This window comes from Desmodus rotundus, chromosome 3 (genome assembly GCF_022682495.2).
Source record: "Desmodus rotundus isolate HL8 chromosome 3, HLdesRot8A.1, whole genome shotgun sequence".
In the NCBI taxonomy this organism is placed as follows: Eukaryota; Metazoa; Chordata; class Mammalia; order Chiroptera; family Phyllostomidae; genus Desmodus; species Desmodus rotundus.
This window is the reverse complement of record NC_071389.1, coordinates 16287674-16570037: the sequence shown is the minus strand read 5'-3', so window position 1 is coordinate 16570037 and position 282364 is coordinate 16287674. Positions and strand designations below refer to the sequence as shown.

General features: G+C 48.0%; 11 protein-coding genes, 2 long non-coding RNA genes and 2 pseudogenes across 26 annotated transcripts; 6 read left to right on the top strand and 9 right to left on the bottom strand.

Annotated features, from left to right (window-relative positions):
* Positions 1 to 49294: 49294 nt before the first annotated feature.
* On the top strand, positions 49295 to 56161 carry TENT5B (terminal nucleotidyltransferase 5B). Its single transcript, XM_024554920.4, has 2 exons — positions 49295 to 49727; positions 54328 to 56161. The coding sequence occupies exons 1-2, from the start codon at positions 49464 to 49466 to the stop codon at positions 55348 to 55350; spliced, it is 1287 nt and encodes a 428-aa protein (XP_024410688.2). The 5' UTR covers positions 49295 to 49463; the 3' UTR covers positions 55351 to 56161.
* Positions 56162 to 59711: 3550 nt separating this feature from the next.
* Positions 59712 to 65858, bottom strand: TRNP1 (TMF1 regulated nuclear protein 1). Of its 2 annotated transcripts, XM_053920995.2 has the most exons (3): positions 64878 to 65858; positions 62413 to 62509; positions 59712 to 60439 (listed from the first exon to the last, which is right to left on the bottom strand). In XM_053920995.2, the coding sequence occupies exon 1, from the start codon at positions 65735 to 65737 to the stop codon at positions 65042 to 65044; it is 696 nt and encodes a 231-aa protein (XP_053776970.1). In that variant the 5' UTR covers positions 65738 to 65858; the 3' UTR covers positions 59712 to 60439; positions 62413 to 62509; positions 64878 to 65041. The 2 variants fall into 2 exon arrangements, with proteins under 2 accessions (XP_053776970.1, XP_053776969.1); XM_053920994.2 differs by lacking the exon at positions 62413 to 62509.
* A 20614-nt stretch (positions 65859 to 86472) lies between these two features.
* On the top strand, positions 86473 to 95258 carry KDF1 (keratinocyte differentiation factor 1). 2 transcript variants are annotated; one of them, XM_024554749.3, is made up of 4 exons: positions 86473 to 86575; positions 92479 to 93549; positions 94008 to 94082; positions 94654 to 95258. In XM_024554749.3, the coding sequence occupies exons 2-4, from the start codon at positions 92511 to 92513 to the stop codon at positions 94734 to 94736; spliced, it is 1197 nt and encodes a 398-aa protein (XP_024410517.2). In that variant the 5' UTR covers positions 86473 to 86575; positions 92479 to 92510; the 3' UTR covers positions 94737 to 95258. The 2 variants fall into 2 exon arrangements, with proteins under 2 accessions (XP_024410517.2, XP_045046959.2); XM_045191024.3 differs by lacking the exon at positions 86473 to 86575 and adding an exon at positions 86935 to 87170.
* Positions 95259 to 97005: 1747 nt separating this feature from the next.
* NUDC (nuclear distribution C, dynein complex regulator) lies at positions 97006 to 109477 on the bottom strand. Its single transcript, XM_024554428.4, has 9 exons — positions 109267 to 109477; positions 106359 to 106436; positions 100271 to 100474; positions 100118 to 100183; positions 99187 to 99303; positions 98914 to 99108; positions 97956 to 98039; positions 97739 to 97857; positions 97006 to 97290 (listed from the first exon to the last, which is right to left on the bottom strand). Exons 1-9 carry the CDS (start codon positions 109345 to 109347, stop codon positions 97239 to 97241), a joined length of 996 nt encoding a protein of 331 aa, XP_024410196.1. The 5' UTR covers positions 109348 to 109477; the 3' UTR covers positions 97006 to 97238.
* An 8783-nt stretch (positions 109478 to 118260) lies between these two features.
* NR0B2 (nuclear receptor subfamily 0 group B member 2) lies at positions 118261 to 120622 on the top strand. Its single transcript, XM_024554108.3, has 2 exons — positions 118261 to 118836; positions 120001 to 120622. The coding sequence occupies exons 1-2, from the start codon at positions 118296 to 118298 to the stop codon at positions 120297 to 120299; spliced, it is 840 nt and encodes a 279-aa protein (XP_024409876.2). The 5' UTR covers positions 118261 to 118295; the 3' UTR covers positions 120300 to 120622.
* A 4696-nt stretch (positions 120623 to 125318) lies between these two features.
* LOC139440781 (uncharacterized) lies at positions 125319 to 134823 on the bottom strand. Its single transcript, XR_011650951.1, has 2 exons — positions 134686 to 134823; positions 125319 to 128940 (listed from the first exon to the last, which is right to left on the bottom strand). It is a non-coding gene; the product is annotated as an uncharacterized lncRNA (long non-coding RNA).
* On the top strand, positions 128520 to 134686 carry GPATCH3 (G-patch domain containing 3). The gene is made up of 7 exons (XM_024554427.4): positions 128520 to 128955; positions 130173 to 130597; positions 132439 to 132613; positions 132926 to 132985; positions 133587 to 133708; positions 133832 to 133959; positions 134402 to 134686. Exons 1-7 carry the CDS (start codon positions 128520 to 128522, stop codon positions 134613 to 134615), a joined length of 1560 nt encoding a protein of 519 aa, XP_024410195.2. The 3' UTR covers positions 134616 to 134686.
* A 388-nt stretch (positions 134824 to 135211) lies between the features above and the next one.
* Positions 135212 to 143540, top strand: GPN2 (GPN-loop GTPase 2). Its single transcript, XM_024554106.3, has 5 exons — positions 135212 to 135991; positions 136564 to 136720; positions 139279 to 139439; positions 140660 to 140790; positions 142820 to 143540. Exons 1-5 carry the CDS (start codon positions 135212 to 135214, stop codon positions 142890 to 142892), a joined length of 1302 nt encoding a protein of 433 aa, XP_024409874.3. The 3' UTR covers positions 142893 to 143540.
* Positions 143541 to 143843: 303 nt separating this feature from the next.
* Positions 143844 to 150708, bottom strand: LOC112299491 (uncharacterized). Its single transcript, XR_011650950.1, has 4 exons — positions 150553 to 150708; positions 145820 to 145943; positions 145123 to 145549; positions 143844 to 144081 (listed from the first exon to the last, which is right to left on the bottom strand). It is a non-coding gene; the product is annotated as an uncharacterized lncRNA (long non-coding RNA).
* Positions 150709 to 151467: 759 nt separating this feature from the next.
* On the bottom strand, positions 151468 to 152805 carry SFN (stratifin). The gene has a single exon (XM_024554747.3). It carries the CDS (start codon positions 152705 to 152707, stop codon positions 151961 to 151963), a length of 747 nt encoding a protein of 248 aa, XP_024410515.1. The 5' UTR covers positions 152708 to 152805; the 3' UTR covers positions 151468 to 151960.
* A 4402-nt stretch (positions 152806 to 157207) lies between these two features.
* Positions 157208 to 185250, bottom strand: ZDHHC18 (zinc finger DHHC-type palmitoyltransferase 18). Of its 5 annotated transcripts, none has more exons than XM_045190715.3 (10): positions 184860 to 185250; positions 180453 to 180613; positions 166261 to 166410; positions 164599 to 164736; positions 164432 to 164480; positions 163833 to 163935; positions 162150 to 162262; positions 160977 to 161076; positions 158517 to 158594; positions 157208 to 157965 (listed from the first exon to the last, which is right to left on the bottom strand). In XM_045190715.3, exons 1-9 carry the CDS (start codon positions 185168 to 185170, stop codon positions 158553 to 158555), a joined length of 1167 nt encoding a protein of 388 aa, XP_045046650.2. In that variant the 5' UTR covers positions 185171 to 185250; the 3' UTR covers positions 157208 to 157965; positions 158517 to 158552. The 5 variants fall into 5 exon arrangements, with proteins under 5 accessions (XP_045046650.2, XP_024410193.3, XP_045046649.2 ...); XM_053920218.2 differs by lacking the exons at positions 157208 to 157965; positions 158517 to 158594 and adding exons at positions 158657 to 159254; positions 183034 to 183203 and having other exon boundaries at positions 184860 to 184993; XM_024554425.4 differs by lacking the exon at positions 158517 to 158594 and having other exon boundaries at positions 157209 to 157965.
* Positions 166405 to 168392, top strand: LOC128780444 (cytochrome c oxidase subunit 6B1 pseudogene; annotated as a pseudogene).
* On the bottom strand, positions 175945 to 176657 carry LOC112299252 (large ribosomal subunit protein eL33 pseudogene; annotated as a pseudogene).
* Positions 185251 to 194526: 9276 nt separating the features above from the next.
* Positions 194527 to 205080, bottom strand: PIGV (phosphatidylinositol glycan anchor biosynthesis class V). Of its 7 annotated transcripts, XM_053920216.1 has the most exons (6): positions 204520 to 204649; positions 204173 to 204385; positions 203485 to 203564; positions 201374 to 201501; positions 197222 to 198343; positions 194527 to 195455 (listed from the first exon to the last, which is right to left on the bottom strand). In XM_053920216.1, the coding sequence occupies exons 4-6, from the start codon at positions 201449 to 201451 to the stop codon at positions 195174 to 195176; spliced, it is 1482 nt and encodes a 493-aa protein (XP_053776191.1). In that variant the 5' UTR covers positions 201452 to 201501; positions 203485 to 203564; positions 204173 to 204385; positions 204520 to 204649; the 3' UTR covers positions 194527 to 195173. The 7 variants fall into 7 exon arrangements, with proteins under 7 accessions (XP_053776191.1, XP_045046648.2, XP_053776190.1 ...); XM_045190713.3 differs by lacking the exons at positions 204173 to 204385; positions 204520 to 204649 and adding an exon at positions 204679 to 205080; XM_053920215.1 differs by lacking the exon at positions 204173 to 204385 and having other exon boundaries at positions 204520 to 204651.
* Positions 205081 to 211466: 6386 nt separating this feature from the next.
* Positions 211467 to 281786, bottom strand: ARID1A (AT-rich interaction domain 1A). Of its 2 annotated transcripts, none has more exons than XM_053919970.2 (20): positions 281702 to 281786; positions 255777 to 255989; positions 253212 to 253664; positions 252018 to 252134; positions 228784 to 229024; positions 228407 to 228496; positions 227694 to 227861; positions 226692 to 227004; positions 225144 to 225289; positions 224936 to 225045; positions 223535 to 223744; positions 220901 to 221108; positions 219640 to 219772; positions 219290 to 219462; positions 218772 to 218922; positions 218558 to 218692; positions 218381 to 218474; positions 217017 to 217908; positions 216527 to 216657; positions 211467 to 214538 (listed from the first exon to the last, which is right to left on the bottom strand). In XM_053919970.2, the coding sequence occupies exons 2-20, from the start codon at positions 255975 to 255977 to the stop codon at positions 212811 to 212813; spliced, it is 5694 nt and encodes a 1897-aa protein (XP_053775945.1). In that variant the 5' UTR covers positions 255978 to 255989; positions 281702 to 281786; the 3' UTR covers positions 211467 to 212810. The 2 variants fall into 2 exon arrangements, with proteins under 2 accessions (XP_053775945.1, XP_024410189.3); XM_024554421.3 differs by lacking the exon at positions 281702 to 281786 and adding an exon at positions 280257 to 281465.
* Between the last annotated feature and the right edge of the window lie 578 nt (positions 281787 to 282364).

The following is a 282364-nucleotide window of genomic DNA, read 5'->3' as shown; positions in this document are numbered from 1 at the left end:
TGAAAGCCAGACAGAAAGGCATCTGAGTGACTCCACTGAGTTCAGTCCACACGGGTCAGCCTTCCAGTAGATGAGCGAGGGGAGACAGGATATCCAAGCAGAACAATTTCTTTTGTCCCCCACCATCCATTCATGTCCATTAATTTTTTAAAAAGATTTTTAGAGAGAGGGGAAGGCCAGGAGAAGAAGGAGAAAAACATTGATTGATATGCAATTGATACATTGATAGGTTGCCTCTCACACCACCCCCACTGGGGACCTGAACCTGGCCCACAACCCAGGCCTGTGCCCTGACTGGGAATTGAACCAGCGACCTGTCGGTTCGCAGGCCGGCACTCAATCCACTGAGCCACACCAGCCAGGGCCATTCTTGCCCTTTAGATGAAAACCCCATGTCCCTACTGGCTGATGGTTACAGAATTTCAGTGCGGGGAGATGAAAAGCATTTGGAAATAGGTTGTGGTGACGGTTGTGCAGTTCCGCGAAGGCACTAAATGCCACTGACTGTTCACTGTAAATGTTTCATTTTATGTTACGTGAGTTTCACCTCCATTTTTTTAATGGAAGGGGGGAAAAAACATTCTTCCCAACAGAGGAAACAGTCACCACCTATTTGTCATAGCACCAAATCCTTGCCTTCAGTCATCCTCACCTTGAGCCCAACTTAAAACATTAGTTAGTCGCTAGGGCTCTTTCAGCAAGACAGCGGGGGGGGGGGGGGGGGATAACAAAAACCCACTGCAGAACGCCCCACCTCTGCCTCTGGACCCAGGGGCTAAATCAGCAATCATGAGTCCTCCTTCCACTCCCATGTTCCTCTTACCAGCTGCCAGCACTTCAGCAGATTGGGCTCTGTACTTGGTGGGGTGCCCTAAACCTTCATCCCTAGGCAGTTCAGGTTCTTATGGGTTTTAGGTTTGTCAGGTGGCCAAGGTTCCCACTGACAGTTATATTACTGGACCCGGGCTATCTGAGAGGTGCCCAGCAAATCCTGGACGCCAGACACAGCTTTCCTGCCCACCCTCCATTTTCCTTCTGCTCACCAAGATTAGTCACCCTATCTGGTACAGTTGACTCCCTCTCTGCCTTTTGGTTCAGCACCATACAAAGCTCCACATCACCAGCGGGAAGATCTTCCAATTTAAGGAAACCACATCTGTGTTCCCTGGGGGAAGTATTCCTCCTCTGGGCACCAAGGACTCCAGACTCACTGAACACAAAGTTGAGGGGATGGAGAGCAAAAATTGCTCCATTAGGCTGGTTGGAATAATAATGAGAGGAGCCACTCCCATCTCCACACTGCGGCCCCTGGGCTTCTGTGTTCCGGCTGTGAGAGACGTGGAGCCACATATTGGCCACCGATTGGAAGCATGTACTGCACCCTGCCCATCAACAACTAACCCTGCAGGTGTTGTCTCCCAGCCGGCCCTGTAATGCTGTTCTCTCCAGTCAGCTGCACCGAGTGACAGGCCGCATCGTAGGTCCAGGGCCTTCCATGGGTGAAACCATTGCTGTGTGCCCTTCACCCTGAAGTGAGAAGATAGGCAATGTGCAGGTGGCATAGTGATGGACTCGGCATTCTGGGAAAGCCCGGAAACGATGGTGCTGGCAGAAGTACTGCAGGCCGGGGAGTGCATATCTGGAATACATATGTACTACCATGAAGTAGTAAGTATTCCTTTCATGAAATAAGGGGCCAGTGCAGTCAACCTGCCAATAGGTGGCTTGCAGGTTGTCGCAGAGCAGCGGCTTTCAAATTTTGGGCCTCAGGAGTCCTTTATACTCTTAAAAATTATTGAAGAATTATACTCAGAAATTACAAAGGGTTTCTGTTTATGGGGGTTATAGTTATTTTAGTGGATCAGACATTTAAGTTTTAATTTGACTTGGAGTGGTGAACACACAATACAATGTACAGATGTATTAGACAACTGTACACCTGAAACCTATATAATTTTATTAACCAATACACTCAATTAAAAGTTAAAAGCTTTAACATACTAATTTACTTAAAACTAATAAACCCAATTCAGGTTAATATAAACATAATATTTTAAATGAAAATTAACTTTTTCAGATCAAAAATGGTGAGAGGAGTAGCATTATTTGACATTTTTGCAAATCTCTCTAGAATCCCACTGCAGAGAAACAGCTAGACTCTCAAATCTGCTTCAGCGTTCGGTCTGTTCTACACATCTCGTGTAGCCTCTGGGAATTCCTCTATATGCTCCTGAAAGAATGACAGTGAAAAGGGCAAAGAATGTCCTGGTATTAGTATGGAAGAAGAGCTGGCCTCACAGAACCTGTGAGAGAATCTTGGGGAACCCCAGGGGCTCGCGGTCCCCACTTTGAGAACCATTGCCCCGAGGAACGTGACCGTACAGAAAACTCGGCTTGGTCTTTGCCGCCAGCAGCCTGGGCACTCGGCACTTCCAGCTGCCAGATCAGAGTTGGTAGGAAAATGTGTTGAGCCAGGTGTGTTAGTTTTCTGTGGCTACTGTAATAAATTAGTACAAACTTAGTGGCTTAAAACAACACAGATTTATCTTGCAGTTCTGGCAGTCAGAAGCCTGAAATGAGTCTCGCGGAGCTAAAATTAAGGCATTGACTAGGCTGTTCCTTTCTGGAGGAGAATCTGTTTTTCTTGCCTTTCCAGCTTTGAGAGGCTGCCTGTATTCCTTGACGTTCACCCTCCTACCGTCTTCAAAACCAGTCACGGCCAGTCAAGTCTCTCTCACATCACACACATCTGACTTCACATTTAAAGACCCTTGTGATTACATTGGGCCCACCCAGACAATTTAGGATAATCTCCATGTTTTTAAGGTCAGCTGATTAGCGACCTTAATTCTGTCTGCTACCTTAGTTCACCCTTTGCCATATAAAACACAGCATATTCACAGATCCCAAGGACATCTTCAGTCATTATTCTGCCTTCCACACTGCAAATAGCCCCTGCCCCTGCCACCATGGTTGCTTTGTACGGGGGCACACTGAGCAAGAACCAGGGTGCTGGGGAAAGAAGCTGACCTCTGGAGAACAGGCCACCTTGTCCACCTGATTACTGAGAGCCTCTTTCAGAATGGATGCCCTCTCAGGGAGTTTGTGTGGGTTAAAAATTGTTTCGCTACCTGTGCCCCGTTCCAGCAGTCCATCCATGTATCCCACCCTCAGACCTCCTCGCCACCAGCCTTTCAGTCCCTGGTATTTTCAGTCCCTGACCAGCCAGCCAACTTGTCAGCCACTGCCCATGAACCAGAATCGGTCTGTGCCTTATTTATCTTTTCTCCCATGCAAAATGGACAAGCAATATAACCAGAAGTTCTGCCCATTAAGATGCTATCTCTTCATCACTGTCTCTTAGAGACACCCTGAGTGTGGCTTTAATGCAGTAGTTGTCCATTTGTGCCTGCTGCTAACACACCATGCAGACTCACTTAGAAATCGTGTCTGTGCTTTGCCCTCTGTGTTAACTGGTCACAGCAACTTCCCCAACTGTGGGTTAAGGGAGAAGCAGTGAAGCCGTAAGAGCAGCTACTGTAAGAAGTTGATCCATGTGCCCATGCAGTTTCCTTGTGCCTTCTGGATTTGCTCAGACCTGATCTCATATGTACTCTTTAATAACAGAATGCTACCGTGCCTGTCCAAGTTTATGATTAGATGGATCAGGTAAATATCCACTTCTGGCTGCATGGGTCACTTGGGGTCCCATAATCAGGCATTCGTTCAGTCTCTACCACACCCAGTAGTGAGCCAGGAGCTATTTTTAAGTGGAGACTGGTTATTGGCAGAGAGGACATGAATTAATCCAAAACCCTAAGGGTCTGTAACTCTACTTCGACTTTCCTATCGGAACTTGTCCATACTGGCATGTTTTGCTGCCATAGTCACCTCCAAATAATAAAGCTCATTTGACAGGGAAGCTTGCTCTGCAGCCTGGACCTACTGCAGAGTCTTATGTTGCTGCAGGCCTCACATAAAATTTGCAGGCTTGCCGTGGCTGGTGTGTCTCAGTGGATTGGGTGCTGGCCTGTGAACTAAAAGGTTGCAGGTTCAATTCCCAGTCAGGTCACTAGCCTGGGTTGCGGGCTAGGTGTCCAGGGGGGCGCATGTGAGAAGCAACTGATCGATGTATTTCTCACACACATCACATCGATGTTTCTCTCCTTCTCTAAAAGTAAATAAATAAAATCTTTTAAAAACCCCACAACTTGCAGTCTTACGAGTTTTCCAGCGAATGGGTAGAACAGCACTGACAAATGTGGTATATGTTGCCTCAAAACTCCAGAGTCCCATCAAATACTCTGCTTCTTTCTTTGTAGCGGGCAACAAAGTTTCGAGAGGAGACATCCTGACATGCCCCAGATCACTGGACACTCCAAAAAGTCTACTGACATAACATGCCTCTCAATATTCGTGAAATTTATCACTCTTCCTTTGGCATAAATATGTCCTACTAAGAATCTAAAGTGTTCGCAATTTCCTGCTCACTGGGCCCAATCACTGTAATGCCATAGACATGATGGACCAGCATAATGTTTTGAACTACAGTGCGATGATCAGCGTCCCTTTGGACTGGAATGTGACAGAAATCAGGACACGAGACACAGCCATGAGATCACAGGGCGAAGATGCACTGCTGTCCCCGATACACAAAGGCAAAATATTTCTGATTACAGTGTGTTGCTGGGTATAAGGCACGCCCACATTTTTGGCCCAAACTTTCAGGAAAAACAATCTTTCGTTGTAATTTTTAAATTCAATTATTTATTTATTTACTTATATTTACAAACAAAACCGATTACTGTATTCCAGGGTATTATTTTGCATACGGATGTTGTTATTGCTTTCTAGAGTTACACTTTTAATGCATAAGCATAAATAAAAGAATTAAGAACATTTATATAGATATGGAATTAGTACTACCCATGTAAAATGTGCATCCTTATTTTCCTCTCAAAAATTTTGGTGGAAAAGTGTTGCGTTATACACGGCAAAATACGGATCTTTACTTAGTGGAATGGGGGGGAAAGCATTCGGGGTCAACGATGTATACCAGGCCAAAAGTTGTGTTGATTTGTTCCAGTAAAAATGTCACATCTAGAACCACAGCTGCAATTGACATCACAACAACTCCACAGTAATCTACGGTCATTCCCCAAGGTCCACCTGGTTTTTGCACCAGCCAAACAGGTGCGTTAAACTGCCTTGATAGGAATGAATGACCACCTGTACGTATTTTAGATCTTTGATGGTGGCACTAATTTCTGAAATTTCTTCAGGGCTGTGGCATTGCTCTTTTGGTTGGCTATTTTGATGGTGGTGAAGTTGTAGTTCAGGGGCTTCCATTCAGCCTTTTGACCCTTAACAGCTCTCACTCCATGAGTCAGGAAATCAGCAGGAGGATTCTGCCAGTTAATTTACAGACACAGGATGGGTCTGTGGTCCCGCTGGACCCACACGCACTTAGAACAGATTGAAAGCCTTGAACTTGTGACTCAGAGCAAGGGCAGAAATTCAGAACGCCTCTAGGGTGGCTCTGAAGGGATCTTTGCTCTCTGGGAGCCACAGGGCACCCATGGCAGAGGACCAAGCCTGGGTTCTGACTGTCAGGGCCCCAGGGTTGCAGAGCCAGTGAAAGGAGCTACCTCACCATTTGGAAGGGCACTGGTTAAGAGGAATGGGGCCCCAGGAAATAGATTGGGATATTTGGGTAAAACTTTGAAACCCCAACACACCCTGAATCTTTTTTGGAGAAGGCAGCACCCCCTGCCCTTAGTCTGAGGAAACTAGCCTTTCCTAGAATAAAAACCTCTCAGGGATTTCACCTGGAGCAGCTGCCTCACAGAGCTGCTAATTTTCCTCAGGACGCACCCCATCACCTCTCATTGCTTCCAGGGCTGCAATGAGAATTATATCCCAGTATAGCTCAATTAAAGGCTTTCTATCTGTTTCGTGCGGGTGTGTGTTTCCCAGGGCAATCGGATGTAGCCTCAGAAGGCCACTCCAGTCTCTGTAATCACTACTGTCACCATAGTGACTAAGTGCCATAGGCACTTGTTCTCCCAGTATGTTACCAGCCTGTCTCTTGCCACCATCACCATAAAGTCAGCGACTGTGGTGCCACTGCACGCCACAGGTTACCTCTGTCCATTGCCCCCATCAAAGAGGCTATTCATGTACTAATCAGGACGCATGAGCAACCCAATCCCTGGTTCCAAGATCCCATCTGAGCATCTGTTTCCCAGGGCCATCCTGGTACCCATTACTGAAGCAGTCAGGGCCCTGGATGGAATCAAATAGCACACTTAATGGGGTGTTCGAAAGGTTTAATAAAGGGACTATTGCAAAGCAGTGGGCAGAGTTAAATGAACCAAAAAGGCTGGTGAAGCACTCGGGGCTAGCAGCAGCAGGAAGCTTTTACCACCAGAGAGCAGGGAAGGTTCCAGAACCCGGTGAGAGCTGCAGCTCTGGGGAAAGTCAGCCTCCGCCGACCAGTGCAGAGTGGAGAAGGGTGAAGAGTGGGCCTGTACTGGCAAGTGGGGAACATCTGACATGAAGCCCCATTTTACAGGCAAGGAAACTAAGGCTTACCTGCCCCTGTGCCAGTGTGCGAATAGGCCCAGAGAGCGAGAGTGCGCGCGTCCACGTTGATGTGGAAAGAGGGACGCCCAGAGCCCTGTGCTTCCTGTCCTGTCAGAACTGGCAGACAGGCGGGCCAGAGACACCTGGACTCATCTCCTTGTCCCTAACAGGATTCCTAATTTCTGCCCACAGCACAAGCTCAGTAAAAGGATCATGTGAAGGAAGGAAAGCAATTTTCCATCATGGAGTATTTTTGAGGGCCCACTGTGTGCTGTGCTCTGTGCTCAGGGAAGGGATAGGGGTGTGAGGGGACACTTGGGGAGAGTTGAAACCTACCTCCTTAGCCCCCAGGGTGTCCTGGAGAGGGACTTCAAGACGGAGGACCATAGGAATTGAACCAAGCAGCCAAAGTCCCTGAGTCCAGGGTAGCATGCCTGAGGGCTGCAGGGAGAGAGAAAGGGGCCACACATCTTTGGGGCTGTTTCTCCTTCTGGTACCAAAGGAGCCCCCGATACCACCCTAATGTGGTCTGCTGTCTGGGCGTGCACCCTGGAGGACACCAGCCAGACTCACTGTTTCAGAAGACCACCAGCCCGGGCTTTGCAGACCCACCAGCCAGCCCCCTAAGGCCCCTTTGCCGAGCCTGCTGCACTGGTTCTGCGTTGCTGTAGTGTCTGAGTGCTAGTGTAAACAGTGTGATGTTAGACGTGCGTCAGTTGAAGCTCTGCTCCAGGGGCAGACAGTTGCTCTGATGGTGAATTCACACTGAGAGGAGAAAGAAGGGTGGAGGTATTGACCCTTGTTTAGCCAGCAGAGCTGTTCCCCAGTCCTGGCCACTGGCCGCTACCAGAGCTTCAGTTTTCTTTTGTTTTGTTTTTTTTAATTTATGTTTTAGGGAGAGGGGAAGGGAAGGAGAAAGAGGGACAGAAACATAATTGTGTGGTTGCCTCTCACGTACCCCCTTACTGGAGGCCCGACCTGGCCCGCAACCCAAGCATGTGCCCTGACTGGGAATCCAACCCGTGACCCTTGGGTTCGCAGGCCGGTGCTCAATCCACTGAGCCACACCAGCCAGGGCACCAGAGCTTCAGTTCATTTCATTTCCCATCCATCCCAAAGGCTGTGCCACGTAGCATACTGAATATTAGAAATGGGTCTTGTTGGTAGAAGTGGTGTTAAGGTGTGAGAATTGGCTGGAGTACTATAGAAACACGCCCCTGCCCTTGCCCCAACAGGGTATAAAAGTCCAGCCACCAACAGTGCATGCCTGTGGGGGTTGAGATTCACTGGAAGGGGCATGGGGGAGTTTCTGGGATGTAGCAGTGTTCTTTGTATATCTCGATGAGGGTGTTGTCACACTCATTGAAGAGTACAGATAGGATCTGCGCATACTCTGTGTATACATTTTATCTGTGGTAAGGAGGCTGCAGAATCCCAGATAAAGATGACGGAGGCCGAGACCAGGGTGCAAACAGTGCTGAGGTAGACATGTGTAATTTAGAGGTATAATGACAGAGCCTGATGGGCTGCATACGGGAAGTGAGGGGAAGGCAGGAATCAAGGAAAACTCCAGGTTCCAGGCTCTAATGGTGGGGTAGGAATGGGGGGTCAGGAGGGTGCCATTCACTCAGAGAGAGAACAGGTCTGGGGAGCAGGAAATCCGAAGTTCCCTTTAGCACAGGTTTAGTTTGAGATACCAGTGAGAGGGCCAAGTGGACCCCTCAAGTAAGTCTCTACATAAAGGATCTGGAGCTTGGGGGAGTGAGCTAGAGATAAAACTGTATGATTCCTATAGTATCTAAATGGAGAGAGTGTGGACAGAGGAGGGATGAAGGTGCCTGAGGACCCACCAGCGTTTCAAGGTTGGTTGGAAGAGGAGCAAACGGTGGAAGAAATCGAAGCGGACTGGCCAGAGAAGCAGAAGAAAAGCCAGGAGAGGGGAGCATCTTGAGGAGAAAATGGGCAGCAGTGTTAAATGCTGCTGGAACCCTGAGCCTGAGGACAACAGAAAAGGGTCTGTTGGATGGAGGCAGGAACACGTGAGACCCCGCCACAGGGATTCAAGCAGCCAAGTCTGGAATGTGGGCAATTCTGGGACAGTGACTGCATTTCTTCAAAAATAAGTGCCAAGACAGAAAAAGGGAGGGGGTGTGAGAAAGGAGGATAACTGTAAGAGAAAAGAAATTTAAGGACTCTACCAACCAAATACAGTGAGTGGCTCTTGTTTGCATGGTTTGTTTTTTAAAGATTTTTTAATTATTATTTTTAGAGAGAGGGGAAGGGAGGGAGAGAGAGAGACATCGATTGACTGCCTCTTGCATGCCCCTGACTAGGGACCTAGCCCACAACCCAGGCATATGCCCTGACCAGGAATCGAATTGGTGACCCTTTGGCTTATGGGACAACACCCAATCCACTGGGCAATACCAGTCAGGGCTCTTGTTTGAATCTTGAGCCAAACTAACCCACTATAAGACGTTTATGGAGCAATCAGGGAAATGTGAAGACTGATACTAGGTAATATTAAGGAATTACTATTAATTTTCTTATTGACAATGCTACTGCGGTCATATTTTTAAAAGTCATTACCTTATAGAAATCCACCCTGAAGTACTGATTTAGTTACTGATGATATAAATAACCGGGACTTGCATTCATATAACCCAGAGAGTAGAGGGGAGAGAAATCATCGGGTTTGAGTTGAAACATTAGCCACATGTTGATATTTATTGAAGCTGGGTGTTCAAGTTCACGGACAATCATTCTCTTGTTCTCTTTATTATACTTATGTTCGAAAGTTTCTGTAATTAAAAAAAAAATTAAGAAAGAAAAATTCAAAAGAAAAGTGCCTGTTGGATTTGGCAAGATGGGGACCAGTAACTTACCAAAAGCAGCCCCAGTGGATGGAAGGCAGGTTGGACTGGGGTGGGGAGTGGGTGAGAATGGAAACAAGGCCAGACTACTCTTCCGAGCTTGCTGTGTCAGGGAGGAGGGACCTGAGGCAGTAATGGGACGATGTAAGGGTCAAGGGAAGCTGTGATAGGCAGGAGTCTAAGATGGCCCCCAAGATTCCTGCCTCGTGGTGTATGTGCGTGCTTGAGTGCGGGCTAATCAAATTCAATGAGGAGGAGGTCATGGGAACCTCTGATTGGTAGCCAAATCGGACAGATGTTGTAGGTAACCTGGGGACCTACTACGTGTGGCTGGCTTCTGAAGTGAGGGGGTTCGGGGGCAGTCTCCTGGGACTGAGCCCTGGGATCTGACACTATCTCCAGATACTATGTCAGAACGGAGTTAAATTGCAGGCTGCCCAGCTGGTGTCGTGGAGAATTGCTTGGTGTGGGGAAAAACTGCCACATATTTGGTGACCAGAAGTGTCAGTGTGAAGTGTGAAATGTGGGTAGTAAAGGAGACACAGGAAAGAAAAACACAGAAGACAGACACATAGAAGAGCTGGGGGCTTTTTGCACGGAAGAAAAAAGAACTGTGTAGGATTTTCCAAAACACAAGCTGTCACCCAATGCCTGACTGAGCCTCAGAGACACAGTTTTGGCTACTCTGAGGTGATGGTAGCCACGCTGGCTTAGGTGGGGCATATTCATGCTGGCGAGGCCAGCCAGGCCCCCATCCTGCTTCTGTGGCCACTATGTTCATGCGCCCACTGATGAGATTCCTGACCAGCTGTGGCTTATGGGAGACTCCCAGAACCCAGGACATCAGCATGCAATAATTTGTCCTCTGCTTGGGAAGCAGATGGAATTAACAAACTGTGACTATTAAGGAAGTTATACCAGAAGATAAATTATACATATTGCAACAAGGGGAAAGAGAACATGTGATATTTGCAAAATTCTTACAGGGATTTGTCCTTGTCCTGGGGGGAAAAAAAAATGCTGGCTTGCTGTTTAACACTTCTATCAGAAAGGTGAGTCTCTTCCTATTTCAAATAAGACAAAAAAGACATCCCATCACGCTCGGAGGTCACCTCTGTAGCTGCCTCAAACGAGTAAGAGTCACAACCAAAGTTATCGCCAATTCTATCCCCAGGGAATAATAGCCAAATATTGCTTAGTATTATCTTAGATCGTAATCACGGGGTAAGGAGAAGCCTGTGACTGGCCTGGGTCTCTTGCCCGCAAATTTAAGACTCATTGCAATTAGAAGTATCAAAGGTGAGGCCCAGCTGAGGCTGAGATATATTCTTGAATTTTGTCCAGGTGCTAAAAACAGAGAGGGGAAGATGGTAGTGACACCCACAGGTGTCCCCTGATTGTTAAGCGTTGCCTTTCAAGGGGGCTCCTTGATGGGCGGTCACTTGGCACAAGCGTGTCTCACAATCGGGGCCCATTCTAAGAGTCTAACCATGTAGCGACTCCTCATCACTAACCCTCTAATCTCCCTCCTTCCATGGCCCTGCCCACGTGGCCAGGCCACCAGCCACTGCCCAGAGCTGACACACAGCCTGACCTCAGGCAACTTCTCCTTTGTGCAAAACAGACAACACACTGTAGCGCTGGAAGCCCTGGGATGGTTTCTCATCTCTGTCACTGCCGGAAACAGGCAGCAGCGTCACAGCAATCGATGCCTGGCTGGCGCTGGCTGCTTGCAGGACCATCTGTTAACAGGCCTGTTCAGGGAGCTCAGAATTGTCTGAGAAATGACCTTGAAGGCTCATCCTGGGTTACCTGGCAACTAGCAAGCCAACCAACGGCTCTCTGTCCCTAAGGAAGAGCTGTGCCTGAACTCAATTTCTCATGGGATGAGGGTGAGGTGGGGTGCAGGGGCCAAGGCTTTAGGCCAGCACTTTCCCAAACAGCTGACACTTCAGTTCAGACTGCTTCGCTTTCATTCCTCACACTCCATCAGCACCAAGGTTGTTCCCATACTTGCCAAAGAAAAGGGAAAACATAACAAAAGACCAGGGTCCCTCTGTTCCATGCTGCCTCCAGCCTCAGAGAGAGACCTGGTGCTACTGGTGTTCTGCCTGTGAGTTCCAGTCTTTACTGAGAGCCGCTTAGAGCCCCTGGAGGTCTTTGCATGGCACAGGCTGGAGTTCTCAATCCTTGGGCAACTGGTCCTAGGGACCTGCCCCTGAGGTGTGGGTGGAGGGAGGGGCAGCTGGAAGCCTGAGAGGGACTCCGGGGGAACAAACTGCATGCTCAGCAGCTCGCCTCAGCTTGAGGACATGCCTGGACCCAGTCCCTCTCCCACATGTGCCTTCTCCCCTTGACGACAGATGCTGCTGGGCAGACCTGACTTTGTGGCAAGGTCAGACAGCACTCAGCTCTCATCACATGGTCCCCAGGTGTCTCATGTCAGGCTTTCAGTCTCCCCCGGGGCCCAGCAGCTCATGAAAGCAATGAGCTGTTTTGCAAAAGGAGAACAGTGGCTTGCAGAAGGAGGCACAGCTTTGCTCTAAAATCCTAGCTCCTGGGCTGAGCTTTGCCTCCTGGGGCCTGTCCCAGGCTCCATAAGGGCATCTCAATACGCCACAGATGCTCAGGACCTCATACGATTCCGGCTTTGCAGCAACCGTCATGTGTGAGGGCAGGGGTGAGGAGGCAGCTGGTCCTCCACACTACCCAGGAACCCTGGGGACAGATCTGCCCCCTGGGAGAGCACTGCACAACACCTGCCTCGGGAGATACATACAGATTAGCTGAGGCCTTGGGACCCTGCACCTCTGCCCACAAGCCCTCCCCCTACCCAGAGCCCCTGTGTTGGGACCCTGAGCTCTACCTGCCTTTATTCCTCCCCAAGGGATCAGAATGGACCCCTGATTTTTAAAAAAGACTTGTGAGTACTAGAGGAAACAGAGTAACACACCGTGTTCTCACTTGAGTGCACATCAGAAATCTCTGGGTAGGCAGCTTGCTTAAAATAGAACTGCCCAGGCCCCAGCGCTGGAGAGTCTAAGTCAGCAGAGCTAAGGTGGGGGACTCAAATATACACTTTAGCCAAGCTCCCCACCCTGTGATTCTCATTCAGGTCGTCTGCTATCTACACTGGTGGAATGCCTCAGGGTCAGGCAAGCCTGGGTCCATATCCAAGTTCTGTTCCTGTATTAGTTTGGAATCATTTCAGCTACAAGTGATGGATATCCGAAGTAACAGGGGTGTAAACAAGATAGTTTACTTGTCTCACGTCAATGTCCAGGGATGCAGCCCAGGATGGTACGGGGGTACCACAAACCATTAAGGACACAGGCTTTTTCTCTCTTGTTAACAGTTCCAAAATCCTCTCCATTCAGCTTTTGACACATGGTCCAACATAGCTGCTCCAGCTCCAGCTATCATGCTTATGTTTCATCTAGCAGGGAAGAGGAATGGGGAGGAGCACAATTCCTTCGTTTAAGGGCGATTCCTAGAAATTGCACTTATCACTTCTACTTACATTCCATTGGCCAGAAAACGGTCATATGGCTAGATACGCTGCAAGGGAGGAGGGAAAATGTAGATATTTATTTGTTCACACATGATGATTTAGGCACAGAAAGAGAGTCAGAAGGAGTTGAAACAGAGGGAGAGGGCGCTGGAAGTGAAAGATGCAAGTAAAGTCAGCTAACATCTTGTATATCTACCGCATGCCAGTCACGGTTCTAAGCACTTCATACATGACCATAACCCTACCATTCCTTATTTGCCATAACGGGGCCACACCCCTACCCCGAAACACAAAGACTGAAAGATTAGCCTTGCCTGCTTACTCCCTAAGTGACTTTCAGCAAGTTCTTTGCTGGTAAAAGAGAGTGGGAAAACCATACTTAGTTCAGACCAGACACAATTTACACTCCCCCCAAGACCTGCGTACGATGCCTCCCAGAACCTTGACAAAGATAGGCCCGTGCCAGCCTGGAAGAAAGGTATGTGCTGCCCTGATGTCTGTAAACCAGGTGCCAGCAGGTCAGCAGGGGTGTCCCATGAGACTGCAGTAAGTTTTGCTCAAACTCCGTCATGTGCCCTGTGGACATGCTGGGGCTTTCTAGCCTGGGCCTCTTGCTTCTGCTGAATTCCTATGTCTGTGGGTGTTTGGAGCCTGGAGATGTGATTGCTGGACTCTGGCATCTCAGGGGGTAGGGATGGTTGGTGCCGGCACGGTGCTGGGCAGAAACTGGATGCTCTATAAATGCTCATTGAATAATGATGGCAATAACCGTTATTTCGTAAGCGCTCAGCATGTGCCAGGTGCTGTGCTCAGAGCCGTTTAACACTGACGACTGCCAGGGTTTTCACTGACCAGTGGAGAAAGCGAGACGCACAAAAGTAAGGTACTTCCAAGGTCTCACACCTGGTAAGTGGCAGAGCTGGGATTTGAAGCCACAGATTTTTAACTGCAGAGCTCAGCTATCTACAGCCCTCGGTTCTCTGTCCGTCTCCGCCCACGTGCACAGGAAAGTCCTAGCCGCCTGGAGTCTGGGCTGACGGTCCTGCAGACTGACGCTGCAGGGAGGACGAGTTTTGTCTCGGCTTCCAAGGATGCAAATGACTGCTGGATACTCCTGTTCCATCTCCTCTATTTCCTCCCCCAGCCGCCTACACCCCATCTGAGTGAGCCTGAACAGCACTGAATGGAGGCCATTCTCACTGTGGAGGAAGGGAGGGAAGGACGGGCCTCTCGTCCACAGGGGACTTGGAATTTCCCGAAAAGCAGAATAGCATACAGTTGAGAGCCTGGACTCTAGCCTGCCACGCCTCAGCTTCGTGACCTTGACCAAGCCAGTGAGGATTAAATAAGTTCATACACCTCACGTAAAGCGTGGAAAAGGGCTGGCATGCTGTCAGTCATGAAGCATCAGCCATCATTAGGGCTATTTCAACCCAAGCTGGTGGCAGCAGAGGCCAACCACCCCAGAGAGGGCTGAGAACTGGTCCCTCTTCTTTCTTTTGATACATAATGAAATTAGTTTTTAATTAACAACTGGTAGAAAATGTAAAAATTCAGGTTAAAAAAATCACCAACAATCCCACTCTTCAAAGATCATCTTCCTGTTCTTCTATTTAACCAATATCATAGTGCTTTGGTGCCTTCCCCCCCACCCCCTCAGAGAGTGACTGGGATTTCTGGTTCCCCTGCCCATCAACACCTGGATTACCCTGGTTCCAAACAGTCACCCAAGCTTCTGGGTTTGCTCATGAGGATGATGTCCCAGAGACCAGTGAAAGAGCTGAAGAACAGGCCATACAAGTGTGTCTGGCTTGTCCCCAAACACCCAGAGAATTTTATAAGCAAAGCATTTTAGTGACTCTTAAAAGGTGAATCAGAGCTGCCACCTCCTGCTTTACATCCTTTCCACAGCTTCCTGTCGCACTTAGGAAAAGGCCAAGACCCCACCGTGGCCTGACGCTCTGCGCTAGGGCAACCAACCTGCTGGCATCTCTGGGCCACACATTAAACACACAGACATGAAAACTGATGAGCAAAAAAAAGGTCCATGCATAATTTTCGTGATACCCGCCACCACAGATAAGCAAAATTCCTCATGTAATAACCCTAATTATGCAGTGGCCCTTTTGATAATCTTTTAAAATTTTGAGCAAGTCCCAAGTTTGTGATCACTGATGTAGAAAATGTACATATCTAAGTAATAAGACATCATTGATTTTTGAAATATTTGTTATTATAAAAGAAAAGAGGGCAACATAAAACTAGTGGGATGTTTGACATTGCATTTGAGAAACTAGTGCACCAGTAGCTGGTTTGATAGAAGGAGGGGCAGTTCGCAGTGAGTTCTCAAGGGGCTCATCAGATATTTTGGTTCTAATTTTATTCTTACTGTGTCTCATTCTCGAAAATAGTTGCTCACATATGTAGGTGCTGCCAAATAGCGATGACATGAATAAGCCGTGACTGTGAAGCAAGGGATGTGTGGCTCTGGGAAGACAGGACCTATAAAAGTCCAATCAAGAGACACGATGAAATTTTTCTTTAAGTTGAATGTCAGATCGCAGCTCTATGCATTCCATTTGAAAATTGGCAGGTAACATATTTATGTCGACTGAAAATGGAGTCGCAAATGTAGCAAAATATTGATTATTTTCCCGGAAATCTTGAAATCTGTTTTTAAATTCTTGTATCAAATCGAAAAGCGAGGCTGCATATTTTTCACTGTTCACAGGACTGTGTTTAGCCAATGTGTCGAAATGCATAAAATTGTTTGCCTTAATTGGAGCTTGCCATGATTTCAGTTACATTTGGAACGCTGATATGGTTTGAAACATGGTATTGATAAGTTGGTTTTCACCTTGAAGATGCATGTGTAACTCATTTAAATGAGTGGTTAAATCCACTAAAAATACTAAAGCTGTAAGCCAGTTTTCATCACCAAGTTCCGGCAGAAATTTGTTTTCTGATACCATAAATGACTTGATAACATGTTGCAAATCATAAAAATGTTTTCAACATTTGGCCTCAACTTAGCCATCTTCCGAAAAGTAAATGGTGTCGCCACAGTCAGCATCAATACTCTTAAGGAACTGGCAATGACTCAATCCCTTGGCTCTCATGCAGTTCAGTCTTGATGATTTGCATGATGTTATCCATTTTTAAAGCTTTTGTGCATAAATTTTATTGATGGACTATGAAATGACACTTCATCAAACATGAGTTTGGGGCGGCAATTGCATCGCCTTCTGTTAATTTTACAAGCCCTTCTCTTTTCCCTAACATCGCCGGGGCACCATCAGTAACTATACCAGATATGTTGACAATGGACAAAGAAAATCACTTTAACATATTTTTTACTGCTCTGTATAAATCTCTTGATTTAGTTGTGTCTTTTAATGGCACTAGAGAAGCCATTTCTTCAGTGACATTATATTTGTCATCAATATCTCTAATAAAAATGGCAAGTTGAGCCATATCTCTAGCACCAGTGCTATCATCCATCGCCAAAGCATAAAATTTAAAATTAGCAGCTGCCCTGGCTGGTGTGGCTCAATGGATTGAGTGCCAACCTGCAAACTAAAGGGACTCTGGTTCGATTCCCGGTCAGGGCACATGCCTGGGTTGTGGGCCAAGTCCCCAGCGGGGGGCGTGAGAGGCAACCACACACTGATGTTTCTTTCCCTCTCTTTCTTCTTCCCTTCCCCTCTCTCTAAAAAAAGTAAATAAATAAAATCTTTTTTAAATGTATCTTTAAAAAAATAAATAACATTAGCAGCTTTACTCTCCAAACTTTTTTTTGATAGATTTTCTAATTTCTTTAATTTGCCTGGCTATAGTCTGGTGAGAAAAACTTAATTTAGAAATATCTCCCTTTTTTCAGGGCAAATTATATTTGCCATGCTTTCTATACATTTCTTTAAAAACTCACCATCAGTAAATGGTTTTGATTTTTTTGCTATTAAATATGCTACCACATAACTAACTTTTACAATGGAATCCGCCCGAGTTGTAACTTTTTGAAAAAATTTTTGTTGAGAAGACAGACTTTTCTCCAGTTCCGCTATTTTGTCCTTACAACGCAATCCTTCACACGCACTGAACTTGGCAGCATGTTTTTGCATACAATGCCTTTTCAAATTACAGTCTCCGGAAACTTGCACAAATTCCCTACAAAGTAAGCAGAGTGCCTTACTATTTGCCTCAACGAAAAAGTGTCACCTGTCTACTTTTCATTGGACAGTCTTCCTTCATCTGTAATTTTTCTGTTTTGGAGCTCTTTTTTCTTTTGAGACGTTGTAGAAGCCAAGTCGAGATTTTAAAAATAATAATAGATAAGGGACTTTATTTACTTTGATTATAAAAACTAACTGACAGGAAAACAGAAAGCAAGGTTTGGGCCCCTCCACAGCCCTCTTGGCTGCCGACGCAGGGTGAGGCAGAAGGTCGATTGTAAAATGCAGCGGGCGGTGTGTGTGAGGCACCACCAAGGTGTGGGAGTACCTTTAATAATCAAATAAGAATGCTTACCTGACTTCTAAATAACATTAAACACCTAATGTTGCAATGGAAGTTGAGATATTATTGATAATCACTGCCTCGCTAAGCCACCACGAGCACATGTAATGTCTGATGGTGTCAATTCCACTGTCTGCTCTTGGAAGATAACACACTAGAAGCTGCACAACGCCGTAACGGGAGCCAGGCATGTGTACAAAGAGCAAGAGCGTATGTACGTTTATTTTACGTGATATGCCACGCGTAATCACGAAATAACTCATAGTGTTTTAAAAAAAATTACGATTTTGTGTTGGGCCGCATCCCTAGCCACCCTGGGCTGCCTGGGGCCACGGGTTGGACACCCCTGCTCTACACGGCGGCCTGCGCCTGAACCCTGGCCTCCACACCTCAGTGTGTGACTTTGGACAATTTATTTAAAACTCTGCACCTCACTTTTCTTGTATAAAATGGAAACAACAGAACCTACATCATAGAACTGTTATGAGGGTGAAGCAGGATAGTACGCAGCTGGGAAAATTCCTTGGCGAGTGAAATGGGGAAACTGAGCCAGATAGCTGAATGAATCGTCAGAGCAATTTATAGCCAGATACAGAAAGTCACCTCCTTAGAGATAAAGCAGCAAAACCAGGTGGGCAGCACCAGGATCACCTGCAATGACTAACGACCCCCTGCCCTGGTGCTGGCCAATCAGTAGAGACCTAAAAGAGCACACCTGCAAAACTGATGAATAGTCTGCGGAAACCCTCCCCTGAGGCCTCCCCTAAGATTCCCGCCTGTAAGAGAGAGATACAACCCCTCCAGACAAAGAACCCAGCACCTGTGCCTTTCCCTCCCCTCTCTTCCCCCACAGGTGTGCATCCCCTGAACTCTAAGGGACCCCGCGAGACTGGCAACCAGAGAAGCAATGGGCAGTGGCAGCCCATCCCAAATTAACCCCCTGAACCTGTCTGCAAGGCCCCCATTTTTCTGACTTCCCAGTGAGCTAGACTCGCCACAGCTCCTTTTTTTCCTACAACATTCCTAGAGAACCAAAGTAGCACCGCCGAGGTCTCTCCTGTTGCTTCTTCTATTCTAAGCCCTTCCTTGTTTCACTGTCCCCAGCTTTAATAAACGTGCCCTCAAAGCCACCTGGATCCATATTACAAAATCTTTCCTGCACTAAATCAAGAATCCACGCAGTACCGGCTGGCCCTAGGCAGACCCGCTCAGGGCCAGGTGCCCTGTCTAACAAGGGCAAACATGCTAAGTGCAGTGCTGAGAACAGCACCTGGTGTGTGGAAAGCCCTTGAGGCATGTTAGTAGCTCTTAGTATCATTATTTCGACCCATTATTCCCTTTGCCCTCTCTCCTAAGACACACGCCCCAGCAGCCTAACTGTGAGCCCCCACTTGCAACCCCTCTGCTTCATGATGTCTGACAGTGTCCAAAGGCAAAACGACAGGGCAAGGCTTCTCCTCAGATGTCTTCCTTGTTTTATGAGGGGGTGGGGACAGCAGGTCTTTCCAGAAACCCCTGGCTCGTTGACCAGAACAGAATTCCACCCCTGCTCCTAAACAAATAACAAGCAGAGGGGCATTAAATGGAACGCCCTAGTTACATACACAACGCCTGAACAAATCCATCTCTGTCAGCTTTGACCACTGCTCCTCAAAGTCCAGGTGCATCAGAGTCACCTGGAGAGTTTGCTGAAACACAGATATGTGGGCCCCACCCCTGCAGGCTTGATTAGGTAGGTCTGTGGCGGGGTCAAGAATTCGCATTCTCACAAATTTCCAGATGTTGCTGATGAAGATGGCTAGGAACCACACTTAGAGAATCTTGGCAGGGAAGAGGGATAAATATCTGCACCAAAGATGTAAGCCAGTATTCGACTGCCTCTGGAGATTGAGATGGGGTGCGTGCAAACCCCAGCATGACCGCGACCATGTGAAGACCTCCTAGAGATTTCTGCCAGTTCTCGGGCTATGTTCTCATGGCCACTGTCCTGCTTCTGCTGATTTCTTGCAGCTGTTGCCTTTGTTTCTGGCTTGGAATTGAACCAAACGAGGGACAAGGGAGGGAGAATATTTCTCCCTGCTCCCAGAGCAACCGTGTGAGCGGGACTTTTACTAAAGACACATCACACAATGAAAAGCAGCACAAGAGACATTCTTGCTCTCAAAAGCCCTGAGGCCGCCCGGACACGGAGAGGGTTCTCACATTCTCACAGCCCTTCACTCCACACGAGGCCCAGCCACTGCCCTTCCCTTGCCCTCCCTTGCCCTCCCTTCCTCCTCCTACACATCCCTCCTTCCCAGGCTCCTTAAAGGAATCACTGAGGGTTTTGAACCTCAGAGGCAGAGAACCTGCTGGCCAGGCGAGGTAACCCCTAAAGACATCCAGAGGCACCAGTATGGGGGACAGGGGTTTAGAAAACTCCAGGAAGACAGTATCTTTTAATGGAGTTTAATTTCATCTCCTCAGATTCTGGGAAAGTGACCATGTCCTTCACTGAGGGTGCTTAGGGAGGCCCAACTACAGTGGGGGTGGGAGGGAGGACTCTCTTACATGTCTACTTATTCTGAAATCTCAATTTCCAATGCACCTGGAGGAGTCCAGAGGGAGGCGTTGGTATTCATAACACTTCCTTCTCAGGAGAGTAGACCCTGCATTGCTAAATAAAAGGTCCTTTGTTCCGAGGCCCCCTAGTTGGGTTTGGCCCAGCAAAGGCAGCCTGGTAGGGAGTTTCAGAGGAGGGGCTGGGAAGGGCCAAAATGCTCTCACTGTTGTTGGGAGTCAAGAGTGAGCACAGGAAGCCCCTGGGGGCGATGAGGCGCAGGGAAGCTGTGAAGGAAGGAGGGAAGGTGGAAACTGAGCCAGCGGATGGGAGCAGGTAGCAGAGCCAGGGCAGCAGGGAGGGGGTGGGGAGTGGGGTGAAGGATGAATGGGGACCTGGTGGCCACAGCACAGGGATGTCCCAGTGCCACTTGTAGTTGTGTGCTGAGCAGCACCATCACTTCCAGAGACCCACACGTCTTCAGTGAAGTTCTGCTCACAGAGCAGCCTGCTGTTCACGGTTTCTTGGGAGAAGAAATGGGCTGCATCCTACATCTGAGTCAATTCCAGGTCGGAAATAGAGGGAACAGCTGCTAGAATTCAGCAGAAGCAGGAAACCAGAGCCATAGCATTGTAAACCTGAGAAATTGCAGAGGTCTGGTGAAGGGTGAGGGATGGGGTCTAAGCTAACCTTATTTCAATCCCCGTGAGCTGGAAACCCGCAGCTAAGCCTGGGTTCCACCATCGCCATCAGGCTAGAGGCCCCTGCTTTCTTGCTAAAGAAGTCTGTTTTGTTCAGGTGAGAGAGTGGAGGTAGAGGAGCATTATGATTGGTCAAAGATAATTATATGTGTTTCTACTCCCCTCTGCTGTGATTGATTGGGTTGGGGTAGGCATGTGACTCTGTTCTGGCCAATGAGATAGAAGGAGAAGTCCCCCTTGGGGCTTTTGGGAAGGACTTCCCTCTCTAATAAAAGGAGAGAGGGATTTAAGGCAAGCCTTTTCCCAACTTTCTTTCATGAGATACTGTCTGTGGTAGAGCAGCTGAGCCGTTAAAAGTGGAGGTTCCAGAATCAGGGTTAAAAGCATGAACCTGCCTCTGATTATCTGTGCAATCTTGAACAAGTTTCTTGAACTTTCTGCCTCATGTTCCTCATCTGCAAAATGACAATAATAACGATACTTTCCTCATAGGGTTGTTGGGAAGATCAAATGAGTGAATACACCTAAAATGTTTAGACGGTTCTGGCACACGGTGAGCACCCGATACATGGTAGCGGGTATTATTTTTGTTCTCTATGGATATGCTGCTGTATCCTTGGGGACCCTTGACACGGAAGGTGGAAAGACAGAAAGAAGAAAGGAGTATTGGTTGAAAAACATTCTACCTCAAGATCTCTTAAGATAATAATAATCACTTCTCAGCCTTTTGACTAAGATCAAGTGTGAATACAATAAAACCCCCAACTCTTTAGGCAACTTTTAGTTGAGTATTGTTACTTGCAACTTAAAGCATCCTAACCAACTGGTACATTTGCTTGATGACCAGTATTGATTTACAAGGAGAAAGAAAACCATCTAATTCATGGGAATACTCATACACATTGATGAGAATACTCACCAAGGAGACAAACTGTGGCATTGATTGCTGGTTAATTTCAAATTATTTAGTTTCTCCTTCTTTCTTTAATAAAAAGAACTGCCATAGTTTAGCTGGGCACATGCTGCCTAGCTAGAAACTCTATGTCCTTTGCAAGTAGGTGAAGCCATATGCCCAAGTTTGAGCCAAAGGAATGTGAATGGAAGTGATGTGTGCTAGGTTTGGCCCTTAAAAGGATTGGGCATGCCCTCCCCTCACTCTTCTCTCTTTTTGCTCATGGGGAGATAGCAAGAGCTGGAGCAGTCACCTTGGATTCAGAGATGGGAGAGCCATTTTGTGGGTGGGCAGAGCAGGCCCACCAGCCCTGAGCCACCTACTTCTCACCTCTTAATACAAAAAAAGGAAACGATCTTGTTAAAATCACTGTATTTTTGGATTGCTCCCCTACTGCAGATCTCTACGAGGTTACAGAGCATCAGGTGAAAATAGTGGCACCGAAATACTGTTCTGTGGTTAGTACTGTGACCCTATGTATCAGTTAGCTATTGCTGCATAACAAAACACCCAAAATTTAGGACTGAAAACAATGACTTGTTATTTCTTATGACTTGGTGGGTTGGTTGCCTTCTTATGCTGGCTTTTCCAGGGCTTGTTTGTGCAGCTGTATTCACTTGGAGGAATGAACCCAGCTGAGGGCCAGATTCATCTGGGACAGTGGGGATGGCTAGGCCTCCCTCTCCATGTGGTCTTACAACCACAAGGAAGATAGTCTGAGCTAGGTCTCCTCACATGGTGGTTCCATTAGAGTTTCAAGAGAAAGTCCCAAAGGACAGCGCTCATTCAGTCTTTGTTTATGTCATGATTGCTGATACTCTGTGGGCCAAAGTAAGTCACATGGCCAAGCCAAGAATCAACATGGAAGGATGTAGATACCAGGAGGCTTGATTCACTGAGTCATCTGAGTAACAATCAGCCTCACCCTCTCATGCCCCATGCATTTTGGAAGCTCGTTAAGGATAATTAGAAATCCTAGTGCAATGCCCATTAGGTCCATCTGCACAGGGACTAATTACCCCCTAGGAACAGGAAAAATTAAAATTCATTCCCTTATTTGGCTGTCACCTAGCTTCAAAGAATTGTTTCAGGTTGTTTATGTAAATCCAAAAGGATTTTAAATGATAAAATTTAAAAGGAGAATTGGAGAGAATCAGAACAGAAGGAACATGAAGGCAGAAACAAAAGAAAAAGACGGACCAGGAGGAGGGTGAGAACCAATGTGCATGGCTGGGGGGGGGGGGCGCGCTCCTGCCAGGAGAGGGCATGAGGGTCTCCGGAGAGTGCGGGACAAGATCAGGGAATGGGCAGGGCTCACAGTGCCCTCAGCGGTCCTGGGATCTGTCTCCTGCTCCAACAGGGTTTGGACGGAACAGACCTAGGGACACCGCTTCTTTCCAACGACCCTCCAGCCTCTTTCCTAGTCACCACCTTTGGAGCCACCTCAGCCATCCGCAGCCTCCGAGACCAGCCAACACTGTTTCTGACCTTAATTCTTCATTGCCAGCAACCATGAGCTCCCAAATTCATCAGAACTATTCCACTGAGGTGGAGGCTGCCGTCAACCGCTTGGCCAGCCTGCACCTGCAGGCTGCTTACACCTACCTCTCTCTAGGCTCCTATTTTGACTGTGACGATGTGGCTCTGCAGGGTGTGGGCCACTTCTTCTGAGAGGTGGCTGAGGAGAAGCATGAGGGCGCCATGGAAGCCGCCTTGGCCTTGGAGGAGAACCTGACCCAGGTCCTTTCGGATCTGCATGCCCTGGGTTCTGTCTGCACAGACCCCCATCTCCGTGACTTCCTGGAGAACCATTTCCTGGATGAGGAGGTGAAATTCATTAAGAAGAAGGGTGACCACCTGACTCTAACACCCGCAGGCTGGTGGCCCCTGGGCTGGGATGGGTGAGTATCTCTTCAAAAGGCTCACCCTCAAGCATGACTAGGAAGCTTTTAGAGCCCAGAGGCCTTTGAAGGGCCCCTCTGCATTTCCCTGGTATCTGGCTTTTGTCTGAGCTTCTCCCTGAAACCACTAGATACCATTTTAACCACCCTGGAACCCTCTCCCATACATTGGGCCAAATGGAAACAATTAAGTTTTTGCAGCAAAAAGGAAGGAAGGAAGGAAGGAAGGAAGGAAGGAAGGAAGGAAGGAAGGAAGGAAGGAAGGAAGGAAGGAAGGAAGGAAGGAAGGAAGGGAGGAAGGGAGGAAGGAAGGAAGAAAGAAAATGGTCAGGGCAACCGTCCCCTATATTCTACTTTTGGCTGAGTCAGCTTTACTCTCTGGCTTCCAAAAGTACCTTAACTGCTCCAGGCTGGCAGAAAGAGATGGGGTCAGAGTTAGTGGGTCTGAGGGTTTCCCAATGGTCCCAGAATGGGCTTCCCAATGGTCCCTAAGCCATGGGCGCATCTAGCCAAAGGCTGAAGGTGCTATTGGAAGAGCTGTGGCAGGCTGGGACATATTTCATGCTGACTCTGGTACTTGCTGCCAAGATGCAGAAAGCAGGAGAACAGTGAGGAGCAAAGGGGGAGGAGAGCTGTTGAGGGGAAGTTAGCAGGGCCTGCACGGGCACTATCTCCATGTGTCTTCAGACAGAGCCCACCATGGGATGGAAGAGATGCTTCAGCTGACTTAAATAGTTCGGGGAGGCAGGGAAATCTCAGTGGTTGAGGTTCATGTTTCTGAAGATTTACCTGAGGGCTGATGTGATAGCCAACCTCCACTGTCCCCAGCGACCCCCACCTCCTGTGGATCAGGTCCCTGCATAGGCCCCTCCCACATTAAATAGGGCTGACCTGGGCGACCAATAGGATATGGCAGGAGAGATGGCAGGCGATTTTCAAGGCTATGTCACTAAGCACGTGGCTTCAGCCTCACTCCCCTGGGTGGGGAAGCCAGCGCCGTGCTGTGAGCCCACAGAAGCAGCCCCACGAGGAGGCCTGTGAGCTGAGGACTAAGGCTGCCTGCCAGCCATCAGCACCAACTTGCCCTCCACGTGAGCAAGCCACCGTGGGAGCAGGGACTGCAGTCCTGACTGACATTGTGACCACAGTTTCATGGGGAAGCCTGAGTCAGAGCCACTAGCTAACCTGCTCTGGGACTCTGATCCGCAGAAGCTGCGTGAGAGAATAAAGGTTTATTGAGGCTGAGTTGGGGGCGGTCAGTGGCCTAGAGATAGATAAGCAGCAGCACTGAGGATGAGGATGTGCTGGCCTTGGAATGTCTCTGCAGAAAGAAGTCACAAAGGGGATGTCAGGGTAAGACTGGCTGAGACTCGCCCCCAGGGGACCGAGGGCACCAACAGTAGCCATGCAGACTCCCCCAGCTCCTCCTATCCAGGCGATCAGAGGAAGGAGGCTCCTCTGCCAGTTGAGGGAAGAATCCCAAACCCTTGGAAACAGCTGCCAACTTCCATGACCTCTTAGGGTATGTCCTGCTTCATCATCCCACGGGCCAAAATAAATTCACAACCCCTCTGATATTCAAAATACCAGGATTTCTGAGCGCGCGTCCTAGGGGCCTTTTCTTCTCCTGAGGTAAGTCCAAGGAGCCCAGAGTGTCTACCAACCCGAAGGAAGCCATCTTGATTAGATTCTCCTAGTAAAGGAATAAAATCAAACCAGAAAATCTGGTCTAGACCTCGAAGGAGACCCAGTTCCCAGCTGCACAGCCTTCCCCAAACCAGAAGTTTCAGCGGTTTCTCAGAGCACACCTGAGGAAGCGAAGTATCGCCTTCACAAAACACCCAGGGACCCGTCCTAGGAATGACTCAGGGATGTCCCAATTTGTTAGAGTGACGAAACCCAGGCCATTGGCACAAGCTGTCCCGGACTGCTGAGTCAGGCCGCATGCTTCTCGGGAAGGAAAGGGAGACTCCAGGTTGTGCTAATAGCGTGCGGACTTCTCCTGTCTGGACTTGCCATTTCCCTCAGGGAAAGGTAGGCTTCTGAGCGTTTATGATTCTCCTTCTCTCTTCTGCCTTCTAATTTTCCATGTGCTTTTCACCCCACCACGTCACTTCACTCCCAGGACCTCCCACTGCCTGCAGACCCAAGGTGCTCAGGGACCTTCCCCTCCAGGATCCACTTCCCAAGTAGTCCCACTCTTTTCTCTCAAGGGTTCCTCTCCCGGGGAAGTGCTGATGGGCTCGGCAACAGCACTGTCCTCTGGTGACCTCCGCCCTCCTGCTGTCACAGTCATGGTGTAGGGACAGGGACTCTCACCCCACCTCCCTCCCCACCTCCCAGGGTGGGAGGAAGGTTCTCTTCCACAGTCCTGGATCCAGCATACAGGGAAGGGCACAGTGCCGGGGTAGGACCCTCCGGGGAACCTCTGTCAGTCCCCCATGGGACAAATGCACCCTTGGGTGGCCCCACACCACAGCCCCCACTACCACTCTTGTGTCGCAGCCCAAACCTTACTACCACAATAGCTTTCAGGACCTGCCTGCCCATCTCCATCCCTGGGCCGGCTGTCCCTGTCCCGGAGCAGGGGTCTCAGCCGAAAAGGAAAGTGAGGTCACTCTAGAGAACTTTGTCTGCTGAGCTGGGGTGGGACTGAGTTTGTAGTTATTCCCAGTACATTCTGGAGAACTTTCTGGGAAGAGCTGGGGAGGTGCTCTATGCTCCAGGCCTCTGTGAGTGTGAGCTTATCAGAAGGCCAGAGAAATGGTGAGGTGTGGGGGGCGCACCTCAGCCATCCTCGGCCTGGGCATTGTCAGGGTGCAGCCCAGAGGGGCGGAGGCATGGCCTTCCCACCTACACACCGCCACCGCAGAAGAGGAGGAGTCTGTGTTCCCACCTGGGACATGGGAATAATATGGAGATTATAGAAGTAATGCCTTTATTCAGCCTCTGATGAGGTGAATTTTCCAAAGGGACACACTGGTAGGCAGGACAGGCCTGGGGTGAAGTGAGACCCTGAGATTTCAGAATTCAGCCCCAGAGAGCTGGCTCTGAGGCCTGGCAGCAAAGCCAGTCAAGCACAGTCAAGGACTGATTTTTTTGACGCTCATAAATCTGTCCAGATACCCTCAGGAACGTGATTTGTGTGCCTGGCCACGTTTGTCGAATGAAACAGTGACTGAATCGGTGAATGACTGAATTCACGGTTCTAGGTGAAATCACTAGGGGAAATGGCACTGTGAAATTCTGCAATCATAAAATCTGACTCCTAGAGGTCAGCAATGGTAGAAAACCGGAGCTGCCCCTCGGCTCTCAGCCAGGCAATTCCTTGTGGTGCTGCAGAGATTTGCCTCAGCGCCACCTGCTGGCGGGCACTGACTCTGGCCAGCTCCTACTAGAGTTGGAAGTCTGTCGCCTGGATGGCAGAGGAGAGGACAGAATGGGGACCAGTCTCTCTCCAGGTACAGCTTTTAACTGACTTATTCTGAGGGCCAGTCAAGAAAACATAACAAAGCCTTGGAAAAGGCAAAAGAGATCTGTGCGTTTCCTTTCAGAGGAGGGCTGGATGTCAACGAGGTGTCCTCTGATGATAATTTGATTCTTTAAGGATTACCTTTGACTGACTTATAGCTCCACAGGAACAGAGGTAACTTGTTCAAAACAGAAAACAATGCAAGTGATTCCTGTTCCTAACAGCGCCAAGGGGTTCTGTCCAGTAGAGAATGTAAACAGCTGAAGCCAAAGTCTCGTTCGAACCATTTTCAACAACTTGCTGATGCCTTGTCAATAAATGAGCTGAAGAAAATCTTTGACATGTGTTCACTTTTTTTATTTGTATGAGGGTCAAAATGTTACCGTTTTTTAAAAAATTGACTTGAGAGAGAGCGTGAGAGAGAGAGACAGACATCAATCTGTTGTTCCACTTATCTGTGCATTCATTGGGCAGTCCTTCTGTACGCTCTGACTGGGGACCTGCCAAGCAATGTTGGACAACGCTCTAACCAACTGAGCTACCCGGCCAGGGCCAAGATTTTACCTTTTTAAAAGTTATACTTGAGTCGATTCTTGGTCCCCAAGGACTCTACATTCTCTCACACCTTCCTTCCCTTCCTGCCCCTCACCTGTTCAGGTAGCACCAGCAGCAGCATCCTCTGGGTCGCCACTGTGCCCAGCAGAGACTTCAAGGACACGCTGCCCTGCAGCCTATTCCTACAGACCTCCAGCTCCCGAAGGCAGGGTCAGGTCTGACTCTCACTGGACCTGCAGAGCTCGGTGGATGCTGTTGAATGAACTGATGAATACAGTTAGTTTGAACCACACTTCACTGCTGCCGAGGAAAGAGCCTGGTAAACAGGAAGCCAGCTATACATGGGATATAACACTTCTTTTTTATTACTTTATTTTTATTTTACTGAATCTATTGGGGTGACATTGGTTAATAAAACCATACAGGTTTCCAGTGTACAACTCAATAAAACATCATCTGCCTACTGTGTCGTGCGCTCACCAGCCACAGTCAAGTCTCTCTCTGTGCCCTTTTGCCCACTTCCGCCTCTTCCCACCCCCAGGAGAGAACACTTCTGAGTCTCAGCTTCAACACTTGTGGAAAAGGATAATATTTCCTATGTGTTGAGCATACATCTGAGAAGGAAGTCTTAAGTAACTGCTGCATGTCTTTGATTTCCCCTCTTTAAATACTTTCTAGTCCTGCCTCTCGGCACGCCCCCAACCCAGGATACTACAGACCGGAACACAGTCATTTCCTCTGGCTCCCCACCCTGCCAGGGCCACAGAAAGTATTCGGTTAATTCTCCCTGCCTTGTTAATAAAGGAGAAGGGAAGGGGGGTGGCTTCTTCAAGGGGCCGAGCTACACCTCATAGGGTGGACAAGAAGCAGGACTTACTTAGCAGGAGCCTTGGGTGCAAATGCTGGGAGAGCTGAAGGGAAAGGCAGGGGTACCTGAAAACGAATGGAGAAATGCCAAGAGAAAGACCAAAGGGAGAAGGAAGCTGGAAAAGACTGGATTTCAAGTAGCTGCAAGTCCCCACGCCAGCCCCAACCCATCCCAAGTCACAGGACTCCAACTGCTTCTCTGGCCACTAAAGTTTCAACAGCTAAAAAAAAAAAAAAAAAAAAAAAAAAAAAAAAAAAAATTTGCTGATTCCTTAATAACTGGGATTGGGGCGCCACCTCGTGGCCATTTCCAAAACTGCCCACCCGGGCTGAGCAGTGCCCAGATGCCCAAGGGCAGAGGGAGCCAAGGCAACTCTTCCAACGTTCCTGGCCTCCCCATCCTCTTCATCCTTAACTTCTCCCTTGCATTTATTGAACATGAACTATATTTGAGGCTCTATGCTCAGCCCTTTTTAGGACTTTAGCATATCTAACTCTTGGTAATACTTAATTCAGGTAATAATACCGTTTTACAGATGAGGGGGCTGAAGCAGAGAGGTGAAGGAGTCCTCCTAAGACTGAGAGGCTGGGAAGGTGACCAGAAGAGCTTATCTCTGTACAGGAGAGGGACTGTGAGGGAGTCAGTCCTGCCTCTTAACAGCAGTTAGCCTTGGGCCTTTCAGCTCTATTCCAATGTGGTTTTGGTGCCAACTCTTTGCCAGACCCTATACTGGCACTGGGAGCTCCTGTAACCCTCTGCCTGGGTCCCTATTAGTCCCTCCCACCGTGCTGATCACTGTCCGTATAGCCTAATTTACTCAAGCGTCAATTTCCCACCGCAACGGTGGGCTTCATGAGTGGGGACCTAGTCTGTTTTTTTTTTTTTTAAGAATATATTAGTTATTTATTTTTAGAGAGAGGGGAAGGGAAGGAGAGAGAAAGAGAGAAAAGCATCACTGTGAGAGAGACACGTTGATCAGTTGCCACTCTTATGCGCCCCAACCAGGGACCAAACCTCTAACCAGGCACCTGCCCTCACTGGGAATCGAACCAGCTACCTTTCACTTTGCAGGACGACACCCAACCATCTGAGCCACACCAGTCAGGGCCCTAGTCAGTTCTCTTCACTGCTGTGTCTCCACAGCTCAAAATTGATCCAAGAACACATAATAGGTGCTCAATAAACATTTGTGAATGAACTAATAAATCAATGATACGAGATTTAAAAAGCAAACTTGTCCCTGCCCTCGAGGTGCTGACAGCCTGGTGAGGTGGGCAGATTGCGGTTCTTGCCCACCCAACCTGCCACCCCCACCTTCCCTCTGTGCTTTGCCAGAGGGAACTGAAGGAGCTTCAGGAGCCGAAAGGAGGCATGAGACCTGGCCCAGGGCCTCAGGACAGGCTTCCTGGGCAGGGCAAGACAACAGAGCTAAGACCTATAAAGGAAGGAAGGGGAAAGACACTCCAGGTAGAGGCCACAGCATGAGTAAGTGCCGGGTGCGGAGAACCTGTGTGGCGTGCACGTGAATTCTAAGCCTTGAGGACAAATGTAAGGGGAGAAAGAGAGGTCTGCAGGGAATTCATCAAGTGAGCCATTAGAAAACATCCTTCCCTTAACTCTGCCTCCAATCCCTCACCGATGGAAGGGGAGTAGGAATGGAATGAGACTCGGGCCCTGGCACACAGTAACTGTGAGGTCTCCCCACTACTCGATGATTCTGAGGAGTATGAGCCCCTCAGGGCCCCACCAGTATGAGGGCCCCAGAATCCAAAGGGAAAATAGCCTGAGACCCAGTGCTGGGGGGTGGCGAGGAACGACAGCATCCAACTGGTTTCAATCAGCACCTCTGAGAACGGCAGAACCCCCTGGGGTCCAAACACCCAACCCCCCTGAGATGGCAGAGCTTCATCCTACAATGCACGGAAGCCAGGTCAAAGAGCCAGGGTGGGTGTCTCATAGAAGGCATAGGATAGGGACTTGGACACAACCAGTGATTCATCCTTTCCTCCAGCAGCTACTTAATAAAATGTTTATTAAGCAGCTACTGTGTTCCAGCTGTTAGAAGTCCTGGGGATGCATCAAATAAACCAATATAGTGTGTGATTGTGTGTGTGTGTGTGGTGTATGAGATGTTGAAAATTTCTTCTAGGAAGAAGAAAAATAAAGATAAGGAAAATAGGGAATGTGGGGATGGTTTGCAATTTTAAACAGAAAGGTACAGAAAGATGTCCAGAGAGGGGACCTATGAACAAAGACCAGAAGGTGTGGGGGGAGTAAGCCAGGAGGCTAGCTGAGGGAGGGGTGTCCCAGCCGAGGGAAGGCACTCGCAAATGCCCTGGAGTGGGGCTGTGCCTGCTGTGGTTCGAGGAGCAATGAAGAAGTCAGAGCGGGGCTGGGAGGAGGGAGCCAGATGACGCAGGGCCTTGTGAGCCACCGGGATGCCCCGATGAGGATACAACTGTGGGTGAGGAAGGTGCACGGCAGGAGAGAAGCACAGAGCCTCTCATTAGGCAACTCTGAACTTGTGTCTCATTACCCGACCACACCTCCCACAGTGCACCGTGGATTAATATTTTCTATAAATCCTGTAATTATCTTGTGAATAGCACAATTATATTGCATTGTGTTTGCGTGTGTTAAAAGCACTCATTTGTTAAATGTAAACATTTAAAATATAATATGTATTATGCAGCTCTTTTTACTTTTTCATTTAATAAACTGGAAGCGTTAAAACTGGAAGCAGAGGGGGCTTGTCTTGACCTCCAAGAGCTTCCTGGAGGCGGGTCTACACTCACACTCACTCGCCCACAGGGCCCAGCCCGGACTCAGGGCTGGAAGGCAGAGACCTGTTCAGCTGCCACCTCGGTGTGGCGTGGGGCAGATCCCTGCAGTGTCTTCCACTACCTCTGTCTCACCTGACCTCGCCCTGCGCAGCTTACAGAAAGCATCCTCATGGACCTTTGATACAACATAGGCAGGAAGTAGTGTGTCTATTTTACAGATGGCTACACCGAGGCTCTGAGAGGACCTGCTCAAAGCGGCCGAGGAGGGAGCAGGGAGTCTGGAGAAGGCGAGGTGGCTATGGGGGAGATTTGAAAGTTTAAAGGTGAGGAGAAGAGCAGGAGAGCGTGTCCTTGCTAACTCCCTGGTGGATCGTGACCTCGGACAGACCTGGGTTTGAATCCCAGCCCCACCACTTATTTACTGTGGGTAAATTCCTTGAACTCCCTGCACCTCGGTTTCCAAATCTCTACAAGGGGAATAATGATAGTGCCGTGTGGTTTTGTTCTGCAGAGTAAGTAAAGTCGTATGGGTGAAACAGCTGTTGTTTTCATTATTTCAGTCTTGCCAAGTCCTGCGGGTAGAGGTGGGGTGGGAGGAGGTGGGGAGGAGGCAGTTCAGATTACACCCCACCCAGCCAGTCACACACCGGCTAGACGCGTGCTGTGCTGCTTCCTCTGCTGTGTAGACAGCAGTTATTGTAAATTATCACAGTCCAACGTTCCCGTCACCCCCTGCTTTATGGTTTACAAAGTGCCGTCACTCATTCATTCAACATTTACCGAGTGCCTCCTGGATAAACCAACACAGCGCTGGGTCCTGGTCACTCCTGGCATTGCCCCTGCACCCAGAGAACTGACAGTAAGTAGCTGGTCATACAAATAAACACATAGTTGGGTTAAGGGCTAGGAGAGAAAAATACAGGGAGTCCGGGAGAGAACATCACAAGGGCCCATCACCAGTGCAACCCCACCAAAACCGTACAGCAGCAGCCAAGGGCAACTCTCGTCCCCACGGTCTGGGATGGAGACCTGGGTCTCAGGGCAGGGCAGTCACTGGCCCAAGGGCACCGATGAGGTGGCGTGAAGGACGCAGGAGGCCAGCACATCCAGCTGACTCCTTCTCCCGCCCACGCTGGCCCAGGGGAAGGAGAGCTCTGCCAAAGCACCCCCTGGAGTGAGGCCTTTGGGAGCTGCCAGGAAAGAGAAAGAGTCCTTCGTGGAGTCCTCGTCACTTCACGTCTGCTTTGTGTCTCCTGAGGGGAGGGGGGCTGGCTCAGGGCCCTGGGGTCTGAAGCTTGGACACGTGGGCCTACCCTTCAGGCATAGCTGTTCCAAGCTTGGGCTATAGGGGGCCAGGCTATGAGTTGGTGGGGAGAGAGGGCTGTTCCCCAAGGGAGGCTGTGCCAGGCTGGCGTGGCAACATGTACACCTTGCAGGTAGGGCAGGCTGGGGGCTACACTGACTGAGTTGGGTTTGTTGAGCTACTGTTTGGTAACAACCCTGGAGTCTGTGGGCTCTGCTTTGTTACTTGCAAAAAGCCCTTACACAGCCCCTATGTCTTTTGATCCTCACCAAAACCCTGGCAGGAGAGAAAAGGCACTGGGCATGGAGCCGGGAGACCACGGGTCAGGTCCTACTTAGTACCACATCTCTTTCATTCAGTCATTCAACAAACATTCACAAAGCAGCTACAGTGTGTCAAGCACTCAGCTGAGCGCAGTGAGCAAAAACGGAGCGACCAAGGGCTCTTCTGAACAGAAAGTAATCATGTAATCACATAAATGCCAGGGCTTCAATTTACAGGTGTTACCTTTGTGGCATCTCTCCGTGTCTCAGACAACCCATACATATGTCCTGTCAGCTTACCCTGTCCATCCCGAGTCCAACCACTTCTTACCCCCCACGCTGCCCCTTCCCCAGGCCATCACCACCTCTGGTCTGTATTGTCGTGTTATCCTGTGAATGGGGCCTCCAGCTGCCCCTCTGCCAGAATGAGCTTCCTAACCACCGTCCCTCCGAACCCCTCATCAGCTTCCAGTCAGAATAAAACCCAACTCTTTCCAGGGATCTACCAGGTCCTGCGTGACCTTGGTCCTGTCAGCCCTCTGGCCTCATCTCCTGTCACTCTACCCCCATTTTTTCCATTCTGAACTCACTTGCCTCCTTATATGTTAAGTTCGAGGGCCTCGGGGCCCTTTGTACTTGCTGTTCTCTCTGCCTGGAATGTTCCACACCCAGATGTTTCTCTGTGGCTTCCCCTCACTTCACACAGGCGGCTGTTCAAACGTTGCCGTCGCACAATTCTGTCCCCCTTCCTTCTATCCTTTGCCCTGCTCCGCTGTCTTCCAGAACGTGGATCAGTACCCCACATTTTAAGTCTGCGTGTTTGTTATCGTCTGTTCCCCGCCCCCTCCCCAGGGCAGGCTTCTGTGTTGACCACTGCGGTGTTGGTGCCCGGTCTGCTGGGGGTTAGGAGGTGCCGAACAAACAAATGAAGTCGATTATGAAGTGAGACAGGGGCTAAGAATGAAAACTACAGGAAACCTACAGATGAGGGAACAGGAGGCCTCACCTAATTGGTGGCAGAGTCAGAAGTGGTTCCTGGAAGGGCTGGAATGCCCTTCAGAGTTAATCCAAACTCAGGCCTTTGCACCTCCCCATTGATCCATGACCTTGTCCCTGATCTGAGGGATGTGAAGGAGCTGACTGGCATGTGGGCCAGAGCACTCAGTGTGGAAGCTGGGAGGCGGAGAAGACTTCCTGCCATTGGACGAGCTCAGAGCAGGTGAGGGGGGCTGGTGGGTGATGAGTTGGGTCACAGGGCTCAGGAGTTCAGTTTATCCTAAAAACAATGGGAAGCCTGGAAGAGCTTTAAGCTGGGGAGCGGCTGGATCAGCTTTGAGTTTCCAGAAGATCCTTCAGGCTGCCCTACAGAGAATGCGCTGCAAGAGGCACGAGAGGACTGAGGGAACCACCTGGGAAGCTTTGGTGATTCATGAGCAAGTTGATGCTTGGCCTTGGCCTATCCTGCAGGGCACTGGACACTGGGCGCTGGGCACCGGGAGCTGGGATAGCCCTTCATGTTGGCCCAAACAGACAAGGAGGCCAGACCTTTGAGACCCCCAGTGACCTGTCACTGAATACAGGCTGCCCCCAGTGAAGGGACATAATCTTGTACTAGGTAGCTTCTGGGGAAATGAGTGCCTCAGTTCTGCAGGGGGCTCTGGGTGATGTATCCTCACAACCATGAGCAGCCGCTTCACAGGACCCCCCAGAGGGGCCCTCTTCACCCCAGCTTAACTGTGGAAAATCTAGATTTATTACAAAGCTCTTCCCCACCCCGGAATTTGTGGGAGCTTCAGCGGTGTTTATACATGTACAGGAACCCTCTTGGTCAGTCCCATCTCTGGGTCTACTCAGCCTGCTATGCAGTAAGCGCTTGCTAACTGTGAGATGGCTGGAATAGTGTGGAGGGAAGAGAAAGAAGGAAATCTAGGAACATTTCCAGCTTTCCTTGTGGTTTGGGACCCTGGCTAAAGTGGAGGCCAAATTGGAGAGAAGAGATATAGTGGGTTTGGGACACATCAAGACCATGGTGAAACTAAGATGTCTAGACCCTGGGGTCTGGTGCCAGCTCCTCAAGGACACCTGCCATGAGGATTGCGGAGGGGGAGGGGAGCCTGCGCAGAGCGGAGTCTCAGAATCCAGGGAGCAGTGATGATGTCAGACACCAGGAGGATGAAGGGGATGGGGACTGAGAAGAGAGGGCCCAGAAAATGTACCAGGGCCTGGGTGACAGTGCAGAAACTTGAGAGGGGGCCTGGAGCTCAGTGAGGGTATGAGAGGCCCCCCGGTACAGTCATGGGGGTGGGGGAGAAACAAGGCCCTCTTGTTAGAGGTATTTATGTTACCTCTAATCCCCACATCCCTCTATAAGACAGTTCTCACAGTTCCCATTTTACAGATGAAGAAACGGACCCACAAAGGTGAAGCCACTTGTCTAGTTGACCTAGGCCAACTCTACCAGCCCTCTTTACCGCACTAGGTTGCTTTTGTCCACCACAAAGGCAGGGGGCTGGACGAAATGGCTTCCCAGAGGCCTGTCTTGGTTCTTCCCGCCCATTCTCACAGCTGAAGACCCCTCCAGGGTACAAACCCTCCTGGGTTGGCCAGAGCCTGGGCAGATTTCTGAGTCGTACAATGTAACTAACAGCTCAGAACTGCAACCATCTCATTAAACAATTAGTTCTGGGAGCTGCAAACCACGGAAGTGACCTCACTGGTCACTTGCCACCGCCCTGCCACTGGGGCTGGAGGTAATGGGGGTAATCATGGCAGTGGTGGTAATGACATTGACCGTGACGTTGTCAAGTGACAGAAAAGATGACGGCTCTGTCAGATCTTGATGTTGGGGGAGGAGGTGATGGGGCTGGTAATTGACCAGGTGGTAGTTAAGGTGATGACTAATGGTGGTGGCAGATCCTAGCGTTGATGGAGAGGTGACAGTGGTGGTGATGACCTTGGGGCTGGGCCCTCAGCCTCCATTCCACCCTCCTAGAGGGGGAGGCTAGAAAGGCAGCAAATACATTCCCCTCCCTCGCAGCGTTCGCATGCGGAACATGCAAACGACATGCACTCAAGCAAGATCTGAGCTAAAGTGAGACTCTTGTTTCCACGCTTCAGTTTTCTCATTTATAAAACAGCCATACACAGGACAGCGCCTGCCACGTAATAAGCACGTTGTAAATGGTCGTTGTTGCTGCTGTTTTTTTAAATTTCCTTAATTGTTTCTCGCCCCCTTTTGGCTGTTTCTGCCCGTTAGCAAGGCTGCAGTAATGGGCGTTTGTCTGCCGCAGCTTTCTGGTGTCAGGCTCCAAACACCAGAGGCCCAAAGGCCCACAGGCAGTGGCAGTGGGGAAAGTGGTGGGAGCAGCTTCTTAAATGCAGTCTCCTGATCCCCGGATTGAAGCTTCTTGAATTCCCAGCTCCTCCAGAGGTGGTGGTTCTCTTGGTGGGTCAGTCTAGGAGTCATTCTTGGAGGCTCGGCTCGCTGAGCCTCTCCAACGATCTATGGAATGCCTTTCTGCTAAAAATACCAAGGGAGGGTTTGTTTCCTGCTCTGAACCCTGACAAATACAGATTGAGAGCCTGGTGGTTAAGGCTGTTGATACTTGAGGTGACACATATGGTGAGTGGTGAGGCTTATGGGGCTTGTTTGGTGGGCATTGGATCTCGGGATGGATGGCAACGGTGATAACGACAATGTCTGGTGGTGGAGGCAGGGGGTCACAAGAGGTCTCAGGTGCACGCAGTAGAATCTGACTCTGGCTGGTTTATGAAGAAAAGGACGATGTTGGGGAGCTGATGATGGACGCAAAGCCCAGAGATCCTGGCTCAGATAAAGAGCAGGAACAAAGGAAGTGACGGCATTGGACAGACCAAACCCCCCTTCAAGACACCCAGACACAACCGTCACCCACCAGGCACCACACTATTGCTGCTTAAAGACCACCTTTCTGAGCAAATGCCAAGCCCTCCTGTCTTTGCATCACTCACTCAAGATTCAAAGTCCTGGGCTGAAGCATCCACTCAGCCCAGCCCAGGTTATGTGACCCTGTCCTATCTGCCAGAGGTGGGCGGGGGGGATTTCTGCGGTCCCTTCCAGCTTCAGTGGTAAGCAGTGGGGCCTTGATGTCCATCAAGACTCACACAGTGGGGGGTTTCCCCTAAAAAGAAGTGGGGTTTGGATGCAGGGCAGTGCAAAATCAACTAAAGCCCACTTAGTGAGGAAGCCCGGTGGTGATGATGGAATAAAGAAGCTGAAGGAGAGCTGCTTTCTTCAACAAAACTAAGTTTGGGGGCAGCAGGACCTTAAAACCCTGGCAAGACCCAAAGCCCCTTGTGATCCCCCAGGGACTTCTGCTGTCACCACCACAGGTACCCCTGTGGCCCATCTTTCATACTCTGGCCAAGAGCAGATGGGACCCTGACCCTTTCCTGTATAGCCCAGTGCAGAGTGGGGACCCGGACATTCAGATAAGACGCTATCAACGGTCTATGGAGAACAAAGAGGAAAGAAGCACAGACATCTTTTCATTTATTCCCCACCCATTTATTTGGCACCAACCAGGTACCCATTAGAGCAGAGAATGAGGGCCCTCCCCCATGGAGCTTACAATCTAGTGGGGAAGACAGACTGGTAACACACGTGTAGACTGGGTAAGTACAGGGCGAGAAACACAAGGAGAATGCGAAGGAGAGGGACGAGAGTGTTCAGGGAAGTGCTCTTTGAGCTAAAGCTGGAAGGGTGAGCAGCAGATGTGCACTCGGGGTTCTGGGGCAGGAGGTGTGGGCTCCCAGTCGCTGAGGCAAGGACAAGCTTGTTGTGCTCGTGGAGCAGAGGAGCGGACGGTGTAGCTGTGGCCAAGGCAGCCAGGTGAAGAAGTGGCATTTTCCTCATCAATAAGGACCATCCTTTGATAAGAGGAACTTGTCCTCAGGCATGAATCAGGAAGGAGAAGACGGGCACAGTGCAGGCACATGTACAGATTCAGTGGCAGTAAGGTGAGGGCTTCCCCCACGCTGGGCTCCTGTGTCCTCAGCTAGGTCATTGCTGCATCGGGGGAGAGGGAGAGGCAGGACATGTGTCCATTAGGCCACGGGTCCCAAGACCAGTACTGGTCCAGGCCTGTTAGGAAGCAGGCTGCACAGCAGAAGGTGAGCTTGAACGTAATGCCCTTGAATCATCCCGAAACCATCCCCACCCCCTCCAGGTCTGCGGAAAAATTGTCTTCCACGAAACCGGTCCCTGGTGCCAAAAAAGTTGAGGACTGCTGCATTAGGCCATGGCAGCTTCCTGGTGTCCCGAATAGTCATGACACAGCCCTGAGGAAGCCGGGCCCTGCATGGCCCCCATGCTCCTGGGTACCTCCTGGCGGTTTCCCTAGGGGGATGGCAGCACCTCCTGGACTGACACCTCCCTGGCTGCTGAGAAGAGACCAGTGGTAGCAGCTGAAGCCTCAATCATCACAAGCACAAGGTCAAGTACAGCCACACAATCATAGTCCCTATCACCTTCATACCAACAGGCACAAGGACAGGATAGGGAGTCCTCGAGGGCACCCTGACCTTGAGAGTTGGCAGGTCCCCAGTCCCCTCCTGGGCCTGTGGAAAGCAATGGGACTGTCTTGGGTGGGGTTAGATTAGGTGGCCCTTCTTACCAGCTTACAAGAGTGAATTCTGTGAATCTCTTCTCAACTCAGAATGCGGTGACATCACATAGGTAACGAAACCAGCCACCATGGAGGGCTTTTGGTTATTTTTCCCAGTTCATCAGCATATCTCTGGACAGAGCCCTGAGGACTGTGAGAGACCCTGATCCCTACCACTTGCCACTGTAACCTCCAGAGCCTGGAACAGGACCAGCGGAAGGAGCCAGCCAACCATGTGCCTAGAATTCCAGCAGGCAGGTGATCCGGTGGGGGGATGTAGTGGAGATAGGAGGTCACCTTCCCAAAAGACACACCTGATGGCAGACCAGAGACCCTGGGCATTAGCTCAGGTGCATCACCTTCACCAGAGCCTCTGCTGCAGCCCAGGAGCCCAAGGCCTGTGGCTCTTAGCCTGGCTGCCTGACTCAGCCTCTTGACGTTGGAATACAGAGCTGGGTCTGTCCTGGGAGGGACCGAGGGCTGCTTCTCCCTGTTCCCTGATCCCAGGATGAGCCCTGACTTTGGTCATAAACTGGGCCTAAGCCTGGTGACAAAGATCTCCACCCAGGCCCAGAGACAGCCCCACCCTGGCTCTGGGTTGGGCACTGATCAGGCCACAGAAAACACACTCTCACCTCCATCTGCGTCTGACACAGGCCCTGGCTCATCCCTAGAATCATGACAAGCCTGGCCCTTGAGCACAAAGTGGAGCAGGCCAGCAGCGAGCTTGGCTCCGCACCGTTGTTCACCTCTGCAGTTGGGACTAGAGCTCTTGCCTGAGGAGCAAACTGAAAAACCAAACCAAATGAAAGGCCACCACCACATCCTCCTCGCTTTAGTGACACCATCTCTGTTCTAAGGCCCTAACCCCTCCCCACCTCTGCGGGGTTCCCTTTTTGATTTGGAGGATTCTTGCCTTAAACCCTCACTCCCTGCTATCTCCGAGTAGCCTCCAGGTCCCTAGGAGGAGAGCGAGCTGTGAAAGCCCATAGGGGGTGGAGGCCAGGACCTTATCTGGCTTATGGGCTGGGGCAAGACCCTTCCCCTCCCTGAGCCTCAGTTTCCCCATTTATACAGCCATGTGCCCCCTCATGACGAACAAATTCCGAGAAATGCGTTGTCAGGCAATTGTGTTGTGCAAACATCATAAAGTGTACTTACACAAACCTAGATGGCAGCCTATTGCTCTACAGGGAAGGGTAATTAATTTTCTCTCTGTGTGCCAGGTTCTTGGCTGAGACATCCCAATAATAAAAGATAGGGTGGCAGGAGAGAAACAAACAGATGTTTAATAACATATATACCTCCTGTACACATACATGGAGGGATCCAGGAAAACTGAGCAACTTGCCCAAGTGGCTGAAGCCACCACCTTAAATACTATCTTCAGACGAAGACCAAAGGCCAGGTTGGGGATGGAGAGAGTTATGGGAGGTTACCAGGCAGGAAGAGCACAGTAAGGTCATTATGCAGATTTCAGTCTTGGTCTTCTGCATGGATGAGAGGTCCTAGAGATGATGTCGCCCCCGCCCCACCGCCACCTCCAGGTACATACACCTTTTTTTTTTTTTTTTTTTTTACATACACCCTTACAAGGAGATATTTTCCTTACAAATTTAAGTATCTTACACAGGGTGTAACCTCTTCTTGGTTTTCAGAGGTTCTCCCTGTCATTCCTTAAAATTCAGCAGCCTAAAGTAATCCTACGCGAAAGAGACATATTTGGGGATGACAAATTCTGTTTTCCTACAGCTCCTAGGTTACAAACATGTACAGCATGTTACTGTACCGAATACTGTAGGCAATTATAACACAATGGAAAGTATTTGTGTAATGTGTTGCATTACCAAGTCAGCTTGCTACAGGGCTAAGACATCATTAGGCGTGAATTTTTCAGCTCCATTATAATCTTATGAGACCACCATTGAATCTGCGGTCCGTAGCTGACCCGACCGTCATCACGTGGGGTGCGTGACTATACAGTGCAGCTCTAATATCCAAAGTTAAGGACTCTGGTGGAAATTTAGGGCCCCATGTTCAAGGGTTAGGAGGGTTGTACTTCCTAGATAATTCAGACCCAGGTACGGTGTTCAAGTCCTAGGGTGTCCTCTTAGCTCTGGCACCTTGTGCTGGTGACTTGGCCTCTCTGGGCCTCAGTTTTCTCATCTGACAAATGGCACTAACACCAAGTTTATGAGGATCAAGTGAGATGGTGGCAAGCAAAGCGTTTTATAAATTGTAGTATTCAGTCCTCATGGGAGGGAGGGGCAGTTGTGATGGCTGTTGTCATGGGTTAGTAATGTTTCGCCTTCCAGCAGAGCCCACAGAGCGCATCAGCCTGTCTTGGTTGGTGGGAGACCTCCTCAGAGCCTCCCTAGGACCCACGATCCCCGCCCTGCCCAGAACCAGCTCTGGCCGACATTAAGTCTTCTCCCTGGCCTATCCGCCTCCAGGTTGGACAAACCCTCGCTGGCCACGAAGGGATCGGGACTTTAGAGCTGGACCAGCCTTGGAGATCCTCAGCTCTCATCCCTTTAGGCTGTCCCAAGCAAGGGAAGGGCTTGCTCCAGGAGGCTGGAATGAGCTTTCTCCTACCCACCCCTTTCAACAGAAAACCTGCTTAAAGATGAAATTGTCTGTTTGCCTATCCGCTGGCCCCTAGACTGAGTGTCTTCAGGGCAGGGAACTGCTGGCTTCATCTGGGTTCCCCACTGTAGGGGCTCAGCCCAGACAGAGGGCAAAGGGAAGGAGGGAGCATGGGAGAAAAGGGGATGGGAGGGTGGGTGGAGTAAGTGATCAGGGCAGTGGGATTTACTGACCCAAGCTGTAGTAGGGAGGAGGGTGGTGCTAGCGTGAGGGGGAGGGAGACACAGAGGCCCCACCCACCAGGACGTCAATTCTCCGGCCTCCCTCCCTCCCCAGAGGCTCATTCCCCAGGGCGGGGCTCCTCCCGTGGGAACTGCTGTTTAGGCACCGGGCGCCCAGCCACGTGTGTGTGCCAGGAATGAGGCTGGGCTGCAGGGCGGGCACTTTCCTGGGCAGCCGTCTGGGAGGCACCAGACAGGGCTGCCCCTTGCTCGGGCCTGGGGAAGGGGATGGCTGTGGGCGGAGGCTCCCCAGTGGGCCCAGGGAACCAGACACCTCCTGCAGCCTGCGGAGCAAAAGTTGGGCAACACCTGGGAGCTGGTTAGAGATGCAGACTCTCAGGTCTTTCCCCAGACCTGCAGATTCATAATCTGTATTTTAACCAGATACCCAGGTGACTCCTATGCACATTTCAGTGTGAGAAGCCCTGTTCAACAAGAGTCGGCCCGCACTCCCTTACAGGTTGAAAAAGAAAAAGACATCTACAAACTTCCAGTTACAAATAAGTCCTGGGGATGTAATATGCAGCATGGGGACTATAGTTAACAAAAATGTATTGCATATTGGCAAGTTGCTAAGAAAGCAGAGCTTGAAAGTTCTCTGTCACAAGAAAACCATTGCAGCTGTGTCGTGCTAGATGGTAACTAGACTTCCTGTGGTGGCCCCTGCACAGCATGCACAGACATGGAATCGCACCGCACGCCTGAAACATGGCGGATGTCAATTATATCTCAATGAGAAATTAAACCATGAGAAAGATTACTTTTCTTTTTCTTCTTTACATTTCAGTTAGAGCATCATCTTCATGTTTTTTCAAAATTAGGAGTGTATCAATAGTATATACTATCTATGAATTGCATTTCATTACAGGGAAGAAGGTGTGCAAGATTTTTGTTATAAAAGGGAGGTGGGGTCTTCTGGGGCTGGCAACCCACTGATAGGAACCCACTGGTGAGCACCCCCCCTATTTTTAGTTGCCAACATCAGCCCTGACAGGACAGAAATGGAAGCGAGCAGCCCATGAACCTGAGAAGCTTCCACTCTAGCAGGGGAGATGGGACAAAGATGCATGTTGCTATCTTCCTGAGCCTCAGATTCCTCACCCATGAAATGGGCTTAATCATCAGTCATCCCCACAGGGCTGGACAGGCTCAAATGAGCCGGGGGATGGGGGAGAGAGGGCGGGGCTGTGAACTGCCTCACGCCTGAGGGAAGTGAGCCCCAGGTGTGCCCTGCTGACAGCTCTTCCCTCTGCTGACCCTCTCTGTCCTTCAGAGTCCAGCCCTGGCCCTCCTGATTCTCTCTCAGAGCTTTAGCCTCCTCTGTGAGCTCACTCCCTCTATGTCCTTCCTGGGCTGCAAAAAAAAAACCCCAACAAAACACCTGCCTGAAACTTGCTCCAAATTAGCACTGTTTCTGGGGAGAGCAAGCATACATTGAGTGCTGACTACACACCGGGCACCGGGCACTGCTCACACACTGGGTCTTTTATGCCGCCCTGGGAGTAGGTGACAATGACCCAATGAACAGATGAGAAACGGAGGCTCAGAGAGGGAGAGTGATTTGCTCCCAGGTTGCACAGACAATAAGAGGCCAAGATGAAATAGGAGCTCAAGCTCTTGGCTCCCACTACACCAGGCTTCCTTGGCTGGCAAACAGGAACCAACTTTCAGAAACCTTGGGAGGAATCCCCAAGTCCCAAGTTGAAAGTCCCCACGTCAGAGATCTGACTGTGGCCACACTGCCCCACTCACTGCAAGGTCTGGCTCTACAAGGGTGCTCAGCATGATGTGTAGATGGCGTCGGTGCTGTGGAAACAACAGAGCAGAGCAGGACCTTCAGCCAGTTTTCAAGTGTGCGTCCCCGACGCACTTAGTCGGGGGCACCAGCCTCTTTCCCCTTAGACTGTCCAGTAAGAACAAGACAACAGCCAACACAACAATAGCCGTCCGGTGTGAAGGAATCAAAGTTATACCTACTTTTTTTGTCAGATCGGCAAAAAATATATTTCTTGGTGTGCCACAGAATTTTAGTAATTAGTTTGTGCCGTGAGATGAAAACGGTGGACCAAATGAAAATAAATGCAAATTTCTGAAAAAAAAAAAAGAAAGAAAACGGTGGACAATCGCTGGAGTAGAGGGCAGCCGGGCTGGGGAGGGAGGCTGCCATTCTCTCTGTGTTGCCTGGAAGGCCTCACAGAGAAAGGGCGCACGGAGGAAAGACCAGGAAGAACTGGGGGAGAAGCCACCTGGCCATCAAGGGGAAGAGGTGTAGGGACAGATGCAAGAGCCATTGCAAAGGCCCTGAGGTGGGAGACGAATATCAAGGAAGCCCAAGGGCCTCCTTGATGAGTGAGGGGAGGGGAAGGAGATGGGTGGGGTCTTCAGTAGAGCCTTGTGGTGATTGGAAGGACTGGTTTTTACTCCAAGTGTGATGGAGGCATTAAAACAACATGGTCTGAGGTGGTGTTTTATTACAAAGATTTATTTATTTTTAGAGAGAAGAGAAGTGAGGGAAAGAGAGAGGGAAAGAAACATCAATGTGAGAGAGAAACATCTATTAGTTGTCTCTCGCACACACGTCAAACCTGGGACCAAACCAGCAACCCAGGAATGTGCCCTGAGCAGGAATCGAACCAGCAACCTTTTGCTTTACACGACACCCAACCAACTGAGCCACACCGTCAGGGCCTGACTTGGGTTTTAAGAAGATCACTCTGGCCCTGGCCAGTGTGGCTCAGCGGACTGAGCCTGTGAGCGGAAAGGTCACCTGTTCCATTCTAGTCAGGGCACATGCTTGGGTTGTGGGCCAGGTTCCCAGCTGGGGGCGTGGGAGAGGTAACCAACTGATGTCTCTCTCACATCAATGTTTCTCTCCCTTTCTTTCTTTCTCCCTCCCTTCCCCTCTCTAAAAATAAATTTTAAAAAAAAATTTTAAAAGGGATCACTCCGGTTGCTGGGTTGAAGAGACTGTAGAAGGCAAGTGCAATAGCAGGGGCCCGTGAGAGAGAGGGTAATGGTGGGATGTGACAGAAAAAGGAATAAAAATGGCCTTGGATTTTCAGTCCAAGAACTGGAAGTTGCCATTTGCTGTGGGAGGAGCAATTCACTTCCAGAATTCAGCTTTGACCCCGGCCAGGAAGCTTGGTTGGAGCAATGGGCTGACGGGTTGGGGCACAAATGGGAATCAACCAATGAGTACATACGTGGGTAGAGTGAAAAATCAATGTTTCCCTCTCTCTTTCTCTCTCTCTCTCTCTTAAACCAGTGAGAAGAAAGGGAAAGGGGGGGCACTATTATAATGGGAGAAAATTTTGCAAATCACGTATATGATAAAGGACATGTATCTAGAATACATAAAGACCTCTCAGAACTCAACGATAATTTTTTTCAAATAATACAGTTAAAAATGGGCAGAGGATTGATTTGAATGAACCTTTCCCCAAAGATACAGATGAGTCAAAAGACACATGAAAAGATAGTCAACATCATTAGCCCCCCGAGAAATCAAAATCACAAGGAGATACAACTTCATACCCTCTAAAATGGCTATAATCAAGATGACAGATAATTACTTGGGTTGGTGAGGATGTACAGAAATCATAACTCATCCACTGCTGGGGAGAATGTAAAATGGTGCAGCTGCTTTGGAAAAATGTCTCCAATGGTTAAACATAAGGTTACCTTATGACCAGCAATTCTACTCCTAGGTATAAATCCAAGAGAAAGGAAAACATGTACCCACACAAAAACTTAGACATGGATAACACCAAGAAAGAGCCCTAATGTAAGCTATGGGCTCTGGGTGATTACGAGGTGTCAATGAAAGTTCATCAATTGTAACAAGTGGACCACTCTGGTAGGGTTTTGTTGATAATGGGGGAGACTATGCAATATGCGGGAGCAGAAGCTATAAGGGAAATCTCTGTACCTTTCTCTCAATTTTGCTGTAAAATCTAAAGCTGCTCTAAAAAGAGTATAAAGAAAGTTGTTCATGAATATTCATAATAGCATTCACAATAGTTGAAGAGTGGAAACATCCCATATGTCCATTAACTGATGAGTAGATAAATAAAATGTGGTATATCCATGTATCCAGGGAATATTGTTTGGCAATAAAGAAAAAATAGCCCTGGCTGGTGTGACTCAGTGGCTGCCCTGCAAACCAAAGGGTCACCAGTTCGATTCCCAGTCAGGGCACATGCCTGGATTGTGGGCCAGGTCCCCAGTAGGGGGCGTGGGAGAGGCAACCACACAGTGATGTTTCTCTCCCTCTCTTTCTCCCTCCCTACCCCTCTCTAAAAATAAATAAATAAAATCTTTAAAAGAAAAAAAGAAAACAATAATACATGCTACAACACAGATGAACCTTGAAAATATTATGCTGAGTAAAAAGAAAAGCCAAATCACAAAGACCATATAGTATGTGATTCCATTGACATGAAATGTCCAGAATGGGCCAATCTATATAGAAACAGCAAATAGTTTAGTGGTTGCCTAGGACTGTGAGCTGCAGGGATTGGGGAAAAATAGGGAGTGACTTTGCTAAAAGGTACAGGGTTTCCTTAGGGGCTAATGGAAATGTTCTGAAATTCATTATGGTACTGGTTGAATAACTCTGTGAGTATACAAATCAGTACTGAGCTGTACACTTATATCGGTGAAGTGAGAGATTGCTCCCGTGTCAAAAAATGAGTGCCTAGTGGGATCCCAGGCTCTCGTTTGGCGTCCCAAAGCTGAGGAGGGGCCCCTGTAGGCACCAAGACTCTCCCCAGAACTCTTTCTCCCTTCCCACTTCCTCAAATCATAGAAGGTGTGAGTGGAAGAGCCTGACTCCTGTTTCACTCCTATTTCGCAGAAGAGAAAACTGAGGTCCAGATAGGGAAAGTGACTTACCTCTATGTCACTAAGACTCAGCTATCACAGAGACAAAGTTCCCTTTTAAAATCAAAGTCAGAATGAATATGGGAAATTCGTGCAGAGTGAGACTCATATGTAACATTTGAAAGCCAGTCAGACACTGCAAGGTGTACCCCAGCCACCATCGTTTCCCTCCATTCACTAGGACAATTAAAGTTTGGTTTTGGTGAAAATGAAAAACTCTACTGAGCATACCTCTTCTCTCTCAGTATACTCCATCTCCCCCTCTCTTTCCCTCTACTTTTCCCTCTATCCTCTTCCTACATCTCCAAGTCACCTGTGACCGGGCAAACATTGGACCAATTAGCTTTGGAAATAGAAGTGCCTACAGAAAAGGGTGATTCGCAGTACATGAATTTGCTAATTGATCTTCTTAGCACAGACAGAAGGAAGGAGAGAGGAAAAGCAATCTAAGTTTCCTTCCTTAGAGAACTTGATCCAAACGTGTGGACTAGGCACAGCACCAGGCCACCCTCACAAGGCCCTGCCCCTGAGTACTTCCAGCCCCAGCTAGTCTCCCCTGGGAAAATCCCTTCTGCTTTCTGGACCCCAGGTTTCCCATCTATAACATGCAAAGAGAGTGAACAAAATGATGGTCAAAAGACCTCCCAGCTTGAGCCTTCAGGGTTCCAGGAATGTGTGGCTTAGCACCTTCTCTGCTGCCCTGTCTAGAAACAAGCATGAGGAGATAGGGCAGAAGTGGGTCCAGCAGACTCAATGGAAACATCACCTCATTAGGGAGGCCTTCCATGATTACATCATCTAATGATGTAATTAATGTCTCCAACTCTCTTTCTCACTCAGCATCTCTCTCTCTTTTTCATACTCACATACGCACAGCATTGCTCCCTCTCCCATTATCCTGTTTTATTTTCTTCTTAGCACTATCTGAAATGTCTTATATACTTGTTTACTTGACTATTGTCTTTCTACACTACGTTAGTTCTAAAGGTCAGGAATCTTGCCTCTCGTAGCTCTGGGCCTAGTCCAGCACCTGGTATACAGTAAGTGCTTAGTATATATGTGTTGTCTGATGTTTGAATAAATAAATGAATGAATGGATGGATCTGTGGGTGGTACCAGAGCTGCGTCAAGCATGGCTGTGATCTGTACCAACTCTTCCATGAGGAGCAGCTGAGAAATAGGGCTCTGGAGTCAGGAGACCTGGATTTGAGTCCCACACTGCCCATTAGTGGTTGTATCACCTTAGGCATTTCACTTGACCTCTCTAAGCCTTGATTTCTTCATCTGTAAATTGAGGATAATGACCCCACATTGCAAGATGTATTTTTAGGAATTAGAGGTGATATATCTAAAGTGATCTGGTGCATAGCAGGTATCCAGTAAATGTTAGTTTCCTTTCTCGTCCTTCCTCTGCTGAGGCGTAGAGGTGGTAGGTCAAGGGTTTGGAGATTCTGGACTCAGCCAAAAGAGGTTACTTATCTATTTCTTATCTTTCAAGAGAAGGCAAAACAAAACTGCAAGCAACTTAGCTGAGGACAGAGCAAGGGACTTGGCCGAAGTCACACAACCAAGCAGTGAAGTAAGCAGCAGGTCCCCTCCCTGGGGGACAGAGGAAGCCCCCAATCCCAAACAAGATGGAGGAAGGGGACAGGGCAGGATCTTGCTTGTGCTGGGCCTCCAGAAAAAGGAAGAGTCTGCTCTAGCCTGAGAGGCAGCCTCCAGAGTTCTAGTCCGAGGTTTGTCAGAGGCAAGCTGCTGACTTTGGAATATAGCATACTATTTCCAGGTCTTGATTTCTCTCTCTGAACATTGGGCATATTACTCCTTGCCCAGCCTGCCTTACAGAATGGGAGTGTTAGGAGAATGATATTTAATTTGATATATTCTTAGGAGAATGACATTTCACTTGAGAGACAATATTGTAGTGATGAATCAGACAGCCTCAATTTCTAAAATTTTGCCACAAGAACATATATTAAAATTCAGGGGGGAAAAGATTAAAAGCAATAATAGACTGCATCTCTCTGGGTTCTGTAAAGTGGGAAACAAAAACTTGTAAAGATATTATTTCAATAGAACATATGAAAATCTTTGGCCATCTATAAATAAATCGAATTAAAAAAATATTTACTTAGCACATTCTTTGGAATGGATGAGGAAACTCACTCAGAGAGGTGTAGTGACTTGCCTAAGGGCGCACAGGACCTGAGAAGGCTGAGAAAAGGCTGGCAGGAAAGATTTCCGCCAGCCACCCAGGAAGCCCCTGACAGACAGGGCTGCAGAAGGGCCTGAGACGCTGGATCAGGAAGACCAAGCCCCCAGCTCCAGTTCCCCTCTATCCTCCAGTCCAATAAAAGCCCTGGGTCTGTGCAAGTTTAGTGGAATGAACATGCGCCCACAGATTCGATGGTCCAGGGTCAGCACCGGGGCCGACCTTGAGGGAGTCACGCATGTCCCCTCTCTGAGCAGGTTTCCCCTCCTCTGAACAGGAACGTTAAGGCTGGCCAGGCTGTGGTTGTCAAGGGCCAATCAAGAGAGTGCGTTAAAAAGTCTAACTCAGTATACTCTGAGTTTGTTACCTTTCTTCACCTCTGGAAGACTGCGGGAAAGCAGGAGGAGCGCTGTGTGGAGTTGAACAAGTGGTACAATCTCTCTGGGCTTCTGAAAACAGTGGATGACTAGTACCAGGCCAGGTGTTTCTCAATTCCTTCCAGCGCCAAAAACAAACAAACAAAATAAACTCTGAAATTTCTTAGTGGTTCGACTCCACTGAAAACTCCTCTGGTCACCTCCCTCGCGTCTGCCCCTAGAGAGCGCAATCCCTTTAAATCCAGGCCCTGCTCGCCGGGCCAATCACGGAGAACAAAAGCTCTTTAAGCACCAAAGGAGGGAATTTAGTCGAGTAGGGGGGTGGGCGGGGCAGGGGCGTGCCTCTCAGCCAATCAGAATTTCTCTGGCTCTGCTGGCCAATGGCAGGGTTGCCGAGAGGCGGGGCAGCTCCAGCTGTCTGACAGCTACCGGTACCAATGGGCATGCCGCCCGCGGCCTATAAAAGTCCGCTGGGCCTGAAGTGACAGCTTTAGGGTCGGTAGGTCGCCGTCGAAGGTGTGCCCTTGGATTGCCTCGCCGTTGCTGTCGTCCAGTCCCTGCAGCCGCGCCTCCCGCCTTGGCTCCGGCCCAGCTGCTCTCCCTGCCCTCCTCCCCTTAACCACCCCGGGTTTCTGTTGTCGGGGCCCCGGGACAGGGTTAATGATGCCGTCGGAGAGCGGAGCTGAGAGCCGGGACCCGGCGGCTGCTCAGGTTGGGACGGCTGCAGCCTCGGCGGTGGCCATGGCCTCCCAGACAGGCGGCGGCCCCGACCCGGAAGCCTCTTCGGCTTCCCACGGACGGCACCTGAGTGGGCTGGGCTGGCCACAGGTGAAGCGGCTGGACGCGCTCCTGAGCGAGCCGATTCCCATTCACGGGCGCGGCAACTTCCCTACGCTGAGCGTGCAGCCGGGGCAGATCGTGCAGGTGAGAGGGCGCTGGGTGCGGGGTCTGGGGTCTCTATCCTGAGGCTCTCGTGGCTGGAAGGACCCTGGAGTCTGTTCGATTTGCTGGGCAGCTATAGAAAATCAGGGTCAGAGAGCGACAGAGGCTGTAACAAAATGGCACAGCACTGATGGTAGACTATATCCCTTCCCCCTGCACCTCATAATACCTCCCCTCTTGACTTTTCCTTCCCCCGCCCCCGGGGAGCCCAGATTCCCCTCGAAATTCACCCAGGCTCTGGCTTGGAGGGGAGCAGAATGAGGAGAGACTTAGCAGCTGCGAAAGAACAGTCCTGCCTGCAGGGAGAAAAGATGCCAGACAGTTCTGGGTGGGTAGGGTGTGCCTTCTTGGGTCCAAAATAGTTCTTTTCATTTCCAAATGGCCGCACCTGGACCTCACTCCCACACTTTCCCTCGCCCAAAGTTCTGGGGGCAGACTCTGTCCTGTGCTCCCACAGCCCTTGAATCAAGAGCCCCCTAGCTACGTGGAAGAGCCAAGAAATCCTGACAAAGACTCCCTCTTAGCTGGGGTTGTGCCCAGAGGAGATTAAGCACCAGGCCAGACCTGATGCCCGCATGCTGGAAGGCAACCTCAGGTGTCCAGTTTAGGTGTTTCTTCTCCTCCCCAAATTGGAAATGAAGGTCAGACCAGGTCCCAAACCCCATTTGTGTCCTGAGGAGCAGGAGAAGAGAATCCTGGTAACCCCCCTCCCCTTCCCCAGACTCCCTCTTCCCTTCACCTGACCTTCAGCAACCCTGAAACTGCTCTTTCATCTGTATAGCCCACGCACTGTCATGCTCTGAAGTACTAGACTATGGTAATTGTTGTTCCCATTTTATAGCTGGGGAAGCTAAGGCCCCCAAAGGGGAAGTGAGCTGCCTAAGACTACCTACAGAAGTGAAAATCAAATACAGGGAATCTCGGGTCTTCCCAGAAGCTGCTTCCACCACTTTCCCAGCTCCCAATACTCAACCTCTAAGTCTTATGAGATGTCTTCTGAAAGGAAGAAACCAGACATCAGCCACAATTCCTGCACATTCCTACCAGAGATGGACTTTCTTTCTCGGGCAGTAGCTGACAAGTTAGGTGAAGCCTTAGCTTCCACAGAGAGGGAGGGGTGCTCACTGGGGGATTTACCTTGCCCTCCCTCCCAAGGAATGGGAGGGGGTGGGGGCAGATTCTCCAGGGCTGACTCACCTGCAGCCCAGTGGCACTTCACAGAGGCATTCCTCTGCTGCCCGCTGTCATGGAGTAATTAGGAAACCATTTGAGGCTCCCCCCACACACACCCCACAGTCAGGTCAACCTTGGGCCCCCAACTGCTGTACCTCCAAGACTGTTGTCCCAGGCATGGGGGAGGGAGTGGAGGAGCCCAGTGTGGCAGCTCCCCTCTGCAAGGACAAGGGGTCCCCTGGAGGAGAAGTACCTGCTCTTGTCAATATGGTCCAACCTGCCTTTACTAGTGCTGCTCTGTGCCAAACCCTCTTCATTGATGTGACTGGTACTCAGCCTGTCTGCTTTCCAGGTCCTCCCAGCAAGGTGGGGGAAACTGCAGGTCAACAGGAGCTGCCTTTACAATGTGATGATAGTGCAATGTCCTCCTAGACAAGGACCAGAAACATCATAGAACAGGGAGCTGCCTGCTGTGGTGGGGAGGGGCAGCAGAGACTTCTGAGCTGGACTGGGAGGTTTAGGACCCTGTACTGTTGTCTGTTCCCTCGGCTGGGCCCAGTGTCCCATCTGTTCAATGGGGATGGGTGGGACTACTCTCCAACACCCTTTCTAGTTCTAGAATCCAAAGGGAGCAGGTGCCTTCACCTGGCCTGTGCACTTGCATCCACAAGGGAGAAAGTCCATCTCCCGGCAGGAGTCTGCAGCTGGCAGCACTCTGCTGCTGGCAGCTTCACAAGCTGGTGGGAAATTTGTGGTGGGGGTGCTGGGGGTATGTGTTGTAGGCACTGGTTGTTAACTTTGGGCTTCTCACCAGTGCTGAGCTGCCCCACAGTTCAAGAATTGGAATCTTTCTCCCTCTTTTCCCCACAAGGGTTTCACCTACAGCAGAAATTTAACCACTTAGAGATGCTCTTCTTGTTTGTACCTGGGCTAGGGGTCCCACTCTTTTGTAGGAAGCCCCCTGCGGTCTGGGAGGCCTGGTCATAATTAAGCTCAGCCATATATTGGCTGTGTGACCTTGGATAAGTCCTTTGCCCAAGATCATAATCTTATCTCTCCAGCTGCAGCCAGAGGGCTTGCATTAGGTGGGTTTGAAGTTTTATTAGCCTGCTGTCTGGCAGCACCTACAGTCTCCCTGCAGGTCTCATCAGTGGCCTGGAAACAGAGTGGTTCTAGGCAAGGCCCTTGCACAGGAGAAAGGAGGGTGCAGCCACTGCCCCCTCCATGGCTGGCAAGTCTGATTCAGGAGGCTCCAAGCTGCCCTGCAGTCTTTGGGTGTGGCAGTATCTGGGGACTGTCTGCCAAGCTGGCTGTAGTCACACCTGGGAAAGAGACAACAGCCTCTGTCTGGCTGACATAGCTGGCCCCATGGTCTGACGCAGGCGATTTAACAAGGGTACTGCTACCTACTCACCAGGCCAGATGCCATGCCCTGGGGTGGGCGTCAGCCTGGGAGCAGGAGCTGGCACTGAGTAAGGCTTAGCTCTAATGATACTTGGGGAGGGGGCTGGTCTGCTCTGCGGGGCTGACCAGGTCTTTGAAACAAGGTCTTTGGCCCATCTCTCTCCTTGGCCTACATGGACATACCTGCCAGGGTATGTGTTAGAAGTCCCACGGGCTGGACTGCATCAACTGGCCCCTTACCTCCAGCCTCCCCGTCTGTCTAGCCAAGTCATTCTCCCAACCCTCACCTTCCTGCTCCCCAACTATTCTGGGTCTGGGCTTCAGTGACTGGAAGCTTTGGCCTCACTTTGAAACTTTGAGAGGGAAGGAGGATGAACCCTAGGTTTTGGTTTCTGCTCCCTCTCAACCCTGGAAGGGCAATGTGGTAGAAAGGGGATGGACTTTGAAGTCAACCAGACCTGAATTTGGAGGCACCTCTGTATGATCTTGGGCATGTGACTTCTTCGCTCCTGGGAGCCTCAGGGTCCCCCTCTATAACTTGGAGATCATAAAGGCCTGTCCCCTATAGATTCCCTGGTGCCTGGCACCCAGTAGGTACCTAACCAATACTCTTCTTCCCCTCCCCCAGCCACCCCCTTGCCCTTGTAAGATTCTGATAGCCAGTCACTCACCCCCCAAAGCCATGACAATACCTTCCCGAAAGTCAAGGTCCTCCTCCCGGAAGCCTTTCTGGAGGGAGACGCCCGCCTCAGATTGCCCCACCGCGGCTTGCCTTCTCAGCACTTAGGTGCATTCTTTGCAGTCATTCCCTGGGAGGCGAGGAGGGCATCCCCTCCACAGGCGCGCTGACTTGGCAGCAAGGGTTGCAGAATCACTCAGGGAAGGAATGCTGCCTGGTCACTTTCAGGACAGTGTGTGAAGTACTCTGAGTTGCTGAGAAAACTGTTCAGCCCAGCTCTCCTCTTCTCCCCACCTGGTCCTAGGCCTGGGAAGACGTCCCTAGCTAGAGCAGCAGGTTCAAGAAGACTTGTAGGTTTACCGGTCATATGCTCCTGTGGCAGCGGGTGGGATCTGCTACATCTCTTCCCACTTGGTGTAGGAAGCTTCCTGAGAGCTTGACCCATCCCCTCTCCCAAGAATGGAAATGGTCTGGGTTTTAACTCTAGCCCTACAGTTTCTGAATAGCTTCTCCTTGGAGCCTTAGATATTTCACCACTGTAAGCCTCAGTTTCTTCATCTGTAAAAGGAGTATAATATTTGCCCATTGTGTCCTTGTAAAGATGAATTAAGATGAGTATCTCAGAGACAAAAGAACGTGCCTGCACTGGAGAACCCAACTGAGCTGAGTTCTACTCTCAGGTGGTCACTGTCTCAGCATGGATGTGTGTAACCTCTCTGTGCCTCAGATACCCCAGATATAAATTGGGATTACAGTACTCAAACGTGGGGTTGTTGTGAGGAATAATGCAGGAATGCAAGTGGACTACAATTATGTTCCCAACACATGTGAGCAGTCAGCATCACGCCTGACACAAAACTAAGTATTTTACTTGCAGTTTAGAGAGGTAGAGTAGCACAGTGGTTAAGACATGCACTCTGTCTGAGTTTAAGTCCCAGCTCTGCATTCACCAGTTGGGTGACCTTGGGCAAGTTACTTGGCCTCTCTGTGCTTCTATTTCCCCATCTGTAAAGTAGGGATAATTTTACCTGCCTTACAGGGTTATTGTGAGAATTAGGTGAATTTATATCCTAACGTATAAAGTGCTTAGAACAGTATCTGGCTTTTAGTAAATTCTATGCTTGTGTGTGTTACCATTACTACTGTCCTTTCTGAGGCTTTCCTCCAATAGGCCACTCTCTAGCTTAGGAAATCGATGCTTAGAGAGTTAAAAGTCTTTCCAAAAGCACGACAGCTGGTAAGTGGTCACTATTAGATTTGAAGTCCATAGTGGGCCTCGGGGACCCAGGCTCCTGACACCTCTCCTTCCCACTGTCCCCTCCACAGGTTGTCCGCAGCAGCCTGGAGGCACAGGGGCTGCGCGTGCATAGTGTACGGCTGCACGGCTCAGCTGCCAGCCACGTGCTGCACCCCGAGAACGGCCTGGGCTATAAGGATCTGGACCTAGTATTCCGTGTGGACCTGCGCAGCGAGGCCTCCTTCCAGCTAACCAAGGAGGTGGTGCTGGCCTGCCTGCTGGACTTCCTGCCCGCTGGTGTGAGCCGGGCCAAGATCACGCCACTGACACTCAAGGAGGCATACGTGCAGAAGCTGGTGAAGGTGTGCACAGACACAGACCGCTGGAGCCTCATCTCTCTGTCCAACAAGAGTGGCAAGAACGTGGAGCTCAAATTTGTGGACTCAGTCAGGCGCCAGTTCGAGTTCAGTGTAGACTCCTTCCAGATCATCCTGGACTCTCTGCTGCTCTTCGGCCAGTGTTCATCCACACCCATGTCTGAGGCCTTCCATCCGTCTGTGACAGGTGAGAGCCTGTACGGGGACTTCAACGAAGCCCTGGAGCACCTGCGGCACAGAGTCATCGCCACACGCAACCCCGAAGAGATCCGAGGTGGTGGCCTCCTCAAGTACTGCCACCTCCTGGTGCGTGGCTTCCGGCCACAGCCCAGCACCGATGTGCAGGCCCTGCAACGCTACATGTGCTCCCGCTTCTTCATCGACTTCCCGGACCTGGTGGAGCAGCAGCGCACGCTGGAGCGCTACCTGGAGGCCCACTTCAGCGGGGCCGACTCAGCCCGCCGCTATGCCTGCCTGGTGACGCTGCACCAGGTGGTCAACGCGAGCACCGTGTGCCTCATGAACCACGAGCGCCGCCAGACGCTGGACCTCATCGCCACCATGGCACTCCAGGCGCTGGCTGAGCAGGGCCCGGCCGCTGCTGCTGCTCTGGCCTGGCGCCCTCCAGGCCCCGACGGAGTTGTGCGTCCCACTGTCAACTACTATGTGGCCCCTGTGCAGCCTCTGCTGGCCCGGGCCCACTCCTGCTATCCCACCTGGCTGCCTTGTAACTGACTCAGACCCTGGCCTGGAGTGACGGGGCCTCCCCCGGTGGAGTGGGGCCTCCAGGAGTGTGTGGAAGGCCTGACCAGAGACAGGCAGCCTATGCCAGGTGGCCCAGCACTGCTACAGGGTTGGGCCTTCAACTGAACAGACCAGGCTCCCTGAGCGAGGCCCCTGGGGGCGTGAGGCCAGGCAGGGGTTGTTGGCAGACGGACCCTTGCCTATTGCAGCACATTTTTAGACCAGCATGACTGTGGGGTGCGGGAGCTCTTGGGGGTTAATTGCCCTTAGGAGACAAAGCATGTGTGGGGTGGTAGCCTCAGTGTTCATCATCTTGAGTTGATTTCTGTGGCCTAGAAAGGGTCTTTTTGGCTAGGGCCAGCCTGCAGTGAGCCAGCAGCTTCCGATGGCCTGCAGCCCACACAATGACTAAAATATGGTACATTATAGAAACGAGTCACGTTGGGTCAGGCTGGGCCTGGTGGTCCAACCTGGCTAATCACTGGGGGGAGGGAAAGTGAGGCATGAGGCGGATACCTGGAGAGGGCTATGTCTGGCCCAGTACCCTGACACCCCTAACCTCAGCAGTCCAGGAGTGCGGTGAGCAGGCCCCGAGTGGCCTGGGCTCCTTCCCCCATGTCATGAAGAACTCTCCTGTCTGGGAGCTTGTTCTTGAGGGGTGTGGCCCAAAGTGGCCCCAGTCAAGTGTTCCCACCCCACTGGCCTGGTTTCAGGGTCCTCACTTGGGGGAGAAGAGCCACACCCCGCCTCCTGTTACTATTTTGCACTCTTAACACCTGCCAATAAAAATTGTCTACACTGAGCTGAGCGCCATGTTTTCTCCTGGGAGAAGGATCTTTCACGACGTGGGGGCTGTGGCTGCCTCGCCCAGCCTGAGTCTGGTTTATGTTGTGGGAGGGGACAATGGGGGGTTGGGGTCTGAGTCCTGGGCTGTGGCTGGGGAAATGCCCCTTCCCCCCAGCACCAGCCCCAGCTTGACAACTCTGCTGGAGCTCATGTCTACATACATGACTTGCACCTGCACATTGCCTCAGCAGTTCTCATGTTCAAGAGTAAATATTTCAGCCCAGTGTGGCTCCTTTGGTTGGGCATTGTCCTGCAAAGTGAGAGGTTATCTGATTCCGGGTCAGGGCACAGGCCTGAGTTGTAGGTTCGGTTCCCAGTTGGGGCACATGTGAGAGGCAAGCTATCAATGGTTCTCTCTTTCTCCCTTCCTTCCCCGCTCTCTGAAAGTAAATATTTCAGTGTTTCCAACCTAGAATCCTAGTGACCCTGGACCTGGCCTTACACTAGCTGCTCAACTCCATCCCTGCCCATCCTACCCGTCCCTTTCCAGGAAGCAGGTGGAGAACAAGTGGGGTGAATCCAGACTGGAGACTCCCCCAGTAGTGGCAGCTAAGACAGAGATTTCTAGGGGCTCCTAGGGCCAGAGCTCAAGCCCGGGTTTGGCCTCCCTATCTGGGAGAGGTTCCCTCAATCCTCTGACTCTCTTTGTCACCCCCAAGTGCCAATGGGCACATTCCAACGTGTTCTAAGCAGGTTCCCTAGAAGGGCAGGTCTCTCCTTTCCAGCCCCACATGGGGCCATCAGGCTGTGGGGAACTGAATTCAAGCCCACAGGGAGCTGTTGCCTCAGGGCATCATCCGGTCATGGTCCCAGGTGCTTGGGTGCTTCCTGCTGTTTACCGGGTTGCTTTGATCCAGGGATTGCAAAGCTCTTAACATATTCAGCCTCATTAGTGTCTTCTGAAGTGGTGGCTTTGATGGTTTCAGCCAGGGTGAGAAAAACAAGGCCACAAAGGAGGCCCCAGATCACCCGGGTGAGCCCAGCCACCCCACCTGCTCAGTGGGTCCCTGCTGGGTTCAAAATGGCTAGACGGGTGAGTAGAAAGGCTTTCTTTGCTTAGTGACTGAAAATAGTCCCACCTGCACTCTGATTATGCCCACTCAACTGGGGTCCTGGGAGGGACTGAGTTTGTCCCAGCTCCTGGTTTGGGCGCACAGGGGATGCTCACGGTGCAAGCATACAGGTTTAGCTTGTTAGGGCAGGCAGAGGGCTTCCCCTGGACATGCTTGTTTCAGAGGGTGAGAAAGCCAGGAACCCATAGTACATACGTGGTACCTACATTCAGCCCATGGTGAGTCGGCTACCCCTCTAGGGGTTGGGAATATATCAGCAAGACCAAGACCCCTACCCTCTTAAAGATGGTATTCTAATGGGGTAGACAGAAACCAAATTATATAGTCTTAGGTCAGCGATGCTCAAAAATATACTGATACATAGCAAATTAAGGGATTGGAATAGCTGGAGTTTATGATTTTTAACAAGTTTTTATTTTTAGACAGAGGGGAAGGGAAGGAGAGAGGGAGAGAAACATCAGTGTGTGGTTGCCTCTAGCGCTCCCCGTACTAGGGACCCGACCCACAACCCAGGCATGTGCCATGACTGGAAATCAAACTGGCGACCCTTTTGTTCGCAGGCCGGCTCTCAATACACTGAGCCACACAAGCCAGGACTGGAGTTTACAATTTTTAAAAGAAGTCAGGGTTGACCTCATTGAAAGTGTGACATTTGATTGCAAAGATTAAAGGTGGCGGGAAGCAAGCCATGCAGGTGTGTGGGGAAACAGCGTTCGGGCAGAGGGAACTTGTCTGATAACATACGCATGCTCCCAGCAGGCCTGTCTGGGGAGGGCGTGTGCACCTGCGCGTGTCTAGCTGGCCTTGTGCAAGGTGCGTGTGCTCCCTGCTGTCCCCATGCAACCTGCACGGGTGTGAGAAGCAGGAGAGAGCGAGACAGGAGTTACCAGTAACACCGCCATTTCTAAAGTGTTTTACTCCAGGCCAAAACTATACTAAGGTCTTCCCCATCATTGCCTCTCCTTTCATCTTCACGACTCCACAAGAGAAGAGCAAGGGTCACCTCCATGTTACAGACCAAGAAACTGATGCCAGAGGGGTCAGAAAAGTTTGTCTGACTCCAAAGCCATTGCTGTTGAACCCCGCACCTTCCCGCCCCTACACTGACTTCCCACGGATAAGCACTTCATCGTGTCTGCTACACATGTACATGACAGAGATAAGTTTGTATTTCTGTGACATTTGCCATTTTATGTATGACTATGGCAGAGTGTAGCAGTGTGACAAGATGTACATTTTCTTGATGCACATGTGACAACAGCCATGACTTGTGAGTACATCAGAGGCCTGTGGTGACAACAGGCGTGCCTGTGGGTATGTTTGGGGGTGGTGCAGTGGGTGTGATAAAAACACTGATTCAGTGACTGTCACTGTTCTCTCGTGGACAATTCCCGCAACCATCTAAGATGCCAGGACAGGCAGGAGTCAAGAACTGTATATGAGCAAGCCAGAGAGGGGAAGGGTGAGGAAGGAAAGGCGCCGGCCCCCACCTTCCACCACCAGCCCCACAGTGCTTGCGGAGCAGCAGTCCACCCACCCCTACGACCACCGCAAGTGGGGGAGCTCCAGAGGGGAGAGGAGCATTGCTGTGAACATTAGGGAACAGGAGAAACAATCCCGCTACCCCGTCCCAAGCGTGTTGGTCCTCTAGTCCCACTACCCACCCTACTCCCTGACCTGTGACCTGAGCAGGGTGACTTCTAGGGACTACACATCAATGACTCCCTCGTTTAGTGCCTTCCTGTTGGGTTTAGCCAATGAGAGGCCCCAGCAGGAAATGGGAGGAAAGTGGGGTGTTTGTTCCCTTGCTCCATCCCTACCAGGTTGTCATGGCTGGCTATATCTCTCAATCAAAGGCTGCCATTCTTGTCAGGGTCCCTCTCCACACAGCTGCACGCTCATCCCTTTGCCCTTCCCTCCCCTCCCCTGTCCCGCTTTAGACCCAGGAGTTGTAAAGGCTTCCCACTCTTGCTGTCCCCTGAGAGCTGCACCATACCGTGGTAGTTTCTTAAGCCCACATCTTTGGAAACAGTCCCTTTTAAATGTCCCCCCAAGCATGAGGGAGCCCTGTCTCCTGCTGGGACCCTGGCTGACAAACAGGCCCCTGCGGTCACCAGCACAGTCCTGCTGCTGTGTCACCCCAAACGTGCAGGACCTCCCTCCAGGTCACATGGTCTCACAGGTGCATCCCCACCCCCTAACTTCCTCATCACAGCCTCAATCAGGGAAGACTTCCTGGAGAGGGTCAGCTTTGAACCAAGTCAAGGGAGAAATCAGTCTGCACATCAGCCAACGGTCCCAAGGTTGCCAAGTGAAACTAAACAGAATACGCTCGAGGAACTGCCGACTTAAAGAGCGGTGACAGACACACAAAAGAAAGGGGGCAAGGACACTGGCAAAGTAACCCTCAAAGCCACATGTGTTTGTGTCACATTATTGAGATTTATTCTTCCTGCCTGTATGAATCAGGGGCTGACTCAGTACACACTCATTCTGCAGAGTTCTACACGTTCTGGGTTGTATGTGAGTAAATATGGCCCCGTTCCCTCTATTAGCAGGATATTTGAATAAGCATGGTTCCTTTTCTCATTTTAAACTTTGCTTAGAATTCTTATGTGGCCACTACCTCTTTCTGAGAAAGAGGTGTCCCCCCAGGAGCCAGAGCTGATCACCTGAGGGCCACAGGCCCGCTCCCACATGGACAGGGCAAGGGCAGTGAATGAGGAAGGCAGGGATTTCTCAAACCGGTTTCCCTCAAACGGGTCTCTGAGCTGTTAGACTGAGAAGCAATGGCAGCTACAAAGCCGCGTTGTGACTTAAGAATGATGACTATATTTTTAAAAGAAATCCTTTCCACTTTCATATTGGAAATGTTCACTGCACTCTTAAATAACCTGACTGCGTCTCGTGCACCTGCAGGAACACTTCCAATGACACAGCGTAAGCCCAAGTCAAATGTGGCACACATAAATTCATGGTACAGGCAACTCCCCCCCGATCCCAGCCCCTTGCCTCTGTAAAACAACGGGCTCGTGCGACGTGAGGAGGGCTCAGCTGTGTAGGGTCGACTGCAGAAGTCTTCCTGGAGGAGGTGCTCAGGGAAGGAACAGAATCCAGGAGTTCAGATCCATAGAGTGAAGGCTCTGAGTTACTGGGAGGAGCTGGAGAGAACAATTTCAAGAGCTTCAATAACCTCTTTCCCACAGCCGCCCAGCCCCACCCAAACACTCAGCATCTACCTCCTTAAGAGGGGCGATTATGGAGGGAAGGTGCTGGGGCTGTGTTAGGGAAGTGGGCCCCGCTGACCCGCACCCTGGAAGAGGTGGGGGCTCCTGGGATAAGCAGAGGTTCTCTTGGGCCTTTGTCCTTGGCCGGGATCCCCACTGGTCTGAGCAGCTGGAATGGAATGTTCCTGGGATGAAAAGTCTGCTCCTTCCTCCACCTCTCCCCTTATGGAATTCCCCAGGCCCATGGTGGGGGGAGAGGGGGTACTGTTCCTGGGATTCCTGATATGGCGATGCTCTGCTGCCTGGGGGCTATGTCCTGGCAGCCTCTCCTAGGCTGGGCAGATCCACTCCATTACACATTTGCAGACCTCCACTTCGTGCTAGTCACCGAGCGCAACCTCTCATTCGATACTCGGAAGCTATTTCCTCCCTAGCTGCCCTAAACACACATGCACACACACAGAAAAGAAATTGGTTTAAGGGAGAAAGTTATTTGCCCAAGGTCTCCCAGCTGAGAAGTTCCAGGCCGGGACAGAACCCCAGGTCTGTCTTGTTGCCTGCCTGGGGTACTTTATGCCCCACCATGGAGCCCAGCACCCTCCTTCTCTGCCACCCCAGGCTCTTGGCTCTCTTTGACACCAAGCATCCCAGCCCAGGTGTGCAGGGAGGAGGCAGCCCTCCAAGGCAGCTGCAGGCCCTCAACATCGTTGGCCTGCCCTTGCCTGAAACCAGGTGTGCTGACTCAGCCTGACTCAACCCCCTTCCCCCAGACAACCAGGCTGGCGCGCCAGCCTCTGGGAGTGTGCCCAGGCCTCGGGGAGTAGCACCTTCTGCTACCCCTCCAACATCTTATCACATCATCCCCAGAACCAAGGACCGGGGATCACTGGACCCAGATATCAAAGTGAGAGCCCAGAAATCCCCCACATTCACCTTATAAATGAAAAGCCACATAGCCAAATGTTTAAGGGATCTCTCACAGGTTCCATGTCCTTGGACAAGTCACCTGTTCTTCCTGACCCTCAGTTTCCTCATCTGTGGAAATGAGAATAACCCCTACGAATAGCTGGGAGGATTGAAAGATAATTGGTATAAAGTGCTTAGCACAGTGCCTGGCATGGAGGAGGTGGTTAGTATATTATTCCAGAGCCAAGGATTCCCTTCCCCCATGACTCCCGGCCAGGGTGCGGCTGGTCAGGACTAATAGGGGAAGAAATAGGCTGGGGATCTCCCAGCTTTCCCAAATACCTGCTTCTCTGCTGGCTGTAAAGGACCTAACCTTCAGCTCTGAAAAGCCTGGGCCCCTGGGTTTCTCTCCAGTGCTGGCTGTCAGTGAAGAGAAGCCTCCTGGAGACTTGGAACACCTGAGCCAAGACCTGTTGCTTCAGCCTGATCTCTAGGAAGCCACCTTAGTGCCCAAGGGGCAGTGGGAGGGGTTGTTCTGTTCATTTATCAGTGTAACAAATCTGTGAGAAGCTAAATAACTCTGAGCTTTTACTTTTACTCAAATAGTGATCACCAACAGGGGTAGCCTCTTTCCAGGAAAGCATCCTGATGGACCTTCTCGCCAGACCTAGGGACCAGCCCAACCAGAGTGCTTCCTTTGAGCCCTCTAAGTGACCCACCCAAACCAATCTCCTGCCAAACATTTAAAGTTCAAGGCCTGGGATGCCCTACCACTGCCAAGAAGAGGCTGGTTGGGGGCAGAGATACTGGGAGCCCAGCTACTCCAGGCAACGCCCAGTGCCCCAGTAAGTAGCCCCACACTGCCCTCTGGTGGTGCCACCCAGAGACTCAACAGATACCTTCTCTTGGCTGGCCAGCCAGGAGAGGGAAGGGGCTTATTAAAGAATGGGACAGGCCCCAGACTAGAACCCTGAACTGGTTCCCCAGCCCCAGGCACTAACCTGAAGAAAGGCTCCTGTTTGCTCATTTCCCTTTGCTGGGATCCTGGATTCTCTGGTGGCCATCAATGGCCTCCGTGCACAGGCCCAGTCCCCAGGGCTAGGGGCCATCGAGAAAGTGTTCAGGAAATCATGGGTGGGGACGGGGGTCAGTTTCCTGCCTGGGGACTCTAGTTATTTGTGAAGGCCTAAAAACAGCCCTCCCACAACACGAACTGCCCAGCCCCGGACCCCTGGGATGGTGACTGTCCAGAAAGGCAGCCTTGAGGAGGGCCAGGGGACACAAACCCTTAAAAGCAGAGACCCTCTGAGTCAGTGCTGCTTCTTGAGCCCCTGGACTAGGTACATATCAACGTTTTGTTGGTCGAGGAGAAAATGGAGCCTCCCAGAGGGGGCCCTGGGCTGAGGGGTAGTGGGCAGAGCACTGAACCCAGAGCTGGGGTGCAAGCCTCTGAGTGCTGTGTGCCCTGGCCAAGGCCCTTGCTGAGAAGTAGTGGGACATCTGGAAGTGAAGGGAGGGCACACAGCTAGCTGCCTGTGAGGGACCAATTTCCACTTCCTACACACACCCCCCCCACTTTCTCCACCAAAAGTCATCTCTAATTCCCCACCCCCACCTCCAAATCAGGACAAAGCTGATTACCAATAAATCCCAGAGAAGGCGAAATTGTGCTGGCACAGAGCACTTTACACCATTAGCTAAAAGCTTCTCTGGACCAAGTGGCCCTCTTCTGTGCAACCCAGGAAACAGTTCTGGCTGCCGCCCAGCGCTGCACCAAAGCGTCTCACTGTGCCCTCCTCCAAGAAGTCCTTGTCCTATCTGGGCCTCTAGGACCCAAATGACCCTAGCAGCTTCAGAAGATTCTCCTCTCCGGGGAGGCCAGAGGACACCAGGGCTAACCACTGCTTTCCTGGTCCCCAAGCTCTCCTCAGTCTCTGAGACCTCCTCCTGGACTTCCGTTCCCAGATAAGAAAGGGTTCAGGAAGGTCCAGCTGTTCGCTGAGAAACCAGCAGAAAAGCCTAGTACCTGGGGAAAGGAAGAGCTGAAGGGGGAGGGTCAGGGGAGGGCACCTGGGCTCTGCCTGTCAGCGCAGTGCAGCGGACCCTCAGGACCCTAGGATTACACCAGATTCCCTTGACTCTGCCATTCTCATCCTACCCCCTCCTCCCCGATTCCAAGCCCTGACATGAGGAGGAACAGTTATGTCCAGAGAGTGACTGAGGAAACCAGACCAAAGAGGGGGAGGAGTTGTTCTAGGTCACACAGCAGACAAATTGGACATCAGTTCTCTCTAATCCCTGCCCCTGGGCAGGGAAGAGACACTAAGAGAAGACCTGGGGTCTAGTTCTGTCCCTTTGCTGGTACGTGACCTTGCCACTCTGCAAAATGAGGACTTTAAATAGGCTCCTGGCTCCACCGGCAAAAACACCGCCTCTTTCTAAGTGTGATTTAATAGAGTAAAACATTCTTCCACAACTTATGGGGGAAGAAGACAGACCTCTGCCCTGTGTCAACCTCACTACAGCCCTTCCAGGAGGTGAAGATACCCACTTCACAGACGGAAAAGTAAGGCTGCAGTCAACTCAGCCGGTGAGCAGCAAAGCAGCAGAGAGGCCTTTGCAGCTGGGTGGGGGTGGGGGAGGGGAGCCTAAAGGGCATGTGGACAGGAAAAGAAGCAGGTCTCATTTCAGGTCTGGCCCTTTAAGGCCCCCCTTTCTAGAAGCCAATGACATACCTGCCCCCTTGGAGCCTATTAAAAGATGTCACCTGGCTCCATCCCTGGCAAAGCCATTTTAGAGACAGGTTGGGAGGGGGTCCCCTAGGAGAGCAGGTGAGGCTTTAGGCAGTTGCCAAATACTGGTTATCTGAGTCAGGCTGTACTCTGAGCAAAGCTGCACGAGAAAAAAAATCTCTCCTACATGTGGAAGGCCTTAAGTATAAGTATTATGTTGCGGCGGCGGGGGGGGGGGGGGCGCGGAATCCTCAATCTCTCCAGGATACTATCTCCTCTAATGGGAAACAGGGTCTTAGAAGAGAACTCAGCGGTACATTGGCTGTACCAGCCCCCACCCCATCTTGGGACCTCATTATTCTGTCAGCCCAAAGGTATGGAGGTAGGAGGTGCCAGAAAACCACAGCCTCAAGGGCAAGACACTTCTTACAGCCCCAAGGGACTCAGGAAAGTCAGCGCAGGTACGCGGAGGGAGGAGGGGCGCTGCGTCAGTGCAGCAGGCTCCAGCAGGTAAAAGTTTGCTGGTAACCCTCCTGAGGTCTGAGCACCCTCAATTTGTCCAACTCTATATTGGGGACTTGGTGCTACCGCCTCACTTCCCAGGAGGTCTGGGAAAGGCAGCAACAGAAAGTAGACAGCTTTATTAGGGACTCCAGAAGCCCCAAGGAAGGGAGATCCTGGTCCTTGCACCACCCCTCTCCGCCCCCTGGATGCACCAGCCACTAAGACCGCACCTCAGCCTACTTTACTGGTCCCCCGGCCCCCAGACTCTCTTCTTGTGGTCGGTCAGTCCATCCATCCGCGTCGGTGACGCCGTTCATGCAGCTGAAGTCCGCAATCCTTCGTCGGCACCTCGGCGACAGCCTGTAGGGGGTAGCCAGGGGTCGCGGCGCAAAGGTCAGCGCTGGGGGGAGGCGGGGCCGCGGGGCGGGCTTCGGCGGAAGGGCGAGTCCGGCTCCGGACCGTGGCCCCGCCGCAGGCGTCCGGTGCCCCAGGGTACGCAGCTACCCAGACTCAACGCCGAGGCGAGCAGCGCGGGCGGGCGGCCGCGGCGGCCGCGACGCGAGCCCTTCTTGAGACGCGACCCGTGCGCCGCCAGGTAGAGCTCGGCCTGTGCCACGCCACCGCCCAGGCGGCCCAGGCTCTCGGCGCGGTGCGCCAGGCGCAGCTCGGCCGCCAAGAAGACGCGGTGCAGCTGCAGCACGCGGCTCTCCAGCTCCGATACCAGGCGCCGGCGGCCCTCCACCTCCAGCAGTCGCCGCCGCGCTTCGGCCAGCTCCAGTGCGCGGCTCCCTGCGCCCGCCGCGCCCGGGCCACCGCCCGCGCCCCCTGCCGGTCCGGTGCCCCCTGCACCCCTGTCAGCGCTCTGGCGCCAGCGCTGCAGCTCCGGCCCCTCCACCGAGCCCACCGACGCGGGGGCCGCCTGTGGCAGAGGCGAGGCCTGAGTTGGGGTAGGGGTCGGGGTCAAGGTCGGGGTTGGGGGCGGAGGCTGAGGGGAGGGCAGGGGCTCCCGGGGCGGCACCGGCGAAGACCCGGGTTCCGCCGCCCCTTCCTGGGTCCCCGGGCCGCAGGCGCTGATGCGGCAGCCCGGCATCCCCCGCCCCCCGGCGGTCAGCAGCGCGCAGTCTGCAGGTTTGTCCCGCGCACCCGCGCGGAGGAGGATGGACGCTAACGACGCAAGAAATGTGGCCGCAGCCCCCGCATCAGTGCCTAGCCAGCGGCCACTGCCTCTTATGGGAGACGGGGCGGAGCCATAGACAGCACAGCCAATCAAAGGCTGACATGCCCTGACACCGCCTCTTCTGCCCCGCCTGTTCAGGATGTTGCCCACACTCTTCAGGTCCTTCGTCCAGCTCTTCTAGGACAATCGGTCTCCATCCACCTCCTCCCAAATTTGGGGCGGAAAGAGGACCGCATCTTCACTGCTTTGGCCCCTGATCATAAGCTCAGGTAGCTGGTGCTTAGAAATCATGGACTCCAGTCTCCACCTGAGGAGGGTTTTGCCTGAGCCCACACGGTGTGACAGTGAAAGCCTGGACCAGAGCTCAGGAGGCTTAACTGCTTGCACAATGCCCCTTCCCCACCGCACCCCTTGGTCCAGTCGGTTCTGCCCGGTCTCCTGGGCCACAATGCTCACCAGACACCCCTTCTGCAACCTCCCTGGATGTGGAGTAATTCAGGACATGGCCCCTCCACGACCTCAGAGAACAGATGGCTGCCTGGCCAGCAGCCGTAAGGAACGAGGAAAACAGTCTGTATCTGGATGTCCCAGCCCTCTCAAGGCCCCTGGGTCTCAAGGCTCCTGTGTTTATCACGAAAGTGTAGAATTTTCACACGCTACTCCCTCCCTAACCCTGTAAGTAGCACCAAGGCTGGGTGTGGGGTACAGCCCTTCTCACGCCGATCCACTGCCATTGGTGCACTCCCCTATAACGTGAGTAATAAATGGCATGTTCACAGCATGTCCATATCTGTTGGTCCTCTGGGTGGGTTTTCCAGAATATCATGAACACAAGTGCAGCTCCCCAGTTTGGAGCTCTGGTGTAACACTGGGGCAGTGTAGAGGTTGACGCACAGGGGCGCCTGGCGTCCTGCTGGGGATCTGATCCGGTTGGTGCCCCACCAGGCAGGCCCTTTGCATGCAGAACAAAGTATAGCGCTGCCACTGAGTCTGGCCCAGCTTTTGCAAACCTCGATGGACCCCCAGAGGAGCCCCAGACCTCATGGCGTGCAAATTTTTTTCCATGCCCTTGCTCATGTTTGCTCCTCCCAGTGGATGCCCCATCCCTTACACAGAGGGGAAACACCCGGAAGGTAGCAGTGGTGCCTTCCCCAGGGTCACATTGCAGGTCTGTTGCCGAATTGGACCACTGAATGGGACCAGCTCAGCCATTCATGCCATCTTGAGGCTCAGATACTTGGGTCTGTTCACTGTCATTGGGGAGGACCTTCATTGGGACCTTGTCAACCTGGCAAAATGACAGAATGTAGCCCTGCGCATTTTCCCCACAACAGAAATGACCCTGCCATACTGTCTCCAAACACTGGCCCAAACAACAGGGCCCTGCCTCAGCTTCCATCCCTTTGGGGTGGCCGTCAGAGATGGAAGAGGTCTCTGTGACCGGTGGGGCAGAGGCTTGAGGGCCAGAAACTAGTTCATACCAGCTGGGAACTGCAGCCAACCCTGGGCTCAGGGGGACTGCCAAAAGTGCAACCAGTACGATTACTGCTCAGCCTGAAGAGGAAGCAGATGGGGAGCTGCACTGGCTTGATGTGAACGAGGAGGACGAGGATGAAGCCTCCCCCTCCAAGTGCTCTAAGTGCTTTCAGGTGCCTTTGATTGAGTGATTGGCACTCGTGGGCGAGCCAGCAGAGCTCCTGGGAGGCAGCTCAGAAGAGGAGGGAGAGGTTCAAGAAGGGTCAGGCTCAGTGAAGAAGGGAGGAAGACTTGGAAGGAGGGTGTGAGGGGGAGAGTGTTCAGTGACCACAAGTGGTGGAGGCTCAGCGGAGGGGAAAGGGAGGGGCTCAGTGAGGGCAAGGCTAGGGGTTCGCTGCCTATGAAGGGGTAAGGGAGCGGGGAGGAGATTAGTGGGTGCATTGGTAATAGAAGAGGCTCACAGAGTGAGGAGAAGGGAAATTTAGTGACAAAGACAGGGCCTTTGTCACTAAATTTCAGAGGGGCTCAATGGGGATGATGGAGGCTCAGGAATGACCAGGTTGCCCCCAGCAAGGAGGAATGCCCTGCTTAATGGTGTCAGCCCTTTGAATGGTCTCCTTTGTGTCATCAAACCCTGTGTCTGTGCAGATGACTCCCCCCCACATCCATCATCATCATCAGTGTGGGGAGATTGACAGAGGTTTTGCCTGCAGTAGGCAGATCCCTGCCGCCAACTTCTGGGGATAAGTAAGGGGAACAAGACTGGGACTTACTCCCACCATCAGCCAGAACCAGAGAACCAGCCAGATCTGAGTTCACATCCCACACAGGGCCCACCTGAGTGACCTTGGGACAGTCATTTCTCTAAGTAGGAGGAGATACTCAACCTATTTTTATTGAACGAATAGATGTTCTCTCTCTCCTCCCAGCATACAGAAGAAAGGAAAGGAGCATCAGCAGTCTTTCCTTCCGATGAGAAACCAAAGCCCAGAGAGGTCACACAGCGGATAAGTGGCCAAGCAAGAATTCAAACACAGATCTGACCCAACCCAAGCCGCAGTTCACCTCCCTATTATTCTCTGATGTGTCCCCTCTTCCTAGCCTCTATGGTATTTTCCACAAGATATATATATATATTTGCTTATTGTTTAGTTAGTTAATAGTCTCTCACCCTAAACTGGTTGTGCTTATCATTAAACTCCCCTGAAGTTAAGTAGAAAGTCTCCATAAAGCACCCAATAAACTTCTGAATTAAAAAATAATGCAAGGGTAGATAGAGCTTGTTGAGAACAGAGAAGTCCCCTTCTTTATTCATCCATTTATTCATTCATTTCTTAGTTCACTGATTTGACAAATTTGATCATTACCCTTACTTTTGGGCTGGCTGCTGAAAGTCCAGCAACGGTCAGATGGGGCCCTGCCCTCAGGGAGCACACAGTCTAGGGGGGACACACACACGCAATGGCACTTCAGTGAGGTATCTATCTCCTGGGATAGGGAAAAACAGGCTCTGGGAACACAACGCAGAGTGGGCCCAGTCGGGCAGGGAGGGGATCAGGGAGAGCGCCCTGCAGATGCTATTTAAACTGAGACCTGAAGGATGAATCAAAGTAGGTGACGCAGATGTGATGGGGGGAGGAAGAGGAGGAGGACTCCAGATGGGAACACTGTGCACAGGACCAGGGTAAGAGCTTGGGCACCTGCCAGCTTCCTCCCTGGCTCCCTTAATGGCCCTGGGCTCTGCACTCCCAGAAGTGGACAGGGGACTACAGCCAACCATCTCTTAGTGCACAGCCAGCCTGGCAAACACAATATTTGGAATTAGGAAGTACATATTTAGACAGTAATTATCATTGTTTTTTCTGATTGGTAAAAGTTATACATTGCTCCCACTGTAGCAAAGATGAAAAATAGAGGAAATATTAAAATTTTAAAAACAGGGCCCTGGCTGGTGTGGCTCAGTGGATTGAGTGCTGGCCTGTGAACCAAAAGGTCGCTGGTTGGATTCCCAGTCAGGATACATGCCTTGGTTGTGGGCTTATGAGAGGCAACTGATTGATGTATCTCTTGCACATCGATGTTTCTCTCCCTCTCTCACTCCCTTCCCCTATCTCTAAAAAATAAAAAAATAGAGAAGGAAGGCATCTGAAATTAGAGAGACTTGAGTTTGAGTTGAAGCTCAGCCCTTTCCTAGCTGTGCAGCCCTAGGAAGGGCATGTTTTCTCTCTGATCTTCAGGGTCTAAGGAATGGAACTGTTAATACCTACGGCATAGACAAGGGCATGGATGGACGGAAGGATTTGTCCAAGGTTTCAGAAACTGATAATATCTGTCCTCCACCTGAGCCAGAGACACTGAAAGAGAAGAGGAGGCAGACAGAGACCTGTGCATTATCTACACACCCTTCCCAGGACAGCAGCCAGCAGAGGCAGAGCCTATGGAGGGAGTGTGGCTGTGGCCCAAATCAGCATCTCCTCCATCAGCTGAAAGTGGGATGGGGCAGGAGGTCAAGGCCTGAAAAGTCTACTTCCATCCCAGCCTAGAAGATTCAAGGCCTCTGCTAAGAGATCCAACCCCTCCCTTTCAGTATCTTCCCTGCAACCTGATCTGGCACCCTCTAGGATGTGATATCAGTTTAATAATTTAGCAGATGCAGACAAAGATAGCAGCTCTGAAAATAACCCAGCTAGGCCCAGCCTCCATCTCCTCTTTCCCCAGCAGACTCCCTGCTTTCCCCCCAAGGCTTCTGGTTGCCCCTACACCTGTCACTGCCCCTGCCCACCAGTGGGCACCTCACTTGACACCTCCTCCTTTTTGTTCTTCTAGTCCTTCTCCTTCTCCGCCCTCCTCCTCACCTCTCCTTTCTCTCAATTCTCATATTAAGAGCTTCTACATTAATTAGAGCTTAAAAGAACCTTGTGCTGGAAGTCAGAAGCTTGGGTTTAATTCATTATGTGCACTAAGAAGTGCCTTCTAAGTGTCTTTCCACTTTTGTAAAAGGAGGCCTCTGGATTCCTAAGTGTGGCAGGAACAAAATGTTTGGGTGGTGGCAATTGCTTGGACAGGGAACTGGATGTCGTTCCCAGGAGGACACCGCGGCCTCTGCCGGCAGCACTGCGATCCGCCCTGCTGCTCCATCCCGAGCGCTCACAGGTTCCCTTTGTTTTTGCCTTCTCTTGTGATAAAAATTTTGCCCTGGTTAGTATTCTTAGACTAAAAAGCTGTGCGTGACTTGCGTTCACAATGCATGTAGCAGGTTTCATGTGCGTTTGGTGCTTCATCACGTTTCTGACAAGGAGAAATTTTACTTCCTCTGGGAAGTTGGGATGAGCAATACCCCTCCCCCTTGATGGGTCTTTGCTCAAATCACCCCACCTTTCTGGGTCTCGGTTTTCACATCTCTAGAGGCCAGGTGTTGAAGGGTAAGCAAAATGAGGTAAGTAAGACTGTATGGCCTCTAGATTGTGAGCTCCAAAAGGGTGAGATCGCTTCCGTTTTCATGCATTTATTCAACAACAGAATTAAGCACTTACTATGAACCAGACACTATGCAAGGTGCTAGAGGCAGAGCAAAAAATAATAGCACAGTCTCTGTTCCCTCAAAGCTTATATTTCAGAAATCAAAATAATTAAACTGCCCTGAATGGTGTGGCTCAGTTGGTTGGGTGCCATCCTGTAAAGCAAAAGGTCGCTGGTTCAATTCCTAGTCAGGGCACATGCCTGGGTTGCAGCCCCGGTCCCCAGTTGGGGCACGTGAGTGAGGCAACCGATCCATGTTTCTCTCCCTCTCCTCTCTCCTTCTCCCTCCCTTTCCCTCTCTCTCAAAATAAATAAAATCTTTAAAAACAGTAAAATAATAATAATAATAATAATTAAATCCCAAGGCATGTGCCATAAAGGAAAAATAAAATGACGCTAATATTTACTTAGTGCTTACTGTATGCCAGGTACTGATCCTATGAGGTGCTATTATTAACATACCCCATTTTCTAGATGAGGAAACTAAAGGACAGAGTGGTTAAGTAAATGTAGCCAAGGTCACATGGTCAAGGAACGGCTGAGCTAGGATTCACCATGCAGGCAGTCTGCCTCCTGAGCCTGTTTCAACCATGAAGCCATAGGGCTTCCTTCAAAATAGTGAACAAAGAATAAACTGGTGACACCATGAAAAGGGGAGGCAGGGGGGCTTCTCCTTAGGAGGTGATATTTAAACTGAAACCTAAAATACTAGAAGGATTCAGTCATGTGGAATTGGGGAGAGAGACTTCCCAGCAGAAAAAAAATAGTATGTGCAAAGGTCCTGAGACGGAAAGATCGGTCTGTTCAGTGCCTGGTAAGCCAGCAGGAAAATGGGGAGAGCTGAGGTCAGAGGGGCAGGCTGGGCCTGGAGGCCAGGGAGAGGGTTTTGGATTCCCCTGTAAGTGCAGGGGAAGCCTTTGAAAGGTTTAAGTGGGGATCCACATGATCTAATTTGTTTTTAAAAGATCCTGCTGTTTGCTGTGTTGAGAATGAACTCAAAGGGAGTAAGAGGGGAATGAAGGAGACCAGCTAGGAGATTACTACAATAATCCAGCAGAGAGAGGAAAGTGCCACTCCACGAGTAATGATGAGGGGGGGGGGATGAATTTGGGTTCTGGTTGGAGGTGAACTGAGAGGATTTGTGGATGGATTAGCGTGAGCGTGAGGGTGAGGGAATGCCTTCTGGGTTTGTGGATGGAGCAGCAGAATGGATTGTCATGCCCTTGACTGAGCTGGGAAAGACCAAAGACCGAGGGAGGAACGGGGTTAGTGGAAAAGTCAAGGTCAAGAGTTTTGTTTTTTTAAAAAACTTAAACGATAATTGCTTCATTATGAAAATAAGAACAAAAGGGGTCTATAGTAATAGCCCATTATATCTTCCCATTTTTTGAGTCTAAGACACACTATACTTTGCAGAGGTGCACCTTCAGTTTCAAAAGTAGAACGACTGTCGGCGTTAGCAATAACGGGCAGTGACGCTAAACTCAGATCACTTGACTCGAAGAGATACCTAGGGCAAGATGCCCTGAGCATAGAGCTTTTTTCTCCATGGAATTGGCCTGTGCCGCGCCCCCAGCAAGAGGATGTGTTCACCAGAAGCTCTCTGAATCTCGTACTTCTGGGATCTCTATGAAGGCTTCATTCATCACACAGGCATGAGTGATCACTAACTCCGTCTCCAGCCCCTCTCCCCTTCCCAGAGGATGAAGGGGACAGCGGCTGGGGCTGCAAGTTCCAAGCTTCTAATCACAGCTTGGTCTTTCTGGTGACCAGCCACCATCCCGCAGCTATCCAGGTGCCCACCAAGAGTCACTTCATTAAAACAAAAGGCGCTCCTATGACCCAGGAAATTCTAAGGATTTAGGAGCTCCGCGTCAGGAACTGGGGGCAGACAGCAACATAGGCATGCCTCACTTTATTGCGCCTCACGTAGTGCTCTTCACAGATGTTGCATGGCTTGGGGGTTTTTTGTTTTTGTTTTTAACAAATTGAAGGCACGGCCCTCCACCAGCAAAGATTATGATTCACTTTATTCCAATCCTCACTTTATTGCAGTGGTCTGGAATTGAATCTGCCATATCTCTGAAGTATGCCTGAATATACATTTTCTACTATTTCACCCAACACCCAAGTTGGAAAGAGACCTTCTGTCTCTTTCTGACTCTCTAGGTCTGTCTCCATCTCCCTCTCCAGGTTTGCCTTTCCCTCACCCCAGCCTCCTTCCCCACGTTACTTCCCTTCCTCTTCCAGTATCTGAGGCTTGGACTCAGCAGCCACACACACACACCCCCACCACCTCCAGAAAAGCTGGGAGGAAGGAACCGCAGAGCTCTGGCTAGGGTCAGATGTAGGGCTGCTATTCCCTTCAGAAGGGAGGCCAGGGCTCAGCTGGCTCACACGTGACTGAGCTCCTGCGCTGGTGGCTCCACAGAACACTGGAGACTCTGAGTGCCAGCCTAGAGTGAAACAACCTCAAAGTCATTTAGGCTGAGGCTGAGCTGAGCCAGGCTCTAAGCTCCCAGTCTCTCCCTGCTATCCCCCCACCTGATCCCCTAGGGCCAAACCTGGCAACCCCTCACCCTTTCCTACTTGCTCTGGCCCAGACCTAGCCAGAGGTACCCCATGCTCTCTCTTGGCCCTGATCTTTGACCTCCACCTAATTCGCCTCCATCCTTCATTCCTTAGATCTATGTTCCCCCACCCCTGATGGAGGTCCTAGAGGGTTGCACTCCACAGGTGGACCTAAGGGCAAGAATGGGGAGCTCCACGTCTGGGTCTACCCATCCCCAGTCCATGTTACCACCTCCCTTTGTCCCTCACAGGGTTGTGCCTTCCTTAGGGAGGTGACCCAAATCCAGGACACAAGACAGGACACCACCCAGCAGCTCCTCCCATTTCCACAGTAGCGTCTAGACACATCCCTGCAAGCTCAGGAGAGAGCTTGCTATGCTCCACCCTGCTGTGCTCCACCTTCCCTATGATTTTGGCAAGAACTGAACAGGGTGAAAGGAAGCTCGGGATGGGAGGAGACGGATCTGGGTCAAGTGACTTCCCCACTCCGAGCCTCAGTTTGTGCATCTAGGGAAGACCCGCTCTGGCGGTCTTCCCAGAGCCCACCGTGGATCTGCTTTTGCCCCCAGGCTGGCCTCTACCTGCTCCAGCTCCACCACTTTGTCTGATCAACTGTTTATCCTTCTAGCGTTCCTGCCTTGGGAAGCACTCCTGAAATCCCTTCCCTGGGGCCCCAAAGGGCCCTGGAAAACCTTCCGCTGCAGTACTAAGCTGTCAGCTCACACTGTTGGCGGCTCTGGGTATGGCGTATTTCCCCACACACTGTGACCTCCTCAAGGTCACATGCTGAGTCCTATTCCACTTGGTGTCTGCAGCACTCAGCCCAGAGCAAGGCACAGAGTAGAGGCTCAGTGATACCTGCTGCGTGAGAGACCGGACCAGGGCTTTTCAGGTTCTCCACCATGATTACTACCCCCTCCAGTCCCTATTCTTACCTTACCCTACCCCAGCCTCACCTCGACGGTGTGCCTCCAGTGCTGCTGGCTTTCCCAAGCCCACTGTCCTCCTCCGGGTCTCCCTTGGGAGGTCCAGGGACAAGGCACTGTACCACCACCCTGAGACTTCTGGTAAACTCACCCTTTTCCCTCTACACTTGAACTCACCCATTTCCTCAATCTGCAAACAGGGAAGGGTGTGCCTCATTGTTACATTGGTGGCCTCCAATGAAGCAGCCCTCCAGCTATCCGTGCCATGGGTGTCACCTCCCGTGTTGACTCTGGGCTTGGCTAATATGACTTGATTTGGTTAATGGGATGTCAAGAAGCATGAAGGAAGTAGAGACTTAATAGATACTCGCCTATTGGAGCTTGACCTCTTGGAAGCCAGCTGCCAGCTGTAAAGAAGGTTGGCTAGACTTCTAAGTGATGAGAGGCCAGACGAAGAGAGGTCCTGGGGGCAGAGAAGCCATCTGGTAATCCAGCCCCAGGTGCCCCCCGTTACATGTAGCCCCATACTCAACCCTCAGGGTGACCAGCAGAAACTGACCAGCAGACCCCAGCTGAACCACAGAAGTTTTAGAAATAATATGTCATTGCTGCTTTAAGGCACTAACTTTGAGAGTAGTTTATTTCTCAGCAATAGATAACTTAACCCATACATGCATTTCCCTTATCCTCCACATGCAGGCCTGAGGGATCCACGTCCAGGGTAGATCGTGTGTCTAACCGCTTCTCACCATGTCCCCAGGCACCACCCTTGCCCTGGCCACCATCACCGCTCAGCTGGATTACTGCTGCAGACTCCTCACTGGACTCCCTGCCTCTGGTCTTACTCTCCTGCATTTGCCATACGGTGACCAGAGTGAAGCTTTTGGGGGCTTGATCCTGTCAAGCCATTCCTCCAGCTCAAGGCCCTCCAGTAAATTCCAGTATCGCTTGGATTAAAGGACAGACCCCTTAGCGGCCTTTGAAGCCTGTGTGGGCCAGTGCCTGCCCTGTCTCCTCCCCCTTCTCCAGTCACTCTCCCCCAGCTCAACAGCAACACTGGCTTCCTTTCAGTTTCCGGAACTGCCAAACAGATCCCCACGTTGGGGCTCAGAAGACTTTTCCTCTAGGTCTTTTAGTACTCGGCTCTAATGTATCCTCTTCGGGAAGGCTACTTATGAAAGAGAAAACTGAGGCTTGAAGAAGTGAGGTCACTTCCCAAGTTCACACAGTTAGAAAGAGGCTGGGCTAGGATTCCATCCTAGGTCTGTGTGACCCTCCCCGCTGCCCCCAACTCCAGGGCTCTTTCTACCACATCAGTGGTTTGGGAGGGTGCGGGCATGGGCTCCTGAGAAAGGGGAGGTCTTGGAGGGGCTTCTTTCCACAAACACTACCCGCTGTAGCCTTCAGACCCTGCCTTCAGCTGGGGGATCAGAGACGAATTGGACCAGAGTTTGCTCTCTGAGAGCTTCTGTCTGGGGACATGGAAAGCAGCAGAGGAGGTCAAGGCCATCAGAGGAGCTCAGATGGCCTCTGAGTTAGCTCAGGTAGAATGATTTCCAGGGAGCTGGGGGCTCTGGAAAGGCTTAACAGGGTTGTGAGATTCTCTGCGGGGGTGGGGGTGGGGGGTGGAGAAGGGAGGGGCCCAGAAATGGGGATGGTGTTCAGTGACCAGAGGTGCCTATTGTTCCCTGTGAGTGACAGGAAGACTCAGCATTGGCCACGTGTATCCACACCAGTGTGTGTGTGTAAGAAAATGAGAAAACAGTACTGGGGGTGAGGTGGGGGATAGTCGAGAAGGGCTGATTGAATAAATGGATTTTACTGATATGGAAATTAAAGCCCAGAGAGGCTGAGTCACTTGCTCCAATTCACAAAGCCACTAGGTGGTTAAGGTAGAATTTGAACCCAGACCTATCTTGAGACACATAGAGCAAGGTGAAAAAGTAGAGGTTTACCTCCTCCAGTGCCCACGGCTTATTCACTCTGTGACCTCAGCTAAGGCCATTCCCCTCGTGGGCCTCATTTCCTTATCAATACATTGAGGGAGTTTGATGAAGTTTCTTTAAGCACAAAGACTGCAGAACATACTTCTACTAGAGCTTGGAACCAAAGCGAGGACCAAAGCAGGAGCCTCTGCCTCAACCTGGTACAGGATGGTGCCTCACCCTGAAGCTCCCTCCAGGCTCAGCAACTGGGTGCCACACAGTAGCTAAACCGAGGGAGCCCCCACCATGCAGCCCAGTCCAGAGTTCCAGAAGCCCCTACAGCCCAGCTCCTTAGAATTCTGGGGCTCCAGCTGCACCTTAGCCACGTCATTGCCCTGGCCCAGATCCCAGTTCACCTGCCCCTCATTCCCCCCGGGGTAACTCCTGGCTTTCCCTGGTTCTCTCCAGCTTCCAGAACACACCATCCTTTCACCAATGAAGGAAAGGGGAAAGGCAACTCTGAATGGCCATTGGCCCATTGTCTGATCTTACAGACAGACTTGACCAATCAGAGGAGATGAGACAGCCTCAATTTTCACATTCCAATTCTGCCCACCCTCCACCATTCTGTTCCCTTCCACCTCAGTGGGTTTCCTTTCAGTTGGTTCCATTCCATTTACTCCATTCAGAATTCCAGGGTATTCCACCTGGGAAAATGGGGTATGGTAGGCAGAATTTGAGCTGATTACAGAAGGGTCTTCTTGAGGGGAGAACCCCCATTCAGCTGGGGCCTGGGGCAATCTCCAGGGTCCAGGTTCTGCACCCAAAGGATCCACTGCAAGGAGCTCAGGCCCTGAACAGAAGGGACTTGGGCTGATCTTGGGCAAGTGGCTTAAATCTCTGAGCCTTTGTTTTCTCAGCTGTACAATGGGGATTTGGGATCCATTCACTGAGTTATCGTAATGATTAAATGGAATTAAGCACATTTACCCACCACACAATAGGTGGCCATGGACAGTAGCAGTAATTTGTTTTCCTGCTGATTCTCAAAGTCAGTGGTCTTTTTAAAATTATTTGTTAGCCCTAGCTAGTGTGGCTCAGTGGATTGAGTGCCGACCTGCGAACCAAAGAGTCGCCAGTTCGATTCCCAGTGAGGGCACATGCCTGGGTTGTGGCCAAGGTCCCCAGTGGGGGGGGGGTATGAGAGGCAACCATGCATTGGTGTTTGTCTCCTTCTCTTTCTCCCTCCTTTCCCCTCTCTCTAAAAATAAATAAATAAAATCTTTAAAATATATATTAATAAAATATTTATATGTTAATATATATTTTAAAGATTTTATTTATTTATTTTTAGAGAGAGGGGAAGGGAAGGAGAAATAGAGGGAGAGAAGCACTGATGTGAGAGAAAAACATCGTTCACTTGCAGGACAACATCCAGCCAACTGAGCCACACTATGCCAGGGGCATCAGAGTCTGTGGTCTTGCCTCAGAGAGTCCTGGCCCGGAATGGCTGGGGAGGCAGAGATGGGGCAGGAAGAAGGGATTAAAATAAAACAGCTGTCATCTATGTAGCAGTTACCATGAGCTGGCCTCTACTGTAATCACCATATGAAACTACTATTATATTCACTTTATAGAGAAGGTATCTGAGGCACTGAGAAGTTCAGTAACTTGGCCAAGTCACCCAGCTAGTACGTGGCATAGTTGGGACACATATTCAGGCCCTCTGACTCCAGAGTTCACAGTCTGAAGCACATCCCACCTCACATTAAATCCATTTTTGGATGAGAGATGCTGAGGTTCAAAGAGCTGAAGTTCACACTGAGATGAACAGGGGTGCAGCTACGACTCCAACTCAGACCTTGTGACCCTGAAGTTCTGGCATTTATGCTGTTGCATGCTGCCCCCTAGTGCCCCCTATGGGAGATGCACAAGAGAAGCAAGTAGAAGATAGATAACCCATGGATCCACACACTTCCCTGACCCACACTGCTCCTCCTGGTGCCCAAACTTGCAGGTCTCATAGATACTAAACATCATTCTAAAAGTCATCTGTATACACAAACATGGCATTTCTTGGCTCTCTTACAAATCCTCCAGTTCAACAGGTCTAACACCAAGTTTGTACTTTTACACCTCAAATTTGCCCTCCGCAGTCATATCCATTTATCCAGCAGCACAAGCCAGACCCTAGCTACCCTTGACACTTCCATCTCCTCACCACCATCTGTCACCAGCCCAGGAGTCTGCGTGGTAGCTGAGGAAGAAGACCAGAAAAGTAAACACTGAGTACAGTAGAGCAACGGTGGTGGAAGCAGAGGATCAGGACAATGGCCCCAGTCATGGCCGAGAAACAAAACTGAGCTTGGGCGGCTCTGGTTACAGAGGCAGGCCTTTCCGCTTAGAAAGAAGTCCAAGTGCGTGGCTGGGAGGAGGGCACTGTACTGAGAGCCAGTAGGGCTGGGACCCCACCTTGGGATCCCACCCAGCGCCACTACTCAGTCCAGTAGGGTCTTGGGATCCTGGGGGCCTCAGTTTCCTCATCAGTAAAATGAATATGATGATGCCTACCTAAGGCTTTTGTAAGGGTCAAATTAAAGGGTGTTTTCTTTGTAAACTGTAAAGGGAGGGGCATAGAAGACATGGGTTGTTATCTGGAAAATTTACTCCAGTAGATCTCTCTTTTCTTTGTTACACATTTTTTAAATTGTGGATGGATATACATATATATATATATACCAGAATTTATTAATTTTAAAAATTGTGTATTTATATCCTGGCTGGTGTGAGTGCTAGCCTGAGAATCAAGAGATTACCAGTTCGGTGCCCAGTCAGGGTGCATGCCTGGATTGCAGGTTGGGTCCTCAGTTGGGGACAGAGGAAACTGACTGATGTTTTTCTCTCTCTTTTTCTCCCTCCCTTCCCCTATCTCTAAAAGTAAACAAATAAAATATTTTTTATAAGTATCAAAAGTTTGTGTATTCTTACATGTTTAAAATTCAGTCACCTTCAAAGTACTCTCCATTTGATGCAATACACACACCTATTGAGACATTTTTTCCACTGCTCAAAACAGTTTTTTTAGAAGATTTTATTTTTATTTTTTAATATATGTTATTGATTATGCTATTATAGTTGTCCCATTCCCCCCCCCTTTATTCCCCTCCACCCTGCACACCCCCTCCCATCCACATCTTCCCCCACTTATTTCATGTCCATGGTCATACATACAAGTTCTTTGGCTTCTACATTTCCTGTATTATTCTTAACCAACCCCCTGTCTATTTTGTACCTACCATTTATGCTACTTATTCCCTGTACCTTTTCCCCCATTCCCCCCCTACCCTTCCCCACTGATAACCCTCCATGTGATCTCCATTTCTGTGATTCTGTTCCTGTTCTAGTTGTTTGCTTAGTTTGCTTTTGTTTTTGTTTTTAGGTTCGGTTGTTGACAGTTGTGAGTTTGTTGTCATTTTACTGTTTTTATTTTTGACCTTCTTTTTCTTAGACAAGTCCCTTTAACATTTCATATAATAAGGGCTTGGTGATGATGAACTCTTTTAACTTGACCTTGTCTGGGAAGCACTTTATCTCCCCTTCCATTCTAAGTGATAGCTTTGCTGGAGAGAATAATCTTGGATGTAGGTCCTTGCCTTTCATGACTTCAAATACTTCTTTCCAGCCCCTTCTTGCCTGCAAGGTTTCTTTTGAGAAATCAGCTGATAGTCTTATGGGATCTCCTTTGTAGGTAACTGTCTCCTTTTCTCTTGCTGCTTTTAAGATTCTCTCCTTATCTTTAATCTTAGGTAATATAATTATGATGTGCCTTGGTGTGTGCTTCCTTGGATCCAACTTCTTTGGGACTCTCTGAGCTTTCTGGACTTCCTGGAAGTCTATTTCCTTTGTCAGATTGAGAAAGTTCTCCTTCATTACTTTTTCAAATAAATTTTCAATTTCTTGCTCTCCCTCTTCTCCTTCTGGCACCCCTATGATTCAGATGTTGGAATACTTAAAGTTGTCCTGGAGGTTCCTAAGCCTCTCCTCATTTTTCTGAATTCTTGTTTCTTCATTCTTTTCTGGTTGAATGTTTATTTCTTCCTTCTGGTCCAAACCATTGATTTGAGTACTGATTTCCTGCCCATCATTGTTGATTCCCTGTACATTTTCCTTTATTTCACTTTCCATAGCCTTCACTTTTTCCTCTAGTTTGTAATCATACTCAACCAATTCTGTGAGCATCCTGATTACCAGTGTTTTGAACTGTGCATCTGATAGGTTGGCTATCTATTCATCGCTTAGTTGTATTTTTTCTGGAGTTTTGATCTGTTCTTTCATTTGGGCCTTTTTTTTTTTTTTAAATCTTGGCGCACCTGTTACAGATAAGCGACAGAGCCTTAGATATTCACCAGGGCAGGGCAACCCACATCGCTGTGTTGTGGCTCTGTATTCAGGGGAGAGAACAATGCTGCTTGCTCAGCTCTCTGCCGGCTTTCAGTCACTTCTTCCGCTACCCACAAGCAAATTGGGCCCTTCCGGTGCTGACTCCTGGGTAGATGAGTTTGTATACATTCCAGGACCCCTTGAGTCTCTCCAACAGACTCTCCTGTGAGGCGGGGAGTTTCTCCCACTGCCTCAACACCCACAGGTTTTTTCAGTCAGAGGTTTTGAGGCTTTATTTCCCTGCACTGGGACCTTGGGTTGCACTGTCTGTCTCACTCCCTAGTTGTTCCTCCCAGTTTATCCACACGCAAATGTAAGACCACCAACTCTGCCAGCAGCCACCATGCCCAGTCCGCCTGCCCCAGTCCTCCAGTTAACGCCTTGCCGTGAGTCCTCTCTGTCCGGCTGCCTTTCTCTGCTCCTCCTATCGGTCTGGATGAATGTTTGTTCTTTCATTCCTTGGTTGTCAGACTTCCTTACAGTTCGATTCTCTGTCAGTTATGGCTGTTTTTTGTTTTTAACTTTTTTGTTGTCCTTCTTTTGGTTGTTTGAGGAGGTACAGTGTATCTACCTATGCCTCCGTCTTGGCCGAAAGTCTAAGATATTTATTTATTTTTAGAGACAGGGCAAGGGAGGGAGAAAGAGAGGGAGAGAAACATCGATGTGTGAGAGACACATGAATACATCAATTGGTTGCCCCTCACACACCCCCTACTGGGTACCTGACCCACAACCCAGGCACGTGCCCTGACTGGGAATTGAACTGGCGACACTTTGCTTCTGAGGCCAGCACTCAAACCACTGAGCCACACCAGCCAGGTCTCAGACAGTTTCTGAACTCATCAATTTTGATGACTTTTAGTGCTTCTGCCATTTTTGGTTTCACCTCTTGCGCATCAGCAAAACGTTTCCCTTTGAGGACTTTTTCATCCAGGGAAATTTTTTTTTAAAAAGCTGCTCAGGGCGAGATCAGATGAATAGGGAGGGTGGGGCATGAGTCAAATATTCAGCAAGGTGTGGGCAGTGTGCTCATAAATCACCCGTCACGAAATGGGCAAACAAACTGAAAGAGTCTTCAAACAAAATTCACTGAAGCTGAGCACAGCCTCTCACAACAACGCCAGCTGGTGCACTGATACAGATAGGTCCTAGAACACTCACCAAGTAGGGGAAGCCTGTACTACAAGGGGCCTACCCTCTAGAAGATAATTCTGTTTTTTGGGGGTGCCCCCCTTGTATGAGCATAATATTTGCAATTTTAACCATTTTAAAATATATAATTCAGTGGCATTAATTACATTCACACTGTTGTGCAACCATTGCCCCTATCTATATCCAAAACTTTTCATCATCCATGAGCCGTGAGTCCAAATAAAAACTCTGTACCCATTAAGCAATAATTCACCATCCCCTTCCCTCCAGCCCCTGGTAACTGCTAATTTCTGCCTCTATATAAAGTTGTCTGTTCTAAATATTTAATATAAGTGGAATCACAATATTTGTCCTTTTGTGTCTGGTTTATTTTACTTTGCATAATATTTTCAAGGTTCATTTCTATTTCAGCATGTATCAGAACTTCATTTTTTGTTGCTGAGTAATATTCCATTTTGAGTATATAAAACATTTTGTTTATCCATTTTCTATTGGTGGACACCTGACTTGTTTCTGCCTTTTGGCTATTATGAATTAATGTGGACTCCGACCAGCAGGGGTCTGTGTGTTGTGGCTACAATGAACAAATGCACAAGGACTGCAGAAGTCCTGTGGAGAAAAAGGGAGGGCATGGTCACTCTCTGAGTGAGAGAGCATCCCGACCCCTGCCTGGACAGGCTTTTATTACTTTTCTGGGCACATTACATCGAGAATGGTCCTCATTTACTATGCACAGGTTCGCTTTAGGTGATTACCTTTTATAGATAACAAAGGAAAGGATGTTGCTAATTACTTCAAAGAAAAGAATGTTGCAAATGTAAGGAGAAAAGTCGTTGAACTGGTTACACTCCATCCTTGGAAGGTTTAGCACAGACTTTAGGAAGTTACTTTAAAGATATGCAGTAAACATTTGCTGCCTTAACTCAGGGTGAGGGAGTTTCAGCAAAAGCAAGCCTCAAAGCAGCCTAGGCCCAATGCAGGCCTGATTCCCCACGGGAAAGCCGATCTGTGGGTTTGGAACCTGTGTGCTGCCTCCCGCCTGCCGGTTTTCCAAATCAGGGCTGAGCTACATTCGCCACTGCCGCATGGATCGGTTCCCTATGGTGAATAATGCTGCAATGAACATTGGTATATACTATCTATCTGAGTTCCTGTTTTAAATTATTTCGGGTATACACACAGAATGACATCCGTTTTTGATGAAGTTGTTCAGTATGCACTGTGGCAGGGGAATACAGAGGGCCCAATGTGTTCAAGTGTAGGAGGGGGAGGGGCAGAGAAGGAGAGCAGTTTCGGTGTGGCTGTGGTTGGAATGACAGCTAACTTGTGACTTTTGAAAAACACTACACAAAACACTCTGAGGGGGGATTATTATCCCCCCTTCTCATTTAACCAATGAGAAGCGGCTTCTCCAAGGTCACTCAGCTGGTGAGAGGCAACACTGGGCCTCCAGAGAAAGACTCCCTCAGCCATCAGCAAGTGCAGCCAGAGGGTCAGAGGTATTCTTTCCTTCCTTCCTTTATTCTCTTCTTTCTAGATAAAGAAAGTACTTCTGGGCTGCTTCAGTCACCATGTTCCTATTCATCTACAGCATTAGGTAGCACAGAATCACAATTTTGTAGTGCAGTTCTGAACTTTTACAATTAAACATGTTCTGGAAAAACAGAGCTATGGAGACAGAAAAGAGATTAGTGGTTGCCAAGGGGTGGGGTCGAGGGAAGGAGCTGACTACAGAGGGGTTTAGGGGAATTTGGGGAGATTATGGAATTGCTCCATAATTGATTGTGGTGGTAGTTATGCATTTGTATGCATTTTTCAAAACTCACAGAACTGTACACTAAAAATATGGATTTTACTATGTTATAGCTTCATCTTGAAAAAAAATGAATGAATAAGTGGGGAAAAAACTAAATAGACTCTAGACTCACATTTTTGCTACCTTGACAAACTTTGCAAGTGACAGTACCTTTAGTTATTTACAGCAAAAAATTATATATTTTATTGATTTGTCCATTTATACATTCATTTATTCAAAAATGAAAGCCCTTGAATCTAACATCCGACCCATGAACCAGAACATTACTAAAAATTAAATCTATTAATGGGCTCCCTGCCGCCTCTGACCCCTTTTCCACCCGACCCTAGCTAATCCCTACTCTGAATTTTGTGTTTCTCATTCTTCTGCTTTTTTAAAAATAGTTTTTACACACGAATTATGCTAAACATTATAAATTTACAATTTTTATAGGTCAGAACAGGTCAAAACCAATAATTTCATATGATTCAACCCAATATTATTCCTACACATAGTAGCTCTGGTTGCACCTGAACTTTATAAAAAGGGCAGCGTTTTGTACGCCCTCTTCTGGGACTTGCATGTTCTCATTCAATATTCTGTCACCATGACCCAGCCGTATCGCTGTTTTTCATTCTCTATCTCTTGTCAGTGGCATTTAGGTGTTTTTGTTTGGGGTTACCACGAACAATGTTTTCCTACCATTCTTGTACACATCTCCTGGTGCATTCGTGCAAGTCTTGCACCTAGGAATGGACTCGCTGGGTCTTAGGGTACACAGATGTTCTACTGTACACAGTGTGGCACTGCTTTCTGAGCTCCAAATGAGGACACAATGTGCCACTTGCTCCAGCTGAGAAGGTGGACAAGATATGGTGGGAGGGGTTACCATGGAGGGTCTCTGGTGGAACATGAACACCTACTGTGGAATGAGATGATGGTGTCTTGAGAGGTAAGATAGGGAAGAAAACACCCCAGTTACAGTAAGATTCATCTTCCAAGAAAATGGGCAATGGCTCCCTGGCTGGATAGCTCAGTTGGTTAGAGTGTTTTCCTGATACACAATACACCAAGGTTACAGGTTTGATCCCCAGTGAAGGCACACACAAAAATCAACCAATGAATGCATCAATAAGTGGAACAAATCAATTTCTCCCCCTCTCTTCCCCTCTCTAAAATCAACAAATTTAAAATTTTTTTAAAAAATGGGCAAGGGGTGGGCTTGCGAACCCAAACAAGGCAGATAAAGGGGTCTGCCCTAACTGGCAGCATCTCCATCTGGGGGAAGGGAGGTGAAAGGGAGCTTGGGGTTTGAAGGTCCTGTATTTGTGGTACACCTGGAGGGGAAGAGGGCCAGGCAGTACTGAATTTCTCCCACTTGTCAATCCTTATCCCCAGTCTTCTTTTCCCATACTCTTTATTTCACTTTGCATCCATTCTTTTTTAATTCGCCCAGTGGGAGAGAGGCACTAGTATCTCCACAGATGAGGCTTAGAAAAGCAAAGTGCTTTCCCCTAGTCAAACAGTTTGTGCCACCTGCCCGAGCAAACAAGCCTTCCCATTCCAAAACCTCAGTTTCCTTATCAGTAAACTGGGAATGATAACTCCTGCCCCACCTCGAAGATTAGCAGAAAGGTTAAATAATACTATGCAAGTAAGAGGTTTGGCATGAATCCTGGAGATGCTCCCTAAAAGTCATTTGTTTATTGGTGCTATCAAGTTATTAAGTTGTGGGGGGTGGGTGGAGGTAGAAGAGGTATGGGGGGGGATAAATAGTAATGAAAAAATACAATAAAATGTTTTTAAAAGTTATTAAGTTGTTATTAAAGGGAGCAGGAACCAAAGATAGTCTGAGCCCTGACTTCTTGCCACCCAGTGATGTTGCCTCTTTTTTTTTTTTTAATAAAGATTTTACTCATTTATTTTTAGAGAGAGGTAAAGGGAGAGAAAAACGGAAGGAAACATCAATGTCTGGTTGCCTCCTGTGCGCCCCCTGCTGGGGACCTGGCCCACAACCCAGGCTTGTGTACTGACTGGGAATTGAACCAGCGATCCTTTGGTTTGCAGGCCGGCACTCAAACCACTGAGCCACACCAGCCAGGACTGATGTTGCCTCTTGTAGAGACTCCATGGGATAGGGATATCATGGCCCATTTTGGCCACTTTTGCTGATGTTGAATGCATTTTCCAGAACTTCACAGCCCAGCCTCCTCCTCCCAGAGCAGAGGTACTTGTCTTCTGCAGATTTCCTGGAACAGAGGTGAACTGACCAGGGAGTAGAAGACCCAGGCCCCCAATTCTGCCTCAGGGCAAAAAAAGAAATCTGAGCCCAATGGTTCATGCAGTTGAGAATATTTGCTGAACACCTAGTATGCGCCAGGTCCCACACTGCAGGAACATTGGGAACAAGACCAGATCCTGTCCTCAAAGTCAGAGTCTAAAGGAGGAGACAGAAGACAAGAACACAACGGTGTGCTGAGTATTATGATAAAGAAGTACAGAAAATTGTTCTACATAACAAAATCAGACAGGCCTGGGGTCAGAGAAGGTGTCTCAGGAGACATGCCCTTTGAGCTGAGCTTTTTAAGGCCTGGCAAGTGCTCCTGGGGCTTGGAGACGCTAGGACCACCTGCCTACGGAAGAGGAGACTGGGCCCCAGCGTCTGAACACTCTGCCCGCCAGGCCTTACTTACCCGACTAGGCGGATCACAGCTCTCAGAGTCTACCTGCGGAGCGCCCAAGCCTGGCCTAGGTGCCAGCCCAGCGCCCGGGGCGGGGCCTTGGCCCAGGTGCGCGGAGGCGCTTTGCGGAGGCAGGAAGTGTGTCCCCAGCGGCGGCCCGTGGGGCGCTCCCGCGAGACGCTCACCTGCACCCTAGGTGAGCGGCTGGGCGGGAGGAAGGGGGCAGGAGGAGGGGCCGAGCCGGAGGCTCTCACCTGGCGGGACAGGTAAGCCCCGCGCGGGCCCAAGGGGGCGCGAACCAGGGAGGCACCAGTGTACAGAGACCCCCGAGGCTGTGCAGCGGCGAGGGAGGGTCCAGGGCCAGTTCCTCGGGGACCACCCTCCCACTTCCGGGGTGCGCGGACCCAGCCAAGGAAAGGCCTGAGCGGACGCCTGGGCCGGGCCGGCAGAATGAGGCAAAGGGGGCTCTGTACGCCCTTAGAGCTGCGCTGGCTTGGGGTGGGGACCGTGAGCACCCTGAGAACCAGTCAGGGCTGGAGGGAGGCTGGGTCTGTTGGAGGGCGGAGGGCCCCCGCAGTTGGAGAGGGTGGTGCTCGCCCCCAGGGTATTGCTGGTATAGGGGCTGTGCTAGTCCGCCAGGCAGTGTTGGGGTCTAGCCTCCCGTGCCCCCAACCAGGTGCCTGTGGATGCAGGAGTTGCGGGCTGAGCTTTTGGAGCAAGAGACCGAAGGTGCACGGATGCCAGGCGCGAGAACCGATGGCTGTTTCTTGAGCAGGATTGGGGTGCCCCTCCCGGCCCGGTGTGCGAGACTTGACTGAGCACGGGTGTCGGGCAGAGGCCGGTGCAGGAAGGAGGGAGTCGGTAGGGAGATGGACCCCTGAGTGTGTGTTCTCAAGGACTGAGGGGTGGGGAAGAGCTTCCGTAAGTGTGGAGAAGGCGGCCCGGGACCCTCTGAGCCTGAGGAGGATCCCTGTGGTGCCTTGGGGCTCCCAGTGACCCAGATCCTTCCAGGTGCTAAAGCCCCTCCATGCGATATCTCATTTAAACCTCACCTGGTACATGAAGACACTCATCTCCCCTTGCTAAAGTTGAGCAAACGGGCCGGATAGCTCAGTTGGTTAGAACATTGTCCTGATAGGCCAAGCTTGTGGTTGGATCCTCAGTCAGGGCACATACAAGAATCAACCAATGAGCACATGAATAAGTGGGACAACAAATGATGTTTCTCTCTTTCTCTACCTCTCCCCACCTCCCCAGCCACACACCCCCCGCCCTTCTCTTCCCCCTTCCTGTCTCTCTAAAATCAACAAAAAATTTTTAAAGACGAGAAACTGAAGCCTAGAGTCTTGCCCCAGACCACAATAGCAGCAGGGACCCACCCCTCACAAAACCAAATGAGCACTGTTCCTAGGATTTTGGAGGTGGGGGCAGCAGCATGGAGGGGAAGACACAGCCTAGATGAAATGGGTGGAGTTTGACTTCGGGAGCATGCAGGGCCTAGAGGGGAAGGTAGAACTGAGGCCAGGCACTGTCCTGACCTCAGGTTTTGCTCCGCTTCCCTCCCTCCCACTCCTATTCGAACTGTGTGTCACAGAGCAAAGTTACCTGGGCTCTGGAGTTGGCAGACCACGGTACAAATCTGGTTCTGTCCCTTTCCAGCCTGGTGTCAAGTCACTTCAGCTCTCTGGGCTTCAGACTCCTCATCTGTAAAGCGGAGGTATAATACTTACAGGGCAACTGTGAATGTTAAATAAAGCAAAAGTCCTCTTGGGCTGGAGCCTGTTTCTGGCCCATTCACTGCTGCCTCCCAACATTTAGCGCAGTGCTGGGCACATGGTCTAAGTGCTCAGTAGATACTTGTTGGATGAATTACATGAATAGTGGCAAATCCTAAAGCCTTGGAGGTGGAGGAGGAGATAGTAACCAGACCATCATCAGTAACCCCTTGATGTTCTTACAAACCCCAGGTACCTCAGAGCTCAGTGTGGATGAAACAGTGTAGATACCCTCATCCTTCTCATCCACGGCTGGAGACTGAGAATCAGGGCTCCCTCTTTGGGCTTGTGTGTGGAGTTGGCCACTGGCCACTTTGCCCCCTGCCTCCCAAGTAACAGATGGGATGGGGTAGTGGATAAGCGCTGAGCTAGGCTGGTTGGGTACAAATAAATTTGTGGCTTTGGACAACTTATTTAGTCTCTCTGTATAGTAATAATAATAATAACTACAAATAGGGCCGTGAGAATTAATTGGTTTAATACATTCAAAGTACTTAGAACAGTGTAAGCCATCAATAATGAACTCTTTCACTAGAATGCAAAAACCTGAGATTCAGGAATTTTGTCTGTTTTGCCACTATGTCCACAGAATTGATAACAGTACCTGACACACAGTAGGCCCTCAGACAGTATTTGTTAATTGAGTGAATGAATGAACCCATTCCCACCCCCACATTGCTCAAACTAAGGCACAGGTTTTCAACTGCTTGCCTTGCCTCCCTGGGCTGTGAAGGACTTACAATTTCAGTTTGTACCCTTTTGGAGAGAGGATCTCTCTCTCTCTCTCTCTCTCTCTCTCTCTCTCTCTCTCTCTCTCACACACACACACACACACACACACAGACACTGCCGTTTCCACTCTGATCAGCCTAGAGCCTAAGTCCTTTTTATTTCCACCCAATGGTCCTTACTCACCCTGAGGTCACACAGACTGTGTCAGTTCCCTGAAGCACTTACAGTACCCAAACCTCAGACATTGAGGCAGAAAGGAATCAGACATGGGCCCTGTCCCTCCGGGTCACAATGGCTTGTCTTCAAGGCCAAGCAGACAGCCCAGCAGAATGCTGTGGGGAGCAATGTGGGCTCTGGAGGGGGCTTGGGGAAGCAGTGCTGAGTGGGGACAGCACAGCGGGTTGAAGAGTTGTAGGAACGAAGCGCTCCCGGGTCCTCATCCACATTCACCATGGCTAACAGTCCCTCCCTCCCTCTCTCTCTCTCTCTGCAGCATACACCTTCTGCTTTTCGGGGGAACCCTTTTTAGATTTTGCAGACATCATGCTTTCACCCCTACATTCTTCAGTGTGTATTTCCTAGAATAAGAACATTATCTTATGTACCCATAGTAATCAAATTCAGGAAATTTAACATTGACACAGTATTATTAAATAATACACAGTCTATTTTTAAATTTCACCAATTATCCACATTATTCCAATTTTTCCTCTTGATCCAGGATGCAATCCAGGGTCACACATTGCACTTAGTTGTCACGTCCCTCAGCTTGGGCTTGTCTGATGTTTCTTCGTGACTACCTCCAGGTTATGCGTTTGGGGCAGGAATACTTCCTAAACAATATTGTATCCTTCTTACTGCATAGTCTCAAGAGGCGCGTGACGTCAGTACATCCCGTTATTGGTGATGTTAATGTTGATCATTTGATTGAAGTGGTGTTTGCCAAGATTTTCCAGATTTTGGGGTTTTGGTTTGTTTTTAAGTTCTCACTGGTTGAGCAAATAGAAAGGAATGGAGGTGGCCAGAATGGGGGTCTTGACAGTATCTGGGTGAGAGATGATGGTGATTTTGTCAGAGAGGTGACACTGATTTGCCCAAAGCACAGTACCTATTAGAGCCAGAACGGGGACTAAAGCGCAGGTAACCTGACACTTAGTTCTCACACACCACCAGTTCTAGGACCAGTGCCATTAGATCAATATTTTAGAAAATCCAGGCTAAGAAGAGTTACTGTGACCAAATACCTTCCCAAAGATATCAGTACAAAATGTTTCCCGACTCCCTCTGGCAGAGTTATTTACTCTGGTGATGCCTCATCTCAACTACATGTCCCATGTTAAGAGCCTGTAGGCATCTGTTTTCCCTACAAAACCGTGTGTAAATCACAAGAACAGGGTCCATAGTTCATTCATCTCGGGTTCTACAGTGCCAGACACAGAACCAGGCTCATTACTACAAAATGAGCGAAGTCTTAGCTCTGAGCTTGCTGGCAACCAAGTCAAAAGGGGAAAGAAGATGTATTTTGTGGCTTGGCTTTCTTGTCTAATCAAAAGAAGCAAAACTGCTTGGTGGTAAATATTGCTAGAAGAGCAAATCCGAGGCAGACTGAAATATTGACAGGGTACCTATTACATTCCCATCTCTGATTTGAAGGAGGAGGGGAAGAGAGAGGAAGTGGTAACAATCAGGTTCTGTAGCAAGTCACATGGAAAGGTGTTTAGTGAGCAGCCTCAGAGGCTCCGTGCTGGGTGGGCTTATCAACAGTGGGAAGAAACTGCGGGAGAGTATTCCCCAGACAGCAAGATCCCAGGAGATTTTTTTTTTTTCATTTTTGATTTTAGTAAGAGGGGAAGGGAGGGAAAATGAGAGGGCGAGAACCACCGATGTGAGAAACATCAATTGGTTGCCTTCTGTACCCCGGGGAACTGAACCTGCAACCCAGGCTTTGCCCTGACCAAGAATCAAACCAGCGGCCTTTCAGTTCTCAGGAGGATGCCCAACCAACTGAGCCACATCAGCCAGGGCTTTTTTGCTTTTTATGTGGTAAACTATCAATAACCACTGATAAAAACTTACCATTTTTAACTTTTTTATTTCTTGATTTGAGAGAGAGGAAGGGAGGGAGGGGGGGAGAGAAAGGAAGGGAGAGAAACATCTATTTGTTGTTCCACTTATTTATGCATTCATTAGTTGATTTTTTAAAAACATCCTCACCCCAGGACATGCTTATTGATTTTAGAGAGGGAAAGGGAGGGAGATACAGGGAGAAACGTGGATGAGAGAGAAACATCGACAGGTGGCCACTCATGTACACGCCCTGACCAGGGACCAAACCCACGACCTAGGTACGTACCGGGACCAGAAATTGAACCCGCGACCTTTTGGTTTGCAGGTCAACTGAGCCACAATGGCCCGGGCTCATTAGTTGATTTTTTTGTATGTGCTCTGATCAGGGATCAAGCCCACAACCTTGGTATATCAGGATGATGCTCTAACCAGCTGAGCTACATAGCCAGGGCACCATTTTAACACTTTATAAAAGATCATCTTAACCATCTGTTCCTGTGGTGCTGAACACAGTCACAGTCTTGTGTAATCATCACCGCCACCCATCTCCAGAACCTTTTCATCTTCCCAAACTGGAACTCCACGCAAGGAAACTCTACTACGCATTAAATGCTAACTCCTCGTTCCCTTTACCAGTCCCTGGCCACCACCATTCTCCTTTCTGTCTCCATGAATTTGACTATTCTAGATATTTCATATAAGTAGGACCATGCAATACTTGTCCTTTTATGTCACGCTTATTTCACTTAGCGTAATGTGTCAAGGTTCATCTGTATTGTAGCATATATCAAAACTTCATTCCTTTTTAGGGCTGAACAATATTTCATTGTATGTGTACATCACATTTTATTTTATTCATCCATCCGTCAGGAACCTGTGGTTGTTTGCATCTTTTGCTTATTGTGAACGATGCTGCTGTGAATATTTTTGTACAAATATACATTTAAGTTCCTGTTTTCAGTTCTTTTTTGTATATCCCCAGAAGTGGCATTGCTGGATCACATTGTAATTCTGTGTTTAATTTTTCGATGACCCACCAGACTGTTTTCCACGGCAGCTGCGCCATTCTGCATTCTCACCAGCAATGCACAAGGGTTCCAACTTCTCTACATTCTCTGCAATTCTTGTCACTTTCTGTGTTCTTTAAAGATTTTATTTATTTGTTTATTTTTAGAGAGAGGGGAAGAGAGGGAGAGATACATCCATGTGTGGTTGCCTGTCACACATTCGCTACTCAGGACCTGGCCCGCAACCCAGGCCCGTGCCCTGACTGGGAATCAAACCAGTGACTCTTTGATTCGCAGGCTGGCATTCAGTGCACTGAGCCACATTAACCAGGGCTGTTTTTCTTTTCAATAGTAGTCATTCTAATGAGTGTGAAGTCCCAGGAGATTGACATGTAGGTTAGACCACAGAAAGAACTTCCTCCTTCTGGAAGGGGGAAGGAAGGGAACACTAGATGAGGGTCTGTGGGCATACCTGGGCTTGCCCACATCACAGGCCTCTCAGAAATCAGAAGTCTAAAGCTCCTCGGATCAGCGCAGGAACTTGCCCCTAATCTCCGATCTTGACTCCTTCCTGACCTCTGCCCGCAGGTGCCTGGCTGCAGCAAACCATGTAATGAGCCATGCCCCGCCCTGGACACCCACGCCCATCATCTGGGCCCCCACGCTTGGGACCCTGGGAGCGGCCATCGGAGCTATGCCTGGAGACCTATGATGAACCATCTCAGCCCCCACCAAGCCGCCGCACCCGTAAGCCAGACCCCAAGGATCCTGGCCACCATGGGCCCGAGAGCCTTACCTTCATCTCCAGCTCTGCTGAGCCTGCTGCAGAGCCCCCAGCCTGCTGCCTGCTCTGGCGACCGTGGGTGTGGGACTGGTGCCTGGCTGCCTTCTGCTTCCGCCGCTGCCGGGATTGCCTCCAGCGCTGTGGAGCCTGTGTGCGGGGCTGCAGCCCCTGCTTGTCCACCGGGGACTCCCCTGAGGGGGCTGCTGAAGTCAACTGGGCCAAGGAGCACAATGGAGTGCCCCCCAGTCCTGACCGTCCACCCTCCGGCCGGCGGGATGGCCAGCGGCTCAAATCACCCATGGGGAGCAGCTTCAGCTACCCTGACGTCAAGCTCAAAGGCATCCCTGTATATCCCTACCGCAGTACCACCGCTCCAGCCCCCGATGTGGACTCCTGCTGCAAGGAGCCACTGGCTGAGCCCCCACTCATGCGGCACAGCCTGCCGAGCACCTTTGCCAGCAGCCCCCGTGGCTCTGAGGAGTACTACTCCTTCCACGAGTCGGACCTGGACCTGCCTGAGATGGGCAGTGGCTCCATGTCAAGCCGAGAGATCGATGTGCTTATCTTCAAGAAGCTGACAGAGTTGTTCAGCGTACACCAGATCGACGAGCTGGCCAAGTGCACGTCAGACACTGTGTTCCTGGAGAAGACCAGTAAGATCTCGGACCTCATCAGCAGCATCACGCAGGACTACCACCTGGATGAGCAGGATGCTGAGGGCCGCCTGGTACGCGGCATCATTCGCATCAGTACCCGAAAGAGCCGAACCCGACCACAGACCACAGAGGGGCGCTCAAGCCGGGCCGCTGCCCCTGCCACCACTGCCCCTGACAGTGGCCATGAGACCATGGTGGGCTCTGGGCTCAGCCAGGATGGTAAGTGGGGCCCCACAGGGCTGAGGAGCAGAATGGAGGCGGCTCTGGCAAAGGGAGGGCAATGCTGGGGTCTTTGGCCACCGTGGGACCACCCCTCAGCCAATCCCTGCTCTTCCTCTTCCTCCTTTTCCTCAATGGCTCTCTATCTCCTAACAGTCTCCTTCTGTCCCCTGCTAGCACCTTCCTGGAGTAGCTGCCAGGCCCAGCATGGTTAACGGACCTCAGGAGCTTATATGTATTTGGACCTCTAACCTGTCCTGGCCAAATTAAAACACCCACCATTGTGCATACCCAGAAGCGCACGTGCGTGCACACACACACACACACACTTGTTACATCTTTGTTTTAAACATTGTTTCTCCAGCCCGGCTGTGAGTGGTCCCTCCCTCATCGGGCTGGGGGCAGAAGTGTTGAAAAGATGCAATAATGACCACTGCCCCCTCATGTTCCCTTTCTAGAGCTCACAGTGCAGATCTCCCAGGAGACGACTGCAGATGCCATCGCCAGGAAGCTGAGGCCTTTTGGACCCGCAGGTTTGGTCCTGACCTGATGAGGAGTGTGGAAAGGCGAGGGGACTGCCCTAGGGGCCCCCACATGCCCCTCTCCCAACTCCCTCCTGGGGTGGGTGAGGATGGGATCAGAAAGGGACACAAGACCTGAGGAGCCACAGATGCCATCCCAATCCTGCAAGCTAGCTTCAAGGGTTCGGTGGGGAGAGGTTCAGGGGGCCGCCCCTGAATCCGCAGGAAGGTGGTACCCAAAACAGGCAAGGCGGAAGTGATGGTACTCCAGCCTCTAAGCCCAGGTCACTGGAGAGGCAAGTGGGAGGATGGAAGGCTATCCAGTCTGGTGCTGAGGGCACTGTGTGATTTCTACTGCTGTCTTCTTGGTCTTCACAAGCCCCTGGGCATGGGGTTGTTACCCTTTCACAGAGAGGACGGCTGGGGCTCAGAGATCAATAAACTGAGTGGGTCACCCAGCCAGGATCAGACAGACCTAGGCTCAAGTTTCTCTCTGCTCCTGATTAGCAGGCTTCTCCCTGCCCATGGGGCCTGGATGAGCGCCTTCCCCTCTCAGCCTGTTTCCTCCTCTCTTCCCCATCAGGGTACCCGGCCAGCCACGACTCGTCCTTCCAGGGCACCGACACGGACTCGTCAGGGGCACCTCTGCTCCAGGTGTACTGCTAACCCCAGCTGGGCCCAGTGGCCACAACCAACCTCTTCTGAGAGCAGCACAGCCTGCGGAACGGAAAGGGGGACCAGGACCCGCTTTGGGGGAGGCAGTGCCCACTCTGGCTCCTCCACCCTTGGCTGACTGGTTCCTGGAACACATGCACTTCACTGGGCCACAGTGCCCGCATTCTCCTGGATCCCTAGCTGCCCTAACCTGTCCCTTTCTGCCTCTGGCCTTCAGGCAGTCTGGGCCATGGAAAGCAAAAACTCACTACTTTCTGGGATTGAATCCCAGCCCTATGTCTATAACCTGCCCCCCCAATCATGCACACCTCTCTTTTCCTACAGCAGGTGGGAGAGGATAACGGCTAAAAGCAGTTTATCTTAAATGGATTGGGTTGTGGGGCAGGAAAGTCTCCCGTCGATTTCTGTGGGCAGTGCCTACTCCGTGTTATATTCTGTTGAACAGTTGTTTTCACTACATATATTGTGACCACAGTTAAAGGTACAGAGGAAATAAAGATGTCTGCCTTGTTAGCTTGGCTGTGGCACTGTCCTTTCTGTCCATTTGCCTGACTACTGCCCAGAACAATCCCACCTGGCTTAGCGTCGTAGGGCCAAGGTCAGAAGGCTACAATGGGAGCGGTCACCACCAACCTCTCAGGTCCACTGTGTTAGAGGAGCGCGCGCCCAGGCGGTGTCTGTACCGAGGTCTCACGTGTGGTTTGTCACTGTGAGGCTCTACGCTGGCCTGTCTGGCCTACCTACCACTGCTGCCCAGGTTCCCTGCCTGCAGGCTGGCTGCAGTTTGACCCAGCTCTGGACCTGCTACTCCCTCCACCTCCCCCTGGTGCCACAGAGCACTGTGGTTCCCGGTTACCTTCTTAACCTTCCCAACGACATTGGAGTGGGGTCATTTTCACAGAAGGGTCAAAGAATTTAGAGGGCCATGCGGCTAAGTAACTGGCTCTGGACCTAGAAGCTGGTCTCGAGACATTCTGCCCCCAAACTGGCAAGCTGACCTGCTTGGGGCAGAAGCAGGGTCCCGGAGACCAGCTGGGTTCAGGATTCTACTTACTCACATAGGAGGGCCTCTCCCCGGTGAGGCCAGAACAGGCCCACCAGCCCAGCTGACTGGTGAACAAGCTGGAAGGATCCAGGACCACCTCACCGATAGCCCCCACAGCCCGTATCGTCGTCTTCATGGGCATCCTCTGGAAAGTGACAAGTAAACAAACCGTACTTGTCTATCCAATTTCCTATTGGACACGCAGGATGGCCCCTTGGGGTTATGACCACAGGGCCCAGTACCAGTGATAAAACGGGCCCTTTTCCTTAAGGTATCTCATCCAGGTTAAGGCCTCTCCAAGGTTGAAAATGACAACAGGGCACTGGAGACCAGGGATACCACAGAACATAGGAGTGATGAAACAGTCCTTCAGACTCAGCCTTGGCCCTAGAGCACAATTTTCCAAACCCAGCCTTGGGAACCAGTACTGGAATTCCCAGAAAAAAGGGTTTAAGCATGGGAAACAAACAAAGGTAGGTGCTACACAGCCTCAAAGTCTTTTAACAAGCTATTCTGGAATGCTGCAAGAATATGCTGTGTTCCAGAAATTCAGGGGTCACCCTAATCCACAGAGCAAAGCATCCTGGGCAAGTAAGTCTAGACATTCCCACTACAACCATGACCTCAGCGGCCCCCGCAGTCAGTGACCTCCACTCGGGCCAAAGTGAGGTGGGGGCTGGATTTGGGCAGAGGCAAGCACCTCTCTAGCCCTGAAATCTGCAGAGGTCCAGGTCAGAGACACGAACAGTAGGGCCCCACTGGACTCTACCCAGAGCAGACCTGAGCCCGGGGATGTCGCCCCTGCCTTTGCTGCCCTCGGCCCCTGTGAAACAACAGTGTGTAGTTTCAGCAACGCCTGACCCCAGGCTGGAGGACAGACCCCCTGCAGTGGGAGGATGTCTTACCCGAGATGAAAATGAAATGAAGTATAGCTGGTCCTAAACTCTGCTGAGGCATGGGCCCCTCTGAAAACCAGACATATGTTCTGGTCCCGGTAGCCAGAAAAGCTCACCTTTGCTCAGAATCACACACCAACTGTGTCTTGATTTAATCCTCCCTCTAAGTAATGAGAAACCGAACCTGACAGGGCCAAGAACTTGCCCTAGGTCACATGGCAGAATCAGCTAGACGCCAAGTCCCCAGCTCCTTGCAGCAGGCACAAGAGGCTTGTCCTCCCAGGTAAGGGCCAGAGAGAAGAGAGGAAAGAAGCTGAATTGGGTAAATAGTTTTAATGTGTAACAGCACAGTAGGCCAATTGGGGAGGACAAACCCCCCCCTCCAGGGCCTCAGCCCTTCTTCCATGATGCCCTGGGACCTGTGTGCCTAGGCCAGTCCCATACCTGCCTCAGCTCTGAGGCTGTCAAGTCCCAGAGAAGGGTGGGAAAGAAAGGTGGATGGCTGTAGGCTCAGCCCCAAGAGTTCAGGGAGGCAAACGGGCTAGTTCAGGACTAGTTGAATTTGGCCTTAGAAAAATCCATCTCTGGATGCTGATCCATGAACCTGGGAAGGGAAAATAGGAAGTGAAACAGGTTGTTGTTCTCCCCCAAAGTTAGTCCCCCTCTCCCAACCTCCCGTGTGAGGTCTAATCTCTTTAGAACCCTGAGCAACCTGGAGCCAGGCAGGCATGGGGTGGACCCCAGGGTCTTGAGGCCCATCAGCGCCCATCAGGTTGGAAGGTGAGGTGCCAACATCGGCACTGTTCTGTAGATTGCAGTGACCACCTGTTACCTTCCTTCCTTCCCATCCTCAGGTCGCCTTGCACTCAAGATTACCTCCGCAAGTGGTTAGGGTAGGCAAGCTGAGGCTATAGGGCCACGAACTCGGCTGGCTCATTCTGGAAGGGGCAGGGCAGCTCCTGTGTCTTGGTCAAGGACCCACTTGCTGCTGTCACCAAAATCCAAGTCCTCTAACATTCACCACCCCAAACTCCAATCTCTGGATTGCTCACTTTTTCAGAATTTCCTGTTTCTTCTGTTCGTCCGAGGTAGGCAGCCCCATAGACTTCTGTCTCTGGTCATACATCATCTTTTCCACCATGCTGCGTGTCTCACTGTCCAGGTCTGACAGCTGGGGGCAGGCAGCAACAGGAATAGGTGAAGCTCTGGGGCCTCCTAGGGCCTCATCTCCCAGCTAAAGCTCCCCCAACCAGCCAGGAGGCCACTCACCTTGGAGTTCTCGGGGTTGATCTTCTTGGTATTAATCTCAGGGTCACTGGACACCAAGCGGCTCCACCACTCCATCTTGTTGATCTGTGAGGAAGGGGAGGAGGACCACCGGGGGTAGGAGATAGCTGACTCTGGGCCCTAGGAACCAACCACCAACCCTCCCAGAAACCAAACTCCCACCCACGTCCTTCACCTGATACCTAAGCAGGCCTATGCTGGGACCTTAAGTATAGAGGAGCAAGACCTCTGTCCTCCACCGCGGCTGGGGAGACTGACCCCAATCCATTTACAAATCAGCATAAGGGAAAGAATCAAGTATAGAGGGGGATGCCATCCAGGGTGAAGGGAAAGTAGTCAGAGTGAGACCGAGCTAGGACAAGCACTATACCAGATTTAAAAAGCAGGGGAGGACATCCCAGTTGAGGAAAGCAGCAAACGCCACGAGCACGGAGGGCTGCAAGAGGCAGCCATGGCCAGTCAGGCAGGCTGGGACGGGCCTTGGGCGCCATCCAGCTCTCCTTAGGCCTGCGGCACTTTACAGAGACCACCTCCATCTCCCAGTGTCTGTGTCCCACCTCTCTTCTTGAGGGACAGTGAGAATGTACGCTTCCTGAGGGCAGTTTTCTACGTTTGGTTCATTGTTCTCTCCAGCATACAGAATGGTCCCTGGCACACAGTATGTGTTTAAGTACTTGTGAAACTGAATGCGTATGAGGAGTTGGTAACAAAGAGCGTTTTGATCCCGACTCTACCCTTTCCTAGATGTTAAGAGCTTGGGATAATCTATGAGCTACCCTTTTCCTGACTCTAAAATGGGAGAGACCTACTTGAAGTCTTGTGTGATTAATAAGATAGGTCCACCAGGTCCCCAGCATGGTCCTTGAGTGAATGAGCAGAAACCCTTTCCCTTCCTTCATCAGGAATAAAGATGCAGACCAGGAGGCTGGGCCTCTCGCACCTTCTCCAGATGCACAGTCACCACCTTGCCGTCCTCAATGAGCCAGGAGCTCTCCTCCACCTTCACCTCGTTGTACAGCTCTCCATCAATGATTGCAGGCTGCCCCTTGAGCCCCACCCGGAGGTGCTTCCGCTGGATGTCCACCACCACGTCCTTCCCCTTCAGCCGGAAGTTCACACGGAAGGGCACCACAAGCTGCATGCCACAGAGGTGGTCAGGAGCAGCCCCAGGCTGGCTCCCTCCCTCCCGCCCGCCCCCGGCCCTGCTACTCACATCCAGCTCCGACAGGGTCTGTGTCCAGCGGTAATTGGACAGGTCTGCCCCATTGCCAAGGTTGGGCTTAAGTTTTCCTTTGTCCTTCTCATCCTCCTCCTCCTCGTCCTCAGCCTCCTGCTCACAGTCAGAGTGCTCAGCCACTTACTTGACAGACAGACTGAAACCCTCTGGGCCAGGCCCAGGCCAGTGCCAGCACTGGGGTAGAGCCACAAAATGAGACAGACCTGGCCCCTGCCTACTCCATGGCCCACTGGGAGCCAGAGGTAAAACCTGGTTCCAGTCTCCGAGAAGAGCTCAGACTGTTCTAATCATGGGATAAAGGACACAGGTGAGGGGCAGTGACAACCAGAGATGGACCCATAGGATCCAACTGGGGGTGTCAAGCCAAGGGATTTGGGAAGAAAGCCCAGCACAGAAAAATAGGTCACAAAATGGCCATGGGCAGGGCTATTCTAAAATAAAACCAGGCTGCTGCCAAATGGTCAACATCCTTTTTCTGTGTCTGTACGGCTAAGACCCCTAATCTCAGATCAGAGCCTCCAGAAAGCCAAGTTAATGCCCAAGCAATTGTTTGGGAACCTGGACTTGGTCAGTGGGAGGAGGCTCAGGTGGGGCCGGGGAGGGGTCCTCATTCCCCAGAGTGACTCACCAGAGGGCCAGGCTGGGCCCAGGGACCCCAGCCCACCCGAATGGTACCTGCATAGGCACTGCCCTCTCTGGCTTTTGGGCTTTCTTGCCAAGGCTTAAGGATTGCCAAGGATTTTGGGTGTTTTTAACACAGATCCTTTGGTCCAATGTCTCTGAGTGAGCAAGATCTTCAAGTATGGGGAGGATCCCAAAGCTGAGGGAAAGGAAGGACGGGTATTCTGGAGATAAGGCAAGGTGGTAGAGTCCCCAGAAGTTCCTAAGCATCCCCAGTCCATCTCACCTGCTTCCCTGGTGAGTCAAGGCTGCCATTCTTGAGCTGGGCCTCATGATTCTCTGCATCCTTTTTCTGTGGCAGAGGGCAAAGAAGTTGGCAGGGGGTTCTCTGTTCCAGTGCCAAGAAGTTGGGGGACACATGAGGGAAGCCCATTCTTACCTGGTCAATCTCCAGCTGCAGCCTCTCTGCCTCCTCATCTGTCAGCTCCTTGATCTGGGGCCCAGAGCTCTCTGACTTGGCCTCCCTAGCAAGCCTAGCTGCCCGCTCCGCCTTCTCCCGCCGCTCAGTCTCCTGCCGAGCTCTCTTCTCCTGCCGGGCCTTCTGGGCCAGCTGGTTGTGGTGGTTAAAGGTCTGTGTGATGAGCTGGGGAACAAAGTTTAGGCAATGAGCTAAGTCCCTATCTGCTGGATGCCTGGGCAAGGCATTGCACTCAGAACCTCGGTTTCCTCATCTACAAAATGGGAACAAACGTATCTGATAGTTATAATGAGAAAACCTGCAAATACCTGGCTCAATACACAGTGGCTACAATGAAAGGAAAACATGGTCCAGTGACTATGAGCAGGGACACTGAAGGTGGACAACCTGGGTTCTAATCCAGGTTTTGCCACACACTAGCTATTGTATTTTTTTTGCAAATTACCTAACTATGAGAGCTTCAAAATCCTCACTGGTGAGGATGAATCCCCACCTCATAGGTTGGTGTGCAAACCAAATGGTAAGTGCTCTGATGGTCTCAAAGTCCTTCATTAGGGAGAAGCTATTAGAACCCAGACTTAGCCCCTCTAAGAAGCGTTTCCTGAGCTCAGGCCTACACTCGTCTACTCTGTACTGTGGCCTTGGACAAGTGAACAGTGTTTCCTAAGCCTGCTTCTGCACCTGTCATGAGGATCACACATGACACACACTCATCTAGAGTCTGCCACAGTCCTTGCCACATCACAGCTCACCCGGCTGAGGCTAAGCTGAAGTCAGCTTTGGGGGCTGGGGAGAAGTATCTTCTCTGCAACAAAAATACAACGGCAAAAATGGCTCCACCTCACTAGTAAGTAGCTCTCAAAGTACATTTCCAACCTGCAGCATTAGCATCCCCCAGAAATGTTAGAAATGCTACATCTCAGGCCCCACCCCAGAACTACTGAATCAGAATTTCTGGGGGTATGTCCCAGCAATCTGTATTTTTAATAAGTACTCCTGGCTAATTCTCATACGCACTGGGAATCACATCTAGATTCAAGTTCCTGGCCTACTCCTTCTAGCTGCGTGACCTCAAGGGTCACCTCTCTGTGCTTCTATTTTATTCTCAAAGTAGCCTTGCAAAAGCTGTTCTTTGCCTAGAACATCCTTGTTCCTACTCTCAGGCCACCCGGCAAACTCCTACTCAACCTCTAGGACCAGCTCAAGTATTTCTTGAGTTTCACCTCTTCATCTTCAGAAGGCCTACAAACATACCCAACTTAGGAAACCCAACCTATATTGACTCAGCCATCTGCAGGCCTCACAGGGTACCCACCATGTAATCAGTGACTAATAAAGCATCTTTCGAGAATCTCTGAGCCCAAAATGGAGGGAAGAAGGGGTCTGCCAAAGTTGAGAGGCCCACGCCAAGGTGCTCAGGGTCACCCAAGTTACTCATGGGCTCCCAAATGAAGGTTGGACCAAATGTCCTGTGACTTCTCATTCGTTTATGCCAATTCCTCCTGGCACCCCCATATCCTCAACCCCATGCCATACTGCAGAAGTTCTGTACTCTACAAAGTTGAAAGGGCACCAAAACTCTTCCCAAAACCACTGGGTTAACAAAATGGGGTGGGGGGTGGAGGAGGAAGGAGGAGAGGGAAAGAGGGAAGGAGGGAGGGAGGGAGGGAAACCAGCCACCTGAAGGCCATTCTGCTGTTAATAGAAACAGTCATGAGACAATTACACCAGCGGAGACTGTTCTACCACAGGGCTTTGGTTCCAAGTCCCTAATCGGGGAGACCTTGAACTCAAGCCATTTGCTAACCAGTAGCCAAGGGTAGGCAGGAGCAGAGTCCTCCCCTCTCCCAGCTCCAGTGAATCATGTTACATCTGTCCTGTTGCTTCCTAGCTCCTGGAGGTTAGGTGAGGGCAGAGCTGAACCACAGAGCAGAGTCAAGGCCAATCACAGCTGCCTCTGACCCCACCTTCCCATCTCCTCTGACCAGCTTTACTCAGGCCCAGCCCCAGTCCCACGCAGAGACCCCTGGGGTGTGTAGCCTACTCATAGTGCCAACCAGCAGGCTGTCAGTCGAGCTTCTGCCGCAGGCCAACAAAGTAGGGAAGGGGTGAGGAAGGCTGAGCTAGATCTAGAAGACAGGCCCCAGACTACTCAGTGGACATACCCGAACACAGGCTTTTCCTGACCTGGGCTGGGTGACAGGGATGTAAAGAGTGGTGCCCACCAGTCTAGCCAGGGAAGACAAGAGGTATTTAAACCTAATCCAAAGGCATTATGGGGGGTGGGAGGGGAGGTGGTGGCCAGAAAGGAGGGGGAATCCCCAAAACATCTGAGGAAGATGACATACTTTTTTTTTTTAAAGATTTATTTATTTTTAGAGAGAGGGGAAGGGAAAGAGAAAGAAACATCAATGTGTGGTTATCTCTCGCACGCCCCCTTCTGGGGACGTGGCCCACAACTCAGGCACATGCCCTGACTGGGAATCAAACCAGCGACTCTTTGGTTTGCAGACCCATGCTCAATGCACTAGGCTACACCAGCAAGAGCTATTTTCAAAATTCATATAAATGTAATCTTGTATGTGTACATTTGTCTGTCTTCCTCTAAAAGGCTGAATATATTCCATTATATGTACGTACAACGTTTTGTTTATCCATGTGCCATCAATGGGCTGCTTCTACCTGGTGGCTCCTGTAAGTAGTTCTATGAATATGGGTGTACAAAACTCTCTTCAACTTTCAGTTCTTTGGGGTATATACTTAGAAGTAAGATTGCTGGGTCATACAGTAGTTCTACTTCAATTTTCTGAGGAACCACACAGTGTTTTCCATAAAGGCTGCATTGCTTTATAGTCCCACCCACAGTACACAGGGTTCCATTTCTCCACATCCTCACCAACACCTTGTACTTTCTGGTTTTCCCGACAGAGGCCATCCCAATGGGTGAGAGGTGGTATCTTGTGGTTTTGATTTTCATTTCTCTAATAATTAGAGATGCTGACCATGTTTTATTTTTTTTCCAGATTTATTTATTTATTTTTAGACAGGGGGAAGGGAGAAAGAGAGGGAGAGAAACATCGATTGGTTGCCTCTTGCACGCCCCAAACTGGGGACCTGGCCTGCAACCCAGGCATGTGCCCAGCAAACTTTCGGTTCACAGGTCAGCACTCAATCCACTGAGCCACAGCAGCCAGGGCAGGGATGCTGAGCAACTTTTGTAATAGTTCTTAAAGAGTTACAACAATTCATTTTTACCAGCAATGTCCCAAAAGTAGTAGCCTTTTCCCACATTCTTGTAAGCAATTAAAAAAAAATTTTGTTGAAAAGAAGGGCATCTCACTGTTTCTTTAACTTACATTTCCTTGACTACTTATGAATTTGAGCATGTGTTTATATTCTCTTTAGATTTGCTCTTCTTGTTAACTGCCCATGTTTATCCTTTTCTTGTCAATTTACAAGAGTTTCTGCATATTAAATCAGCTATTAGATTTTATCTGCCCTCTACATTGCATTTTACCAAATCTACTGTTTTTCAGTTGACTTTCTATGTCAGTATCTCTTCTGCTGTACCAAAGTTTTCAATGTTTGAAGAGGCAAACAGCTACCTTTCCTTTCACAGCTTCCAGGTTTCTACTTGCAAGGCCTCCCCACACAAGATTACACAGTTTCCTAGCTTTCCTTACAAGACGCCGCTTGATCTGCAATTTATTATTACATATGAGTTAAACAGATGGTATAGTTTTGGTTTTTTACAAATAGCCACTCGCAGCAGCATGACTTATTAAATCATGCTCTGCCTACTGAACTGAATTACCATACCAGACAAATATTAAATCCTTATACATGCTAGACTTTTTCTAGGTTCTCTTTTCTGCTTCACTGGTCCACTTCCTTTCCTATGTCCACACCATACTGATTTGATCATTATGGCTTTACTCAAATCCACAATCTCTTATCCATAATTCCTGGTCCCCAAAGCTATAAAAACTAAGTTTTTGTACTTTTTGTAAGTTTGTGGCATGAAGGTATTTACCGTCTTCGTATCTCCCACTTGGTATGAATACTGATACGCATTTGTCTGCAGAAACTTTAATGTGCTTGATGAAAAGACCTGCTCCTGACCCCTGGACTGGGGTATTGTATGAGAAGTACAGTATATGCGCTGTATTGCCTCCTGAAATCCAAAGAGTTCTAAATCCCAAAACGCATATGGCCCCAAGAGGTTTAAAATAAAGGGACTGTGAACTTGTATTCTCATATGCCAGCCACTTTATTACCTTTTTATCCTCAGAGCAGCCTTGTGAAGATTATCCCTGCTTAAAGGTAAGAAAAATGAGGCTCAGCAAGACAGTGATTCAGCAAATGCCACACAGTTGTTAGGCGGGGAGTGGAGGGACCAGGATTCAAACTCATGTCTGCTTGACTCCAGAACCTTTGCTCTTTAACCGCTGCGACTGGAAATGATGTACCTTGCGGACCTGCACATGGTAGGTACTCAACACAAAGGAGTTACTGTGTTGCAACTGGAGACCAGGCAGGAAGCCCGGACAGGTTCCTCCTTGCCTAAGCGTCTGACCAACCTCTGGGGAAGAAGCTGACCCTATGGAAACAAAGAGCCAAGGAGCATAACCAGGTCTAAGAGGGGACATGCAGACAGCCAATACATGGCAGCTATCATTACCCCTGATACTTCTGAGGCTTGTTAATATTATTCATCCTTCATGCCTCCTGTATCACTTCCTCATGAAGTCTTCCTAAGCACCCGGCCTAGGTTAATACCCATTTTAAGCTCCCGGGGCTTCTGCCCCAACAGGCACTTCTTCATTTTCCTTTCTTTTCTTTTTTGGGGGGTAGGGTGGAGGGTACTATACTGTGAGATCAATGAAAACAAAGACTATGTCTGTATTCACTTCTGTAATCCTAAAGGGAATGGCATAATACCTAACACAGGCAAAAATGTTCATTGTTCAAAAGATATTCACTTTCAGCTGGGGTGGGGTGGAGGGATGGGGAGAAAAGGCACACAACTGTAATTGAATAACAATAAAAATTAAAATTAAAAAAATATTCATTGAAAATTTTTAATAAGTATTCATTGAACAAACGAATGCTGATATTATAAGGTAGCCCTACCCACAGAAAAAATGGGAGGTGCTAGTGCTAATAAAAAACAATATTTGAGCCAGAAGAGGTCCTATATATCAGAGCCCACCCTTTTCCATTTTACAGATGTAAAGGTTAAAAAGACCAGAGAGCAAGCCCTGGCTGGTGTGGGTCAGTGGATTGAGCACCAGTCTGAGAACCAAAGGATCGCCAGTTCGATTCCCAGTCAGGGCACATGCCTGGGTTGCAGGCTAGGTCCCCACCTCGAGGTGTGAAAGAGGTAACCAATTGATGTATCTCTGGCACACTGATGTTGCCCTCCCTCTCTTTCCCCTTCCCTTCCCCTCTCTCTAAAAGTAAATAAAATCTAATTTTAGAGAGAGCAAAGGGAGAGAGAAAAACATTGATCTGCTATTCCACTTATTTTGTGCATTCACTGGTTGATTCTTGTATTTGCTCTCACTGGGTATCGAACCTACAACCTTGGCATGTCAGGACGATGCTCTTATCAATTCAGCTACCCAGCCAGGGCTAAGCTCAGCCTCTAACATTTGCCTGCTCTCACTTCCCAGCTAGGTAATTATATAAAACTTCCATAGCGGAAAAGGAACCAGAAAGCATGGTACCAGGGGCAAAAGGCAGTTTTTCAACAGACTCTGGTTCCAACCCTGGCTATCCCACAACTCGGCTCAAGATTTTGGATGACGGGCCAAACACCTCAGAGCCAATTTCCTCATTTATGAAGTAGAGACAGTAACACCTACCCCATTTGGAACTGCTGAAGTTTCATCAGAATTAGGGGAAACTAAGCACCTGGCAGGGAGAGGGGCTTCCACGCCCCTTGGCATTTACTTCTGCTGAAAGTTACTATTACGCTGAAGAAAGGCTGAGTGAGCTTTTCTAAAGAAACAGAGCTATCAAAGGGAGAGCAGCCCCCAATACTTACCTTCTCTGCCATCCCCTCTTCTCCTCCAACGAAAAAGTCTGTTTTGCGTCGAAGGAAGCTGAAAAAAGTGTTCACAAGCTGAAAGACAAAAGAAGTTTGAAGCTTTAGAGACGCCCTTTGGGTAGCTCCTCAGCTGCACAGAAGTCACCTTCCTTTGTCTGCAAGGGAACTTGGGGCTTCACTGTTTTATCCATGAGCCTCTCAACTGAGAAGACATCCTCCAAACAGGGGCCCCACTTCAGTCACTTACCTGTATCACCTGAAAGGCAGATTCTCGTTTCTTGTGTGTAAGTGTAAGGGTGTTTCACATTCCTCGCGGCCCTAGAAACAACCTAACGATATGAAGGACTCCTCTTACACCCAGGACTTTTTAGCACGGGCCCTCGCCCTGGCTGGTATGGCTCGGTTGGTTGGGATGCTGACCCATAACCGAAGGCTGCGGGTTCCACTGCCAGTCAGAGCACATACCTATGTTGCGGGTTTGGTCCCCAGTTTGGTGTGTACAGTCCCCAGTCTGAGCGCATATGAGAGGCAACTGATCAATGCTTTTCCCTCACATCGATGTTTCTTTCTCTCCCTTCCCCTCTCTCTAAAAGCAATGAGAAAGTGTCCTCAGGTGAGAATAATGAGAAAGAAAAAAAACCTGGGCCCTGGGAGGAGACTTGACTTTGGGTGGTAAACACACAAAACAATATCCAGATGATATTATTATAGCACTGTAAGCTTGAAACCAATATAATTTTATAAACCAATGTCACCCCAATAATTTCCATAAAAATTTAAAAGCAAACAAAAAAAAAAAAGGAAAAAAACACTAAAACTAAGAACAACAGACAATCAACAGGAATCAGACAAGTAAGCAAGATAATTTCAGATGAGTCTAAGTTTTAAGCAAGAAATAAACAGATCTTGCCATTACAGCAACAGTTCTCAAGATGTGGTCTGGACATGTGAGAACCCAGAGACATTAATTTCTTTTTCGTCTCACTCCCTCACAGGTGTACACACAGCGGAGTTTTCCAGAGGCCACATGACATGTGATATTACAACGGATTGGATGCAGAAGCAGGTATCAGAATCCAGCAGAATCTGTCTTGGATTAAGTCAAATATTAAAGAGATTTACCTCAAAAAGAGTAAAATAATGCTTTTCACTAAACTGATTTTGCTTTGGAAATAATTATTTTTCATAAAGAATGTTTACATTAGCATGTAATGAGTATATTGTGGTTGTTGTTGTTTTTCAATGAATTAATAAACAAGTCTTTTTTAAAAAAAGGTCTTGCCCTGGCTGGTGTAGCTCAGTGGATTGAGTGCCCGCCTGCGAAGGGTCCCCAGTTCAGTTCCCAGTCAGGGCAGAGGCCTGGATTGGGGGTCAGGTCCCCAGCTGGGGGCGTGAGAGAGACAACAGATGGGTGTTTCTCTTGAACATCATGCTCCTCTCCCTCACTTTCTCCCTCCTTCTCTAAAAATAAATAAAATCTTTAATAAAAGAATCAACCAATGAACACACAAATGAGTGGAACAACAAATCAGTATTTCTTTCTAAAAATCAAGAAATTTTTAAAAATTAAAAAATAAAAATAAAAACCTTGCCCCAGGGAGACCAAGAATCAGCAGTGAACTGTGGAAGAAAACACACAGGCCTGCCCGACTGCTGTGGCTCAGTGGATTGAGCATGGGCCTGCAAACCAAAGGGTCGCTGGTTCAATTCCCAATTGGGGCACATGCCTGGGTTTCGGGCCATGTCCCCAGTAGGGTGTGTGCAGGAGGCAACTGCACATTGAGTTTCTCTCCCTCTCTTTCTCCTTCCCTTCCCCTCTCTCTAAAAATAAATAAATAAAACCTTAAAAAAAACAAAAAAACAAAAAACACAGGCCTAAGGAGGCTGGTCCCGTCTAGGTCAGGAACCTGCTGGATGGTCCTGAGCAAGTTCCTTTGGTCTCTTTACAGAATGAGCATTCTGGGCTGATGTTAATAGGCTTTTCTACCTCTAACTTCCTGTGTTTCTGGCCCCAACAAACCAACGCCAGAATCAATACTAGTTGGTCTATGTTGTTCACACACTATGTATTATTGTGTGTGGTCACTATGCATGAATTATACTTTTGAAAAACTCTTTGTAAGCTCTATCAAGCCAAGGACAGGTTTATGCTCACGTCTGAATGCCCAGGACCCAGCCCAGTGAGTGTCTGACACACATCACTCACTCAACAAATTCTTGTTGAATGAACAAACCTGATTTCTGGTTAGTCCTCACTGTCCTTCACTTCAAGACACTACTCTCCTACAAAGATTCAGAAAATAGGGATTCACAAGTCTGTTTCAAAGGCAAAGAGACTGAGGCTTGAAGACATGGAAAGGCCCCAAGTGTGGGCTGCTAGAAATAAACTGTGAACCCAGACCTCCAATTCCCTACTCAAGGCCTTAAAAAACCACGTGCTAACATCACCCCGCCCCTCAATTCCCACCCCTCACACATCATTGGGCTCGCTCCAAATAGGTAGCTGCCAATCCCAATGTCTGGGATGGTTCGCTCTAGGGGATGCTCTTCGCAGGCGGCCATCAGAGAGGAAATGGGGCCGGAAGAATGTGTGAGACTAAGTGGGGAGGGGTGATCCCACCGGTCTTGGGGTTTTCCAGGGGCAAGTTCAGGGACGCCGGAGTCGCAAAGATAGAAAGTACTGAGCAGCGCCCAGGCCTGAGACTGATGCGAAGGGGGGGTAGGTCGTGAGGCGGGGAGACCAGACCTTCCGGGGTGAGAACGTGGGGGTATCCCTGAAGCCTGGAAGGCCCAAGGGTGGACCTCGGCCTTTAAAAGCAGAGAAGAAGAGAGAAGCCTGTCTAGGGCCTACCGGGTGGGCGGGCGCCGCTAAACCAGGCCTATCTGAAGCCGCGCGGGCCGTTACCTCCTGCACGCCGCCCTCGTGCTGCTGCGCCATAGCGAGCAACATGCCGTCGAACCGCTCCTCCTCCTGCTCTCCGCCCATCGCGTCTACCGCTAGCCACGCTCCGAGATCCGCACTCTGCACTCGCACCCCCCGTTCTCCCCGCTCCTCCGGGTCGCGTCCGGCCGCAAGACTCCAGTCCTCCGCCTTCCGCAGCGGAGCCGGAAACACGCACAGTTTCGCCGCGCCGGCCCGCCTTCTCGCCCTCTCTTCCCGTCTCTTTCTCAACTGGAGACCATTGAGCACGCAGCAAACAGCCCGCTTCGTCGACCACTGGCTAACTTGCTGAGCCAATCAACGAGCGCGCCCAGTAAGCTGTGGGCGGAACCGAGGGCTCCCAAGTTTGGAATGCGTTGCTATGGTCACCAGACGCTTTGGAGCCTTCCAGAAATCCCCGGGTTAATATGCGGGGACGGAGAGCGTGGAGGCGGGAGTTGGAAGTTGAAAAGGAACAAACTTGACTCAACCGCCGTGAGAGTGGTTTCCCAGGTTGTAGAACGGCGCATCTAAAAGTGTCCACAGTCGTCTCTTCCAGTCCTTCCCTGAGGCAATAAAGACCCAGAAAGGAGAAGGGACCTCCCCAAAGGTCTGCTTACCCCCCTCTTCATTACCAACTCCACCAGGCTTAGTCAGCGTACGCAATATTCGGTCGCCCTGGTCCTCGGCGTGGAGGAGCTCTGTGCTTGGTTTAATGCTCTTCTGATGCAGTACTAAAATTAATGATTTTTGAGCAAGGAACCTCACATTTTCATTTTGCGCTAGGGCCTGCAAATTATGTGATAGTGCTGGATTCGTCCTTAAGTCCTGTGAATGTGGGGGACAGGTCCCAGGCATCTAAGCACAAACTCTCCAATTTGCAGTGAGTTTCATCATCTTAGTCTTTCAGGGGCTCTACCCTTGTTGTTACCCCTTTTGTTAAATTTCCTGTTTCACAAATTTCTTCCAGATCATTCCCTTCAACTTACAAACATGCTTTAATGACATTTACCTTTTTACTATTATGGGACCCACTTTTCTTCTACCACAACCCAATTTTTAGGGGTTTTTTAAATTAAGATTTTATTTATTTATTTTCAGAGAGAGGAAAAGGGAGGAAGAAAGGAAGAGAAACGTCGATGTCAGAGAAACATCAATTGGTTGCCTCTAGTTCTCCCGCAACCCAGGCATGTGCCTTGACAGGGAATTTAACCTGTGACCTTTTGGTTAGCAGGCTTGCGCTCAATCCACTGAGCCACACCAGCCAGGGCCCAATTTTCAGTGCCAATTCACAACAAAATTTGAAAAGATTGTTGTATTTGTTTCTCCACTTTCTTGCCTTCCATCTCTCCTCAGTTTAATTAGTCTTTTCTTAAAAGCCTCTGACCATGGACCACTGTTACCTTTCTCAGTTTCTCGGCTGCAGCTTACCCCTTCTTCCTTATGGAAACACTTTCGTCCTTAGGCTTCTGTTATGGACAGAATTGTGTTCCCCATATTCATATATTGAAGCCTCAATGTGACTGTTTTTGGAGATAGGGCCCTATAAAAAGGCAATGAAGGTTAAAAGAGTTAAGAATGGGGCCCTCCTCCAGCAGGACTAGTGTCCTTTCAAGAGGAGAAAGAGGCCAACCACAGAGGAAAGGCCACATGAGGCAGCTGTCTGCAAGCAGAAGAGAGTCCTAATGAGTCAAACACTTTGACCTTGGACTTCTATCCTTTGGAACTGAGAAAATAAATTTCTGTTGTTCAAGTCACTCAGTCAGTGTTTTTTGTCACGGCAGCCCTAGCAAACTAATAGAGCTCTGTGTCGCCGCACTCATCTGGTTTCCTTCTCACTCACTCACTAACACACTTTCTCAGTGCCCCGCCCTGCCCAGACTTGGAAAAATGTTGGCGGCCCTGTCATTTGCTCTCTCCTCTTTTCGTCTCTACACTTTCTCCATAGATGATCTCACGATATTTCAGGCCTAGACCTCTCCTGAAGATCCAGATTCATCTAATTAACTACCTCCTGGACAACTCCACTTGGATAATTAACAGAGATCTCAAAAGTCACATGACTTTGAGAAGATGGAAAAGTTCTGGTGATGGCTGCGCAACAATGTAAATGTACTTAATACTACTGAACTATCCACTTAAAATGGTAAATTTAATGGTATGTGTATTTTGCTGCAATAAAAATATTTAACTTTATGAGACAATTTGAAATTTGAACTCTGACTAGATGTTTGTTTTTACTCAAGAATTAGTATTTTTTTAAAAACTAACATGGCCAACATCTTTACACCCACACACAGAAATTAATTCCTCCCAAGGTCTTTCCCATTAAGTAAATGGCCCCTTTTAGCATGCACTCGCCAAAGCCCAAGCCTCCACTTGCCCACCCATTTGCACAGCCAAAAATCTAGTCTCATGGAATCCATTAAGTCCTATCAGCTCTCCCTCTAAAATATATTCTGATTTTGTCCCCTCTCACCTTGCTGTCTAAATCAGGTCATCTCTTGCTTGGATAACTATTTCTACAGCTTCCCAACTGGTCTTACCTCTGTCCTTATCCCTTTAGAGTCCATCTTCCCCCCAGCAGCCAGAGCAATCTTTTGGCTGAAGGATAAGCCCTATCTTGTTACTCCCTTACTTAAAAAGTAGCCATTCATGGATTGCCATTGCATTCAAGATAAATTCCAAACTACTAACCATGGCTTCCAAGGAGTAACACTATGAGTTCCCTGCCCACCTGCCTCGCCAGCCTCATCTTGTCCTGCGCTCCCCTTCACTCACCAGGCTCCTTCCTCACTGACTGCTTTCAGCTCCTCCAGTGGGCTATCCTAGTTTCTAGACCTTTGCCAGTCAACTTGTTTCTGTCCATCAGGTCTCAACCAAAATGACACTTCTTCTTTGAAGCCTTTACTGACCCTGCTGTCCAGATTATGTCTCCATCTCCATGGTTTTTGTTTTCAAAGTGCCTTGTGCTCTTCCGGTTACTTACTGCAATGAATGTATACAATTAAGAAATTTTGGTTCCACATCAGTCTACTCGCACTGAAATACAAACTTCATGACAGATAGCACCTTCCTGATTCATCTCGAGCATTCAGCTCCTAGCCTCAAGGGTTGCAGAACCTCAATAAATATTTGGGGATTGAATAAATGGTCTTTGCCTGATACCACTTATTAATAAGTATTGCTAAAATGTACTGCCTTCTTATTAAGGCCTAGTACTGTACCAAACACCTTATAAACACTCTTTGACTTAACCTTTGCAGTGCTTGTGTAACAGAAATGCTATTATTATCCCCATTTGGAGGATGAGAACACAGGCACAGAGACGTGAAGTCATGTGCCCAAGGTCACACAGCTGAAAGGGATTGCTTTTTTTTTTTTGCACTGTGGCTGTGTTTCCTGAGCCCTGTGTGTGACCCAGGGGACCCTGGGACCCAGCCTCCAGACCAGCTTTATTATGACCCCTGCAGAGGGGTCTCTCTCTCCTTTCTTTGGGTCTCCTCCTCTAGAAAGTGAGCGTGAATGCAGCAACAACAATAATGACAATTGTCCTCCTTTATGGAACACTTGCTGGGTGCCAGACACCCTGTGTCCTCACAAACACCTCCTGTGAGCCTTACAAACACCTAGGAAAGGCAGGCACTATTAGAGGCAGATTTTCTGTACAGCCAGTGAAGCTCGAACTTCAGGGCCTTGCACTTGCATGGGCCCATTCAAGGCACTGGGAGAGGCCCCAGCAATGTCTTAGGGTCATTTATATTTTTTATTTTTAAAAATAAAATTGTAAGGCTACAATTGATTTAAGACCACTGTTTCTTCCCACTCTAATCCTACTTCCCAATATGAATGATTCCCAAGACACCTGGCAGTACATGGGTGGTGGAGGAGAAACAAGGATATGTGGAGAACAAGAAGCAAAGCTGTGCAAAATCCTATCAATTATCCCTGAGTTGTCATTTCAAACTGAGATCAACTCAAAAAAGAAGATATTTCCTAATACTCAGCACATGCAATTATAAATGCCCTGCTATCTTTCTTTGTGATAGGAATTCCACAATGTAGAGTTTATCAAAATTCCTGCTACAAACCTATAAGCAGTACTACAAGTGGCTCATACATCTGCCACTTGTAGCAGGTTTATGTATCCTGTCAAGAAGGAAATTGTTTTTTACCAACCATGCAAGAGGAAAAACAGAATCATCTTTCTAGTCACACTGTAGAAATTTATTTTTTAAAGTCATTGACAGCTTTACCTCCTCTTCTTCCTTTCTCTTCCTGAAAAATTTTAGTCCTAAAACAATTAGGTTGGGCACAACAAGGTAAAGGTATGTGCCAGAGGTGGGGGGAGCCACAGTGGCCCCGAGCAGAAGTCAGAGCCGCAGCAAGGTGAGGAGAGCGGCCACGAGTGGTGATGACCTGGCATGGGGTGACAGAGGCTCAGCATGGTGAAGAAGAGGACCCTGAGTGGGAGGGAACAGCCTGGCAAAAGGTATCAGAGCCCAAGTGGGGTGAGGAACGTGTCTCTCATGGGATGGGGTGGGGCAGAGACGGGAGATTGGTTACAAACAGGGACTTGCTCCAACAAGTTAACAAATTAAGAATAATGGAAGCAAGATTTAGCAGTGTCAGAGAAGGGAGGCATAAATACAGAAAGGGTGAAAACTGGAATAAACCCCATTATAGTAGGTTAACGTTGCAGATAATAGTCTGAATTCATGGCTTTTATTATCTGTACATAGGTACAGAGCTCACTATAAATGTGTGTTAGTGCACTCCTGTACCCACATCCCTTCGCTCTGGGAGGGCCTGGGAGCAGCGACACCCTAATAGCAATGAGCAGATCTTGGTTTCTAAATCTGACCCCAGTGCCCAGATCACAGTTTTTGCACATTATTCTCCACTGTAAGATTGAGTCAGAGCTTCTTGGAGTATTGGTTGATTACAGGAGCTGGAAAAATGACATCTTGTTAAACCAGAAAATAAAAGGTATTCAGAGAATGATGGGGAGCATCAAAAGGATGTAGACTCCAGCTTGTATGTGGCTCCGATTGGTCAAATCTGTGACAATCTGAGCATCAAAATAAATCACGATAATAACAGATTACTAGCCACTGAGTGAAATAGCAGACCATGAGTTCATACCTAAGTACCCACATAGATACATTCAAAGTATGAGGAGGAAGGGCTACATTATTTCAAAATGCCTCCTCACAAAATACTGATTCATTACAAAGAGGAAAGAGTAACTACAGTGGAGAAGTTTGGCAGACATCCCTTAATCAGTGACCAAAATGAACCAGGGGACAAATGGAAATGTGTGTTCCTTGAAAGGATGTTTCAAGAAGAACACAGCATCACTTCTGTGATACTCCTACTAATGATACATAACTTGGTCCTGGCTGGGTAGGTCAGTTGGTTAGACACTGTCCCCATATACCAAGGTTACAGGTTCGATCCCCACTCAGGGCACATACAAGAATCCACCAATGCCCTGACTGGTGTGCTCAGTTGGTTGGGCCTCCTCCACAAGACAGGAGATTGACAGTTTGATTTCCAGCCAGGACACGTGCCTGAGTTGCTGATTCGGTCCAGATTCTGATCAATGTTTCTTTCCCTCTCTTTCTCCCTCCCTTACCTTCTCTGCCTAAAAATAAATTAGATAAGTAAAATCTTTTTAAAAAAGAAATAAAAATAAGTAAAATCTTTTTTTTAAAACATCGATGTGCAAGACATACATCATTGGTTGCCTCAAGCACACCCCTATCTGGGAGCTTGGCCCACAGCCCAAGGTGGGCCACTCCCACTCAGGGTCCCCTTCTTCACCTGACTGGGGATCAAACTGGCAACATTTCAGTCTTCCCACCAGCACTCAATCCACTGAGCCACACCAGCCAGGGCTAAATAACTGGTCTTTTTTTTTTTTTTTTTAAGATTGTATTTATTTTGAGAGAGAGAGGAAAGGGAGGAGAAAGAGGGAGAGAAACATCATCCTGTGGTTGCCTCTTGAATGCCCCCTACTGGGGACCTGGCCCACAACCCAGGCATGTGCCCTGACTAGGAATCCATCCAGTGACCTTTTGGTTCACAGGCCAACACTCAATCCACTGAGCTACACCAGCCAGGGCATAACTAAAGTCTTAAAAAAAAAAAATCAACCAATGAATGTATAAATAAGTGAAATAATAAATTGTTGTTTTCCTCTCTAAAATCAATAAATAAAACATTTTTAAATAAAAAATAAAGATACAGCCCTGGCTGGTGTAGCTCAGTGGATTGAATGCAGGCTGCAAACCAAAGGGTCGCCAGGTCGATTCCCAGTCAGGGCACATGCCTGGGTTGTGGGCCAGATCCCCAGTGGGGGCCACACAAGAGGCAACCACACATTGATATTTCTCTCCCTCTCTTTCTCCCTCCCATCCCCTCTCTCTAAAATTAAAAAATAAAAAAGAAATTAAAAAAAATAAAATAAAGATACATAAATCTAATCATAAGGAAGCCTCAAACAAATCCAGATTGAGAGCTTTGCTACCACATACAACCCTTCCAAAGTGTCAAGGTCCTGAAAGGCAAGGAGAGACCAAGGGAGAGTTCCCTGACTGCCGGGGACGAGGGGGCAGGACAAAGAGATGCAGTGTGAGATTCTGGACTGAGCCCTTTCACTGTAACTTACGTCACCGGGAGCATTTGGTGAAACTGAATTGGGCTCTAAGATTAGATGTTCATTTCTCAATTTTGATGATTATATCATGGTTACCCAGGACAACGTCTCTGTTTGTAGGAATTACACACTAAAGTATTCGAGAGTTCTGAGGCATTAAGAAGGCAAAAATTTACTCTCAAATGGTTCAAAGTAAAAAAAAAAAAAAATTCCCTGTAATTGCAAACTTTTGTGTTTGTGACGGTTTCAAAAGAACTAGCATTGACAGGTGAAGAGATGAGCAAAACGTGTACAGCTAAAATACGCAGGAAACTGGTCAGTAAAAGTATTTTGTTATTCTCCTGAGTTTCCGATGTTTGTGTTTTCAGTCAGTTTATTTTAGTTTGTAACTGGTAGTAACTTGTTTTCTCATTTTAAATACCCACTTCTATACTTGCTTTGCTATTATTAAAGAGAGCCCTCCACCCTGGCCAGGTAGCTCTGTTGGTTAGAGCATTGTCCTGACATGCCAAGGTTGTAGTTTCGATCCCTGGTCAGGGAACATACAGGAATCAACCAATGAATGTGTAAATAAGTAGAACAGCAAAATTGCTGTTTCTCTCTTTCTCTCTCTCTCTCAAATCAATAACTTAAAAAAGAGGGCCCTCCAAATTGTGTAAGTTTTAGGCCCACAAAACCAATATCCACTATTGGCCTTTCTTGCTACCCCTTTAAGGATGAAGAAACTAACACACAGAAATCTAAAGTGACTTGCCCAAGGTTGTCCGGCTAAGTGATGCAGCAGAATTTAGACCCAGGCAGTCTGACCTCAGAGTCTCCTTTGAGGGAAGATGTGAAGATTGAGTGAGAAAAAAGGACATGAAAGGAACTTTATCAATATAAGGATTAAAATTATTAGCAATCAAATGAAAGAAGCATGCCTGTTTGTCTGCTGAAGCTTAGGTCCTTAGGCAGAGGCAATGCGGGAGCAAAGTCCTAACGTATGCCAGAAACTGCTTGGAATTTGACATCCAGGACCTTGCTTTGTCCTCACACCAGCCCTGCAGGCAGGCATTACTGTTCCAGATGAAGCTCCTGAGGCCCACAGAGATTTGGGGATCAGCCCAAGGTCACAACTGGGAGCCAGGAGCCAATGCCAGGGACGGTGATGGTTGCCCAGGCAGGCTGGGCTTGGCAAAGCCCACAGACATGACACAGTTGAGGACCTTCCCGCCACTCTCACACCCCATGCCCCACCACCTGAGACAGTTGCCAGGGACAGAGTTGCCATGTGGCTAGAGACAGCAATGTTTCTGCGTAGGTATAAGTGGGCAACATCTGCAAACAAGGCAGTACCAAGGTGAGGGCCCGGGTAGCCACCAACGCTGGGAAACTCAGGCCACCAGAGTTCTTCTAGCTGCACAATTGGGTCAATTCAATGAGTGCAGAAGAACAAGCAAAGACTTTGAAATCAGACAGATCTGGGCTCTCTCTTCCTTCTTAGCATCATGACCTTGGGCAATTCACTTCACCTCTCTGAGTCTCAGAAGTAAAAATCTTACCTCATAGGAAAGCTCTGAATATTAGAGTGGAGGGTTCCCAGCACATAGTAAGTATTCAGTTAGCAGCCACATTTCATTATCATCCTGCAAGGGCTTCCCAACAGATACAGCCCTTCAGGAGCTCTAGGAATCCAGATTGGAGGAGAGTTCTTAAGGATCTTATTTCTGCAGAGATCCCAGAACTGGAGTCAGAGGAAGGAGCCTCCTGAACTGCACAGTGGGCAAAGTCCTCCCAGCCCCCCAGGTTTCTGGCTCCCTTCCCTGCAGCCTGTTCCTTACCAACAACAGGAACTGAACCCCAAGGTTAGGCAAACAAGCCAGTGATAAGGCACTTCCAGGTTAGGCCTTGTGTTCAAGGCTTGTCCAGTTCTGGGGCTGCCTTCCCAGCTTAGTGAGCCCTGGAGGCACCAGTAGGGACAGCTGCCATGGTCACCTGCTGATTGTGCACCTGAGGCCTTGGTGCCCTGGTACAGCTTGGGTTAATGACCCTGTTTATCCACTTGAGTCATCCGATAAGGGGCAGTTGGGCCAGCGGACAGATGGCCCCATGCCCTGCACCATCCACTTCATTGACTGAAGTGATATCAGGGCCACGTGGAACTCCCAAGTACCCCTCCCCCGGCACTTCCCCACCAGGCCTGCCAGGGTCAGTGCATTTCTTTTTCTTTTTCTTTTTTTTTCAATGAACATGACTTCTGGAGTCAAGGTTGTCGGGCCATTCACCCCTCCTCCCCATTGGGAGTATAAATAGCACCCACGGCGCAGAGCAGAGGGCGGGAGAGCTTGGAGGAAGGAGGAGCAGATCCTTAGCCATGAGCTCCAGCCAGGCAGGGACCTGCCCATGCCAGTGTGCTGCAGAGCGCCCAGCCATTCTGTATGCACTTTTGAGCCCCAGCCTCAGGGCCAAGCCTTCTGTGCCCCCGGCCCCTAGGCACTGCCTCTGCAGGCAGCACCGGCCTGTCAGGCTGTGCGCCCCCCATCGCACCTGCCGGGAGGCCTTGGACGTTCTGGCCAAGACAGTGGTCTTTCTCAGGAACCTGCCGTCCTTCTGCCAGCTGCTCCCCCAGGATCAGCGGCAGCTGCTGCGGGGCTGTTGGGGCCCCCTCTTCCTGATTGGCTTGGCCCAAGACACTGTGACCTTCGAGGTGGCGGAGGCCCCAGTTCCCAGCATACTCAAGAAGATCTTGCTGGAGGAGCCTAGCAGCAGTGCAGGCAGTGGCCAGCAGCCGGATAGGCCCCAGCCCTCACTTGCTGCAGTGCAGTGGCTTCAGTGCTGCCTGGAGGCCTTCTGGAGCCTGGAGCTGGGCCCCACAGAGTATGACTACCTGAAAGGGACCATCCTCTTCAACCCTGGTGAGCTCCCAGACACTGCAGGATGAGGGCCAAGGCTGGAGGGGGGAGGGCCCGGCCAGGGAAGGCACCTGCTGAGGGTTTGACATTAGTTATCTCTTTGGGTGCTCCTTATACCAGTCACCTCACGAAAGAGGCTCAGAGAGGCTAAGTGACTTGCGGAAGGTCATGGCCAGGTAGAGGCAGAGCAGGAATAGAAATACAAGTAAGTTCACTCCAAAGACTGGCCCTTGCCACTCTGCCCAAAAAGCTTGCCCTAACCCTCAGGGAAGGTGGGAGTGGGGGAGGGAAGGGTGTGCAGTCACAGTTGTGCCTCAGATACAGGTAAAATTATGTGGGTTTAGATAGATCACGTAGAGAAGAAGAATGAAAATAAGGAAGTGTGGGGGAGGGGAGGGAGGAGCTTTTGTAAAATTCAGCCAGGAAAGCAATGGATTGAGGTAGTGTTCTTTGTAATCTAGAGAGCATCTAGGTGAGAATTCCTCACCAAGAGGCTCACAAGAAATTGTAGTAATTAATTATAATAATAGTAGGAAAATACTCATATTACACTCACCATATGTTAGGCCCAATTCTATGGTTTTACATATAGCAGCTCATTTAAACATCCTAACAAGCCTAGGCCCTGGCTGGAGTGCCTCAGTGGATTGAGTGCTGGCCTGTGAGCTGAAGGGTCACCAGTTTGATTCCCTGTCAGGGCACATACCTGGGTTGGGGGCCGGGTCCCCAGTTGGGGGTGCAAGAGAGGCAATTATCAACGTTTCTCTTGAACACTGATGTTTCTATCCCTTTCTCCCTCCCTTCCCCCCTCTCTAAAAAGAAATAAATAAAATATTTTTTAAAATAACAAGCCTAGGAGATAGGTACTAATATTATACCCATTTTACAGATGAGGAGACCAAGGCACAAAGATGACATAACTTGCCCAAGGTCAGACAGATAATAAGTGACAGCCTAGGACTCAAATGCAGGCAGCCTGGCTCTTCACCATTACTCTATACTGCCTCTTCATACATGGACGGATGAATAAAGTGAAAAAAGTAAATGGAGGAGGTAGTAGTGGGGCCTCAAAGACTGAGCAGCAGCAGCCTCAGGTCTGGGGCCAGTCTCACTCAGGGGTGGCTGGGCGTGGGGCGCTCACCAGCCCTCTTCACCCTCTGCCCACAGATACGCCAGGCCTCCAGGACTCCTCCCACATCTGGCACCTGCGACAGGAGGCTCATCAAGCACTGTGTGAGGTCCTGGAATCCCGGTGCCCAGCAGACCAAGGCCGTTTGGCTCGTGTCCTCCTCACGGCCTCTACCCTCAAGTCCATTCCTCCCAGCCTGCTCGGGGACCTCTTCTTTCGCCCTATCATTGGAGATGTTGACATCGCTGGCCTGCTGGAGGACATGCTTTTGCTGAGTCGACCTGCTCCAGTCCAAGCAGAGATCAGTTGTAGCTTGAGCAGAAGTTGGAAGCACTGATTTGGCCACGCTGTCCCCGGGGTGACCCAGTGCCCCCAGAGGGGCGAGACTGTGCAGACAGCTCTTGGCTTCCCAGGAGCAAGTTGGCCTTATATGGACTGTATGAACCCTCACTTGGCCGCACCCTGTCTTGGCCTTCCTTGGTCTGGCACAGTGCTCCAGATGTCTGGCCAGCCTTTGGTAGTCCCCATATATTTTGGTGCAAGACTCCTGTCCTCTCCTGTGATGGGGATGGAAGCTTAAGACTGCTCACTGGACCAGACGTCCTACTGACTTTGTACAGAAATGTCTTAAATTATTAGTTTTTGTAATAAAATGTTTTACACCCTTGGAGCCTGACACTATAGTTTGTGCATGTAGAAGGGACCATCTCACCTCAGCCTCCAGCCTCCAGCCACCAGCCCCAATCAGAGGGAGCCCAAGAGGAAGGAACCATAAGGGATGCAGGAGCCAGGCCTCAGAGAAATGCGATATTAATTTTCATAATGGCATGATGATTTCATTTCTGGGGATAGGATTTATTTGCATGAGATGAATCCAGTTCAGAGCCCTATCACCTCCTTGCCTTTATCTTTGAAGGAAAGGGGTTTCTTTGTCCCCAAACCCCTTACTGACCCCCCTCAGCTCCTGCCTCCTACAGATTCTCTCTCACCTTAGTGAGAATCAGATCACAGCCAATGAGGAAAACGAAGCAGCCCATTCCCAGTGTGAAACAGGCAAAGTCCCTGGAATTTCTGCAGTTTGGCATCATTCACTTACCCCACGCCTATAGCCAAGAGAAAAGGATGGTCCATCATTCTCCCAATGGGAGGGGGCAAGGACACCCATGGCTGGGTTCAAAGGCCAAGGCAAACAGAGGTTTAGTTGTTAAAGTCTGAAACACTTCCATGACATTGGTTCACAGCCACCGCCCTAAGCCCCCTGAACTCTTTTGCACTGCCCCTGCATCCCAGTCCTTCTCCCGGAATCCATTCCCATTGTCCAGCAACTGGAGAGGCAATGCTTGGAGTAGCCATGGCTTCCAGGACGGCTCCATTCAGGGCACGGCTTGTATCTGTTCCGATTGGTCAATCCTTTCCTCACTGTTTGTTAAATATTTTGAATAGCACCCAGGTCAGGGTCACTGGCCTGCAGGGTAGACAGGAGGGAATGATAAAAACACACATGCCTATGGGACCCCCTTCCAGGCCTCCTCCTTTCTCCAGCAATGAGGCCTACCTAGACCAGGCCCCACCCCCTTCACCACCACAGTTTGAATTCTTCTGACGGCCAAGTTAATTATTGCTCAGTGAGAGGTCATTCACTCAGGGACAACAGTCTAGGAGTCAGGGTGTCATTCAGGCCTCTCCCGAAGGTCCCCAGGATAGGGACCACAGCTGAACTGGCCCTGTTCCCATTATGGGCACCCAGTGGTAGCAGCAAGGCATGCATCCTGGTCTCTTACCTTATCACCCACTCACCACTCGGAAACTAAGAATGAGACAGAAACACACAGTTCAGACCCCACAACAAAGACACACACTCAGATCTACAGCTCTCTCACACCCACCCATACACTAAGACATAAAACTCAGACACACCTACATAGACCCATAAAATAGACCCTCCTTCCACGCATACACAGCACACAACGTGGAAATACAGATACACTTACTCAGTGACACGTAACAGACCCAAACACATCACACCGCAGACACATGCACCCAGGCCAGACGATCACACATACACCCCTGCACCCGAAGGTGGGACATGCAACATACAGACACCCTCACACCAGGGTGTGTTCTCCATCTTCTGTGTATCACAGTAAAAGAGAAAGTAACCGCCCTGGCTGGCGTGGCTCAGTGGATTGAGCGTGGGCTGCGAACCAGGGGGTTGCTGGTTCAGTTCCCAGTAGGGGCACATGCCTGGGTTGCAGGCCAGGTCCCCAGTGGGGGCCACATGAGAGGCAACCATACACTGATGTTTCTCTCTCTTTCTCCCCCCTTCCCCTCTCTCTAAAAATAAATAAATAAAATCTTAAAAAAAAAAGAGAGAGAGAGAGAAAGTAACCCCCAAAGTAGGCAGACTGTATCTGCACATCTACAAGGTCTACCAAGAGCCTGGCACTTAGTGCCTCACCTAGCCAATCACCCCTTTTCCCCATGGTGACTCCAACATCCACCCTCTTCTCCACCAGGCCATGCCCTTCTTAACAACTTCTTCCAGTCAGGACCTAATCAAATCCCCAAATAAAAATATCCTTCCCTCCCACTCCCATTGCTTTTAGAGAGAGAGGAAGGGAGAGAGAGAAATATTGATGCGAGAGAGAAGCATTGATCAGCTGCCTCCTGCTTGTGCCTGGACAGGGGATGGAACCACAACCTAGGTTTGTGCCCTGAGCAGAAATCGAACCCGTACTTCCTTGGTCACGGGATGACGCTCCAACCCATTGAGGCACAAAAGCCAGGGCAGAGATATTCTTTAGAGCCCAGAACAAATCCTGCATCTCCCCCAACCCCTTAGCCCCCAGCAGACACCCTAGACCCAGACCTCGGGCCCACAGGCACCTGTCCCCGCCCTGCCCTTCCCAACACTTTGGCACACACGGCCCCATCTCACCTTGCAGACACAGAAGGCAATTCTTCCCAGAGCAGATGTCTTATCTCCCCATAGGAACCAAACCCAGTAGATTTAGGAAGTTCAGGTCATTCTATCTTTTATGTCCCTTCACTAACTGATCCCAGGAGTTTACTGTTGCACCTCTGTAAACCCTCAGGCTGAGTCTTCCTGCCTTTTGCCCTTCCCCTCCTCCAACCCTGAACCACCATTAATTAGAAGGCACGCCTCTCCACTACTCTCCCCCATGCCAGATTTTCCCCCCTCCACTCATGTTTCCATCATCCAAATAGCTTCCCTTATTAACCCTACCTGGCCCCTTTTCAAATTTTTTCCCTACCCCCACCCCCCATGTGGTTTGGGAGCTATACTTCTGTTTGTTTCACGGCCGTCTCTTGAGTCACTTCTTATGCCCTACCCCAGCCATCTGCAAGAAACACAAAGATGAAAACAGCAAAACTAAAGAGAGAATTGCAGTATAATGTAATAAGGAAAATATAGTAATGCTTTCTCCGTGAGACTGCAGGCTTTCCGAAGGTGGGGGACGCTTCCTCCATTATCGGCATCCTCTTAGGAATGGGACCTGTGTCTCATCAACCAGGGAAGGTAGGGAAAGAAACAGGCTCAGACAGAAACTTACTCAAGGTCTGGGTAGATAGACCACTGTGTTGGGATTCGAACGCAGCCCTGTGAGACTCTGGAGACCAGGCTCTTGCTGCCAGCACAGGCTAGAGTGAGTCATGGCAGGGTCCAGCTATCGGAGCCAGCTCAGCAATGGTTCACTGACCATCTACCTTTCAGCCATGATCTCTGCTCTCAGGCCCCGCCAGGGATGACTCATGGGGAAGCAGGGTCAGTCTCGGGTACCATTTTATTATCATTATTATCACTACCTTCATTAGCCAAATCACTGACTGCTTATTAAGCAGTCAGCCACTGAAGTGAGCTGTGCCCTGCACTGACACACCCTGGCCTTCGGGCAGTCACATATTCCAGAACCTACCATACCTCCAAAAAGCCAACACCCACTAGCCATCCATCCATTCACTTCACCACTTAACCTCTCTCTTGACATCCACTTGTACCAGACCCCTGTGCTAGTTACCAAGTGACACAGAATAAATAAGATATAGTCTCTGATTTCACTGAACATCCTGTATGGCAAAGAGAGACATGTAAGTAGTGATTGTAACACACAGAATGATCTGAAATGTGATAGAGGGAATACAAGAGGCAGCAGGAGCTCAGAATAGGACGTAATTAAATCTGCTCAGAGGTGGGAAAAATGCTTCAGCCAAGTGGTGACTGCTTTGAGCTAAAGGGAATGAATGGGGGCTTGCCAGACAAACCAAGGGATAGGTATTCCGGACAGAGGGGACGATAGGTGCAAAGGCACAGACGTGTCAGAGAGCATCATGGCAAGAGATGATGGACAGAGACCATGTCACAGAACAAGGCAGCAGAGAAGGCAATCCCTGCAAAACTGGTGGAGGTGACAAGACTAAGCTCTCAGGGGAATCAAGATTAACAGAGGGGACCACCCATTCCTGGAATACCATTCTGGGTAGCTACTAAACTTTTATTGAAAGCTATGCTCTAAACACATTACGCGGATTATGTTATTTAACACTCACAACAACTCTGTGCTGGAAGTACTATCATTATCTCCATTTTATAAATGAGGAAAGCAAAGCACAGAGAGGTTAAGTAACTTGCTCAAGGTTGCACAGTTAATAAGTAGTAGAGTCAGGATTCAATCTCAGGTGCTCTGGATTTGGAGCCTACCCTCTTAAACACTATGCTATCATGCATCTTTATAGATTAGGAATGATCAACTGGAAAATAAATTTTACTATAAGGCAGAATGAGAGTTAAAATGTAGTCTTGGTTACCTTCAGGTTTAAGTTTTTTAAAAGATTTTTATTTATTTATTTTTAGAGAAAAGGGAAAGGAGAAAGAGAGGGAGAGAAACATCAATGTGCAAGAGACACATCAGATCTGTTGCCTCTTCCACACCCCCAACTGGGGACCTGGCCCGTGACCCAATCATGTGGCCTGACTAGGAATTGAACTGGTGACCTTTTGGTTCGTAGGCTGGCACTCAATCCACTGAGCCACACAAGCTAGGGCCCAGGTTTAAGTTTCTGATGACAAACCTGACCTGTGTGTTCCCCCAAGGAAGTGGCTCCAAGTTTTCTGGAGGCAGTCCCCAGACAACACCTAGTAGCACATCCCCATGTTAGTGCCAGGAATATTCATTCTACCAATAACAACTTACTGAGAATCTACTACATACCCTGCATCATGCGAGGTCCTGAAAATTTACTTCCACAGATAGCAATTGCGTGCAATTATAACCGCATAACTTCTTGGGTCATCTAACAGCTTTTCTAAAGCATGCCACCTTTACTTTGGTCCACATTGTTTGCTGTAAAGCATTTATTTTTCAATTTTTGTAGTTTCAAAAATATAGTTTTAACGGAATCTTGTTATATAACACACAGAAAAGTATACAAATCATACAGGTATAGATTGATGAATTATCACAAAATGAATACACTCCTGTAACTACCACCCAGCTCAAGAAATAAAAGAACACTAGCAACATCCCAGGAACCTTCCCCATCACTACCTTCACCATCCTTCCAAAAGGCCGTCATCATCCCTGATTTCATAAGTGAGATTACTTGTCTTAAACTTTATATAAATGGAATCATATAGCATGTACTCTTTTGTATGTGTCTTCTTTCACTCAATATTTTCTGAGATTCATCCTTCTGCTGTGCAGCAGTAACCCATTCATTTTCATTGTACAGTATCCCAATACACTATAATTCATTCACTCATATACTGCTGATAAGCATTTGGTTCATCAAATAATATTGCTAGGATTACTCTTGCACATATCTTTTGGTTCACAGATGTTTGCAGATCTGTTGCTACATAACAAGAGCTGAAATTCCAAGTCATAGAAAGTGTGCTCAACTTCAGTAGATCTTGCCAGTTTTCCAAAATGGTTCTACCAATCTACACTTCCATCAGTTAATTTTAGAATCCAGATATAACATTGTTTCCATTCACAATTATCTAGATGTTCATTAGAATTGTTTTTATTTTTTTTATTTCTCAAGTAGGTATAAATTTGTGATCACCACAAAGTAACCATTGCTTTGTTTTGGGAATGAATTATTTTCCCAGTTAAGATGTTGTTATTAAAATTGAATAAAACAAAGTAATATTTATAAAATACATGTATAGAATAACAGTACAATGGCCCTGGATGGTGTGGCTCAGTGGATTAAGTGCCAGCCTGCAAACCGTCACTGGTTCAATTCCAGGTCTAAGGCACATGCCTGAGTTGCAGGCCAGGTTCCCAGTAGGGGGCACACGAGTGGCAACCACATATTGATGTTTCCCTCTTCTTCCCTTCCCCTCCCTCTAAAAATAAATAAGTAAAATCTTTTAAAAAAAATAACCGGACAATGAACATTCATCATTGTCCCACAGGTCATTATTATCATCAAGTTTGAAGTTCCCAAAGGTAATGAGTACCCTGGATTTTGGGTTAATCATTTCTTTACTTTTCTCTATGGTTTTAAAACATACTTATTTATGTACCCCTAAAAAACATTTTTAGTTTGCATTTTTGAACTTTATATAATAGAATAATTGTGTTTTCTGACTTGCTTATTTTCACTCAACATTATATATGAGATTATTGGTACTAAATGCCAATTTATTTCTTACAAAAAATGCATCTATGAATGTTCATGTATACTGTCAAATAAAAACAAATCCAGACTTAGTAAAGAGAGGCTTTATTTGACATGATTATTGCAATGGAGGAAAGGAACTACTGCAATAGGAAGTGGGAAGCTTTTGTAATGGGAGAATGCTCTGATCATAAGATCTGCATGTGTTTCAAGTGTTAGGCAAAGGAGTTATTCTTTCATAAGGAAGAGGGAACGGGCTAGAAAGAACTGGTTGTGAGGATGTGGAATGGCCAGGATTGGCCTTGGCCTGATGGGACAGTAGATCAGAGGTTTTACCCTGAAGCTAGTGTATTCTCTGGAGGGGCTGTTAAGGAGGGGTTGTGTGCTGGCTGAGGGGGGCGTGAGGGGCACAAATTTCAGGGATCTGGAAGAAGGAGAGAAGCTTACCAAAGTTTGGTTTGAGATTTTATATATTTATTTTATAGAGAGAGGAAGGGAGGGAGAAAAAGAGGGAGAGAAACATCAATGTGTGGTTGCTTCTAGCAGGGCCCCTGTTGAGGACCTGGCCCACAACCCAGGCATGTGCCCTAAACTGGGAATCAAACCAACGACCCTTTGATTCCCAGGCTGGCACTCAATCCACTGAGCCACACCAGCCAGAGCATGGTTAATAAACTTTTTGTTGTGATGGATTAGTGGAGACAAGCAGTTCATCTGAGCATTTATGAGGCAAAGAATTGGAATTTGGAGCCTGTGCATTACCATAGGTAAACAAGGGGGCACCCATACCTTTTATCTGTCACAGAAGGGTGTTTCTTTGCAGCAACCTGTGTTCCAGAACACAGGACGAGGGGTTTCTTAACCTTCCCTGTTTTCTAGGATCACAGGGTTGGTAAAGTACAACAATGTCAATATACCTCCTGATAAACAAGCAAGAATTTCTTTAAAGTATAGACCTATAAGTGGAAATGCTGGGTCAAAAGATATGTGTAGCTTCATTTTTACTGGGCAAATTGTTTTCCAAAGTGGTTATACTAGTTCACACCTCCACCAACAGGGTATGGTATCTCCATTTGCTCCACCGGCACCGACACTTAAGGATTTAAATTTGTTTGCCAATCTGGTAGACGTGAAATGGGTCTTCTTGCCTTTCCTTGATTATTAAAGAGATTGAACATCTTTTAGGTATTCATTCAAAGTGTTTCTCTTCTGTCAAGTGACATCAGCCCACTTTTCAAATGGATTATTTTTTTTAGTGATTTGTGTAAGTCCACCAGTATTTTGGAAGAATAAATGGGTGAACGACTGCAAAGTCTCTGAAATAAGAATTGAAATTAATTTGGGAGATTCCCCAACAACTAAAAGTCTTGAAAATTGCACCTCTCGCAGGCTTTTAATTTGATCCTCATAAGAGTTTATGAAAGAGTTCTGTGAGTTTTTAAAGAAAAACTCACCTACTTCTCTGGTGAGTTTTTCTTTAAAAAAAGAACAAACAAACAAACAAAAAACCCTCACCCAAGGATACGTTCACTGATTTTAGAGAGGGAGGAAGAGAGAAACATCGAAGTGAGAAAAACCAACGGGTTGCCTCTATTACACATCCCAAGATCGAACTCGCAACCTGGGTATGTCCCCTGACGGAAAGTCATCCCGAAAAATTTTAGTATACGGGCCCAAGCTCAACCAAGAGAGCCACCAGGCCGGAGCTCGGGTGAGTTTTTCCATTATCGCTGGCTTCTCTTGGTAGGACGATGACCACCACAACTTCCTGGAGACCTCCTGAATTACGGATGCCGATGCTACAGCCTCCAGCGGACCAATCAGGGATTACAGGGCGTTGCGACACAGACTCTCTGCGTAGCTCGCGGTGTTCTCGGGAGGATTCCAGCCCGTCACGTGACAACCCAACATGGCGGTGCCCAGCGAGGGGGAGGAAGAAGCGGCAGTTTACTTAATTGTGAGTGGCATCCCCTCGGAGTTGCGCTCGGCCCAGCTACGGAGCTACTTCAGCCAGTTCCGGGAACAGAGCGGCGGCGGCTTCGTTTGTTTCCATTATCGGCATCGTCCTGAGCGGGCAGCCCCCCAGGCTACGCCCGACTCTGGCCTAACTCCTATGGGCCAGAGTCTTGCCCAGACCTTAGTCACCGATGCCCACGCTTTCTCCACCCGAGACTCTGCTCCCGCCCAGCCCCGCACCTGCTGCTGCGTTATCTCGGTCCCGGGGGTGGCTCATGCCCAGAGGCTGCTTCGCATGTATTCGGGCCGCCGGTGGCTGGATTCTCAGGGGACTCCGTTGCCTGGTCGTTGTTTCATCCGCAGACTTCGGCTACCTACGGAGACATCAGGTAAGGTTGGAAAGATAATAAACTGGACCTGGGATGCAGGCCCCTTTCCTGACAGGTGATGAGGATAAGTCAGTTCTCTGTTTACGTCTGTATAGGAGTTTAGGTCATTTCGGGACAGAGTTTCATGCTCAAATTGCACGTTTACTCAGAAAAAAAAAAAAAAACGGAAAAAAGCCTATGCGGATGATCTAACATTTTCCATTTAATATGTCCCCTTTGAGACCCTTTTTTTCTATTTGAAAGGATTGATTTTTTGCACTGACACAGGATAAGAGAAGGAAATCAGGTTTCTAATCATTTTATTGTCTTTATCCTGCTCTGTTCCTTGCTTCCCACCCAGTCCTCTCTTAGCAAGATGCAAATGAAGAGACTTTGTTTCCTCAGGACAGCTCCCATTTTCATGGGAAATCACTTTGATGGGGAACAAGAAACAGTGCAGAGCCCTCTCATTCATTCATTCAACAAACCTAGCTTATATTGCTAGACCTAGTGTGACTCCAGCTGGTAGGCAGAGACCAGTTGGACACATTCTGTGCACAAAGTCCAGAGAGGAAGTCAGGTGTATAAAAAGGTAAGTGTCACAGAGATGCCATTCTCATTGTTAACATTTACTAATAAGCAGTTCCTGTGTACTTACTAGGCACTCTTCTAAGCCTTTCATTTCTTTATTGACTCCTCACATCAATCCTGTAAGATAGGATTTATTGTTACCCATTTTATAGGTGAGGAAACTGAGGGATGCAGAAATTATGTTACTTGCCCAAGGTTACAGAGCTAGTAATTGGCAGAGTCACAATACAGACCCAGGCATTGCTCCAGAGCATATGCTGTTTATCACCAAGTGCTGTGAGAAGACAGAGGAGGAGAAACCCATAGGGATGTGAAAGCCCATGAAAGTTTCAGGGCATGTTAAATTATTCAGTGTGGCTGGAGCACGATATGAGGATGTGCAGGGGTGGCGGTTAGTGGCAGCTGAGAACCAAAAGGTCAACAGGAACCAAATCTGGAAGAAACTTGTGTGCTCAACAGAAGTAATGAGAAATCATGTGAAATTACTAGTTGGTTCTGGTCAGAGAATGGAGGAAGGGACTCTGGGAAAGTTTGAAAGGGAGGAACATCATTAGATTAAAGGATTTTTAAACCTTGACCAATTATGGCTCAAGTGTTGCTGGAGGTTTCTAGGTTTCAGGAGCCATTTCTTCTCACTGCTTCTCAAGGTTTGGGCTCCTTTCCCTTCAAGACCCGGAAGGAACTGCAGAGTCAAAAGGCTAAGAGTGAAGCCTTTACTCTTGGTGACCTGAAGCAACTGCCAGAGCTGAACCCACCAGTGCTGATGCCCAATGGGAATGTGGGGACGCCCCTGCACGTCTTTTTGGAGTTGATCCGGGCCTGCCGCCTGCCCCCTCGGATCATCACCCAGCTCCAGCTCCAGTTCCCTAAGACAGGCTCCTCCCGCCGCTATGGCAATGTGCCTTTCAAGTATGAGGACTCAGAGACTGTGGAGCAGGAAGAGCGTGTGTACACAGCTGAGGGTGAGGAAATACCCCAGGGAACCTGCCTGACAGACACATCAGCCGGCCTCTGTGGAGGGCCAGAGGAAGAAGGGGAAAAAGAGGAGGAAGAAGAGTCACACTCAGATGATGTGAGTACAGTGAGCCACCCTGTCCTTGCTGGCAACTTAGAGAGGCCAAGGCCTTAAGAATACCACCCTTCGCCCTGGTTGGGTAGCCCAGTTGGTTGGAGAATCACCCAATGTGCTAAGGTTGCAGGTCCAATCTCCTGTCAGGGCACATATAAGAAGCCACCAGTGAATGCATAAATAAGTGGAATAACAAGTCGATGTTTCTCTTTCTTTCAATCAATCAATTAAAAAAAAAATACCACTTTTTGATTGTATATTACAAGAGTTCTGAACCTGGAGTCCCCGGGAGGATTCCAAAGAATTAGAACTCCCTGACATGAAATGTAATACTGCAATTGCATGTGCAACTATGCATTTTTGGGGAAGAGGGGCCAGAACTTTTATCAGAAGATTCTCAAAGGAGTCATTGTTTCATTCCTCAGAAGGAATGTAAGGAGAGTCCTTTTCATAGATGAAAACCTACCAAGAGATAAGGTCATCTAAGGAAGGAGAGGTAGAGCTGGCACGTGAACCCACTCCCCTTTGCTGCCTGTCTGACCTCTATGTGCTTTAGTTATGTGGTTGAGAAGTCACCTCTGTTTTCTGACCTTGAGTCTGTGGATTGAACTCTAACCTACACTTCAATTTTATCAATGAAATACACATTTCTTCTACCTCTCCTCCATACTTGGTTATTCATGCATAAAGTCAGGGGAGGTGTGATTTGTTGGGAAACTTATTTTTTTCCATTTTACAACTTTGTTTTTTATGTTTTCTTTTTTTAAATTTTCCTATATTTTTTCCATTACCATTTATTCCCCCCTATATCTTCTGCCACCTCCACCCATCCCCTACACCTGCTGTGATTGGAAAACTTTTTTTTTGCACTTTCTGGGTAAAAAGTAATCCACCTATGCTTTCAGAGCCTCAAGCACAGAGTTGCTAACACAGCTGGACCGCACCCTCGTGTGGTACTATAGTGACCTCTCTGGCACCTGTTCTGCCCCAGTGATTCCTGAGGCCTCTTAGAGTTTAACCCGGACGGGGACCCCCAAAATTTCAAACCATGATTCATCTTACCATTCCACAAGTCCAGTCAAGCAGTGTGTAAACACAGGGCCTAGCATAGGATTCCAAAGATATTCTAAGACCATTTTCTGCCCTCAAAGAGCTTTAAATCTCCCTGAAAAGAGAGAGCATCTGGGAAGGCTGTAGAGTGTGGCGAGCTGGGTTTGGGTGCTGGCTCTGCCACTGTGTAGACGTACTACCTTGGGCACATCACTTTACTCCTCTGAACCCAAGTTTCCTCGTCTGAGAATGGGGATAATGGTACTCACCTCATAGGGTTGTTGGGGTGATTAAAGGAGCTAAGTTATGTGAAGGGCCTGACACAGTCGACAATAGGTATTAGTTCTTGTCCCTTCTTTCTTTGTGATACGTGTACAAAGGCCTAGACAGTGGTGCTGATTAAAACTGAGAAGTTCCGAGACCAATGAGAGTGCTGTGGGTCTCAGTGTGGATGGCCCCATGTAGACTAGAACTTGAGGGAGGAGGAGGATTTAACCAAGGAAGAGAAGGTGGTGAAAGAGCAGATGTTTCGGGTAGGGGGGAAAAATATAACCAAAAAACCAGAAATAACAGTGAAGCAGGCTTGTCAGGGGAAAGAGCCAAATATGTTGAGAAATGGGATGGAGAGATGGGTTGGTCAAGGCCTCAGAGCCTAATATGTGTTGCATCTTGGAAGAATTTGGAGGAATGGTGCTGAGGGTGCATTTCATGGGGCTCCGGTTCCCTGAGCTGCCCTCCTTGTGGGCCTACAGTCAGGAAGCTAAACAGGCAGGTCACCTCTCCCCTTCTCCCAGGACGATGATCGGGGTGAGGAGTGGGAGCGGCATGAAGCGCTGCATGAGGACGTGACCGGGCAAGAGCGTACCACTGAGCGGCTCTTTGAGGAGGAGATCGAGCTCAAGTGGGAGAAGGGTGGCTCTGGTCTGGTGTTCTACACTGATGCCCAGTTCTGGCAGGAGGAAGAAGGAGGTAATACTGACACCAGTCAAGGGTGGGAGTGATTCCTGCTGCATTACCTGGTAGTGAGCCCAGATAAAGCACTAGGAAAGTGGCTTACCTTGACTGTATATGAAGGACCGGTTATCCTATTTAGGGGTGGGGGAAATTAGTGGGGTGGAAAGAAAATGCCCTCTCGCAAATTCTGAATGACCATCCCAGAGGAGAAATTTAAAACTACTATCAAAAGCCTCAAGTTCTAGAACGTATCTCTAAGTCTAGATTTAACCATCAACAGACCTGAGAGTCCTTAGCTCACTCTGCTTAATGCTTTTGTACCTGCAGACTTTGATGAACAGACAGCCGATGACTGGGATGTGGACATGAGCGTGTACTACGACAGAGGTACTGGTACTCGGCCAGGGGTTGCGGTACTGGGAGGTGGAACTGGTGCCCTGGTCGTGCAGTGAAGTTTACCAGACCTGCTTAGCAGAAGCTGTGATAGGACACCAGTTCCCTTGGGGTAGCTCATTGAGAGGGTTCCTTGCTTAAGGCATCTCTAGTTGAGTGCACTAAATGCTGACTGTTGGCAGGGCCTTTTCCTTTCTTTATGGAGCAAGGACATGAAAGGACAGCCCTCAGGAATCTTGGTTCTGGTGGGCAGACCCTGGTAGAGTGGGGATCAGGAGCTCACAACTCTGGTTAAGAATTTAGATTCTGGAATCAAAAATGACCTGGGTGGGGAGAGAAGGGGAAGACCTGGGTTCTAATTCTATCTTTCATTTATTGGCTGTATGATTTTTCTGCACCACAATTTCCTCATCTGTTAAGATGGGAAAACCGTGGTTCCTACTCTTGGCAAGTTCCCAGTCTAATGAGAGAGAATAATACAGTAATAAAACACCATAAAGATGAATATGTAAATTCTGTGAGGAAGTCCTAAGAAACCTGATTTTCCCCTCCTGCTGAGAGAGAGACTTGTACAAACTGGGCTCTGCTTCCTCAGACGGTGGAGACAAGGATGCCCGAGACTCTGTTCAAATGCGTCTGGAACGAAGACTCCGTGCTGGCCAGGAGGACTGCTCCGTGATGGAACACCAGGTGGGCACCTTTGAGCGCCACACCAAGGTGAGTAATATGCCCAGTCCATTGACCTCTTTTCCCTCTCTACCCCTGTTCTTTCTCTCCACCTTCTATCCCCTGCCCTCCATGAGAGCCCCATCTCTTGAGTCTTCTCCCTTCCCTCTGCAGGGCATTGGGCGGAAGGTGATGGAGCGGCAGGGCTGGGCTGAGGGCCAGGGCCTGGGCAGCCGGTGCTCAGGGATGCCTGAGGCCCTGGATAATGATGGCCAGCACCCCAGATGCAAGCGTGGATTGGGGTGAGTATGGCTGAGGAACTTTCCTGGGGTCCCAAGCTAGACTTTCAGCTGTACCCTGCTTCCCCCTTCCCTCTGGTTTTGGGGTGGGTGCTGGAGACTCCTAGGGGGTGAACTTCAGAATAGAGTTAGATAGAAAAAAAATAGGTCTTGATGTCCTAGGGGGGTCATTACCCTAGTCTGAGGAATTTGGACTTGATGATTGCCATTATGAAATCACAGAGTGGTGACAGTTGTTTTAAATTTTGCATACTACTTAAAATGAAAGCAGTGAGACCCCTGGTTACTGGCACTGTCGATGAATGGGTAAGGGGGCTGGAGAGTGAAGATCCAGACTTAAGGGCTCTGTCTTTAGAACAAACCAGATATGTAGTAGCTACTTCCCTGTCCTTCCCCAACCCATTTAACTGGGGTTTCAGAAACAGCCGGGCCCTTTTTAATCCAGGTACCACGGAGAGAAGCTACAGCCTTTTGGGCAACTGAAGAGACCCCGTGGAACTGGTTTGGGGCTCATCTCCACCATCTATGATGAGCCCCTACCTCAGGACCAAGGGGAGTTGCTGCTCCGCCGCCAGCCACCCACCAGCATGAAGTTTCGGACAGACATGACCTTTGTGAGGGGCCCCAGCTGTGCCTTGGACAGCTCAGAGCCTGAGTGACAGGTTCAGGGGCTTGCTTACTCAGGATTACTCATAAGTGCACAGTGGCAGCCCTCTGCCCCAGCCTTACCTGCCTGGGACGCATGAAATCTCCCGCGAAAACAAGAAGTCTGGGAGCAGCAATCCGCGAGGCTCCTTCAGGGTGCTTTGCTTGAACTTGCCTTCTGGCTCTCTACCTCAGGGGCATTTTTACAAAAAGCCCCCTCCCCTCCGATACCAGGGTTTAATGACCTCTCTTCGGTGGTCTCCTAATCCTGGTCCCTGTTGGGGCTTGTGGCTGTTGTCTCCCCCAGTACCTTGAAAAGCTGGGTTTACTGAGGGTATTTATCATCACAACTTTCCTTGGGGTGTGGTCACCGTGAAGGCCAGAAAGAGTGGAAAAGGGACTGGAAGAGAAGGTTTGTGATGCTCACAGGAGACGGTCTTGGGGCGGGCCGTCCACTACTTCCGCCTCTTAACTGGCCAGGACTGACTAGGGGGAGAATCCGCGGCAGGTGGCCCGGACCAGCGACCGAAAGGGAGAATAAAGAAGTATGACTGCATTTCTCTTTCTCTTCTAATTTGGGCCTGGAGGAGGGTTAGGGGAACCCCGGGAAATGTTCCTCGCTCGGACACCGAGAGCCCAAGGACGCGTCACAACGAGACCCAACCTTCCGCCGGTCGTGAAGTGCTGCGTGCCGCCAGGACCCTCGGCGCTCAGCAGTGTCGTCACCGTGAGGGCGGGACTTCCTCCCCGGAACCCGCCGTTTCCGATGTCATCCGGAAGTCGGTGCTGGTGCGGTCAATACCGGGCCTTTCACTCTGCGTTGCTCGACTCCCTGCAGTTCCTCCTTAGGCAAATCCAGGGCTTCGCCACCGCAACCCCCTCCACCAGATCCCATCTCCATCGCTCTCGTCTCCGGTGCGATCGCCCTCCCTGTTTCTCCGCCTCGCTTACTTGCTGCTCATCGGACCGAGTGCGACTCATGGCGGGGGCTGCTCCGACCACGGCTTTTGGGCAGGCGGTGATCGGCCCTCCGGGCTCGGGAAAGACCACATACTGCCTGGGCATGAGCGAGTTTCTGCGCGCGCTGGGCCGGCGTGTGGCGGTAGTGAATCTGGACCCGGCCAACGACGGGCTGCCGTACGAATGCGCGGTGGACGTGAGCGAGCTGGTGGGCTTGAGCGACGTGATGGACGCCCTGCGGCTGGGGCCCAACGGCGGCCTGCTGTACTGCATGGAGTACCTGGAGGCCAACCTGGACTGGCTGCGTGCCAAGCTTGACCCCCTCCGCGGCCATTATTTCCTCTTCGACTGCCCAGGTCAAGTGGAGCTTTGCACGCACCATGGCGCCCTGCGCAGCATCTTCTCCCAGATGGCCCATTGGGACCTCAGGGTGCGTCTTGGGTCGGGCAGGCCCATTTTGCAGATGAATGAACTAAGACAGGGAGGACGTGCCACACCCCCATGTCACACAGCGAGGTAGGGGCGGAGTTGCTTTGGAGTATAACAGGTGTGATTTAGAATTCTGGCTGCCATTGACTCACTATGTGGTCCTGGGTAAGTCAGTTTATCTCTCTGAATCTCAGTTTTCTCATCTGTAAAATGAATGCGTTCATGCCCAATTTGGGATTATTGGAAGTATGGAAGGAGTTAAGTGGAAAATGACATGGCGAAGATTATTGTGAGTTAGGGGTAAGATTAAGTGAAAGAATGTAGTCAGATGTAGTGCAAATCGAACTATTTGCCCACTGGGAGGCTCAGTGCAAGGCATCTTGGAAGAAAAATGCCCGTATTTCCTGGGAGAAGGAAATGAGTGTGGCTATTAGAACAAACTAGAAGGAGGAAACTAATGGGGAGGGCTTGCACTCTGTCCTCAGGCACCCCTAGTCTGACTGGGGAGACACAGGCCCTGATTTTCCTTGCCTCCGCAGACCCCTCTCACCCTGTCTCTTCCTCCCCTCCCAGCTGACTGCTGTTCACCTGGTGGATTCTCACTACTGCACAGACCCCGCCAAGTTCATTTCAGTACTATGTACCTCTCTGGCTACCATGCTGCACGTAGAGCTGCCCCACGTCAACCTCCTCTCCAAGATAGACCTCATTGAGCACTATGGGAAGCTGGGTAAGTGCTCCTGTTTTGGTCAGGCAAGGTGTAGGGCAGTGGTTAGGCCAGAGTGAAGCTGAGATCTCAGCTGAAGGAAGCCGCCTCCAGGGACCGTGCATGGCCTGGTGATCATAGCAACAGACAGGTCTTGACCCCTGCCCATTTATTTTGTGCCAGATACTGTTCTGGATTTTGGGGACAAGGGAGTTACAGATGGCAATATGTATTACGAAGGAATTAAAACTGAATGATGGGACAGTGAGTGGTGGGGAGTGAACAGTGCCATCTGACCTGAGATCTGAATGGTGAGGAGCCTGCCAAGGGAGAACTGTTCTAGGCAGGGATCAGTAGGGGTAAAGGCCCTTAGGCAGGAAAGTGCTTTTTGTGTTCAAGAAAAGTGGGTGAGACAGGACAGCCAAAATAGTGGTCAGGGGAAGGGAGGAAGGAAATCAGGTGAGAGATGTCAGCAGGGGCTAAAAACCTGTACTATTTTTTAAAGATTTTATTTACTTTCAGAGTGAGGGGGAGGGAGGAAGAAAGAGAGAGAAATATTAATGTTCAAGAAATACTTGATCAGTTGCCTCTCACACATCCCCTACTGGGGACCTGGCCAGCAACCCAAGCATGTACCCTGACTAGGAATCAAACCAGCAATCTTTCGGTTTGCAGGCTGGTGCTCAACCCACTGAGCCACACCCGCCAGGGCAAAACCTGTACAATTTAAACACAGGAAAGTAATTGATGAATATTAAGCAGGGGAATAATGTGAACTGAAAAGGTCATTCTGGCTGCTTTGTAGAGAATGAACTGAAAGGGGCAAGAAGGAAAACAGCTGCTTTAGGAGATTTTTGCAGCAGCCCAAGCAGTGATGATGGGAATGGAGAGAAATAGATTCAAAACTTGTTCAAGAAATAGGATTTGTTTGTGGATTGGACATGGAGACAGAGGAATTAAGGGTGATGTTCAGGTTTCTGACGAAGCCAATGAACAAACAGGTATGGGTGACATTTGTCAAGGTGGAGAAAATTGAGGGAAAAGCAGGCTGGTATGAGGCAGTACAGTTGCATAAGGACTGTATGGCCAGAATTTCTTTCCCACAAAATTCGTGCTCTGCTGAGCTGGGACATCAGTTCCCCTAAATAGCATCTCTAGCCACAAAGAAGAACTGCTAAAGTGACCAGCAGGAAGGGAGGTTGCTGGGAGAGTGATGTGTAGGGGCCTTGTCCAGGGAAGGCCCGCTGGCTACCAATCAGGACATGGAGGGCTGTCAGCACCTCTGGTCAGTCAGAGTGCTGGTCCATCTCTCGGCAAGCCCAGAAGCCCCATTTGACCTAGGCCCAGGTTTGTAGTCCTCCCAAGCCTCTCTCCCCCTTCACAGCCTCCAGTCCAGATGGCTGTGTGGTGGTCTTCAACCTTCCTAGCTTTGATTCTTGACAGTCCTCCTCACAAGAGGCTGGTAAGCAAATCAGATGAGACAGCAGAGGCCCAGAGACCTTACACGAGTCACACAGCTAGTACGTTAGCTGAGGTGAGGTCTAAACCTGGGTGCACCTAACTTCACGTTCTTAATTCTCGTTGAGAAATGTACCTGTCAAGCAACCCAAGAAGTTTGTTGGAATGCCCAGGACATTCTTCCTTGTAGGCACAGGGGTGTCAGTTTCTTTCCTTTTTAAAATTTTATTTATTTTTTTAGAGAGAGGGGAAGGAAGGGAGAAAGAGAGGGTAAGAAACATTGATATGCAAGAGAAGATTGCCTCTTGCACGCCCTCAGTGGGGGACCATGCAACCCAGGCATGTGCCCTAACTGGGAATTGAACCAGTAACTTTTAGGTTCACAGGTTGGCACTCAATCCATGGAGCCACACAAGCCAGGGAGGGATGTCAGTTTCTAATTAGAGCTGATTTACAATGTGGGGGGGCAGAGCTCAGGGAGTGAGTTGATGAATCTCTGATCTCGAACAGCCTGGTCCCTCAGCTCCCTTTGGGACAGACCTGCTGAGCAGCCAGCTGCCCGATTTTCCAGGCCGCAATGGACAATGCAGGCCCACTTCCCTTCTCTTAGTGGGAAGCGTGTAGTCACAAAACCAAGTCAGGAAGCCCCGAGTCATCCAGTCTGATCGCTTCATTTTACATTACGAAGGAAATGGCCCAGAAAGGGAAAGAGATTTACCTGGATGCCACCCTGCCAAAGTCCTTACAGTGTGTGCTGGATCCTAGGGGTACCTGACTCTGAGCGCCGTGAGGGAGGCACCAGGCATTGCACTTGGTACATGCTGGATATCGTTACTTACTACCATTGATTGAGCACTGACTTGTGCCAGGCAGTGGGGTTTATAGCGTTTACTTGTAGTTCTCACAGCAACCCTATGAGGTGAGTCCCTGTCCATATAGCTAGTAAATGACAGAGCCAGGAGGTGAAACCATCTATTTTCTTCTTAGTAACCATTTCAATGTCATCGTTGAACGAATAAATGAGGGAAGGAATAAAGGCAGAGGAAGAAAGAAAAAATACGGTCCCTGTCCTTGGGACTTTAGCCTGATGCCGCCTACTCCTGAACATTGGTTTCTCTCCTTAGCCTTCAACCTGGACTATTACACAGAGGTCCTGGACCTCTCCTACTTGCTTGACCACCTGGCTTCTGACCCTTTCTTCCGCCACTACCGTCAGCTGAATGAGAAACTGGTGCAGCTCATTGAAGACTACAGCCTGGTCTCCTTCATTCCTCTCAATATCCAGGTACCAGGGACTAAGAGGCCTCTTCCCTTAGCTAAGGCTCTGGCAGTGCCTGAGACCTCACCAAGCCAAGTGTACAGGAGGCTTTGAGGGCTCACACAGTGCTCTTTGTCCTGGGTGCAACTATTATCCACTGCCCTTGGTTTTGGGACCAGGGGCTCTGGTGGGCAGGATTCCAGTAAAGAGGGTGGGGCACACTTTGGCCCTATCTGTTCTGTGTTGCTGGTCCTCTCCACACATGTTCCCTCCTCAGTGTGAGAATGGATGACATCAGAAAATCACCAGCAAGGGACTTGACCAAGGCCAGGAACAAATCTCGGGCTCCTTCAAGATGAGCAACTGCTTGTTGACTTTGCAAAGTCATACCCAACCACTGTGCCTCTCATCTTCACCCTGCTGCAAAGATAACCTGGGAGACTTGAGTGAACTTGTCTCTTCCCTTTTTAATGCTACACTCTTCTCTAAAATGAGTTGAATCCTATAATATTAATCATAACAACTACCCCTTTTTTTAAAATTGATTTTTAGAGATAAACATCGATTTGTTGTTTCACTTATTTAAGTACTCATTAGTTGATCCTTATGTGTGCTCTGACCGGGGATTGAACCCACAACTCGGGTGTATTGGGACGATGCTCTAACCAACTGAGCTACTCAGCCAGTGCACAACTGCCACTTATCGAAGGCTTTCTATGCTAAGCATTGTGGTAAGGGACTGTAATATATTACTTTGATCTTTCCTTTCTGACATGTGAGTATGAATCGTTCTTACTGCTTTAATGTGGGTGAGTAAATAAGTTACATGCATATTTATTGGGTGCTTACAGTTAGCTAAGTACTATGCCAGGCACTGGGAATACCTTGACAAATGAGTCCCTGATCTCAAGGGGAGCACAGTTGAGTAGGGGAGGTAGATGAGTTAATAATTGATTAACAGTAAGATGGTAGGATCAGAGCTACAGTAGGGATAAACCCAGGGGGCTGTGTTTGTGTATAGAGGAGCTTATTGTTCTAATTGAGGTTGATTGGTGGTCAGGGAAAATGGGCTGTAGCCAGGCCTTTGGGAACATGGACAACTATTCCAGGCCCAGGAAGCTGCATATACAGAGGCTTCATAAAGCAAGACTAAGGAGGGTGTTTGGAGACAGCAGGCAGTTTGATATAACCTCGATTCCACACACCTCTGTTTTACTCACAGAGCTGTTTCTCTCCTCTCTGCCTAGGACAAGGAAAGTATCCAGCGGGTCCTGCAGGCTGTGGATAAAGCCAATGGCTACTGCTTCGGGGTCCAAGAGCAGCGAAGCCTGGAGGCCATGATGTCTGCTGCAATGGGAGCTGACTTCCATTTCTCCTCGTATCCTTGCTGTCTAGCCTCTTAGCCACAATCAAGCTGAGGGGCAGGGGGAGGGAATGAGACACAGCCTCAGGAATGGCTACATCTATCCTCTAGATGACTGATTTTGCGTGGACCAGTTAGGCTCCCGAGTGACTGTCTTTCGTGTACAAAGCGTGGTTCCTTAGAAGGCTTCCGGGTTGGTTGTACCTGAGGACAAGGAAGGATATTGATAAGAAGGAGCAGCAAATACAGAGGCTCAGAAATGAAAGGGCACTGGTCACTTAGGAGAAAAGCAAGGAGTTCAGTTTGCCTATTGTCTTGAGTGTGAGCAGGAAAGGTGGGGTACAGGGCTGGCAATGGAGTGCTTGAGTTCCCTGCTAAAGAGGGTGGACTTCAGCTCCTGGGTGAACGGGAGCCAGCAGGGTGTGACATGAATGAACAGATGTACATTTTTGAAAAGCTGCTCCAAGTGTGGAAAATACGTTTAAGGAATGTGATTGGGGGCAGGAGAGGTTTTACAGTCTCTAGAAGAGGAGAGATGAAATATTAATGGTGAGAATGGAAGGAAGAGTGTGGATTAGAAAAATATTAAGGTGATAGACTACCAGCTTTTGTGACTAGGTGGCTGTAAGATAGATGGAGGCGGAGCAGAATTTAGATTCTGGTTTCTGGCTTAGACAGTGGTGTGGGTGGTTGTGCCAGTCACTGAGGCAAAGGAAGAAAGAGGAAGGTTTGTCACGTGGATAGAAGGGATGAGAGCTGACAAATGTGCTATATTTGAGGGGCCCTGGGACGGAGCTGTCTGGGAGGCAGCTAGACCTTCAGCACTGGACCAGTGGGGGTGGAGCTGAGGTCATGTGCGGAAGTATCGCAGGTCACAGAGGTCACATAGGAGGCAGGACAAGGGAAGTGCAGGCTTTCTAAGCTGGTTTCCGACATTTGGCATCTACACAGGACACTGGAGACAAGGCAGGGTGGGAGGGCTCCGGAGTCCTTGGACAAGGAAGACATGAGTTCCAGCCAGCACTTACTGACCTGTGTCAGACCCTTTCACGCGTGGGGAACAACGCTTTCAGGGAAAGAGACGAGTTACAAGTGATGGCCGGAGAGCGTGCAGTGCCTGAAGAGGGGACCGAGGGGCTGCCTCACACGTGCAGTTAGTGTTGGCAAGGTCAACTGCGTGTGCTCAGCAAAAAAGGGAAGGGGCACTTCCAAATAGTGCTGTAATGTTTTGCACACCGTACACTGTGCAGTCATATTGTCATACAGGATTCTAGTCATAAAACCGTGTATTTAATTAAAGTGATTAACGAACTTTAAGGGTATTTTTTGGCTTTGATAACCTGAATGGTTTTGCTTGTTTTTTTAAGTTTTCAGTTATAGTTTACTTTCAGTATTATTTTGTTTTGGTTACAGGTGTACAGCATAGTGCTTAGACAATCAAATATTGTACTTTACAAAGGGACTTTAAGGGTATTTTTAAACATACACATTTGTGCCGATTTTACATTGTACCCCGCACCCTAATTTCCTTAGGGTTCACTCTGTGTATGATTAGGGATTGGTATAAAGGAGTGTGTGGGTAAAGAAAGCTTCGTTGTGGTAGTGGCACTTGAGTTGCATAATTTCAAAGTGCAGGTCAGCCAGGTTGACTTAAGAGGGAAAGGGAACGCAGGGCAAAGAGAACAGTGTGTACAAAGGCATAGGAGTGCGAGATTGAGACAGGTCTGGGGGGTTGCAAGTAGAATGGCATGACTTGTGGGCGTGACATTGGTCTGGTTCAGAGCATGTGTCGTAACGCAGAGCTGAAGGGTTACCACTCTCTGGTCCTTTGACCCTCAGCAGTGTGGGGAAGAGGTGAATATAGGAGCATTTGAGTCAGGTTGCTTTGATAGGCTTCTCAGACCCAGTTGGTCCCTCTTGCCTGAAGCTATGATTACGGGGAAGGGAAAAGGATGGAAGCGTTCTGCCAGATGTGGTTGGAAGGCGGTCATCAGTAGAGGTCAGATCCTGCCCATGTTGTCATCCTTGACCTACTCTCCCTCAGCACCCTGAGCATCCAGGAGAAGTACCTGGCACCCTCAGACCAGTCAGTGGAGCAGGAAGCCATGAAGCTGTAACCACCAGCTGGGCTCTGGAGAATAAGACACATAAAGCAGCACCGGGGGAAGCTACAACTCCCAGTGAGCAGTGGACAGCTCAGCAGACTGCAGATCCAAGAACAGTCCTCCCAGCCACAGTGGGAGACTGTTGAAGGGACACTCAGCCCTGCAAAGGACTCCTGGCCAAAGGCCAGGCATGGCTCAGGCAAAGCACTCACCGTATATGTCGTCAGTGCTTAGGAGCCCTGCGCACCGCCCCAGGAGTTCAGCACTGGCCCCTCTCGGACTGTGGTGGGATGTGCCACAATATAAGAGTTTATTTTCTTCTACGTTTTGTGGCTTTCAAACTTCCATCAACCATCCAGGGAGCTGGGGTAGAACAAGTGAATGTCATCTTTCCTCAGAAGAGTTCCGTTTCTTCATACAGGGCAGTGTTTCCCCAAAGCACAGGTTCATGCTAGAGGATTGACATCTATTCTCCAATTGTGTACTTAGGTTAATCTTCAGTTTTAACAGTGAACCTTAAGCTTGAGGCAATACTTCCTAGCTAGATCTTAACTTTTTATTTTCATTGTATTTATTTCATGGTTTTATTCTACTTTTGGCAAGTGCTAGTTAATTTCCATTTATAGTAGTGATTAAAAGTTCATTTTAAAAATGAAGTTATTTATACAAAGTGCATTTTTTAAAAAGATTTTATGTATTTATTTTTAGAGGGAGGGGAAGGAAGGGAGAAGGGGAGAGAAACGTCGATCAGTTGCCTCTCGCATGCCCCCAGCTGGGGACCTGGCCTGCGACCCAGGCACGCGCCCTGGCTGGGAAGTGAACCAGCGACCTTTTGGTTCGCTGGCCAGCGCTTAATCCACTGAGCCACACCAGCCAGGACATAAAGTACATTTATTTAAAGAACAACATTAAGTACATAATATGATATGACAAGCATGGGAAAAATTAAGATGATTTAAAGTTGGAAATACTGGTTTTTGCTTCCTTTGCTCTACTTGCAACTGGTAGGATGCAATTTGTATTTTTAACCAATAGGTGGCTACCCAGGCTTATTTTTGCAGTTGTACCTTGGAGGTACAAGAGGACCAATGGCAGTTGTGCCAGAAGTCTTATTTGCAGATATTTGGTCCTGTGAACACACATGAAGGGCTTGGCGTTTTACAGTGTTTTCACACACAGTCCTGTGGTTCCACAGCAACTCCTAAGGATACAAACAAGATGGGGACTATTAGCAAGCTCCACTTACAGGAAGGAAAAAGATGTGTTTGAACTTCGGTCAGCCTGGCTCTGGCTCACTTTGCTGACTTCTTAGTCATGAATACTTAATGGTGACAAGTTGTGGTTCATATTACACAGGATTTGAGGCCAATTGGGAGGAATTATTTATTTATTTATTTTAAAGATTTTATTTATTTTTAGAGAGAGGGGAAGGGAGGGAGAAATGGAAGGAAATATCAATGTTTGGTTACCTCTCACATGCCCCTTACTGGGGACCTGGCCCGCAACCCAGGCATGTGCCCTGACTGGGAATCTAACCAGCGACCCTTTGGTTCGCAGGCCTGGGCTCAATCCACTGTGGTACACCAGTCAGGGTGGAAGGAGGAATTTAGACACCTTTAGAGTGTTACTGAACCATAAACCCAGGGGAAGATAGGTCACCGGTGGTTTGGGAAGTTTAAGAAAATCTATTCTGGCCCTGGCTGGTGTGGCTCAGTGGATTGAGTGGCAGCTTATGAAACACAGGGTTGCCGGTTCAATTCCCAGTTTGGGGCACATGAGAGACAACAAAACATTGATGTTTCTCTCCCTCTCTTTCTCCCTCCCTTTAAAAGAAAGAAAGGAAAAATCTGAAGTAGCATCAAGATGCTGACTGAGCTTTGCTTTCCAGTTTTGACAGCCAGAGCAGAGTGAAGCGCTATGAAGAGCCTCCTGTGGCTGGAACAGTATGAAAGCAGCCAATCTCCGCTCCCACGCCTGGTGTTATAGGGGATAATAATTGGGTGCTGCTTCCCCCGCCTCTTTCATCTGCAGAGTTCAAAGCACCTCACTCCTGTTAACACCCTATATAGTAGGTGGGAAGTATCAACAGAGCAAGCTAGGGAAACTGAGGCCAGGAGGCCCAGCCTGGGACTGGCCATGAGTCACCTGTGGGGCCTGGAGCCCAGGAATCCTGATGCCCAGGCTGTTGGGCAAGTCACTCGTCAGGGAGTAAGGATGGGTGCTATGTTTTTGAAAATAGTACCAATAGCTGTGGTCATGGCTTTTGATGCCTACTCCATCACAGACGCCGTGGATGTTGCCAAAGCAAACCAGTTGGAAAGAAGTGTCATTTAGAACTTCATAGGCTCATATCCAAGCACCCTCAGCATTCATTCTTTGTACTCATGGAGTGGAGAAGGATGGAATAGTCCAAAGCTTTATTTTCAGGCATTTGTGTGACAGCAAGGGTGTTTTCTCCTCCAGTAAGTGTAGCTTTCTCCACCTCCCACTGGTTGCAGAATGATTGTCACGTTGGGAGGGGATGGCACAATGTAGACAAGATCAGATGTCTGGGCTCCAGGTGAGGTCTGTTCAGCATATGAAATGTGTGGAGTAGAAGAAAGCCCATCTTCCAGTATGGCGGGGATATGGCAACTGTCCTTAAGATTTCTTAATTTTTTTTTAGTTTCCTGATGAAAATAGCAAAGTAAAAAACTTGGAAAATAAAAAGAAAATTAGACCCATAATCCTATAACAAAAATATAATTTATAATACATTTTATATTTCAATGTATATTGTGTATATTTTTTTCTATACATGTAGAGGGATAGTTACAGCATTTACGTAAGTGAGATATAATCGCTTTGTAACTTGCTTTTTATAGCTGATGTAATTAAAAATATAAAGACATTTTCGTTTACATGATAATATTCTGTGATATGGCTAAAACGGTGTTTACCTATTCATATTCCCATGGTCAGCCTGTCAGTCATCACTGGTTTTTTGCTATTGTAAATAGTGCTGCGGTTAACATCTTTGTACCCAAATCTTTGAGTCTTTGACTTTTAATTTATGATGACATCCTAGAAATAAAAAAAAAAAAGCTGAGGTTTTCCAGGTCTGGATTCATATTGCCAAAATGCCTTCCGGAAAAGTGCGGCTTTACATCCACTGACACTTCCCGAAAGTGCCCCTCTCCCCCCCAGACCGCACTGGATGGGCAAATGGTGAACAACTCCCGGGGGAAGGAAACCATGTCTGGGTACCTCAGAAGGGACCTTCTTGGTCATCTCTACTAACCGCTGACATTAGGATAGACGCATGTGCTGGCTCTGAATTGGGACCCCAACAGTTGGGAGATAGCATTTGGAACTTCTCAGAGACCATAGTTCATTGGAAAGGCTCCCAGCCCTGACAAAGAGGCTTAGGATGAGGGTGACACCCCAACACCCGCAGAGCTGAAGCACAGCCAGCCTGCTCTCAGCTGTTTCTGAGTTAGCAGAACACTCACCCCCAGTTGGCTGAGAATAGGAAGCCTGAGCCTATTAAAATCTGTGGGGAGGTCAATTTTGGAGATTCTCTGTCCTTTCTTAAGACTCCTGAGAGGAGAAGGGGAATGACTTCAGACCATCTCAGCATTACCAAGTCCCACCAGTTTTTTAAAGCAGTGCGGAGGCCCCACTGCCCCCAGACTCCCGGAAGGAAATTCTCTAGCAAGCTGAATAGCCCCCTTTCTGTCCCTTCCCTTTTCTTCGCTCTTGCCCCTGGCCATGGAGCCCTTACACAGCCTGGTCTGGGCTGCCCACCTCCACTTCCTGTCCCTTTTAGAAGGAAGAATTCCAAATTAGCACATATCTCAATGTCATCAGACCTACTGAGGACAGGGGAAGTTATAAGTCTCATTTACAATCCATTGTGAACTTCATTTCCCACCAGGGAGCCAACTTCAGACAGCCCCAGTTCAGGTGAGGATCTGTGAGGGGATAGGTGGGGGATTTGGAGCCCAACTAAGGTGAAGAAAGATGAGTATTGATAAAAATACTCTGGACTGGAATATATAGCAAAGTTTTAAATTTCTTTCCCCATCCAAAACCTTGAAGCAGTTGTGGAGGAGGGAGATGAGAGGCCCCTTCAAAGCCATCCCAAATAAACATAAAATCTCAAAAAGTGTGCTTACTATGCAAATACAGCTCCCTTCACACTGACTGGTGGCCTCTTCCTGTATATTAATCCTGGAGATTCCACATTGCTCTGTGGAATCATATAAACATCATAGAAGGGATATTGGGACATGGGTAAGATTTCTCCCAACTCAGAGCATACCAGTGGTCTCACTATGTATTCTGAGCTAAAAATCAGTCCCCTGTATACTCAGACAAGGAAATTTCAGGTTAACCTCATTCTGGAGGAAGAAAGGGGAGAAAATGTGTCTTCCTCCCTCCCTTCCTCCTTCCCTTCCACCATTCCTCCTTCTCTTTCAACATATAGTTCTCAGATACCATAATCTGATGTATTAAGTATACTGTACCTAGCCACAGATGGAAGACTCCACGAGTTGAGAGTCTGGGATCTCCTTTTATCTCTAGACAAAGAGTTAAATTTCCCAGAGAGCAGTCAGGAGAAGATTGGGTGGAGATGAGAGATGAATCATCCTCAGACACCCCAGGGTGACATACCTGTCTACTGCCCCCACGGACATTCCGGGCCCCTGAATCAGTGAGGAGGTGGGGCTGGGGGTGCTGCGAGGAGGGGCACCTACCCTGCAGAAACCTGCCTTCCTTACCCCCTACACACAGCAAGGATTGTGGGGCGGGTAGACCCTGTGAACAGGGTGAGGGTGAAGAATTGAAAAGGAACAAAAGATGTAACCAGATTAAGGGAAGCTTAACTTGGTGAACGAGCCAGGAAATTGGTCCACTACACAGTTTTTTTCTCATTTAAGACAATAACTTTTTGCCGGGCCCTGGGGTGCCATTAGACTGAGAGTAGAATCATTCTTTCTTGATTCTTAGGAGCAGGGCAGCATAGCACAATGCGGTTCTTTCAAATTTATTTTTAACTCATGTAATCCAATATACAATATAGACATACATGCAGCTACTTTAGCCATTTGTGGAAACGGGAAACCCTGACCACTGGGCTCCTACCTTGTGGCAACTTCTGGGGAACCCTCTGAACACAAATTGAAAACACCTGTTGTAGTTAAAAAACCATAGACTTTGGAGTCAGATCCATTCCACTCCCCCGGCACATAACCTTGGTTATTAGGTTACTGAGCTACACTGAGCTCATTCTCTTCATCTGCAAAACAAATGTGATAATAGCAGTTATGCCCACTAATACTGTTAACAGTACTCTGTTCTCTAGGAAGAAGCAGGAGCGGGGCCCTGTCGATCAGAATCATCTTGGTGCAAGCCTCTGAACTCAGGTTTTCCCAAAAAGGCACTGGACATTTGGACACTGGATGTGTGCACCTGTGTGTGTGTGTGTGTAGGAGTAAGAGTATCTTGCCTTTCTGGAAGGAGCCACAGTGGCCTCCCTATGCTGCCTGGTTGGTTCTGAGAAGGCACATTGAACCCAATGGCTTGCCTCTATCACCTACTCCTGTGGATCTACAGAGCCAGTTAAGTAAGAGTGGATATCTTCTCTAGAAAATTTTAGGTTGCAAATTTTCCCCATACCAGTCAAATTCGTAAGAGGGGATGATCTTTGCAAACCGAGAGGGATACTCTGATAGTGTAGAAAGGATAGGACCGTGATTATTTAAATCTTTGTGAGCCAACCTCTGTCTATAGTCCTGCCTCCTCTCAGAACCAGCTATATTTCCATTTCCACAACTAAGGATCTGGCACTAAACCAGATTTCCAGGCACTTGGAAGGATGGTTTTAAAATTGAGTTCTGAGCACCTTCCTATGCACAAAACCTTGCTGGAGACACTGTGGGAAGAAAGGATGAATAATGGGACAAAGTAACTATTTTTAGAGAGCTCTCTGAGGAGACAAGAAATAAACCCAGGACACAGCTGCAAACCCGGAGGTAGAATCAAGTAGATATGAAATCATAAATGAATAAATGTACCTATATAAATGAAAGGAGATGGTAAAATAGCACATATCCAAAGCTCTGTAAATGTATTGAAGGGAGAGGGAAGCTGGTCAGTCATGTTTTGACCGGGAGACGGGCTTTGAAATTTGGAAAAGCTTGTAACAGTGTGCTCCAGTGGAGAGGATGATGGGAATGGGAGAGTGGCCACCATGAAATTTCCAGTGGAACTTGGTTGGCATTCTTACCTGCTTTGCCTTCTGGGACTGATTCTTAAAACAGATATAATTTACATACCATAAAATTCATCCTTCTAAAGTGTACGGTTCAGTATTTTTTTTATATGTCCACAAAGTTGTGCGAATATCACCACAATTTAAATCCAGAACATTTATCACTACAAAAGAAACTCCATACCCATTAGCAGTAGGACTGAACTTTCTAAAATGGGAAATCTAGGCCAGGAAAAGATGGCAAGAAATGCTCACTGAAACCCCACTCTGGATGACAGTAAGAAAGCTTTACAGAGATTTAAACAATGATGTCAAAGATAAAAAGGTCTGTGACCCTCGGGGCCTGTGGCCTAAGCCAGCTCACATTTAGCTCTCTGATTTGATGATGTTCTAATCCCCACCATATGCTTTTGAAATCCTTCAACAGTAACATGCTCCTTTCTTTCTCCATATAGGTCAACAATGAGTGGTGTAGAGAAAGAAGGCAAAGTCAGAGGCTGAGAGAAAAGAAAGAAGTTCCTTTCCCAAAACCTATCCCATTAAGAGAAAGTTACCAGACCTGTCTGGTAAGAGAAACTGGGTCACTTTCAGAGTGGAGGGGGAGTCACCTGCCCTAGCCCAGTCTCTGCCTGGTTTGGAAATCCAACACACTTCCAGGACAGGAGAGGAGAAAATAGGGGACTCAGAAGGCATCGCAGTTTCCCCCTTCTACAATTTCCCCTGTAGAACTACTGATAAGAGCCCTTCAATTTTGAGTTCCATGGGTGTGGCCAAACGTGGACTCTGATGAGGCTGGACTGAGCTCCTCCAGTCACGCCAGCAATTTTCAGGTGGCCCAGTGAGCATGCAGGTCAGCTTTGGCAGTAAAGCTGCTCCTCAAGGCTGGGCCCGACTGATGATTCTGCTTTTGGCACAGAAATGCTGGATAAATCCTAGACTTTTATAGATGCTAGAAGGATTAATAATAGCTAACATGTACTATGAACTACTCTAAGTGCATTTATTTTTCTCAAATTTCACGGCAACACTTAAGAGGAAGGTACTATTTTTTAGTCCTCACTTTATAAACGAGGACGCAAAAGTTAAGCAAGGTTAACGGCCTTGGCCAAGGCAGGATGGGAGTCAAACCAGGGTGGTTTGACTCCAGAACCCAGATTCTTCAGGTTTCGAGAGCCTAAAGTTCAAGCCCCTTTAGATACAGAAGGGGAAACTAAGGCCCAGGGAGGTATAATGAATGGCTGTTCCACAGTTCCGCAACCAAGTCAGGGACACAGTCTAAGCCTCCTGGCCACTAGTCCAGGGCTGCCTGGATTCTGGTGTGTGGTGTGGACCCCTTGGTGGCCTCTTCCCAGACGGCCCTGCCAGCCAGGCACCCAAGGTTAAGCAGATGACTCAAAGGGAGGGGACTGCTTTTACCGGACCGCCCCGTTCCGGGGCTCTGCGGATCCTGGGTCCCAGGCCGGGCGGGTAGCGACTTGTTTGAGTGAAACCCGGAAAGCGCCGCCCCTGGCGCTCGGCAGGCGCTGAGGGATCGATCCTCAGTCCCCGAAAGGCGTCTCGGAATCCACAGAGCCCGGCTGGCGTCTGAAGGGGCGGTGCGCGCGGCCGCCGCTCACTCTCCCATTGGCCAGTACATCGAGCAGCCCCCTCCCGTGATTGGACAATATAGGCCTTGGGCCCGCCTGCAGCCAACCCCAACCTAGGCGGCCGCAGGGCTAGGCGGGTTGCTTCCGGGCGCGGAGGCGGCGGGGGTCAGACGCGTGGTAATGTCCTGCTTCCCGATCTCTCCCCACCCAGCTAGCGCCTCCTCTCCGCCAGCGCTTTCCATTTTGCTCCGTCTGCGAAGGCTGTGGTGTGTTCTCTTCTCAGAACTGGGCTTTTTAATGGTGGCGTCACACTTCTGTCCCAGATCGTACTTCCCACCTCTGAGTTCTGAGCACCTGATGGGACTCTCCCCCCGCTTTCAAATCGGGAGGGGGGGGGAGGTGCGCAATGCTGCTCACTGCAGCATATTCGTACGGCGCTGTCCTCAGACCTTATGCCTGAGGCTTCACTGGTTTCCTGCCCCCTCAGATCTGAGCTCTTCAGCAGAAGAGCCTTGGAGCCGCGTTTGCGCTCACCTGACCCGCCCCGGACCAGACCTGTTTGTTTGGGGCCTGAGGAAAAGAGCCGGACCCCAGCTTCTCACCTGGAGTCACCGTCCCCAAAGGTCACCTGCGTTCAGGTCACTAAGCCAGCCCCATGGGAAGTTAGGGCCCCAAACCAGGTTTTCTGTAAATCATACACCATTACTAGTCCCAGCCCCCCCCCAAGAACTGGAAAAGACAGGAGGAGTGTCACAGGGGAACTTTATTGAGAGGAAACATGGTCACACCCAGCAGACATACTTTCCCTCTCATTCTGCGTCTCTCTCTCTCTCTCTCTCACACACACACACACACACACACACACACACTCATCTCCAGCCTCTGCCACACAGTCCACTTCTCAGCCACAAGGGTGGGACACTCCTCAATTCCTAAGATCCAGAGGCAGCAGGGGCAGGAAGGAGTCAAGAGGGAGAAGGAAATGACCTGGTTCACGGGCGGGGTCTCAAGGAGGGGGTGCAGAGAGCAGGGCTGGGTGAGCACCCGACAGCGCCAGAAGAGTAGGATCCAATGGTTCCAGGAGGCCCCGGCTCCGCTGGTCCCTCTCTATGGAGCTTCTCTGAGCTGGGGCAGAGCATTTAGGGAAAAGGTCGGGCCTCCCACCCCATACTAGTCCTCTCTGCTAGGGGTGGGGGTCTGGAGCAGGCAGGGCAGGGCGGGGAGGGTAGCAGTGTGGTTCAGCTCTGGGGCTCCTCTGGTGCTTCGCCCCCCTCTTCTCCAGCGTTGTCGGCCGTCCACAGAGTCAGGTTGTCTCGAAGCAGCTGCATGATGAGGGTGCTGTCTTTGTAGGAGTCCTCACTGAGGGTGTGCAGGTCAGCCATGGCCTCGTCAAAGGTGGTCTTGGCCAGTGAGATGGCCTCCTCCGGGCTATTGGCGATCTCATAGTGGAAAACAGAAAAGTTCAGGGCCAGGCCCAGGCGGATGGGGTTGGTGGGTGGCATCTCCTTCTTGCTGATGTCCATGGCCTCCTGGTAGGCTGACCGGGCAGAGTCGATGATCCGCTTCTTGTCGTCACCGGTGGCCACCTCGGCCAGATAGCGATAATAGTCACCCTTCATTTTCAGGTAGAAGACCTGGCTTTCGGCATCACCAGCCTTCTTGATGAGGTGGGTGTCCAGCAGGCCCAGCACGGTGTCGCACACGCCCCGGAGCTCAGTCTCCACCTTCTCCCGGTACTCTTGAACCTCTGGGCCCTTCTCCTCCGAGCCTTCCTCATTGCTTTTCTGCTCAATACTGGACAGGACCCTCCAGGCGGCCCTCTGGCCACCCACCACATTCTTGTAGGCCACTGACAGCAGGTTTCGCTCTTCGCAGGAAAGCTCCTCACCCTTTTCCACAGCGCTTTTCATGAAGGCTGCCATGTCCTCATACCGTTCAGCCTGCTCTGCCAACTTGGCCTTCTGGATTAGACTTGCTCTCTCCATGGCTCTGGGGACGGACAGACAGGCGTTGGGCCTAACTGGCTGCCTCAGGATCAAGCTGGATTCTGTGCCTCTCCAGTCCTCCGCCTGCCTTTTGGCTGGATGGCCAGGCCCAGAGAAGGGTGGGGAGGGAGGGGCAGAGGGCGGGACTGAGGCCCTGGACCTACCTCCCTCTGCTCTTCTCACACCCTTTCCGGTCTTCCTTAAAGGTAAAAGGGCTGGGATGTGGGGTGAGTCATCCGGACAGTCAGCAGGAGAAAGCTGGGCGTTGGCCCCACCTGCACAAGCACCTTTCCAGGCTCTATTACATGGGTGCCCGCCTACATCAGGTAGCTGCCCCAGTTTCTCAAATTATATTCTCCTTCATGGTGTCCTTCCAGGGGCTAAGGATGGCTTCATCCACCTGGCTGCGACAGCCTAGGCAGACCCCATAAACCCAGGTGCAGGAGGATGGTGTTCCTATTCCTGCCAGATAGGTTCTCCCCTTGAGATCGTTCATGTTTAGGTAGGTCTCTACACTTTCCCAAGCACCTCCATATCCATTATCTAATTTAATCCCTACTGTGTCTCTGAGGTGGGCAGGACTGTGACTACTACCCTACTTTAGAAATAGGAATACTAAGGCTCAGAGGGGGATAAGATTTGCTCAAGGTCACACAGCTACTAAGTCCCCTGCATCCTACTTCCTTTGGCTTCTCTCCCATCAAAGCCTCGGACTTGTGAGCTCCAGAATGTATTTAGAAGTGAGATCCAAACTTCTTGAAATGGTTCCATCCCCCATCCTCATTCTCCCTTAGGGTCTTGTCCCCTCTGAGCTCCCAGAATGCACAGGTGGCAGTTTTCAGGGTGCCACTTAATGAGGTGTTTAATGAGCAGCCTCCGACGCTCCAGCCCAGCCGTTGTAATTAGTCACCCAGTAGGTTTGTTGGACACCTTTCCCATCGCAGCACAATTTTCCCTTTCAAGTTGGTGGCCTGTTGCCACTTGTTTGAGGACTTACCCTCTGGCTCTCCACGCCAGGTCACCTGCCCCCTTCAAGTCGCCAGCCATCCTGTATCAGTGGGGCTCACAAAGGGTGGGGGCCCAGCTTGCTGGCTGCCCCACTTTCCCGCCTGACTCAGCTCACCCTCTGTCAGAGGCTGGGAAGCAGGCCACCTGGGTGCTCAGCCCAGTTTGGTTCCCCAGAGGGGACGCTAGCAGCCGGGGAGAGAGATGGGACCAAGAAAAAGGAGGTGGCGATGACACACCATTCTGTTTTATGGGGCAGCAGCTCCAGCTGAGCACTGCCTCCCTCCCGAAATCTGCCTCTCAGAAGTTTTCCTGCCCCTGCCTTTGACCATGGCCCCACCTCTGACCTGGGTCAGAGGCCTCAGAGATGGAGAGGTCTCTGTTGCCAACTTTCTGTCCCTGTTAGCTGGGGTGCCGTCCTTGTGCAGCCAAGGGTTGTGTTGGCACCGTTCCCATGAAGGTGGGTTCCTGCTTATTTGCTCCACCCCTAGCTAAAGCTCAGATGGGGCTCAGGTGGGGCTCTCCTTACTGGGATCCAGCCAGCTTAATCCTGGAGCCAGACCACTTCACAGGCCTGTCCCTCCCCAAGTCTGTCTTGATGGGTGAATACCCAGTCTCTCCTTCTGGAGAGAGGGAGGCTGAGGCCCAAAGATGAGCTCTGCCCCTTAGGAGGAAAAGTAGGGACATATCTGGGCTGATGCTACAGGTTTCCCAAGGAAGCAGAAGGGATTTTGGGCTTGATACCCTGAAGGCTTTGCTCAAATCAGACAGAAAAATATGGGAAGGAAATACACTAAAGTACGACTGACAGAGGGCATCTTTACGTAGTGAGACTGTGAGTGACTGTTTTCCCTTTTCGTATTCTCAAGTTACCAGTCACGAATGGGCATATTTTTCTGAGAGACAGAATAGCCAGTATCTTTGGAATCAGACCAACTGGGTTCAATTCTTACAAGCTGTTGTGGCCTGTGCCAAGTGACTTCACCTCTGTGAGCCTGTTTTCCTAAGTGTAAAATGGGGCCTGTTGGGAGGATTAAATGAGTTGATGGAAAGCCCTTAGTTGAGTGGATGATAGCTATTATTATGTGAAAAAAAATCCAACCAACTTTTTTATTCTAAGTACATACACTCAGAGCATGAACATGGGACTGGGGCCTCTGAAACGAGGAAAGGCCCCACACCAGGTCTCAGTCGAAGACCAAGCCTGCTCAGCTGGGTGCCCACATGCGAAAGAGGATGGATGGATGAACGGTCAGATGTGCTCACTCAATACTGCTTCCTCCTTCTCCATCTTGGACATTCCCCCGGCCCTATGCAGGGCCCTGGGCCTTCCTTTAGGTAGTCACCCGGTCCAGGCTTTCCAAGTCATGGGGGAAAGCTGGAGATCCCAGAACAGCATAAACCTGGGAGGCAGGGCCTGGCAATATTGGAGCTTTTCTGTCTGTAGGGAGGGAGCATGCTCCTTTTTATCACTCAAGCCGGGAAGCCTGGTGGCAAGTGGCACCGACAAGCTCCATGCCCTCAGCACAGCCCTGGGCAAGAGGTGGGAAGCCCCTTCACTCCTCTCTCTCCCCTGCTGAATCTGAGAGTCAGGCAGCCTGATATCTCTGCTGCCCGCTCTGGCCTGTCGATCCTGACTCAGTTCCTGTCTCCGGCACCTCCCTTTGCCTCCAGGCCTCCCGTTTCCCAAGTCCAGAAGCCCAGGCGGGAGGGAGGTAGCAGGCCCCAGCAGGGCACAGAGTTCCAGTCAGCCGTCTGAGTCAGCAGGCCAGGAGCTGGAGCTGCAGCCCAAAGGGGCTTTCCTCATCCTGCCCACTACCTCCCCCTTCTGTATAATATCCGTTCTATCAGCAGGCTTAAGGCCTCTGATCCCGTAGACAACCAACCCTTCTTAGCTGGTAAACAGGCGCTGAAGGGTTGTGGTACAGAGAAGGCAGAGAGCACCTACCGTATTTTGTCGTGTATAATGTGCACGTTTTTGCCCAAATTTTTGAGAGAAAAAAATAAGGATGCCCAGTATACATGGGTAGTACCTGAAATACCTTTTAACTGTTCTTGAGTTTTGTAATTATTTGTGACATAAAATCTCTTGTACCATGACATCTTAAAAAATAAATGCTAACATTCCTTTGTAATACAAAAAAAATACAAGTATCTAAATATAAATAAATAAATAATTGAATTAAAATATTGAAACAAAAGATTTTTTTCCTGAAAGTTTGGGCCAAAAACGTGGATGTGCATTATACGTGGGAGTGTGGTATATACACAGTAAAATACAGGAGTTTCTGCCTATCTCCACTGACAGCAGGGATAGGGCTCTGATTGCAGCAGGAGGGACTCTGGTTAGGATTCCAGGAAAAATTTCCTAGGAAATTCTTCCAGTCTTGGCAGGATCAAACTAAATAGGTGACTAGAAGCTACAGCAGCTTCTCCCCCCTGGCTAGTTGTAAACCAGAGTTCAGTTATCCAGCCAAGAAGTCACTCCACTAGTTGTCTTCTGTGTGTGTGTGGGGGGGGGGGGATTAGATTGCTTTGAGTCACCTGTCCTGACACTTTTCTTCCTTGAGGCACTACTGTTTAAAGTATCCCACATTTCCCAGACCAGTCCAGTCCAGGACGTGGTGTGGCATTTTCGGAAAGAGAACGGAATGAGTTCAGGGTGTGGGACTGCATTCCAACTCTGTTACAAGGCCTTGGGCAGGTTCCTGGCTCTCAGCCTCAGTTTCTCCGTTGGTACAAGGAGGCCCTGCAGATCATCTCCAAGCCCTCTGCTGGCTATGAATGACATTCTTTAATTTTAGGGTTTCTCTTTCTGAGATCCCCTCCTCCTGAAGCAGCCCTATTCATTCCTTGGGTAGTGCAGAAGGGTCAGAGGTCAGGGCAGAGTTCAGGTTCAAAGCTTGAATTTGCTACTTTATCAGCTGGGAGACCCTGGGCAACTCCTGTGCTTTCCTTGAGCCACAGTTACCTCATCTGTAAAATGGCTTCCTCATAGCTTCCGTGAGAAAACAGGCCTGGCACTTGGCAAGTCCTTGCTAAATGGCCACAGTAGTTATTTATTTTTACTTTTTTATTTTTTAGCTCTCAGAACACTGTGTGTACATCTTGATGTGGGGAGGCAGCTGGGAGGAGGGAAGGCTCCATGAGAGTGTTACCCTGGGCTGGGCTCAGTTCAGGGGTGTGACAGCCCCAGACTGAAGTCAAACCCTCTGTCACAGCCTAGGCAGGGACCTTTCAGAGTTCAGAGGTCAGCTAAGGCTTGAAGGTCTCTGGAACTGAGACCAGGAGTTCTTGGAGGGACAGAGTGTAGAGGATGCTGGTCACTCTTCCTGTGTCACTTCTGGCTTTGCTGTGCCTTTTTAAATCTCCAAACAGCACCGACCAACTGGAACAAAGCTGGCAGCTGCGAGCCAGCAGTTCTCTTCCACACTCATTGCTGGCCCACCCCAGACCCCAAAGTAAAGGTGGCACCAGACAGCCAAGAGTACGGCAAGAAGAGGGACATCTTTATTTTGGTTAAAAAAGGTACAGGACAGCAGACAAGCAACTCCCCCCCCCGCCCTCCCCAGCTGTGGGTCCAGCAGATTTCTGAAGCTTACCCTGGTTTCCTTTAGTTCCTCTGAAGAACAAGGGGCAGTCCAAGTTAACTCAGCCCCTCAGTGCCTGGAGCAAAAGGTACAAGCATCCTCCTTGCAACCTACCTACCCTGGTGCTGGGGAGTGGAGGGGGCCGTGGGAACAGTGTCAAACTAGTTGTGCTTAAAACAGTTACCAAACTTGTTCAGCAGCGTCATCAACCATCAACACCCCAGACAGCTCCTGAAGAAACCTGCTCAGCTCGACTATGGCTATGTCTGATTCCGGGGGGAAGGGAGGCAGGCTGTAAGGCAAGATTCCTGAAGAGTCTTGACACCTTACACATCTGGGGCAGGGAAAGTAAGGTGGAAGAGGGGAGGGCGAGTTTCAGCATAGTATTATACCGCTGTGCTGACAGCTGCGCTATGGCTTTTCTACACTCTGGCCAGCATGGAGCAGGAATGGGGACAAAGAGGCCAGCTCCTGCCCCCTGTGGGGGGACCCTAGAGAGCACATGTGTGGGGCAGGCTTGGGGGTAGACCCTGTAGGCACAGATGGTGGCAGATGGGCCACAGGTTAGGCAGGTAGAGGTGCCGGGTGCCTGGCTCCCCCCAGGCCACTCCTGGAGAGGCAGAGAGCCGCAGTCCTCAGGAGGTCCTTAAGCCCCTGCACACACTGGAGATCCCGGGCAGGACAGCAAAGAAGGAGAAGAGAGAGGGTTAGCGGGACTGGGAGGAAAGAGGAGGCCTGTAGGGGTGCCACAGCACCTGCCTCTTCCCCACAGATGGGCCAAAACTCCACAGCAGGCAATGAAGCAGAAGGAAAAGGGCAGATGAAAGCTCAGGAGGGACAGAAAGCCAGGACACAGTGTTAGTGAGCAAGGGCCCCTGCACACCAGGACACCACCAGAACAGGCCCAAGCACCTCAGAGCAGGTACGCCATCCTTTCTCCAGCCTCACCCTTTACCTCCTGTGCCAGTTGGAGAACTGCTGTGTGCGAAGCTACTTCCTCATCCAGAGCGGGGCTGGGCTCTTGGCCCTGGCCCCACACCCCCATCCTTCAGCTTGGGGGAGCCCTCAGGACCCTACCACCGCCAACACACACACCACACCACACACCAGACAGATGAACGGGCTCCATGGGGTGGGCGAGGCATGCGGTGAGGATGAGATGAGCGTGTGAGGGGAGTGGGCAGTGCTGGCCGACAGGGGACATATGGTCTTACCAGCTAACCCTCTGCAAAGAGGCCTGTTAGCTCCCCTCAGGCTGTGCAGGAGATGGCAAAATCCTGACAGGTGTCCTCCTGGAGGAGATACCAGAGAGGTGGGCCAGTGTTATGGGGTGTCTGGCTGGGCTCTGCTGCCCAGATGGGGGTGGGGACCAGGAAAGCTCTGGCTCACAGCCTGCAATCTACTGTCTCCTAAACATTTTCTTAACCAAGCTCTCATAGGGTCAGAGTAAAAAGACAGCAAGGAAGAAGGGCTCGGGGGTCTCCAAGACCCTGAGACAGGGGAAGGTATAGGGGGCAGAATGGCCTCTTCTCACTCGCCTACGGGGCCTAGCTGCAGCTCCCTCTGTTCTGCCTCCAGTGGAGAGATTCCAGCCAGGAGAGGAGAACTTTAGCTGGGTAGATGGGCTGCCTGCCTTTTCTCTGTCTCCCCAGAAAGACCAAGTTTGACTGAAAGAATAGACAGCTGCCATTTGGGACCTCAGCAAAGGAAGAGCAAACAAAAACCAACCAAAGCAAATCAATCTTAAAAACAAAAATTTTATTACAAGCAGGAACAAAGAATACTGGCTTAAATAAAAGGCAGATGGGAGTCCCCTCCTCCAGCCAGTTTCCTCCCCACCTCCCAGCACTACTGCAGCTTGGCTCAGGGCGCTGAGGCTGGGGCAAAGCTGTTTGTCCCAGAGGGGACCCTCGGTGGCTGCCACTTCTCAGCTGCCTGTGACCCACTAGCCTCTGGAACAAGGAAGGGCAACATGAGGGGACTTCCTATATCACTTTCCAAGGACTTCAGCCCACTTGAAGGGCCAAGGAGGGGGATAGAGGGACATTTCCTATCTATTTTGACAAGAAACTATAGCTCCCAGCAGAGGAGGGACATCCTCTGAGTTTCTGGCCTAGGTTTAGGCCAATCTTCACTTGCCTCAGCCCTGCTCCTTCCTGCCTTTTCTCCGGACAGAGGCCTCCAGTTGGCAGAGTCTCCCTGTCCCCTAGCCCCTGGCACTGAGTCCCATACTCAGGGCTTGGAGGAGGGGGTGTGGCTTGTAGGATGGCAGCCGCTCCCCACAGCCATTACCCCATCCACCACACCCAGCCTCAGCCTGTCTAGGCAGATCCCAGCTGGATGCCTCACCTGGGGCCTGGGCAGCAGGGGTGGGGTGGGGGGTGCTGAGTCCCTAGACACTGTCTGTCTGAAGTCCCTGCGGGAGGGAAAGGTAGCAGGATAGGGGCTGCGCCACAGCAGGAGCCCAGGGTTCTCTAGTAACCAATGTACAGGTTCCCTGTCCCCGTGGTACAGGCTGCTCTTGCTGTTGCCAGCTGACACTGGAGGGGGATGGCAGGGAAGGGGGCAACTCAGGGCATGTGGGGTAGTGGGAGCCAGCCACATTTGTACAAGGGCTAGTGTGTGTGCGCGCACACACACACACTCATTCATAGCCAGAAGGTCTCTTGCAATAAACTTATTAAAAACCAACTTGCCTTCTGATAACCCTTAAGCTGGCACTACACAGACAGCAATTTGGCTTTTTTTTTCTTCTTCTTCCATTTAAAAATGCTATGTAGAAAAGAGGTCTATAAAATTGTGCAAAATACCCAGCATTAATAAACCCGTTTCAAGTATTGCCAGCGTGAGTATAATCTACCCATCCCAGATTTGACTTGGGAAAGAGATGGGGGCCAGGCTGGGATCCCATACAGAACCCTCCATGGGCAGAGAAAGGCCAAGCCCCCCGCCGCCGCCCCTTCCTAGTGTGCTGCCCAGGAATCATGTAGGAGCTGAGGTCTTTGGGTACCTGGCTGGCTGGTTTGGCTTCCTCTGACACAGGCTACCCCTGTACCCACCTCCCAACTCTGTCTTCTCTACCTAGAACCCAGCTCTACCATACTGGCCAACTCCATACAAAAAAATAAAAACTGAAGAAAAAACAATGATCATCACAAAAATAATGAAGGAGCTTACAAACCAAAGCAGCCCAAGGAAGCATCCTCTCCCACAGCCCACTGTCCAGGGCCAACTGCTCACGGGTTGTGCTTCACCCCAGGACCCCGGCTCAGTCGGGCTCAGCAGCTCCCCCAAATGGGAGGCATCACACTCAGTCCACACCCTCACTCACACAGGGCTTGCCCTGGCATAGAGACTTGGCATGGTCCTCTGGGTGGCCTGGCCCTGGTCTCTATCCTGTCACTCCTGCCACTGATCAGCTTTGGCGGGGATCTCAGGCCCATGGCTGTGGGAACCTGGGTTTGGGGAGCAAGGGGTACAGCCATAGAACAGTGTAGGGACAGCCACGCAGGGTGGGAAATAAATATGAAAAGACTTGAGTCTTTGGCGGCTCTGCATCGCTTGGGTGGAATGGGGAGGGTCCCAGCAGGTGTGGAGGGTGGCAGGTGAGTGCAGAAGGGCAAACAGGCCAGCAGGTGGCAAGTACTGAGCCTGGTTCAGGGGTGGCCTCCTACCATGCTGGCATCAGGCTTGGCTCCACAGGCTGGATCATCGCTTCTGATGGGCGAGGGCAACACGGTGTCAGACTGCACAAATCCCCTCCGGTCAATCAGGCTTCCAAAATACAAGGGGGACACGTGAGCGCCCTGCCTGACACCAGACTCCCAGACGGGGTTTGGGGGCGGGGGAGGGGAGCCAGGGTTCAGGGAAAGCAAGATGGCAGAGTTCGCAGCCCAGCCAGGAAGGTCTGAGGAAAAGACAGCTGTCCTCCCACTGGGGGATCATGACTCCTCCTTTCTGAAAGGGCCTTCTCCGCACTCCTGGCACCTAGCCTTTGACCACAGAATTTATTCAAAGTTAATTCAAACTGGTCCACCCTTCCGTGTGGGTGCCAAGAAACCAAGCTGAGAGTGAGGGGAAAAGTAAGGATGAAAAGGCATTTGGAGATAGTGTAATTCCTATCATTCCTACCCCTGGGGCAGGATTGGTGGGAGGAGAGGGGGACAGTGTGGGAAGTCTTGTTCCCAGTGTCCACTACGATTTAGCTCCCGGTCTGGCGCTCTGGCGCCCCCTGCTGTCAGGACTGATGGGGCACTTCCTAGCAGGGAAGAACCATCAGGGCTTTCTTCTGTGGGGGGAATGGAGGCCCCACCCAGTCTGGCCATCAGCACCAGAAGGGCAGCGTTGCTCAAGCGTGGCCAAAACATTAATTGTGGTTAGCCCTGGGGAGTAAGATTACACGTGAGATCTAATACTCTCCTTTTATTTCAATAAATTCACATGTCTATATATTCATTCCAGAGAGAGGGGAAGAGGCGAGAGAGAAAAAAACATCGATTAGTTGGTTGCCTCCCTTACAATCCTAACCCAGACGGACCAGGAACCAAACCCGCAACCAAGGCATGTGCCCTGACCGTGAACCCGCAGTCTTTTTGTTTGCAGGATGACACTCCGACCAAATGAGCCACACCAGCCAGGAAATCTTCTTTATATTCTGTACTTAGTTTTTTTTTTTATAACGAGCATGTGATTAAAAATTAAAAGTCTCCATAGAACTCCTTTACGTGACAAACGCACTCAGGGCATTCAGCAGGGCATAGTGGACAGAGAGGACTGTGATGTGGAGAGAGGTCTGCTGATTCTAGAACCTCTTTGAGAGGTATGAACTCACCGGTAACCCGTCTCACCTGGGAGGTAAGGGGCCGCAGAGCACAGCACAGCAGTTGGTGATAACACTTTTATGGCTGTAGGGATTGACGGAGGCCTCACCGCCCCTCTTACTGGACCATGAGCCTTTGATCTGCAAGCAGGAAGTAAGTCTGGGTCAGGTAATTCCCTTTGCTTTTCTCTTCTAGAAGGAAAGTCTGGAGGCAGGGGAAAACTGACGAATTCCAGCTGAATTCTGAAACCAATTCCAGCTAGACTATTGGAGGGGATACATCTTTAACCCAGGCCATTCAGAGAGAATGTGGGGGACTTCTGGATGTTGGGGGCACCTAGCAGAGAGGAGGAGGCCCCAAACAGGACAGAAGAGACGGTAGAGCCAGAGAAGCCACCAAAAGAAACTTTTTGGGTGTATCCCCCCTTCTCTGGCCAGCCACCTAAGAGGGAAGGCAAGACAGGGCTCAGGCTGCCTAACTGTGAACACTGGCCCTCCCACTGACTCATGACATGACCCTGGAGAGAGCGCCTCTTCTCTGAATCCTCATTTGAAAAACAGAGAACTCTCTGATACCAAGTCTCTGATAGCACTCTTGGAGCATCAGATGAAATCTTACCCATCTCTAGCTCTGTGAAGCTGGCTATCAAAGGCACTGAGAAGTTGAGCAGTGAAGGACTCCTGCTTGACTTTAACCCACAGATTTCCAAATTTATTTGGCTATATCAGTCCTTTTTGCTTAACCCCTTGTGATATCCTACAGAACCAGCACCCAGGAAACCACCTTGGGAGATGTTGGCTGATGTCATTTCTACTCTGTATCAATCACCCAGCACATGATACCTCATCGTGCGTGTTAAGTTTCGTTTCCCCAAATGAGAAGCTAAGGTCAAGAAATGTATTCTGTTGGTTGATAGGGTATTCTCTTAGTAACGTATTCTCTTAGTATCAGATGGCAGCCCTGGAGTGGGTGCTCTCATTTGCTTTTTTTATTGTTTGGGAGAATGGGAAGGGGAGGTCAGACCCCTGGCCCAGGGCTGGGCACAGAGTAAGTGCTCACACAATGCTTGTTGGAGGGGGTTCTGTAAGACAGCAGGTAGGGAAGGTTGGTGGAAACTCACAGTCCTGTTCTGGCTGCCCCCCTCAATAAGAAAGCCTCAGGGAGCCTCAAGGATACCTGAGAACAGTCATATCTCTGCTGCCTACAAGCGAAGCGGGGCACAGTGAGCATGGCTATGGCTTCTGGGTGAAACCCCGGCTCTATCCCTTTCCAGCTGCATGACCTTGGGGCACCTCGCTCAGCCATCAAATGGAGAAAAAGCATCCCAGTTCTTTTTGCCTCAGAGTTGGCAAAAGGATTCAGAGAGATGATGGGAACTGAAAGAACTCTAGAAACAATAACGTGCTGGCCAACTGTAATGGCTGCTGGGGCACGAGTGCTGCTTCTGCGGGGTGAGGGAGAAAGCACCTTGGGAGCCCTGGGAGCCTGCACCGAGGGGCCAAGGCACGTGGGGGCCTCAGGCGCCTGCACTGGGTCTCCCAGGGCCAGGCCACGAGCCCTGGAAGGAGACGTCTGGCTGCCCATCATCTCCACCCATGTCTCGGCAGCAGTCTGAGAGTCGGGGCTGCACTGCTGCCCCGCCGGCTCCCCCAGCCCTGTCTCTTGCCCAGGGTCCTGCCAGGAACGAGGAGTTGCACCAGCCTTACTCACATCTTCGTTAGTTGTCAAGTTGGAGGCGACGAGGTAAGTGTGAAACCCTGAGAGGCCCAGGATGGACCAGATGGAGAAGAAGCAGATCACCAACTCCAGCACAGTGAGCAGAGCAGTCAAGGACCCACGGCTGGGATCAGGGCTGGCAGCCTCCCCATGCCTGGGCTCTTGTCACACCCAGCCTTTCTCACCTATCCTTCCCCAGAAAGGAAATAAGGTGTGTAACCATCCTATGGCCCAGTCACCACTTCTCAGCAGGATCACCTCCTGAGACCCAAGCAGGGTTTGGGAGCTGACCTCAAGAACAGGATGAGCCCAGGGTGATGGACATGAGGTGGTCCAGGGAGCCTGGTGTCTTAAGGGAAGACAGACACTGTGCCCCTGGGAGTTCTCGGCCACCCCATCCTCATAACAGCCCGTTTAGGAGCAGCTCGAGCCTGGGTGTGAACAGATGTGGCTGGTATATTGGATTCTAGAGGACAAGCATCGTCCCTACACTATTCTCCCCTGTTTACGGGATGAGGTGTGGGGACCTGCCCCAGTGAAGGGGTCTCAGTTCCCAGCAGGGCATCCACTAGCAGACAAAAGGCAAAGGATATCTCGCTGGTGTCTCCTTCAGAGTGGAGAGGAAGTTGCTTCCCTGAGAGCCTGGGGAGGAAGAAACAGGAGAGGACACAGCTCAGCGGGATGGCAACCCCAGGCCCTCAGCCCCTCAGCCTGGCTGAGCTTGCCACCCTCTGCGGTCCCACTGCCACTGCCCACTCACGCAGCGTTAGATGGGTGACCACGCAGGCGAAGATGAAGGCCGTCAGGAATGACAGGGAGAGAATAAACGCATAGAAGAAGCGGTAGTTCCGTCTCCCCACACAGTTGCCCACCCAGGGGCAGTGATGGTCAAACCGTTCTGGAAAAGGGCCAGAGGGGACGGGTTAGCACAGGGCTGGCCTGCACTCGGCACAGGTGTTCAGAGGCCTCCCCAGGGCTGGAGCTTTCCTACTCCTCACTCTCCGCAGCAGCTCTCAGTTCCTCAGATGCTCCCTGCGTCTTTCTGGTCCTTTGAGAACAGGTTCCCACTGCCCACAGATTCTTCCCTGTTTCTTTCCTGGTGAAGGGTAATTCCTCCTTCATGTCTTGGCTACAAAGCCACTTCTGTAAGAAAGTATCCTCTGACCCCAGACAAGGCAAGGGTCCCCAGCTGTCCTGCCGCTTATCTTTGGAAGCACTCTGCCCATGCTGTTTACATACTTATTTACAATTAGTGGACTGGCCATTTACCCCTGCTCAATTTAAGCTCCATAAGGGGGCCTGTGTTGGCCTCACATTGAGCTGAATCCAGGGTCCAGCAGTGCCTGCTACAAGGAAGATTCACAAAAAGTACTTCTTGCCCGGCCTACGACCCCAGCCTAGACTGACAACCAATGACCCCTATACCTCGAGCTCGAACTAGAGGCCCCGGGAAGGGCTATGCCACTATGTAAATAGTGGAGAACTGGCATCAGAGGCCTGATCTCACACCGGCGCCACACCCCGGGGTTAGGGTCACACCCAGACTGGTGAGGAAAGTCCCCTGTGGGAATATGGGTCACAAGCCCGTTGCAGGCCTCACCCCAAGGCCAGCACCCTTTCCAGGGGGTGGGTGGGGCAGATTCTCATGGATGAATGACGCCCACTGAGTCACCCACTTCACTGCCTGCCATCATGGGGTGTTCCCCACTGTTCTCTTGCTCAGGGAATGCTGAGCCAGTGTGATGAGCTCACTGCCCTAGAGACGGTGCATAGTCACCGTGGCTTAGCTCACCTGAGTCCTCTGCATAGCATTTCCCTTACAGCACCCTCCCAGAGGCACACCTTGGTCCCTATCAGAGCTTCCCAGCCTCTGGAGAGCAGGGAGAGGGGACAAAACAGCCTCCGGTTACCCAGAAACCACTGCAGTTGTGGGTTGGCAGCTTAGCTTCCAATCCCAGCTACATCCTCTCCACCTTATATTCCCAGGTTTTTGTCTCTCCCAAACCCTGGGAATCAGATTAAAGTCTTTTAGTATAGCTGGTCCTGGGCACTGGATGATAAATCATTCCCTTTCTGGACAGAACATATCTAGAATGTTATTGCTCCAGGCTCTGGTTCCTGGGACCTTGGACCTACTGAGGATGAGGCTGAGGCCTGGGAGAAGAGTTCACGGCTTCCCTGTGTCTGCCCCACACTTCAGAACTTGGGGGAAGGAATCCACCAATTCTGGGCTGAAGCCAAGACACCACTGGTCACACTCAGGTTCCTCTTCAGTCAGAGCACACCTGAGTGAACCAGACTTCCTGCCCAGACCTGGACATTCCCAACACGCTGCCCACCCCCTACACTTGTGACTCCCCTGTCTTCAGCTCTCCCTCTCTCTCAAGGCTCCCCACATCCTTCCCTGAGGCCCCTCACTTACCCACACAGTTGTCGCAGACACTGCAGTGGGAGGTCCGGGGCGGCCGGAACATCTTGCAGGTGAAGCAATACTTCAGCTTCACCATTTGCCCGTTGATCATCACCTCCCGGGTCCGCGGGGGTAGCCGGTATGTGGAACTGCCTGTGTTGTCTGAGGGTGGGAGGAGAGAAAGGTGGGGGGTGTCCAAGCCTGGAGTCAGGAGCCCCAGCTAGGGGGAAGCCACTGCTGTCTGGCTGGGACAAGAGAAGCCTCATAACTTTCCGGGGACCAAATATTAGGGTAAAATGCTGGTCTAAGGTGGGGACAAATATTAAGAACTGCTGCCACTTACTGAGACTGTTATGAGCTTTACACCTGCTCACACACAGCTGGCCTCATGCAACTCTGAGAAGGGCTATCAGAGAAGGAGGCCAGTAAGGCTTAGTGAGATTTATTTGTATCTGCTCAAGTCTAGATGCAGGCTTCAATTTCCAGGCAGTTCCCGACATGGAGGGACAAAGTCAACAATGCTATGAGCAAACAGATCCAGAATCGAGGGTATCGACAAGACCAGTATCCTGATCTCCAACAAAAGTCAGTCACGTTAAAAAAGACAGGGGGCTAGTATTCCAGTCTGCGCATTCCATAAGGCCATCAGGAGGGACCCTGACACCCAACGGACCAGCTAACCAGTCCTCACAACCCAGGGAGATGCGAGGGCGGCCATCTGCCAGCAGCAAGAGCTGTGGCCTTGGAAAGGGCCTCATTCCTACCACACTACTGGTGGTTCTCACCGTGCAGCTTGGGGAAGGCACGATACTGTCTAGCTCCACCGTCACTGCTAATGTAAGTAATATTTGTAAACTTCTTACCTAATAAACAATTTAGGACAGTCCAAAAAAAAAAAAAAAAAGAGAAAGACAGCGGGATAGTTCTAAGTTAGAAGAGATTTAGGAGATATAAATGAGCAATGCATGATCCCAGACTGGAGACTGTTTTGAAAAAGAAAGTGAAACAAGGCAACAAAGGACATTTGGAGGGTAACTAGGAAAAATAACTACAGATTAGAAATTTGGGAACTATTAATTTTCCTAGATGTGATCATGGAATTGTGGTTATGTTGGAAGCTGTCCTTAGATTTTGAAGATACATGTTAAAATATTTATGGGTAAAGTGTCTATGATATCTATAATTTATATGAAATGTTTAGTAAGAATTATATATGTGTATATATGACACAAATAAGATACACTAGTGACAACTATTAAGTCTAGATGGTGAATGTTTAGGAATTCATTATACTAATTCTTCCCACTTTTCTGGATGTTTGAAATTTTTCATAAAAGTTTTAAGAGAAAAAGAAATACAGAGCTACATCATATTCATGGAATGGAAGACTCAATATTAGAAAAGAATAAATTAATCTGTAAATTCAACATAATCCCAGTCAAAAATCCCAGGGTTATTTTGGGGGGCGTGGGAACTGAAACTCGTCTTAAATTCATGTGGAAATGCGAAGTGCCGAGAACAGCCTAGGCATTCTTGAAAATGACTTACACTACTCGATATCAAGACTTAGGATCTTTGCTGAGGGTTGCCCTGAGCTGCAAGTGGCTTCAGGAGTATCTTTATGTTTTTATTATTTTTTCCATACTTTTTTCTTAAGATTTTTTTAAAGTTTTACTTTTAGAGGGAGGGGAAGGGAAGAAGAAAGAGAGGGAGAGAAATATCAACCAGCTGCCTCTCACACACCCCCAATTTGGGACCTGGCCCACAACCCAGGCATGTGCCCTGACCGGGAATCGAACCTGTGACCCTTCTGTTCACAGGCTGGTGCTCAATCCGCTGAGCTGTACCAGCCAGGGCAGGAGTGTCTTTAGGAGTCAGCAACATGGCAGAAGACATCAAGACCAAAATCAAGAACTATCAGACTGCCCCTTTTGACAGCTACATCCCCAGCCAGAATCCGACCAGGAACTACTGGCAGAACGACCTGGACTCCCACCGCTGTGTGAAGGCAACAACTGCTACAGGGGTGATGCCTCCGTGTGGGAGCAGCCGCACTATGGCGGGTACCAGTGCCTTTGCCCATATCCCGGGCATCAGCCTGGGATGACTGCTGGGCAGAAGGTACGTTTCCTGGGAAGATCTGAACTGGCCGCACCCCACCTGTCCTCTGTCCTCCATCCTTCTCCCAGGGTGGTGAAGGGGGACCTGGGTACATCCCACCCTAGGATCCTGAATCATGGCTTACCTAATAATAAATACTTGTTGAAAAGGTGAAAAAAAAAAGACTTAGGATAAAGCTGTAGTATTTAAGACAGCCTGGTTTGGGTGGAAGGGTAGAAACGCTGACCAATGGACAGAAAAGAGAATCCAGAAGCAGACACAACATGCCTATGATCATGCGGTTAGTAACACCGGCAACACTGCACTGACGCGAAGGAAAGGGGTCTTCCCCCCTAACAGTGCTGGCTCCACTGGACATACAAACAGGGAAAATACATCTGCACTCCTGTCTCCCACCAAACACACATTCAGTTCCAGATGGACTGTAGCTTTAAATGCAAAAGTTTGGGATTTAAGTCCTGACTGGTATGGCTCAGTTGGTTGGGCATCGTTCCATAAAGTGAAAGGTTGCTGGTTCAATTCCCAGTCAGAGCACATGCCTGGGTTGCAGGTTCTGCCCAGTGGGTCGAGGCAACCAATCAATGTTTCTCTCTCACAGAGATGTTTCTCTCCCTCTCTCTCTCCCTTCCCTCTCTATCTCTCTCCCTTCCCCTCTATCCAAGAATAAATTTTAAAAATCTTTTAAACAAGTAGGAGAATGACTGCGTGACTGTGACGTAGACAAAAATTTCTTAAACAAGACACAAAGGGGATAATCATAAAAGCAATTTGCTGAACTGCACTCATATATCACAATAAGAACTTTTGTTCATCTAAAGATAGCATTGAAAGAATAAAAGGTGACCTTCAGATTAGGAGGTAATATTGACAATATCTGACAAAGGACAAAGGATTTGACTCCAGAAGATATAAAGAAGTCCTATGAAGTCAGTAAGAAAAAGTCAGACAACTGAATTTAAATGTGGACACAAGATTCAAACAGGCATTTCATAAAAGTTGCCCAAATAACCAATAAACACATGAAAGGGTGCTTGCACTCCTTAGTCTCCAGGGAAATGCAAACTAGAGCCACAATATGCTACCACTACGCGTGCACCAGAATGGCTAAGGTGAAAAATATTTAGAAATCAAGTGTCGGTGAAAATGTAAAGCAACTAGAAATGTCAAACTGTTTGTCGCTAACTATGAAAATGCAATATCTGCACCCCAGCAATCCCACTCCTGGGTGTCTTCCCAACAGAAACGTGCCCGATTTGATGTGAACCAAAAGACAAAAACAGAATGTTCATAACAACCCTAACAGCCAAAAGCTGAACCTACCCAAACGCCCACCGATTGTGAAATGGACGTTAAACTGTGGTATATTCAGCCCTGACTGGTGAGGCTCAGTTGCTTGGGCATCGTCCTGCAAAGCAAAAGGTCACCGGTTGGATTCCCAGCTTTGGTCCCCGGTTGGGGTGCATACGAGAGGCAACCAATTCATGTCTCTCTGTCACATCGATGTTTCTCTCCCTCTCCGTCTCCCTCCTTTCCCCTCTCTCTAAAAATAAATAAATAAAATATTTTTTTAAAAATGTGGTATACTGATATTCAGCCCTGTCCAAGTGGCTCAGTTGGTTGGAGCATCATCCCATACACTAAAAGGTTGTGGGTTCGGTACCTGGTCAGGGCATGTATGGGAGGCAACTGATCCATGGGTCTCTCTCTTTCACTCTCTCTCTAAAAAAACAAAACAAAACAGAACAAACATATCCTCACGTGAGGATTAAAAAAAAGTGTATTGATTCACACAATGAAATTCTAATACACAGCAATTAGAATGAATGATACTCAGCGACACACAGCAATATGAGTGAATCTCACCCACGTTGTGAAAAATGAGCACACCCACATGTAAGTACACAACAGGTGAAAGTAGTCTATCGGAGGGGTGACAGTGATCAGGAAGAACAACAAAGCTGAGGCTCCTGGGACACCACTCATACTGAGGCTCCTGGGACACCACTCATACTGTTTCTTGAGCTGAATGCTGATTATATTCTATATGAATATATAGAATACATATGATTTGTACACTGGGGTAGGTCCATTACACTTCAGTAAAAATCTAAAAAAAAGAAAGGTCCAAGGTCTCATTTGAAGTCATGTAGCTGGTATGCTGGCAAAACAGGAATCTGAACCCAGGTCTGCCATATGCAAAGCCCACAGCTCTACCCCCTGAGCCTCCTGGTACCCATGCCACAGAAGACCAAGTCCCCAGAGCAGTGGCTCCTTCTGGGACAGACTTCTGAGTCACATAGGGCTCCTGTGATTCCCAGCACTCAGCCGTCACTTCCACTGCATCGACTCCCCAGATACCTCCAATTTGACCACTTGCCTCCAATCATTATTCACTGAGTACGTACCACGTGCCAGGCACTATTCTAGATGCTTGCCAGGCATCAGTGAAGCAAACAGATTCGCACCTCACATTTCCAGCTACCAGACAGACTTTTGCTAGGCTGTTTCACCATCACCTCGACCAGTGTGTCTGAAGTAGAACTAAGGATCTGAGCATCCATCTCTCCCTTAAAACCCAGCAGCATGGTAAAGGCAGGGAGACTGAGGCCAGTGGACACCTTCTGGAACCTGATTTTGCCACTGACTGGTTGTGTGTGTGGTTGAACTTCTCTGAGCCTCAGTTTTCTCATCTGTAAAATGGGAATAACAGACAGAATGGGGCATGAATCCTGGCTCCACCTCTTACTAGCTGGGTTTCTCCTGACCATACCATTGGCTAGATGTGCGACAGGGCGAGTCATTTAACCTCTTTGTGACGCTGTTTCCTCAGTCACGGAAATGGGGACAACAGTACCCACCTCATCAGGTTGTTATGGGAATTAAATGAGTTAATATATGTGAAGCTGCATAAAGTAAATGCTTCTGAAGTGTGCACTCTTATTAGCTCATAGAATTACTGAGAGAAAGAAGGGAAAAGGCACAGAAAAGAGAACACTTCACTGATGGCCTACTACATGCTAAGCACTTTACATACAGTATCTTCTTTTTCACTTACTTATTTTTAGAGAGAGGAAATGGGAGAGAGAAAGAGAGGGAGAGAAACACCAATGTGTGAGAGAAATATTCATTGTTGGCCTCTCGCACACCCCCAACTGAGAATCTGGCCTGCAACCCAGGCACGTAACCTGAGTGGCAATTGAACCAGCAACCTTTTGGTCCACAGGCCAGTGCTCAATCCACTGAGCTGCGCCAGCCAGGACCATGCCGTATCTTCTTCTTTTTTTTTTAAAAAAAATTTTTTATTGTTATTCAATTACAGTTGTGTGCCTTTTCTCCCCATCCCTCCACCCCACCCCATCCACACACCCCTCCCTCCCCCACCTCCACCCTCCCCCTTGATTTTGTCCATGTGTCCTTTATAGTAGTTCCTGTACTGTATCTTCTTTAACTCTGATAACATCACAAGAGGTTAGGTTATAATTATCATCAGATTATAGTTAAAGAGACTTTAAAGTGAGGTTAAGTGACTTGTCTAAGGCCACACAGCTAGTAAGTGGCAGAACCAGGATGTGAAACCAAATTTCCAAAGCGTGGGGTTGAGGTCTTTTTGTAAATTTTAAAGTGTTATGATGAGTGTTTATTTATCCCTGCCTGGTTCCTTATTTCTACTGATGACACAATCCAAGAGTTGACGGGAATCTCAAACAGCAGAATACACAGCCTCAGCACACAGCGGATACTCGATAAAGGTCCCTTTGCTCACTGCCTCTGTTCTAACCCCTTCAGTTTACAAATGAGAAAGAGGCCCAGAGAGCGCAGGGGATTCGCCCAAGGTCTCACAGCCAGTAAGTAGCAGAGGCAGGAGAACCCAGTCTGGAGTCTCTTTGCAGACACTTCCTTCTCCCTCCTCCCTACCTGGCTACTTCATTCTCCACTTCCAACATCCCACCCAGGCCAGGCCTGTATCACCAATTGGCATAAGGACTCCCTGCTCCCAGCCCCTCTGCCTTTCAACTCCCTCTTGTATACACAGGCACATTCCTCTAAATAACCCCTTATAGAGTCACTTTTCAGCTCAAAACCCTTCACTCGCCTCCCCTAAAAAACAAGATAAAAGGACAAACTTCTTTTCCTGATATTAGGGCCTTTCACAATTGAGCCCAACCTCCGTTCCTGGCTTTTCTCCCATGACTCCTCCCCACGAGTCACTGGAGCCCAGGGCGTCCTGCCCCTGCTCCCACCCAGTCCCAGCCCCTCGCTTCTCTTTGCTCCCCAGGACTGGCTATAGCCCTGTCTAATCTCCAGCAGGTTCTTTGACCACTTAGGCCTCGGGGGCTCTCGTGCCTTGCACACAGCACGTGAACATACTCGCTGCTCCACGTTGAAGTGTGACAGGACTGCTGTGTGTGTACACTGTCTCCCCAACTAGACCACACACCCCTTGGGAGCGGGGACAGTGGAATAAACAGGCAGTCCTAGGCCTGTGAACTATAGGCAACAGGCAAAGAGGAAAGAAAATATAAGTTAGACTCAGGCAGGCCTGGAGTTCAAACTCTAACCCTTCCATTTATAAGCTAGTGTCCTCAAGGAAGTTACTCAACCTTTGTGACTGTGAGTCTGTTGTTGCGTCTGTAAAAGCAGACAAATGTAACAACTACCTAGAAAGGTTGTAAGGATCGGAAAGAGTACACATAGAGGAACTCGTACCCGCTGAGTACTTACAAGAAGCTGTTTTCACAAGTGGCAGCAAGGTGCAGGCCCTGGAGTCTGGAACACTGGCTTCAAATACTGGTTTTGTTACCCATTTGTTACTTAAGGAAGTCCCTTTACCTCTCTGCGACTCAGTTTCCTCATCCATAAGATGGAGGTAAGAACGTCTCCATCTCACAGGCTGGCGGTGAGGGCTGAATGAGATGCTACAAGGACAGCTGAGCGCGGGGCTGGGGTCAGGGGGCAGGGGAGCTGCGGCCCTGACGGATCGAGCTGTGGCCAGTGCTCAGATGTGTGGGTATGAGTCTGGACCCCACCACTTCCCAGCTGTGTGATGTGAGTCAGGTTGCTTAACTGCTCTGTATCCTCAGATGAAAATGGGACAGAAGCAACTCCGCCTTGTTTTTTAGTGTCATCGGCAGGGTTAGGTGAGAACTCGTGAAGTGTGTTTAGTCAAGTGTATATGGTACCTGACAAGAGCTTAAGAAATAGTAGCCATTACTATTATTACGGCTTTTTGTATGTCGCACTGTATTCCAAACAACTGGTTTACAAAGAAACTTCCGAACACAGCCCATCTGCGAGTGAAGGGCAGCCACAGACGCCCCTGAGGACTAGAAGCACTGCAGTACTTGCAGGCGCTCCCCAGGGTGGAGAAGAGCCCACGCCTCTCCTCCAAGGCAGGGAGGGAACCTACCAGCACGTCCTGGCCTCCGGGCCAGGATTTCTCCTCTCCAGAACTCAGAGAAAGTAAAGCTCTGCACACCCAGCTTCCTCAGGCTGCCAAGAGCCAGAGGCCAAGGAGAGAAGGTGTCAAGCTGGAGCCAGGGTGCCACCCAGATGCTGAATGAGTCACCAACGGCAGGACCCTAAACAACCTGAGTCAAAGGAGGCTGAACTCCCTGCAGGGGGAGACGAGCAGCAGTCCACTGCTTTTTCTCAGGCCAAACAGTCCGGGCCATTCACCACCCTGGACTTGGCCTTGGAACTCTCAACCCACTCCTCCCAGCAGCCACTACCAGTGGTAGACTGTCAGTGCCCGGAGCAAGTCCACTGCTATTCCTAACCACAGGGCTCAAGCCTCTTAAGTTTCAATAGAGGAAAACAATTTCCAAAGTGTACTGGCATTCCCTGTCTCACTGGATGCCCCGAAGTGCTCTGGGCTGGGCAAAGGAATACATGCCCACGTTTTACAGATGCGGAAACTGACTTCACTCCGACAGTGTAAGACGGGGCTGAAATGAGAACCCATGTCTTTGAAGGCATTCGTTTGTTCATTCTCTCAAACATTAACATCTACTATGCCAAGCTATTGTACAAGAGGCTGGGGTGGCAGGTGAGGGGAGAAGGGGCGAGTATATATGTAGAGATGAGTCAAATATGTTTGCTTCGGTTACCAGTTCAGAAAACACATGTGGAAGAAATTAAGAGAGTGGTATAAGAGATGCTATCCCTGCCCTAAGGGAGTCTAAGATCTACGCCAGGGCTCTTTCTGCTTTAGGCCTTTCCCTAGGAAGAAAAAGGCCCCCTCCGGCTAGGGAGGCCTTCCTGCTGCCTTCCAGGATGGCGCTACGCCCCTGGGGAAGTGGTAATGGGGAGAAAGGCGCCTTCCTACTGAAGGGCCATGAGAAGCAAGTAAGTCTCCAGACACCTTCCTCCTGACCAAGGGGCCCGCTATGGGTCTCCATACCCTGGCCACAACCCACAGAGAAGAGCAGGCAGGCATTCTTCCATCAGAACCCGAATGGCTAGAGCCGTAAATGAAGCCCAGTGGCTGGCGCGGAAGCCCTCTGGGACTGGTCATGACCTTTTGAGAAGGCTTCAGTGAGGGAAGGAGGGGATCTCTATTCACTCTGCTGAGCCCTGCTGCTTTCTCTCGTCCCCACCTGTGGAGGAAACAACTGCAGAGTTGCCGTCTGTCCAGCGGCCAGCTCAAGGTCAGTCACAGTGCTCAGGCTGTGAGTGCTGGGTCCCTGTGATCCCCATCTGACCATTCCTGTTCATTCCAGAGGTTTATGGAGTCCCTGCCACATAGGGGCTTAGCGGTACCCTGGAAATACAGGAAGAGCTCAGCCCGAGGGCAGAGTGAGCCGAAAGTAGATAATTACAGTCAGTGTAAGAGGCACTGAGTCAGGCCTGGTGACTCTGGGGCCAGCCTGATCTCATTTTGAAACTTGCCCTGCCTTCTTGTTAGTGTGTGACTTTGAGGAAGTTGCTCAACCTCTCTGAGCCTCAGTTTCCTCACTGGGTAATATTATCGACATTGTAAGATGATGCTGCAAAGCAGAGATGACATAGGGAAAAAATCCAACCCATAGCTAGTAAATGAATGGTATTAGCTGGTGTCCAGATTCAACACTGTGAAAATATAGACAATACGGTTGGGCGAGAGGCAGCATTCAAGAAAGCAAATGGTGTGCTGGCTGGCGTGGTTCAGTGGATTAAGTGCCAGCCTGAGAATCAAGAGGTTGCCGGTTCGATTCCCAGTCAGGGCATGTGCCTGGGTTGTGGGCCAGGTCCCAAGTTGGGGACATGTGAGAGGCGACTTGATCTATGTGTCTCTCACACATTGATGTTTCTCTCCCTCTTTCTCCCTCCCTTCCCCTCTCTCTAAAAGTAAATAAGTAAAATGAAAGAAAGAAAGAGGAAGAAAGGAAGGAAGGAAGGAAGTAAATTAGGGAGAAAGAGAGAGAGAGAGGATAGAGAGGAGAGACAGGGAGGGAGGAAGGGAGAGAGAGAGGGAGGAGACAGAGAGAGAGAGGGAGGAGACAGAGAGAGAGGGAGGAGACAGAGAGAGAGGGAGGAGACAGAGAGAGGGGGAGGAGAGAGAGAGAGAGAGAGACAGAGAGAGAGAGGAGAGAGAGACAGAAAGAAAGAAGTAAGTTAGATCAGAAAGCACAGTTCCTTGGGCTCTCCAGGGGAGGACATGGCAGTGAGCAAAGGCAGAGGCATTAATTGCACTGTGTGGCTGGGGGCATTGGAGTGTGGCAGGAGATGAGGGAAGGGCGGGCTGGAGCTTGCCTTGGTCCTGCAGGCAAGCGCACCTCTGCAGACAAGCAAGTTTTCAGGAAGATGGAAGATACTGTAGTTTGTTTCCTGGCCATGACACAAAGCACCCTTGAATCGCATGATGAGAAAGTTAATTCCCGCCCCCTTTTTTTGAGAACAAATCCTTTTTATTTCCTTTTCAATAAATTTAAATTCTCGAGGGGTACAGCATTACATGGGTTCTGTGTCCAATGGCCTTAGCATGAAGGTTGCTTCGCAATTTAGCACGAACCATCCACTGTTCGCATGTGCACGAGTTCCCTTTCCCCAGATGACTCTGGCTTTGTTCGCTTTGCCACCAGGAGTCACGGTGCTGTCCTTGGCTTCGGACACATAAGCACATCTCTTGCCTAGATAGAACTCAGTTTCATCTCGAGCACAAACACCTTCAATTTTAAGAAGAGCCATGTGCTCCCTCTAGTTCTGGAGACCCTGCCTAGAGCTGGCAAAAGTGGCCTTGGACCATAGCTTTCCAGACATACTTGTCGTCCTGGAAGTCCTGTTCCCTGTGGCCGCCACAGGCTCCAAGCTGGTGGAAAGAGGAAGGCCACTTTTCAATTCTCTTTCAAGCCTTTCATCCCATCAAGGGAAAGCCTCAGCTTTTAATATTTAATACCTGCGATCCTCACAGGCCTCCCAGCGGCTGCTTTCAGCAGGCAACTGCAACCACCCAAAACTCCCTGACGTGGTAAGGTTTCGTTTTTATGCTTATCTTCTATGCAGAACAAGCGGCTTTCTGCTTACAGGGGTGACACAAATTTTCCTTGTAAACTGCATTTAAAAGCAAGTCATTTGAAGGAAAATACTAAAGAAATGAAGTTACACGGTGAGCTGCAGAAAAGACAAAAGTCACAAAGGTTATACTCCACTGACTGATCTTTAGAAAATACTGCTGAGGGTGTTACGAAGTCACCCAAATTCTGAGCCATGGAGGGCCGAGGCCAAATTTGAGTCTTGGAGAGACAACCATGACTGAAGGAAGAGGCCAGGTGTCCAGGCCTGGTCAGCAGAGCCAATCGGGGCGAGGTCAGTCCTGGGGCCGTGGAAGGACTGGAGGGGAGATATCCTGGAGCCAGGATGGGGTTTGTCACCTGCTATGTGCTGGCAGAGGAAGAGGAGGCATTCGTGTCTGTCCCGTGAGTTGTGACTGCCTAGATGAGTGCCCATCGATTGGATTTAGATGTTTCTATCATCTGCCATCACACCAGGAGCTTTATGTGCCAATGTTCCAACCCCTACCTCTCTCCCAACTGCCCAGTGTGCCTGGGCTCTGTGTGGCCCTGCAGGGTGACCCAGCAGCACAGCGTGCCAGCTGACAACTCAGGATCTCAGACCAGGGTGACCAAGGGCCAGGTGTGCCTGCAGCTGAGGGGTTTCCCAAAACAGGAGACTTTTAGTGGTCAAATAGGGACAGTCCTGGGAAATCTGGGAGGTCCTGGTCATCCAACCTCAGACAGTACTTGTGGGGTGGAGCCCTGGGCCGGATCCTGGGGGGCTGGAGCTGCCGGGCTCTGGGGCCAAAGTGAGGAGGGCACAGCCTGCATGGACTCGCGCCCAGACAGTCAGTTCACGTTTAGATGGACAGCACTACGACCTCAGAGTCAGTCCCCAGCTTTCACAAAGGCTCAGTGACCTCAGTCCTTTCCAAGAAAATGTTTCCGTCTGATTGGAAGCTTCCTGGTCAAGTTTGAGAATTCAAAGCCCCCAAAGATGCCTCTTTCTAGGCTTGGCAACTGTTCTCAAAGGAAAGTCTCCAACCATGACGTGCGGGCCCCACAAGACTTCCTCTGCCCCATCCTCCGACAAGAATGTCCCAAATTCTCTGAAGTGCCCCTCGTATCCTAGCAGACATGGCCTGATCAGGGTCCTAAGCCTGTCCCCCTTCTTCCCACTCCACCCTCTCCTCCTCCCATTCCAGCCTAAAGGACCCGCCTCACACATCTTCCTGTGCTTGAACTCCACCTAAACTTCATGGTTTGGCTCAATGCACTTCTCCATGAAGCCTCCCCATATCCTCCTGGTAGAAGATACTCCTGGCTTCCCTGATCCTCTTCCAAAGCCTGATCTCACCTGCAGCAGCCATTCAGGCCTGTCTTTGTCCCCCAGCGCACACACGCTCAGGAGTCAGCGTATGGAATCGACACATAAATGATCCTACACATAAATGATCAAACCCATGATGCCTAATTGGGAGAAGCTCCAACTGTCTCCACCAATCACATGGGGACAGCAAGGAGGCTCATACATTGAGCCAAAGTCACTCAGCTGTCCAAGGAGCAGACAAGATGAATGAGACACTCACTGTCTAGGAAAGGCTACTGGGCCTGCCCAGCGATTCCCGAATGCCCACCATGTAGCACAGGGTCCCAGGACAGCAGGACAGGGTGCTTTGGAATGTGTCATGGAAGGTGTGGCCCAACTGGGGTCACAAAGGCTTCCCAGAGTACAGGACACTTGAGTTGAGACATAAGGATGTGGGGGTGTGGCCATCTCAGAAGAGAAAGCAAGGGGTCTGGGAGTCAAGGTACACACTCCGTTTCCACACCCCTACCCTCTGGCCTGTCATCACCCTCCTCAGTTTCTGCATCGGCACAGCCAGCTGTTGTGAGGATTTGAGGGGATAATGGAAGGAAAGCCCTCAGCACACGGCCAAGCCCTCCCCAAACATGGAGGATTACTGTTGTCAGTATTACCCAGACAGCTCACAGGAAGCAGAGCATTCTAGGCAGCCAGACCCCTGAGCCCAGGCTGCACAGGACCATAATCCTGCCTCCTGATTAGCCCCAACCAGGAGGGAGGAGAAATGGGGCTGCAGCTGAGCTTCCCCACTGCCAGGCAGACTGGCCCAGGGCAGACCTTGGGGTTCTAACAGAGCAGAAACCAGGCCAAGTGACCCAGGGATGCAAGGGAGAAGGACGCTGGAGGAAGAGAGTAACCAAGGGCATGGCTGAGGCCAGGCCTGGGCAGAGTATGAGGCAAAGAACAGATAGAGCAAGAGAACATCCTCTCCCCTCCCATGGCCCTCCTGAGCTGCTGCAGAGAATTAGCGGAATGACTTCCCGTGACGGGTGCCGCAGGGTTCTGACATTTATAGGCCACAGGTCTCTTCAGGGCCAGCTGGGTATTTAAAAGCTTGTCTGAAAGCCGCCCCGTTAGGGGAAGGAGCCAACCACAAACCGGAAACCAGTGAGGTGTGCAAATACCTACGTCACTTCTCAGCAGGAAGGAGCTGGAGTGAAGCAAGTTGAGGTGAAGGCCCTGGCCCCCTGCTGCCCAGCCACCCAGGGGGCCCCACACTGTGAGGAATCAAGGGCCATCTGGGGTGCTTGGGAACACAGGTCCTTTTTGGTCATACTGGCCTTCCTGCCGTTCCTCAAACACACCAATCTGTTTGCAACTCCAGACTTTTGCTTTTACCGTTTACAGACCACTTATTACTGGCTCCACTGTACCATTCAGGGCTCATCTCAGGTGCCACCTCCCCCTAGAGGCCTCTCCTGACCACCTAATCTAAATTAGCCCACTCCCCATATCTACTGTGCTCTTCCCCCAGATCCCCACTCAGCTAAACCCCTCATCTCTGCAAGTCTTTGCTTCTTTGCTCAGGTGCCACCTCATTCATGAAGCTTTCCCTGAACACCCTACTTAAAATCATACACCCTCCCTCAGCTCTCGTCCTACCTCCCTGCTTTCCTCTGCTCTGACATCCTAGATCTTTCATTGCTGTTTACTGTTTTGTTCTCCCTGCTGGAATGCCAGCTCCAAGAGGGCAGAGATTACTGTAGATTTGTTCACCACTGTATTGCCAGCATCTAGACAAGTACCTGGCACACAGGAGGGACTCAATAAATGTTTGATGGTCAGTGAATAAAGGTACCTGTATGTTTAAGAGCAGGGGCTCTAGTCAGACTGCTTGGGGTCTCATCCCAGCTCTTCCATTTACTGTGTGATCTTGGACCATTTAGTTAACTTCTCTGAGACTCCATTTAATCAGTAAAAGGCGAATAATAACAGTACTCACCTCCTAGGATTATTGAGTAATTAAATAAGCTCGCGCGTATTCAGAGGTGAAAACGGTGCTTGGCACCCAGGAAGTACTCGATACTATGCTGGCTGCCATCACAGCCTTTACCTGCTAGCAGTTCTTGCTTATCTGCTCACTTATTTATCATCTGTCTCCTCCATTCTAGGGTCAGCTTCTACCTGCCCTGCTCATACTGGACCCCTAGTGCCTAACATACTTTGGGAAGAGGAAACCGAGCCTCCTCTCAAATCAGGGCACATGGACCTGGGGGACACAGCTTCAGCTGAAGGAGGAGCCTCACCGATCTGTTTCTCCAGGGCGGCTGCTTCACAGATGGTGGCCCGGGGCAGGATCCCAGGGTCGGTGAAACTTGTCTGTAGCAGGCAGCTCATGACGAAGAAGAAGAGGATGGCAGCAATGATGGGGATGGCAAGGGTCAGCTGGTGGGCCAGGAAAGGACAGCTAGAGAGAAAAGGAGAGAGAGATGAGCGGCTAGCCCAAGGGCTCCCTGGGCACAGGGCACTAGGCAGGTGTTGTCATCCCAGCAAATACCACCACATTCTTGAACAGAGCCTCTCCCCGGAGGCAGCAGCCACTCCCCCATAAGAGCCTGACATCACTAATTAATCTTTGCACTTTCACCCTGAGCCATGGCAGAGCTGGTAAGTGGATCCCAGCGCTCTTAACCCTTACACCTAGTGCAGCCTCAGAACCCTCCTAAACACAGAGCTCCAGGCAGCCACTGCCAATTATTTGGAATGTCACTTGAGAGGAAGCATCCATGACAGTCAGTCACTCACTCCACAGATATTTACTGAGGCCTTCTATGTGCCAGGCAACACCTGCAAGAAGAAGCCGGCATACTGGCAGTGAATAAGACAGGAGTCCCCTGCTCCCTCCACGAGGCTTAGGGTCTAGTGAGGAGAACAGATACATAAACAGATAATTGCCACAGAGAGCCTTGCAGGAGAACAGTCAGGAAGACAGGCTGGCTAAGGAGAAGCCTAAGCTAAAACCTGAGGAATGAGTAGGATTAGCCAGGTGAAGGGAGCTGGAGAAAAGCATGGCCCGATCACCGACGTTGTTGCCCAAAGGCCGGAGTCCCAAGTCAGTTCTGTCAGGCCCCTGACCCCAGCTGGCTTACAGAGCGCCCTGAGCACAGGACTGATATTGAGGCCCAGCCGTATTGTTAACCACTGTCCTCTGCTGCCAGAGCTGTAGTGGCACCTGATGGGGTGAGGAGCTGCTATTTGGGAGATGACTGGCCGCTGGGAGGCCCGGATCAGTCAAGGTTCCAGGAGCTAACCTAATAGCAGGAAGCAAACATGTGGGTACCTACAAGCTCCTTCTGGAGCCTCCATCATTGGAGGCTCTGGCCTCCAGAGAGGTCCATCCCTCGAGGAGCAGAGACTGTCAAGGCCAAGAGCTCCAAGTGAGACACATCTGCTCCAAACCTCTTCGTGCTCCCCAGATCCGAACCTCACACAGAGCTGAGCCCTCCGTGTCACCCGTGTGACAACTTAGCCAGACTTCCTGGGGGGTAGAGGAGACTTGAAATTGGAGACTTGTGGGGCCCTCTGAAACACCAAGTCCCAACCCCCTGATTTTAAAGAGGGGGACTCCGAAACCCACAGCCAGATCCAAGGTCACCCAGCCAGGGACAGCACTAAGGTCTTTGGGCTCCTGGCCATGCTCTGCCCATTCATTCGACAAACACCTACTGTCCTGAGTGTCTACTACACACCAAGCCCTGTTCTAGGCCCTAAGGGTATCACAGTGAGGAGGATAAAGTCTTGCTCCCATGGAGAAAGGCACAAAACAACAAAAAGTATACATACGGTATGTCAGATGAGAACAGTCAGTCTGGGCAGAAGGAATGCGGGGCAGGCACTCACTTGCTATATTATAGGGACAGTCAGGAAAGGACAGAAGAGGGTGAGACTTGAGGCTACTACCTAAAGGTGCAAGGGCCTGGGGTAGGAGTGTGCAAGGAGGCCAGTGTGCCTGAAGAGGAATGCACAAGAGTAGCAGGAAGAGATGGAAACCAGGAGGAAGCCCGTTATCGGGACTTTGGCCCTAATCCAGGGAGCCAGGGAGAACTCAGGTCTGATTTACAATTAAAGATACACTCTGGCTGTTCTCTGGGGTGGGAAACAGGGCAGAAGCCCTGCTTGGGGGCCTGTGCAATAATATGCCAAACCAAACAATGGAGCAAAACCATTCTCAGCAGGAAGGACCTGAAGTGTTACCTTTCCCTTTCCCCAGAGCAATAGGTGAGCCCAGTACCTCTCATCCTGCACACCCTCACCAACAGCATTCCCATCAGGCCAGCTGCCTACTGAGCTTTCATCCCAGTCCAGACTGCCGTGAGCTCTAGGCCCCAACCCAAACCTCCCTGCTAAGTCCACCACCACAAGTGAGGAGGAGCAAAGAGAAAGACAAGATGTTTCACAAGTTCTCCCCAAACTTCTTCAGAAGTCCTTGCTTCCTCCCTCTCTGGGGTCAAGTCTGTCACCAGTGAAGATACCCACTCAGTCCAGAGAACATCCTGCTTCTGAACTGCCCAAATCCCACACGCAGGTCACAAGGCCAACCCACGGCAAGCACTGCTTCCTCCTGCCCTCCTGCCCTCGCTGCAGCCCTGGTGGGAAGGCCTGGGCAGGATACTGGAAAACGCACTTTCAAAACACCCCTGTGGGCTGTCTCAGCAACACAGATGTGAAACTCAGCCCAGAGCCGTGGGAGAGGGCGGTAGGGTGGGAGGGGTGTCGCAGGGGGCTCCTTAGAGCTTCTGCTTGCTAAAACTATCCCGGAACTTTGTATTCACCCTGACTCAGAAGGGAAGGGTGAAAGGGAGAAGCTAAGTGGTAGGAACTCCTCACCTTGCTTCAAGGGGAAACCCGCTCTGGCTGGGTGGCTCAGTTGGTTGGAGCGTTGTCCCCGTACACCAACAGGTTGTGGGTTAGATTCCTGGTCAGGGCACGCAGGCAACTGATCAATGTTTCTCTTTCACATCATGTTTCTTTTTTTTTTTCTCTCTCCCTTCCTCTCTCTAAAATCAATAAACATATCCTCAGGTGAGGATTAAATACAAAAGGCAGGGGTACAAAACCCAAGGTCGAAGATACATAATCAGGTGGCTGGAAAGGGTTCCCCAGGGACTGGCGGCTTTGTGGCAGACTCATTCATCATGGCACAGGCCCCGGGGACGGGTTTTTGGCAAAGACAACAGTAACAGCAGCAGCCAGCATTTTCTTGTTATAGGCTAAAAGCTAAGTGTGTGACCTTAGGGAGTGGGTACTGTTATATTCCCCATTTTACAGATGAGGAAACTGGAGCTCGGAAGGGTGAAGTGATGGCCCCAAAGTCCCACAGTTAATGTGTGGTGGATCTGGGATTTGAACCAAGTCTCTTGGCTCCAGAGATGGTGTTCTTAACTACACTGTATTATGAAGTAAAACCACAAAAAAAATGGGGGGAACTAGCAGGGGGAAGTGAAGCTCATAGAGTGTGTGGTGTGTGTGTGTGCACATGTGTGTGTGCAAGGAATCACGCAGCAAGTGGCTGAAGCTAGAGACCAAGGGTAGGGTGGAAAACTTCTGATACAGATATGTGACCCTGGTAAAAAGATGGGCGTCCCCTCCTCATCCATAAACTGGGGGTACCATGTGGGCCAATCCTGGGGATACGAAGAGGTTAAAATTCACAGGGGCAAACGACCTGTCACACAAAAGTACTATGAACTCTACTGAAAAATAAAGAGGCACTACAGCTATTCCTGCCATGGAACAGGCCAGAGGGATGCTCCCAATGTTTAGTGGGTTAAGAAAACCAGAAGGTCAGGAGGTGGGGGGGCAGGGGCTTACGAGAAGTCTAGTGAGGGGCAGGAGGAGACTGAGGAAGGACAGAAAGCTCTAGAGAAGCTAAGGAAGGTACTGGAGAGGGAAAAGTAGGCCCGAGAGGCCCAAAGATATTTGAGGGAAGATTGCCTGAGGACCCAGGCCATGAGGGAGAAGCAAGGGGACAGGGTCTGAGAGGAGAGATAAGCAAGGGGACCCTAGAAGGAAGGACCCTGAAGGGAATGGGGAAGATGGCTAGGAAATCTGTGGTGAGGAATATATAGCCAAAGGCCATGGAAGAAACTCAGAAGCTACCTGGAAAGAATATAAAGAAAAGATGCTTCTAAGTCAGGAAGAACCTAGGGGGTGGGCCAGAGCCAGTCCTGGGGATAGGTGAGGAGAGGGGATGTGCCCAAGGAGCTGGGGAGGGTTGGGGCGGGGGCAGATTCTGAGAGGGCAGAGAGGATGGGGGTGAAGGGACATGGGAGGGCAGTGCTGCTGGCAAAAGCTGGGTGCCAGGGAAGGAAGGGGGTGTGAGGGTGGGTCCATAGAGGGGAGGTGGCTGGGAGGGCGGACGGGGACCAGGGAGAAGGATAAGAAATATGCAAGGTGCCGGAGAGGCCTGAAGGCACATTCAGAGGTACAGAGAGGATGCAGGCCCCAGAGGGGCCGGGAGTGAATGCTGCCTGGCAGGTGCTGGGAAGGGTGGAGTCCCGGGGAAGTGGGATGGGATAGGTACCCAGCGCGGCCCAGAGGGCTGGAGTACCCGTCAAAGGCTGGGGAAGGTAGGATGCGCGACAGGGGATGGAGGAGGCTGGAGGGGATGGGACGCCTGAGGGGGCGGGGACGGGGGGCTCCACCGAACTCACTCGAAGATGAAGAAGAGGACGGTGGTGGTGAGGATGAGCAGCAGCGTGAGCGCGAAGACGCCGCCGTGGCCGGCCAGCATGAGGCGGCCACCGCAGTAGAAGCGGTTGCGGCCGGGGAACACCTCCCACTTGCGCCGTGGGCGGTGGCCGATGCTCCCACCGCCACTGCCGCTCCAGCGCGGTGCGGCGGCGGGAGGCGGGGGCCCGGGGCCCGGACCAGGGGGCGCGGCGGGGCCGGGGCGGCGCGCCCCGGGGGAGGCGGGCGGTGGGGCGGCCCCGGGGCTGATCTGCTGGTACTCGCAGTCCTTCATGCGGCCGGCCGCGGGCCTCGGCTCCGCGCCCCGCGGGCCGGCCGCGCAGCACCGGGACCGGGCCGAGCAGCGGAGGTGGCGACGGCGGCGGCGCGCGCGGCGCTAGCTCACTCGCTGGGGGCGGCCCCGCCCCGCCCCGCCCCCGCCGCCGCGGCCTCCCGCCGCAGCGCCCCCTCGGCCTGCGCCCGGGATGGCGCTCCGACCCGCCGGGTCCTACCTGACCCGCTGCAGGGTGCAGGCCAGTCCCTACGGCCCCTGAACCGGCCCGGTCCGTTCTGCACAGTGACAGGGCAGCAGATGCGCGCTGGAGGGCTTTCCGTTCCTTTTCAAGCAAACCATTTGTTGGGCGTCCCCTTTGTGCCGGGCACCGTGCCAAGCGCCGAGGTTGGGATGGTGGACTGCCCGATCTTCTGTAATCTGTACTTCCAGGGCCAGGCTTCACCTATTTCTTGATGACTGACTGGGCAGGCATTTTATGGGGCAAGCAGGAGTGCGTGTGGGTACACAATCTTCTTTGAAAGCCAGGGGCCTGTTAGCTACTGCCTTGAATTCCAAAGTGCCCAGTAGTTGTGTGCGTGTGTGTGTGTGTGTGTGTGTGTGTGGCATGTGCGCTGGCCTTCCTCACCCAGCTCCGTGGTCCTAGGTGTCACTTCATGGAGAGTTCACGCCTCATGGTCCCAGTGTCTTTCAGGAATTCTCGGTGTATTCATTTTCAATTGGTGTGTAAGAAATTACCACAAATTTAGCAGCTTAGGACCACACACATTATCTCACATGTTCCAGGTGAGGAGCCCTCCCACAGCTTAGCGAAGTCCTTTGCTTAGAGTCTCAGAGAAGGCTACAATCAAGGTGTCAGCCAGGCCGCAGTCTCCTCTGGACACTCAGCTGGGGAAGAATCCGCTTGCAAGCCCATTCAGGTGGTTGGCAGAGCTGACATCCTTGGCAATACATGACTGAGGCCCTGTGATTTTTGCTGGCTGTCAGCTGGAGGTGTCCCTCAGCCATCTGCAATTCCTGGAGGTTAGCATAGTTCCGTGTCATGTGGGCTTCTCCAACATGGCTGCTTACTCCGTCAGGCCCACAAGGAGAGTCTATAGCTCTAGTCTGCTAAGACACTTTTATATACTGTAACTTATTACACGGTTGACCCTTGAACACCATGGGTTTGAAATGCACACATATTTTTTTCAATAAATACCTGTACCTTTCATCCTTTCACCCACGGTTGGGAGTCCACAATGAGGAGGGTTGATGTATGCCATTTTCTATAGGGGACTTGAGCATCTGCAGATTTTAGTGTCTGCCCGGACCCTGAAACTGATTCCCCATGGATACCAAGGCACTACTAAGTTTTTAGGGAGTCAAAAGTTAACATGGATTTTTGACTGCACAGGGGTAGGTGCTCCCAACCTCCACATTGTTCAAGGGTCAACTGTATATGTAACAAGAGTGACATCCCATCACTTTTGCCATATTCTATAGATTAGAAGAAAGTCACAGGTCCCACTTTAACTCAAGAGCAGAGAATTACACAAAGGTGTGAATACCAGGAAGCAGGAATCACTGACGGTCAGTTAGGGTCTGTCCACCAGACTGAGGTTATTGGAAAACCTAAGTAAAAATATAGGAAAGGGAGAGATGGAACCCTGGTCAGTGTGGCTCAGCCGGCCTGCAAACTGAAAGGTCGCTGGTTCGATTCCCTGTCAGCACATGCCTGGGTTGTGGGCCAGGGCCCCATTTGGGGGGGGGGGGCATGTGAGAGGCAACCCATCGATGTATCTTCCATCGGTGTATCTCTTTCTCCCTCCCTGCCTCTCTGAAAATAAATAAAATCTAAAATAATAATAATAATAACAAAAGAAAGAAAAGGGAGAGCTGGAGTCTAGGGTAGGACAGAGGAAGGAAGGAAGTCAAAATACACGACGGGAAGCGGAAAGGCAACAACAGTAACCTCAAGGATCACTAGTTGGTGCACATGTCCAAGGCCGCCCTCTTGGTCTCAAAGATTCTGCATTTGATGAGCCCCACCTTGAAGGAGTCAACCAAGCTGTGGGCTTTCTCTCCTCTCGCTCCTTGGCTATAGAACAAAGTCACAAAAACTGGACATACTGGTTCCAGTACACAGTCCTGCTGTCCCACCTCAACTGGGTCTTCTTGAAACCCTAAACCTTTTTTTGTTCCTTGTCACTTCACAGAAACCAACTTGATTTCCAGCTTCCCTCCTCTCTATCTCATAATTTATATTTGAACCTATCCTTTCCTCACATCTTAGAAATGTGGACCTCTGGCTCTAGCCAGGTAGCTCAGTTGGTTAGAGTTTGTCCTGATATGCTATGGTTGTGAGTTCGATCCCCAGTTGGGGCACATGCAGGAATCAACCAATAGATGCAAAAATAAGTGGAACAAGAAAAATTGATGTTCTCTCTCTCTATCATTAAATAAATTTTTATTTTTATTTTTTAAATGTTTATTTATTTTTAGAGAGAGGGGAAGGGAGGGAGAAAGAGGGAGACAAACATCAATGTGTGGTTGCCTCTTGCATGCCTCCTACTGAGGACCTGGCCTACAACCGAGGCATGTGCTCTGACTGGGAATCGAACCAGTGACCCTTTGGTTCACAGGCCGGTACTCAGTCCACTGAGCCACACTAGCCAGGGCCCAATCAATCAATAAATGTTTAAATAAATTTAATGTGGACCTCCCTCTGCCCACAGCCAACCCTCCATTCATGTCTTATCTCTCATTCACTGAGACTGCAAACTCATACTCAACTCTCTATCAATAAAAAACCAAACCTAAGCTAAAACACCAACAATTGAAACAGCTTTCCATGTTTGGCTACCTCCTTACTCTAGCTTCAGGTTTATCTTTTTCTCTCTCATTAGAGTCACATTAAAGAGCAGCTACCTATTCATTTCCTAACTTCTTACAATTTATCCTGTCTACATCACTCTCCTAAAACTTCTATCTTAAATGTCCCTAGTGACCCATTTTCTGTGGCATAAACTACTCATTCACCAATACCCACAGTTCCCAGGCTCTCACAGATAGAAGTGACTGAATTCTGGCTAATGGAATGTGACTGGAAATGACAGCATGGCCCATAAAACTCCCAGGTGCTGACCCTTGCTCCCTTCCTGTCTGCTAGCAGAATAGAGGAGACTCTGAGAACCTAGAAGAAAGTCAAACCAGATGTCCCCATTCCAAGCTTCAGGGTCCCACTCCTTCTCAGTCACTAAGAAGAATTAGTAAGACTAAATTAAACTGATGTAACTCTGCACTACACATAATTTTTTATTTTATTTATAGCAAATAAGTCCGGTGTTTACAAGAAATAAGAGATTATTTTATGGCTATCATGGAATCTCTATGATTCTCTAACCATGACTTGAGGGAGGAGTTTAAAGACCCCAATTAGTCATTTACTACAAGGACTCTGATACATTCAGAAGAATTCCTCCCACACCAAATCCCTGTAGTCATCATCACCGCTACAACAGTCAAGTGTAACAACCACTTGGGCCCCCAAGGCACTTGCTCTAGTTGGCACTTTATCACAAATAAGCCTAGGTGATAATTTGATTAATCATGATGTCACAGCATGCCATGGATTAGTGTCATCACATTTCTCATTGGCAAGGAGCTTAACACATTCAAACTCAATGACACAACCAAAACAGCTCCCTAATCCTATCTTTTGAGGTCTACTTCCTGGAACCACCACCAGTGCCAACTTCAATAGCAGTCAGTGTCCAGCCACTGAGACAGCAATCACACCAGCCACTGGACAGAGAGAATTTAATAGAAAGAATGGTTGGAATGGCTAACTAAGTATAGAGTTGTTAACTAGATAACTGGAAGGGTGAAAGGAAAACTCTGAGAAATCATGGGGACAGCAATGGCAGGAAGCATCTATAATTCCTAGAGCTAGGAGAGCAAAGAGAAGAGTCTGGAATTACTAAAACTTAGACACTTAAAAGAGGGGCCCTACAGAGCTGACACTCAGACCTCCATGTTTGGTGCTGATGTCTCTGAACTTGGAAGAGAGACCAGCACCTCTGAGAAAAGGGGTGCTACCCAGTTGGTGCTGGTGTCTCTGAGGGGGACACTCTGAAGCTGTTTCTGCAAGTATTGGAAAAAAACTGCAAAGTGGCCCTGGCTGGTGTGGCTCAGTGGTTTGAGCACGGGTCTGAGAACTGAAAGGTTGCTGGTTTGATTCCCAGTCAGGGCACATGTGTGGGTTGCAGGCCAAATCCCCACTTGGTAGCATGTGAGAAGCAACCTATGATGTTTCTCTCCCTGTCTTTCTCCCTCTCTTCCTCTCTCTCTAGAAATGAATAAATAAAATCTTTTTTTTAAAAAACCGCAAAGTGCATTCAGCTCCTGCTACAGGAAGGAACTGCTCTTACCAGGATGAAGGAGCATTGCTGGGGTGACTTCACAGGAACAGGAAGCAAACACGAGTCCTTTCTTCCTCCTCTGGCCTCACTAGCTCCCTCTGGTGGCCCTTATGGGCAGAGCCAAACATAGACCCCGCTGACAGAGCAGAGAAATGTTATATGCAGAATCCCAGCTCCAGTATCTCAAAAGTGGAAAGTAGAAGGGAGGTTTTGGAGCTGAAAGACAGCAGCTTAATAACTAGCACAGGTTCCTTTATAAAGTATTAGAAGGATGAGGTGAACTTAGGTGAGAATTAGCTGGTATTCAAGCAGACATGGAAAAGAAATACAGTGTGGAGCAAAAGTAGGTTTACAGTTGTGAGTACACAAAAGTTTATTCTTGTATTATTATTGTGTACTAATTATTGTATTATTTTCCATATGAACACTGTAAGCCTACTTTTGCCTGGACCTGGAGAGAAAGTCTAGAGGTGGTGGGCGTTTCAGGATGGGAAAAACTGACTGATTCTGGACAATAGTATAAGATTGGAAAATATCTTGAACCACTGGAATTGAAAGATGTGATCACCTCTAAGGCAAATATCAGGTGAAGAGCATAACCTTCCCACTTATTAATTCACACAGCTTTAATGGAGCCACTGTCACATTGAGAGTGAGGCAAGGGGGTGAAGAAAGAAATAAGTAACCAGGCCGAGAAGTCTATCTAGGAAAGAACTTGATTGTGGTTAGTGTCACGTGGATCTGACTAGAAGCAAATAGAGCAGAAATCTATTGTGTTCATTTGGTGTGTCAACTTAACTAGGCCACAGTGTGCAGCTATGTGGTCAAATATTGTTCTAGATGTTTCCATGAAGGTATTTTTTTTTTAAATGAGATTGACATTTAAATCAGTAGACTTTGAGCAAATTATTTTCCATAAGGTAGGTGGGCCTCATCTAATCAGTTGAAGGTCTTAGTTGGGGGGGTGCGAAATCCCAACAGACTTCCCCTGAGAAAGAAGGAATTCCACCAGCATATTGTTTTTGGATTCAAAATGCAGCATCAACTCTTTCATGGGTCTTCAGCTGCTGGTTTTAGACTTGCCAGCCTCCACAATCATAAGCCAATTCCTTACAATCTCTCTCCCCCCCTCTCTCAGACCCAGAGCCACAAAATGGAAGAAGCCAGGGTCCCAAGTGACTGGGTAAAACAGGCTTCCCTCCCCAAACCTGCATTATACTACAGTATAAACAAGAAAAAAAACCTTTTATTTTTAAGATATTGAATTTTGGCAGTTAGTGGACTTTTCTCATCCTTTCTTTAATCTCAACAGCATGATCCTGGTAACCATTTCTTTCTTCTTGAAACTCTCTCTTTCCTCGAAACTATTTGTTCGTAGTGCTTTAATGATGATGATAATGATAATAATGACACAGCTACCATTCATGAAATTCTTTCTTTTTTGTTTTTCATGAAGATCTATGTGTCAGGCACCATGCTGGTGCTTTATTTAGTGTCTCATTTAATCTTCATAACTACTCTGTGTGATAGGTGCTAACACCCCTATTTAAGAGATGAGAAAACAGGTTTAGAAAAGTTGAGTCACTTACCCAAGGTCTTATAGACCCCCTTCTCTCTCCACACCTTTCCTTTTGACAATCAAATCCAAACTCATGGCTGCTGTAATTATGATGTCTGGTTAAATGACTCTCTGACCCCTTTCCTTGTCTGTAGTTCCACATTTCCTGGCATATGAATGTGCTGATGGCGTTATAAACTCATTATGTCCAAATGCAGCTATTCCCTTGTCAGTACTGTTTTAAACACTTTTCATTTAATACCCACAACAAGCCTATGAGACAGATAATGTCATTATTCACATCTATGAGCTACAGTGTTACCCACATTTTACAGAGGAGTAAACTGAGGCTTAGAGACTTAGTATCTGGCTCCTATTTACACAACTAGTGCACAGTAGAGCTGGTCTTGGGGTTGATTTGAAGGCCTAGATCTCAATAATGACAATACCTCAGTTCCACTCAAACTAAGCTCTTCCTGTCCTGTTCCATTTTCTGCTTCCTATACTCATTCTCTGCCCTTAAGTTTCAAATCTTATCTGTCCTTCAGAGTGCAGCCCAAAGGCCATTTCTCCATGAAGCCTTTTCGGGTATTCCAAGCTGGAAGGGATCTCCACTTTGTGTGAATTTACAGAGTATTTACTTTGTACCTCACTTACATTTTCCTAAGCATACCAGTAAAATTTTAATTCATCTTGATCATAAAAAGTTTAAGCAGAGGGATATACAGCGAGACATTTAAGTATCCCTTTATTTCCCAGAATTAACCAGTTTCTATTTTGATTGATATTTCTGTGTATCTGCCAGTAACTCTATGAGACAGTTATTTGAGGACAGGAGGCATAGTGGATCATTTTATTCCCCTAAAATAGGAATAAACAATCGCTGAAAGAATCAGTCAACTTGAAATCCCTTGTGCCTGCACACATTACATTTTTAGATGAAGGTGAGAGGGCCTGTTCAAGAAAAGGAGTGATCCCCCTCACCCCCCACCCAGGGGGACTGGTGAAGACATGTCAAACACTCCCCCTCCTCCCACCTTCATTAAAGAACAAAAACGAATCAACTTCTAGATACGTGAAGCTCTGGTTTCTGTTTTAGCTGGGTCTCAGAAGGAAATTACTTTTCTCTGAAATTGTAGAAGCCCAACCCAGCTGCAGCATTGTTAGACCTCAGGGTAAACAGGAAGCTTCCTGCCTCGGGCCCTTCATGTCCCTCTCCCAGACTATTAAAGACTGTTAGTAGGATGGTAAAAGGACAGCTGCTGGCCATAAAATCAGCTCATTCCTTAGATCCTTAGAAGAGCAACTCCATCCCTCCAAGGTCAAAGAGAAAACTGTGTCCTCTAGGTCACACAGGTACGTCCACCTAGCTGTGGTCCTGTTATATCCTCCATGGTCAACTGAAACCATAATGGTCTTTGCTGAATACCAGAGTGATTTAGTTGAGAAGATGGAATTCCCATTTATAGGGTCTCTAGTCCTTGAAATCACATTTTTTTCCCCCTGGGGGTGATGAGATCTAGTATAAAGGTGAAGCTGAGACTGCCAGAGCAGGGAAATCACTCCCTCCCCTGTGGAGTGATTATTCACCAAGACGAGGCAAAGGAGAATGCATGAGAGCAGAATCCAGGGCTCCTTCCTCTGCAATGAAGAGCCGAAACAGGACCTCAGCTCTTCCTGCACACAGGGTGGAAGTCCCTGGATTTGCAGCTGTTGGTGAGGAGGGAGGGAACAATTTCTGCCAACTGGAAGGACACTAGGGCAGGGATGATCTTTTGCCAAGAAGGGCACTTGGGTGTCTTGGCAGAAGGCAGAGGGCTGCCCCAGTCTGTGTGTACATTTTCAGAAGCATTTGACTCTGGACCAAATTCTCTCAGCTGTGCTAAAGCTGGGGCAATGGATGGGAAATGCTTATTGGCTAGGCTGGCTAGAAGCTCCAACAGAGGGTGCTGGGACTCAGCCAGGAGCTTCCCTTCAGCTGGCAAGTTTAGCTTTCTGTCATGGTCAGAGGGAGCGTGTCAAAATTCCAATTCTCGGGGCTCTTCAGAAGCTGCTTATGATTAACCACTTATTTTGATGGAATTTTTTTTGCTCAAATGAGGAATGAATGGTGATGACACAGAGAGCCTCTTACTTGGCTCAAAGAGTAGGCAACACTGGCCAGGGTGGCTCAGTTGGTTGTGAGCGCTGTCCAGAAAACTGAAAGGTCACAGGTTCAATTCCAAGTCAGGGCACATCCCTAGGTTGTGGATCTGGTCCCTGGATGGTTCTCTCTCTCCCATCGCATCAGTATTTCTCTCCCTCCCTTCCCTTCTTACTAAAAATCAATAGGCATATCCTCTGGTGAGTATAAAAATAAAGTCAGCATGAGCAAAAAATTGCCCAGCAGGAGTCAAGGATCTTACTACCACTAAATGATGGGCTCATAACCAATGGGGCCAGTCAGATACCATTTCATTCAACCTTGGACTTAACTACAGTTTTTCAGTTCATGCTGCCATGTGGGCTTCTCTGACCCATGTCTACCAGTCAAGCAAGCACAGGCACTTGGGCACAGAGGCAAACCAGTCACTGCTTTGACCACTTAGTCGCCTGGCACAGGTTTACTTATGCAGAACAGAAGCCTTATTGGCCAGGTATCACTGCTTCCCCTCATTCCAAGGAAAGGTCACTTAAGTTACTCCTCAGACTTGCACCCAAGGAGGGGGAAGTTTCTTTTAAGTGCCAAAAGCAGAACTGAGTATTTTCTCCTAAAGTCTCATTTGAGCCTCTACATAAGTGTTTAGACTGGGATGATTCCACTGTTTAAGGCTGTTCTTAAGATCTTAGAGAAAGAGACCTACAAGAAAGTATATGGTTCATTTCTTCTCCCTCCCCCCCACCTGCTTACGGGATAATATCATTTCCCCTAGTTTCAGACGAGGTAACTAAGGCTCTGAGAATTCTCTGATGGTCCCACAGCTGGTAAGTGGATTTTACTGAGAGGACTGGAATCCAGGTCTCCTGCTTCCTTGTGCAGTGCTCTTTCTATTGTGACTTTTTTCCCCAAATCTTTTTTTAAAAGATTTTATTTACCTATTTTTAGACAGAGGGGAAGGGAGAGAGGGAGAGAAACATCAACATGTGGTTTGCCTTTTGTGCACTCTGAACTGGGGACCTGGCCTGCAATCCAGGCATGTGTCCTGACTGGGAATCGAACCAGCAACCCTTTGGTTCGCAAGCCGGCACTCAATCCACTGAGCCACACCAGCCAGCATTAATTTGTATTATTTTTAACCAGGCAATTGATTGCTCATATAACCAAAAGTTGTTTAATCTGCTTATCTTTGTAAGACTTTTCATATAAATACATGAACAAATCATTTAAAAAATAATCAGAAAGTGTCCCATTTAAAAAATTGTTTTAAAGATTTTATTTATTTTTAGAGAGAGGGGAAGGCAGGGAGAAAGAGAGGGAGAGAAACAGTGATCAGCTGCATCTCAGGCACCCCCAACTGGCAAACCCCCAGAGAAATATGGATCAGCTGCCTCTCATACGTGCCCCGTCCAGGGACCAAACCTACAACCCAGGAATATGCCGAGGTCAGGGCAACAATGTCTCATCTAGAAAAGAAGGTCCCACTTTACTTACTGCTGCCACTATGCTGTTCAGACTTTTGCTATCACGTGTGGACTATTACCAGCCTGTTAGCTAGAGCCTTTGATGAAATTTACATTTAAATTTACAAGTGGATCAGTGATAAGTTCGTTTAAGACCATCTCTGCTGTCTTGGTTAAAGAGAGATCCAGGTATACTTTAGACTTAGAATAAGATGTTTTCACTTTCTGTGAAAATACTTACTACTATAAAATTTTCCATAGCCAGGACCATTAGGGGCTCTCTAGCGGCTCATACTGCTCCCATTCCTAACCAACCTTCAAATAGAGAAGGAGGTTCTAATGGACAGAGTAAGAATCCCAAGGCAGCGCAGGCAGTGTATTTATATATTTGTACTTTCAGCCCCCTGATTTGTTTGGCTCCAAGTCTGTCCCCTGAGATCCTAGGTCATGTCCAAGGCAGGAAGTTGCAATGCAGGAGCAGTCCCAGAAGCCAGTAAGTCAGGAAGTAGCCTAGAATGCATCGTGTGACTAGAGAACAGGTTTTCCAGTTGCACAAAAGTCCCATGATAGTATTTCTGGGGATCTTTTGTCCTGGTGGGGAGTCCCCTGCAAGAGGCTTCCATGGCACCGTCTCTAGGGATCTCAGCAGTGGCTCTTGATCCTGAAGCAAGTGAGCTGGAAACCAGTACACAATAGGTGTGGAGGAGCCCAAAAACCTGGTGAGAACCTGGAAATCATAAGAGGGGGAAACCCACACATTTATTGGAATGTCACTGCCTCAAATTGGACCAGTCTGGGGATTCCCTGCTGCTGGGTGAACTGTAACCGCATGACTAGACATTTATTACACTGGACACAAAATTTAGTAGAGCTTAGGATCTGCCTTATAAAGCTGTGTGTGATTGATACCAGCCAAGTGACCTCAATGTTACAAATAAACACGCTACAGACTAATTACCACACTAATGGGTAAATCAATACAAAAAAAACTCTGTGGGGTCCTATTTTAGAGCATGGCCTGAACTATAAACTCCAGGCTGTGATGATGTGGGGCTTTGGGAACCTAAGGTGGTTCCCTCATCGCATGGGGATGGCAAAGCAAAGGAAAAGGAGGCAGAGGATACTATTTATTGCTCAACATTCTTTCTTCTAGAGGAGTTCAGAGCCAAATGGCCTTCCTCGTCTACCTGGAAATGCTAAACTTTGCTGGCATTCCCTCTACTAGCTAATCCAGCTACGAACACAGAATGTTACCTTCTGTTTCCCCTGTGCCTCTTATTCACACAGCTCAGGGAACTTTACAAACACATCTCTAAGAGGCAGAAACTCTGGCACTGCTAAGGAGTAGCCAGCATTGAGAAAAAAATACTTCCTTGGGGTTAAGATGAAACTGGGGCCACAGCCAGGAATAATTTAAAAAAAAAAATTGAATGATCAAAACCTTCCCATCCCTCTCTATCCACCGCCCCTCAAACATTGCACAAGATGTCTCCTCTGAAAACTGAGCACCCCCTCAGCATACCTCAGACAGTCAACTCTCAGGTTGTAACTGTATTACGGGAAGGTCCCAGAGGTATACTCTGTGCTTGTCCCTGTATCTAAGTCAAATCAGGTCCTTTCACAATTCTCATGTCTTTGTATACATCCTTCACTCGCCCAGAATGTTCTTCCTTTGCTTCTTAAATGGAATTTCTTCTTATCCTTTATGACCTGGACTAAATATGACACCCTCCTTCGATCAGCTGTTTTCCTCTGTGCTTCCACAGTACTTTTTCTCCAAAAAAGCAAGTCCTCTCCCATTCCACTTTGCTCTAATTTTATCTGTTAAATGTCCGTCTCCAATTTCTACCATAATATCTACTAGGGCAACAATTTTTTTCTTAAGACTTTATTTATTTACTTTTTAGAGAGAGGAGGAGGGAGGGAGAAAGAGAGGGAGAGAAACATCAATGTACAATCAGTACATAATTGGCCCCGGCTGATGTGGTTCAGTGGCTTGAGCGCTGGCCTGAAAACCAAAGGGTCGCCGGTTCAATTCCCACTTGGGGCACATGCCTGGGTTGTGGGCCAGGATCCCCATCGCGGGGCATGAGAGAGGCAACCAAACATTGATGTTTCTCTCCCTCTCTTCCCCTCTAAAAAGAAATAAATAAATAAATATTAAAAGAAAAAAGAGATACATGATCGGTGCCTCTCACCTGCCCCCAACTGGGGACCTAGCCTGCTGTGCTCTGACTGGGAATGGAACCTGTGACCTTTCAGTTCGCAGGCCGGCATTCAATCCATTGAGCCACACCAGCCAGGACAGGCAGCAATCTTAGCTTATTCATGTTTCATCCTCCATGGTCTGACCCATGGTCTAGAGCAAAGAAAGCTCCCCTCACATAGTTATTTGAATAAATAAATTAGGCACAGGTCACTCAAATGGGAAAAGTTAGCTGTCTTCCCCGTCCCTGTATTCACATCCTTTTCCCAGCCAGGAACCCACCTTACCTGAACATGCATGCACAAACAGCCAAAGAGTAGCAGCGCTACAGCATGAACCAGGTACACAAACACCTGAGGACTGACGAATCCACGATCGGGCTTTTCTAGGGTCTCACTGTTCTTGTTCCTCTGCATCCCAAGCGTAAGGCAGAACCAAGGGTGGGTGGTCACATATGTCCAAGCTGCCCAGGCAACCAGTATAGCTACTGGTGCAGCCAGCAAAAAATTGGGCACCTGCTTAAGCTCATAGTATCTCAAAAAGCCAATATTCCAGTAGGTATCCTGGATATAGCTGTATATTAGGGGAAGTTCCCAGGAGCACCAAGGTGGCTCGTTTCTTTCTACAATTCGGTAGCCCTTGTCCAAAGCTAACTGCAGCAAGGGCTTAGGGATGGAGTGGACTGAGCCTGGCAGACAGAACTGGATGTAGGCATAATACTGAAAGAGGGCAAAGGGAAGGCCAAGTGTGAGCATGGACAGGAACACAGAGCCCATTAGCTTCAAGAGCTGTCTCAGAGGATTCAGCACCGTGAGAGAAGAGAAAAAGCTTCGGCACTGAGAGTGAATGAGGAAGCCAACGCTGACCAGCCCATTGGAGCGTACACCAGTGGCAAAGGCAAAGAGGAGTCCACTAGTCCAGCTTTGGCCCCTTTCCAGCTGCCCCATGGCAGTGAATGTCAGTAGGGCAAACAAAGCTTCTGAGTAACCGGCAGCCAGGAAGACGTTGGCAGGGCTGAGGCAGAAAAGCAGTGCTCCGTAAAAGGCCTGGCGGGGACAGTGCAAAACCAGACAGCCCAGGTCATGAAGTGCAACTGCAGCCAGGATAGAGAACAAGGAATTGAGCAATGCTACTGAGATTAACAGGCAACTCCGTAGGCTCAGTAACCCCCGCAGGGGTCTCAGCAGTTCACTCCCCACCAACAGGACCAGGGGGAAACCGGGGAAGAAGGCAAAGTTGTGCTCATACAGGTAGCCATGCTCAGCAATGAAGAGAAAGTGTTCAGCATCCCAGTGAGACAGGCCGCCCAGGAGACCTTCCACAAGTTGGTCCACAGAACCTGAGGGAGCGAGGCGCGGAGGAGAGAAGGCTTCTGCACGGTGATCTGGGATGATGGCATTGAAGAGTGCCTGTGGGATGAAGGAGAACCAGGACTTTGGTTGAACAACTGGAAGAATTATTATTGAATAAAATGAAGAAGGACAGATTTGTTGGGGGGCATCAGTTTAGTTTTGGACTGGTGAAGTTTCAGTTGGACATTCCAGTGCAGAGGTCAATGAGGCAGTGAGATGCATGAGTCCGAAGGTCAGGAGAGTGACCAGGGCTAGAGATATAAATTTGGGAGTCATATGTACCAGGGTGCTATTTAAAGGTATGAAACTGAATGGGAGCACTAGGAAGTACAGATAAAGAAAAGAAGAGAGCCGAGGACTGGGCCCTGGGCACAGCGACATTTAGTCACTTGAGAGAGGGTGAAGATAAAGGACGAACAATCAGTGAGGTAAGGGGAAAACCAGGAGAGCCTGGTGTCTTAGAACCAAGTGAAGCAAGAGAGTGATCAGCTCTGTTAAATGCTGCCGACTGGTTAAGTAAGATGGGGACTGAAAACTGACCACTAGACTTAGCAATGTGAAGGTCACTAGTGACTTTGACAAGCGCTATTTCAGTGGGGTGGAAGAGAAAGAAGACTGCCTAGGCTGAGTTCAACAGCAAAGGGGTGAGGGGAGATAGTGCATACAGACAACTACTTGGAGGAAGCTGGCTATAAAGGGGAGCAGAGAAAGGGTTAGTAGGTGGGGGTAAAGAGAAATCTTTTTAAAAACATTTTTTCAGTAGTTGGGAGGTAAGTATTAGTTTACCAATGGGAATAATCCAGTTGAAAGGAAACGAACGAGTACACAAGCAAGGAAGTGGAGGATTGCTGGAGCAGGCGAGAGAGGATGGAATCTGCTGCACAGGTGGAGGAGCTAACCTTGGAGAGGAGAACAGACAGCTCACCCAACCTTCCGCAGTGAAGGTGCACAGTGAAAATGTAGTTATGTTGATGGATGTGGTGCAAGCATGCAGAAAGTTCCTTCTGATTGCTTCTATTTTTCTGAGTTTTCACTTAAAAAGGCAACTTGGAGAAAAGATGCTAGAGACTTGACGCTAGTTCTCAAAATAGACTGTGTACTGGAATCACCCAGGTAGTTTTACAAATACTGATGCCTGGGTTCCTCCCCCAGAGTTAATGATTTCACTGGTAAAATCTCAGCCTGGGCACTGAGATTTTTTTAAGCTCTCCCGGGTGATTCTGATGTGCAGAAAAATGGGGAGGGGGGTGAGTGGACCAAGGAAATACACTAACATTGGGTAGCACTAAGGACTCATTTGAGTTAATGATCTTCAGTAAAATGAAACTAGTTACTATAGTTGTGTGTTTTACTCCGTGCAGATGCAGGCATGGAATGGAGAGAGAATTGAATTTAACCAAGGCTGGGCATACGGAGAAGGAGCAAATGAGTTGTGCAGGAATGCATGATGGAGAATGGAATCTAAGTGGGGTAAGAAGTGAAGCTGAAGCCTTGAGGTGGGTGAGAGTCAATGAAATGGTGGTAGAATCAATGGATTATAAATCCTTAGGGGTTAGAAGAATTGTTAGAGGTGGGGTACTAGAGAAAGTACCCTGAAAAGAGAGGAGATAGTGGTCAGGTGTATCAGCTTTATTAATATTCAAACTACCAACAAATCAGCAGTTGTGCTAGAAAGAGAAACCGTGAACCAGGAGCTAAAACCTTAACAATGAGGGGGAATGAGCTATCCTCACCTCAGTTGACAGCAACAATTAAGGGTAACTAGCAATATATTGTGATGGTATGAGCTTTAAAACTGGAAGTGGGGCACAGTGTGAGTAATAACAAAACAGCATTATCATTAAATGTCTTTTTGCCCCATTAGATTGTCAGTTACTTAAGGGAAAAGAGACCATGACTATTATGCTCACCACCTAGCATGTGGAACAGAATAAGTACTTAATAAACTTTGGGTGATTGAGTGAACAGTCTAGAAAACATCCTTGTTTCTAAATCACCATCTGAATTAGAACCCAGCTGTCCCGGTTTCCTATCCCAGGTGCTGATTCACAGTATTGCTCCACTAGTTCTGCCAATCAAAGTTATCATCGAGCCACTTTCTCCAGCCTGGCACCAGGGGTATAACCCCATTTTTAAGGTTCTTTCTGTTTTTGGTCAGTTTATTTATTTATTTTTTTGTAATCAAGGCACTTCAAACAGTGAAAACAAATGGGACAGGGTTGACAGTCACGGATAACAGCCCTAGTCTCCTAGTTGAAGATACTTTTCACTAAACCTGGGAGCCAGCAGAGCCTGCTATACCTCCTATAGTGAAGGAGAAGAGAGGAAAGATTTCCATAAAGGAACCAGCTGTGAGCCTCAGAGAGAATGAAGCTTGTGATAAATGGCACACATAATTATGCTAATATAACATACCTAGGGTATTGACTACATTCAACAACACATACTAAGAGAACCTACTAAGCACTGGGCACTGTGCTAGGCACTGGATATAATTCATATGTATATGAAATTTGATTAAAGTATGTATAAGGACAGCCTTGGAGGGGAAAGGGAATTTTGTGAAAGTGTGAATGCATTCTGAGGGCTGTGTGTGGGTGAGGCAGCAAGGGGAAACACCTGGGGGAAGACCAGGTGACACTACTGACTGCACACCGATGGTCTCGGGGCAGTGCCACTTCTTTCCCTCTCAACTGACATAGTACTCAGTCTCCTGGTTAGGGGATCCAGGGCGATACTTTGAGCTGTCACATCCTAATGGCATCTCTGGTTACGGAACATCGCGGTCTGCGGCAAAGACCACTACTAGATCAAGAGTTAGAAAATCTGGGGTCTGATTCTGGCCCTTCTCTAACTTGCTGTGACTTTAGGGAAACCATTCAACTTTCCTGGTTCATGTGTAAAGCAAAGGGTTAACAGACAATTCCTAAGAGTCCTGCCCACTTTTCAGCTATGAAGCCTAAGTGTTTATGGTTCCAACCACATGGAGGGGCACACCTGGAAGGTAAAAAGGAGATGGGGACTATTCTTAGTGTCTAGCCCAGTCGTGTGGCAAGGCATGTTCAGGACGAAAGAGCAGAGACTGACCTGCAGCACCAGAGTGAGGACGCGGCAGCTGACTGCAAACCTCAGCACCTCTTTTCGGGATGGGTCCAGGAGCCACATCCTCTCACCACAGGAATTCAGGGCTGTTGTGCCAGGGCTCCCTCAGGCTTCTAAACTCCAAAACCCAAGCAGGAAATGTCACACAGGGGCTGAAAGTAAATTCTTGAAAGCATTCTTCACAGGAGACTCCCCTTTCCACATTACTAGGCAAATTTAACCACTTAATTTCCCAGATGAGGGAAAAGCATCTTGAAGGAAGACGTTACTCTGAAGCACTGTATTCTTGTTGGGAAAGTTCCACACAGATAAGCATGAAACTGGAAAGCTAAACTCACAGAAAATCTTTAAAAGGCCTGCTGAGTGCCCCCTATGCAGGAACTAAAGATCTTGGTCTAAGTCCTGGCTCTGTTACTCACAAGTTCTCATTTAGTCCTTCTGAGCCTCAGTTCTTCATGTATAAAAAGGGATCATCCCTGGCTGGTGTGGCTCAGTGAACTGAGTGCCCGCCTGCAAACCAGAGGGTCACCAGTTTGATTCCTAGTCAGGGCACATGCCTGGGCTGTGGGCCAGGTCCCCAGTAGGGGACATGTGAGAACCAAGCACACATTGAAGTTTCTCTCCCTCTCTTTAGCCTCCCCTCTGCCCTCTCTCTAAAAATAAATAAATGAAAACTTTTAAAAAATGGGATCAGATTATTTTGCCTGTCTCACAAAATTCTCATGATGGTGAAATGGATTAACGTGTGAAGAAGTACCACTACACCTATGTTGTGGTTGCTGTTATTTGGTGTGTGCCCTTTTCCTCTTGCCCAGAATAAACAACTAGGTCCCAAACCAGAGTCCCAAAAATGAGGCACAGAACTGAACCGGAAGACCATAATCACTATACACTCTAGCTTAGCTCTCTGATGTGTGTTCTGCTGGTCTGTTAAATTAAGTGGAGAAGGGAAAGAAAACCACCACCCGGCAGGACTTCAGTCAGCTCACTCTGCTAAAACAAACTTAGGAGGAAGATGGAGTTGACTACTAGGGATGGAGAAAACTTATGCCCCATCTCTTTGTTGGAATGACAGCAACATCCAAACAGTGGCAAAGCCATTCTGAGGCAAGCAATGCACTTCAAGGCTTTTTTTTTAAAAAAAAAAAACAATTCCTTGGGCTAAAAGAAGTAGCAACGCCTTCTACAGAACCAACTGGGGAAATCAGAAGGGAGGACAAGAGCATCAGAGGCAATTCTCTGATTTGGTGTTCTTCCCCCAGTTCTATCCCGCAAATATCCAGACTTCCGGATGTGTGTTGAAGCTCTATAACCTAAAGGAAAAAAATACCTAAACTGAGAAACTGACGCGAGGGCTGGAAGACTTTTCTGTCTTCTCTTATCTGGCTAATACCTACCAAACCTTTAGGTATCACTTGTTGTTGGAAGTCTTCTTTGACCCTCACTAGACTATGTGATATGCTCTCATTGTACTCTGCCGTGTGGTCCTTACTGCTATTGGTTAATTAAGTTTCTTGGGAGGGTTTGTCTATCTTGCTGACAACTATAGCTCCAGGGCCTAACATAAAAACAGACATTTTAAGCCTGTGTTCTGATTGAGTGGGAGTGGCAAGAACAGCATGTGGCATCACCAGTTCATTGGCTATGGATATAAAATCACTGCTCCAATAGCCCTCTCAACATACTCATGTTAACAGCAACACTACAAAGTCACAGAAGCCAAAGGAAAATAAAATTTCTCCAGAAAGGGAGCAAGTCGAACCAATGGCAACAGTACTTATCCTCAGCACCAGGGGGCGCCCGCTGCTTACTCCATCACCAGGAAGCCTGGAGGGAGGGGCCACCAAAGCCACAAGGTTTTGCTCATCAAAATTCAGTTCAAAGGCAAGCTTCTGAAAACCCCAGAGAGCAGAGTAGTTTGTGAATCTACCCAACATTTCCAACACTGACTCGCTGAATCGAAAGGAATCCTAGAAATAGGCACAGCCAACGTCACAGGCCGCTGGGTCTCTATCTTGGGTGATTTCATATTTTCCCTTCGTTACTTCCCACCCACATACATGCAAAGAAGTTGGGAACAGAAAAGCACAACCCACCTCTGCCTCTTCACCAGGCTGCCATTCTTCTTCTCTCCAGAGTCAAGCTCTAGCCCCAGCGACCACAAGAAACTTGCAGCCTACACTTAGTTTACAGGCAAATCAAGTAGAAACAAAATAAAGCCAGTGAGTTCTCCCTCTCAGCTAATTGCCAGCCTCGGCTTCCCAACAACTCCTTTGCCAAATCACACTCTCTGACCTGGCAGGACAGGGAGCAACTAGTTTTACACTGTTCACGCGAGATAAATATGCCCCAGAGAAGTGAGTAATAAAAATCTCCCTAGTTTTATGTCAGAGATCTCATTAGACCCTGTGAGGCCAGTATAATTACCGTCGCCATTTTATGAATATGGAAACTGAGGCTCGCTGGGGTCCAGAGACACACCCAAGGCTGTATTTAAAGAGAATGTCTTTTTTTTTTTTTTTTTTTTTTAATTCTGAAACTTCATGGTTTTCCCACCAGGCCTTACCCCGGCCAAAGGGGACGTGTTCTTTCTGAGACAGGATTACAACCCAAGTCTCCTGAATCCAGCCCCGGTATGTGTCCCAGGGCGGCGCAAGCCTCCTGCTGAGCATTTTGAGGGTAGAGAGGGCCCTATCTGAGAATACGGGGAAGCCTGCTGAATTGAAGCCCCGGGCTCTCTGGGTAAGACGAACATCCTCTGTGGGGTGGGGAAATGGCTCTAACCGAGGGTTCTCAAGCCCAGAGGCCTCGCGGGCCTCAGCGAGCCAGAGACCGCCTCCTGCCAGTCCAGCCGCGCCTGAAGCCCGTTCTAGACCGCTCCTTTCAGACGTAGTCCCAGGCAGGGATCGAGCCTGCCCTCTCTCCGAAGGCCCCGAGGGATATTTCCGAGGGGGCCGGCGACGCCAGGCCTGGCGGAAGGCAGGGGAGGGCGGGAGGCTGTAAAGGAAGAGGCGGCACTTGGGAGGTCGCTGTGGCGGAGGGGCGGGTCCCCGCGCCACTCGGCGGCCTCCGCCTCTTTTCCCTCGGCGCCCGCTGGACAACTTCCCTCCCCCAAGAACGTTCAGGCTCACACGCCGGCATTCCGGTCCCTAGCGCCCGCGCCCGCGCGTCTCGGTATCCCAGGCAGGGCCCGAACTTTAGCTCCTCCATCCGGGACACCACGCGAGCCGCGCCTGCGCTCGGCTCCGCCTACGGCGAGCCCGCCCCTCCCCTGCCCGCACTCGAAGCACCCCCCTCCGCGGCGGCCATGTTGACTCCGGGCAAGTGGGGCGGGGACTGCGCAGTCCCTCCATTCCGCGCCTCTCTGCCTTGGCGGCTCCTTTCCTCCGTGGGGACACCGGGAGACTTTCCCCCCGCACGGCGCGCCGCTCAGGCCGCCTCTCCCGCCTTCAGTGAGCCCGCCGGGGCTGCTGTCTCAGAGTCGGTGTTCTTGCCCCTGTTCCATCCCGCAAACATCCACTGAGTTCCCAATGGGTGACACGGCTCTCAGAACTGGGGGCTGCCCCGCGGCCTCTTTCTTCACGGAAGCCAGAGCTGCACTTTCCCTGCTGTCAGGCAACAACAGCTGAGCACAGCGTCTGGCACACAATAGATGTTCTGAGAATAGAAAAAAAAAAAGCTGCCTTGGGGTTCCTGTGGCCAGCAGCGGCACCCTACGTCGTGAGTGTGAAGAAAGTGGGGGATCCCCGACTTTCCACTCCTGCAGCTACCAGGGACCTTCTGTTTTACTTTAATCCCCAGTCCCAACTCAGGTGGCTAATGAAGATGGTGAAGGAAACTTCAGAGAACACCCCCCCGCCCCCCAGGACTCCTTTCTCCTTCCTCATTCAAGTAGTTTCTCTCGTAGGAAGTGGGGCCAAAAAAGAAGAAGAATAGAAGCTAACTCAACAAAACCGTCTGTTAGGGAGGAGCAGCCAGTTGGTACCCCTGTAACGGAAACTGTTAGAACAACTTTGCACCCTACTTAAAGGAAATAGATAATAAATCCTTCTCCGTTGGTGAATTTCTTGTTTCTCAGGATTCCAAAGCCTTCTGTGGTTTCGGTTATCTGCCCTCCAAACGAAGTTAAAGGCTGGGTTAGCTTCTGGCCACAACCCTGGCTGAGGGAGGGATTTATCTTCTACAACAGATACTCTTGTGGGTGGGAACAAAGGAGATGGTTGCTATCTCTCAGGCAAGAAACTAGCCCAGATCAGTTTTTTGGGGGCCAGGGACTGTATCTTTTGATTCTTCATTTTTAAAAAACATTTTATTTATTTATTTAGAGAGAGGGGAAGGGACTTGGCCCCGGAATCTAGGCTTGTGCCCTGACTGGGAATCGAACCAGTGACCTTTAGGTTCATAGGTTGGCAATCAATCAATTGAGCCACACTGGTCAGGATTCTTGATTCTTTATAACTCATTTCAGGCCTTGAGACCTAAATTTCCTTTCAGGTATTTGTTGTGTATTAGGTGGATAAAGTATAAATCACATTTTAGTTGTATATTGGAGAAGGGAAAAAATGGAGTTTAGAAGATTCTTTCCCCAGGCTTTTCAGTGACACGCACACTTGTTCTCCGCTCCAGAGGCCTGTGAGTGAATCGGCAAAGCTGCAGGGCACATTTGTAAGTGGGGTCTAAGGCTGTGGCTCGAGACTCTAGATGTATGTGGGGCTCCAAGCAGCACTCTACTTGCGAAACCAAACTGAGAAATGAACTGCTCTTGCTTTGTGAATTCACGTGGGGTAAAGACATGCATTCTCTCTCTTTTTAAAAAGATTTTATTTATTTACTTTTAGAGAGAGGGGGAGGGAGGGAGAAAGGGAGAGAAACATCAGTGTGTGATTGCCTCTCATGTGGCCCCTACTGGGGATCTCCCCTGAAACCCAGGCCTGTGCCCTGGCTGGGAATTGAACTGGTGACCTTTCAGTTTGCAGGTCAATGCTCAATCCACTGAGCCATACCAGCCAGGGCTAAAGACATGCATTCTTAAGTTTCTGTCTCCCCACACTAAATTCCCTCAACGATCTATTTGTAAAAAGGACAGGCATCTCTTGTGACAGACAAGTCAGAATGTTTTCTAAAAACTCAACTGCTCAACTGTCACCTTTTAGAGGTAGAACTTTGTCCAGATCTTTAGCTCTACTTCCCTGCAATTTTTCCTTCTTTTCCCTCTCTGCTATGCACCCCCCTCCTCTTCCGCTCCGTTTCCTGTTTCGTTTTCTGGCTCCTGCTCCAACAGGAAAACAAGGAAGCTGAATCTTATGCTCTCAAAGCCCTGGTTTGTCAGAATAGAAGACTAGGTGGGATGGGAGGGGGTTTTGGGCCTCCAAGCTGTAAGGAGAAGAGGCAATCTCTCTAGTCTGCTTTTAGAGTCAGCAGGTAAAATGGAGCCTGTATCTACACAGTGAGCCAGCTGAGTGACCAGCACTGTGGGAGAGCGAGGGAGACAGAGAGGTATCCCAAGGCTCCAGAAAGACTCTACACCACCCAGCCACTCCATTAAGAAGGAAATATCCTACACCACCAAGAAACAATTTCATAATACAAATCCCTGACCTAAACAGTGCACAAACAATGCATCACTGTTTCTAGAATCCTAGAATGTAAGAGTTACAGCATTTCTGTTTCTTGAAATTGCCTGACTCTGCTCTTGCTTGAAACACTCACTGCCAGACCACCCTTTGGCAAGCCCACAGCATTCATATGTCAGCTGAATGTCACCTCTTCCGAGAGGCCTCCCCTGACTATCCAGCCACAACCAACACCCTGTACTAACTATCCCATTTCCATTTTCTTCGTAGCACTTATCACCACCTGGTTGTCCTGTCCATGAGTTTTACTTGTCTGCTTTCCTGTTATGGAATGTAACCCCTATGAGAGTGGGGGCCTTATTCAAAGTATTACCAGCACTTAAAACAGTGCTTTGCACATTGTAAGTACTCGATAAAGATCTAGTGAATAAGTCAATTTGTTTAACCTGATACCTATATCTTAGGGATGCAGGAACTAAGATTCAGGGGAAGTGACTGGCCTTAAGTTCCACAGCTAGTGGCGGAGGTGGGACTTAAATTTAGGTTTCTAGCCTCCCAAGTGGTTCCCCCCCCCGCCCCCGCAAAACTCCACACTATTTTGATGTTTCTCAAGTTTACTTCTTCCTCTCTTTCTTTTCACATAACTAAGTATTTACAGGCTATGCCAAGAATACTACACAGGACACACCAATACCTAACTACTCTTTTCTCCACTAAATTCTTCTTACCTGCTTGATTTATTCAACCAAATGGGAATGTCTACTCTGTCAGAGGGAATGATAACACTGAACAAGGCAGATACAGTTGTTGTCCTCATAAAAATAGTATCTACCTCGTGGATTATACAGCGCTTAGCATGAAGTGCTCACTAAGGATGGGCTGTTACACCTCTTCGAATGAAAAGAGGAGTGATTTTTCCACTGAAGGTGTGGAGGAAAGTTCTCATGGAACACTCCCCTCCTTGAAGCAACCTGACAACTCATGTCTCTCCGTAGCTGTGTTGCCTTGCTCCTGCCACATCTGGAGATAGCCTTGGCCCCAGGCTTAGCAGAGAAACACCCAGTGTATTTATTCTCGGTAGCTCAGTTTCCAGACACTAAACTTTCCATGACCCCACTCCTATTTGAATATTGGAGAAGTTGACCCTGATCTGGGACTTTGGCTTTGAGGCCATGACATTATGGGACAAGTGACCACTCAGGCCTCTGATACCTGTCACTGCCAACTGTTAGCAGGCAGCACTGATGACTGTGATGACAGGCAGCTGTGGCTTACCAGAACTTCGTGCTACTTCTTTTTGCTATGGATAAAAGGCATTCAATGGCAGTTTCCGAGGATGTTGGGTGACATTTACATCCATCCTGAAACCCTTGGCTGGCCAAAAGCCTATGTTCTGGGTTTCTGCTACATCACTCAAAGTTGCCCATCCACCCCAGGACAAAGATCCTGCCCTACCTCCCAGACGCAGGACCCAAACACTGATCCTTCAAAGGCAATGGACAGGAGGTTATTTTTCACCCTTTCTTTGGTGTTTGCCTTTCAGTAGTTAGAAAACCTTGACCCCAATGAGAGGCCTACTGGAAAGGGCCTTAGCCACTTAGGGGTGGCAGTGGCTGCAAGGCAAAATAGCCAATGAGGTTGAGAGTATTGTTTAGGCCAGACTTGGCTGCTCTCCAGCTATGAAAGAAGGTTAAGGTCATTTAGGGGGTGGGGAGGGAGGAGCCTGGGAAAAGAACTACTGGCCACACCCCTGGGCTCTCTACTGGCAAAGGCTCTATTTACTTCTCAAAAGCAAATTACTCACAGCTCAGTGGCTAGCAGTTCTTGGCCTGTGCTAACACCAGTCAGAAACTGGAGACCAGGCTAGGCTCCCCCTGCATTGCAAGAGAGTAGATGAAAGGAACCCAGGAAACCAAACTCCTAGGCAATGCTCCACACACAGCCCAGAAATGCAAGAATTCAAGAGGCCCAGAGCAAAATTAGCCATTAGCATTATTGCTCACCAAAATATAGATATGAAAATCTTATTTTTTCTTGAAGAATCCTAGAAAATTATCTTGGTTGATAGTTAGCCAATTGTCTCTATTTCTCCCTCTCTCAATACAGAAATACTAGTTACTCATTCCTGTCCCTGACCTGTTACCATATGCAGTTTGATGAACACTTGATTGGAATTCTTCGGATAATTTTACCTTATGCTAAATACAATAAAAACAAATCTTGCTTGCTGAGCTCCATCGCTGGATCCAGTTAAGTCTGGTTGTCCTCTGACCCAAGAAGGTTCAGCCTGGTGAATTAGGAAGAGCATGGGCCTTGGACTTGGGGAGATATCAGCTGGTATGTAAGCTCATACAAGCCACTTTCCTCAACTATGAAATGGAAGCCAGAATACTGATCTCACGGGCATGGGACTGTTCTATATACTATGTCTGGTACACACAGGTACTCAACAGAGAGCTGTTGTTTCAAGTTTCACTTCTAAGTCTCCACAATAACTTCTCTGTACTGGTTCTGGTTTCTTGTTTTCTCGGAGTGGATGAACAGAGAAGCTATATATTGTAACACTGGCCTATAAAAGTAATTGCATGTGGCCAACATCTATATTTCATTAATAAAGTATGTGCCAGACTGTGCCATAGGACAGGGATATAGTGAACAAAATAAAGCCCTCACCCTCAGAGAGCTTACATTCCAGTGTAAAGACGACAAATAAGTACAACACACAACATGCCAGATGGTAACACACACTATGAAGAAAATTAAGACAGAAAAGGGAAATATGGCAAGGGAGCAGATTGCTATTTTAAATAGGGTAGCCAGGAAAAGCTTCACTGATATATTTGAGCAGACCTTGAAGAAGAAAACTTCAACCATGCAGTTATCTGGTGAGAGGATTCTGGACAGAGGAATGCTAAGTGCAAAGGTCTCATGATCCCTGTGTAGTGCAGTCAGCAATGAGGAAGAGAAGAGACCAGAGGGGGAACAGCAAGCTAGATAACTGAGGGCCTTGAAGATTGTAAGGATCTGGATCTGAACTTTTACTTAGAATGGGAAACACTTTACTTTTAGAAAGGGGAAGGAAGGAGAGGGAGAGAAACATCAATGTGTGGTTGCCTCTCACGCGCCCCCTACTGGGGACCAGGACCACAATCCAGGCATGTGCCTTGACTGGGAATTGAACCGGCAACCCTTTGGTTTGCAGGACTGTGCTCAATCCACTGAGCTACACCAGGGCCACTAAAGGATTTTGATCTGACTTGGTTTTAAAGGGAGCATTCTGGTTGCTATGTAAAGAATAGGTTGAATCAAGCCAAGCAGAAGCATGGAGGCCAGTTTGGAGGGTATGTTAAGAATTTAAGAAAGATATGGTAGTGTCTTAAACTACAGTAGTAGTGGCTGGAGTGAGGATTAATTTTTGAAGAATGCTAACAGACTGGATGTGGAAATTAAAGTAGTCAAGGACTTTTTTTTGCCAAGCAATGGAACTGTCACTTACTGAGAAAACTGTGGAAGAGGCAGGTTTCTAGGGGAAGATGGCATTTTAGTTTGGGCATGTTCAAATTGAACTTCCAGAGATGTCAAGAAAGCAGCTGAATGCTCTCATCTGGAATCAGGGGAGAGAGCCAGTCTGGAGAAATGGTTAAGTTTTGAAGGCTGCTTCCTGATAAATGGTTGTCTTGTTAACTTTTAAAAATTTAATCTTTATTATATATTTTTCCATTATCATTTAGTAACAATTTCTAAGAAAAATAGAGATCATCCCCTTTGCCAACTATTACCAAAAGTTTCTAGAGCAGTGACTTTCAACTGGTGTGTTGCAAGAATTTTTACAACATGTAATATCTAGCTAGTCAGGGCACTGACCTCTTTTCCCCTAGGTTGTCAAATTAAAAAATGACAACAGCCAACACAATAGCATTCTGGTGTGAATTAACTGAAATTACTTTTTTTTTTTTTTTTTGACCTGACCAATGTGACTGAATTGGTTCAGTGTTTCCCCACAAAGCAGAGAGATCTGGTTTGGTTTCCAGTCAGGGCACACGCCTGGGTTGTGGGCTGGTCCCAGGTTGGGGCACATGCAAGAGACAACTGGTCAATGTTTCTCTCCCTCTCTTCCCCCATCTCTAAATAAAAAATATTTTTAAAAATTACTTATTTTTTGTTAGATTGGCAAAAAATGTACTTTTTGGTGTGCACAGAATTTTAGCAATTAGCTTATATGTGCCATGAGATAAAAAAGGTTGAAAATGTTCTAGAGTATCGTCAATTTCTTTATCTCATGCTTTTATTGCCTAAAACTTCCTCTTGCAGGTGAAATGATCTGTTTTCTTAAATTTAAACTTACACGGTGGAAAGTAAAGTGAAAATATGGTGCAGAAATGACAAGGTCCAGGATGACATTTTTTAGGAAAGATAGCACACCAAGGGAGAGTTGCAAGAACAGGAACCACACCCCAAAAGGTCAAGCTTTTAAATAGTTTGAAAACAATAAAAAGCCTCACAAATGTCTTACCAAGATTTAATGTACATTTATTCTTAACACGTGGAACATATAGTATAAAGATTTCATACTGAATAAATGATATTCATTAAGCCAAAAAAGGAAAAAAGGAGGAATTTACATCAAGTTTTAGCTACATTGTTTGAAATACAAATATGCAGATTTTATCACTGAAAAAATCTCAATTGTGTTTCTTCATCAGGAACTTCAACTGAACCTAGAACTTCTTCACACCTCGATTAGAAAGAAAACAAAACAAAACAAAAACCCAGAAAAAAATAAACTATAAGTTGATTGGCTGCTGAGACAGCAAGGACTTTTTACAGAGACCTGTACAGCATCGCGCCAAGAGGGATGATGTCTGGCAAGAGATTAAATAGCTTTGTCTCGCTTTGTGCAGGTCACCAACTTGTTAACTCGTCATACTATAAAGGGGTAGCTGGGAGGGGGAACCAAACTGTGGGGACCCAAGGGTATGTGCAATGTACAACGTCATATATATACACACGTGGCAGCACAGCGGCTGCAGCTAAAGGTTAAAACCAGTTCTAAGAGGTGATCTCAGGGTTATTCATACAATCAAGGAGGAGAGAAAGAGGTCAGGGTGTTGTAGGTTCACACATGATACTTTGGGGGAAAAGCCTTTTTTTTTTTCTCCTCAACATTTAACTAAAAACATTTTTAAAAACTACAGCTTGCTGCTGACCCAGCGTTTTTTTCTCGTTTCCATGTGAGACATTATTATTACAGTATGTTTACAGTATCAGGTGTACAGTACAGTACATGGAAGGGTCTACACTCTACTGCACAGGCCTCTCTAGTGAACAGGGTCTGTCCACAACTGCGAAATTCTTGGCTCCTGCAAGATTGTGAATGTTACAACAATAAACCACACACAGTTCAGCAGTCACCTTAGTTTGTCCTCCAGAGGCTTTTTTTTTTGTATTTTTTCTTTTTTTTTTTAACCATTAAAAACAGTTATGAAATGTGGCGTCCCGTTGATGCAAGGACCGGGAAAGCCATTTTTATTTAATTTTTTTCCCCAAACTCACTGTAAACAACAGTAACTTTGGTTAAAATAAAAAAAGTCTTCTATGTAGGCAGAGCTTTGTCTTTTCAAATAGGGTGAGGTCCTGAGGGGAGTTAGGTGAGGGCAAGGAACAGAAAGGTAGAAAGGTGAGGGGGGCTGGGAGGAAAGAGAAATAGGAGAGACTTTTTTCCCAAGGGAGAAGCTGGACAGCACAGGGTAAACTGGATTCTGAGGTGGTTTTGCATAAATAAAGGGCAACAGTCAGTTTCTAAGTTCACACACGCACACACACACAGGGAGGGAGGTGTCCCACGGCTGTCATGACTGGCCAATCAAAAACAGTACATCACAAATGACTTGTGAAACCAATGAGTTCATCAATGGTGATACCGAGATGTCCAACAGCCGTGACTCGTACAGCGTGAACTCTGAGTGGTTTTCGTCCACCTTGGCCAGGGCCAGCAGTGCACGGGCAGCCCGTCGCATCATGTCCACACTAGTTGGCTCAAAGGGTGGGTTCTGCATGTGGAGCAGGCTTGCCTGGCTCTGCTGGAACTGTGTGGCAGCAAGGCTGTCCTCCAGGAAGCCCAGGAGGTTGCCGATGCTGCCCTTCTGCACTGCGATGGCGCGGGCTGCCAGGCTGTCGCCCTGCGCCAGGTTGGCCAGCAGTACCACCGCCATCTCCCGGCATACCGGGTTCTTTCGGTCACTGAGGAAGCGCACCATGGTGCTATACAACTTCTCCAGGCGGCTGAAGGGGGGCGTGGCAAGGATCAGGTCCACATTGTTGTCCTGGATGCTGAGTTTGCTGAGGGTTTCCAAGACCAGTCTCTGGGGGGAAAGGACGGCATTGGGGCCCAAGGTGGAGAAGGGGTCCTGGGCTTCAGCTGAAGGGCACACTGCCCAGTGTAGGAGTCCATCCAGGACAGGCAGGCAAATGCTCTCAGGGTATGGGGAGAGGTCCAACTGCCCCGAGATGTTGGCTAGTGTGACCAAGGTATTTTCCCGGAGCATCTCCAAGCAGTCCCACCACCACTCCACTTTGTTGCAGCTCACCCCTTGGTCCTGTTCCTCCTCCTTCTCATAAGTTAGTGGTGCCTGCTTCCGTTCTGGATGCTTGTGATGTAGAAGGATCAGCTTGCCCAGGATTAGCAGCAGCCCTGGGTGTTTGGACATCTCAAAGTCGTTACCTGGCACAAATGACAGGCTTCGGATAGTATTGGAGACACAGACACAGCGCTTGGCAAGGGAATCCTGCCAGTCCAGAAGGGTACACAGTGGGGTCTCATCTTTACTGTGAGGTTCATCCTCTAGGATCTTGATGTTCCGGTGGCTCTGTGCTGGGCTGATGCCAAATGGAAACTTGCTGCTCTCCTTTGTAGCCTCTGCACTCTTAGCTCCCTCCTCGGTCAATGTGCTAGACCGGGTGGACAACATATCATCCATAGTGGCTGTGATCCGTTTTTCTGGGGGGCCATCAGGTGGAGGGCCCTCTTGTTCTGTTGTCCCTTGTGTACCCTCTCCTGCTATGACATGTTTCCGGGTGACTGGTAGGCAGGGCATATGAGGCTGAGTAGGCAGAAGCTCTGTCTTGCTCTCAAAGTGGGTCTGGATATGCTCAGTGGTGTCCCCCCCACCAATCCGCCAGTGCAGCAGGCCACTGTCAAACTCCTGCACGCGCCCAAGCTTATCTGAGCAGTCCACCACAAACGGGTCATTCTTCTGCACGATCTTTACTGGAAGTTTGTCAAACTTACTAGTAAGTTTCTCCTCGCTATTCTCTGAGGCTGCCTTGTCCTTGCCTGAAAAGGCCATCTCCTCATCATTTTCAACTACTTCCTCTTCTTCCTCCTCTAGTTTAGGACCTAGAAGGTCTTCCTCATCCTCCCCTTCTACAGGGGCTGGACTAGACGCCTTGCTGAATCTCCCAGGGTCCAGTAGTGTTCTTTGCCCTGGGTCACCCACCTCATACTCCTTTAAAATGCCAAAGATCTCAATCAGGCAACGTCGGAAATATTCCACAAGGAGCTCTAGCAACCCTGGGAGCTAAAGAGAAAGAACAGGAAATAAATTAAGGGAGAAAAGTGGGCTAAAATAAGAATCCTTGACTTGAGAGATCTCCAAGGGTTTTCTATCTGCTCTCCCCCCTTTCCTTCCAGGTCAAACATTTGGATCTCTGAGAAAGGTAGAGGTGCTTCCTTCCAAAGACTCTCTACAGAGTGAGTCCTTTAATCTCTCCTACGACTGGCACAAAGTTCTTCCTTCTGCCCAACTAACCTACCTTCTTCACACGAGCCTGCCTCCAGGATGGAAATGCTGACCAACAGCTCTGCACCTCACTACCACTGCCACCATCTCTCAGCCTCCTCTCTCACAACCAATTTCTGCTTTTCTTTACCAGGTCCGGTTTCGTATCCACTGGTCACTGTCATTGTCCTTCTTAGAGTACTATATATATCCCACTGCCACGTGGAGAACAAGGGTAGGCATGGTGGGATGATCCCTCACAACATGAGCTGAGGGAGGGAATGCAGCATTGACAGATGTTTATCTGCTCTCTTCTCTTCAAGCTCCCCAACATTATAGGAAGCTGGACATCCATACATGCAACAGAATGAAGGGGATGAGGCTTTGATTTGCCAAACACTGGTCCAAGCTGGTGCTAGGGACACCCAAATTCCAGCCTGGGTCCTGTACAGGCCATCTACCTCTAGAAGTATACACTAATTTCCAATCAGATCAATTTCTGGTGGAACAGTACAGCAGAATGGAAAAAAATAAGGGCTTTAGAATTAGAAAGATCTAGGTTTCAATTCTGGCTTTTCCAGGAACTAGCTGGGTGATTAAACTTTTTAAGCTGTAATTTTTCCCATCTTTCTGGAAATTGCTAAACTTCACAGGGCTGTTCTGAGGTCTAAATGGAATATATCAAATGTGTAGACTATGGAAATTGCTCAATAAATATTTGTTTCTTTACTTTCTTATGGGAGACAGTATTATGCAATAGAGTCAGGTTTTAAGAATCAGAAAAACTCTGTTAGGACCTGGCCGGTTAGCTCAGTTGGTTAGAGCATTGTCCCAATACGCCAAGGTCGTGGTTTTGATCCCCGGTCAGGTCATATACAAGAATCAACAAATGAATGCATAAATAAGAGGAACAAAAAATTGATGTTTCTCTGTGTCCCTCCCTCTCCCTTCTTCTCCCTCCTTCTCCCTCTCCCTCAAATCTATAAATAAAAAGAAAGAAAAAAACCCCTCTGTTAACAGCTGTGTGAACCTGGGAAAAGATAAAGACTCTGAGCCTATGGCCACATCTGCCTCAGAAGGCTGTTGTATGACATGAAAGAAAATACGAAGAACCTGGCACAAAATGAGGACAAATAAACAGTAACAATAACAACGCCTCCTTAGCCAGCTCCTAGATAGATAGGTTGGTTGGTAGACACTAAGAATGATCAAAAGAAAAGAGTAGGATGGTGCAGTAGAAACTCTTCCCAGTTACTGGGAAAACTCAAGGTGCATGTCTCGTGGAGAGAGGGCCTGGAGAATCGCCTCTTCAAGAACATGATGAAATCTCTCCATCCTCCTAACCCCTGCCCCAAGCACTTCCTATCCTACGCCTTAGGAAAATGGGATTGACAAGAATCTCTTCTATTCAGAGTAGATGAAATAAGAAAGGGAATAAAGAAACTATTCTGCTCACTGATGAAGACCATAGGTTCCTCTTGGTAGTCTAGAAAACATGGCGTCCTCACTGACATTCTCAGAATCTGCCTTTCTTACCAATATCGAAGAGTTTCTCTCACATTCCCTTTGGAGTCAATACTGATACCTTACACACAAATTATTACTATTCTCAGTATTCTGAGCCCATGGACAGTGGCCAAGGGCTGGCAAGGAAGATATTAGAGAAGGAGCGAGAGAGAGACCGTGTTGGTTGGGGATAGCGTAAATTCCCAGTGTCAATATCACGGACTTCGAGAAGATCCCGGGCCCTCACAACGTTCCAATCTTCTCCAGGCACCTGTACTCACCTGACTGAGGTTGAAGGTCATGATGCTGTTGTCATCATACAACAGAATGTTAATGGTGTCTAATGCCCATGTGCTCTCTGCCAGCAGCCCAGACTTGAGGGACATCATTACTCGCCATGCCTCTGGAGTTCCTGAAACAAAACTTCCAGGTCATCCACCCACCAAGCCCAGGGTGGCTGGAAGTCATCCCTAGGGCTGGCCCATCAGTCAGGCTACTATGAAGATAACAAATAGGGACAGTTACTATCCGGGAGATGGCAGACATCTACCTCTCAAGACTTTTAGGCCCTCTTAGGACATCACTGTGTAGCAATTCCTTTAAATAAAAGCCTGAAATCAGCTGATTTCTTTCCCACACAAATTTCTTTGGTTCTGTTTTAGTCGACACTGGTCCAGATTTTACCTCATGCAGAGTATCAGGATGGAGAGAGAAAAATGGACAAGATGGAAAGGGGCAGATTACACAACCCAATCAGGGAGGTCTCCTTACCAATGTCTTTCATGGTGAGTCGCCTCCTCTGCTTCAACACAGGCTGTGTGGCTTCAACAGAGCCAGGTGGAAAGGTGATGTCCCGCCGGATCATGGGGGGCTGCACAGGGGCAGGTGCTATGTGCGAGGCAGGTACGGGGGGCCCTGCCTTTTGCATCTTCATCCCAGTGTGCAGGAATGGAGACTTGCTAGGAGAGGTGCGATTCTCCATTGGCCGAGGCAGGGGAGCAGGGCTGGATACCTGAGGAATGTGATTCTGCATGCTTGGTGGGGGCTGGTAGTTGGAAGGAGGGGGCCTTGTCATGGCAGGCACGGGGGCAGAGGGACCATATGGGGGCTGGCGTGTGCCATGGGAAGGCCACGAGCCTTCATGGTTAGCCCTCTGATCCGTATGCAGCATTTCATCTGTTCGGTTCACACCATGATAGGCGGGCCCTTGGGGGGCAGAGCCCGTGCTCTGCCTATTGGTGTAATTGTAGGTCATGTCATTACGCCCTTGCCACATGGTGCCTTGCTGAGCAACCTCAGCTGATGCCTGTATGGGGCCACCCATCATTTGTGGTGGTATGTTCTGCTGGGCACTAGAACCAGGGGGTGCTGAGACACGGTCTCGGCCAAACTGGAATGGAAACTGGTTCTGGGGGCCACTTGCTGGTCGGCGCTCAGTAGCAGCAGCGGCAGTGGCAGGATATGCATTGCCATACTGGTTGTACACATCTTGCTGAGGTGAAGGCTGGGCAGCTTGTTGCTGGCTGGCAGGCTGGGGCTGGGCTGGAGGCAATTGCTGCTGCTGGGGCTGTCCCTGCCCTGTGCTGTACGGCACACTGTACATCTCCCCTTCGTGCCGCTTGGCAGTAGGGCCGTATGTGCTATCCATTGGCCGCTTGTAATTCTAAAACAGGGACAAGCAGAGGGGAAGTTAATACTTTGTACTCAGGGATACAAGAACTACAGCCGCCAAGACGGCTACACCAGACACTCACTGGGCTTGCTTCTGCTCTGCCACTTTAGAAGAGACACAGACTCTAAGAGAACAAAAGAATAACCGTCTCAAATTATTTTTCAAAATTATCTCTGAAAGCAAGAATTATTCTCTCTTACCCTCTGGCTCTCCCTTACTCTAAGTAGAAGAACTAAAGAAAAGTCCAAAAATCAAAATAAAAGGCCTGTTTCTAGTTCTTCTGGAGAACTAGAAACTGACCTGGATTCCAAATAGAATAAAGCTGGAGGACGTGGCTATTTAGGCAGAACTGGCTATTTGGGTGGGAGAAGACCACCAAAGTATCTAAAGTGAGGTTCTTAGACTTTCCACCTTAGATTTCTAAACAGCTCTGTGCGTCAGTCCACCCTGATACCCTCCTCACCTGCTGCTGCTGCTGATACATTGTGGTCTGCTGGCTGGGGAAGGGGCTGCTAGAAGGGGTGCCTTGAGTGAACTGATTGCCATAGGAATCATGTCTGCAAGGAGGGAGAAAAACAGGATCAAGGTGGGAAATGGCAAAGCCCAAGGCACAGCAGCACTGAGGCCAGGCTTCACTCACCGTTGCTGCTGCTGCTGCTGCTGGGGAGGGTAGCGGCTAGGAGAATACATCCCCGAGTCTGGGTTGGAAGGCATGAGATTCGGCTGTGGGGCTCCAGTGCCCATGTTTCCCTCAGGTCCTATTCCTGGCTCCGTCCTAAACAACATAGGGTAAGCACATGAGTCCACTATAGCTGTGGGTTCTGGGGTGGGACAGGAGTGGGGGCCATGCTTACCTCACTCTGTCATAAGGACCTCCATAAGGATAGTGCTGTCGTGGTCCCATTGCCACATTTGCCAGCCCAGGGCCGGCAGCTCGGCTGTAGGGGTCCCCCATCCCGCCGTTGGGGCCCTGCCCTGAGGACATGAAGGGATCACTCCCTGGAGCTGAGTGTAGAAAGGCAGGCAGTGAGCAAACTACTAGATAAGCAAGCCTAGCGATCTACCCCTTGCTTGACTCAAAGACCCATGCCTTCTTCAGAGCTCTAGTTTGTTTCTTTTGTTTTCCTGATAGGTTTAAAATAGAGATCTAAAGAGGCCCCAATCAACAAAGAACATGTACCTCTTAAGGGGTAATAGGGTGAGACCAGGGAGAGGAAGACAAGAAAGGAGGCAGGGATGAAGATGGGTGGTTAGGTTGGAAAATGTCCATCTCAGAAGATGGCTTGACAAGAACCCTGAATCACTCTCAAGCTATCAACCCACTTCCCCAGCTCTGCCCTCAAGGATGAAAGGCCAACAGCAAATTGGTTACCTTTCCTCATGCTGCCATAAGGATCCTTATTTGGCTCGTAGGACATGCGCCCCATCATGTCAGAGGTATTCATACTGGGCTGGTACCCAGGGTTTGGAGTCATGGAATTCCGTTTCTGGAATGTGGGGTCACTTCCATCAGGAAAAGCATCCTGGATCCCGACTGAATTGCTCCTGTTCCACAGCAAGGAAAGTCAATTAAATCCCAAATAAAGCAATTCATCTGATAATACAGGACACATGAGAGCCACTGGCTGGGCAGCCAGAGCAGAGAGCACACCAGGCTGCATAGGAGCTCTTGCACTTCTGCCCAGGGTCTCCCAAACCACCTGCCCCTGCCTGTGGTCTTACCTCATGCCTGGCAAGGGGGGGATCTGACTGTGTGGTGTGGATGCTGGAGTTGGTGGCTTCAAGTCTCCCCCTTCTGCCATGGAACTGCTGGTTGACTGAGGTGTCTGTGGCCCCTGCATAGACCCTGATCCAGCTGTGGGCAGAGATGCAGGGTGAGCAGGACAGTGTTTAACTCTCACAGAGACCCCATGCCCTGGGATCTCTTCTGAAAAGATTGTTATAAGGCTAAAGCTAGGGTTTTTTAAAGCCTAAATCACCTTCTCCACAGGACATCTCATCAAGACCAGGTCATAAAAAAGGGAATTTGAGGGCTCAGTGGTGGTCCTTGCTGTTTCACATTGAGAGAATATGAGTGGTATGGCAATGCCATCACCATGCTGTTGATTCCTTGAGTCTCCACCAGATTCCATGACTATTTTACTCCCCCTCCCCCCCACCCCAGGACCCTGCTAACCATGTAATGCTGGTGCACAAGTTCCCATTCAGAGCCCCTGGAATCATGGGTATAAAGGCCCCAAACCAGCAGTGTACATTAGGAACATAGGAGTTCCTATTCTCAAACATCTAGCAGTGTTACCACTCAGGTTCAAATGTTCCTCTAAGCTGATAAGCACAGAATTACCAATAATTAATGTTTCCATTAGTTAACATCCCCAGAACCAGATATCCCACTGCTTGGTGAGTCATCTCAGGTATTTATTACACACCCAGAGGTCAACATCAGAGCACATCTATTTACACCCCCAACCTTCTAGGAGTCCTGGCCTTCCCGTGCTTGCCCAGACACCAGCCTCTTCTCAGAAAGGAGGGTGGGCAGAGACACTCCCATCAGAGTGTTCCATTCATATCTCTTCCCCACATCCTCCTTCCCATTCATTACCATCTCAGCTCCCTAAAGAATCGAGGGCTCTAGTTTGAACTGCATTCTAAGGCACTGACATCAGTGGGCCAAAGCTCCCAGATAGTCTTGCCTCACTGCTGTTTGTCAGATTTCCCAGCTCCTCTGATGTCCCTCCTACTCACTAGCTTATAAACATTTGGCAAGATGCCAGGTGCACAGTGGAAATTAAAATTTAAGGGCTACTGTAGACTACCTCTGAAGGGAGTTGCCACTGCCCACTCTTTTAGTCTGCCAACCTGTTATGCCCCACGACAGGAAAGAGCACACATCCCTGGAGGCTGGCACCAGTGAACAAGGAACCTGGGCCCTTGAATACTACACTTGAAGGGTTAGCCTTGGTAGGGCTCACCCAATCCCTACCTGGAGAAGGAGGCTGAATTTTGGGCTGGGACTTCTTGGAATCAGCAGCTGCAAAGATGTCTGGGGGTGGGTCTTCTCCCCGTTCAATCTTGCACTCAAAGGCATAGAGACACTGGATATACTGCTTTTTCAAGGAGCTGGCAGCACTGCTTGAAGTGCCGACATTGAGGTTGGTCGCAAGTTCCCGCCATTTTTTGTTCTTGTTGACCTGCACAACCAACCAAAAGAGTCAGGGTACATCTTCTTGCCCACAAGTCCCAAACCCCATCGGACTACCAGGTACCCATCTCTTATGGAATCACAATTCTCAGTGAACCACAAAAGTTAACCCTGCTTGGTGGACAGTCCACAATAAACATTAAATTCATGGCTGGCTTTCCTCTATTGTTGGCAGGCTCTACCCACAGACAACTATCAGACAAGGCAAATATGATAGGGCAAATTTCATATCACTGTTAGAGAGAACAGAATTAAGAAGGTATGGTCTTTACACATGTGTACTCCTGAAAAGTTATGTGCAGATCATCAGATCCAACTCCTATTTTAAATGCACCAATAAAAATTACCATTTCATAAAACAGAGATGTGTGGTAATATCAACAACTACCCTGCTGACCTGCTTTGTCAAACTGGGGGTTTTCACGTCTGATTTTTTTCAGTGTGGGGCTCTTTGCAATTTGACATTCTGTTCCACTACTCCCCTGCATCCCAGTGACATATAACTTAATTACAAGCCCCTTTCCGTCTCCAGTCACTGTCCTGACTGCCCAGATGCTCTAGGCCCTGTGACTTCTTTTGTATCTTCCCAGAAGCCAGCCTAGTCTTGCCTCCTTTCCTCAGCCCAAGGACACAGGATTCCCAATCCCTAGGGTTACTCTTTCTGCTCTAGCCAAGCAGGTGTCCTTCTTCATGAGTTCTTATGCTTATTTGCCCACCATGTGGTAAGCCTATGGAGATCTCAAGGGCTGGGAACACTGGCTTTGCAGTCCCAAATCCACAAAGGAAATTCAGTATGTTGTGATACCTGTTGATCTGATACCTATGACACCAGAGAGAAGAGTGATAAGGAAGTAAAGAAAAGAACAAACTAAATGGAGAAAAGGTGACCAGGAAAACTTCTAGAGCAGGTAACATCTGATATGAGTCTTGCAGGTTGGAGATGGTGTTGGCAAGGTACATTCCAGACTCCCACCTCCAGGCCATCTGGGCCAGTCAACTGGAATGGCCCCTCCCCCTACCTAAACCCTAGTAATCCCTTAGAAAAGCTCAGGACTCATCTTTTGTCTTCCTGGAGCCCTCACGAACAACTTATAACAGCAATCTTTTCCCTCTGAACTGTCTTTAAAGTTCAATTATATCATAGCACCTAAAAGGCTGGCATCCTTTTGCAAACTAAGACAGGCCCAGGCTCTGAGATTCCCTCCTGTACCTTATCTTAAGTTCAGAAGCCCACTCAATTAAAAGTATGCTCCCGTGCCCTACAAGCAGGAGGGGCCTGTATATGAGAACTAGTACCAGGGAGAATGGCAGGAATAAGTCCAGGGTCACCTCAGAAGCCTTTGTGGCTTCGCTTCCCACGCCACTTACGTGGCAGTGCGCACGTGTCTTGTTTTGTTTTGTTTTCCTTTGTGGGGGAGGGAAATAAAGCCTGAAGGGAGAAGGAATTCACAACTGACTGTTCGTTGGCTTCATTCCAATCACTTTCTTTTCTGCTGGTGACAGCTGTTTTCCTCTTCTGATTTAGAAGGTTTGGAATACATCCCTCCCAGCCACGCCTCCCCTGAGCTTAGCCACAAACTCAGAACCTACAGCAGTCTCCTGGTCTAATGAGTACAGAACACACATAGGAGGAAAGTTTGCAAGTCACAGTGTGCTGTCTTGTCAGGGTTACCTCACCTGTTTGCCTCCTGGGCTAAGTGTAAAACAAAGCTGTTGGGTATTAGGGCAGAGGCTCACGGTGGCGTTTGCTTCAGAGGTTTGTAGCAGAAGTGAATTCATTCACTTTAGTCTCCCATATAGAGTAACTAAATACAATTTCCCACCTACATCTCCTTTCAGAAACAATTTCTGTTAAATTGCTCTTGAAATCCCATCTTTACTGTGAAGTTTCTTGGAAAGGGTCAGCAACTACTCTGGTTGCCCCTATACAATCTTGCAGACCAATTTATGTGGTAGATATCTTGCTGAAAGCTTTATTATTTCTAGCCTTAGACAGTCTAGCAAGGTACACTGTCCCTACTTCACAGATAAGAAAAGGCTCAGAGTGCTTATAAACCTTTATTAAGGTCATGTACTAAGTGGCTAAGACAGGATTCAAAACCAAGCAATTTCTCCAAATCTTGCCCTTGTCTACTAAGCCAGATTGCCTCTCATGGAATCTGAATGCCTACAGACTTTTTCTATCTTTGCAACCCAGTAGTATCCTAGACATATGGTAAACATAATGCTAATGCTTCATCCTAGCCAGGAAGCCTCAGACTTCTGGGGGCCTGTGCTCTCAGGTCCATCGGTATATGACTCAAAGAGCAGGAGAGGGTAATATCCCTGTGGGATGCATGATGCTAGGTGAAGCCACTGAGTACCTTAAGAGAGGCTTGCGGAAACCACAGGGGAAACCAAGTGCCAGGTACTCACCTGAGTCAATCCACCAATCTCCTTCACAGACACATAGAGGCGATAGAGGTCCAGAGGTTTCCTACCCACAGCAGGCAGATTTGTCATGCCCATGGCCTTCTCCTCAGTGAAGGCCAGATAACGGTCCACCCACATCTTCCTCTCAGGCTCACCACCCAGCTCATACAACTTGGTGATCTTCTCATTGGTTGTAGTAGAAGAACTGGATTTCTGGAAGGAGCAGATCAAGATTCTTAGGAACTCGTTAGATTCAAAGCCTATGCTAAGGGTCTCAGAAGTCCCTTAATTAGAGCAGTAATAAAGCCTCCTATTCTGGAGTGGTTACTAAGACCTGCCCTGCCTTTGTAAGGTTGAAAGACCAAAAGGGAGCTAGACCTTCTTCCTGTAAAGGAAGAAAAATACTATATATTATACATTGTGTGCTGTGCTAGATGCCTTTACACATTAGGCATTATAAAGTATCCTCCTCTTAAAAGATAAAGCAGCAGGCACAAGGAGGCCATGCCTAAGATCTCACAGCTTTGAAGTAGCAGGGTTGAGTCAAATCCTTGTCCACCTGACATCGATGTCACTACCACTCCCACACTACTTACCCAGGGGCCTAGACACACTTTTATAGATGGTTTCAGAGAAGTCAAGAAACTCTAAATATGATCTTCAGACAATGGGATGGACTAAAACGAAAAGAAACTCTACTTCCTCTCAAGAACGGAAGGGTCTTCCAACTGCTTGGAAGGCTTTGGACAGTATCCAAAGCAGGAGGATGACTAGAAGGGCCTGGGAGCCAAAGATGAAGGTCCATAAGATATGGTAGCTATGATTTTTTTATTTCTCCCCTACTTTATAATATAGGGAAAATAAGGTATGACTAAGGGCAGAGAAGTTCCAAATGACTCTAATGCTGAACAGGTCCCCAGTTTGCCACATGGCCCAACAGAGAGCACATTTAGGACCAACCTATGGGGAGCCATGGACTGAAACCCCACCTGCCTCATCTCGCCCTTATAGAATATAAGGTACCAACCATTCCTGAGGCTCTTAGTATGGTCCAGGAAGAGAACAACAACTAGTTGCCAATGGCACATACCATCTATCAATGCATAAGGACCGAGGACACAATTTCCCAGAAAATTCTACACTACAGGTCTGACATTTCCTCCATAACAGACAGCTGTGAGAAGATTATGTTTTGTATCAGGACCCCTTAGACTAACTCAAACCTCATTCAATGAGTTATTATTGTGGGACCCTTCATGATAACAAGAGGAAACAACCTTTCTCTGAGACAATCCACTTGGTGTCATAAAAAACTATAAAGTCTAATCACCCTCTACTTTTTCCTTTCTATCACTGGAAAGGATGGGACAGAAAGTTGAGAGGAGTCAAGCCATAAATCATTACTTTGGATTTGGATTCCGTCTTGGGTGTCCCATCAGCTTTGTTGTTCATTTTGGTGGCTGGAGTTAACTTGACATCCCCAAGGCCCATCATCTCTGGGCTGGCTGCCATCCCTATGAAAGAAAAAAAAAAAAATCCTAAGTTTAATAGGTTTGTGACATGAAGATCACTCTGGAAAAAATCCCTGGGGTGAGCAATGACTAGAACTCACCTGCTGAATTGTTGGCCATGGTTCCACCCATGGGATATGGGGGTCCCTGAGGGTTGATCATGCCAGCCATACTATTAATCCCTTGTCCATAGGGAGGTCCAGTTCCCATTATGCCCCCTTGGTTCATATTGGGGTAGCCTGGTGGCCTGAGAAAGAAAATGGAGAGAGGAGAGTTAAGAGACACTGAGCTTTCAGATTTGGACTTGAGCTAAATATAAATAGGGTTGTGTGAGCCAAGATCATCTAGTTAGGCTTACAAAGAAAAAGTGAATGGGACCCCAAACCACAATCACGCGCTACCTGACCTAGATATTTTTATCTTTTACCTTCCACAAAAGGTTCTAAGAGGATTCAAGCCCCAAATGAGAAACCATAGGTTAATTTGAACGGAAATACTCTTTGAGGAATGAAGGCCTACCCTGTCTCTTAAGTAGTGCCAGCCTCTAAGGCACCTGCAAAGTCAAGTGTTTCCATTTAAGAGCCCTCTCTATGCCAAAGAGGACTATATTGCTCAATTTTACCACTCTGTTACATCAAACCCCAACCAAACTGGAGCCCTCAACAGTAAAGCACCTGGTGGTGGCAGGGGAGGCTTTGCTTTGCATTCTTGATGGGCCTACCACATACTGTGCTTTCATCATTCTGAAGTACTAACCAAACCCACCTCTTCACAGTTATAGTCAATCACCCTATTCTACCTTGGTTCATCAACATCCCAATAAAACCCATCACTTTAAAAACTGTAGACACCAAAAATGGAGTACAAGGACAGAGCCTCCAAAAACAGAGAAATCATATTCACTTAAATCCATGGCCAAGGAAGAAGAGATGAATCTTCAAGTGATTAAACTGTATCATCACATGAGCCTTCTGCACTTTAGCACCAGAGTCAAATGCAGAGGACCACACAGAACAGGAGAAGAAAGGGCAAACCATAACTCTACCATCCCTTTATTTCTCACACCACAGATCCAAGTCAAGTGTATCATTAAAAATCCTTTCAGAAACTAAGAAACTAGATGACAAAAGAAATAAAGAAACTCTGAAGACTTATTTTTACTAATCAAAATAACCTGTGCTTTGTAAAGTTCTTTACATATGATATCTGGTCATGTGAAATTTGATACCAATCTAGGATGCTTAAGGATCAGAACTTTTGCCCTGACTGGCGTGGCCCAGTTGGTTGGGCATTGTACCGCAGGTTTGATTCCCAGTCAGGGCACATGCCTGTGTTGCAGGCCCAGTCTCCGGTAGGGGTGCGTGGGAGAGGCAACTGACTGGTGTTTCTCCCCCTCTCTTTCTCCCTCTGGGAACAAATACATAAAATCTTAAAAAAAAAAAAAAAAAAAAGTTGGTATTTACTATTAAAAAAAAAGAATCAGAACTTTTGTTGTTTTTCATTATAAGGAAATCTAGTTTTTAAAGAGCTCTTAATAAAATACATATTTACCAGGATGACATGGTTTAGGTCCAGAATTACATCAATAACCTAAATGATGCCATAATTTATTTCCTTGCACTAATACCCTCTTTACTTCCCGAACTTACCTGTTTTGGATAGAGTTGGCAGCAACATGCATGGCGACAGCAGTTTCTTGAGTTTTCCGGTTCATGCCCCCTGGTGGGGGACACATCCCTGACCCAACCTGAGGTGGCATATTGGCCATGTTAGGGCCATACGGCCGGTTGCCCATGGAGGCGTGACTCATTCTTCCTGGAGGGAGTGTGCCATAAGGTGGGATGCCAGGCTGCCCATGCATCTGACCTCCAGCACCCATAGGGTTCATACTTCCAGCCATGCCTGCACTAGGGTAGTTAGCGTTGGGCAAGGCATTATAGTTTGGCTGCCTGGGGTAGCCTCCTGGGAGAGGAAGAAGGAAAGAGGACACAGAGACTTGGTTAGTGATTCATTAGCAACTCACTAATACTGCTCAAACTCTAAAATTCCAAAGATGATAAACAATGGGAATCATTAGAGATTTGGTCTGAAAAGAGACCAACTTCATGGTAGCCTTTACCCCATTTAAAAAAAAAAAAAAAAAAAAAAAAGGAAAAGGGAAAGTAAAAGCATATAAAGAGAGGCCTCAATTGTACCCTCATCTTAAAGACAGCACAGAGTCCTGGCAGGCAAGGCTGGTTTTGCTCCTATCCAGGTCCAACAACTCCCGGAATTCTTTCCTTTCTACAATTTTGCCTTCTGTCCCATGTTATACGAGAAATATTCAGCTTTAGTTCATTGAGGGCTAAATCTGAAGAAAGATCCATTCTATTGGGACTAATTTACTAAAAACAAGTATAATAACTAATAATTACCATTTAAGTGCCTTTGGTCAGTTTTGAGCTAAACACTTACCCCTGTTGTATAGATGAAACAGAGGCTCAGAGATATTCAAGAACTTTCCCATGGTCACCGTCCTTCCTCCCCTACTTTAGGGACTGATCTTGGCGAATTAAAGGCAAAGAATAGTCCTACTCTTATACCCCAGAGAGCAGCATATCAAGTAACTGTTTTCTTGTCTCATCTGTGTGTACTCCTGAGTATATACTTACCCTGTGGGCCATACTGACTCCCCTGGGGACCATAGCTCCCCATGGAGTTCTGCTGGTAGGAGCCCATGCCTGTGTGCATCTGTCCTCCAGAAGGCTGACGTGGAGATAAGGCCGAGCCGGGCTGGGGGGAACTGTACTGGGGCATCTGGGGGTTCCTCTGCATGTAACCTATTTGTGGGTAGTGCCCATATAGTTATTACCTTAGTACAATGGGAACAAATGTTCTCCCTTATCCTAGGACTTCACCACCTACATTTTAGCAACTAATTAAATGAAGTCTCTATCTTATTTATTATATAATTGCATGCCATTGCAGGCACCCTCCAAAGTGACATAGCTATTAACCAGATCATGCCAACTCTTTCTACTAAATGGGGGTTTGAAAAGACAAATAGTAATTACAGAAAAATAAAATGGAGCAGGATTTAAAGAGTAAAGATTCAGTGCTGAGTTTTAGCATATGCTGACCAAATTGGGCACAATGTAAGGGGGGGGGTGGGGATCCATCAAAACAGAAACACTGAGAAACAAAGAATGACTGTGGGGGAATCACAGTTTTGGAGCCACAACATGGCCAAGCCCACTGTTAATTCACAATTGTTGCTGGGATTGTCCTACGCTTCATGGTCATACAGTTCTCCAAAAGCTATTGCACTGGATAATGAAGTGTCAGCCTTAGGCCTCCCCCTCTCCCTCCAAGTCCAGGCTCTTACCTCGATCTTGGGCAATGCTCGATGGGTTCATGGAAGGATGTATGATGCTGTCCGACTGGCCACTGGGTGGCCGAGGTGGCATCTGATTGCCTGCTCCAGACAGAGAAAGTAAGCCAATCGTGGCTAAGCCTGGAAATTCCAGCTAGGAGGTCAATTCAGAGCTGGAAATGGCTCCTGGGAAGGCCAAGCACCTCCTAGTATCACATGCACAGAATGTTCCAACCAAGGGGCTCCCATCACCCTTCTTCAAATGCTAAAGGGAAACTTGGCAGATAGGACCAGAGATGCTTTCTCTGCCAGTGGAAGGCTGGGGCTCCCTGATATTGTTGGAAGCCAGTCCCCATTCCCTCTCCCCAAAACCCAGCACTTGAGGGTACCTGGCACTGCAGCAGGCGAGAGTGGTCCTGAGCGAGACTGAGCAACACTGGCGGGAGAGCCAACAGGGGATGGGGAAGGGCCTCGGATGCCAGGCAGGTGAGGGGAAGTATGAGGAGAGAAAGGAGACTGAGCTGGATTACTCTGTTCTCCTTGGCTGCTGGAAATCCCTGATGTGCTCACTCCAGGGCTCAGAGCTCCTTCTGTCCCCATGGGGAGATCGTCTATCGAACCAGACAGATCCTGAAACACACCACACGAAGACATGGATTAGTAATATTAGGCAGAAAGACTCTTCTTTCAACAACCCTACTACATGATTAGTATTCTCCTTAAATAACCAAAGGCAAGTACACTGCACACATTATGTTGTCATGATACTATAGTTTACATATGGTAAACTCTCTATTAAGGGACATATAGCCTTCTTCAACTACAACTACTCAACTCTGCCACCGAGTGCAAAAGCAGTCACTGATAATATACATAAAGTTTTATTGGAATATAGCCCCAAGCATTTGATCATTTATAAATACAAATAACTGGCCCACAATCTGTAGTTTGCTGACCTCTGGCCTATCCACCAGAATTAGATCTAGTATTTTTATCTTCTTTCCCAGTCTCAACTTCCAGTCATGACAGAGCAGCATTTCAGTGAGCCTTTAGTTCTTTTCCACTGAGGAACCATTATAAAACACTGCCAGGATAGTACCAGGAGCCCACAAGAGTATATGAACAAGTATGGGCAATAATCACAGATCCTCTCTCTATCAGATTATTATAACCTAAAATTTACCAAGGACTCACTTTTTCCAAGTTACCGTATTTTAAAATATAAGGGGTAGGAGGTGGAAAAGGGATATATTGCATAGGAATGAGAAGACCTTGGGACTATATTCATAACACCTGGCCTATAATAAGGATGAACAAATGTTTATGAATGGAACAAATCCAGTTTTTTCCCTAGTTGTAAATTTTTCAATGAGGACTTGATATTTACTCAGGGGCATTGCTTGTCTTGAAATAATCAGTAAGAGTTCACTCTGGGTCAATAAATTCCAAGATGAGCAATCGGAAGCTCAATATGAAAAATATCCACCCCAGGAAATGCACTCCCAACCCTACCCTCTGCCCTATGTTCATTCTCTAGCAATACACTGGCTCAACACCACACATTAACTTCAGACTAAAAGCTAACTGTATCTTGAATAAAGGATGAGAGCTTTGGGTAAGGGTTCAGGTCTGGGTTAAGAAGAGTTCTTTTAAATAAGAGACACATCTGAAGGGGAAGGAGATCCAAAATGGCCTGATTTGAGCCTACTCCTATTCCCACAACAAGCTCCCCTTGGAAATATCAGTTCTAGGTGACTCTGACAATAACACTGGAGGTCAGAGGGCCTGTTTAGGCTTTCCCCCAAGTATCCAGGTTGGGTGGACCTTCTGCAAACCAGCTGATTAGTTCACTAGGCTGGAAGCATTTCTGCTGAGGTCTATGGAAACAAAGCTTGTCCTGAAGACAAGGCAGGTAGGTAAGTGTGCATTTGTGTCTATATCCAGCTCTCAGAAAATGCTAGCTTTCCTATAAGAAGCAGAACCAGTATACTACAGCATGCTTTAAAAACGCAATTAGAATTAGTCCCATTGTGGAGTGGAACTCCAGAAGCCCTTCCCTAGGTAATATCAAAGAGCCTTTTCCCCTCAAAGGACTAAAGTACCTGGAGCTATAAAGAGCCCTGGGTTCATCCCAAGAGAGGAAGATTCCATCTCCATCTTGAGGGTTAAGCTGTCTCAACCAAGGGAAGTAAACTCAGAGGCAGCAAGATGATGAGAGGAGCCAACCATGTATGCCAGGAAAGGCCTCAAAAGCCACTTGTTAATATCTGTCTGTAACAAACCACAGCCCAATGCTCTGTTTTAGGGACCAGTACGTTCCCTCAGCATTCCTTCCTACAGTTTCCATTCCTTATCAAACCACCAGCTTCTGCTAATAAAAGTTACTTGCTAACATGAAAAAGAAATCAGCATATTTTTAAAAAGATTTTATTTATTTATTTTTAGAGAGAGGGGAAGAGAGGGAGAGAAACATCAGTGTGAGAGAGAAACGTTAATTGGTTGCCCCTCCTGTGTGCCCCAGCCAGTGACTGAACCCAAAACCCAGGCATGTGCCCAACCAACTCAGCCATACCAGTCAGGACAAGAAATCAGCGTATTTTGGAACATAATAGGCATCAAAGGGTCCATCCATACATAAGACAAGAACTTGGCTCTAAATGGCTTTAAAAAATTAAGTGGCCTGAACATTTCTGTCTTAAGTAGAGCATGAACATTCTCAAATAAAAACAGTATAGGTAAGGCCAAAGTCTCCCTCTGCTCTCCTTCTGCTGCGTTCAACAGAAGAATCCTGTTCAAATTGGTATATATCCTTGGATTCCTTTTGAGGAACTGAGGAGGGAAAAGAAGAAGAATAAAAACAAACACAACCCACCAACCACTGCTACAGAGTCAGGGCAGGGCCTGTGAATCCTTCGGCCACACTTCTGTGAAAAACCGGGCTCTCCATCGACCCACAAGTGAAAGTCCTAGTTCAACTGAGGGAATCCAGGAGCCTGAAGAAAACCCCTGAGAACAGGCTCTCAGGACCCTGGAGGCATCTGTGGTGACAAGGTGGTGGCTTCCTTCACAGAGAACTCTGAGGAAAGCTGTCAGTTTTGGTAAAGTGTCCTGAGATCCTTGGAGAAAAAGTGCTAAATAAATCACTGTCAACCACAGCCCCATGTGGGCTGGGATGCCTAGGCACGAATAACAGTGGGGAACGCAGCAGCACTAATATTATCTCTCTTATTTGAAGCCAATCTCTCAAACTGTCATTTTCATCAGATGGCAACAGGTCAGCATGGGGGTAGTAGATTAAAAAAAAAAAAATTATCACCATCATCATAACCAAGCCATTATTATATGAAATGTTAAAGGGACTTATCTAAGGAAAAGAAGATGATCAAAAATATGAACAGTAAAATGACAACAAACTTATAACTATCAACTGAACCTAAAAAACAAAAACAAAAACAAACTAAGCAAACAACTAGAACAGGAACAGAATCACAGAAATGGAGCTCACATGGAGGGTTATCAGTGGGGAGGGAAAGGGGGAAGAGAGAGAATGGGAGAAAAGGTACAGGGAATAAGAAGCATAAATGGTAGGTACAAAAATAGGCAGGTGGTGGTTAAGAATAGTAGAGGAAATGGAGAAGCCAAAGAACTTATATGTATGACCCATGGACATGAAACTAAGGGGGGTAGGGTGGGGAGAGGATGTTGATGGGGGGGTACAGGGCAGAAGGGGAATAAAGGGGAGAAAAAAATGGGACAACTGTAATAGCATAATCAATAAAATATACTTTAAGTAAGTAAATAAATAAATATACATGAAAAATAATTTGCTCTCGCTGATGTGGCTCAATGGATTGAATGCCAGATTGCGAACCAAAGGGTCAATTCCCAGTCTAGGCAGGACACATGGCTGGGTTGGGGACATGTAAGAGGCAAGTACACATTGATGTTTCTCTCCCCTCCTTTCACCCTCCCTTCCTCTCTCTAAAAAAGAAACAACATTTTTTAAAAAAAATTAAAGAAAAAAAAATAAGTCCTGGCTGGTATGGCTCACCAGATTGTGTGCCGGCCTACGAACCAAAGGGTCACCTGCTTAATTCCCAGGCAGGGCACATGCCTGGGTTGCAGGCCAGGTCCCCAGTTGGGGGCGTGCAAGAAGCAACTGGCTGATGTACTTTCACATATTAATGTTTCTCTCCCTCTCTTCCCAACTCTCTAAAAATACATAGATAAAATCTTTTTTTAAAAAAAAATAAAAACAATTAGAACCAGAATGTTGGCACAGGAAGGGACAAATAATTTACGTCAATATTAACATTAACTACCATTTGAGTATCTACAATGTGCCAGGCCCTTTATGGAGTTACTTAATTTTCTACAATTTTGGGGAGTACATACTTCTACCACTAACATGTTGAAGATGAGCAAACTCATGCTCAGATAGATTGGGTTATGTGTCCAAGTCATCCAGCAAGTAAATGGCAGAAACTAGATTCTGATCCCAAACCTGCTGAACTCCAGAGCCTATGTTCCTTGTCTCTCTCTTATGCTGATATTACTTGCACTGAGGAAAAAGCACCACATCCCAGCTGGGAGACCACGGTCCAGCTCTTGGTACTTATCAGTTGTGACATTGGACAAGTTGGCAACAAACCAGGCTTTGGTTTCCTTACTTGTACAGTAAGAGGACTGGATAAATCTGAGTTTGTGACACCTCTGAGGCACATGCATGAAATTCCACTGGTACTGTATGGTCAAGGCCATATGAAATATACAATACCAGTGGCAATACCCTGGAATCAGAGATATGGTAACACACAAGCAGTATAAGATGTAAGACATACCCTTTAGTCCCTGTGGCTAATCACAAGCTAATGTTTTTATTGGGAAATGGGAGGGAGTTGTAAGGGTAGACTCCAAAAGAAGTCTCCCCGCTCTATCTACATGAACAGATATTGCTCTGAACTCCACGTCCTTTTATTGCACAGGACACACCTCTGCTTTCTACCCTACAAAAAGCCAGTCTTTCAAGTCTTCTGTTCCACAAAAAGCTGGATGTCTGGCTGTTGAGTCAGACCTCAATGTGCTTGACAAGTTTGGCTTTCCACAATGTACTTATCACAGACAAAGTTCAATTAATCTCAGCCCCAATTCTCCCTAGTGGGGGCCACCTTTAGCATTTCAGGACTCAGGTTCTCAGTTCTCTCAAAAGGTCCCACCTAACAGGTACCTTCTAGGAGGACTGCTGAAAGAATTACAGCACTGCCTCCTAAATGGAAAGATCTGTTTCTCTGGGTTTGCTCTCCTCCAAGCATAATCCTACTAAGAGATGGGAGGTGAAGATCAGCCCACTCAGTGCCCTACCAGTTCCAAGGAAGCAACAGGGCCAAGGAGGATTTCCTCACGTGTTTCCAATGTGTTTCATGCATTTTATTGCTCATCTACCATGTAGATCAAAAGCACTGGAGCACGTCCAACTATTTCACACAGAATCTCACACTCCAGGCTGGCTACAGCCCTGAAAGCCTTCGTTTCTTCACTTGAAATACTGCCCAATGTTATTTTGGGATGTGACCTGATAGAGAAAGCCCATAGGGACTCCATGACGATAACTGTTCCAGCTGTGATTGGTTGCCCAGCCCCAGCAAGTGCCAGCATGGGTTTGTCAGGCTCTGCAGACAAACAGAACTCGGCAGCTAACACCTTCTCTTTACACCACAACAAAACCATGCCCTAAATTACATAGTCCATACCACACCAGGGTGGGGGGTGGGGGGTGGGGGGGGCGTGGCGTGCAGGGACGGGTTTGCTAGTGCTCTCACAGGAAGGCCTGCAAGTTCTAACATGAATTGGCTGCCTGATGAACATTTTCATGCAGGAAGATACCAGTTCAGGGTTACATGAGAGGGGTTTAAACAATCTCCCAATAGAGCCTCATGAGGATGACATCAGTTCATTTTGCTGAGCAGATTAAATAACAACAACAGGCAAATCTGAAGACCAGGCTCAAGGCAATGCTCAGATTCAGCTTTTTCTCATAAATTTGGCTGAATCTTTGGGAAATGGAGCTTTTGCAAACCCCCAGATGGGGTTCTTGTATTCTTTCAGTTGTGAAGAGCTTTTGCCAAGTTGTGCTAACTACTGGCAGGGAAACCACCCACCAAGAGAGCCAGGTAAATCCTACACATGCTTATAGTAAGTTTGTTCGTATGTGTTTGTGTGGTAGGAACCTTCCAATTCAACCATACTCACTTGTAAGATGATCCTTGAATGAAAAGTTCAAATGCACATCTTGAAATGACCAAATCTGCACAAACAATTTGTAACGTATTTTCCTAGCCTAACAGATTCATGGCCACGGCAGGAGGCTGCTCCCATGCTGGAGAATGGGAGGAAATCCTTAAGAACACAGAAAGGCTGGGAAACCTAACACTTAAGAAACGCAGATGGTAGGAAAGGAGGCAACAGCTTTGACAAACTTCAAGACAAACTTAATGACATGGGAATTACTTAAGGCACCTAAGATTTTGGGAGACCTGGGTTTTCCATAAAGCCTTCCTTAAGCAACATATTTGTCAAGGGTCAAGTGGAGAAGAGGCTACTTCTCTATCAAACATTTCTAAAAATATTCAGTACAATAAAGTGTCAGTTGTAGGTTCTCTGGGCACCCCCTCTCAGTCTTTGCTAAATAGAAGGAAAGGCAATCTGACCCACCCCACACTGGTAAGGACTCCAGAGTATAGAACTGCTGCACTGTTCCAATGCGTGGTCTCAGCCATCCCTGCCTAGAGAGCAGACTAGCTTGTGCTGGCTTAAATGCCAAGAACAAATCGACACACCAAATAGGCTGCCTCTTGCTGCTGGTGGTATTTCTACATCAAGGGTTAAGTAAGGGGAAAGAAAAGATGTAGAAGCTGATACCATCCTTTTAGCTTAGGATCATTCAACAAGCACCATCTCCTGCCTCAACTACACTCACTGTTTGGAATAGCAGAAATCGCTCCAGGAAAGGTTCGGAGAACTCTATTTCCTAACCCCTAACCCAAAGTTTCCAAAAACCCCTCACCAAAGCCCTTCTTCTCTTTTTCTACAACAGGATATTGTTCTGGGGATAATGGATCATTTCTTCCTGGTACCTCCTGGCTGCCTGGTGAGGACACACTGTGGAGAAGGCTTAGACTCTTCTTGTCTTCAGAATGTTTTTTAGGGCTCCACCTCCAAGAAAAAAATCCCCTTTCTACGCACATCAGAATGCATAAAGCAAGCTCTGGAAGACCAAATCTCTGAATTCAAAGGGTATTGAAAAGAGGAATAAAGCAAGACCCTTTGTGTCTCCCTCTCGAAGGGAAGCAGAGCTGACCTAAATAAATATTTGACTACCATGTGTTCAACCCTAAGGTATATGACTGACTCACATTTTATTCTCACAATCATCTTCTGATGTATATATCAATCCCATTTTTGCCCTGGCTGGTGTGGCTCAGTGGATTGAACCAGCCTGTGAACCAAAGGGTTGTCGGTTCAACTCCCACTCAGGGCACATGCCTGGGTTGCAGGCCAGGTCCCCAGTAGGAGGCGTGCAAGAGGCAACCACACAATGATGTTTCTTTTCCTTTTTTCTCCCTCCCTTCCCCTCTCTCTAAAAAATTAAAATTAAAAAAATCCCATTTTCACATAGAAGCAGGAAGCTCAGAAGTTAAATGACTTTCCCAAGGACAGAGAGCTATTTGACAGGAGAACTGCGGTTCAAATCCATACTTCTCTGATTCCAAAGCCTGCACACTCTCTCCTTCATAAGGTGGAAGCTTGCCACTATCAAAGGCTCCATGTTTCAAACAAGATCAGGCATCAACTTGTCTCCAAACATGCTCAGTGATTAGCTACATAACTCTAACCGGCTAACCTTACGAGGCCTCACTTAGATCTTCTGTAGAAAGAAAGACTAAAACTAGATAATCCAACTCTACGGTGCTACATATTCCTCTCTTTCTTAGCCACTCTTCCTATAAACCGCTCTTGCTTTCTAACCCTTCTTTCATGGTTTACTTCAAATCAGTCCTTTCACTTTAACTCTTAATTTACACCTACGTTTTCTATACTAAAGAAAATGTAGGTATAAATTTTTCTGGTTCCTTAGAAGGGCACTTAATGTACAGAGCAGAGGGGAGAGGAGAGAATGACTTACAATCTAAGGAGACAAGCAGGAAATGAAGTCCCATGAAGGTAGATATCTAGTTTTCACTGGTTTTCATATTGAATAGGCCCTAATCCTATTATCAAGCACAAGGGTGTGGCCCAAAGAGAGACATCAAACATCCCTGGCCTCTGGGTGGCCTCATCTCAGGCAATTTCAAAACCTCACACTTTCCTCCTCACCCAGCCCTGCAGATACCCTTCCAAACTTCAGGATGATCAGGCCTTTTTTTAAGGGGCCCCATGTCCCAAACTACAAGATGGGAAAGCTCCTCTTTGAGGGCCAAAGCCAAGTAAGCTTTACTCTTCTGCCCATAGTCATATTCTAACAATGGGGAAACAGAGCTCTCCTCTTAACACAGCAGGGTGACCCATTTCCCAGCCAAAGAGGAGAAATAGGTGGGAAAACCAACTGCTTGAAGTCACACATTAGGTGCAACAACTACAGACTAAAATAATTTTTTGCCTTGGGAACTCCAAAGATGAGAACAGCTTTGTGAAGGCAAAGTCTCCATAGTCATAGTATAACTTCCCTGGCTCCTCAACCACAAGCAAGGTCCTCCAAGTCTCCTCTAGACCCAGTGTTACAGGACTAACTGCACCATGCTGAATTTGCCCTTTTTGCCACTAGCCTGTGGGACCAGAGCAGGACCAGGCTATATTCTCCCATTATTAGTGACCAGAAAAATGTCAGGCACACAAAAGACAAAATGCCTGATGTTGCTGAACCAATAATTTACTCAAAAGCATTCTTTTTAGACCCAATCTCTATCAGTCCTCTCTCTTTCCTTTGATCATCAGCCCCCCAACCCAATCTTGCACCTGAACTCCAGACCTCCACATCGAGGGAGGTACTCTTGGGTGATGACATCAAGGGAACTGACTGCTGTCCAATACTGAAAAGTGCAACCCTGAATGGGCCTTCACCACTTGGGTAAGAGCTCTCTTGATAGAACTGCAGGTTCAGGGAAAGACATTCTAGAAAGGAGGCTGTCAGGAGGCATGGCTCTGTGTCACCAGAGCAAATTCAATCTAATTTACAAAAATACAAAATCCTACTGTTCTAATCTACCCCAGCAAAATCTCCTGAGGTAGGTCTGACCCTTTGGGTAGAGGCTGAGGGTGTTGGTGAGGTGTAAAAGAGGAAGAGAAACACTGTTGTGCTGCCTGCATTCCTGTGGTGGGAGCCTCTGCAAGCAGCAGCCTGGCCACTGCAGCAGCCATTGATTTTCCAGGGGTCGATAGTCTGCTCCCACAGATCTGCTCAGCTACAGGTTTAATCACATTGAGTGTGTGCTTCTGCTCAACATCTCCCCTGCACTCCCCCCTCCTCTAACCAATAAAACAAATACCAAACACAATGAGAGTTGGCAATGGATAGATGGTGCTCCCCATAGCTGGCTCCCACCCCCAGAGAAATTCTAAGCACCAGCTCCAAGGGAGCCAAAGCTACACGGGCAGTCCCTAAGAGGAACTGCAGGAATAGATCCACAGAGCCCAGAGAACATTCTAATCCCTTGCCCAACACTCCTACACAGACCTTTCTAGTAATTCAAAGGTTTTACATTAAAAAATTCAGGTTCCCAACTGAAAAGTCCTAGAACTCCCACAGGGCACACAACAGTTGAAAGCTTGCTTTCTAGTTTGTCAGTCCCCACCAGGCCTGCATAATTCCATATTATCAATCTGATCGCTTTCTAACACACTCCCCTCCCATGCAAAGGCTTCTCACTTGGGCCAGAAGAGATGTCTCATCTAGTCAGAAACCACCTCTTGGCCAAAACCATACAGTGTTTTAAGGGTCACTAGCTAACAGACTCTTTATCCCACATATGAAAAAAAATGAAACTGGGTCAGAGCTGGGCCTGAGTTAGAGCAGTCAAGAGCAGTGCATATTTATGGAATAGGGCTGTTCTAATCCCAGCAGGAAATGAGCAAGATAAAGCTAGAGAAAGCACAGAAGTTAGGAACTTCCTATTTTCTTCAAGTCAAGCACTCCCTTTTAGGAAGGCCAACCATACAGATCTCGTTTTATCAAGACCATCAGCTTGAATCCTAGAGCATGAAAAAGGAGGGCAGGAAAAAGGGGAGAGGAAAGGAACACTGAAAAGAAAGCAGAATTCTAGGTATGAAAAGTTTAAGGAGGAAGAGGGGTACTATCTCAGGCTTCTACCTCATCTAGTTGCCCCTTCAAAATTAAGAGCAACCAGAAGAAAAGCAAAGATGTAATAATGTACACAACTGGGAAGACAAAGTTGGCACTGTGTTCAACATAGCTTAGACCAAGGCCTGGGCGGCTGCATGGCCTCCCTGGTTTGGTACTTATAGCCCTAAATTTATATTTGCCAGTGGTCTTCTCTACCATGGGCCCACTGAATAAAATCTAAATAATTGGGGGAGGGAGTGGAATAAGCAGACTGGAGAGTGGGCAATAGATATAATAATCTTAAACCAGAAAAGACAGACATCAACCTCAAAGGCCATTAAAACCAAAAAGAACAACTTGAACATAAAAGTGATACAGTCAAGTTCTAAAAGTAGAAAATGGTGGGAGGGGGAATGAATATTCTTGATAACAGTTCTCTGAACACTGATCTCTTTTATTTGGAACTTGGTTTCTCTCTTACCTTCCTCAAAATGTCAGGAAATTACCTTCACTCATCTTAGTAAACAATATTCAGTATTCCTCCCACATCAAAGCTGGCCTTAAGGGACAGGTTTGCTGACTCTTGACCGGAGACTTCAACCCCTAGTTCCCATCTTCAAAGCTTCCTTGGGAAAGGTCAAATGGGAGGGAAGCTTGGAAGTCAGTTCTGCCTCATGGCAATCAAAGATTATGTCACAATACCAGCCAATTCCACGCTGACACCACAGGCAGGGAAGATGGAATAAGTTCAGGCCTTGGAAGTGAACAAAGCAAGAGACCAAGCACTCACTGGTCCCCAAAGGGACAACACTAGATCATGTACCAGATTCACCACAGCTATCAGGCAAAACACCAACGAGTTTAGGAACATGAGGAAAAAGACAATAAAGCTAATTCTATGCTTGATTTATCAGGTATGTTAACATAGGTCTATGCCTAAGGGTCCTCCCATCTGGATCAAGTTCAGAGGAACAAATCCTCACTTTGTATAGGATCCCTAGTAGTTTCTATAAGGATTGTATCTCAGGGTTTATATCTTGTTCAAAAGCACAAGCCCCCACCCCTGACCCCAGGACAACAAGAAATACCTTGGCAATAACATATCTAGTAGGCTGACTTTATGATTTTGGTTGGCCTTTTTGGAAAAGAACAATGGCAGCTTTGCAGACAGCACCAATAGGAGGGGAAGGGAAAGGGGGATAAGGGGAATGGGTAAAGAAAGCTACTGTCACCAAGGCAACTGAGTTCATCCATATGTAGACTCAGGAATTTCAGTAAATTCTAGTTTTTGAGATTTCTTCCTTCCAGAGTACATGCTTCCTATACATCATCCTGGAGAGTAGATCTAAATCCAGAAACCATAGTATCACTCACTACCTTTCCCTAGAAGTTTCCACCCTACATCTCTCCATATCTCCTTCCCTTTCTCCAAAGAGAAGAGTATATGGAAGACAAAGTCTGTTTTCTGAATTCTTCCTTCTCTTATTTTGTTTTCCTTTTTTCTTTTCTTTCACTGTCTGAAAACTACCCCTCTGCCTGCCCGAAAACTGCCCCTTTGCCATTCGAGGTACCTTCTTCTCTCTGCATTCTTTAAGATTTTACTTATTTATTTTTAGAGAGTGGAAGGGAGGGAGGAAGAGAGGGAGAGAAACATCAATGTGTGGTTGCCTCCCGTGCACCCCTTACTGGGAACGTGGTCAGCAACCCAGGCATGTACCCTGACTGGAACTGAACCAGTGACCCTTTGTTTTGCAGTCTGGCACTCAATCTACCGAGCCACACTAGCCAGGGCCATTCTTTCTTCTCTTAAAGGAGCTTTTTGCTGATCCTTTATAGGAGTTGGTCCTAATAGTAAAAGCATTGGATTGGATGTCAGGAAACCAATGTTCTCATTTACTAAATTGGCCTTGGTTAAGTCCTTTCCCCCTTCTGGGCTTTAGGTTCCTCATATGTAAAGTGAGGGCTAAGGGAGAAGTAGTCGTGTTCATATTAGTGTGGTAAATATTCTGTATACTAACTCGAGCTGCCTCTACTCCACTCTTTTCCTAATTTGTAGAGGTTTAAAAAGCTGGAAACTACATTTCCCAGAATCCCCTGAGGGTGGGTTTGAATACAGTTCAGGTTCTGCTAATTAGAAGCAGACTCAAGATTAGATTAAAGTATGGCAGAGACCATATTTCTGTCTCCTTGTTTCTGCACGAGCATTTCGGTTTCATCTTCCAGTTAACTGGGTGCTGGTTTTGGTGGCGGTAGCTGCTACTACTTCTTGATTCCAGCTTACTGATCCCCAGATAGCAGATTTAGAGCAATCAATCTGGTATGGCTCATAAGCAGGAGATCCCTGGTGGATAAGTCTAGGTCTAGGTTCTATTCCTGAAGGACAAGCCTAAAGGTTGGTCCTTCAATCCTTCTAACAATTTTGTAAGACCAATTCCAATTATTAAATCCCTATTAAACATCCCTATTAGACCTTAGACCCAGGTCTAAGGTTTAATGTAGAAACCACTCTATGTGACTCTATCAGGTGATCCCCAAAGAATAGTTGTGAAGGAAAGAGAAAAGAATTATTCACAAATACATCCTCTGCTAAGCCAGCATCTTTTGGGGGAAAACAGGCAAATGGCGGAACCTTAGAACTTTAAAATACATTTGTCCAGGACAACCACCTTAACTTCTTCCCTTTTTATAATCTCCTTGCACCCTCCCCCTTCTACTCTTGAGCCCTGCAAAGGTTGAATTGCTCACAAGATGAAGGAAAGCAGCATATGCTTTCCTTTTCATCCCTATATTCCCTGCAAGCTTTTAGTCTGCTGAGGATAGTATTACCTGCCCAACCCAAAGTATTCTCTAGGCTTCAGGGAGGTGTGAGATAGACAGGGTACCGAATGTCTTCCTCAGGAGCAGGAAATATGTTTATTAGTTCTAGGTACAAAAGAACCAGGGCACACCTGTCCTGACAGCTCTGTGCAGCTTTATGAGTGAAGACAAGTCTGGCCCGCACAAGATTCCAGTTTATCTTTTTATACCAATTTCTGGAAACCATCAGCTTCCTACAGGAGGGCTGCAGAAAAACTAAAAAAACAATGTCAAATCCAAGTGGTATGCTTGGTGGGGAGGTGGTGTAACTTCCCACCAGTCCTCAGTAGGTGACTGACCTCAGGGGCCACCACGCTAGAGGTAAGGCTCTATTAAAATTCAGACTTAAGTTGTTCTGAAGAAAACAAAAGGTTCCAGCAAGAGGAATCTGTGTGAGACACACAAGCAGGAAGCTGAGCTCAGCCACCAGCGACTAGAATAGAAACAGGAAATGGGCCCAGGAACAAGCATACAGAAATCTGCTGCAAGCAGCAGAGGCTCCAGCAGGCACCAGGCAGTATCAGGGCTGGAGCAGCATGACTAAGATGGGGAATCAGATTGGCTAGCACAACCAGAGAACCAGCTTTCTAAAGAAGGGATGGCTACCTGCACAGGGTACACGCTGCTCTGAACATTCTGGGCAAATATGACGGAGGTCGGGGATTTCCTTTTTCAGACTTTGTGAGAGCACCTGGGCTACAATTCAAGGGGAATAAGCACAGATACATGGTCAGATATAAAGGAAACAGAACAGCCTAGCTTCTCTGGGTACCAAAATTGTTAGTGGCATTTCTGTTACTCCTTTAAAAATATGCTGGCAAAAACTGTTGGCCCTGCCTCCTTTTACCATGAAATTTGACAAAAGGGAACACAAACAGTATTAAAATCCTTCAAACATCCCAATTTTCTAAGCAATTTCCTCTCACCGCCCCCCTGCCCCGATAAACCCAGGTGACAAAAAGCTGGTTCTCCTAGGGGCTATTCAACAAAAGTTTACTGAGTATGTGATACAGGTAGTCAGATACAGACCTAAGTCCTCAAACAGAGGTACCAACAAAACCTATGTGAACATGAACAAGCATCCACAAAACAAATGGTGGTGGTCGTCCACTCCTATCCCCCCATACTCAGAGATTATTTAAATTTTACTAAGCACAGCAAAATTTATTATTTTCCAAAGTCTCAGATTTGAAAACTTCACTCTTAACACTTGGGGTCTAACTCCTTGCTTCTAAACTATTAGACAAATAAATTACCTGGGGATCTTGTTACAAGTATTGGATTCTCTTAAGCTGGGGTGAGGCCCAAGAATCTGTATTTCTAGCAATCTCCCAGATGATGTCTGTGCTGCTAGATAATGGACCACATCTTTTTCAGTAACAAGGATATAACTGATTAAAGGACACTGTGTTCTAAGAAAAAAGGCACAGGAACAGGACTTGCTCCCATCCAACACAAGGGAAACCAAAGAACCAAACCATAGTCAACTTTCCATTGTTTGAGGTGACTTCCTAGTTGGATAGTTCCTTCAGCAGACCTGCCCTATGGATTTACTCATCTTCCCTCTCCTACCTCCTCCTGTCCCTCAGCTGCCCTTTCTACAACTCACTGTGCTTCCATCACGAGTTCTGGGAAAACAAAAGTGAGATGGAAATCCATTTACACTCCTCCTTTTAGGACAAGTCTAGTGGATGTTAAATGGCAATGGGGTTGAGGCTTTTGGCAAACATGAAGAGAGGATCAGATTGTCCATGCCTTTCCTCTGCTGGGTGGGATGCTACAGGAAATATTTCATCTGAAGTATCAGCAAGAGCTGGATTCAAATCCTGGTTCTGACCCTCAGTTTCTTCTTAGGTAAAACGGAAGTCATTACTCAGTACATTTCAATTCCTGCCCTTCTAGGAGATTATGGTATAGGCTGTAGGTTCTTAGCCTGGCCTTACCCTTGCCCTCTAAGATTTGGATAAGAACATAGTTCCCTCCCATTTCCTCTTTCTGGATCCATGTAACCCAAACTATCAGGGCCTGAGAGCATCACAGTAGTAAAATGTGAGTGCTAATAGCCACTGTGTTGCTAGGTGAAATCTAAAGAGCTTGGAAACCCAAATGATAAAAGAGTATCTATAGATAATTTAACAGACATTAAAGATCCTAATCCTCCTGTTGTCTACATCACTGCTGCCATCAATAACCTCCATTCCATACCTAACCAGAGGAAACAATTATGATCTACCTAGATCTTCAACAGCAGCCTCTAGGACCTTTTCAGTCAAGGGTATAGTGTCCCTTATAAACTAACTCAGTGAGTGCCCTTGATTCCTTTCTTTCATGACTCCTGAAAGATGTGCCCCGTTTATACTTTCACGCTTTTCTGCCAGCATCTTCACTCTGCTATCTGCCTTATATACATGCAGATCTTAAGATGAAGCTGAGGCATTTAGGATCACTCCTCCTTCAATGATTTTCAAGAGTGTTCTTTATCTTAACACTTTTCTCTTGCTCAATTCCTTTCCTCCAAGGGAAACCAGGTCCTCTCCCTACCTAAAAAGGATCCCAATAACCTCTTCATGACAATTCCGACTCTATATTCCTTAAAATATAAATATGATATGTAATATTTTCCTCCCTCCCTTGGCTTCCAGAAATATGGCACTACCCTGGTCCTCCTCTTCATCTCTCCAGCTATACATTGGGCGCTTCTACACAATGACCACAGGCATTGTCCAGGCCTCTATCTGGCTCCTCTTTTCATACTCCATGGCCTGAGAGGCCTATTTCGTTTCATGGTTTAACTATTAACCATTGAACAGACAACTCTCAAACTCTATTTAGGCTCAGTTGTAACTCCAGTCTGAGTCTCCTATCTCCAACTAGTAACTAAGTTTTTGTTTTTAGACATCTCACTATAAGGAACTTATCCTCAAAAATGAGTTTTCCTATTAACCTTTCTATTTCTGTCAATGAGATTTCTTTCTTTTTCCCACCCAATCAAGCTCCTTAAATTTTCCACCCAACAGAATCTATTTAATCTCAGTTCTATAGATTCTTCCCTGCATATCTCACAACTGGGACTAGTAGCTTTGCAAATGATAAAGAGGGACAGAACTGCACACTTCTTGTCAGAAGTACAATATTTCAACAGTTTAATTTATTCCCTTTCCAGACTCTCCCCCTTTCACAAAATTACACACCAATGGATCATTTTTTAAAAGCATAATTTAAAAAAAAAGTTTATTGATTTTAGAGAGGAAGGGAGAGAAAGAGAGAAATATCAACATGAGAGAGAAACACCAATTGGCTGTCTCACGGTATGTGCCCCAACTAGGGATTGAACCTGCAACCTAGGTATGTGCCCTGGCTGGGAATGGAACTGCCAACCCTTTGGGGTATGGAACAACACTCCAACTAACTGAGCCACACTGGCCAAGGCCCAATAGGCTTTTGTAAAACATTAATTTTATCTTGTTATTGTTCTAATTACATGTCAGCAGGCCCATAAGATCAGATCCAAATGCCTCATTTATTAGCCTACCAGAGCCCCAATCCATGTGACCTAGGCTTTCCTTTCTTAACTCCCTATCCCAAGAAGCCTGATTCTGATCAGTCCCTAAATATCATCTATACTGCACACCCCTACCTGGCCTCTACTCAGGCTATACTTGTCCTTTCCAAACACAAAAGTACATCCATACCTAGCTCATTCCAAACTTCTGCCACAATGTTTCCTCAACTATTTAGACATGAATGGATCACTGACTTCACCAAACTCTGATAGCACTCACTGAAACACTCAGTCACACATTCTTCTATTTCACTAATGAAACAGGAGGATCCTTGAGGGTAGCAGCCGTGTCATAGTCAGAAGTACAGATTCAAGAATTTGGGTTACCTTAGAAGTCATCGAAGTTCAACCCTTGTCTATTACCTACCTGCCTTCTATCCAACACCCACGGCAAACAGTGCTCTAGGTTTTATACCCAGGACAGGAAACATGTCCACTTTAATTAATTAATTAATTTTTAGACAGAGGGGGAAGGAGGGAGAAAGAGAGGAGAGAAACATCAATGTATGGTTGCCTCCTGAGCACCCCCAACTGGGGACCCGGCCTGCAACCTACACATGTGTCCTGACTGGGAATCAAACCGGTGACCCTTTGGTTCACAGGCTGGCACTCAATCTACTGAGCCACACCAGCAGGGGCCATGCCTACTTTAAAAAAACTAAAAAAAAACCTTAAAAAAAAAAAAAATCTAATCCTTCACATTCAAAGGAACTTGTGTATCACACTTGGGCTTAAACCTATAGGCAACAGGTAGAGGTTTTAAAGCTGTAATGTTACTTGCCAGGTTTAATTTTTTAAGATGACCATTCTGGTCATTATGTTGAGGGCTGACTTGGAAGGAAAAGACAGAAACCGTCAGGAGGCTGTGGCAAGATACCAGGTAAGGAATAACAGGGCCCTAGGTAGTAAGGAAGGAGAAGGGAATCCAGATTCAAAAGCCATTTCTGAGGTAAACTAGGATTTGGTGACCAACTTATGGAAGGAATTCAGTTATGGGTGCCAGAATGGAGTGCTCCCAGGGTGGTGCTGGCAGTGCAAGGGTTATCCTAACCCAGAAATAAACTCTATTGAGGCCACAGCTACAGGTAAGCCCTTCTCTCAAATCTTTTTTCCCTACCATTGTAAAGCAACAGCCTTCCCACCAGATTATCAACAGTGAAACTACAGTGTAAGTTACATTATTCACATTATCAAAGGCTTCCTAGTCTAGTAATTTTTTTCTTCCCCTTTCAAAGGACTACCTAAACTGTTATTCAAGTATGGTATGCGCAACTTCAGTACCACCTGGAACTTGCTAGAAATGCAAATTATTGGGTCTCACCACACACCTACTGAATTAAAAATCTTTCTGCATAGAGGTCAATAATCTGTGTTTTAATTTATCTCCAGATAACTCTTAATGCATGTTAAAAGTTTGAAAAGCATTAATCTAGCTATCCTTTCCAGATCAAGGCTTTCAATCCCATTATCAATTTTCCATTACTAATGGAAACCCTATTCCAGGTACTCAAGACTAAAATGTAAATTTACAAATGTGCCTCAGCAGAAAAAATCTGGGAAGCATTCATTATTCTAGGGAAGCCACATACACTTGGATGAATCTCTTAAAATAGAAGCTTTTATTTTTTTGAAAATTTTGTTTATTTACTTTTTTTAGAGAGAGGGGAAGGGAGGGAGAAAGAGAGGGAGAGAAACATCAATTGCCTCTTACACATCCCCAATTAGGGACCAGGCCTGCAACCCAGGTATGTGCCCTGACTGGGAATCAAACCTGCAACCCTTTGGTTCACAGGCCGGTGCTCAATCCACTGAGCCACACCAGCCAGGGCACTTTTTTCTTTAAAGATTTTATTTATTTACTTTTAGAGAGAGAGGGAGGAAGAAAGAGAGAGAGAGAAACATCAATGTTCAAGACAAAGATGGATCAGTTGCCCCTCAAACACCTCCAAGGGGGACCTTGCCTGCAACCCAGGGATGTGCCCTAACTGGGAATTGAACCGGCAACCTTTTGGTTTGCAGGCCCACACTCAATCCACTGAGCCAGACCAGCTGGGGCTAAATCGGAGCTTTTAAAGATGCAATTCCAAGTCATTCTCCAAAAATGACTATAATCAAAAGTCAGATACCAATTTCCAGAGTCCCTTAAAGATTTTGCCCCCCAAAGAAGAAAATTAAAACTTAGCGAAACACCTGGAGATTTGATCACCTATCTCTTTAACGTAAGGTGAAGTGGTTGCTATTTTACAAGATAAATGACAAACCCTAGTCCTGGCTGGGCTTAGTTGGTTAAAGCATTGTCCAGATATACCAAGGTTGTTGGTTAGATCTCTGGTTAGGGCACATACAAGAAGCAATGTAAAAATGTCTAAATAAGTAGAACAATGAACAGATGTTTCTCCCCCCGTCCCCAGTCAATAAATAAAAATTAAAAAAAAAAAAAAAAAAAAAAAGGCAAATCTTAACCCCTAATTCTTCCTAAGCCACTGCCAGGAATCACAAAAAAATTAATCTGTTCTTTGAAATGGAGTTTGGGCCGTCCCGTAACAGTGTGATACCTGCCTTGCCCTAGCAGTGAATACATATGGTCAAGCTGTCCCCTATCAGACATACACTTTCTGAACGAGCAAGGTAATGGATACTGTTCAGGTTCCTTCGTTCAGTAAGTTGGAACCTACTATTTGCCAGTTACTACGATGGCAATGAGCAAGACAGACGGAGTCACCCCTCACTAAGTTTGCATTAAATAAGTTGCTGAGATTAATACTGAGGTAAGCACTAATGAGAAGCACACAGCAAAGGAACCCAACACGGTTTGGACTAGTAGGGCTGCAAATCAGAATCATTCGGGACAGCTTCTAACTATACCAAAGCCCAAGCCCCACCCCAAATCAAACAAATCAGAACTCTGAACCCTGGCCATTAATTTTAAAAATCACTCACTCCTCAGGTAATTCTAACATGCAGCCAAGGTAGAGAACCACCAGTCTTGGAAGTTACGTGATAGGTGTTGGGGCACAGAGGTCAATAACACAGTTCTTGCCTTCCAGGAGCTTACCATCTAGTGGAAGAGGCCCAAGTAAATAGAGGTATCAGCAAAATGCTCTTGGAAACATGCAGCAAAGAAATCTCATATACAAGATGGTGCTTCTTTGTGTACAAGGATGTGGAAGTAATCCCAGAGGGTTATACGTATGTGATTTTACCTATGTCAACAAGGTTTAGCTTCTACAGATGAGTACTTAGGCACTGAATTATTCTTTATTCTTTTTTGTCTTAAATATTGCAGTTTTTTAAAAAATAAAACTGCCTTTGGTTAGTGAAGGCACCATAGAAATTATTCAAGTTGTTTTAAAGCTTGATTAGGAGGGAGTTTTTTGATGAAATTATCTTGAAGATGCTGTCTGAAATATGAACTGGAGGAGTTAGAAGGAAAAGTGTATTAGGCAAAGAGAAGAGTGTGTACAAAGAAAGGTCTGGAAGCAGAAAAAAGCATGGGGCCTTATAAAAACGGAGAGAAAGCTGAGAGCAAGGCAAGGAGCAAAAGAAGACACAGTAGAAGGTCTTGAAGTGTTATCCCTGAATGAGCAGCATCAGCACCACTGAAGAATGTTAGAAATGCAAATTCTCAGGCCTCACACCAGGCCTACAGAATCAGAAAGTGGGGAGGCAAGGAAGGGAGAGGGGGAGGTACAGCCTAGGTAATATTAAGGATTTGGGATTTTCCTCTACGATTAAAAAAAATAATTGAGAAGTTTTTTGCCCTGGCCAGCATGGCTTAGTTGGCTGAGCATTGTCCCTCAAAAGCAAAAGGTTGCTGCTTCAATTGCTTGTCAGGGCACATGCCAGAGGCAACCAACAGATGTTTCTCTCACCCATTAATTTCTCTCTCTCTCTCTCTCTCTCTCTCTCCCTTCCTTCCTTCCTCTCTTGCTAAAAAAAATAAGTAAAATCTTAAAAAAAGAAAAAACAGCAAATAATTGAGAGGCTTTAAATAGAGAGATAACATAATCAGGATAATAGCAGTTAAATGGTTTGGCATTAATAACTGCATGAAAACTCCTCAAAAGTCTAATTTTTGGAATCATCAGGATCAGAAACCATACTCAATCTTTAAATCAAGGGTCACAATCATACTGCCTTTAGGGCTAAGCAGTAAGGTGAATGAGTAAAGAGGACGATGTGGAACTGGAGGAGCTGCCCTACAGTCAGCCTGCCTAGCAGAAATTTTCTCTGGAGCCGAACACAAACAGGTGTCTGAGTAAAGGAATACACTGGCAAACCTTCAGGATCCCTTAACACAGCTGCTTAAGAAAAGCGAGAGCCCTTTGTAGGGAATTCCGACTTCTCCTTTCTTCAGATGTGACTGTTTCCCAGCCTGGCTAGGCAAATCTGGCATCAAACCAAAATTTAAAAGAAAAACTACCTTTTGTTTCTTGGTCCAAGTAGCAGAGGAATAAAAAGCATTCAACAAACAAGATGCCAATAAACCCAGCCAGCTCACCTCCCACATGGACCTTCTACCACAGAGCAAATGACCCATTTGGATGAATCTATAGAAGCCAGAATTTGGGAATGTTCCTTGTGATTGGCTGCCCAGGAACAACCTTCCCTTGGGCCCACAAAGCTGGCCAGCACCTTTCCTTCAGTAGGTCAAATCAGAAGCTCTTGGTCTCAATGATACAAGGTTCTCAACCCTTAGAAGACATGCAATGTGTTTGTATGCTAGGCTCCTCAGGACTAAAAATTGATACCAACTACAGTTCTGTTAAAAGGTCACTAGGAGCAAGCAGAAACTTTTTGGTGGGGAGCAACTTACAGCACTGGCAGAATCCACTAATTTGGGTTTTTGCCACAATGGCATCTCACCCAGATTTAGCCACAGACCATAGATGATGAGGGAGTGCTTACACATGTCTGACTAAATCAGGTTGAAAAGCACATTCCAGTGAGTTCAGAATGCAGAAAAGAATTGCAACAGACATTAATGAGAAAGGAACAAAGAGAGATTGCCTTATTCAGACACTTCCTCCTCAAATCCTCAGCTGAGAAAGTCAGCACTCTCAAAAGTACAATCTGACAGTGGCTCTTCATCCTGACCTCAAAAGCCAGAATGACAGGTGCCGAGGGACTCCAGAGATGTTGTCCTACTAAGGTTATGGCTCAGAAATGTTCAGGGAAAACCAGGGAAGGCGACATGATAAAGACTGTTCCTGACTCCTCCTACTTATTCCTGAAAGATCCCGAAACCATTTCTTCCCAAGTCAAAATAACCGAAGAGATAAGGTTCAATTCTAAGTAGACTCAAAATTTCAAAAAAGACTCTTGTCTGGGCATGTGTGGCTGAATTTCCACTTCCTAACTGAAACAGGATTTGTAATGGAAGCATTTGCTACTTACCGTCTTACTAGATTTCAGAGCAGCCCATTTCATTCCTGAGATTAATTTTCAGAATCTGAGTGACTTGCTCACACGTAGTAGCAGGACTAAGACTAAGGGTAAATGTTCCCCGAACCAGCCTATTATCAAATGATTGGTGCAAACTGTCTTTCAGGTATCAAGTACAATCCCTATGCCTTCTGGAATGATGATAACAGCTGACGTTTATGGAATGCCTACAATGTATCAGCATTCTATATTAACCTTTTTTTTAAAAAAAGATTTTATTTATCCATCTTTAGAGAAAGGGGAAGGGAGAGAGAAAGAGAGGGAGAGAAACATCAATGTGTGAAAGATACATCGATTGGTTGCCTCTAGTATGCCCCCAACTGGAGACCCGGCCTGTAACCCAGGTATGTGCTCTGACTGGGAATCGAACTGGCAACCCCTCGGTTCACAGGCTGGCACTCACAAAATCACTAAGCCACAGCAGCCAGGGCTATATTAACCTTTTTAATGTTAATAACCACCCCATGAACTAGGTACTTTTATCATTTTTAATATGTTTTTTGCTTTTTTAATTGATTTTAGAGAGAGAGGAAGGGAAAGAGAAAAACATTCATTTATTGCTCCACTTATTTATGCATTCAGTGGTTGTTTCTTGTATGTGCCCTGACCAGATACCAAACCCACAACCTTGGTGTACTGGGATGATGCTCTAACCAACTGAGCTACCCGGCCAGGGCTTGGAGTGGGTACTTTTACATTCACTTCACAGATGTGAAAGCTAAGGCATGAACAGGTTAAGTGACTTGCCCAAATCTACAGAGTTAGTGGTAGAGTCAAAATGCAAACCCAGGAACTCTGGCTTTAGAGTCCAAGCTCTTAACCAGCAGACTATACTGCCCTTCTCAGAATACAGTCAGTCCATTCCATAAACACTAATCAAGCATCTAGACACCAAGCATTCTATTAGACAAAAGCACCTATTCATTCAAAACACCGACCAGAAAAACTGCTTTTATTCTGCCCAGGCTCAATGTGAAAATCCATGCTGAATGCACCCCAAATCCTACCTTAGCTAAACACTAAGACAAAAACCTAAAAATTAAGCCCTCAAAAGTAAGGTTTAAAAAAAAAAAACAAAACCCCAAAATTGAGACTTCTCTGAGCTTTAATGGGGAACAAAGAGTGCTTCCAACATCTCCATCTTCTCTGTCTCTCACATGGTCTATGCCTGAGAGGCCATGATTTAAAAACAAAAACAAACTTCTAAACAGAGATCACAAACCTATTCCCTGGGCAGAGAGTCAAAACAGGTACTCTACAAGGTCAATCCATAAATTCCTATTCAGAATTTTGCACCTGAATTCAAAAAACAGTTCACTGTTCATTTAGCTTAATGTAGCCAAAACATCCAACCAGAAATTAGTTTTCCTTACTTTTCTCTCTGCCCCCTATCATCTTTTAGAGAGGGTGGCAGGCATACTCACAGGCAAGCTCGAGGGTCTTGACTGAAGACTCAGGTTCATATCTTCTTGCCCTCCCTTACTGGAGGTCATTGAGGGGGTTGAGGATGCCTGAGACCCAAATGAATCTTGAGATAACTCCTAAAACAAGAGAAAAACAAAAACTGTGAATGCCTGGCACTGACAAACTGGGCAAGCTTGCTTCATCATGAAAGGGCTATGGGACTCTCACACAGGGGAAACTGGATGTGAGAGACGTCTCAACTATACACATGATGCCATCTGAAGGCAGAAAAATACAAAGTGTGGCTCTCTAGACAAGAATGTCAACAGTGGGTATAAGAGTTTTTCTGATGGCATTATTGACCATTTATCATCACCCACAGACAGAGGTGCTCCTTAGGGTTAAATTCTAAAGTATGGCTAACTACAAAGTTAAATCTAGCAAGGAATGAGGTCAATTAATTTATTAAAAAACTACAACAAATCTTATTCTAGGAACTTCTGCATTAAACTGACTACCACTTCCTTTTCAAAGGCATCACCTTGGAATGAGGTATTTTTCCAACAGCGCCACCAATGCACAAAATATTTAGTGGACCTATCATCATTCAGTCATTTCTCCTTTTTTCACTCTTCAAACAATAAAGTCCAAATTGTTATTTGTAGGCTTCATCATCTACCTTATTCACAGATATGGCTACAAATGAATTTTAGCTATTTCCAAAAATCAAATCTATCCTCAAAAAGTAAAATGATTTGCCATCACTGAGAATATTATAAAGAATGTGCTGTCATCTCTGATGTCCATTGCACATGGAGGGATCCAAAATCTTTCGAGCAATAGCAGAATGGAATAGCAGTTGGAACAAATGTACAGCCTCCCAAGTTACTGTTTTACAAAAAGACCAAACTTACTTGGATGCTCAAGTTCTAAACACTAGTTAAAAACAAAAAAAAATCAGTCCCACTGTCTTCAATTTATCTGTCTATGCAACTTTCCATTGCCCCATTGCTTCATCAGCAAGGAGAGGTACAGGTTTTTATGCAGTTAAGAAGGTTATGCCTTTATTAGTTCAATCAATCCAGTTAGCATGCTTATCCAAAGTTTAACTAGTTATTAAGTTTAGAGAACCAATTTGTAAGGCAAAGTTCTCAAGACACCAACCCCACGCTGTCTGGTCACATGTAAAGGTGGTCAAGAGACAGGCATCTTACCTGTGGTGGAGGGAAGCGCTGCTGGGAATAGGCAGTTTGCTGTGACTGCTGAGACTGGGACTGAGGGTATGCAGCCTGCTGGGAGAGCGTTGAGGAAGCTGGCTGCTGAGGTTGCTGCTGCTGGTAAGGAGACTGTGCCTGTGGCTGTGAGTAGGGGGGCTGGCTCTGGGGATGCTGCTGGGTTGTAGACTGTTGGGAGGGATATGGAGTTGGAGACTGCTGATGTGGAGGCTGGGTTGGCTGCTGGGAATATGGAGGCTGAGCAGACTGGAGCTGTGGTGGCTGAGACTGTGGCTGCTGCTGATATGAAGGTTGGGCATGAGGGGTCTGAGATGGCGGTTGCTGGGAGTAGGGTGGCTGCTGCTGCTGGGGGTGAGGACTTTGCTGGTTGTAATATGGAGTCTGGCCCTGCTGACCATATGCGCCGGGACCTTGTTGTCCATAAGGAGGAATCTGTAGGAAAAGGAAAGGATACATTTTTAGCATTGACTCTCCAGAGTGAAGAAATATGAGATTCTCTCAGAAGTTATGCAAATGGGTATAGAAAGCAGGCAAGCCAAGCCTCACACTTAGAAGGCCCAGGGTTTTTCTACCATCCCTATTTAAATTGAACCAGGAAGGATGGCCAAGCTGGATTACTAGTTGGTTTGTTTACGAGTAGACTGCATTCACCCACTGAAAATTTACACTATTTAATATTTGGGCCATTTATACAAGAGTTCAAGAACAGCTATTTTCACCATAGAGCCTATACTTTTTATCCTGGCCTAGACTGTTTTTATAAGCACTAGGAATCTGTGTCCTAGCCACAATGAATAGTCAACAGCAGCCTGGCCCAGCGACTGAAAACCTAGGGTTTAGTAATCTAGACAGTGTGCAAATCACTAAGCTACTCTGGTTCTCTTTTTCATTTAATCTTCAGTCAAAAAATATTTGAGAGTCTACTTGATTAGTTGTACCAGGCACTATTCTAGACACTGGGAATACAATAATTAAAAAAAACAAAAAACAAACAAAAAAAAACCTCACCAATGATAATAAAAGTATCAATATCCCGTATTTTTACATTTAAAGGCATACTTTGCTTTAAAGTTTTAGTAGTAAAGTTAGATTGTATATTCTGTCCCTCACCATTTTCACTATGAATTTCATTAAAGTATAAATGGTAGAAAAAGTTGTCAAAACAAAAATAACAATAAAAAATAGTGGTGTGGGTGACCAGACAAAAAGAAATGAGAGAAATCTTAACATTTGTAACAGCACTGTTAGAATCCTTATTGTTCAACCTTCCCTTTTGTTTCTTCCTCCCTCCCCAGTCCCTCCTAAACATTCATTGTGAATCATACAGCTATACGCTGAAGAAACATAAAGGGCTTCTTCCATCCCCAGGGCACATGTTATGAGCAGTTTTTCATGGTAGCAATGGATAACGTGTTCAGCCACTGCCTTTCTTTCTTCCCACCTTATTCAGAGATCACCATTCAGTGGATACAAGCATGCCAGGTCAAAGAAGAAGAAAGATATGTACAGCCTGTGGCCAGGGAGAAGTTTTCCTTCCAGCACACATGGGATGGTGCCTTCAATGTTGACCTTGTAAGCAGCACACTGTAACAGCCAGTTGGCCTGTGATCCTTTCAAGAGGTTTAGAAACCAAAGACATGTTCTTCTTCTTCTTTTTTTTTTTAAATAGTAGAGAGGTCTTTTATTTTTATTTTATACTTATTATACCATGAATTCACAGGGAATGGGTTCTAGCTGTTCAGGCTCCTTTCCATTGGTTATCACAAAGTATGCTTCTCTGGGTGGAGCAGAACAGTATTTCAGTGGAACCCAGGTATCTTTCTCTTTGGCTTCCTTCTTTTTCTGATCATTTTTCTTTACACATGTCAGTAAGCTATCTTGACTCTTAAGAATGCTTAATATTTTAAAAACTGAAAGAAAAAAAAAACCCAGAAAGAATGCTTAATATGCTCAATATATACATTTATTCTTTTGGCAAGAATCTTGCCCTTGTTTGTTTAAAACCATGCCCACTGCATGCTGGGTGATGCTGTCCAGGGGTGTCCAACCTTTTGGCATCTCTGGGCCACAGTGAAAGAAGAACAGTTGTCTTGGAACACACATTAAACACACAAACACTAATGAAAACTGATGAGCAAAAAAAGGTCCATGCATAATTTACAATTTTGTGTTGGGCCTCATTCATAGCCATCCTGGGCCGCATGCAGGCCACAGGTTGGACACATCTGGGACTCTTCCAGTTTCAATATGGTAACATTTGTGGGGTATTCCTTTTTGAACAGTGCCCATTCCTCTGATGTCTAGAATATCACCTTTCTTGTAGATTCCCACTTATGTGGCCAAAGGAACAACTCCATATTTTCTAAAAAGCCTAGAGAACACATAGGGGGGATGTCTCTCCTCTTTCCCTTTTTGTTATCATTTTGGCAAAATTACTGGAAGATGGTGGTTCCAGCCAAAAGGCCAAAGACATGTTCTGATTCTACTGCTCAAGACTAGATCATGGACAGATTAAGGATTGAAGTAATAGGAGTCACCATCTACCTGCTGTGCATATGACAGGCCGCCCATGGTACTCTGCGCCCGGCTCTGCATGCTCATCGGGTACCGCTGCGGGGTCTGGGACCCATATGGCTGCCCTGGGTACCCATGCCCTTGCTGTGGTCCTGACGGAGGTCCCTGTTGTTGCGAGTATGGATTAGTTCCACCATATGGCTGAGGTCTCATCTTGCCCATCTGATCCATTGGACTGGATGGCTACAAAATAAAGAACGTTTCATTAACCTGGAGTTTTTATAACCTCTGGCCAATATGAACACAAACCCAAACATATAGGTCTGTAAACCCCATAGAAAAACAGTTACTATGAAATTTCATTAACCTGGAGCTTTCGTGGCCTCTGGCCAATATGAACACAAACCCAAACATATAGGTCTGTATGCCACATAGAAAAACAGTTACTATGGAAAAGTAATAGTACAAACCCATTAACCCTTCCTTAGAACCTTGATTTATCATATGTAAAATGAAAATACCACTACCCTATGATAGTATCTATTAAGTTACACACTACTTTGTGGTATTATTTGAGATCCAAAGGACAAACCAGGTGTGGAGCAATGAACATAGATACTCTACGGTATAGAAAATCAGAACAAAGGCCCTGCAGTTGGGACAGGATGGTGCTGTTATACTGCCATGATCTTGTTCAACACCAAAACTGATGCTTCAAAATACAGTGGGAATTCAAATATACATGCATCTAGATGTTTCTATTCTTTAAACAGTGAAATTTTTTTCCTTGAATATCTATAGCTTGCTTGCACTTTGGCACAAGCACTTAAATTTATGCTTTCTTCCAAATGGGTAACATGCTAAGTTACAATGGTTAAGGGAACTGTAACTTTGATGTTTATAGCCTTGTGCATCTTACCCGAAAAGTTCATCTCCTTTAATATTCAGGAGTTTAATGGTATAAGGAGGATAGAATTTTTGTCTCTTCAAAGAATAAGATATAGAAGTACAGCACAGTACCAATAATAAAAGCTCAAAAGTTCAACTCACAGGTATTTGGCTAGTTTCCTTTCAGCTCTTTGTGGGGCAAGAGGTCCAATCAGCTCATCGAGTTTTTGACATTAACCTCTTCCTACTGGAGCTATATAGGACAGAGCCCCCAGAACAGTCTTCCCTGCCAGAGATGCCTAACTGTATCTACTAGTGGTGTGGAGGGGGAGGGAGGAGTTTCCCTAAGCACCTTACAAATAGATATACCCAGGCTGGTGAGTAGGCCTGGACCTAACTTGAAAAACTGAAATCTTGAAAACTTGAAAACTAAATCTTAAATCAGGGGTGGGGAATAAATATTAATGCTCCGGGCTTGGATAGATATCATTAACTCTCAAGGAGTTCAGTGGTTCTCAAACTTTAGCATGCATCATAAGCACCTGGAGGGCTTGTTAAACCACAGATTGCTGGGACCCACCTCCAGAGTCTCTAATTTTGTAGGTTCATGTTGGGCCTAGGATATGCATTTGTAACAGTTCCCTAGTGATGTTGATGCTGCTGGTTCAGGGACCACACTTTAAGACCCACAGGTCTAGATTATACATAGGGTCCCTTCTAGCTCTGTTATTTTGTAATTAATAAATAATTTAAGGGTGTAAGACCTTAAAAATAAAAATCCTTCCAAAAAGGGGGCATTCAAACAATTGGCTCTCTGTACATATCTTGGAGGGAGGGGAGCATTATCTACCTTAATGTTCTGTGATAGAGGAAGTCAAGCTGTCATGAGGAAAACAGGTAAGACAAAAAGCCACAGGGACTATTCTTCTAAATATCATGAGGAAGTAGAAGCAAAGTTCTGTTAGGCTGCAGCTGAAATCTCAGCTAAAAAGGTAACAGTGATGATAGGAGTACCCTCATCTAAATAAACTACAATCATAGTACAACCTGTCCCAAATCATTACTACATATCAATATTAAAGTACTGTTTCCGATATAACTAAAACAACTTTTGCCAAGTCCCGCCTCTGTAGCAGAAGCTCCAATAATATTCCCAATCATAATTTTGGAGCTACATGGGTTCTTTTGGGACTGTTAAGGAAGTTCAGATTTAACTACAACCTTAAGTAATGAATAGCATGTGCTCTTCCCCAGATACACCTGGAGCCAAAACATCACCACTCTCTCCTATGAAGAGCACAGGGGCTTACATGGCCATATCATGCCACACTTAACAAGGAGATCTTCATCTCATCCCAGACTGCAGCTGCTGTCCATGTGGCCCCCAGGTGAAGAGACAACATTTACCAAACAGAAACAAGACCACTCTGGGTATCTGTCAGTCCAGATCTCCCCACAACACTTGAGGGACAGTTGTTACCATGGTTACCATAGTTTCTAAAAAAGAAGCTATTAACCAGGGCTACAGATGAGAATTTTCTGTGAAGCTTCACAAATGACGGGGCCTCTCCCTAGACATTCCAATTTACTGGGTCTGGAAGGGCTTGGGCTCCCCCCCATCCTTCAAGATCCTTGGATGATTTTCTACTAGCTGAGAACCAGTGATCTAGAGAAACATTCAATAAAATTTTCTATGATGTGTGATTATTAAGTACTTGAAATATAGCTAGTGCGACTAAGGAACTGAATTATTTTTATTTACTTTTAATTAAATTCAAATAACCACATGTCGCTAGTGGCTATCATACTGGACCACACAGTTTTAGAGCAATGCTCTCATAATTTTCATCTCTTCTTGCTCAACAACAGCTCCAAACTTCCCGCAGACTATCCTACCTACTACATTCTGTCAGTATCACAAAGGAAGAATGAAGTGTAATAAATCAATAGACATGGATTCAAATCCTAGATGAAATATGTTTTCTTTAATCTAAAATGCACACAGCATATTTCACACAATGCCTGGTATTTAAATGTCCAATAAATAGCGGCTATTATTAATAATGATAGTGTGCTTCTGCCTGACTCTAAAGCCCTCCATAGTGTGCCCCAATTCTACACCTTTTTTTCACTCTCACACAAGTCCCCAACATATGCAACATACCCAGCTCTATGCAATGGTATCTTCCTGCCCTGCCCTCCTATCTGCAATAGCTCTCGCTAGCAAAACCCAACGCTTCAATATGACGCCACTTCATACTTCTTCAGCACACTCTGATCTCTCACATTTCCAAATGCCCTATTGCAAATTCAGTCAGAATCATAAGGTTTTTATCACTTAGTTGTCCAGCTAACTGATTGAATCTCTCAAGAAGTTCTAGGAAGCCAGAGATCAAGTCTTTTATTTTCAAAGACCCCAAATGCAGAGCTAGGGCTCAGTAACTTCAATGTGCTATGCTGCTCTACTGCAAGAAGAGGGTAGGGAATAATACAAAGAGAAAGTCGAGATCAAACCATCTAGCCATAGGGTCAGGGGCACATCCTAAATCAGATTATGACTTTGAGGGCAGGAAAAAAGAAGTGAATAGCACTGAAAGAAGGGAGGGTGGGATAAACAAGCACACTTTTGAGAAGAATCTTATGTGCCATTTTATACAAGTGCGGTCTTCACAAACTATATAGGCATCCCCCAACAGCCTGCTTAGAAATAAGAGTCAAGGCACATTACCTTTCTTTTCTCACAGCAGGAGAACTGTACTCCCCTTAGGGGACAGCTAATTACATGGGGGATAGTTAATAAAGAGTTTAGGGATTCTTCCATCATCTTTAGGAAACTTTGCAGATCAAAAATAAACACAACTCAAAGAAATTCTTATTCTAAAAATAAAATTAAGACATTTCCCTTGGGCCCTGGGAGGGTAGCTCCATTGGTTATAGCATCATTCGGATACCCCAAGGTTGCGGGTTCAATCTTCAGTCAGTGCACATACAACCAATGAATGCATCAATAAGTGGAACAACAGATCGATGTTTCCATCTCTCTTCTTGGAGGGCAAAAAAGACATTCCCCCTTCCTGGACATTAGATTTCTGACCCCCTCCATCCACCAAAGGGTTATAATCAACAGAATATGCAATTTAGCAAACAAAAATATATTCAGCTCCAACAATCAGAACACTCTGTTCTCATGTCAAAGTTAAATACCTGCTCATATCAGAAGGGGAGGTAGTCAGGGTCCTAACTCACACGTCCGACATTGAAACCATTATGAAAGATTTGTGATTTGCAGTTATAGATGAAATGCCATCTTCCAATCTCTCAAAACAGAAACAGGGCCTTAAATCTTCACTAACCAGTTTATTTGAAAGTAACCATTTTAGAGTAAAAAAATCCTGACTACACGCAAGATAGAAAAGCCAGTATCAGCACTCTGCAGGGACCAAGGAAAAGGCAATGGATGGGAAACACCAAACCCTGGCTGCACTGTGAGCAAGAGATTCCTCTCTGGGAAAGACGGAGAGGAAATCCTTTCAATGGGAAACCACAGGCGTAGATTACTGTGATTACACTTCAAAAGCAAAGGCTCTGCCATAAAGACACATAATTGAGAGAAAAATGCTACCCCCTTGATCAGGGAAGTCGGCCCCCTGTTATATATCCTCCTGCGTTCATAAAAAAATAAAAATAAAGAAGGTGAAAAGAGCCATAAGAACCCCCCAATCACCTCCATCCACCACTTATCTCTTTCCAGATCACTGGCTGTGTTACAAACTGGCTGCCAAATGAAATTCATCAAAAGATGCAGTTTAGGGGCATCAAAGGCAAGGATACCTAGGAGGCCAGTCCCTCTGAATATATTCAGAACAAACAGCTTGCAGACTAACCACTTGCAAAGAGCGTTCCCCTGTTCCAAGCAAATGGAAATATAAGCCCCTCCAGACCAGTGAGCTAATGGAATCTCTTACAACTTCTTATTACACCAAGGAAAGCCATAATGACCCTCAGGAGGTGCAGAGATATAAGAGACTAGACTTCAAATTCTCTAATCTCTGACCACTACTGATCGAGAGCCAAGGAGATAGGGCCAGGAATTTATTCAAGCAACAAGCTACTGTTCACCAAAATGCACCATACCATGTGGCAGTGCATTAGGGAAAGTGAAACTTCTTAATTTTCTTGAAATACAAGTCCAACTGAGGAAAGCTCCAGGCCCAGTCCCTACCCAAAGATGCAGAAAGGAAGTGACCAGGCAGCAACCCTAAGGAGTCTGATTTGGACTGGCAAGAATGCTGTAGAGAGGAATGGGCCAGGGATGCCAAAAGGTGTCCGTCCATCAGAAAGGAGTCGTGACTACCACTTGTTCTGTCACCCTAAATGCCAACAAGCTAGGGCCAGCATAAACTTAATTTTGATTAGAGAGCCCTAATCTTGGATTTTGGACAATTACATATTACTTCTACCCCTTGTGCTTTCAATTTATTCCTGGCCAGATTTGTTGTATGACTTTTAATAATAACAATAAAAAAAAAAACATCCCTGGCTCTTTAATCGAAAGAACCCCCTAATTGATTCCCACAGTAATTAACCTGCATTTTACCTCAGAGAGCGGTAGTTAAGGAAGTCGGCACTGCTATTTATAACTCATCTCAAATTGAGGGCAGACTGCCTAAAATCTAACACATCCCAGCTGTACTCCTGTTTGAACTGGGGCCAAGGGAATTTTTTAAAGCAATCTTGGCACCGAATGAATGACACCAACAGTATGAGAGCACGAGCGGTTGTGTTGTGGTGACGTAGCAGTGGAGGTGGAATGGGAGGGGGCCAGTGTACTGTGATCCCTCTCGTGCAAGCCTGCTGCTAGCTGCCTGCTGCTAGCCGAGTCCCAGTACTGTAAGCTGGGAACCGCCCACTGAGAGCCAAACACAGGAAAAGGCTTTTCCTGTGGAACGCCTCGAAGTGAGAAACACATGGCTAATCTGCATAAATGTGAAGCCACACCGCCCCTGCCAGGAAGGTTAGTGCTCGTAATCTCTGGCCATGAAGCTGGCTGCCTAGGAGGACTTGGACTGGCGCCTGATAACCCAGAAAGAACCCAGAGAACAGATGGGTAAAGGACCCCGGCAGAAAACAGCCCTGGGTCACGTGACTCGCCACATGGCCCCCGCCAGTACAAACTATTGTCTGGCTGTGGAGCTCCCATACAAAGGCACCCGGCCTCAGCTTCCTGTGATTACAGGGACAGGCAGCAGCTGTTGATCCAGTTCCCGTATTGGGCCCTCCTCTGTTGAGGAGCATTCCAAGCAGGGACAAATATAAAAATTAAGGCCTCACCCAACTAAGGCGCTAGATCCACATGGCTCCACTCAAATCTTAGGATGTACGGAGCAGACTTCCATAAAAGAACCACCCTTTGTACCCTCATATATGTGAGTTGACCAGTATAAAGCATTTTCATTGTACGCTCCCTCCCCCCAGAAATCTGTAGCCAATGTCCCCTTGTCCTCTCTTTTCTCACTCTTCCAGTATTTCATGACTTTTAAGACTGGTCAAGGACTCATACCCTAACTGAGGAGAAACTGCCCAAAAGCCTGCTTGTTTAGTTCTACTCCCAGACCCAGCGCCCTAAAATAATAAGACTTCCTTCCTTTTGTTTTTTGTTTATTTAAACAGTCTTGTTTCCCCATCTAGGATAATAAAAGGTTCCTTACCTCCTATTTGGTCTCACTAGAGACATTATTAAAGATTTCCTGAAGTTAGCCCTGGCTGGTGTGGCTCAGTGGATTGAGTGCCAGCCTGCGAACCAAAGGGCTGCTAGTTCGATTCCCAGTTAGAGCACATGCCTGGGTTGTGAGCCAAGTCCCGAGTGGGGGGGTGGGCGCATGAGAGGCAACCACACACTGATGTTTCCCCTCTTTCTCCCTCTCTCTGGAAATAAATAAATAAAATCTAAAAAAAAAAAAAAAAAGATTTCCTGAATTGATGATATTGAAATAGTCTTTCATCAGATATGACAACACCTGATCCACGAAATCAAACCCACTCAGATTATGCTCTTTATATATGATCCTTATGATTCTCCTAACAGGAGAATCACACCCCAGTTTTCTACTTCATAAGAGATGGAATTAACAATTCTTTTATTCTAGTTCTAGTTCATTCCAGTTCTGCCTATGGTGAGAAAGAAATTATCAAGAACTAGCTTGCAACTACCACACCAAAGAGACAGATTTAAAAAAAAAAAAAAAAAAAGGCTTCCAAAGTTCCATAAGCTTACAATTTGAATACAAATAAAAAAATCTCAAGTCAGTGAAAAGTGCTAGCTATCCCATTCTGCTACAGAAATTACCCTACAAGAGCAGAGCACATTCCCCTTTATAGACTAAGAGCCAATTTCAAAGACATCGCCCACAGCACCAACCTGACCAAACTCCTTAGGAGGGGCTGCAACTAGACATCAGACTCAGGACCTTCCAATCCTGACTCTGTCTCTAAAGTGATAAGAGAACAAAACAAGAAGCCTGGCTCTCTCCCAGGCTCAGAGGCTACTTTGCTCCAGCCTTCCAGACCAGATCTGAGAACACTCACCAAGGGTAGAAGAGAAACCAAAGGGGGAAAAGTCATTGAATCATCTAGCGAAACTCAGATTATGAGATCCAACTGTAATAACCACCTCACAGCTGTCCACCCAAAAGAGGCATGTGAGAAAACCACAACCAGGTGGCTAGTATTTCTTTATTTTTTCTTTGGTTCCAGAAAGAATCCTTCAAATAAAGCTGCTAAAGCACCCAAATAATGAATTCCTCAACAAATGAGAAAGTCCTTCTCCTCTTCCAGAACAAAACTGCTCTCAGCAAAAATGCTCTCCCAAAAATGACGAAGATAACTTTTTTTTGGAAGACCAGACTTAGCTAACCAATGTCTCCTAATTTCCAACACATTACAAAAGACTCTAAGGAAATCACACAATCCAAGAAAGAATTCTTCTTTAGATACTGCTTAAAACCCAGGGTTGTAAAAAACAGTAAGGTCCCAAGAATGATGATTAAACAGGAACCTATATGCCATTTACCATAAACATCCTCTTCTTTACAACTTTCAAAAAAAATTTTTTTAATGCATTGATTTGAGAGAGAGAGAGAGAAGAGGAGGGAGGGTGAGGAAGAGAAAGAGACGTCAATTTGTTTTTCCACTTATTTATGCATTCATTGGTTGCTTCTTGTGTATGCCCTGACCATGTGCCCTGACCAGTATCAAATGGTGCAACCTTGGCCTATCGAGACAACGCTCTAACCAACTTTTTAATCTCAAGAGTAAGGCAACAGTACATCACGGTGAAGAGTACTAGACTGAGAGAAACACCCGAGTTCCAATCCTAGTTTTCTGACCAACTCCCTGGGGAGGCAAGCAAGGCACTAACCAGATTTTACCTTAACTTTCTCAGCTACACAGCTGAACCCTGACCTCCAGATTCTAAATCAGCAGCCCTAGGATGCGGCCAGGAATCTCAGGCAATTCTCATGTCCAGTAGGAGAACATTTGGGTTACATGGCCTTCCCTCCAAAGCCCCTCCCATCTCTAGCACAGAGTGACTCTAGAACTCAGATGCAAACAATGATCTGTCTGAAGAGGGCAGTGCATGGCCAAGAGAAAAACCAGGAATGTACCTCAGATTCCAAATTCTCAAAAAAGCAGTATTCTCAGTCACAGCCAAGCTTTCCTAAATTCCTATAGCCAGTCCCTAATTACTTTGTTCACCAGAACACATATCACTAACATACTATATGCTTTACTTTTTTATCGTGGTCACTGTCTGTATCCTAGAATATAAGCACTCCAGGAAGTAAAGAATTGTGTGTAAAAGAAACTTTCCTACCTTAAAAGTAGGAAAGGAAAAGGGACTGTGGAAGAGAGAATACAATTCTAGGCCTTGCAAGTCCTAACCTCCTTCATGCTGAGGAAATGCTTTGGTTCTACATGGCCAGTCCTTAGGCAATGGTTAAGAGCTCTACCCCAGCAATGCCTTCAACTTCTCTGTGCCTCAGTTTCCACATCAACAGAATTGTGATAATAGCAGTAGCACCATCAGGGCTGAATGAGCTCATACAATAAAATAAAACAAAACACCATTTCTTCAATCCATCTGGACATGCTCTAGCCTCAGAAACTTTGTATTCACTGATCCTTCCACCTGCAACTTCTTTCTCCCAGCTTTTAGCATAGCTCACTCTTTCATATGAAATATCACTTCAACTTGGCATTCCCTGCTGAATCCATCTAAAGTTTCAATCCTGCCCACTTCTTATACTTGGTCCCTGATAAACTTTTTCTCCTGAGCATGTACCACTAAGATACTATATGGTTTACTTATTTATCTTACTTAATATCTATATCCTAGTGTAGAGTAAAGTCCCAAAAGGTACATATGTGCCTGTGTGTTTGCTGTATCTTCCAGCACCTAAAATGTCAGCTGTTATCATCTACACAATCCCAAATTTCTAGCAATAAAACTCAGAAACCACAACAGTCAAGATCTGGTCCCTCAAGACCAGAAACCCCAAGTGGTAAACTACAGGTTAACTAGCAATCAAGTAAGTTAAGGTTATGCTTTTTAAAAAGAGAAAGCACAAGCTTTAACACCTCTTTGAGCAAGTCACTCCATCCCTTGGCACCAGAACCATCTGTAAAATGGGAATTTAAAAACTGTCTAACAAAGATATGAGGTAGTTCCAATGATAAGTACCATATGTGAAATACTTTTTACAGTACCAGTTTATAACATACACTTCCCTCTCTCCACTCTCAATAGGAGAAAAGCAGTTTCAAAATACCTCCTTAAAAACCAAGAACACTGTGGGAGCACGGAGGGCAGGGCAGGGGAAAGCAAAAGGGTGGGAAAAGGTGGGACAACTGTAACTGAACAATAAAAATAATAATATATCAAAAAATCAATTAAAAACAAAAACAAGAACACATAAGTTAGACACCAAAAGGGTTGACCAGTCCAATTTCTGAGCTCCACCTACTTTCAGTCTGTTCTCCCAAAGGAAGTTGTTGAATAGCTCCTTCTAAGAATCCTGAGAGTAAAGCCCAATAGTTTTCAACCAGGGCAATACTAACCCCTGAGAAGTGTTTGGAAATAATGTATGAAGGAGCCTCCTTTGGTTATCATAGTGACTCGGTGGTACTACTGGCATTTATTACCTGGGAGCAGGATGCCAAATGTCCTGCAATGCATCTCCACACAAAGAAGTGCCTCGCTAAGAAACAATGGACTCTAGCCCATTAGAGTTCACTAGAGGTTAATGGACTCAAGACCAATCTCAGATGGAGAATTTCCTGTAACATTTGACCCTGGAGCAGTTAAGGGAAAGAACTGATCAGTAACCATCCCAAGAACCTAGCAGTACAACAACTTAAAAAAAATAGTTGGAAGATAATTTATTGAAGGTGGTACTTCTTCAAGACATATATTACCATTATAATTATATAGTTATTTGTGATTATTTATTGACATCTTTCCACAGTAGAAAGTACTCTGTAGGAGACAGGAATTATGAGGCCTATACACAGTGCCTGATACACTGTAGAAACTCAGTAAGTATTTATTGCGTTACTGTAAGCAACTGGCATATGGTAGATGGGTACTTGGAAGTTTTTCAAAAAAAGTTTTACTTTAAGATTTCTTACACTAGTAAGTCCCAAGTATAGTATGTTTTATATCAAATGACATTTCAGCAAAAGGATTGGGCAACTAAGTGAGTTTTTAGGAAGTTCTCATCCTGGAAATTCTTGAGAAATGGGGAATATGACCTAAGTCTAGGAAATCTTGATGGTATGCAAGAAAGACAGGTTTATGTACTATATCCAGTACATGCTCAATAATCAAAAACTTAATAATGACAGACCTTGTTACCACATGAAGTGGTATGGGTTGACACCAGAAAAAGGTACTTCCTCCCACAAACCATCCTTTGGTGCTTCAACTAGGGAAAGGACCTTAGTGTAGATGGACCACAAGCCCAACCGAGTGAGGCAGTTTTTAATGACATTTATGCCCCGCTTACTTGTCATTTATGATTAAATGATATAGTACACTTAAGGAATACACGTAGAGGCAAGGGTCATGTAACCTAAACACAGCTTCACCCAGGAGGGTGCAATACCAACTTTTCAATAAAGACAATACTTCTAAATCATACCTAGTTGTTCTAACCTAGTTTCTAAAATACTCCTCTCTCTTCTCTATTAAACTGCTTTGTAAATACTGCTCAAAAACAAACAAAAAAGGCTAGGCAAAAACTGCTCCTAAGCCACAGAACTTTTAAGTCTCATTTGCTTTCCCTTTAAAAAGCTCTCATTCCCCCCACTCCTTTTATTTTACCTATAACTCCAAACTTGGACATGTCTTGCAGGGGTTATATAAAGAGATCCTAAATTTCTCTGAGTGCACAATTCTACATCCTGCTCGTTTTTTTCTTTCTATACTAAAAAAGGTTATCTGTGACACATCACTGAGCTGTAGGAACTTGATTTACATGCAGTCAGGGATTCCATTTATCACACTTTGATTGTTATCAATCTAATCGGCTTGTCTTTTGATAAAGACACTGAGAAGCTGCTGCAATGCCACTGTTATCTCATTAATTCCTAGGGCTGCTTTGGACCACTTTCCAAAAATGCCAATCTTTTACCTGGTCCCCCTAAGTCCACTCTGAACTATAACGGGCACAATTACGTAAGTTAAAGAATGGCCCAGGGCACAGCCAACCTTATTAAGATTGTAGGTGTTCCCAAATCCTCAGGTTTTTTTAATGTCAGAAATACCCTAAATGAAAAGCCAGTCTTGTAAAATTTTCCAGTTCTTTTCTAAGCTCTAAAAGTAGTACATTGGTACCAATCTCCTCTATTCCACTGTCCACAGAAATGTGTACAGGAGACCCTGGCTTCATTATTTATACCAGAAACACACGGTTCCAGACCAAAGTTGCCAGCTGCCTTTCCTGAAGCTTATTGGTCTCTCCTCTTTATTTGCTATCTCTGGCCAGTATAATCAAATTGGGATGGATTTGGGATGTTAACCTATGGAAATCTAGCTAAATGTATCCCAACCCCCATCCCATTCCCACGTCTGTTTTAGCTCATATACTCTCTTGATTGTCTCATGCAAGGCACACGGAATTTCCCTTTGGTGAATGTGTCTGGGTGGGTGAACCCAGCTTATCTCAATCTCATTTTATTTTAACCCAAAATACCATAATGAGACCACATATTGGTCACTTGAGGCTTTATGTAGGGGTTTTAAAGAAGCCAAGTCAAAGCTGCACTAGGAAAGCAGTTTTAAATCACACACTAGAAAGAAAAACATGAGTTACAAATCTGTCCTGAACCAACAGAACCTCCAAAATGGGGGGGCTAAGGAATGGTCTCCAGACCAAAGACAAACCAGGAAAAAAGAAGAGGTAGAGATCATTAGAAAACTTCTGTTTGTTAGACAAAGGCACTTTCTGCCACTAGTTACCCAGGCCATTCCAACCGAGGTAAGCAGATATCAGGAATCTTCACTGAATGATGATGATCTGAAAGTGGTAAAAAATGTATCTACAGCCCTGAAATGAGACATCTTACTAGCACTTGTGTGGTAAAGTTATTGAGGTCTCATGTGCTTTGTATTCTACTAACAGAAACATCAAAGGAGAGAATGAAAAAGTAAAAAATAAGAACAGGGAAAATAAAGCTAAAAGTCAGAGGGATGATAAAGTGAGTTTAAAACACACAAACACACACAGAACATAAGAATCCCTACTGGAGTTCTGTCTGTACATACAAGTACCAAATCACAAATCAAACTGTCAGCATACTGCCTCCTGGAAGGCTCTGTCTTCATCATAGCCAGGTCAGAGCAATCACAGCTTTACTTCTCAGGCAGTAGGGAAAAGCGGCCTGGTACTAGGAAATTTGTTTTTAATGGGATGGATACCAAAACCACATTAGGTTTTCAGAAAACCCAGATGAACTAGAAAACTGGTTCTCCACTTAGTCTTTGTACTGTTAATGTTTATTATCTAACCATTTCTGTAACTTCCATTTCTGTGCCAGGCACAATCCTTTAAAAAAAATTTTTTTTAATTGGATTCTAGAGGGAGGGGAAGGGAGACAGAAAGAGAGAGAGAGAGAGAAACATTGATCAGTTGCCTCTTGCATGCATCCCAACTTGGGGTCCACACTGCAATTCAGGCATGTTGCCTGACTGGCCATCGAACCTGCAACCTTTTGATTTGCAGGATGATGTCCAAACAAGTAGGCCACACCAGCCTCGGCAAGCACAATCCTTAATTAGGTCATACAACTGGGAACAAGTCTTGGCTCAGATGCCCACTCCTCAGAGAGACCTCATCTGCATCAGAGATGGGACAACTAAAAGAGTCTACTTAGAGGACTTATTTGCTAGGACTTCACAAGGGACCCAAGGAAAGGAATCACAACAAAACTCAGGGTGGCCTTTAGGGATTGGGGTTGAGAGAGGCCTACTGAGGGAGAGATCACCAGATCACCAAAGGCCCTATTCTCAGATCAGCTGGCCATTATCACAAGCACAAGGGACATCATGGCATTTAATTAATGCTCCAATACTGGCCTTTGAGTAGCATTTTCAATAATCACTTTCTTATGCAATTTACTCAACTGATCGTACTTGGAGAAATATCATAGGCAATCATCCTAAAATAACCTTCCCCAACTTCATCAAACAACCACGATCACAGATTCAGATTATCCTCATGCTATCACCAAGGAGAAAGAGAAAATGGAAAGTAGGAAGTCCCCAAGTCCTGTAAACAAGCAGACATGTTTTGTCACTAGTTTATCATTATTGCACAGAAGATCCATTTCAAAAGTATTTTCTTCTCCATCAACCTCAAACACTTTTAACCTTTTCTCCATTCAATAACACTTCAGTATCACGGGAAGGGAAGATACATACATCTGAAACATTAGCCTGTAATGTAATTTGGAAGAAGCCCCTGAGGTAATTTGGATATACTCCATAGCCCAAGACATATACATGCATAAACCCAGTAGTTCTCAAACTTGAGCATGCATCACAATTGCTTGGAGGGCTTGTTAAAACACACTCATGAGCCCTGGCCCGGTGGCTGAGTTGGTTGGAGCATCACCCCCTGCTCCAAAAGGTTGTGGGTTCCATCCCAGGGGAGCATATGGAGAGGCTACCCACCCATATTTCTTTCTCTTTCTCTCTTTCTCTTTCTCCCCACGTACTCACGCTCGCTCTCACTCGCTCTCACTCGTGCTCATGCTCTCCCTCTGCTCTCTCTCGAGCTCTCTGTCTCTCTCTCCTGCATATCCTCAGGTGAGAAGTTAAAAAACAAAACAAACAAAAAAACACTAGCCAGAGTTTGCCACAGTTTTGGGTTTGATAGGTGTGGCTGAATATTTGCATTTCTAAACAGGGCCCAGGTGATGCTGATGACTGGGGACAACATTGAGAACCACTGTACTACTCTAGCTCTCAAACTCTAAGGTGTTTAATGTTTTTTTTTTTTTTAAGCATTAATATAATTCAGATGTAGCTAAGAACTATGGGTCAGCTTTTAATTTAGTAAAGACCAATACTGTTTTTAACCACTCGATTCTATCCCGCTATTAAGCAGGGGTCTCTGCCAAACAGGGGTGGTGTCTGAATTTTATTTTATAATAGTACTTTCACATATCTTAATACTTACTACAGCCTACAAGGTAGATATTTTTCTTCACTATATAATTGAGGATACAGATTCAGAAAAGTTAAGTGACTTGCCTAAAGTCACACAACCTAAGGGAACTTTAAATCTTGGTTTTAGAGCTGCATCTGCTATGAAACTTTGTATGTACAGGCACTTAACCTTTACGTGTTCACTTTCCCCAAGAGCAAAATTAAGACAATAATCCCCGCCTCCTCAGTGAGTGCTCCAAGCTACAGAAAGTAAAATCGCTCTGCAAATTTTTTCATAATGCAAGTTACTCTCACTTAGATCAAAGTGACGGGCTCTATCTTTGAACCTGAATCTCACCCCCAACCCCATTCTCCAAGATCCCTCCCAAGAAAGGAGCCAGGGGACCAAATGCTGCCAATTCTCACTACTGGGATCACATAGCCATTCATCAGAAGCCTAAGTAAAATCCTAAATGGAAGGGACATACAGGACAGAAATCTAGGCATAATGTCAAGTTGTAACTAAAGGCTTTTCAGTCTTTCACCGCATTTAAGAGTTCCAGGCTATTGCAAAACTAATGTCCCAATAAGCCTTAGTGCTTGAATAATTTATTTTGGAGAAGCAATTTTAGTAGTTTATAGTGTTACAGCTCTGGAGAATCAGAAAAACCTGATTCAAATCCAAACTGTACATTTTACTAGCTATTTGCCCTAGGGCAAATTTCTTGACTTGTCACTGACCCAGTACAAAGTTGTAGATAAACCACCTATAAAATCACTCCCCGAATCCTTTATAAGAGTTATCTTTGGCAGCCCAAATTCCTAAACAGGTAAAAAGAAGTCTGGAGATGAAAGGCAGGTTATCCAAATCTAAATTATCCAAAATCAAGAGTTTCACACTCCTGCCCAGGCAGGTGTGGCTCAGTAGCTTGGGCATTGTCCCATAAACCAAAAGGTCTCGGGTTCAATCCCCAGTCAGGGCACATACCTAGGTTGCAGGTTCAGTCCCTGGTCAGGGTGTGTATAGGAGGGAACCAATCAGTGTTTCTCACATCAATATTTCTCTCTCCCTCTTTCTTCCTCCCTCCCCCCACCTCTAAAATCTATAAGCGTGTCCTCAGGTGAGGATTTAAAAAAAAGTTTCACACTCCTAAACTAATGCTGGACCACCACATAAACTCTACCACTTTAGGACCAGGACTGAGTATTGCCCAAAGGGGAAGAGAAAAAGCTATCGGTGTATGCCAAAGAACAACAAAAAGCAACTAATTCCCAGCATTTCTGCCCAGATGACTTGTTCTCTATGAACAGAAAGCCATATTAAGGTCTACACAAGAGAGAGGGGAAATCACTGGGCAAGAAGAGCCCAAAGACATATCTGTTTCCTGTAAAAGGAAGCAACCTGCATGACTTAGTCTTTAATTCTCCACCACGTGGTTGAACTCACACTTTTCTTAAAAGTCAAAGTACACCAGGCACGAGTTAGTTGAGAGTCAACAGCTGGACCCAGATGCACTCACGCCTGGAAAGCATGTTATAACCTTAAGGAAAACAGGAGGCAAAATAAAAAAAACATCAAGCACACATCAAATGAGTTTTTAGATAACTAATATCACATCAGTCCCTAAACTCCCCTGCTGCCATCATGCTGGTGCTAGATCTCGAGGGGTGGGGGGAGTTCCTTTTAACAGAGATGTCTATAAATAAGCAAGCTGAAAACTAACAAGTTAAAGAGGAAAAAGCATACAAAAATTTTGGCTGCTGGTGATAAGGCACAGAAAATCATGAATGTGCCAGGGCCAAGGAAGGAAGAAATCTAGTATCTAACACTGCAGACTTGGGAACCCAGAAGGAACGAAGCCATAAGGAAGCCCAAATGCAAGAGTTAAAAAAAAAAGCACATGGCACATTTCCTCTTCATATCGGTGGCAATTCAAGCAGCCTGGAGAGCACATAGCCTCAGTGCTCGAAGCCCTTTAGTATTTCATATCAACATTAACTTCCTGAAGGGCGACAAAAATCTGTCCTGGATTACTGGGTGATTTCTAATATGCACCATAACCAACACTAAATCAACATTTTAGGGATCGAATTTCCTACTCTTCAGCATGTTGGAATGCATTTTTGGCATCAGACTTCTTCCCATTGCAGTACACCCTTAGAAAATGCAGAAGCCACTGGGAAATAAAGACTCAACCTGTCCCAAGACCATCTTCTAGTAGGCACAAATGATGAACAAAAACAAATGAAAGTTCACTCAGATGTCCCTTCACATTCAATAAAAACTAATTCTATTCATTTAAATAAAGGGGGGGGCAGCAGGAAGGGAGAGCAATTGAAGAGAGGAATAGTCAAGACGGTTAAGTCAAACAGGTTAAGTCAACATTCACAGTAACCTGGATTCCTCCAAAACCTGGAATTGACTAAGGAGTTTACCTCAAGCCCCTACACTCCTGCTGTGGCAGATGAACCACGCGGTGCCAATGCTACTAAGTTACTGGAAATGCGCTTTTGCAAAATGCCAGAACGGCAAGGCAAAAAAAAAAAAAAGTTAGAAGAAATATTTCTAAATTAAAATCTGTATTCAATACTCCATATTTCTATACAGAAACTGAGTAACCCATCCTTCTCTTCCAGGTGGAAGCACTGTAGCCTGGCACTGGACACTGCAAGCTATTCAGCATCCACTTAGAGCCCTTGAAAAGTGCCAGAAGTCATATGTGGTCCAATCACATATGGAACAGCATGGAGGAAGAAAAATCACTACATTTCAGAGGCTTCCATAAGGAATAAACATGTATTTGCATCATTTATGAGTTTCTTAGCCATAGCCAAACTCATGAAAAAACAATTTCTATGAACGGATGAGCAAACTGTGTATGTGCAGGCTTACCCACCCATCAACCCTCAATATAAGGCCTGCCCTAAGCAACTCGATTCAAGCTCAGCTCCCAGCCCTTCAAAAACAGCAGCCGTCCCAACAGGTACTTCATGGCACATTTTAAGAAAGGTCAATTAACTCTGCCAAAAAGTAGAAACCCCAGCCTCTCCAACCAAAGTTGAACTACTGTCACTTCAGAGTTGTCCAGGGCTCACAACTCTGAAGGTGACATGACCTTCCAAACCCAAAATTACAACAAAAGAGCCCCTGAATTGGCCAAGAACCTGGCAGGTTGTACTAAAGGCCCCACATATCCACAGGAACCACTAAAATCCTGGAACCACTCTCTTTCATGGAATTTTAGTTAGAACCCAAATTTTCAGTCACCGGAATGAGGCAACTATTGGTCTGTGGATAGATGTGTAATTTGGATTCTGTAAAGCCCACAGAACTCAGAGAAGCATTATGAAAAAGCAAGTTAATATTTTAACTTTCCCCCTCTTAAACATTTAGCTTCACAAATCACTGCCTCTAAAAGTTGTCCCAAGATAATGTGTCCAACTCTGATTGCTCCTTATTCTTGGATTCCTTCAGCCCATAGACTTAGTCTGGTCTATATCCATTTATAAAACCTTACTTCACAAGTTTTCCAGATGTGTGCATATAAGCATGCTGCCCCAAGAAAACTAAACTCCTCCAAAGCAGAGATTGCTACTATCTTTTAAGTTCCTTCTTAGTATCTGATTGGTACCTTCACATACAGCAATTTCCCACCCCTGTTTGAATCTCCAGATCTCCCTGAACTATAAATCATGCTCTCAGCAACAAGTCTAAAGTTCTTATACCCTCACCACCACCACACTGGGGAAAGGGCTGGCCAACCAATGTCAGTATCAACCCAAGTTTTTATATTTTGTTTTAAAACAAGCTGATATCCTTTGGTAAGTTAGCTGAACCTAAAAATTATGGTCAGGGCCATAATTACGTTCATATTCCCTTCTACTATGGTAGTTCAAAAAGGCACTTCCAGGACTCTGGTCTCTAAAACAGTTCATGTGAAGAAAACTGGTGTCGGAGTCAGTGGATTTAGTTTAAAAAGGGGACTTTCAGGGGTAAATCGGGTTGTCTCACAAGGCTACCAAAGGAGAGTACACCACAGGCAGACAGGTAAGATACTGTACTTCTAAAATACCTCCATAAAAAGAGCGTTTCACTGAAGGAACCAGAAATGTTTTTAATCCTAAAATGGCAGTTTCAAAAACAACATCCGAATTTACTCACATAACCCTTCAGGCAGGATTTAGTGAGTCCCCAAACATTTGGACTTTGCACTGACCCAGGAACCTGGGGGCATTAATTTTAATACACATATAAGTAATACACACGAGTCCAGTAAAAACTATATAAATAAACCCAGCCCTTGGTGTGGGCTTATAATCCTGAGAGCCAGAGCAGGACAAAGGCTGAAAAGGATGCTGAACTGCAGTAGACCTTTTTTCTTTCTGGTATTCCAAAAATGCAAACCCAACCCTAAAAACATCTCACCAAACTACAAAACCTTTCTCAAAGAAAAAGGCTTTAAAGCTCAAAGTCTCATAAACCAAGATTTTGGAACACACTTACCTCACCATTGAAATCTAGGGCCTTCTTTCCAAACTACTATTTGTTTTCACTCTGAAACTGCAATTGGTTTTGAACAGGGCTCCACATGCCCTGAAGTCAGCATGGAGCCAAAGGTCACAGAGGCTTCTCTTCCAGGGCAGCATATCTTTTAAGTTCAAATCTCTTTCAGATTATCTCTCCTTATCTCCATGCTCTCCATGCCCCCCTGCACTACTTACCCTCTTCCCTAGCCTCATCTTTTTCTCCAATGTTATTTTTATTTCACCACATGAGAAGAGAGTAGCATTATCTTTGCTTGAAAACTGTTTATTAATTTGCCTGTCAAACATTCTATAGAGCTGTTCACATCTTACTACAGAAACCTCCTGGGTACATATTGACAGCTCAGCAAGTATTTACACAAAGCTCTGAAACATTTGGTTCCTTCAGAGGGGAAGAAGCTTCTGCGTCAAGCAGAGAATTATCAAACACCTTTCCCGTTACCTTTTCCCCTCTTTTATAAAGGGAAGCTTCCTTCTAACACACCTCTAATATGCCTAAATTACGCTTCTAAACTACTAAGCCAGGAGGAGAAAAAAATGGAAATTCAGGTGTGCCAGAGAAGAGAAAGAACAGCATCTCCAAGACCACTTGCAAACCACACCACATAGTTTCAAAAATCAGGGGCATAAGAAAAGGCAACACACCTATGAAATTGACCCTGATACTATAAGCTTTTCCTGTTCCAGTCTCAGGAACTTTTGCTCCTCTCTCAGCAAAATTTGCAGGGCAAGTTCAGGCACTCAGATTACAACCAACTGCCCAAACCAGACCTAGACCTGCCCAAACACCAGAAAGTCTGGAGAGCTTAATGCTACCTACCTCTCCCCACCTTCCCATCTCCCCCTAAAGAAGCAGTGCTAATGCTGAATTTATGAATATATACTTCCCATCCCTAATACACTCCCAAAACTCCCTCTTGGGAGATTTTGAAGCAACTATTTTTCAAGTGTTCCTTTAGTGATGTCTGCTTAATTTTTCAATTATTATTTAGTGTTTTTAAACCACCAGCCAGGTGGAACGACTAATGACAAACATTAACAGCTCCATGGCAAATAGTCTGGTGGTATGTGCTTTTTCTGTGAAGGGCCACAAACCACCATTGCACCCAGCTGTCCAGAGCTTATTCTAGTAAATTCTCAGGAGAAAACAGCCTTGAGTTCCTTAAGCTCAGGGTAAGAAAGACAGTCTCAAGACCCCTAGTTATAAATATAGAAGCAGCAGCTACCCTCATAACAAGTCAAATACGGAAGCACAGAGAGATATGTAGCATCATAGAGGGAGGTCACGCAATTCTCCAACCTCACTTTACTGATGAAGAAAAAAAATGCAACACAAGAGGGAAAATGACTTGCCCACAGTCACACAGCTTAATCCAGAACTGCGTGTGGAACAAAAGCCGCCTCTTCCTTCTGAGTCCTGTACTCTTTACTCCTAACCACTCTGCCACACACAACTCAGTGTGTATCAGTAATGATAGCGACCAATCTAAACAAGGGAAAACCCAGAGATAAAAAGGAATCAGGACTCCATTCAGAGACTGAGGTATCTCAGCTCACCGGCAGGAAAAAATTACAGTGTCGATTTATTTTGAATACCGTATTTTAGCCATATTTGCATGCTTCAGTTGCTTCTAAAATTTTGGGATTTGAAGCCAATCAATACAACCTTTGGAGCAGGGAGATGGGAATAAGAAGGGGTCCTGATCATTACTTTGTTAGCCTATTTCGACATTTAAAAAAATTTTCACTAACTTCTTTGCAAAATGCCTACTGTAGACATCACACCTTACAGGAGTCAATCCAACACATAAATGTTTAATGCAATCCAAGACATCTTGTTACAGCAGGTGCCACTTAGCATGGTTACTGTGTGTCATACACAAAGGAAGGATCCTTAAAAAGTCCTCTCAGGGCCCAAAAGAAACAAGGCAACTTTGGTCCCAGATGCTTTCTCTTTTCTCTCGTTACCACCCCCACCTCCATCACCACCAGTACTCTTATGGACAGTACAGAAACATGAAGCCCCCAAAACTAAGTGCCATCTCAGTGTGGTTTTCCTGGTTCCTCCTACTTGAGAGAACTCCAAGAGTCCTGTATTTCAGCCAGCCCAGAATTTCTGTCACTAGGCATTCCCATAATAAGCCCAGGATTCCTGTATTTATTTCCCAGTAGTCAAAAATATAATTTGGTATTTCCATAGCAGGAACTAACAGCCAAACTTCTACAATCAAATCAAGCTTGATTCTGGACTACATACTCTATTTTATCTTTTTCTTTGATGAGCTGGTACTACTGGCAAGGTACTACAGCTAAGAGCATCCCAAGTAAAAAGCGATGTATCAGGTTCAAGCACAGAGGTGACCTACTGAAAAGTATTCCACCAGTAGCAGGATTCAACAGCTTGAGGTACAGTACTTATGGAAAGGGATAAAGAAAAAGTTTTTTGGCTGGGATTCTCCCAGCTCCTGTGAAAAAGACACAGCCACAATATACACTTACCTAATCTTTATTTGAAAAAGGCAGAGTCAAATGAGAACATCACCACCTTAGCTGTGTTAATCAAGTCTCTGCAAAATGTTCATAACCCAAGACTGAGTTAGGGAAAGAGAACAGAACAAGACCCTATTATTTAGAATGCTTAAGAATAGGGCATCATGATCTGACAAGAGATTTATCCTTAATGTGGCAAAGAGGAATTCAGAACAAAATCCACCTATAACCCTCACCTAGACTACATACCTGAACTGAAGCAGCCCACAAAACTGGGTGTTTCACTGTCTTCACAAGTGAATGCTCACCAGCCCACTCTGTGTCTCAGGGTAGTAGACAACTGAACTGAACTTGAACAGGAATCTATGGTGTGTGAAGTGCCAGGTCTGGTGATGTTAAAAAGGAATCAGAAAATTCACCCAAAGGCAGCATAGACAAGCTTCCAAACAGGGACTATAGCTATCTTCCTACCTTTTCGCCCAGCACAAAGCATATTACCTAGCACATAGAAAGTTTTCAAATATTTGTTTAATGACTGAAAAACAAATTATTATATGGCAAAACTTGGTTTTATCAAAACAAACATGTGTTTGCCAAACCAGTAAAATTCAAATTAATTTTTGCTTTTAAACTGACTCATGACTTACCCCAAATTATTTTCTCTAGTAGTTTAAGAAAGGTAAATTTCTCACCACCCCCACCAAAAAAAAAGGAGGAATGAGGGGAAAGAGATGTAGACTACAGAATGATCCAGAGACAACAGGATGTTCTGTGTTCTAAGACAAAAAACAAACAAACAAACAAACCCCTTATCCTCCAGACACTAGAAATCCAATTGAAAAGGCATGGAGTGAAGGCATAGAGCTCTAAAAAGACCTGCCATCTAATACAACTATTTTCAAAATACCCAACTCAATGGAAGAGTAGAAAAGCAGTTCTAGATGGAGAGGGAATACAGCTACTTAGGCTGCCTAAGACACCAAAAAGGTACAACTGGGTACTGCTGTAAGGGGGAGCAATGAAGAGAGGAATGTTTACTACTCTTTGAAAAGATACATGACTCCATAGGATACTCAATATTTCTGACCAAAGTATTGAAAACAGAATATGATGGAGAGAGAAGAGTAAAATCAAATGCTTTAAAAAGTATCTAAATTTGAATTTCTGAGCAATTCCTAAATATCATTGTAGGTTGTTACTTTTATTATCTTGGAAGATAGAAAAAATTGAACATACCTTAAAATGCAAACAAAACAAAACAAAACAAAAAACCCAAAACAAAAAATACCAACTGATCAATCTTTATTTAAAGCTCTAAAATGACTGATGACAAAATAGAAAACTAGTCTTTTTGATATTTCACGAGCAAATGATAAATTTCACCAAACCAAGCATTTAGGAGAAAGTCCCTCTCAAGATCGTGAAAGATGACAGCTTCCCTTTAAATTCAGCTGCATTCACAAAGTTCAATTAACAAAAGTAAAGTGTTAACAAGATTCAACATGTAAACAAAGAATGAGGCCAGCCTTTCTCAAATCTAATATGAAATTCTCCCAAAAAGCTTCCAGTTATCAAAAAAAAATTTTTTTTCCTCCTATCCCCTCCCATAAAGACCCCACATTTGCCACACAATAAAAAGCCCAGTAAAATAATTTCAGTTCTGCAAAGTGAACAGGGTCAAAATTACTCAAGACAAATGCATCTTCAGAGCCATCAAAGAAGTCATTTATACCATCAGGAAAGTCACAAAACCAAAACAAACAGCAAACCCATTGTAGAGAAAAACCCAGCTACTGTTCTAACAACACAGACTCTATTTCAGGCTGCATAAAACATAACAAGCAAAATAAATCCAAGGTACAAGCAAAATGCCACCGCCTCCTCTTTTGTTTCGGGCACAATGTAACAAGGGCAGGCTGTCTGGGGCTCTGCTCCTGCTGATACAGTATTGCTGCTTAAACCTCACTCCTCAAGGTCACAGCCAATTTCAGCTCTGGAATAAAAGGCAGATAGTGGCAGCGATGGTTTGGGTTATCACTGGCAGAAAAGCAGAGTGTAAAAGTTTATGAGCTCATCAGGATTGTTGTACCATTACATCAGAGGCAATTATAAATGGCCAAGAGCAGGAGATGGGGAGCCAATCAGATCACAGATAGGATGTCAACCTAAGACCAACTGTCTCCTGGCTTTGACAGAAGGATTTTACCTCCATAATTCAAATCCCAAACCAAAGCAATCTGCACTTACTACTCCAATCACTCAGCTGTTTACCAGCACTTCCAGGGAGAAGACCAGGCCACTGGGCCGACGGAAACTAAGACAAGACATGGCCCGGACTGCTCTGGGTGAGCCGCAGCCGGCCTCTAGCTGCCCCCAAGCAGGCCCCTGCCCTCCCTCGAGGTCCCCCAAGCCCGAGGGGCCCCTTTATGAAAGCACAGATAGGGGACGGCCTAGAGAAAGGCAGGGGGGCGCAAAGAGGAGCGGCAGGTGAGCAAAGAACTGTTCACTCAACTCCGGAGCTTTTAGCACTGCCTTTACCCCTGACCTGAGCCCCAGCACCCTCTCACCCCGGACCAGGCCCTTCCCCGCACATTTTTCTCCGCACCCCCTTAAGGGCCCCTGGAGTTCGAAGGGATCAGAAGAGAGGGAGAAGGGGAGCAGACACCTCAGGGAAAGCCCCACACAAAGGCTGAAGGAGGGAAGGAAAGGAAGGCAGACAGGCAGCCATTTTAAGAGAGAAGAGCTAGACAATGGCAGCTCCCCAGCAGTGGGGGCCCTGGACTGGGGGTAGCCCATGGCTGTGGCCTGAGCCCGGCAGCCGCCACCCACCCATCCCCGAACCCCGCTCGCCCCAGCCCCCTCCCCACTCAGTTGGGTACCTGAGGGGTCCGGGCGAGCGGCTGCCCCCCGCCGCCGCTGCTCCCGGGGCTCATGGGCGCGTGGTGGCTCCTTTGTTGGGCCCCTCCCGAGGCGGCTGCCGCCGCCGCAGCAGCAGCCCCCCAGCACTGCGAGGCCATGTCCGCCGGGCCCTTGCCGGCGCCCCCGTCCTGGGGCCCGCCGCCGTAGTCGCCCCCAGGGTAGCCCTGGTAGCCCCGGGCCGAGCTGGGCGACGTGAGCAGTTGGTTGAGGGTGGGGGTGGCGGTGGGCTGGGGGGTTCCCCCGCCGGCCGCTGAGGAGCCGCCTCCCCCCATGGCCCCGAAGCGCTGCTGAGCGAAGGACGAAGACGACGACGAGGCGGAGGCGCTGGAGGATGGAGGCGGCTTGGAGCCGGCGGCCGCCGCCGCGCCGGAGCCCGGAGTGTTACCTCTCGGGGAGCTCAGCGCGTAGGCCTGGGGAGGCGGGGGGTAGGCGCTGCGGTTGGGGTAGTAGGAGTTGTACTGGTGGTTGGGGAAGCCATGGTCGTGCGAGTTCTGCTGGGGCCCCGCGTAGGGCTCCAGGCCCCCGCCGCCGCCGCCGCTCTGCAGCGCTGCCAGGGCAGGGCTTTGTTGTCCGCCATGTTGTTGGTGGAAGACGGCGGCCGCCGCGGCGGCGACGGCAGACGGGCTCCGGCCGTAGGGTTGCCCGAAGCCGTAAGCTGGGGGCGGCAAGGCGGCCGCGGCTGAGTGAGGAGGCGCCCCCACCCCATCGCTGCTGCTGCTGCTGCTGCCGCCGCCGCCACCGGGCGGCTCCGTGAGGTTATTGTTCAGGGCGGGCCTAGGGCCCGCGTTCCCGTTCGAGTTCTTAAGGTCCGGCTCCGCGCCGGGCCCGCCGCCGCCGGCTCCGCCGCCACCCCCATTGCTCTCGGCCCCGTCCTGCAGCTCCTTTCCCAGTGGCTGCGGCGGCCCCACGGTGGGGCCCTCGCTTTCCTGGCCGGCGGCTGCCTTCATTTCCCCGCGCTCGGCCGCTGCCGCCGCCGCCTCGCCCCCCGCCTCCTCCCGCTGCTGCTGCTGCTGCTCCGCTTTCTTCAGCTCCGAGGGCGGCGGCGGCGGCGGGTTGCCCAGGCTGCTGGCGGCGGCGGGGGCGACCTGCGCGGCCATGATCCCCGCTGTCTCGTTCGCGAAGAGACCCGGCCCTGTCTTCGTCGTCTCCCCCCCTCCCACCCCACCCCGGGGCCGAGTCCCCCGGGTTGCCCTCCCCACCCGCCCGGGCGGGCCTCACGGGGCTCCGCTGCTGAGCTGCTCTCGCTCGCTCGCTCCTCTCCCCCCCGCCCCGCCGGCTCAGGCTCCGGGCTGGCGGCGGCGGAGGAGGAGGAGGCGGCGGCGGCTGAGGCGCCGGCGGCTCAGCTGCTCCCGGCTCTGTAAGCTCGGGACCCGGCTCTCCCGGCTCATTCCCCCCAAGCCCTTGCCTGGGAATGAGGGGGGCGGTGGAGGCTCCGCTCCCCAGGGCCTGGCCCCGCTGTGACTCTCCGCTTTCTGCTGCCGGAGAAAGGAGGAGGGAGGGAGGGAGGGAGGGAGGCGAGGGGGAGGGGGCGGGGAGGGAGCGGGGGGAGGGGGACCCGGGACGGGCGGGCTGGAGGGCGCGCGGCTGCAGCCCGGGCGCCGGGAGGCAGAGTCGGAGTGCGAGCCGGGAGCCCTGCCTCCCCTCCCCGGCCGCGATGCGGGCCGAGGCTGCTGCGCAGCAGCGGGCAGGCGAGCGGGCGGGCGGGCGGCTGGACTGAGCGGCTAGAGCGCCCCACTCTCCTCCGAGTCCCCCTCACTCCGACACGAGGCTCTGCACTGCCATTTTACCCAGCGCCGTCGCGGCCGCTTGGCAAACCCGGAACGGAGCGCGGAGCGGGCGCTAGGCCTTGGAACGGACTCGCTCCCTTCCCCTCACAAAGGAGGGGAGAGAACCAGCCGCGGTGGCGACAGGCCCTCTGCCGCTTTCGCTCGGCGGCCTCGACGCCGAAGGCTTCGGGGAAAACCCGGCCTGGAGCTCGTGCCTCTCCGGAGCCTGTGCCGCCTCCCTCCCGGCGTTCCGATCCGAGTCGGTTTCCCTCCAGGCCGCACCGAGGGGAGCGGACAGCGTG

Excerpts from the sequence above, each read along its gene's own strand:
- TENT5B (XM_024554920.4), top strand. The coding sequence starts at position 49,464 with ATGATGCCGTCGGAGAGCGGAGCTGAGAGCCGGGACCCGGCGGCTGCT. Across the intron at positions 49,728-54,327 it reads AGCCGGGGCAGATCGTGCAG|GTTGTCCGCAGCAGCCTGGA; the intron begins GTGAGAGGGCGC and ends TCCCCTCCACAG.
- TRNP1 (XM_053920995.2), bottom strand. The coding sequence starts at position 65,737 with ATGCCGGGCTGCCGCATCAGCGCCTGCGGCCCGGGGACCCAGGAAGGG.
- KDF1 (XM_024554749.3), top strand. The coding sequence starts at position 92,511 with ATGCCCCGCCCTGGACACCCACGCCCATCATCTGGGCCCCCACGCTTG. Across the intron at positions 93,550-94,007 it reads CTCTGGGCTCAGCCAGGATG|AGCTCACAGTGCAGATCTCC; the intron begins GTAAGTGGGGCC and ends TTCCCTTTCTAG. Across the intron at positions 94,083-94,653 it reads GAGGCCTTTTGGACCCGCAG|GGTACCCGGCCAGCCACGAC; the intron begins GTTTGGTCCTGA and ends CTTCCCCATCAG.
- NUDC (XM_024554428.4), bottom strand. The coding sequence starts at position 109,347 with ATGGGCGGAGAGCAGGAGGAGGAGCGGTTCGACGGCATGTTGCTCGCT. Across the intron at positions 100,184-100,270 it reads TGCAGCTGGAGATTGACCAG|AAAAAGGATGCAGAGAATCA; the intron begins GTAAGAATGGGC and ends CCTCTGCCACAG. Across the intron at positions 99,304-100,117 it reads TTGACTCACCAGGGAAGCAG|GAGGCTGAGGACGAGGAGGA; the intron begins GTGAGATGGACT and ends GACTGTGAGCAG.
- NR0B2 (XM_024554108.3), top strand. The coding sequence starts at position 118,296 with ATGAGCTCCAGCCAGGCAGGGACCTGCCCATGCCAGTGTGCTGCAGAG. Across the intron at positions 118,837-120,000 it reads GACCATCCTCTTCAACCCTG|ATACGCCAGGCCTCCAGGAC; the intron begins GTGAGCTCCCAG and ends CTCTGCCCACAG.
- GPATCH3 (XM_024554427.4), top strand. The coding sequence starts at position 128,520 with ATGGCGGTGCCCAGCGAGGGGGAGGAAGAAGCGGCAGTTTACTTAATT. Across the intron at positions 128,956-130,172 it reads GCTACCTACGGAGACATCAG|GTTTGGGCTCCTTTCCCTTC; the intron begins GTAAGGTTGGAA and ends CTGCTTCTCAAG. Across the intron at positions 130,598-132,438 it reads AAGAGTCACACTCAGATGAT|GACGATGATCGGGGTGAGGA; the intron begins GTGAGTACAGTG and ends CCCTTCTCCCAG.
- GPN2 (XM_024554106.3), top strand. The coding sequence starts at position 135,212 with ATGTTCCTCGCTCGGACACCGAGAGCCCAAGGACGCGTCACAACGAGA. Across the intron at positions 139,440-140,659 it reads TCATTCCTCTCAATATCCAG|GACAAGGAAAGTATCCAGCG; the intron begins GTACCAGGGACT and ends CTCTCTGCCTAG. Across the intron at positions 140,791-142,819 it reads GCTGACTTCCATTTCTCCTC|CACCCTGAGCATCCAGGAGA; the intron begins GTATCCTTGCTG and ends ACTCTCCCTCAG.
- SFN (XM_024554747.3), bottom strand. The coding sequence starts at position 152,707 with ATGGAGAGAGCAAGTCTAATCCAGAAGGCCAAGTTGGCAGAGCAGGCT.
- ZDHHC18 (XM_045190714.3), bottom strand. The coding sequence starts at position 185,170 with ATGAAGGACTGCGAGTACCAGCAGATCAGCCCCGGGGCCGCCCCACCG. Across the intron at positions 164,737-166,260 it reads TGTCTGCGACAACTGTGTGG|AACGGTTTGACCATCACTGC; the intron begins GTAAGTGAGGGG and ends GCCCTTTTCCAG. Across the intron at positions 161,077-162,149 it reads TGCGGCCCCTTACCTCCCAG|CCTGATTGACCGGAGGGGAT; the intron begins GTGAGACGGGTT and ends GTATTTTGGAAG.
- PIGV (XM_045190713.3), bottom strand. The coding sequence starts at position 201,451 with ATGTGGCTCCTGGACCCATCCCGAAAAGAGGTGCTGAGGTTTGCAGTC. Across the intron at positions 198,344-201,373 it reads TCCTCACTCTGGTGCTGCAG|GCACTCTTCAATGCCATCAT; the intron begins GTCAGTCTCTGC and ends TTCATCCCACAG. Across the intron at positions 195,456-197,221 it reads GTTTGTGCATGCATGTTCAG|GTTCTCACCAGGTTTTTGGG; the intron begins GTAAGGTGGGTT and ends TATGATTTCCAG.
- ARID1A (XM_024554421.3), bottom strand. The coding sequence starts at position 281,393 with ATGGCCGCGCAGGTCGCCCCCGCCGCCGCCAGCAGCCTGGGCAACCCG. Across the intron at positions 225,290-226,691 it reads GCCAACTCTATCCAAAACAG|GCCACCAGGCTACCCCAATA; the intron begins GTAAGTTCGGGA and ends TTTCTTTCTCAG. Across the intron at positions 219,773-220,900 it reads AATTCAGCCTCCTTCTCCAG|CTGGATCAGGGTCTATGCAG; the intron begins GTAGGGATTGGG and ends CTCTGCCCACAG.